This window comes from Cricetulus griseus (genome assembly GCF_003668045.3).
Source record: "Cricetulus griseus strain 17A/GY chromosome 1 unlocalized genomic scaffold, alternate assembly CriGri-PICRH-1.0 chr1_0, whole genome shotgun sequence".
NCBI lineage: Eukaryota > Metazoa > Chordata > Mammalia > Rodentia > Cricetidae > Cricetulus > Cricetulus griseus.
The window spans coordinates 64,344,193-64,627,200 of NW_023276806.1; the positions used below are offsets into that span (position 1 = coordinate 64,344,193).

Genomic DNA, 283,008 nt, shown 5'->3' on the forward strand with positions numbered 1-283,008 from the left:
TCCAGGGAAATCAGATGCTCCTGGCCTCTTCCAACATCCACACAAATGTGTCCCACATGGACACATATACATAATTTTTTAAGAAGTAACAAAAATAAGAATCTTTACAATGTCTACTTGCTGTAATGGAGGAACAAAGATGACCAAATGGCTTTGTTAATTCTGATGGAAAAGGATGAAATGAGGTGCCTGAATTCCCATTAGGAGTTTGCTGACAAAGGTTCAACAACCAGTTCTCCAAAGGAAAGCCCTAATTGTAGTTCTTGTTAACTTTGGTGACATGCAGTCTCATCATGACTGATACTAAAGTAGTATTGCTGAACATGACTTTGGCAAAAATCTAGTCTTGGAAATCAGTGAGAACCAGTTTTAGCATATTATTCCCAGGACAGAGTAATTTGGGAGGGAATGACACTTAGGCTGAAATCTGAAAGACAACATGCAAATATCTAGTAGAGAAGAGTTCTTGGATGAGGGAAAATATTGTGAATGAAAACCAGAAGACCCAGGACTGGGGTTCTCAACCTGTGGGTCACAACCCCATTAGGGGTGGAATGACCCATTCACAGGGGTTGCCTGAGACCATTGGAAAACACAGATATTTACATTACAATTCATAACAGTAGCAAAATGACAGCTATGAAGTAGCAATGGAATAACTTTATGGTTGGAGGTCATGAGGAATTGCACTAAAGGGTTGAAGCATTAGAAGGTTGAGAACCAATGGCTTAGATTGTTTTCTACAAATGATAAAAGGCCCTGGATTAGATTACTAACACTACACCCTCCCCACAGCACACACACTAGATATCACAACATGCCTGCAACCCGAGCACTTTCTTGGTGGAGGTCAGCCTGGGACTAAAGACACTGTCTTTTTTCCTTTTTGTTTTTCTTATTTATTTATTTATTTATTTATTTGTTTATTTTTGAGACAGGGTTTCTCTGTGTAGCTTTCGAGGCTGTCCTGGAACTTGCTCTTGTAGACCAGGCTGGTCTTGAACTCACAGAGATCTGCCTGCCTCTGTCTCCTGAGTGCTGGGATTAAAGGCTTTCGCCACCAATGTCCGGCTTAATTTGTTTTCTTAGCACAGGTTTCTCTGTGTAGCTATGGCTGTCCTGTAACTCTCTCTGTAGACCAGGCTGGCTTCAAACTCAAGAGACTGCTTGCCTTTGTCTCCCAAGTATTGGGATTAAATGTGTGAGTCATCACCACCTGGCTGAAACACTGGAATTCACAATCCACCTGCCTCTGCCTCCCCAGTGCTGGATTAAAGGTGCCAACATATCTGGACTGGACAATTTAACTTCTCTGAGCAGCAACACAGGGATCTGTACAAATGTGATAATAGCAACAGTAGCTTCATAGTTAATTAGCATACTTGTAAAACAAAGCAAAGCAAAACAAAAAAACAAAAAATTTTAGCATACTTGTTTTATTTTTATTTGGTTTTTAGAGACAAAGTCTAGTTCTGGCTGTGCTGGAATGCAGCGATAAAAGGTGTGACCTCATGTGGTCTTTAATTAGCATGTTAAAAACAATGCATCAGTCAAGACTTACATAGATATTTGATTTTATTCTTCAAAGGTTAGGGATTGGAAGAATACAAAATCAGTTTGTATCCTTAGCACTGGAAAACAGCAACAACAACAAAACAATGGTAAACAATAGGGTTAGTTGCAGTGGGGCAAATATGAACAGGGCTTTTTTTTCCCAGACAGGTCTCCTGTAGTCCACATTTGACCTCAGATTTGCTATGGAGCCCAGGATGATTCTGATTTATCCTCGGGGTCTTGGAAGTGCTGGGATTACAGCCTTGAGCCACAGACACCATCACTACGCCCTGCCCTGCCCTACACGGTTTACAAAATGCTGGGGATTAAATTCAGGGCTTTGTGCACGCTAAGAAGGAAGTTTATTAATGCAATACACCCCCAACTCCAAGCGAATATTTTATTTAAAATGTATTACATATAGAATTGTTTGTTAATCAGGGTAAATTAAGCCAATTGCAAAATGTAAAAGAACATCAGTAAATCGCTGGTGTTCACCTCTGCTGTTCACATTACACTCCAGCTGTCAAAGCGTAGTAGGGAAATTTTAAACTATCCTTTTTTTTTTTTTTTTTGACACCTGCAAAACCCTGAACTCAAAATAGAAGCTAATTCTCTCACCATGGTTATGCACCGGCGACACGAGGAGCCTTTACAGACCTTCTGAAAATGGCAGCCCACGGCGCAACCCTTGCATTCGAACGGCAAACCCGACCTTCCCAAGATGGCAGAACAACAAGGGCTCGTCACTTCCTGTGCCCTACCGGATATAAGGAACAGGATTTCCGCTTTCGCTCCTTTCCGGCGGTGACGACCTCCCTACGAGAACATGCCTGTGAGTTCCTTGGTCCTGGTTTCGGCAGGGAGCACGCTCTTGTGTCTACATTCTCCTCTCGCGCTGATTGCAGATCGTAGAGGGGCCACACTTACGCTCCGCGTACCTTAGGGCAGTAATTCCAGAGCCGCGGCGGCCCACGGGCCACCCGCGTAGATGGGAGCGGAGAGGAGATAAGATGGCGGCCCAGCTACGCAGACACCAGGGGCGGCAAGGGGCGAGTGCTCCCCGGTGTGTGACAGCGGGCACCGTTTGCCGTCGCCTCTTTTTATCCCTGCCTTCTAAATCTCTGCCTTTCTGCCCCTCGTAGCTCGCAAAGGATCTCCTTCATCCCTCTCCAGAAGAGGAAAAGAGGAAACACAAGAAAAAGCGCCTGGTGCAGAGCCCCAATTCCTACTTTATGGATGTGAAGTGCCCAGGTGAGGAGGTGGTTTGCTGGAGCGGGGAAAGCACTGATCATCAGCAGTCGAGGACTTTCTGAGAATTCAAAAAGACGGACTTGGATCTACATCTTAGAAGGAGTGCTTGGATTAGTGACAGCGACCGCACTGTTTTAGGAAGCTGTAAAGGGATGGTAACTTGAAGAAAAACTGAAAGCAGCTAACATTTTTTGTTGTTGATTTCTCTCTCTTTCAGGATGCTATAAAATCACCACGGTCTTTAGCCATGCACAAACGGTAGTCTTGTGTGTTGGCTGCTCCACTGTCCTCTGTCAGCCCACAGGCGGAAAAGCAAGGCTGACAGAAGGTAAGTGGTCTTCATGTTGGGTACTGACAGATCATGTAGCATGCAAACCTCCAGACTAGTAAAGTAAGCTGCATTCTTGTTAAAGTAGGCATTATTAATAGTTGTATTGATCTCAAAGCAGTATTGCTTAAAGCTGGGGTGGCCTGGTTTTGTTAAAAGGGTTTCATTTGTTTCCAGATGATAGGAACTGGAGAAAGAGATGTGTATAAATGGGAAGTAGACAGTGGGATTGAGAACAGATGTTCTTCAATCAGCATTCTGCAGATGAAGCAGGGGCTTCATGATGTAACACCTTTTTCTTTTCCTTCCAGGATGCTCCTTCAGGAGGAAGCAGCACTGAAAAGCACCTGATTCAAGATGAGTGGGAACCATCCCAATAAACACATTTTGGATATATATAGTGTCTGTCTTGTTTAACTGGTAGGAAGTTATGCCTCAAGTATTCCAGGGCAACCAGAAGAGTGGTCCTTTTGGGTCAAGTAAGTGGCCAAGAGTTCATTTCAGGCATTTGCATCTGGGTTCATAAACTGGTGGAACTGTATAGTTAATTGGGCTTTGTGTTCTCCTAATGTCTTTTTACTATTTATTCACTGTCTAGGGAAGCGCTGTCATACAAAGGTGTGTGACAGTTGTCATTCAGGGGTTGGTGCTACACACTACTAGAAGCAGAAGCAGTCAAGTTCAGAGCAGCCAGGATTACTGTACTTGTGTTCTTTAGTTTAGACGGGGTCTTATCATAGCTTCAAGTCACTACAGCAAGGGATACCTCCCAAGTGATGATGGCATTGTAGGTGTGCACCACCATATTAATTTATGTGGTGCTAGGAACAGAAACCCAGGGCTTGGTGGGGCCCCAGAAACTTAATCTTTTCAACACAGGAATTGGAATCAAACCGCTTAAGTTCCTTTATTTATGGTTAATAGAAAACTTGTTTTGGAGGTTAGTATAGAGTTTGCTACTCTATACTAATCCTTCTGCAGGATTAGGTGTCTCCTCCATTCTTTGACATGTGCTCATATTTAGGTTAGTGCTTTATACTCCATAACCAGTGTTGCAGCCGACTCTGTACTAGAGGTGGCTGTGGGTTCAGGAAGTGAGGGGGGGAACATGTTGTATAAGAACCTGGAAGAAAAGGGTGATAGTGAAGGCAAGTAAGCAAATATATAAGTTCACATACATCTGAACTTATGAAAGACAAGGGCAGTGGTTGTTTACCTGGCTGAGTTGTTCCTATAGTTGGTACATAAACAACAGGAACAGTCTGTATTTTGTTGAGGAAGGCATTGTATGCTGGATAAAGGAAACACCACAGAAAGATTTATGCGATTTTGATTGAAGGAAGGAAGATTTAAAGGCCAGCAAGATGATTCCAGCCAGCAGAGATACTAGACAAGCTTGTCTTAAGTCCCCAGAACTTCCACGGTGGGAAAAGAGAGCAGACCCCTCAAGTTGTCTCTGACTTCCATACTTGAGTCAGGGCATATTTGTGCTCTTCCTAACTCAAGCAGATAATTGTAAGAAATAAAATGATATCTAAGTATTAGTATTAAAGCCATTTTCTAGTTAGTCTGCCTTCACAAAGCACTGCCCTGTGTACTAATACTTGTAATTTCCTAGCCAGTACAGTACAGTATAGCATATTTGTGGCATATGCTGTAGACATTATAAGTAACCTAGAGATGATTGAAGCTATATGAGCAGATGGATAGATTAAGTGGAAATGCTTGAATGCTTGAAGTTTTGATAATTGTGGGTCCTGGCCCCAGCCTGCCTCCAGTTACTGAAGGAGGAGACTAATGGAGAGATACAAAGATACATCTTAGAGGTATTTTTCCACTTTTGGCTAAAAGTGTTTGTGTAGGCAATAGTGATCTCTTTTTTGAGATAGGGTTTCTCTGTAACTGCCCTGCCTGAACTGGAACTTGCTGTATAGACCAGGCTTCCTGCCTTTGCCTTCCAGATGCTACGATTAAAGGTGTGGGCCACCATCCCCAGCAGGTTGACCTTTAATCTATTAGGCTCACTCATTGACAACTATGTGTCATGAATTAGTTGTGATAAACAGCTAATTTCCATTTAGTTTGTGAGAGTCAAAAGTTACCATACAAACTCCTTACCTAGGAAGATGAAAGCAGTTGATGCCAGCACAGCAAAGAGGGTGAACAGGAGGATCTGATAAGAACCAACAAGATTCTTCAGGACACCTGATTCTTCACAGTGATCTGCATTGCCATAGTGGGATGAGATAGTTTTATTAATAACCTCCAGAGCAGATGGTGGCTTTAATTCTGTCGCAGAGGCAGCTGGGTCTCTTGACTACATACCCTGTCTCAAAAAACCAAGAGTGGCAGTAGTACTGCTATTCCCCACCTGGGAAGATCAAGTTAGAAGATAGTCTATGTTTACAGTGACACACTCAAATTCCCCCATGCCTTGTAAACTCAGTTTGTACTGGTTTGTATACTGCATGTATACCTGAGGACTTTGTACCATCTTGCCAACCTGCTGAGTCCCCCCCCCCCCCAGGGTTTCTCTGGCTTTGGAGGCTGTACTGGAACTCACTCTAGGCTGGCCTGCCTCTGCCTCCTGAGTGTTGGTATTAAAGGTGTGTGCCACCAACGCCCAGTCTGCTGATGAGATTTTGATCCTTATCTCTTACCTGTGCTCAGCATGCCATCTCTAGAGAACATTCTGGTTTGTGTCTACTATTCATAATAAAACTTGTTTGAGTTTCCCCTGACACACTTATATGTCCTAGATTGCCATGATATGAAGAACAACCTTGTCTAGACCTTTTGCCTCTACCTCCAGTGCTGGGATTATAGGCATAGACTGTTATGTTCATCTCTTTAGGGTGCTAGGCATTGAACCAGGACTACACACATGCTATGCATGAACGTCACACTTAGGGAAAATTTTTCTTTTTAAATTTTATTTATTATGTATACAACATTCTGCTTCCATGTATATCAGCACACCAGAAGAGGGCACCAGATCTCATAACAGATGGTTGTGAGCCACCATGTGGTTGCTGGGAATTGAACTCAGGACCGCCGGAAGAGCAGCCACTGCTCTTAATCTCTGAACCATCTCTCCAGCCCTTTCTTTGGTTTTTGAAACCAGGGTTTCTCTGTAACAGCCCTAGCTATCCTGGCCTTGAACTCAGAGCTGCTTGCCTCTTCCTCCTGAATACTGGGATTAAAAGAATGTGCCAGCATGCTTACCCACCCCCCATTTTTGAATACATTTGGTCCCTACATTTGACTATTTCAGAGGCCCACAGCACCCTCTTATAGTCTTACTTGTGCCGGGCGTTGGTGGCGCAACACTCAGGAGGCAGAGGCAGAGGATCTCAAGTTCGAGACCAGCCTGGTCTACAAGAGCTAGTTCCAGGACAACAGCCTCCAAAGCCACAGAGAAACCCTGTCTTGAAAAACCTAAATAAATAAATAATAACCTTACTCGTGCATGGTATTTCTCCTAATTTGTGGAAGATACTGTCAAGTGGGGATTTAGCTGAGGTGTGAAGTATTTGGTCAAGCATGGCAAACAGGGTTTCTCCACCTGCCTCTGCTTCAAGGGGTGTGCTACCACCACCCAGCTAAGACCTGAGTTTTGTATACACATGTGTTGCATATCTGCTTGCAATGCTCCAGCCATCCTACCCTACTCATCTCCATGCCAGTGAGAACAGGTTCCTGTGGAATGGCCTTGAGTGAATGCTTCAGTTTGTACTCTTATACCCACTTAGTGTATATACCCTCACAGGACAATAAAAAGCACTACAGTTATCTCTGACCATACACTGCTGTTTTTGTAAATATTTTTCAGAACAGGGTCTAAGTAAAATTTGGCTGGATATTACTTGTAGCATTTTCCTATGTCCATGTGACCTAACACTGATTTCTGTAGGGTTTTTCCCCCCTCTGAGACATGGTTTCTTTATTCCCTAGGTGTCCCTGTACTATATAAAACAGGCTGGCCTTAAACTCAAGTTACACCTTCCTCTCCTTCCCAAGTGCTGGGAAAGTATGGTGTTGTATCAGGTGGGGAGATCAGAAGTTTAAGGTCATCCTGCCTTCCTACATAGGGAGTTCAAGGCCGGCCTGGTATACCTGCCTGAACTGAAAAAAGGTGACTGGGTGTAGACTAGGGAGCCAGAGGCAGGAGGGTTAGTAAGTTCCAGGCTAGCCTGGTATACATAGTAAGAGCCATGTGGCCAAAACTTAGTGAAACAAAAAGAAAAATGGTTCATTGTGATTAATACATTCCTTCCCATGTAGATTAAAATAGTCCGAGTGCTCACCTGAACCAGATGCATCTTTTGCTCTGACTAGCACAGCCTCGTGCTGACTGGTGAGTACACAGGAAACATTAATGAAAACTGGTGATGACATCTGGAAGGCAGTGAAGTTGACAACTCTAACTAGGTAGATGGCCATGCCTGTTGTGAGGATGGAGTGCTTATGGCCAGAGACGGCTAGAAATGGGGAGCTGGAAAAGACCTTGGAGAAAAGATAAAATACCACTTGTCTGAAAGAAGAGATCACTATTTCAATTAGTATGAGAGTTTTTCCAGCTAGCCAGCTGATAAATCATTTAATTTTTTTCACCACTTTGGATCAGTAAAGAAGGGACAGGAGTAGAGTCCATGCTTTGCAAGCATGTTTGATTTCTAACACTCATTTAAAACTTATCTTTGGGCTGGGCGTTGGTGGCACACGCCTTTAAACCCACACTTAGGAGGCAGAGGCAGGCGGATCTCAGAGTTCGAGACCAGCCTGGTCTACAAAGAGCTAGTTCCAGGACAGTCTCCAAAACCACAGAGAAACCCTGTCTCGGGGAAAAAAAAAAATCTCAAAGTATTTTAAACATGTTCCAGTGGTAATTTTAAAAGTCTGTATGTGTGCATGTACACATGCATTCAGGTACCCACTGATGCCAGAAGGCATCAGGTTCCCTGGAGCTGGTGTTACAGGAGATTGTGAGTACTTTGATGTGGATTCTAGAAACCAAACTTAAGTTCTCTGCAAAAACAACAGGTGCTCCTAACTGCTGAGCCATCCTCCAACCTCCATAGTAACTTTAATTAGGATACCTAGTAACATTTTACCCTTGGGATGAGAATGAAAAATCTTTTGCAAATCCCTGTTTCTCAGTCATGCATGACAATGCAGGTCCATTAATCCCCGAGCTTGGAAAGTAGAGGTGAGGTCCAGAGTTCACGATGGAACACAGTTTGAAAGCAGTCTGGCTTACTCTGTGTCTTGAAAGCAAAACAAACTGAGGACTAGGATGTTCAGTTGATAGAGTACTTGCTGCACGCACATGGCCCAGTGTTGAGTTCCCATCTCTGCATAAACCCAGGATAACAATTTTTTTTGGGGGGGGGGTTTCTCTGACTGTCCTGGAATTCACTCTGTAGACCAGGCTGGCCTTGAACTCAAAGAGACCCACCTGGGCACACTTCTTAATTGCAGCACTTGGAAGGTAGACAGGCAGGAGTACCAGAAGTTTGAGGCCAATCTTGACTATGTAAGGAGTTCACTGCCAGCCTAATGAGAGTCTGTTGGAAAAAGGGCACTAAAACCTAAATCCCTATTCCCAGTACTGCTGTGCCTCAGACATTAAACTCGTACCTCTAGGCTCTCAAGAACTCTTTCCACTCCCAGGACTCTTAGATCTCCAATGTCTTTGTGGCTAAGGACCAACTCTGACTGGTTCATATAAAAGCCAGGGATGAAAGGAATGAGGATTCTTTGCATTCCATTCTTGCTTCGTCCACTGACCAGAGTTGCCCACCCGTAGACTGAGGTGTCTGCCACACTGAGGATCTGGCGCAACTCCTCTGACTTCTGACGAACCTTGATTAGGCAGACATAGACTCCTGAGGCAAAAAAGAAAAAAAAAGGAAGACAGGAGGAAGGCTCAGAGGCTCTATTGAGAAAACCAAGTTAGGATAGGAAGAAAAAAATGTGAAACCAGTTTTGAGCATTTAGTAAAGGTACACTATTGACCATTATGGAAAAAATACCAAAGAGAAGGAAAATTGTCCTGGGGGTTAAGCCACAGCTGGGCTCAACAACGCTGTTCCCAGAAAGTCAACGCTGGGTGGCTGTTAAACCGATGGCACAAGCGGGAAAGAACTGCTGCTGAGGAGTGTGGTTCTGGTACCCCTCTATGGAACACCTCTTCCCCTAGGCTCCCTTCGGTTGCTGGTGCCCTGCCTTAGAGTGAAAGTGCCATTCCATCTGCATCTTGTTCTGGAACTTTCAAAAGGGCCATTCAGTGTCCAACAGTGTTCTGACTGAACCTTAAGTGCCTGTTCATTACCCACACCATTCAAGCTTCTCAGCTTGTGTCAAGAGCTCAAATGGTGTAGCACTGTCCTGCTTATACCCTCTCTCTCTCTCTCTCTCTCTCTCTCTCTCCCTCTCTCCCTCTCTCCTCCCCCTCTCTCCCTCCTCCCTCACCCCAGTTTTGTTTGCAATATTTGAACTAGGGCCTACCATATGCCAGGTGATTACTCTACCACTGAGCATCCCTAGCTTTCTTTTTACTTTTGATTTTGAACGCAGTCACACTAGATTTCCCAGATTAACTTGAATTCATTTTGTAGACCAGGCGGGTCTTGACTTTGATCCTCCTGCCTCAGCCTTCCAAGTATTGGGATTACAGGTTTATGCCACGAGGCTTAGCAGAATCCTCTCCTTTTAGGTTAGTTCTTTTATATCAAGCCATCTGAATGTTAAATTATTTCTTGTTAATGACATTTGTTTGGAATATTCAAACACTGTGCTATGTGTTGGAGATAGAATAATCCTGGGCCTGACAGTATATGCTCTCAATCAAGTACTCAGGTAGAGAGGCAGGTGGATCTTTTGAGTTTGAGGCCAGCCTGGTCTACACAGTGATTTCCTGGACATCCAGGGCTAACATAGTGAGACCCTGTCTCAAACAAAACAAAACAACAACAACAACAACAAAAAACAAAACAAAAAACTGAGAAATAATCTAACCTTTCATAGAACAGGAGTGGGAAGAAAAAGGTAAATTATAGGAAAACAGCTGGTTCTCGGTGGCATGTATTAGAAATTTGTTGATAAGGGATACCGCTCAGTTGGTCCCGAGTGTGCCTAGCATGCACAAAGCTCCGAGATGATCCCCAGCTGTGCATAAACTGGACATGGTGCAGCTTTCGATCCTAGTCTCTGGAGGTGGAGGCATCAATTCAAGGCCATTCTTGTTTGAGGCCAGCCAGGGATACATAGTACCCCAAACAAAAAACACAACCCTCTTTGAAGAGGTTGAGAAAGGCTCCGGAGGTAGAGAAAACACAAAGTTCAGCAGGAGGGTGACAGTTGCAGTAGCGGGGCTAAAGGAAGCTCTTGAGCTGCTGGCTCATACCTCTCTCCATGCTGAACTCTGACCGGATGAGGAAGACTTTGCTGGCTGGGACGTCTAGTAAGGTATTGCTGAACTGCACGTGGCACAGCAGGAGTGTCTCAGGAAGAAGAACTGTTTTCACAGCAGAAGCCTGACTTGAGGTACAGGATCCTAACAAGAGAAAAGTTAACTGTTACTGCCATGCGTTTGTAATTTTTTTTGTGTGCTGCGAAGATGTGTCACTTGGATTGATTTAATAAAAAGCTGAACGGCCAATAGCTAGGCCTGATTTCTGGGGCAGAGAGAATGCAGAGAAAAGAAGGGCAGAGACTCAGAGGAAGCAGGCACTCAGGAGATGAGGTGTAACGAGCCATGAGCCATGAACATGTAAATTGATAGAAATGGGTTAATTTAAGTTAAAGAAGCTAGCTGAAAACAAGCCTGAGGTATCAGCCAAACTTGGATAGTTACTAAAAGTCTGGACGTCATGATTTGGGAGCTGGCTGGCAGGACAGAGAAAGACTAGCTATGGAGGACTTGACTGAGGACCTAGTTCCCAGCCTGGGCAGCTCACAACCATTTGTAACTCAAGCTCTTGGGTATCTGACATCCTTGTATGGCCTTTGAGGGAACCTGAACACAAGGCAGCCACCCCCCATACACACACACACACACACACACACACACACACACACACACACACACACACACACACACACGAATAAAAATCTTAAAGAAACCTAATGTGTCTTTAATCTCAACATTCTGGAGACAGAAGACGAAGTTCAAGGCCAGACTAGTTTAAAACCACTTGTCAGCCTGGGTTACACAGTTAGACTCTCAAAAACAAGCAAAAATAAAGAAACTAAAGCCCATTAATCAAGGCTAGGGGTGTGCCTCCACAGTATGATAGAGCACACAGGACCTGGGCTTTGATCTCCAGCACCACAACAAAAGAAAAAAATCCAAAATTTTTTTTTTTTTTTCTGAGACAGGGTTTCTCTGTAAAAGAGCCCTGGCTGTCCTGGAACTCACTCTACAGACCAGGCTGGCCTTGAACTCAGAGATCTGCCTGCCTCTGCCTCTTGAGTGCATGTACCACTACCGCCCAGGTATAAAAATCCAAACTTTAATTCAGTCATAATTTTTGAAATCTCATTGATTTCAGTTTATGTGTCAAGATGGAGTCAAGGACTAGAGCAGTGTGGTTCTCAATCTTCCTAATGCCTCGACCCTTTAATACAGTTCCTCACGTAGTGGTGACCCCAACCATAAAGTTGTTTTTGTTGCTATTTCATAACTGTAATTCTGCTGTTATGAATAGTATTGTAAAACATCTGCATTTTCTGGTGGTCTTAGGTAACTCCTGTGGAAGGGTTGTTTGACCCCCAGATTGAGAACCACTGGGCTAGAGAGATGACTCAACATAAACTATTGCTTTTCTAGAGGACCAAGTTCAGATCCTAGCAGCCATCTTAGGTGTCTGGCTACCAAGGGCACCTACATGCGTGTGCACATATCCATATACCTATTTGTAATTAAAAATAATAAGTCTTTATAAAAATTGGAGTCAATTAGCCGGGTGTTGGTGGTGCTCGCCTTTAATCCCAGCACTCGGGGAGACAGAGGCAGGCGGAGTGCCAGAGGGAGTGCCAGGATAGGCTCCAAAGCTACACAGAGAAACCCTGTCTCGAAAAACCAAAAAAATTGGAGTCAATTATGATGTAAAATGAATTTTTTTATTTTTGTTTTCTGAGATAAGATCTTGCTATGTAGCCCAGGGTGTCCTTGAACATGCTGCAATGCTTGTGTCTTAGTTTTTCTCATACTAGCAATACAGGTATGTGCTATTATGCAGGCCAATAAAAGGAAACATATTAGTCCAAAGGAGTAAAATAATTGAGGGAAGAAAAGGAAGATGATCATAGAAGAACTGAAGAAGTTCCTTACCTTTGAGGTTGACATCATTTCTGCCGGTGCTGATGAAGAGTTTGAACACAGTTGCATTGGGGATATTGGTGAGGTAAGTCTTGAGGTCATAGCTGAGTGTTAATCTTGATGATGCATTGACTACCACCTGTAAGGAAACCAAAGGGAAATCAAAGGGAAACCTAGTTCCCTCCATCTTTACCCTTTATAATTTATTTCAACCAGAAGTATCTATTGCATAGGACAGGCTGTCATTCTGATTATTTGAGAAACAACAATAACAAATAAAAAATCTGTGTAGGAAAACTTTTCTTTCTCACCCACCAGTTCCCAAATAACTGACATAGAGACTTAACTGTTTGGCCAATAGCTCAGGCTTATTACTAACTAGCTCTTTTTTGGGGGGGGTGGTTGAGACAAGGTTTCTCTGTGGCTTTGGAGGCTGTCCTGGAACTAGCTCTGTAGACCAGGCTGGTCTCAAACTCACAGAGATCCACCTGCCTCTGCCTCCCAAGTGCTGGGATTAAAGGTGTCTGCCACCACCACCCGGCTAACATAGTAAAATTATATGCAAGAAAACAGTTATTAAGAAGGGCATTGGTGGCGCTTGCCTTTAATCCCAGCACTTGGGAGGCAGAGGCAAGCAGATCTCTGTGAGTTCGAGGCCATCCTGGTTGCCAGAGCCAGAGCCAGGATAGGCTCCAAAGCTACACAGAGAAACTCTGTCTCGAAAGACCAAAATAAAAAAGAAAACAGTTATTAATTAGACAAAAGTGGATAATGTGAATATTCCTTTATGCTATATGAATATATGTCATTGTGATTAGTTTAATAAAGAAGCCAATAGCTGAACAGGATAAGTTTAGACAGGAGAGAAAAAATGAGAATGCTGGGAGGGAGAAGGCAGAGGAGTCTGGAGCAGAGCCAGAGAGAAGCAAGATGGGAATGCTGTACTGACAAAAGGTACCAAGCCATGTGGCAGAGCATAGATAAGAAACATGGGTTAATTTAAATGTAAGAGTTAGCTAGTAAGAAGCCTGAGCTATTGACTGAGCATATATAATTAATATTAAGTCTCTGAATGGTTACTTGGGAACAGCTTGAGGGAAAGAAACTTCTACCTACAAATTTGCGTACTTTTGAAATGATTTTTTTTTAAAATTTTGAGACAGGATCTCTCTCATGTATCCCCAGCTGGTCTGAATCTCCTTTATAGCCTAAGATGACTTTGAATTTCTGATCTTCCAGCCTCCACTTCCATATCCCCAGGATTTGGGATTAAAGACACAACCTGGTTTATGCGGTGGGAATTGAACCCAGGAATTCATGTTAGTAAAGCATTCTATCAACTGAGCTATATCCCCAGCCCAGGAGAAGCATTCTTATTTTGAGATAAAGTCTCCCACTGTAGCCCAGGCTGGCCTGAACCTCACTGTGTAGCCGAGGTTGTCCTTGAACTCCAGTTTCAGCAATCCTGCCTCAACCTCCTGCATGCTGGGATCACAGGCATATAGCACCATGCTCAAAATGATCCATTTAGTTTTTATGTGAGTATGGGCACCTGCATGCCATGCCATGTGGAGGTAGAGGGCAACTTTCCCAGAGGTGGCTCACTCCTTTCACATTGTTTTGAGGCAGGATCTCTCATTTCTGCTATTAAGAGAGCATCTGGTAGGTTCCTGTCTCACCATAGGAGTGCTGGGACTACAGATGAGTATCACCACATCTGGCTATTCATATGTCAGTTATGGGTTACCTGCTGAGCCATCTCCCTGTCCTCATAGTAGTCTCTCTCTGTCTTTTTTTCTTTTGGTTTGAAGGAACCAGTGAATTTCTGAAGCCATTTCCTTATAGTGGTGGCACCTGATTCAGGACAGGTAGAGGCAGCCAGGCCCTCCCTATGTTGTCTAGGTCTCTCAGGATGGGAGTAGAAACAGAAATTTAACCATAAAAACATGGAATGAGTCATGAATTTGTGTGTCATCCTCATGCAGGGGTCATGCCAATACTTTCTATATTGTTCCAGTTTTAGTATATGAACTGCGGCAGGGAGCACATAGTGGTCTCTTCAGACACAAGTCAGATTAGTCATTCTTCTGTAAGAGTTCTAACTACTTTTCATCAAAATTGCCTTTTTGAAGCCAGGTGTGGTGGCTCACGATTTTAATCACAGTCTTTGGAGGCTGTCCTGGAACTAGCAGTTAGAGACCAGGCTGGTCTCGAACTCACAGAGATCCACCTGCCTCCGCCTCCCGAGTGCTGGGTTTAAAGATGTGCGCCACCACCGCCCAGCTAACATTTCTAGGTTATACATGCAGAAACACCTAAGAGGGAAGTGCACTTGCTAACAGACCCCAAAAAAGTTAGTGTGCTGGGGAACATTTCAGTGACAGAGCACTTGCCAGCATGCAAAGGCCTAGCTTCAGCCTCAAGCACCTCCAAACAAAACAAAACAAAAAAGCTATTTTGTTTTTTTTTTTTTATTGGACTTGCTTATTTATTTATTTTGATTTTTTGATACAGGGTTTCTCTGTGTACCTCTGGCTGTCCTGTGTAGATCAGGCTGTCCTCAAACTCAGAGATCTGCCTGCCTCTGCCTCCCGAGTGCTGGGATTAAAGGCGTGCGCCACCAACGCCTGGCAAGAAACCCTGTCTTAAAAAACCAAAAAAAAAAAAAAAAAAAAAGAAAAGAAAAGAAAAAAGAAATGTGGATGGCTCAGTGGTTGAGAGCACTGGCAGTTCTTCCAGAGGTCCTGAGTTCAATTCCCAGCAACCACATGGTGGCTCACAACCATCTGTAATGAGATCTGGTGCCCTCTTCTGGCATGCAGATAGGTAGAATGCTGTATACATAATAAATAATTAAATTAAAAAAATGCACAGTCACTCTACTTTGTCCAGCTGTGGCCAGTTAGCTGTACCTCTCGAAACGTCTTCACAACTCCAGGGATGTCATGAAAAATTGTTGCAGTTCCTGGGCTCCTAGCCACTCCTACTCCAGTGACAGTGTCTGTTTGTATAACATTGTTGGTAGAAATCATCCACATTCCAGGCTCACCTAAGAAAAGAAAAGAGAAAGCACCTGTCTGCAATTTTCAATATAAATTAATAAATTACTTCATTCAAAGTCTCAGTCAGTAGGCGCTCAAGACCACTCTTTTTCAAGAATGTAGGTAGCTTTTCTGGACATCTGTTTCACCTACATCCCCTGGATTTCTGATCTTGATCAGAAGCTCTTCTGCTTCCTCATCCTTGCTAGTATGCATTTGGTTGTTTCACACAATTCCAGATTGCAAAACCAGTCCTGGCACAAGCCCAGCTGAAGAGCCTTGCTTCTGTGGCCAGCAAGCTGCTCAGCAGGCAAAGGCACTTGGCTATGAAGCCAGATGGCCTGAGCTAATTTCCAGGAGCCACATGGTGGGAGAGAAGAGAAAACTGACTCCCATAAGTTTTCCTCTGGCCTTCATATGCATATCATGACATGTGTGCTGACAGTCACACTCATAAATGTTTAAAAATAAAGTTTTCTTCATCCTACAGATTTACAATTGTGGAACTATAACTTTCATTACTGACTTGGAAGCAAGCTTAGCTCACAGGCCTTGGTATATACATTGGTCATTGCAAGTCAGCTACCAGGCAGTAACTTGCCCTTGGCGGATTAGAACTACCTTTGTAACAAGGATAAAGCATGTGGTATATGTTAGAATCAGGTCCAGTGTTGCCACTTAACTCAGCATATGTCCGTAGTTCCCAGAAAAGACATCACAGCCAAAGCCCTACACCACCCGGCCAGGCATATGGGCATGGCTGCAGGAACTCTTCCTTGGGAAGACCAACAAACAAAAGCAACGTCCAACTTGGGAAACGAATACGTTTATTGGACTTACTTATAGCGCATGGGTAAGAGTTACTTACAGGAGTATGGGTGACCCCAAAGCCATCACACTGCTGGGAAGTCTCACTCCAGCACGGATGGCAGCTCTGCAGTAGCTGCACAGATGGAGTCCTCCTTCAGTTAGCCTTCCACACCAGGTATGTGCACTAGCACCTCCCAAGACTAGGAGGTTGTATGCAATTAGCGCACAGCCACATACAGCTAAGTGGGAGTGACCCTCTCCATCCTCCCTTCTCTGAGGCAGTATCAGCAATGAACAGGTCTCATCTCCGGGTCTACTAGAAGTAGTCCCATTGCTCTGATGCAAATGATGGCTGCATGCTTAGAGAACAGCACTCCATAGATGACTTGTGGCAATATCTACCACTTTGGGACATACCGTTTGCAAAGCCAAAGAATTCACATTTCCTTGCCAAGGAGAAATTTACTTTTATTTTTCAGTGCTAGCATTTGAACCCAAGGACCACTTTTCTATCTTATTTATTGAACTTAATAGAATCTCTTCCAACAGAAATGTTTTGCTGATCAAAATAGTTTAGGGCTGGCAAGATGGCTTGGCTCAGATGATACAAGCGCATGCTGTGCAAACCCAGTGATCTGAGTTTGATCCCCTGAATATCCAGGGCAAGGAAGGAAAGAACCAACTCCATAAAGCTGTCCTCTGACCTTCACACCTGTGCCATGGCCTATGCATCACACACTCACACACTCATACACACATTCACACACACACACACACTTACTCATACACACATTCACACACACACACACACTCACTCACCATACAAACTTGCCACAGTAATATTGGATATTAGATTAGGCCGTGACTGTTGTTTCCTCATAGAAAAGCATATAAATATTTGTTTCCTAGAACTAAAGTCTCATTGCTTTTTTTCTTTCTTGTATTTAATCTACTATTAAAATTTTAAATATTTTTAGATTTTTAAATTTTGTATATCAATGTTCTGTCTAAATACATATATGTGCACCTCATGTGTGCCTGTTGCCTGTGGGGGTCAGAAGAGGGGGTATACAGATGGCTGTGAGCCACCATGTGCCATGTGTGTGCCGGGGATTGAACCCAGATCCTCTCAAGAATAAGAAGTGCTCTTCACCATGGAACCATCTCTCTACTCCAGCTTTCATTATTATTATTATTATTATTATTATTATTATTATTATTATTATTATTATTTGGTTTTTCGAGACAGGGTTTCTCTGTGTGGCTTTGGAGCTTATCCTGGCACTCACTCTGTAGACCAGGCTGGCCTTGAACTCACAGAGCTCCGCCTTCCTCTGCCTTCCTAGTGCTGGGATTAAAGGCGTGCAATACTACCACACCTGACAAAACCGTCTTTTGTCTGGTCAAGGAGAAGTGTACCTACCATGCTGATTGACGAGGTGGGTACTGAAGCAGATGACATCTCCAACAAAGGTAAGCTTGGTGTCTGGCTCAATGGCATGTTCTACAGCAACAGGAATATAATCTGCCATGCCAGGATGCCTTTGGTCCCAAAGTCCCACAACTGTCACCCCTCTGTTCACAGCCTGGGCCATATATGTATAGTTTCTGTTTCCTGGTCCAATAAGCAGCAAGTCATCTCTGAACGGAGACACAAAAGGCAGGAGTGTCGGAAAAGAACAGCTAAGCATGTAATTCAGTGGTAGGGTGTTTAGCCGGCATGCAGAAGACCCCGGCTGCCAGTGAAAGGCAGTAACAGTCTCAGAAGCTGGGTGTGGTGGCACATTCCTGTGTGCCCAGCATCCACAATGCCAAGTTCCAAGCCAGTGTGGGCTATATAGTAAGTACCAGGCTGGCCAGAGCTACAAAGCAAGACCCTGTCCCTGTCACAAACAAACAAACAATTTCTGTAAACGGAAGATACATAGGAAAAAGCTGAGGGAAGAGATGCTAACACAGGTTTGTTTTAAAGTGCTTATTGTTTTAAAGTTTTTTTTTTTTTGTTTTGCTTTAAGGTTTTTATTGTGTGTGTGTGATGGGCACATATACACCACAACACGTGTGGTAGTCAGAGGACAATTTTTTGGGGTCAGTTCTGTCCTTTCATGATTTGGGACCTAGAAATTGAACTGAGGCCCTGTTAGTTTGTCAAGAGAGGGTCTCATGTAATCTTGGCTTTTCTTGGTCCTGTATATAGCTCAGGATGACCCTGAATTTCTGATCCTCCTGCCTCCACCTCTCAAATGCTAGGATCATGAGTAAGGACTACCGTGTCTAGTTCTTCATGTTGCTTTGTTTTTCTTGAAAGTTTTATTATGCAACCCAGTCTGGCCTCAATCCTGTTTAACCCCCTAAATGCTGGGGTTACAGACACACCTAGCTCTTCCTAACAAAATTTTTTTGTTTATTTGTTTTTACAGATTTATTTATTTATATTATGTATACAGTTTTCTGCCTGGCTGTATGCCTGCATGCCAGAAGAGGGCACCAGATCTCATTACAGGTGGTTGTGAGCCACCATGTGGTTACTGGGAATTGAATTCAGGACCTCTGGAAGAATAGCCAGTGCTCTTAACCTCTGAGCCATCTCTCCAGTCCTGTTTGTTTTTGTTGTTGCTTTTTCTTTAAAGACAGAGTCCCATGTGTAGTCCTAGCTGTCCTGAAACTTGTTCTGTAGATTAGGCTGGCCTTGAACTCACAGAGATCCACCTGCCTCTGTCTCTGGAGTGCAGGAATTAAAGGTTACAATAAAACTTTCTTATGTTGAGAAGCTGGGTGTTAGTGGTGCACACCTTTAATCCCAGCACTCGAGAGGAAGAGGCAGGCGAATCTCTGTGAGTTTGAGGCCAGCCTGGTCTACAGAGCGAGTGCCAGGATAGGCTCCAAAGCTACACAGAGAAACCCTGTCTTGAAAAAACTTTCTTATGTTGTTGTTTTGAGACAGTTTCATGTAGTGTAGGCCAAATTCCTAAGTAGTTGAGGATGCCATTGAATTCCTGATCCTCCTGCCTCCATCTCTGAATAGTTGTGCTGGAATTATAGGAGTGTGTCACAACATCTGGTTTGAGTCAAGCTGTCTATTTTATTTTATTTTTAAAACAAAGTGAAAGAAGATTTATTAGGGAAAATAATAAATCAATTCATGAGAGACAGAGGCAAGTGGGTTTCTGTGAGTTTGAGTCCAGTCTGGTCTACAGAGTGAGTTCCAGGTAGCCAGGGCTACACGGAGAAACCTTGTCTGAAAAAACAACAACAACAAAATTGCTTTATTTGTGTGTGTATGCCCTCAGAGACCAAAGGAGGCATTGGAGCTCCTGGAACTGGACTTACATGTGGTGTGACTTTCCCAGTGTGGATGCTGGGAACTGAATTCAGTTCTCTGCAAGTGCTATAAGCACTCTAAACTGCTGAGCCAAATCTCTAGCCTTGTTTATTTTCTAGAGTTTCAGTTTGTTGTCCAGGCTGGCCTGGAACTTCCTTGATATCATGGCAATCCTCCTGTGTCAGTTTTGTAAGTACTGTAATTACAGGCACCAAGTCCAGCTGACAATACTGCTTTTTAACTCTCTCTCTCTCTCTCTCTCTCTCTCTCTCTCTCTCTCTCTCTCTCTCTCTCTGTGTGTGTGTGTGTGTGTGTGTGTTACTGAGGATCAAATGAAATGAATGCTTTGCACATTTGCACATATTAGGAGTGTTCTATTTCATGGCTATATCCCTGGTTATCCCTCATCCCCCTCTGCCTTAAAACAGGGTCACACTCTGTAGCCCACCTTGTAACCCATATGTAACCCACATTGGCCTGGAACTCATTGCTATTCATGGAGCCCAGGCTGTCTTTGAACCCGAGATTTTTCCCACTTTATTTATTACAGGGATGTACCACCACACATGGCTCATTATTTTAATTGTGAGAAAAGAAATAGAGTGTAAGAGGAATCTGCTGAAACTGCTGTAGAACATGGACTTAACTTGCAAGGTTTCTACCACGGTGCCAACAACACCCCTTTGACTTCCATACCTGTTCAGAGCCATATAAAGTCGAGTATTGTGGGTGTGGAATTTCTCTCCAATGTTATTATAAAACTCAACAATAAAGGTGAGAGACATGCCCAAGGGAAAGGCTGATAGGGTCCTTCCTTGGGCTGTGTATAGCTTGGGGTAGCTGCTCATTCGAAGGTATGTCACTGGCGCTACCTGTGGGAGACAAAACCCACTGGTACAGGGGCTGTAGCACTGAAGAAGAGCTACTATCACACTCTATGGTCTGTAGTCAAGGCCATAAGCCGAGTGTGTGTGTGTGTGTGTGTGTGTGTGTGTGTGTGTGTGTGTGTGTGTGTGTGTGTGTGTGTTGTGATGTGATGTGATGTGATGTGATATGTGTAGGCCACTGGGAGCACACATGCTTGCACTGCTGTATCTTGCTCTCCTGTGGGTTATGGGGATCTGAACTCAGGCTTGCACACATGCTGAATACTGAGCCACTTCCTCAGTCCCACTATTCCTCTGTAGAAAAGAGCTTTTCACTTGACATGTTTGTAGTGAAAGGAATATGATTGTACAGGCAATGGCTACTTCATTATTCAAGTTGGCAGGTGAAGAGAGCTATAGTGTAGTTAGTCTATTCTCTTCAGAGTGCTGGGATCTATCACTAAGTGACTGAATACACTAGATTCCCCACCCCCCCCATGGTATGAAAGCTATACTACAGTAAGAGAAATACAATCTGATCCCAGTTTGTCACTTCATAGCTTTATGTAGTCTGGATCTTAGCTTCCTCCTCAGTTATATGCACCCCACACAGTTCTCACAGCAGTAAAGAGGTGATGCACACAGCAGGACTAGTATATGGGCTGGAATGCAGTATGTCTCCACTGCCTGAAAGACTCTTGTTATATTATCATGCCTTTTCTACATTTGGTCACAGCCAGAAGACCAAGAAGCATTCTGAGGCTCCTCTCCACTCTAAAATGTTTAATTCTATAGCAAAGTCAGGCGTTTATTTATTCTGGAGACACAGTCTCACTCTGCAGCCCGTGCTGGCCTTGCAGCAATCCTCGTGCCTCAGCTTCCGGAGAGCTGGGACTGAAGTCATGAACCACCACATCCTGCTTCAAAAGCAGGTTCTGAAAGAAGCAGTTTTATACATGGCTCTCACCACTCTTGGCAAAGCTGGTGGGAAGACAGTCACACCAGTGTGAGGCTAATCCCTCTCCGCAAGGGCGCTACAGTCCGTTTACTTGTGCTGCTCTGAAGACAAGCTCCTGGCTCTCAGGAGAACATTGCCTTTCAGGGCCAGGGCCTTCCATCTACTTAGTTACACTTAGTTATTTACTTGTAGGGTTTTGAGGTGCTTTTGCATGCTAAGCAGTGCTCTACTACTGAGCCACATCACAGACCATATTATTTTAATGACTTAGTCCCTCGCTCACCTGGACTCCAGTTATGGTTGTTTGATTGACTCCAAAAGGTTCTATAGAAGTGACTTCTAATACTGCAGTGCCTGCAATGGATCCAGACCTCAGGAGTCCCTGGCTATCTTCTTCAATGACGGAGGAGTTAGGGAAACACTTGAGAACACGTGAACTCACAAAGGCTGCGCCTTCTCTAGGAGATAAACAGAACAAGTAGAGACACGCTTGGGGGACCCTGTCTGACCAGAGAGAAAGAGATGAAGACTGACAAGACTAAGATGAGTGTGTTGGCTCACCTGTACTTCTGGCATTGACGGCTGAGGCAAGAGGATTGCCATGAGTTTGAAACCAGCCCAATCCACAGCCCAGACTAGCTTGGTCTATACAGGGAAATCCTGTCTTAGAAAACTAAAAACTTAAAAAAACAGACAGTTTTGAGGACCACTGTTGGGCCTGTGCTCTGGGACTGTTTGTATTTTCCACATTGTATGTTCTGCAGATAAGTCAGCCAGATGGCATAGGCTTTTCAACTTTTTCCCCTTCCTCCCTGACTTCTCCACCTTCTCTTCCCTCCTTCCCTTTCTCCTTTTCTTCCTGTTTGTACTCTTAAAATTTTTACATTATAGACCTTATAAAAGTTGAGGAGCTGGGAGTGGTACACATCTTTAATCCCAGCACTAGAAGACAGAGACAGGTTGATCTCCATGAGTTCAAGGTCAGCCTGGTCTACTTAGTGAGTTCCAAGACAGCCAGGATTACACACTGAGACTGTCTCAAATCAACAAGGGGGACTGGAGAGATGGCTCAGGGATTAATATCACTGGCTGCTCTTCCAGAAGACCCAGATTCAATTCTCAGCACCCCCATGACAGCTCACAACTGTCTGTAACTCCAGTTTCAGGGGATTGGATGTCCTCTCCTATCTCACAAAATCCTGCATGCATGAAGGGCACATAAGCTTATACAACCATACACATGTACATATAAATATAAAAGATAGGACTGGAGAGATGGTTCAGAGGTTAACAGCACTGGCTGCTCTTCCAGAGGACCAGGGTTCAACTCCCAAGCACCCACATGATGGCTCACAACCATCTATAATAATGATATCTGGTGCCCTCTTCTGGCATGCAGGCAGAACACTGTATACATAATAAATAAACCTTTAAAAATAAAAATAAAAGATAAACGAATAATTAAAAAAAATAAAAGCCAGGTGGTGGTGGTGCATACCTTTAATCCCAGCACTCAGGAGGCACAGGCAGGTGGATCTCTGTGAGTTCAAGGCCAGCCTGGTCTACAGAGCGAGTGTCAGGACAGTCTCCAAAGCAATACAGAGAAATCCTGTCTCAAAAAACCAAAAAGATGTTGAAACCCCCACAAAACACATGGGAAGTCATGCATGGCAGCACCCACCTGTATTCCCAGCACTGAGGAGGTAGAAGCAGGGACATCAGGAGTCCATGGTCACCTCAGTTACATAAGGAGTTGAGGTTAGCTTGGACTCTATGAGCTGTTAGCTCAAAAAGAAAAAGGTTATTTTTGAGATAGTGAAATAACCAAAGTGGGTAAACGTGTTTGACACTAAAGTCCAACTTGTATTTGATCCTAGGAAACCATCAGGGAAGGAGAGAATTGACTGCTAAAGGTTGAATTCTGTCCTCCACATGCTGACTGTGGAATATGCCTGGACATGGACTCACACACACACACACACACACACACACACACACACACACACACACACACACACACACTGTCATACACTCACACAAACACACACACACAGTCACACAGCCACACACTGTCATACACTCACACAAACACTCATACACTCACTCACAGACTCATACACTCACACTCTCGAAAACTCACATATATACATGCAATAAATAATAAGTAAGCCTTTTGGTTATTTATTTATTTTGGTTTTTTAAGACAGTGTTTCTCTGTGTAACTTTGGAGGCTGTCCTGGAACTTTGCAGACCAGGCTGGCCTTGAACTCACAGATATTCAGCTGCCTCTGCCTCCCAAGTAGTGGGATTAAATACATGCACCTTCATACCCCAGCCCTTTTGGTTATTTTTATGTTGTATGAATTATTTCATCTCTGAAAAAATCGTCAGATTAGAAAAATCTGTAAATGAGTAAATGGTAGCTCTTTCTACATGCAATTGAAAACATTTTGAATGTTTTTAAAATTCTCATTAATGTGTGTGCAAGTGTGCATGTGTGCCACCTTGTTGAGATGGGGGTCTCTTGTTTTTGCTGCTGCACTTCCTCCTTCGGGCTACCCTTGCTTTTTCACTTGATTGTGGGGTTGAAGTTGCCTCATCAGGCCTGTGCCCTCAGCACTTTTTTTTTTTTTTTTGGAGACAGGGTTTCCCTGTGGCTTTGGAGGCTGTCCTGGAACTAGCTCTTGTAGACCAGGCTGGTCTCGAACTCACAGAGATCCGCCTGCCTCTGCCTCCCGAGTGCTGGGATTAAAGGTGTGCACCACCAACGCCCGGCAACCTCAGCACTTTTATAAATTGAATGTCTTGCCATCTGCCAGCCAGCCCTTCAAGTTCATTTATAAGAGTGTGTGTGTAGGGAGAGAGAGAGAGAGAGAGAGAGAGAGAGAGAGAGAGAGAGAGAGAGAGAGAGAGAGAGAGAGAGAAAGACAGCAGACTGACAGAGGAGGCCAGATGAGTTTTGTAGTTTGTGTTCCAGTGGCTTGCAGGACAGTGTCCAGGAGACTCTACCTGCTGAGCTGTCTCTCCCGTATCCTGTCCCATCCCCTGTGTGTGACATCTTACTGAGGTTCCCTCAAGTCAGAACCTGTTTTCCTGCCTCTCCCTTACCGGTTGGTGTGGAGCTTGAGCTGAGAATTCATAGGCATCAGAATCTGCTCAGGTTGGCAGCCTTCGTAGAAAAGTTGGAGTTTCTCAAACACCTATTGGGAGAAAATAATTTTCCCTCATTTCAGAAAAAGACAAGTCATTTTAGGACAATCCAATGGGGACTGAATGTTGAACATGCAGTAACTACAAGTCAACAGTCTGCCTGATTTCTGATTAGTCTAAACATTGCATCGTACTCCTCCCTAAAACAAACCAGGTACTTGCTCCGTAAGTGGCAGTTTAGAGTTTGCAATCTAAAGCTGGGCTAGTGTCACACAACTTTAATTCCAGCACTCATGGGGTAAGAACATGGCAGAGTCTGACTTTGAGGCCAGCCTAGTCTATATTGAGAGTTCCAGAAGAGCCAGGACTACATAGAGAGACCTTGCCTCCAAAAATATATATTATTAAAATTGACATTAATATACATTATGTATTATTAAAATAATATGCTATTTAAAAATATATTTTCACTGGTCGGTGGCACACGCCTTTAATCCCAGCACTCGGGAGGCAGAGGCAGGCTGATCTCTGTGAGTTCGAGGCCAGCCTGGTCTCCAGAGCTACTGCCAGCCTGGCTAGTTCCAGGACAGCCTCCAAAGCCACAGAGAAACTCTGTCTCGAAAAACAAAACATATATATATATATATATATATATATATTCATTCATTCACAGCTGTATTCCTGGAGTACTAGCCATGTGGCAAATTCCACTGGCTACAGCCTCTGTGGTAGATTAAGTCACTTTGAGACCCAGTGACCCAGTTTTAGTCTGCTCACTGAACTGAGGTCTAGAGCAGACTCTTCTGCTGAGTCAGCAAAGGCACCATCCAGCTCTTCTTCCCCCTATTTAGGTGTCCTCTCCATGTCTCTATACTGACTCAAGGGGCCAAGGACAAAAGAGAGAATTTTTTTTTTTTTTTTTTTTTTTGAGACAGGGTTTCTCTGTGTAGTTTTGGAGGCTGTCCTGGAACTAGCTCTTGTAGACCAGGCTGGTCTGGAACTCACAGAGATCCACCTGCCTCTGCCTCCCAAGTGCTGAGAATAAAGGTGTGCGCCACCATGGACAGGCTAAACTTTTTGTCTTTACTTTTAGTTTTTAGGTGTTTTTTTTTTTTTTTAAACACTTACTCTGTGTGTGTGTGTGTGTGTGTGTGTGTGTGTGTGTGTGTGTGTGTGTTTCACACATGAGCACATGCATGTATGTGCCACTGTATTTGTGTAGAGGTCACAGAACACTTTTTTTTTCAGTTTAAGTGACAGGACACCTTTTTAGAGTTGGTTTTCTACTCCAACTTTGTTGAGGCAGTATTTCTCTTGTTCCTGCCATGCCACTGTAAGTGCCAGCCCAGAGTCTTATCCTCTCATCTCTGTGGGGGCCCTAGGATTCCAGATGTGTAGCACTATATCTGCCTTTTTCAGGTAGGTTCCAGGAATCATGTTCAGGTCCCCAGGCTTCTGCAGCAAGTACTTTACCTTCTGGGCGTCTCTGCAGCCCCCACTCAATTTCTCCTCTAGACTGCAGTGGTAAGAGCTTAGTGACAGCTGCAGATGGGAGCTGTGCCCACAGCATAGCTTCTGGATTTACAGAAATGGGATTTAGGAAGCCACTTACCAGAATCTGAATCTCGTCAGACAGTTCCATTACACTTCCCTCAAAATGCCCAAATGAGCTGTTCTCGCTACGGACAGTGACTTTGATCGTAGTTCTGCCCGCTACTTTCGTGTGAACAACCATGGCAAAGTTGTTCTCAGCTGGAAGTTGCAGAAACACCTAGACGGTGAAGGGAAGGGTTGAAAAAGCAGTCATGGGGGCTGGGCTGGAGGCTCTGTGCTTGCTTCTTACGTAGAGAGCCTGAGTTCCATCCCAAGCACCACATACAGGGGAGTGAGTGCTCGACATGTCTGTAATCTTGGAATCTTGGTGCTTGAGGGGGCAAGGTAGGAGGATCAAGAGTTCAACGTAGAGCCCTAAGGTTGTGGGCACCTTTGATCCCAGCACTCGGGAGGCAGAGGCAGGTGGATCTTTGAGTTAGAGGCCAGCTTGGTCTACAGAGTGAGTTCCAGGACAGCTAGGGCTATATAATAGAGACCTGACCCTGTGTCAGAGGGAGAGAGAGAGAGAGAGAGAGAGAGAGAGAGAGAGAGAGAGAGAGAGAGAGAGAGAGAGAGAGAGCGCGCACACCCAAGGTCATCTTCAGATACATGGTGAATTGTATGGTGAAACATGCCTGTCATTCATCGTGCCTGAGAGGCTGAGGCAAAGGGACATGGGGTCCAGGCCAGCCTGGGCTGTGTAAGTACAGGTCAGCTTGTCCTCTCCTCTCCTCTCTGAATGCTTTCCTCTCTTTCTTTCCTTCCCTTCTCCTCCCTTTCCATTTTCTCTTTTTTTCTTCTCATCTCCCTTTCTCTTGTTTTTTGAATGATTTCATGGCAGAGGTGTCTTCTGAGCTGAGTGCAAATAGTAGAGGGTGAAATGGGAGGTCAGTGTGGCACTTATGGGTGTTGTTGTTGTTTTCTTCGAGACAGGGTTTCTCTGAGTAGCCCTGGCCATCGTGGAAGGAACTCTGTAGTTCCTGAGTGCTGGGATCAAAATTGTAAGCCACCACTCCCAGCTGCATGTCTTTTCTGTCTTTTCCAGGCTTCAGTGTAAGGTCTGATGGGATGGGCATGAAAACCATTTTCAAAGATGTAAAAAATATTTTTCTTTTTATTAATTAATTTTGAGACAAGGTATCACTGTATAGCCCTGGTAGGCTAGAGATTGGCTAGGTAACCAGGTTAGATTAGAACTCAGAGACCTGCATGCCTCTGCCCTCCAAAGAGTTCTGAGGTCAAAGGTGAGCATCATTATGCCTGGTTTAGAGACAGATTTTTTTTGTTGTTGTTCTTTTCAGATTTAATTTTATTGCCGAGAGGTGATAACTCACACCTTTGATCCCAGAACTCTTTAGGAGGCAGAGGCAGGTGATCTCTTTTGAGTTCAAGGGCAGCCTGATCTACAAAGCAAGTTCCAGGACAGCCAGAGCTACACAGAGGAAACCCTGCCTCAAAACTACATTTTCATGCCAGGCATTGGTGGCCCATGCCTTTAATATCAGCACTTGGGAGGCAGAGGCAGGATTTCGTGAGTTCAAGCCTGGACTGGTCTATAGAGCTAGTTCTAGGATAGCTAGGGTTGTTACACAGAGAAACCCTGTCATGTAAAAAAATAACAAAACAAAAAATAAATAAAAATAAATCTTAAAACTTCTAAGGTAATATAATTAACAGACAAATTCATACCTCTGAATGCCTGGGTACCAGATCCAGTACATCCCTCTTGCTCATGGACCAGTGGAAAGTGAGCGAGGGGTTGGCATTGCTGAAGGAGAAAGGAGTCTGGGTACTAGTCACCCCCATGACATAAACTGGCATCTGAAAAGGAAGTGTGGCACTGTGTTATATACCCTGCTTACCTAGCATTATCAGAAGAGTGAGCCCAGAACAGGGCTCTCATGCCATCCTCAGAGTTGGGCATGGTGGCTCATACCTGGAATACCAGAATGTTGGAGGTTAAGGCACAAGGATTTTCTTGGGTTTCAGGCCAGCCAGGGTTACATAGAAAGACTCTGTATTAAGAAAACCACACACATAGGAGATAAAAAGATGCTCAGCCATTAAGAGCACTGGGTTCTCTTTAAAAGGACCCAGAATCTACATGGTGGTTTACAACTGTCTATAACTCCAGTTCCAGGGGATCCAGTGCCTTCTTTTGGCCTCCATGAGCATCAGGCATGCATGTGCTATGTAGACACACAAGTAGGAAAACATATACATAAAATAAAAATAAATAAATCTCTTTTTTATTTAAGGTTTATTTATTTGTTGTGTATACAGTGTTCCACCTGCATGTGTGCCTGCAGGCCAGAAGAGGACGTGTGAGTCACCATATGGTTGTTGGGAATTGAACTCAGGACCTCTGGAAAAGCAGCCAGTGCTCTTAACTTCTGAGCCATCTCTCCGTCCCCACCTTTTTTTTTTTTCTGACACTTGGTTTTTCTGTGTAACAACCCTGGCTGTCCTTGAAATCACAGAGATCCATCTGCCTCTGCCTCCTGAGTGCTGGGATTAAAGGCATGAGCTACCATGCCTGGGGATAATAAATAAATCTTAGAAAAAACAAAAAACGCCTGGTCTCCAGAGCGAGTGCCAGGACAGGCTCCAAAGCTACACAGAGAAACCCTGTCTCGAAAAACCAAAAAAAAAAAAAAAAAAAAAAAAAAAACTCAGGGGAGGGAAAGAGAAAGGAAGGAGAACCCGCATTCGAACTTGCTTTGTACAACTGACCTCAGTGGCTGTGATGAGCCTGGTTGCAGCTGCCAGGATCCTAACAGCCCGTAGCTGCACAACTTCAATCTGGACTTCATCCTGCTCAACAGGTAGAGAGCAAGCTTAGGTAAGGGAGTTTCTGTCGGCTGACACCACAGATGTTTACCGCTAGCTGGCTATACTGTTTCTGAAGTTCAACAATAACAAAAAGCCCTACCACACATGTTTGGCTCTGTCCTTTAAAAACGTCCTGAAAGGATAGGGACCACATCTTACAACAGTACCAAAAACTCTGTGGGTTCTCCACTGAAGCCCATGTGGTTTTTTTTTTTTTTTTTTTTGGAAGGGGGGGGAGGGGGCGGGGACGGGGGAGTTTGAGACAAGGTTTCTCTGTGGCTTTGGAGGCTGTCCTGGAACTCGCTCTGTAGACCAGGCTGGGCTGGAACGCACAGAGATCCACCTGCCTCTGCCTCCTGAGTGCTGGGATTAAAGGCGTGTGCCATCAACGCCCGGTGCCCATGTGTTTTCTATACAAGATGAGGGGAGCTGGAGGGACATTCGGGTCTTTTGGCATCCTCATTGTCACCTGTACCCGTCACATCAAGATTTGAGAACAGAGCAGAGCACAGCAAGAAATACCTGGGAAAACACGATGACTTTGCCAGTGTCTTCATTCACTGTCTGGATGGTGCCGTGGACGACAGCTGTGCCAACCGCTTTCCCTGTAACTTGCCCCCTCCTGTTAACAGCAGCTACAGTCTGATTGCTGATAGAGAAGTGAATGATAGACTGGGGCTGAGGGCCACCTTCAGACATTATCTGGAATTTAAACACACCCGTGAATGCCTAGAAGTCACATCTCTTTCCTCAACTTTTTTTTTTTTTTTTTCAAGCAACTTAACTTCTTCCTCCATTTCCTGGACAGCACATGCCACATCAACTCAAATGTGTGTAAAAGAAATGTGTGCTGCAAATAATCAACAGGACTCCAAGAGTGTTGATGCCACGTCAGACAACTTAACGTTCTTTTTCATTAGCACCAGCTGTTCTGGGTGTACAGGAGCCGACAGGTGTTATGTATGTGTGCATGGAAAATAGAAATGCCAAATCAAGCTTTATGCTTCAAAATTACCCATATTGGGGTCTGAAGAGATAGCTAAGTTGTTAAGGGCACTGGCTGCCTTTCCAGAGGACCAGATTCAGTTTCCAGCACCCACAGGGCCGGCAGCTCACAACCATCTGTAACTCTAGCTCCAAGGGACCTAATGCCGCCTTCTGGCATCCTTGAGTATTGCATGTGGTGCACACACATAGACATAGGCAAAACACTCATAAAATAGCCGGGTGTTGGTAGCGCATGCCTTTAATCTCAGCACTCCGGAGGCAGAGGCAGTCGGATCTCTGTGAGTTTGAGGCCAGCCTGGTCTACACAGCTAGTTCTAGGACAGTCAGAGCTATACAAAGAAACACTGTCTCAAAAAGCAAAAACAGAAACAAACAAACAGATCTCAACATTAAAAAAATCATCTTTATCATTGTGTAGACTGACATACATTAAAGCACACACCTGTAATCCTAGGACCTGAAAGACTGAGGCCTGGGCTACCTAGCAAGGCCCTGTCTCAAAACCCAAAACTAAAAGCACAAACAAACTGTAAGAATGGTCACCTGCATCAAGTTAGTTGTAATCAGTGTCATTTTCTCAGGAACAAGTCTGAATGGAGGAAATACCTGGAGGGGAAACAAAAGGACAACACTAGCCATAGTCAGTGCCTGCTGTTTATAACCATGTCCTAGGAAAACTGCTCACTCACTATGCACAAACTAGTGACACAGGCATATGCACTTTGCTTTGATCTGTATTAGTAGACAATTCAATAGCGTTTAAGCAACTTACTCTGCCTACTCATTAAGATTATATCTGTAAGGTAAAGGCACTTGCCACTAAGCCTGACAACTGAGTTTGATTCTTTTGACTTCCACATACTGGCATTAGTGCCCCTCCCACACACAAAATAAATAAATAAAATAAATGTAAAAAATTGAGATCATACTTATAATTTCTTTTTTGAACATAAGCCAGAGAAAACAATATAGCTCATTCTTGGATATATATCCCAGCTTCAAAAATGTAAAGATATGGGGGCTGGAGTGATAGCTCAGCAGTTAGGAGCACTGGCTGCTCTTCTAGAGGACCTGGGTTCAATTCCCAGCACCCACATGGCAGCTCACAACTGTCTGTAGCTGCAGGGGACTGACATTCTTACAAAGACATACCTATAGGCAAAACACAACCAATATTCATGAAATAAAAACAAATAAATCATTAAAAATGTAAAGATATGTCTGAAAACCATCTTCTTTTTATGTTGGGTATAGGACTTAGGGTCTTACAAATTCTAGGCAAGTACTTTACCACTGAGCTACAACTTTAGCCACTAACTTTTGATTATCTATTCTTGTCTTTAAAAGTAAAAAAGATTTATTTATTATGTATACAGTGTTCTGCCTGCAAGAACACTGCTTGCAGACCAGAAGAAGGCAGTTACTGGGAATTGAACTCAGGACCTGAAAGTGCACTTAAACTCCGAGCCCCCCCCCCTTTTTTGGAGCTTTGGAGCCTGTCCTGGCACTTGCTTTGTAGACCAAGCTGGCCTCACAGAGATCTGTCTGCCTCTGCCTCCCAAGTGCTGGGATTAAAGGTGTACAACACTAATGCCTTTCTTCTTCTTCTTCTTCTTCTTCTTCTTCTTCTTCTTCTTCTTCTTCTTCTTCTTCTCCTCCTCCTCCTCCTCCTCCTCCTCCTCCTCCTCCTCCTCCTCCTCCTCTTCCTCTTCCTCCTCCTCCTCCTCCTCCTCCTTCTCTTCCTCCTCCTCCTTCTTCTGTAGGATTTCTTTGCAAGTAGCCTTGACTTGACTGTCCTGGAACTCCCTGGATAGACCAAGCTTAATTCCACCTCACAGAGATCTGTCTGTCTCTCCTTCCCCAGTGCTGCGATTAAAAGGGCCTGCCACCACTGCCCGATTCATCTTTTTATCTCAGAGGATGTCACAATGTAGTTCTGGTTTGCCAGAATATGCAGACTGGGTTGACTTTGAACTTGCAACAGTTCTCCTGCCTTTATTTCACAATTATCTTCCTTTGGGGGGATGGTTTGAGACAGGGTTTTTCTGTGGCCTTGGAGGCTGTCCTGAAACTAGCTCTTGTAGACCAGGCTGGTCTTGAACTCACAGAGATCCACCTGTCTCTGCCTCCCAAGTGCTGGGACTAAAGGCATATGCCACCACTGCCCAGCCACAATTATCTTTTTATTTATTTTTTTAAATTTATTTATTTAATGCATATGATCACTCTATCTGTATGTCCGCTTTTATGGTAGAAGAGGGCATCAGATCCCAATATAGATGGCTGTGAACCACCATGTGGTTGCTAGGAATTGAACTCAGGTTCTCTGGAAGAGCAGGCAGGGCTCTTCATCTCTAAGCCATCTCTCCAGCCCCCCCCATTATCTTTTTAAAAATTAAAAAATTCACTGGGCGTTGGTGGCACATGCCTTTAATCCCAGAACTTTAATCCCAGAACTTGGGAGGCAGAGATAGGTGGATCTTTGTGAGTTCGAGGCCAGCCTGGTCTCCAGAGCACGTGCCAGGATAGGCTCCAAAGCTACACAGAGAAACACCCTGTCTCGAAAAACCAAAATAAAATAAAATAAAAAATTCTATGTTATATGGTAGGTATTTTGCTTGCATGTATGTTGGAGCATCATGTGAGCACTTACAGAGGTCAAAGGAGGGCAATAGATGCCCTGAAACTGGAGTTATAAATGGTTGTAAAGCTGCCATGTGGGTGCTGGGAAGTGTATGCAGATCCTCTGCGAGAGCAACAAGTGCTGTTTAATCACTGAACCATCTCTGTAGCCCCATAATTTTTTTTTAAAATTGTGAATACAGGTTCAGGTTGCATGTATTCCTGCAGGCCAGAAGAGGGCACCAGATCTCATTATAGGTCAACACATGTGAGCTACCATGTGGTTGCTGGGAATTGAACTCAGGAACTCTGGAAGAGCAGGCAGAGCTCTTAACCGCTGAGCCATCTCTCCAGCTCCCCCATAAAAATCTTTTATGGTGTGAGAAATTACTTTGTGCAAGGCAGTGGCGGCACATGCCTTTAGTCCCTGCACTCATGAGGCAGAGGCAGGCAGATCTCTGTGAGTTTGAGGTCAGCCTGGTCTACAGAGAGGTTCCAGGACCCAGGGGTACACAGAGAAACCCTGTTCCCAAAAAACCCAGCAACAACAAAAAATGAAAAACAAAAAATTGCTTTGTACAAACATTCACTGGAATGTTGAAATTACAGATACATGTTTGTATATGTGCATGTTTGTGGAGGTCAGAGGTCAACTTTGGGTATCCTGTTGAATCATTCTTCACCTTGTATTTTGAGACAGAGTCTCTCACGGACCCTAAAGCTCAATGATTGAGGTAGATTTGCTGGTAAGCAGACTCCAAGGATTGGCCTGTCTCTGCTTCCCTGGCACTGGGACTAAGGGTGCAGGTTCTCCCCGGCTGGCACTGGTGCTGTTCTTTTGTTTAAATTACAGGCGTGGTGGAACTCGAACCAAGGGATTCATTAACCACGTAGAGTTTATTGGAGGAGGGAAACAAGGGAAGGGGATGTTGGTCAACTGGGAGCAGAGAGAAAGAAGCAGAGAAGAAGGGTGAAGAAGGGAGAGCGAGAGGAGGGGTGGAGAGGAGGCAAAGAGAGGAGAGAAGAGGGAGAGGATAGGGAGAGAGAGAAAAGAGAGAGGGGGTGAAGGGAGAGAGAGGGGAGAGCAAAGGGAGAGAGAAGAGAGAGAGGGGGTGAAGGGAGAGAGGGGAGAGCAAAGGGAGAGAGGAGAGAGAGAAAAGAGAGAGGAGAGGGGGCGAAGAGAGAGAGAACATGTGGAGGTGCACGCTTAAAAGGGGGAAGCTTGCACATGCGTACTGAGTCCTTACACAGCCCGTAACACATGACGTAGCCAGCTATACAGGGCCCTTTGAGCTGCCTAAGTATCTGCCTGAATGCTGCTGATATGCATGTCCCACCATTGTCAGGGGGTGGGGTCATCATAATGTCGAGGTTCTAACAACTGGGACTAAGGGTGCCTGTTATTCGTGGGTGGCACTGGGAGGGACTAAGGGGCAGGTTACACCTGGATTGTTATATGGGTACAGGGAATTACACTTGGGACCCCATGCTTGTGTTGCAATCATTTTATTAACTCAGACTTCTTCTCAGTCCTGAGAAATAACTTTATATATATATGACTAAGATGAAAAGCCTGGATAGGGCCAGGGCTGTAGCTCAGTTGCCAGAATGCTTGGCTAGCACACTGGAAGCCCTACGTTTAGTCCCTTGTAACATATGAAATGGAATTTGGATAATAGATGCCTGTAGTCTCAGCACTCAAGATAACGAGTTCAAAGCCAGCCTGGAATACATGAGACACTATCTCAAAAACAAGAAGATAACTTATTTATGTTAAAATATTCAAAGAGGCCAGGCATGGTGATGCATGTCTTTAATCTCAGGACTTGGAAGGCTGAAGTAGGTAGATCTCTCTGGGTTCAAGGCCAACCTAATCTATATAGTGAGTTCCAGGTCAGTCTGGGCTACAGGGTGAGACCCTATCATAACAAACAAACAAAATATCCATCTGTGAAGAACTGGGAATGTTGTTATCCACCTACACTTGTGTACTCAGAAGACCATGGCAGGAGAGTCACTAATGAATTTGATGCCAGGAGATAGATGGAGAGGTTGAAACTGGAGAGATAGCTCAGTGGTTAAAAGCATTGGCTATAGTTGTCATCAGAGAGGCTCCCTCTGGTAGCTGATAGGAGCAGATACAGAGACCCACAGCCAAACACTAGGCAGAGAGAGAGTGCCCAAACTGGAGATCCCCATCAGGTCCCCTACTCATGGTGCTTGGGGAACCCCACAGAAGAGGGGGAAGAAGAATTGTAGGAGCCAGAGGAACGAATGACACCCGGAGAACACGGTCCATAGAATAAACTGGGCATGGCTCATAGGGCTCACAGAGACGGAATAGGTGGCAATCACGGAGCCTGCATGGGTCTGTGCTCCACCCTCTGCATATATGTTATGGTTGTTTAGTTTGGACTTTCTGTGGGTCTCCAAACAGTGGAGTGACGGTGTCTCTGCCTCATTTGCCTGCTCTGGGACCCTTTTACTCCTACTAGGATTAAAGGCTTGTGTCACCAGCTTGTGACAATTTTTTTGTTTGTTTGTTTTGTTTTTGTTTTTCGAGACAGGGTTTCTCTGTGTAGCTTTGGTACCGGTGACATTTTTAAATCTTTAACATTTTTTTGTGTTTTCTAAGTTTTCTACAAAAACTGTTTTCTGCGTTGGTGGTGCATGCCTTTAGTCTCAGCACTCGGGAGGCAGAGGCAGGTGGATCTCTGTGAGTTCGAGACCAACCTGGTCTACAAGAGCGAGTTCCAGGACAGCCTCCAAAGCTACACAGAGAAACCCTGTCTGGAAAAAAACAAAACAAAACAATCTCCCTCCAAAAAAAACCCCCAAAACTGTATCCCATATATTTATTTAATCTTTTGGGGACTAAAACAAAATATATTATGTGTAAACAGAAAGGGATAAATGATGCTAAGTGAGGAAGGGCATTCGGATGACAGCATTTACTCACTTCGATGTGCCGAGGTGTGGATGTGAATTTTCTTCCCATCCTGTCTGTGGCAATGGCTACAAGTGTGGTTTGCCCAATAGTGACAGCACGGAGCATGTAGTTTTCAGAGTACTCATCTTGATCCTCCATTAATCTGCAAACATCCAATGAGGAAGATCTGGTAGTGTTGTTTGCTTGTTTGTTTGGCTTGGTTTGTTTTATTTTTCAAGACAGGGTCTCTTTTTATAGCCCAGACTGTCCTGAAACTCTCTATGTGGAGCAGGATGGCCTTGAACTCACAGTTATCTGCTTACCTTTGCCTCCCAATGCTGGGGTTAAGCCGTGCACCACTAAGCCCTGCTAAGATCTGGTTTTGAGAAGGGCCAGTAATTTGTCTTTCTAAGATGTTTACTACAGTCTAATTCTGGCTGGAGGGACCTTCTAGAAAATTAATCTCCAGAGTGAAGACTAAGTTCCTGAAATGACCAGATGCTCCTGGGAAGCCAAACCTTTTATTAAGACGTTCAGGAGTGTGATAAAAACAGAGTGCAGAATTGTGAATATCAGCTTTCCTAGTTTCTTTTTCCTTTGTATTTTGAGACAGAATTTCATATAACGTAGGCTGACCCTGAACTCACAATCCTGTCTCTACTTCCGAAGTGTCGGGATGACAGGTGTAAGCTACTGTGCCAGGGAATTCTTGTGTGTTTTCTTTTTCAAAGCAGAGTACCAAAAATGTTTGTTGGCTAATACAATTTTGAAGGTCTTCCAGGTAGAAAAACTCCCAAACAGACTTTTAGGGAAAAAAAAAAACAAAAAAAAAAAACCAATGACATATTTTAATACTCAACAAGACATTTAGGGCTCTTGACTTAAAATTTTAATATTTAATTTTATGCTTTCATTTTATGTATATGGGTTTTTGCTTTTGTGCATATCTGTGTATCACTTGTGTGTCTCGTGCCCAAGGAGGCCAGTAGGAGGTGTTGGATCCCCTGGAACTGGACATACAGATGGTTGTGAGCCACCATGTTGGTGCTGGGAATCAAAGCCAGGTCCTCTTAACCTCTGAGCCATCTCTCCAGCCCCTATTTTTATTTTTTGAGGGAGTCGGATGTAGTGTAGGCTAGCCTCAAACCTGTGATCTTTGTGTCTCAGCCTCCTGGATGCTGGGTTGCAGGAGTGCAGCACAGCACCCAGCTTGGATGACTACAGACACAGACTGTGGGGAGAGAGTATGGATTGAGGGAACTAAAAAAAGGCCAGGAAGAAATCTGGACTAACCTAAGGGAAACTGGTCAGGCCACCAGCAGGGGGACTGTTGGTGTAGTGGCTCAGGAGAAGGGAGGTACTCAGTGGACTTACCTCAGGGTGACAATGGCAGATGCCAGCTGCAGCCTAACATCCATGTTTCTGAAGTATTTGTTCCGGAAAGGGTGTTTGGAGGAGCCAAGAACCCTCACAGCTACTAACACAGTTTTGCCGATCTCAACCTAGTAGTTGAGAAAAGGCAGCATGTAACATATGCACTCCACTGAGCCGGATGGGCTAAGCCTCTGAGGGGCAGACATTTCTGTGCACCCAGGTTAAGTTTCTGATCAATGATCCTGAAGCTGTGTGTGATTTGTAGCCTCCTTCATACCTTCCTTCCTTTCTTTTAAATTACGCGCGCGCGCGCGTGCGTGCGTGCGTGCGTGCGTGTGTGTGTGTGTGTGTGTGTGTGTGTGTGTGTGTGTGTGTGTGTATACTTGTGTGTGTGTGTGTGTGTGTGTGTGTATACTTGTATATACCATAATGTGGTAGGGAGGTCAGAAGACAACTTGCAGGACTTAATCCTCTTTTTCACCATGCCAGTCCTGGGATTGAGCCAGGTCCTCAGGCTTGGAAGCAGGCACCCTTACCCACTGAGCCATCTAGCCGTCTATCTACATCTCCTTTTCTCCCCTCCCCACTATGTGGCCCAGGCTGGTCGGAAGCTCATTACATAGAACAGGTTAGCTTTGAAGTCACAGAGATCTGCCTGATTCTGCTTCTTGAGTGCTGGGATTACTCTTTTTTTTTTTTTTTTTTTTGATGGTGGGGGGACAATTCTTTTTTTTTTTTTAATATAAGTCAGTTGGGCAGTGGTGATTTATGCCTTTAATCCCAGCACTCAGAAGGCAGAGGCCAGCCTGTGTAGGGGACACGGTAACCACACCTGCTCAGGACTGGCTACAGGTGTGCCTCACCATGCCTGTGAGGGTGTGGTGAGGGTGGACATGGGGAAGATTTAAGAGTGAGAGGCACACACATGGGGGGCCTTTCTTCCTTTTCATCATCGGCTTGCTCTACTTACTCTGTTCCCTGCTGGCTCTGTTCCCTAGGTTGCTCTGTAAGTAAGGCATCTCCCTAATAAATACCCTAATATCTTTACCAGAGTGAGACTTTGTCTCAACAAACAAAACAACACAACCTCCTAAAAATTAACCATTTTCTTTATGTTGATGTTCATCATGTTTAATATTGGAATGTTGCTTTTTGCTTGGTTTGTGCAGAGATAGACTCTTGAGAGCAGACTCTTGAGAACTGAGAGCAGATAATGGCCAAAGGGACCATCGAGAATGGGGCTCTTTGCTTTTTTATTTGTTTTGTTTTGCTTTTTGAGACAGTGTTTCTCTGTGTAACCCTGGCTGTCCAGGAACTTGCTCTGTAGACCAGGCGGACCTTGAACAGAGATCTTCCTGGCTTTGTACTGGGAATAAAGGTGTGAGTCACCACTGCCCAGCAGGAACGAGGCTCTTTAAATGATGCTGTCATTAGTCTAAGGTCTTACAGGAACTGTAGTTGAGAAGAGACTGTTAAATATGCTGGGGGATTGAATAAAGTTTTCGTCATTCCTGACATAAAACAACTCTCACCTTATCAATCAGGTCCAGCTCCACCTCCTGTATGTCTGACACCCTGAGCCGGGCCATTGCTGGACCCAAGAAAGCCAAGCACAGGTCATACACTTCCAAGGTTAGAAATCCAGGATGTAGTGGAACTACCTAGAAGGAAGAAGATGGTGTTTAGTGCAAGGCAAAACCTCAGATCTAAGCAGAGGTTGAGGTACTGGAACTACGCAGACTCTAACACACATCTCTAGCTTCTCAGTTATCAGCAGGGGACAGATTTCATGGAGAAAATCCACTATGTGTGTGCTGTTATTGCAGGTGTGGTGGAAATGGATGGACACTTGGCTTCTTTCTGTCTTTGTATCAAAGCTACGGTGCGGCAATGTGCTGTGATCGTCCTGTGTCTGCACCCAGTATCTCAGTCTTCACTTTTTTGTTTTTTGAGACAGGGTTTCTCTGTGTAGCCCTGGCTGTCCTGAAATTTGCTTTGTAGACCAGGCTGGCCTCAAACTCACAGAGATCGGCCTGCCTCTGCCTCCTGAGTGCTGGGATTAAAGGCGTGTGCCACCACTGCGCAGCTCAATCTTTACTTTTAAAGACACAAAGGGGCTGCAGAGGTGGCTCAGGTGTTAAGCGCACATAGAGCGTTCTTCTAGAGGACCCCGGTTTAGTTCCCAGCACCCAGACTGCATGGTTCACAGCGGCTATTACTCCAGCTCCAGGGGACCAAATGCCTGTTTCTGGCCCTGGTTGCCACAGGCAAGCATGTGCATAAACCCACATACATGTATACACTTAACTTAAAAACTAGTAAAATAAACATTTTATTAAAAACAAATAAGGTTGGGCAGGTAAATCTCTGTGAGTTCGAGGCCAGCCTAGTCTACCGAGTGAGTTCCAGGACAGCCAAGGTTACACAGAGAAACCCTGTCTCAAAAAAACCAAACCAAACCAAACCAAAACAAAAAATAAACAAATGAATAATAAAAAATAAAAACAAATACTGTAGGCAGGCATGGTGCCACAGGCCTCTAATTCTAGCACTTGTGAGATAGACACAAAGATAAGATAGGTCTTGAACTCTGGGAACAGCCTGGTCTATATGAATACCAGGCCACTCAGGGCAACCAGTGAAACCCTGTCTTAAAAGCCATCTTGAAAAAACAAAAACCTTGCAAACCAAACTCAAGAACACATCAAGCTGGGAGTGGTAGCCCATGCCTTTAATACCTGCACTAGGAATGCAGAGGCAGGCAGATCTCTGTGAGTTTTTGAGGGTAGTCTGGTCTATAAGAGCTAGTTCCAGGACAAGCTGGAAAGCCACAGAGAAACCCTGTCTCTAAACAACAACAACAACAAAAAAAAAAAACAAAAAAATCTTCATGTGATATGTAAATTTCAGAGGCCTGAGGATCCCTGGAACTAGAGTTACAGACAGTGTGAGTCAACATGTGGGTGTTGGAACTCGAACCCAGGTCCTCTGGAAGAGCAGCCAGTGCTCTTAACCACTGAGCCCTCTCTCTTGTTGTGGAATATTAGTTTAACTATGTAAAGATATGTTGCTTTTGTTTATGCTGCATTTGTAAAGATGTGTAAGATGTGAAGATATGTAAAGATGTGTTGCTGTTTCATCTTGCCTGCCCAAGGAACCTGATTGGTGTAATAAAAAGCTGAATGGCCAATAACTAAGTAGGGCCAAAAATACATAAGGCTGAGACTGACTTCTACACGCCGTCCTCTAACCTCTACATAAGACACTCCAGAACATTCACCACACACACACACACACACACACACACACACACACACACACTAATGTGATAAGAAACAAAATAAAACACAATTTAAGAAGTGAAACAAAACAAAAAAGCCTTTTAGTCTGAAACCCTCATCAACCCACCTGGACGGAGCTTTCTGCTTCCATGTAAGTGATGGTGACCATATCTTGCTCACTGCTGTTGACTAGAAAGTAGCCAGATCCTTCCACAAGGTGAAATATTTCCTATAGAAAATTCAGACAAACATTTTCCATTCCTCCTGTTTTATAGCCCAAAGGGGATGACTTCTAGCCAACAAAAGAGCAGTGTACAGAGAGAAGACGTGATTGCCACAGACTGCCTCGAAGGCTACAGCAGCTCCTCCATGTCATGTGTGTGTGACTTTTTAAAAAAGATTTGTTTATTTATGTGCTTTGTCTGCACACCAGAAGAGAGCATTGGATTCCATGGACTAAAGTTATAGACAGTTGTGAGCAGCCATGTGGGTGCTGGGAATTGAACTCAGAACCTCTGGAAGAGCAGCCAGTGCCCTTAACCACTGAGCCATCTCTCCAGCCCAGTATGTATATCTGATTTTCAACAGCACATGAAGTATCTTGCTGCCTCACCATGGGAGTCTCCCCTCTTTTTGGCCTGTGTACCTCACCTTCACATCGGGATGGTTGTAGATGGTGGCATTCTCAGGTTGTACTGTGACATCCTCTACCAGGAGCAACTCCACCACTGCAGATCTTGGCGAGTTGGAAATTTCCTAACCAGGAATTGAACACAGAGGACAGCAAAAACTGATCGGTGGGGAAAATTCCAGTTAATGACTTCTAGAGAGGAGCTTTAGATTTTAGTTAATTTATATTTCTTCCCCCTTTCTCCCTTTCCTTCTATTGTTATTGTTAGTATTATTATTAGTTGCTGTTGCTGTGGTTGTTTTTGAGGGTTTCTCTGTGTAACAGCTCTGGCTGTCCTGGAACTCACTCTGTCGACCAGGCTGGCCTCAAATCACAGAGATCTTCCTGCCTCTTTGCGAGTCACCACCACCCACCCTTCTTTATTTTTATTAGTTCTTTGAGAATTTCATATAACATATTTTGATCATATCCACTCCTCCCCCAACTCTTCCTAGATCCCCATTCTCACTGCCCACCCGACTTTGTGGTGTCTGTCTCTTTTTAAACCATTGAGTTTGGGGATGGGATCTCACTAAGTAGCCCAGGCTAGGAGTGCAGGCAGGTGCTACCATGCCAGACTAGATCCTTTAATCATAATTTTCACTCACCACTGGGCTTTTGTTCCCTGAATAGCCCACAAAGTTGACTGCAATGAGCACAGTCCCCTTCATTTGATGCACTTTAAGGATCTGATGGCCTAAAACAGAAAAATGATGTAAGAGACAGTAATGCCCTTGACAAAGAGGTCTCCAGAAAGCAAAAGTTTGTCTCAATGCTTCCCAAATGGCATTTTATTGTGGAGAGAAAAATGCTGAAAGGGGAAGGCACACAAAAAATTAGAACATTGGGTTTGTGCTGACCTTGTTATATGATTCCTAGCAAAAAAATTGACCTCTTAGGGCTGGAGAGATGGCTCAGAGTTTGAGAGCACTGACTGCTCTTCCAGAGGTCCTGAGTTCAATTCCCAGAAACCACATGGTGGATCACAACTATCTATAGTAAGATCTGGTGCGCTTTCTGGCCTGCAGGCATACATGCAGGCAGAACATTGTATAAATAATAAAAAAAAAAAAATCTTAAAAAAAATTGACGTCGGGGGCTAGAGAGATGACTCAGTGGTTAGGAGCACTGACTGCTCCCCCATCGGACCCAGGTTCAATTCCCTGCACCCACATGGCAGCTCATGACTGTCTGTAATTCCAGTTCCAGGGGATCTGGCACCCATGGTCAAAGTGCACATAAAATAAAGATTAATTAAACAAAAAATTGGCCTCTTAGGTCTTTTATTAAATGATAAATTGGGCCAGGCAAAACCTAAAATTCTTCCTGTAATGGCCTATAATTAAAAATGGGCAGAAAAAAAACACAAATGTATGGGGACATTTTTATATATAAAATTTCAATTTATGAATAGCAGTGCTAGAAAGTCAGTCTTTTGGGACGTTTTCTTAGCTTCACTTTTCTTTCTATACATGACAACCAGTCACCCAAAAAATTAAATGGTGCATTATTATTATTTTTTTTAGCTTAAAATGTGTGTGTGTGTGGTGAGGGAGTAAGCACCTTCAACTACTGCGGCCAGTAAGCCTCCTGCCTCTACCTCCAAAGTGCTGAGATTACAGATATGAGAGTCACCATGCTGTTTATTCAGTGCTAAAGACTGAATCCAGGGCTTCCTAGTCAGGAAAATACCACCAAATGGGTAATATTCCCAGATACCCCCTTCTCTTTCTCTCCCTTTCTAGCAACCTCCTTTGGACGTCTCAGCACTGAGGACAGATCCCAGGTCTCATATAAGCTATATAATATACATGGTCTATCACTGACTGGCACTGCCAATCCTAATTTTATGTTTTTCTATAAAAAAAGAAACACAAAGAACTGGGCAGTGGTGGCACTCACCTTTAATCCCAGCCCTTAGGAGGCAGAGAGATCTCTGAGGTTGGGGTCAACCTGATCTATAGAGTGAGTTCCAGGATAGCCAGAGCTACACAGAGAAACCCTGTCTCGAAAACCAAAACCAAACCAAAACAAAAAATGCACAAATATCAATGATTATAGGCAACGTGATAAAATTTAGAATGAAACAATTGCTCATAAGGAAGCAATGAGAACGCGAATATGCTGTGACATTTGCAAGCTTCTTACAGTACCGTGCAACTGGGTCTGTCCACTGCCATCATCTTTGGCTACCATCTCCATTGACTTAGACTCTTCAAAATGGGCTAGTGTCTCATTCGAAGATTTCCATTCTAGCATTAATGAACTAAAATTATCAAACTTCCTCCCGTGTTGATCAAATACTGCCAGCTCCAGGACAGAGTCCCTCAAGCTGGACACAGGGATCTGTATGAAAAGAAAAGGTCATAAAGCAATTTTAATAGAAATTTGGGGTCATCAGTTCACCTAGGTAGGTAAAGTCTCTTTTCATAAAATCCTGGAATGGACTCTATCCCTGGAACTCACATAAGACGGAAAAAGAGAATCAACTTCTCAAAGTTGTTCTCTGACTTCCACACACAAACCATGGCAAGCATGTGCACACACACACACACACACACACACACACACACACACACACACACACACAGAACACGTGAGCACATGCAATAATTTAGTTTAAAAAAATTCAGTAGCAAAAAAAAAAATTAAAAAAATTCAGTAGCCTTAGGGGTGACAAGCTATTCTTGAAGATGGGAATTATGTCTCCTCTCATCCTTCTACTCTGACAGCTTTTCAAACTTCACCTGGTCCAGCGGTTGTTAACATGTGGTGAGTGTGCTTTCTCTTTCTCTTTCCTTTATTCCTCACCTTCAAGGGGTTAGGGGCAGGTTTTTTTGTTTGCCAAATTTTGTTTTGTGAATGATATCATGGCATTTTACCCTAACCCAAATATTTCATTATTCGTTTCCTAAGAAAGAGAATATTTTTCTATGTAAACCAACAAAACAGTAGTACTAAAGAAAAAAATATCTTGCCAGGTGTTGGTGGCGCCGACCTTTAATCCCAGCACTCAGGAGGCAGAGACAGGCGGATCTCTGTGAGTTTGAGTTCCAGGATAGGCTCTAAAGCTACACAGAAAAACCCTGTCTCGAAAAACCAAAAAAAAAAATCTCTAATTTTTATTTTTGGCAATGTGTATGTGTGTGTCCATGTGTGTATTCATGCACATGTATGCAGGTATCCACTGAGATTAGAAGGAGTCTTTGGATCACCTGGAGCTGGAGTTACAGGTGGTTATGAGCTGCCTGATGTGGGAGCTGGGAACTGAACTCAAGTCCTCTGAAAGAGCAACAAGAACTCTTAGTCACTCATCCATCTCTCTGTCTCTGTCTCTGTCTCTGTCTCTGTCTCTCTCTCTCTCTCTCTCACACACACACACCGTGCTTGAGAATATTGACATATGTGTATTCATGTATACCTGTGTGAGAACCATGCATGTGCAGGTGCCCAGGGGGGCCAGAAGAGTGTGTTGGATTCCTGGAGCTGTAGTTACAGGAGTGAGCCTCCTGACATGGGTGCTGGGAATTGAACTCGGGTCCTCTGGAAGAGCAGCAAGTGCTCTTAATTGCTGAGCCACCTTTCTAACCCTGATTTATTGCATGTAAGGACACTTAGTCCCTCGACTGGCTAGTATAATATCAACTTGACACAAACTACAGTCATTTGGGAGGAAGGACTCTTGAAACGGAGAAGATGCCTGCACTAAAACTTACAGGGTACAGGGTCACCCTCACCTACACATTATGAAAAAGAAGAGGTGGGCAGGGAAAGCTGTGGTAGCACAGATCTGTAACCCCAGCACTTAGGAGGCTGAGGTAGGAGGACTGCCTGGTTTGAGACCAGCCTGGATCCCCTAGAGAGAAATTTCAGCTCTGTGTCACTGAGCCTGGCTTTGTTTACCATGGGTCTTCATGGTACATTTGTAGTAATTTCTCTTACTTATTTATAATGCTAACAAAAGGTTTGATAGGTCAAATGTTAGCAAAACAATTTAGACACTATTCAAGGGTTCCTTAGTCTTTACCCATAATTCCCTAGTACATGAAACAGTCATGTTACTAAACCTCCACATTTGTAACTTAGTTACTCTCTCCTCAGCCACCTGAGAGGGAGAGACAAACACAATGCCTCCCACTTTGATACACAGAAGCTATATTTCAGTACCCTTTTCTCGAAGACATTTGAGACAAAAATGCCATATGCATTAGAAGGATGCTTTGCACTTACCAGTTGCTTGTTGTACTGTGGCAGAGGACATGGCTGGGTGCCAGCTCGTACCCTGTACACTGGTGTCACCAACATACTGGCAGGGTGAGCACAGATAAAGTGCACCTGCACTGTCTCCACAGAGGGACTAGGGTTCAGGACACCTGGGTGATTCCCAATCTGTAGAGTGAGAACCTTTAAGGAAACGTCAGAGGATTATTTATGTTTAAACCCTTGATATCTGTTGTGCCCAACTAAATATGTCAGAATCATTCTAATTCCGTTGTAGAGGAGCCCTTCTGGATTCAGACAAACCCCTTAAAGGTATGTGCCTTCCCCACTACACATTAAACAATCTAGCTTTTTTTTTTTTTTTTTTTTTTTTTGGAGACAGGGTTTCTCTGTGTAACTTTGGAGGCTGTCCTGGCACTTGCTCTAGAGACCAGGCTGGCCTGGAACTCTCAGAGATCCACCTGCCTCTGCCTCCCGAGTGCTGGGATTAAAGGCGTGTGCCACCAACACCCAACAATCTAACTTTTTAAATGGTAGAAAGCAATCAAAGGCTGGATGGTGGTGACCCACGCCTTTAGTCCCAGCATTCGGGAGGCAGAGGCAGTCTGATCTCTGTGAGTTTCAGACCAGCCTGGTCTACAAAGAGAGTTCCAGGACAGTCAGAGCTATTACACAGAGAAAACTTGTTTTGGAAAACCAAAACCAAAACCAAAAAACAAAACATTAGTTTATAATATAAATTAAAATGAGGTGTAAATTTGTTTTTTGTGTTTTTTTTTTTTTTTTTTTTTGGTTTTCTGAGACAGGGTTTCCCTGTGGCTTTGGAGGCTGTCCTAGAACTAGCTCTTGTAGACCAGGCTAGTCTCGAACTCACAGTGATTTCACCTGCCTCTGCCTCCGGAGTGCTGGGATTAAAGGCGTGCGCCACCACCGCCCGGCAATAAATTTATATTTTTTTTAAACATTTATTTATTATGTATACAGTGTTCTGCCTGCATGTATGCCTGCAGGCCAGAAGAGGGCACCACATCTCATTGCAGATGGTTGTGAACCACCATGTGGTTGCTGGGAATTGAACTCAGATCTCTGGAAGATTAGTCACTGCTCTTAACCTCTGAGCCATCTCTCCAACCGTAAATTTGTATTTTTTTAAAAAAAGTACTGAAAGCACTCTCCACTCCACCCCAAGTCTGAACAGGCCATCAACTATTAGTGCTGTGCAAATGTGGGGGGCTGGAGTTCAGCTGTCTAGAACCTACTTAGAATCCAAAAAGATATGGCAGTCATGTGTAATCTGAAGACCATAGATGGTATCTCAGGAGCAAGCTGGCTAGCTAGACCAACAAGATCCAGACTCAGTGTAAGACCTTGTCTCAAAAAATAAAGAGCAGAGTGATTAAGGAAGACACCCAGTGTCAATTTGGGGCTACACAGGCACCTGCACATGTGTGAATACACATTTACACATGGTACACAGGGCATATATGAAGAAGAAATCAGGTTCAGAAAGCTTGTGAAAGCCACAAGAAAGGCTTGTAAGAGCCTGGTTTGGTGGCACACACCTTCAATCACCAAACTAGGGAGCAGTGGCAGGCAGGTCTCTGTCAGGCCAGCCTGCTCTACATAGCAAGTTCCAGGACAGCCAGGGCTGCATTGAGAGATTGTCTCAAAAAAACAAAAAACAAAAAACAAACAAAACAAAATATAAAAACAAAAAACCTGGGGACAGGGGCTGGGGAGATAGCTCAGTGGTTAAGAGCATGGTGTACATAGAGGCAGACAGGAAGGCAAATACAAGTACACACAAATAAAAACAAACTTTAAAAAAAACAAACAATAAACTCTAAATTTGCAACATCATACTAATGTCAGAAAAAGGCTGTTTAAAGCCAGGCAGTGGTAGCACAGACCTTTAATCCCAGCACTCGGGAAGCAGAGGCCGTTGGATCTTTGAGTTCGAGGCCATCCTGGTCTACAGGACAGACAGGGCTACACAGAGAAACCCTGTCTCAAAAAAAAACAAACAAGGAAGGAAGGAAAGAAAAAGGCTATTTTTCTTACTTGTTCCCCTAAATCCAGGCACAGGACTCGGTAGACATACTGGTTCTGTTTCCTCTTAGCTGGCAGCCTGGCTTCTGTTATACAAATGCCCTTTGGCTTCTCCACGCTCATCTCCAAAAAAAATCGGGAAGGCTCCAAGATCCATGGATGAGGGCCCCCTTCAAACACCATTTCCTTCACAGACTGCCATGTCACCAAAGCAACTTCCACAGGGTTCAGAGCCTGAAGCAAATCCATCCAATATAGTTAGGGAATTATTTTATTATTTATCTGTTTAGACAGTTCTCCCACACTCCTTCATCTGATCCTCTTGCCTTCACCTCTCCAGTGCCTGGATTAGAGCTGTCTGTCTGTCTATCTATTCCTCTTCCCCTTTCTCCTCAAAGCTCTCATAGTGTCCCCCTTGCTCTTTCAAATTCTCCACCTCTTTTTCTCCCATTGCTCTTACCCACACCTTTTTTCAATAATATTTTTTTTGAGACAGGACCCCTTCTTTATTATACTTTTTTTATTTTATGTGTATTGGTGTTTTGCTTACATGTATTTCTGTGTGAGTGCATAGGGTCCCCCAGAACTGGGATAACACAGCTGTGAGTTGTCATGTGGTGGTTGGGAATTGAACCCTGGGTCCTGTGGAAGAGCAGTGCTCTTACCCAATGAGCCATCTCTCCAGCCCCTGTAATTTTTGTTTTGAGATTATAATCTTTCAGCTTTATTTTTATTATCTGTTCATTTTGAAACAGGTTCTCATTATAAAGCCTTGATTGTCCTGGAGTTTGCTCTGTAGACCATGCTTGCCTCGAACTTGAGATCCACCTGCCTTTGCCTCCCTAGTGCTGGGATTAAATGCATGAACCACCATGCCCGGCTGAGATTATAAAACAATTATATCATTTTCTCCCTTCCCTCTCCTACTTGCAACCCCCCTCATGTACCCTCTCCCTTGATCTCTTTCAAATTCATGGCTTCTTTCTTATTGTTTTGTGTGTGTGTGTGTGTGTAAGTATATATTGCTAAGTACATAAGTACAACCTGTTCAGTCTGTATAATGTATGTTTTCAGGACTGACCATTTGGCACTGGATAACTGTGCTGGGTAGTTTTATGTCAACCTGACATAAACTAAAGTCATTTGAGAGGAAGGAACCTCAATTAAGAAAATACCTCCACAAGATAAGGCTGTAAGGCATTTCCTTAATTAGTGATTGATGGGGGAGGCCTCAGTCCATTGTGGGTGCTGTCACCCCTGGGTTGGTCCTGGGGTCTGTAAGAAAGCAGGCTGAACAAGCCATGATCATGGTGTCTCATCACAGCAACAGAAACGCTAAGACAATAGCACAACTGTGCTGTGCTCTTCTGTGGAGACCATTTCCTCCTGCTCTCAGCATTCTGGAGCTGCCTGTGGTTCTTTGTGTGGGGTTGAGGCCCTGTGAGCCTTTCCTCCTCCACCTTCGCATATATCCTGTTGTCATCCTCATTTAGGTCACATTTGGGCAGTTCTAAGGTGGCACGTGATGCTGGAGACTGAACCCAGGTCCTCTGCAAAAGCAGCATTGCTCTTACCTGTTGAGCCATCTGTCTAGCCCCTTGATTTTATTTTATTTTTTCAAGACAGGATTTCTCTGTGTAACAGCCCTGACTGTCCTGGAACTCTATGTAGACCAGGCTGGCCTCAAACTCATAGAGATCCAGGTGCCTCTGCCTCCCCAGTGCTGGGACTAAAGGTGGGGATCACTACTGCCTGGTCTTAATTTTTGATGGAATTAAACAAGTAGGAGGGCTCTCCTTGCATTTATTTTGAACCACTTGTGACAATATTTAATATTTAATGGACTAACTTATGGCCCTAAATAATGGCTGCTGATCTGAAAACATATTAATACATGGGGTAGATATGGCTGGGTCACCTTCTATAAGACAGGAGGTTTCAAATGGGATTATGCTGATAGCATATGTGACTGCTGCTTACATATACATAATACATGCATACATATGTATACATATATATATGTAAAAATTCAGATATTACCTTAAAATTAATGTCTTATGTAATTAATTTCCCACAGCTTATGCATCATTATTCAAGAAGGAAGTTAAGTACCTAAAATTTGCTAATGCAAGATAAAGACAATGTGCTGGGCATTGGTGGCGCACGCCTTTAATCCCAGCACTTGGGAGGCAGAGGCAGGCAGATCTCTGTGAGTTCGAGGCCAGCCTGGTCTCCAGAGTAAGTTCCAGGATAGGCTCCAAAGCTACACAGAGAAACCCTGTCTCGAAAAAAAAAAAAAAAAAAAAAAAAAAAAAAAAAGATAAAGACACTGCTAATGTCAGGTGGGGGGTGTGGTTCAGTTGGAGCGTGGGGGTTATTTGTTTACTGGTTGGTTGTTTGGAAGCTTGCATGCTTGAGGCCCTGTGTTCCATCCTGCAGAGCATGAACTGAGTGTGACTGAGTACTATTGTAACCCCACACTTGTGATGTGGAAGCTCAAGATCATCCTTGGATACATGTCTAACTGAACGCCAGCCTGGGCTACATGAGACTCTGTCTCAAAAGAAGAAAGAAAGAAAGGAGAAAGGAAGAAAGGACGGGAGGGAGGGAGGGAGGGAGGAAGGGAGGGAGAGAGGGAGGGAAAGAAGAAAAAGCTGTTCCTGAATGAGTCCATTCATTCAGGAAGGGAAGCATGGGGGGGTAAACTCCCAGGCCACTGAGGTGAGGAGGGCTTAGATCTAAACTGAGACATCAGTGAGTAAAGGGGTCACAAATCCTCATCACTGATTCTTTTTCATTTAAATTAAGAACAATCTTATTTTACATACCCATCTCAGTTCCCTCTCCCTCCCATCCTCCCAGACCCCACCAACACCCCCACCCTACCCCCATCCACTCCCCAAGGAGTGTGCGGCCTCTCATGAGGGATCATCAAAGTCTGATGCATCATTTGGGGCAGGACCTAGGCCCTCCCCTGTGTATCTAGGCTGAGAGAGCATCCCTCATCGCTGATTCTTAGCAAAGAGAACAGATGGCAAGCGGCCAGCACTTTACCAGGCCTAGCAGGGGACCGCTCACCTTTAAAGGCGCATAAGCAGCAAATGTAGCGCTGCTCCCAACGTGCTCTTCATGTCCGGTCACACTGACTGTCACCACAGTATGGCCTGGAGATGTGGCTGCGATGTGTACACTAGAACAGTGTGTTGGTCCAGGTTTTTTAATACCTTTCAATCAAAAGACATGATTTCAAACAGGCATGGTGGCACAGGCCTACACTCTCAGCACTTGGAATGTGTTTCTAGAAGAATCCAGAGTTCAAAGCAACTTTAAGGCAAGCCTGAGCTACAGGAAACCCTGTCCCAACAACAAACAAATACCCACCCCAAAGCCTACCATAACTCAGTAGAGTAATAGTTGTTTTTTTTGTTTTTTTTTTAATTTTAAAGAAATCAGGATACAGAAACAGAATAATTTCAACACATTAGAAGTATAACCTGGGGCTGGAGAAATGTCTCAGTGATTAAGAGTGCTGCCTGCTCAGCTGGGCGTTGGTGACACATGCCTTTAGTCCCAGGACTTGGGAGGCAGAGGCAGGTGGATCTCTGTGAGTTCGGGACCAGCTTGGTCTACAAGAGCTAGTTCCCAGAGAGCCTCCAAAGCTACACAGAGAAACCCTGTCTGGGGGGCGTGGGGTAGGGAATAAAAAATAAAAAAAAAGAGTGCTGACAGAATACCCAAGTTCAGTTCCCAGCACCCATGTGTTCACTAACAACCACTTCTAACTACAGCTCCAGAGGATCAAACACTGTTGGCTTCTTCAGGCAGTAGCCCTCATGTTGACATACACATATAATAAAAAATAATTAAAAATAGATTTGGGTGGGCATTATAGCACATTTAATTTCATCATTTTGGAGGTTCACGGACAGCCTGGTCTACATAGTGAGTTGTAGTCCAGCTTGGGATACAGAATAACACATTGACTCAAACAAAGCAAAACAAGACACACTACCTTCACATGACTATTTCTATCAAGTTGGTGTACACTTCCTTCTGTAGCTCAGCGTTGGACCACTCCTCTATTCTGCACAACACCCTCAAAGTGTAATGAGCAGATTTCAGATCCCCCAAATCCATGAAAGGGCCAGGCAGGTGTGGTGGCCACCTGGAATTCCAGCACTTAGAAAGCAGGAAGGACCCCAAAACAAGCTGACTGGCTAGAATGGTGAGCTCTGGATTCAATGAGAGACTCTGCTTTGACAGAGTGGAGTGTGGTCAAGGAAGACATCCAATATCAGCTCCAAATCCAGGTCTGTGTTTATATGTGTATACATGTGCATCCACACACATGTAAGCATGTGTGCATATATGCCCACCACACACAAAGCCACAGCATTTTTCTCCTGTGATTTTTCTTTCTAAATTCATAAAAAAGAGTGGAGGAGCCGGGCGGTGGTGGCACATGCCTTTAGTCCCAGTACTCAGGAAGCTGAAACAGGAAGATTATGAGTTCAAGACCAGCCTAGGCTACATAGTAGGATTCCCGTGTGTGTGTGTGTGTGTGTGTGTGTGTGTGTGTGTGTGTGTGTGTGTGTGTGTGTGTGTGTGTAGAAAGAGAGGGAGGGAGGGGAATTGTATGAATTAAACTGCATTGGTGGTTGGTCCCATAATTCAAGAATGAAGGAGAAAGTAAGTAAAGCTTAGCCTTGCCTTCTTTAACAAGAGTGAAGACTCCTTGCTTGTCTGAGCTGAGATCCAGGGGCAGGTGAGAGCAGTCCGTGAAGGCCATGGCCTCTTTGGTCTCTGTGTTCACATGATACATGGCAATGGGGACCTCAATAATCTGGCCAATTTCTGCATCAGCTTGAAATGGCAACAGTTCCATCTTGTTCAGCTTCATGACATAAATCTTGAGAAAAGCAATAGCTTTAGGAAAGTCTTAGAAGAGACATTTAAACACAAGCACAATCATGCGCTGCATGCGTGTGCTTATGTAAGACACACATAAATATGCACATTTTGTAGTGGTTGCACACACCTGTCTAGCCTTAGAGTCAAGTGCAGCCTGGGCTACATAGTGAGATCAACAACCACATGTATAAGCTCTCTCTATATTGTTACTTACATATTTTACTTTAGTTCCCCTATTCCTTTTTTCTTTTTTTGGTGGTGGTGCTAGGCGTTGTATCTAGATCCTTGTGCATGCTAGAAAAGCACACTACCACCAGCTAGGCCTCCAGTTAAAAAAACATATAATTATATACATAATATATATAAATCATATATATATAAAATTTTTTGATTTTTTGAGATAGGGTTTTTCTTTGTAGCCCTGGCTGTCCTCGAACTCACTATATAGACCAGGCTGGCCTTGAACTCATAATCTACCTGCTTCTGCCTCCTGAGTGCTAAGATTAACGGCCTGCACCACCATGCTCAGCTTCAGTTAACATATATTTTAATATAAAGACATATACACATGCCTTAGGGTTTCTATTGCTGTATAAACACCATGACTGAAAGCCTCTTGAGGAGAAAAGTCCATGATACATACAAGTCAGGGCAGGGACCTGGAGGCAGGAGTTGAAGCAGAGGCCACAGAACAGCTTACTGGCTTGCTCTCCATGGCTTCTCAGCCTGATTTCTTACAGTACCTAGGCCCAAATGCCATAACTACAATGGGCTGGGCCTGCCCACATCAATCATTAATTAAGAAAATGCCCCACTAGCTTCCACACAGACTGCTATGGGGGGCATTTTCTCAATTGTGGTTCTCTCCTCTCAAATGACTCTAGCCTGTGTCAAGCTGACAAACCACTAACCAGGACAACACAGAATCAGCCCTTCATACACATGGGTTATGCATCCACAGATTCAACTGATTAAAAATACTTGGGAAAAAACACATCTGTACTGAAAATGTTTCTTTTTGTTTTTTCTTTTTGAGTTTTTGAGACAGAGTTTCTCTGTGTAACAATTATAGGTGTCCTGGAATTCGCTTCAGAGACCAGGCTGGCCTCGAACTCACTGAGATCCACCTGCTTCTACCTTCCAAGAGCTGGGATTATAGGTGTTGCCACCACCACCTGGAAAATGTACACCTTGTTATTTGTTTGGTTTGAGGTAGGGCTTATGTAGCCCAGGCTGGCCTTGAATTAACTATGTGACGAAGGGTGGCTTTGGTACTACAGCCTTTGTCCCTTGAGTTCCGGGGTCACAGGCACACTGCTCTCAGATGCACTTCTCCCTTGTCATTATTCCCTGAACAGTGAAGGATAGCTGGACACGGTGGCACCTGCCTGGATTCCAGCACTTAAGAGGTGGACACTAGAGAGTTCCCATGAATTTGAAGCCAACCTGGGCTATAGAGTGAGATCCTGTAAAAACAAAACAAAAACCCAAAGAACATCACTGACACGCATTAGAGTAAGCAATCTAGACTCGACTCAAGGGAAGAACCACACTCAGTGTTTCCAAAGGCAACAGGTCATTTCCCCTCTCCACTTCCTGCTTTCCCTGTGCACTTCCCGGTCAGAACTAGAAACCTCCCTCCACACCATTTCTGTAGCTTGATAGCTTTTACTTCCCCTGTCCAACTTCTCGTCAAATTTAAGATCCTTTGATCCCAGTATTTGGGCTGAGACAGGAGAATGGTCAAAAGTTTGAGGCCAGCTTGAGCTGTAGAGTGAGACCCTGTCTCAACCCATCCTTCTCCTGAAATAAGACCCTGTTGTAGAATATTAGTTTAACTATGTGTTATATTTGTTTATGTTGCGGAATATTAGCTAACTATGTAAAGATGTGTTCCATTTGTTTTTGTCTTGGAATATTTGTTTACTATGTAAATATGTGTTGAGTTTGTTTAATTATGCAAAATTGTGTTCCTGTTTTACCTTGCCTGCCTAAGGCCCCTGATTTGTCTAAGAAGAAGCTGAATGGCCAAGAGTGAGGGAGGAGGTCCAGGCAGGACTTCTGGGCAGAGAGAGTTAGTAAAAGAAGGAATCTATGCTTGAGAAGGACAGAGGGAGACAGAGGGACAGACAGACAGACAGACGGATGGACGGACGTGGAGGAAGCAGGAAAGCAGAACATATAGAATGAAAGAAAGGTAAAAAGCCCTGAGGCAAAATGTAGATGAATAGCAACAGCTTAAGTTATAATAGCTAGTGGGACGAGCATTAGCAAAAGGCCGATCATTCATAATTAATTACAAGTCTCCATGACTTTATTGGGAGCTGGTTGGCAGCCCAAAGAAAATTCCAACTACAAGACCCTCTCAATTTGTCCACTTTGTTGTTGTTGTTTTAAGACAGGGTCTCAATGGGCACTGGTGGTGTGAACCTTTAATCCAGCACTTGTGAGGAAGAGGCAGGTGGATAGCTGTGAGTTCAAGACCAGCACTAGTTCAAGTACACCTAGGGCTACACAGAGGAACCCTGGCTCCAAAAACAAAACAAGACAAGACAGAATCTCACTATGTAGTTCTGGCTAGCCTGGAATTTACTATATAATCCAGGCTGGCCTTGACAAGGTCACAGAAATCCACCTATCTCTGTCTCCCCAAAACAGGAATTAAAGTCATTCTTCACCACACCCAGGCAATTTCATTTTTTTTCAAGTCTTGATATCATTTCAGTAATTCAGAGTTGTGCTGAATTTTTTTTTTTTGTGATCTTGACACAAACTGGAGACACACGGAAAGAAGGATCTCAACTGAGAAGACCCCTCCAGCATATTGGGCTGCAGGAAAGTCCGTGGGGGCGTTTTCTTGATTAATGACTGATGTGGGATGCCCTAGCTCACTGTGGACAGTGCCAGCCCAGGGCAGGTAGTCCTGGGTTGTATAAGAAAACAGAATGTGTGAGCCGTGAGAAACAAACCAGTAAGTAATGCTCCTTCATGGCCTCTGCTTCAGTTCCTGCCTTGAGTTCCTACTCCTACTTCTGCCCACAGTGGACTATAAACTGTAAACTAAAGTAACCCTTTCCTCCACAGATGCTTTTGGTCATGGTGTTTATCACAGCAACAGAAACTTAACTAGGACAAAGCTTGACTAGTTATGTTAGCTTCAGTCCATCATTGTCTAATAGCCTACAGCAGTAGCAAATAGCTTTTATTCTTTAAAATAATTATTATCGCCACTACTAAATATAATTTACTTAGGTGTCTTTCTAAGCACAAGCCTTACCACATTAATAACCTGTTTAAAATAATCTGCATTGATTCCCCATTTTCTATAGCAAGAGCTAACAAATGCAAACTGTAAAGCCAGAGGGAAAACATTGCTGTCTGTCTGTGTTCTCTGCACTTTCTAACCCTGAAGCTGTGTCTTGAAAGCAGCAGGAGTCCTGCTAAAACTCTATTTAATCAAAGAGGCAGTGTCCTGGTGTGGCTTCTAGCTTTTGTTTGCCTTCCAAAATTTTGTTCCTACAAGGGTCATTTTATCTGCCAACAGTAGTTCTTTTGTTGTTTTGTTTTGTTTTTTGAGACAGGGCTTCTTTGTGTAACAGTTCTGGCTGTCCTGGAACTCATTCTGTAGTCCAGGTTGGCCTCGAACTCACAGAGATCCGCCTGCCTTTGCCTCCCACGTGCTGGGATTAAAGGCGTGCACCACCACTGCCCAGCTCAAGAGTAGATCTTAAAATTAATTATTCATGGGGCTGGAGAGATGGCTCAGAGGTTAAGAGCACTGGGTGTTCTTCAAGAGGTCCTGAGCTCAATTCCCAGCAACCACATGGTGGCTCACAGCCATCCGTTATGAGATCTGGTGCCCTCTTCTGGTGTGCAGATATACATGGAAGCAGAATGTTGTATGCATAATAAATAAATAAAATCTTTAAAAAAATTAATTATTCATTTATTGATTTTTTTTTTGAGACGGGGGCGTCTCCATTATGTATCTCTGGCTGTCTGAGAACTCACTATGTAGAGCAAGGTGGCCTCAAACTCACTGAGAGAGTTCTGGGATTAAAGTTGTGCACCACCATGCCCATCTTAGTAGTAGTAGTTGTTGTTGTTATTATTATTATTATTATTATTATTATATTGTTACTAAGTGTGTATATGACATGTGTTGTTGTGCATAAATGCCATGGACACACGCCATGCTGTGCACAAGAAGGTGACAGAACAACTTTTGTGGCTCTCTCTACTGGAATGTGGGTTCCAGGGCTTGCCTTGCAAGGGCTTTCAAACCCACTACACCATCTCGCTGTTGCATCAATTAGATTACAGTGAGCACCTGCTTAAAGTACCTCACACATCCTTTAAGATGTTCGTTTGCATGTTATTAAATCTTCCTACCTACATTTTAGTTCTTTAACATAGTGATGTCATGATACTTAGTAATTATTATTACCTATTACATACTCAATAAATTATCACTGTGTGTTGGCAAAATGCCAAGCCACACAGGAAAATGCAACATATTCCATACACCGAAGAAAAATAGGAAAATGATCATATAATTAGTCTAAAAAAAGTTCAGGCCTTGTTTTCTGGATTGAGACAGGGCCTCATATGACCCAGCCTGAGGTTGACCAAATGCCTGATCTTTCTGCCTTTAACTCAAAATCACTGAGCTGACAGGTATGTAGTGGCATCTTGAAGGCAAACTTTCTCTATTTTTTTCTTGTAAAGATATAGTGAAGAAACAGTCTTTTAAATCAGTAACTATAATAGGCCATTCTTTAGGTATCAGAGAAGACAAGGGCATTCCAGGCTATAGACAACCCATTGGCTGAATTACTTTATTGATGGCTCTCAGGTCTGTAAGCATTCTCCATTTTCCAGATTTCTTTTTAATAACAAATACAGGAGAATTCCAAGGGCTGGTAGATTCTTCAATATATCCAGCATTTAGCTGTTCTTGAACCAGCTTTTCCAGAGCCTCTAGCTTCTCAGAAGTCATAGGCCATTGCCCCACCCAGACAAGTTCATCAGTTAGCCACTTTAAAGGTAGGGCTTTTGGTTCCTCTGTTAGTTTAACACTTGATTTCTGTTTTTGTACAACCTGGATTGTTGGTGTCTGCTTTAATAGTGCCTTACATTATCTTTTCCATAAACATGAGTTTGTTTATGGTTCATATCTGATACTGGAGGAATGTTAATCTGGGTATTCCATTGCTGTAATAGATCATGGCCCATAGATTTAATGTTATATTAGCCACATATGGCCTCAGCCTTCCTCTTTGTCCTTCTGGCCCTATACATTCAACCCATCTCGTGCTTTGTTTTACCTGAGATAGGGTAGATGTATAGAAAGGCAGCAGAGCCAGGCATAAGTAGCATTCCTACATAGTTTCTGCTTCAGTTCCTGCTGGAGCGCTTGCCCTGAACTCCCACCCTGATGGACTGTGACTTGGAAGTGTAAGCCAGATTAACCTTTTCCTCCCCAAACTGCTTTTGGTTATGGTGTTTATCACAGCAACAAAAGTAAACCGGGACACCACCAGGTGAAGGTGGTTGGAGAACACTGACTTCACAAAGCTGTTCTCTAACTTCCACATGTGTGCCCACACTCACACACCATGTACACACACAACAGGGATTTTTAACAAGATTATGGAGCCAGAGAGATGTCCATGCAACACAAGCCTGAATTCAATTCCTGGGACCCCTGTAAAGATGGCGGAGAGAAGTCATTCCACAAAGTTGTATTCTGACTTCCATATGCACCCCTCTCTACACACACTTCATATGCATACACAATAGTAAATATGAAAAAGGTTATACGTATAAAATGATTTTTAAATGGCCAGGACTGGGAACATTGGCTCAGCTGGTAAAAAACTTGTCTCACAAATGTGGGGACCTGAGTTTGGATCCCAAAACTTCACAGAAAAGCCAGACACAGTGTTGGGGATTGAATCCAAGGCCTTGCAAAGGACAGGTAAGTGTTCTCTACCACTGTGTTTCAACCCCATTCCAAGACCCCCGTCCCCCCATTCTACAAATGAGAAAGCAAACTCAGATGTTTGCTTGCTTTCTTTCTTTCTTTCTTTCTTTCTTTCTTTCTTTCTTTCTTTCTTTCTTTCTTTTTTTCTTTTGTTTATTGAGACAGGGCTTCTCTGTAGCTTTGAAGCCTGTCCTAGAACTCACTCTGTAGACCAGGCTGGCTTCAAACTCATAGAGATCCACCTGCCTCTGTCTCCTGAGTGCTGGGATTAAAGACGTGAGCCACCATCACCTGGCTAAATATATGGCTCTTAAGTCAAGCAGGAGTCAATCCATATTTAAGGAATGTGTACTTCCAGTTTGAATTTTATAACATTTTAATTTAATTTAGTTCTATTTATTGAGAGAGGTTTCCATGTAGTTGAAGATGGTGCTGAACTTCTAATTGTCCAGGCTCCCCCTCCTAGGTTACAAACATGGTCTTCATTCCCAGTTTCATGGGTGCCAAGACTGAACCTGGGTTTTGTGCACAACAATCACTCTATCAGCTGAGCCACTGTCCTTGGTCCTTGAGTAAAATATTTAAATAGGCAAGTTGGATTAGATGTGATTTCAAACATGTCGTGAACTTAAATTTAGAAATTGTAGCTTTGGCAGTGGTGGTGCACACCTTTAATCCCAACACTGGGATGCAGAAGCAAGTGGATCTTTGTAAGTTCTAGGCCAGCGTGGTCTATAAAAGAGTTTCAGGACAGCCAGGGCTACACAGAGAAACCCTGTCTCAAAAAAAAAAAAAAAAAAAAAAAAGGAAGAAAAGAAAGAGAGAAAGAAAGAAAGGGGCTGGAGAGATGGCTCAGAGGTTAAGAGCACCAACTGCTCTTCCAGAGGTCCTGAGTTCAATTCCCAGCAACCACATGGTGGCTCACAACCATCTGTAATGACATCTGGTGCCTCTTCTGGTGTGCAGATATACACAGAAGCAGAATGTTGTATACATAATAAATAAATAAAATCTTTAAAAAAAGAAAGAAAGAAGGAAAGAAAGGAAGAAAAAAAGAACCCCAAACAAACAAACAAACAATTCAGAAATCATGGAACTAGAAAAATGGCTCAGCAGTTGAGAGTTCTTGCTGCTCTTGCAGAGGTTTGAGATTCAGTTCCCAGAACACACATGGCAATTCACATCTGTCTGCAACTCCACTTCCAGGGGATCCAATGCCTTCTCATGACTTCATGGATACTAGGCACAGAATGGTGCAGACATACATGGAGGCAAAACACTCATATACGTAATTTATTTACAAAAAAATAAAAACAAGTTTGGACCCCGGTGTCCCAGAAATAATCAGTTTGTAAGAGACACTTACCTTAATTTCTCCATATCGAAAAGGATTTTGTACATCCCGAGCCATAACGGTACTGTTTCCTCTCACCTGACCTGCGGCTACCACTCCTTTGGTGGTAACCATGGCCACTGTTTCATTAGAAGAGGTCCAGGTAAAATTGCCACTACCTCCCTCTACCTGTGAAAAACCACAACCTATGATGAACTCTTCTGGGAGGAAAGAAGAATTTAAGTGAAAAATGTGAAATTTGAAAATAGTAAAGTCATTTAATAAATTTTCTCTGCACATGTCAAGAAACGGAACCTTGCAGTGAAGCAGGAAAACGTGCAAGAGTCATATTATTAAGGGGGGGGCAAGTAACTATCTCGCCACAGAAGGCCACAGGGGCACCAGGGCATCAGAGAACATGACAAAGCATCGTAAAATGACAGATGGCAAAGACAGAAAGCATGCCAAGCCTTAGATTTGGTGGCTAGCAAACACCGAATTACTATGAAGTTGGTGGGGAGGTAAAAGTTAACACTGAGTTTGGGGCCAGGACACAATGAAGCTCTTGGCTTGATTCCCACACTGCATAAACCTGGTTTGATACTGCAAGACTGTAACCCCAACACTCAAGAGGTTACACACAGGCAGGAGAATCAGAGATTGCACAGTGAGTTCAAGGCTGGCCTGAGCTACATGTCAAAACTTTTTCAATAAAGCAACCGATTAGAGAAACTGATTTATTTCTGTGGGAATTCCATTATTAGAGGATGCTGTACCTGAACTTTGTAACGATTTAATATTCCCAGAGGATGATAGGGAAATGCCAGAAAGCTGGGTTTAAGCTGAATGGGAAAATAGATTTTCACTTCTTGTTGGTGATTGATTTCAGACTTTGTAGGCTGAGCACCGCTGCTCTACAGAAACAAGGGGAAAAAAGATCAAAAAATTTTTCCTGAGACTCATTTATTTATTTATATATTTTTAAAGACAGGGTTTCTCTGTGTAGCCCTGACTGTCCTGGAGCTTACTCTGTAGACTAGGCTGGCCTCAAACTCACAGAGATACACATGCCTCCGCCTCCTTAGTGCTGGGATTAAAGGCATGTGCCACCATGACCTGCTTCTGAGGCATTTTCATTCCCACTGAATACATGAGCAAAATATGTTCATAAATTATTTAACCATCTCCTACCCCTAAAAGAAAAAGAGCTAGGGGTGGTGGCACAGGTCTATAACCCTGGAAGTTAGATGGTTAAAACAGGATCAGGAGTTCAAGGCCAGCTGAGGTTACCAGACAACCTATCTTTAAGGGGGGAAAAGGCCAGAAAAATAGAAGGAACCATGCAGAGCTGGTCTAGCTTGCTTTCTTTTGTGGCGGTGATAAACACCAGGACCAAAAGCAACAGGGAGAGGAAAGGGTTTATTTCATTTCACAGCTCACAGTCTACCATGAAGCGACATCAGGGCAGGCTCTCAAAGCAGGAACCTAGAGGCAGGAACTGAAGCTGAACCCCAGGGCATTGCCGCTTATTGGCTTGCTCTCCTTGGCTTGCTCAGCTTGCTTTCTTAGACAACCCAGGATGGCACCACCCACAGACTTGTCAATCAATCCAATGTGTGTTATGCACACACAAATAAATAAAACTTCCAACAAAGAATCATTCTTGCCACTGTGCGGTGGCCACAGGCAAAACTAACTCTAGTGTCCCAGTCACGTCTCTACACAGAAGCCCCATTTCTCTTATGGGGGACATCAAAAGGAAACAAATCTATGAAGACACTGCTATCCGTTCCCAGCAGTAGACAAACATGCTGAGGCACTGGAAGTAGGGTGAGGACACTGGGAGGTGGGGGGGGGGGGCTGTGAGCTCAGCACTCAGGAGTCTCAGGCAGGAGGATTTTGAGTTTATTATGGGTTAGCCTGGGGTGCAGGAAGAGAGTCTGAGTCAGGAAAAACAACAAAAAAAACTGGAAATAAGGTAAAAAGTTCAATGTCATGGGCAGGGAAAAATGAATCAGCATGTTAAACATTTGGAATTTTAAGATTAAAAAAACTGTTATGTGGGGCTGGAGGACTGGCTCAGTGGTTGAAAGTTTGTACTGCTCTTGCAGGGAACCTAAGTTTGATTCCTTGTACCTCTGTCAGAAAACTCACAACTGCCTGTAGCTCCAGCTCTAGGGGATCCAATGTTTTCTTCTGGCCTCGGAGATCACCTGCACACAGGTGCAACCCCCCCTCCCGCCATCACACAATTTTAAGAATAATACATCTTCTTCTTTAAACTACTTATATGTACTTGATGACACAGAGAAATACATGTATGGAAAAGTTTCTTGAAGGGACTGTATGTTATGTGCAGTGGAAAGACAGTATGTAGAAGCATGCAATACGGTATGGAGTGACAGAGGAAGATGGCATGTCACAGGTGCTTTAGATCATAGCAGTCCTCCCAGCCAGGGTTCCTAGGAAACAGCAGGCTGTTGAGACACCTACCTCCTGAAGGCTGGAAGTCAGGGTTGCATTTATCACCACAACTCCGTCTCTCAGGGTTTTTACCACATGGTAAGATCCATTTGAAGAACTTAGCTGCACTTCAAAGTATTCCATCAGAAACTGGAATGTGATCTTGAGATTCTGAAATCAGTCCAATGGCAGCACAAATCTCAAGATGCATTTTTCCCCTAAAACCATTTTAATGTCAAACCATAGATAAGACTGTGGCTATATATGCATTTTGGGATGAAGATGTAAGAACAGGAGTTAGAGTATGTGCTGGAGAGATGGCTCAGTGATTAAGTTGCTCTTGCAGAAGATACAGTTCAATTCTCAGCATCCACAGGGCAGCTGACAACCACCTATGAGTCTAGCTTCAGGGGATCCAACACAGCTGGTCTCTGAGAGCACCTGCACTCACAAACACATAATTAAAAGCAGCACACACCATTAGTCCTAAAGACAGCGGTGGGGGATCGATGAGTTTGAAGCCAGCCTGGTCTACAGAGCGAGTTCCAGGACAGCCAGAGCTAGACAGAGAAACCCTGTTTCAAATTAAACAAATAAACAAACTGGACCCGAAGAGATGGCTCAGACCTCTGCTCTTCCTGAGGACCCCAGAGTCAGTCTCCAACCCCATGGGGCAGCTCACAACCACCTATCTCTAGTTCCAGAGGGTCCCACACCCTCTTCTGGCCTCTATTTCATATCAGGAGTACAAAAGACCCAGGACAGGCAAAACAACCCTGTACAATAAAGGAACTTCCCGAGGCATCACCATCCCTGACTTCAAGCTCTACTATAGAGCTATAGTAATGAAAACAGATTAATATTGGCACAAAAAATAGACAGGTAGACCAACGGAATCGAATTGAAGACACAGATATTAATCCGCACACCTATGAACACCTGATTTTTGACAAAGAAGCTAAAATTATACAATGGAAAAAAGAAAGCATCTTCAACAAATGGTGCTGAGATGTAGAAGATTGCAGATAGATCCATATCAGGAATACAAATATTCAGGAAATCCACTTAAACACATAAAATTAAAAAATATTTTAACCTTATTAATTTATTATTTTGTTTTTTTGAGGCAGGGTTTCTCTATATACACCTGGCTGTCCCAGAACTGTTTCTGTAAACCAGGTTGACCTCAAACACAGAGATCTGTCTGCCTCTGCCTCCTGAGTGCTGGGATTATAGGAGTGCACTCCCACAAACTGATTCAAAAAAGAATAAAGAACAGCGGGGGGAGGGGGGGGATGCTGGCACACGCCTTTAATCCCAACACTGTGGAGGCAGAGGCAGGCGGATCTCTGTGAGTTTGAGACTAGCCTGGTCTACAAGAGCTAGTTCCAGGACAGCCTCCAAAGCCACAGAGAAACCCTGTCTCAAACACCCCACCCCACCCCACCCCCAAAAAAAGAAAGAACAAAACCTTTGCTTTCCTTCATGGGAAGTCTAAGTTGGAAAAGGTGTGATTTTAAAATGGTATTCAGCCAGGCAGTGGTGGTGCATGCCTTTAATCCCAGCACTCAGGAGGCAGAGGCAGGAGGATCTCTGTGAGTTCGAGGCCAGCCTGGTCTACAAGAGCTAGTTCCAGGACAGCCTCCAAAGCCACAAAGAAACCCTGTTTCAGAAAAAAAAAAAAGGTATTCAATTTTTTTGGAAAGATTCATCCATATCAGCAACCGAAACAGTTGAAACATAAATTTCGGACAGCACACGCCATTTCATTAATGGATAGTTCCTAATTCTGAACCCTGACAGCCTTGGCAGGAACACATTTCCCAGCTCATGCCACTCCCACCACCACAGAACTCTGGTGAGCCTCTCTGTCAAAAAGGTGTGCAAAAAGGCTTGTGCCCTGCTGTTACTGGGCTTGTAGACTCCTTCTGTAATTCTGATCATATTATGACTTCCAGTTTAGCATTCCCCAAGGACAGCACTAATTAATGTTACTAATAATCAAAATGAATAACTTGTATTTACAAAGGCAAAGATCAGCAGCAAAGGGAGAAAGAAGACTTTCTGCCACAAAGATGGCCTACTCCAGGAGCTGTCCACAAAGGACATAGGAAAGTAAGAGAGAGGGCTGTGGTGTGGCTCAGTTGGCATAGTGCTTATCTTGCACACTTTTCTTTTTTTGTTTGTTTGTTTGTTTTGTTTTTGTTTTTCGAGACAGGGGTTCTCTGTGTAGCTTTGGAGCCTGTCCTGGAACTCACTCTGTAGACCAGGCTGGCTTTGAACTCACAGAGATCTGCCTGCCTCTGCCTCCCGAGTGCTGGGATTAAAGGCGTAAGCCACCAATGCCCCGCCTACCTTGCACACTTGAGGTCCTGGATTCCATCCCTAGAACCTCATAACCCTGGACCTGAGACACACACTGTAATCCTAGCACTCTCCCCAGTGGATGCAGGAAGATCAAAGCCATTGTCTTCTGCATAGCCAGCTAAAAGCCCACTGTGGGCTCCCTGGGATCCTGTCTCAAACAGAGAGAGAAAATACTAACAAAACGAAGGTGACACTCACATCCGAAATATGAACCCTTGTGCTGCTTTTATCAAACACGTCGACTGTGATGATGTACACCTGGCCCACCTCGAGACTCCATCGGCTGCCAGGATGAATGGTAAAACCTGTACACAAAGCAAAAAACATAAGACCTGGAAGAGGCTCACATCCTCCTGCCATGAGCTAACAACTACAAACTTAAAAAGCTACTTGAAAGGGCCACTGGCTGATGGATGGAGATGTGTGGTAATTTAGGATTCCAAAATGCTTGGTTTAATTTAATTTGTATTAAGTGAAAGAAACATTAGCATATATGTAGACAAGAACAAAGAATGTTTGGCTCGCTCCCAGTGTACCGATTAGACTTGTTGCCTCATATTGCCTAAAGACATTGACATTTTTTTCGTTTTTTTTTCTTTCTTTCTTTCTTTTTTTTTTTTTTTTTTTTTTTGAGACAGGGTTTCTCTGTGGCTTTGGAGACTGTCCTGGAACTAGCTCTTGTAGACCAGGCTCACAGAGATCCGCCTGCCTCTGCCTCCCGAGTGCTGGGATTAAAGGCATGTGCCACCAACGCCCGGCCTGACATTTTTTTTTCTTGAATAATCTCTTTTTTCAAAGATTATATTACATAGATTATGGTATTGTCTCATAACCTAAGTTTGTTTTTGTTTAGTCTTCAGATTTTGAGACAAGGTCTTACTGACTCCTGTTTAAGCATGGTTGATTGTTTGTTTTAAACTTATTTTTTAAAATGTATTCTTTCAGGCCAGGTGTGGTGGCTTAAATAGAAATGGCCCCCATAGGCTCATGTATTTGAATGCTTGTCATTGGGGAGTGTCCCTACTTGACAGGGATTAGGAGGTGTGGCCTCGTTGCAGTAGTTATGGCCTTGGTGGAAGTAGTGTGTCACTTGGGGGTGGACTTTGGGGTTTCAAATGCTAGAGATGGGCCCAGTGGCTCTCTCTCTTCCTGCTGCCTATGGATCTGGATGTAGCACTCTCAGCTCCTTATCCTACACCATGGCTGCCTGCTGCCAGGCTTCCCACCATGCTGAGAGTGGGCTAAACCTCTGAACTGTAAGCAAGTCCCAAATAAATGCTTTCCTTTCTAATAGTTGCCGTGGTCATGGTGTCTCTTCACAGCAATAGAACACTGACTAAGACACCAGGTGTGATGGCACACACTTTGAATGCCAGCACTCAGGAGGCAGAAGCAAGTGGATCTCTGTGAGTTCAAAGCCTACATAGCAGTTCCACTAGCCAGGAGCACACAGTGAGACCTTGTCTCAAAACAGTTAACAACAAACTCCATAGTAACAACATTCTCCCAGCTTTATATATGCATACAATATACTGTTGTCATAGTCCCATCATCCTTTCTCTACCCACCTCCTCTTCCTTCCTTCCCAAAGCTTTTTCTCCAAATCCTCCTCTTACTTTCATGCTGTGTGCTCTCATCTCTCTCTCTCTCTCTCTCTCTCTCTCTCTCTCTCTCTCTCTCTCTCTGTGTGTGTGTGTGTGTGTGTGTGTGTGTGTGTGTGTATAGGCTGGAAGGACGGCTCAGTGGTTAAGAGGTCCTGAGTTCAATTCCCAGCACCTACATGCTGGCTCACAACCATCTATAGTGGGATCTGGTGCCCTCTTCTGGCATAAAGTCAATAGAGCACTCATAAACATTAAATAAATAGATAAATAAATAAATAAATATTAAAAAATAAAATAAAAGAATGCTGACTGCTCTTACAAAGGGCTTGAGTTGAGTTTCCAACACCCACATTACAGCCTATATTCACCTCTAACCAGCTCCACGGTTCCAACACCCTCTTACGGCCTCCAAAGGCACCAGGCACACACATGGTACACAAACACGGAAATGCACATACTACAAAGTAAAATAAATCTTTTTAAGAGTTTAAAAAATATGCTGGGTGTTGGTGGCGCAGGCCCTTAATCCCAGCACTCAGGAGGCAGAGGCAGGTGGATCTCTGTGAGTTCGAGGCCAGCCTGGTCTCCAGAGGGAGTGCCAGGATAGGCTCCAAAGCTACAGAGACACCCTGTCTAGAAAAAAAAAAGTTTAAAAAATAATTAAGGTTGCTTGCATGAGCATGGGCAAAGGGCTCCTCATCTGAGCAAGGGCAGCTTAGCGGGGCTCCAGCACCTAGGGATGTGACCAGAACCAGTAGCTAGCTATGGCTCCTCTGGAATACTGATGAAGCCCGTCATTTTGGGGGTTTGGAATTCACAAATGTGGTTCAGGCTGGCCTCAAATTGGCAATTATCCTGCCTTAGTCTTCCAAGTACTGGGATTATAGCTGTGTGACACCATGTCCAATTCCACAATCTATTTTAAGGTGTTTCACTTTTTGGTTTTTGGTTTTTGTCCTTTTTTTGGCAGATTTTTTTTTTTTTTGAGGCAGGGTTTCTCTGTGGCTTTGGAGACTGTCCTAGAACTAGCTCTTGTAGACCAGGCTGGTCTTGAACTCACAGAGATCCTCCTGCCTCTGCCTCCCAAGTGCTGGGATTAAAGGTGTGTGCCACCAATGCCCGGCTTTGCAGATTTTTTTAATTTGAATTAGAAACAAGATTGTTTTACACGACAATCCCAGTTCCCTTCTCCCTCCCCTCCTCCCCTACCATCTGCCCCCTAACTAAAACCCTCCCTATCACATATACTTTCTGCTCCCCCCTGGATGGTGAGGCCTTCCATAGGGTGTCATCAGAGTCTATCATATCCTTTGGGATAGGGCCTAGGCCCACCCCCGTGTGTCTTGGCTCAGGGAGTATTCCTCTATATGGAATGGGCTCCCAAAGTCCACACCTATGCTAGGGATAATTACTGAACTACTACAGGAGGTCCCGTAGATTTCCGAGGTTTCCTCACTGAAACCCATGTTCCTGGGGTCTGGATCAGTCCCCAGTCTGGGGACCAAGAGCTCCCTGATGTTCAGGTCAGCTGTTTCTATGGGTTTCACCAGCCTGGTATGGACCCCTTTGCTCTTCACTCGTCCTTCTCTGCATCTGGATTCCACTTCAGTTCAGTGAGTAGTTGTGGGTGTCTGCTTCTACTTCCACCAGCTGCTGGGTGAGGGCTACTGGGTGGCAAATAAGTCAGTCATCAATCTCATTATCTGGGGAGGGCATTTAAGGTAGCCTCTCCGTTGCTTAGATTGTTAGCTGGTGTCATCTTTGTAGATCTCCAGACATTTCCCTAGTGCCTGATTTCTCTGTAAACCAAAAATGTCTCTATTATGGTATCTCCATTCTTGTTATCTTCTATTCTTCCCCTGACTCAACCTTTCTGCTCCCTCGTGTCCTCCTCATCCCTCCTCTTATCCCCTTCTCATTCTCCTAGCTCCCTCCCCCCTCTTCCGGTGCTCCCAATTTGCTCAGGGGATCTTGACCCCAATTCCCCTTCTCCAGGGCACCATGTATGTCTCTCTTAGGGTCCTCCTTGTTTACTAGCTTCTTTGGCAGTGTGGATTGTAGGCTGGTAATCCTTTGCTCTATGTCTAAAATCCGAATATGAGTGAGTACATACCATGTTTGTCTTTTTGTGATTGGTTACCTGGCACAGAATGGTTTCTTCTAGTTCCATCCATTTTCCTGCAAATTTCAAGATTCCATTGTTTTTTTTCTGCTGAGTAGTACTCCATTGTGTAAATGTACCACATTTTCTCTATCCATTCTTCAGTTGAGGGGCATCTAGGCTGTTTCTAGTTTCAGGCTATTACAAATAGTGCTGCTATGAACATCGTTGAACAGATGTCCTTGCTGTATGAATGTGCTTCTTTTGGGTATATGCCTAAGAGTAGAATTGCTGGATCTTGTGGTAGACTCATTCCCATTTTCTTGAGGAGTCGCTATACTAATTTCCAAAGTGGCTGTACAAGTTGGCACTCCCACCAGCAGTGGAGGAGTGTTCCTCTTTCTCTGCATCCTCACCAGCATAAGCTATCATTGGTGGTTTTAATTTTAGCCATTCTGACAGGAGTAAGATGGTATCTTAGAGTTGTTTTGATTTGCATTTCCCTGATAGCTAAGGATGTTGAACACTTTCTTATGTGTCTTTCAGCCATTTTAGATTCCTCTATTGAGAATTGTCTATTTAGTTCTGTACCCGTTTGTTTGTTTTTTGAGACGGGGTTTCTCTGTGTAGCCCTGGCCATCCTGGAACTCACTCTGTAGACCAAGCCGGCCTTGAACTCAGAGATCCTCCTGCTTTTGCCTCCCGAGTGCGGGGATTAAAAGAGTGCCTGGCTATGTTTCACTCTAATAAAGAACATGCAATCAAGCCACATCATGTAGCCAGACAGTGGTGGTGCACGCCTTTAATCCCAGCACTCAGAAGGCAGAGGCAGAGGCAGGTGGACCTCTGTGAGTTTGATGCCAGCCTGGCCTACAAAGTGAGTTCAGGACAACGAGTGCTGTTACACAGAGAAACCCTTGCTTGAAAAAAAAAAAAGGCACATTATGTGTCTTGTTATTTTCTTATTGTATTGTTGTGATAAACACCATGACCAAGTGTAGTGGTTTGAATGAGATGCCCTCTCAATAAGTTCCAAGCATTTCTTGGTCCCATTGTGGAGCCTCACTTGGAGGAAGTGTGTCGCTGTGGGCAGGCTTCAGGTTTCAAAAGCCTCCACCTTCTCCAGTTTGTTCTGTTTCCTGTTTGCGGGCACAGATCTGAGTGCTTAGAGGCTGCTTAGGCTCACACCTGCCAGGTGCCAGTCTCCTGCTGTGAAAATGGACCGATTTCTCTCCCTCTGGAAATGTAAGTCCCAAATAAACCATTCCTCCTGTAAGATGCCTTGGTCATGGTTCTTATCACAACAACAGAGAAGTAATACATCAAAGCCAGCTATGGTGGTGCTTGATTTTAATCCCAGCACTGGGGAGGCAGAGGCAGGAGGATCCCTGTGAGTTCAAGGCCAGCCTGGTCTACAGAGCGAGTTCCAGGACAGACAGGACTGCACAGAGAGATCTTGTCTTGAAAAACAAAACAAAAATGAAAGAAAGGAAGAAAAGAAAAAAACGAATCAAAGTCAGGTTGAATTCAAAGTCTCAAGATGAAGTCTGAAACTGTGGCAGTCCTTTTATGCTTAATGTATTCATTTTAGTCAATTCGCTTATGTTTAATGCATTCATTTAAATTATTCAACTCTCTGAAAGCCATCATCTAAAAATTACCTAAATATCCAGGCTCTACGACATATATGGTGGAGTTTGGGAGTCCAGACACACAGCGCATATGGACATCTTCATTTTTGCTTAAGGAAGTTATCTGAGCCAGTGTTGGGTACAAAATGAAAGATGAACCACTGAAGAAAAAAAAAATCAATGTACAGTGAAGCCACACACACAAAAGCCTGTCTTTCATTTTCTTTGGAAAACCAAAACTTAAATCTAAACACCTCTGAGAAAACCCTGAGGAAGGCCCAACAAGATGGCTCTACCAGTGACAGCAGCTGCTGCCAAGTCTGAAGACCTAAGCTTGATCCGAAGGACCCATATGGTAGGAGGAGTAAACTGACTCCCACAGTTGTTACCTAACTCCCCACACACATAGACATACACACATAAGGAAATATAATAAAAGTGCAGGGGCTAGAGAGATGTTCAGCACTGGCTGCTCTTCCAGAGGACCTGGGTTCAGTTCCCGGTACCCACACTGAACATGTACACAGTGCACAGACACACATGCATACAAAATATCCATATACACAGAAATAAATTCGAGAAAGAAGAAATGGAAAGAAGGTCATGTTCTGTGGTTTTAAAATTGATTTAGCTGGCCGAGCAGTGGTGGTGCATGCCTTTAATCCCAGCACTTGGGAGGCAGAGGTGGGTGGATCTCTGAGTTCGAGGTCAGCCTGGTCTACAGAGCTAGTTCCAGGACAGTTAGGGCTACACAGAGAAATTCTGTTTCAAAAAACAAACAAAAACAAAAACAAAAAGAATCATTTAGCTACAGGACTATTTCTTCCAATAAATTCTCACAGAGGAGCCCAATATGGAATGAAGGAAAACATGGTACCATTCTTGAGGAAGACAGCAACATTTGCCTGACAATATGAATAGTGTTCTAGTAGCTACAGAGACAGCTCTGTAGCTTACAGCCCTTTGTTGCTCTTGCAGGGGACTAGGGTTTGATGCCCAGCGCCCCCACATGGTGACTCACGGCCATCTCTAACTCCAGTTCTAGAGAATCCAATACCCCTTTCTGGCCTCCTCAGACACACACTTGGTATTTACATATATGTAGGTAAAACATTCATCCACATAACAAAATAAAATAAGTACACCTAAAAATATTAAATACTAGTTTACTTAGATACGCCACTAATTAAATGCAATTGCTTTCTAGAGGAAACACAGACTTGTCTCAATGTCGGTTGTCCATGATCTAATCAGGAGACAATTCCTCTCAAAGATAAACTACTCCTAAATCTCTGTTAGTGGAAAGCTTGTCCAGAAAGCTCTACACCTGGTTCTGTGCCCACCACTGCACAAGGCACAAGGTGAAGGCAGGGTGTCAGGAGTTCAAGATCTGCAGAGCAAGTCTGAAGGAAACCCAGGATTTAGGAGGCCAATCAAAACAAAAAGAAACTAACAAATAAATAAATAAATAAATAAATAAAAAACAGGGGCTGGAGAGTCAGCGGTTAAGAGCACTGACTGTTCTTCCAGAGGTCCTGAGTTCAATTCCTGGCAACCACAGGTTGACTCACAACCACCTTAAATGAGATCTGGTGCCCTTTGCTGACATGCAGGAAGAAGACTGTAAACAATAATAAATAAATAAAATCTAAAAAATTAAATAAATAAAAAATAAAATATATAAAACAATAAAATGGTAAGCAAAAGCTATAAAGGGTTGATGCAGCTCACATAGAGACCCTGTGTTGTGTCCTCAGCACTGAGGAGAGAAATAGTCTGTCTTTTATGTATATTGAAGTCAGTTTAGTGAGACAGGCCTGTAATGCCAGCATTCAGGGGGTAGAGGTAGGAGGATCTTAAGCTCTTGGCCAGCCTGGGCTACTCAGTGAGTTCTAGGCTCGGGCTACATAGCAAGACATTGTTTCAAAACAAACAAGCAAAGGCTATTAAGCAAACAAAAATCAAAAAGGAAATTGCTCGTGTATCCACCCAAATGATATACAATTATGCATATTATCTATGTATACATACATGTATATGTGATTGGCATACTAATTGGTAATTATTTTTACCTGTTCACTATAGCAAATCTAAAGACTATATAAACAACTGTCCAGACGTGGCTGGTTCTGATATTTACTTGAATATAATAGTCATAAAATATAAGCATTCAAATGGAATTCAGAAATATAACTTTCCCTGCATTTTACAGGTAAAGAAACATGAAACTGGCATCCACACAAAGTCCTTCCTGCTGCCGAACTAACTCACACTGCACTGGTCTCCTCCCCTATTTCCTATCAGCAAACTTGCTGCTCTCTGTTCCCCTACGGCTCTAACTTCCTCCTTTTAACTCAGTCATTTGCAAGTTTCTCTCATCTTAAGTCCTCTTGGGCTGTGGATGTAGATCAGCTGTCTTAGGCTTGCCCAGCTAGAGGAAACCCTGGGATCCGTTCCCAGAATCACATAAACCAGGAGGGGTGGAACAGACCTGCAGCCGCAGCACCTGGGAGATGAGGAGGATCACAAGCTTCTAGTTATCATCTGCTACATCATGAGTTTGAGGCCAGCCTGGGCTACATGAGACCTGTCTCTTCATGTATTTTTGTAATTTCTACCTGTTTTCTTTTCTTCTTTTCAAACTGTGCTATTTACTGACAATATGACCCAGAATTCCTACTACCACAGTCTTTTAGATTTCTTTTATTTTTTAAAATTATTTTTGTTTTATGTGTAAGGTTGCCTACATGGATAGTATGTCTGTGCATTGTGTGCAAGCAATGCCTGAGGAGGCCAGAAGAGATTGTCAGATCCCCTGAAACTGAAGGTACAGCCATCATGTGGATACAGGAGTCGAACCTGGGCCCTCTGGAAAAGCAGCCAGTGCTCTTAACCACTGAGCCATCCCTCTAGTTCTGAGTTTTGGTTTTTTTTTTTTTTTTGGGTTGTTGTTGTTGTTTGTTGTTTTGGTTTTTTGAGACAGGGTTTCTCTGTGGCTTTGGAGCCTGTCCTGGAACTAGCTCTTGTAGACCAGGCTGGTCTCAAACTCACAGAGATCCACCTGCCTCTGCCTCTTGAGTGCTGGGATTAAAGATGTGCTCCACCAACGCCTGGCTAGTGCTGGGTTTTATTTATTTATTTATTTGGCAGTCTTGCTGTATAGCAGCCCAGGCTGGCTGAATGAAGACCAGTCTTGCTGCCTTGGCTTCAAAGATTCCAGGATTACAGATGTTCAGCACCCAGCTCAGTCTTTTCAGGCCTTTCTGGATTAGTCAGGAACTTGGCATACAAAAAAATAAATAAATAAAAATAAACAAAACATTATATAATTCTGCTAGGGAATCAGGGACACACCTGGCACTCAGATGGTGCCCAGTAAGTAAACATTCACAGACTTCTTGTGTAGGTATGATATCCTAGACACCTTAAAATGACTAAAAACTGGGTGTGGTGACAAATGAATATAATCCTAATATTAGAAAGTGAAACCATCTCTCAAAAAAGAAAGTTGCCTGTGTGTATGTGTGTGTGAGAGAGAGGTGGAGGGAGAGAGTGTGTGAGTATGTGTACAGGTACTCTCAGAGACTACAAGAGGGCAGGTGCCCTGGAGCTGGAATTACAAGTGGTTGCAAGCCACCTGCCATGGGTGCTGAACTCAGGTCCTCTGGAAGAACAGCAAGTACTGTGAATGCTTAGCCATTTCTCCAGCCCTATAACCACTATTTAATTTTATTTATTTACTTATTTATTTGATTGCATTGGTGTTTCATCTGCATGCATGTCTGTGTGAAGGTGTTGGATTCCCTGGAACTGGAATCACAGACAGTTGCGAGCTGCCACAAGGGTGCTGGAATCGAACCCAGCAAGAGCTGAAAAGGCATCAAGAGCTCTTAACCACTGATCCATCTCTCCAGCACTCTCCCACCAGCATGACCACTTCTTTTTTTCCCCTTGGGGAGACAAGCCTCCAGAGACAGGAGCAGCAGAAGAGAGGAGCAAGGAAAGAGGGGAAGGGAGAGAGAGAGAGAGAGAGAGAGAGAGAGAGAGAGAGAGAGAGAGAGAGAGAATATCACTCTTAATAAGGTATTTTACCAAGAACCATGCCTAGTTTGCTCAGAGGAGTTTAGATTGGCCACTAAGACTTGAAACAAAGGATACTTTTGTGGACAAAGACGAGGTTGGTTTGGCCCAGTTGGAAAGCAGTCACTGTGGCAGTTGTCTCATCCAGTAGAGCCACTATATCAGAAGGAAGCTCAGTATTTGCACATTTGTGGTCTTGCAATTCCAATGTGTAATGTTCCAGGGGAAATTTCACCTCTGTGAGACATGACAGACAGGCATATGTAACAATCCAGGACTGCGGTGTCCTAGTGTAAGGAAGACAGGGCACTGGACCTCAAAGCAACACTAGGACCCGTTTCCAGTCCCTTTTCCACAATGAATCTGCACAGCCACTGGAGGAAGGGATGGTGTGACCTAACCATTGACTTGTACACTTGAGAACTAGTGGGCCACTGAGTATGCTGCTGCACCCCTGTGATCCCAGCACCTAGAAGGCAGAGGCAGGAAGATTGGGAGTTTAAGGCCAGCCTCAGTTACCTGGGGAGTTTGAGGTCAGCCTGAGTTTAGCTGAGATACTGCCTCAAACAACAGCAACAGCTGGGCATGGTGATACACACCTTTTATCCAACTATACAAGAGGCAGTGGCAGGCAGATCTCTGTGAGTTCAGGGCCAGCCTGGTCTACATAGTGAGCTCTAGGACAGCCAGAGTTGTGAAAAGAGACTGTACCTCAAAAAAGGAAACAAACAAACAATGCAACATTAGGACTGAAGAAATGGCTCAGTGGTTAAAGTGTGCACTGCTCTTCCCGAGGACGAGGGCTCAGTGCACAGCATCCATATCACAGGCTCACAACCGCCTGTAACTCCAGGTCCGGGAGATCTAGTGCCCTCTTCAGGACTCTGTGTGCCCTTGGACTCACATGGACACATAACCACACACAGATACACACATACACACATAATTAAGATTAAAATAAATCTTTAAGCCGAGTGTTGGGAGGCAGAGGCAGGTGGATCTCTGTGGGTTAGAGGCTAGCCTGGTCTCCACAGTGAGTGCCAGGACCGGCTCCAAAGCTACACAGAGAAACCCTGTCTTAAAAAACCAAAAATAAATAAACAAATCTTTGTAAAAATAGCAACAGCAAAACAAAGTAACTTGGTGAACTGGGAAGATCACCATTAAACATGGAGTCTACATAACTATTAATTCAATGGACTGAGCTGATGGAGAAACAACTCTTGCAGAACACCACAAAGGCCATTCAAGCTCCTCTGATAAGCTCTTTTCACTTACCCCTATCAGCTGGTAATTCTGGGCTGTTATTTTAACAGTGGATGCAAGTGTGGAAGCTAACTTGTGGTGATGTATTGGTTATGGTCTAATAAAGCAGCTGGAGATCAAAATGCAAGGCTAGCTGCAGTCATAGAGCCAGGAGGTAGAGATACACACCTTTAATCCCAGCAGCCATACTAGCTAGCCATAGAGGCCAGACAGTGGTGGTGCACACCCTTAATCCCAGAACTCAGGAGACAGAGGCAGATGGATTTCTGTTAGTTAAAAGCCACCCTGAGCTACACGACATTGAACAAGTCTAAAAGAGAAACAGCTCACACAAAGGTGATCTCAGCACTTGGGATCACATGCTTTTAATTCCAGCACTAGGGAGGTGGAGACAGGAGTGATATGGCTGGGCAGAGAAAGGAATACAAGGAGAATACAAGGTGGAGAGCAGTGCCGTTTGCATTTGCCTCTGAGAACTCATGGAGAGCACTTAGTGTGAGGGTTCCTATAGACAGTCTCCCTTTCAGTTGAGGGTTTGCAGAGACAGGATGGCCCCTTCAGTCTGAGGATTCAGTAGAGGTAAAAGCTCTCTCTAGTGGCTGGCTGCTCTGCTTCTCTGCTTTCTCAGCTTTCACCCCCTAATATCTGACTCCGGATTTTTTTATTACAAAGACCAATTAAGCATTGGTGGTGCATGCCTTTAATCCCAGCACTTGGGAGGCAGAGGCAGGCGGATCTCTGTGAGTTCGAGGCCAGCCTGGTCTCCAGAGGGAGTGCCAGGATGGACTCCAAAGCTACACAGAGAAACCCTGTCTCGAAAACCCAAAAAATAAAAAATAAAATAAATAAAGACCAATTAGGATTGTGCTTTGCTGTGTCATTAAGTTAAATATGTCAATAAGATCTCCAAAATACAAAAACTTCAAGTACTTAGAAGTATATTATCACAAAACCTGAAACACAAAGAGGTGGTTTTTGTTGTGGTTTGTGTCCTGCCCCCTTTAGTACAGCCAGCAAAGGAGAGGTGTGAGTCCTAGGAAAAGCTAAGGTGCCTTACCTGTCATTCTTCCCTGAACCATTTTTGCAACCTGGTATTTAATATAGGCTCCTACTAAGAGATATATATCGTGGGATGGTATAAGAAATATGTTCTCCAGAACAAGCAGACGGATCAAGGCTGCCGACACTTTCTAAAAGAGGAAGGAAAAAGATTTCCATAGGCAAAACTCATCAAAGCTCCCACCTTGTTCAAAGCTTTACTTTCAATACGTTGAAAAATAATTTTTACATTTGTTTGTTTGCTTGCTTTAATGTGTGGGAATGTGGTTATCACAGGGCATGTATGGAGGTCAGAGGAAGAAACCAATTCTCTCTTGCTACGTGGGTCCTCAGGATCAAACGCAGGTTGTTAGGCTTGGCAACCAAGTGCCCTTACCCACTGAGAAATCTCATCAGCCCATTTATATAAGTTTAAAATACATATATAAAGAGCAAAAAAATATTTCCTAATGATCACAAATAATTTCAGGTTAACATGAAAGTGGCCATGAAACCATCTAACTGAGATGCAGTGTTAGTCAAGGACGCTCCAACTGCCCCTTTCTGTCTCCAGTTCTCCCTCTCTCCCCACAACCCCAATCTCTCCCCAGCTGATAGGTTCTGTTGTGAAGGTAAGAGCAAAAGGGTGCAACACTCCCCACCCCCTTCCTTCCTTCCTTTCTTTCTTTTTTAGATTTTATTTATTATGTATACAGTCTTCTGCCTGCACGACAGAGAGGGCACCAGATCTCATTCAATGTTGTTGTGAGCCACCATGTGGTTGCTGGGTATTGAACTCAGGACCTCTGGAAGAACAGTCAGTGCTCTTAATCGTTGAGCCATCTCTCCAGCAACCCCCCTGCCCCGACCCTTTCTTTCTTAAAGAGTTTAAGATTTATTCAGCCAAGCCGAGGTGCACACACTTGTAATCCTAGCATTCAGGGGGCAGAGGCAAGAGGATCTCTGAGTTTAAGGCCAGCCTTGTCTACAGAAAGAGCTTCAGGATAGCCAGGGCTACACAGAGAAACCCTGTCTAGGGCTGGGGGGTGCGGTGGTGGTGGTGTAATTTTTAAATGTGCATGGGTATTTTACCTGCGTGTATGTCTGTGAACCATGTGTGCCTGGTGCCTTTGGAGGCCAGAAGAGGGTGTTGGATCAACTGAGAATGAGATTGCAGACAATTGTGAGCTGCCATGTAAGTGCTGGGAATTGAACCAGGTCCTTTGGAAGAGTAGCCAGTGCTTTTAACTGCTGAGCCATCTCTCCAGCCCCGATTCTTTTTAAAACTAACCCAGCATCAGTTTATTGGGATGTTCAGTAGGATGACCACGAAGTTGTTCTTTGGTCATGTAAATTAAATGGTTATCAAGGACAAATGTATCAAATACATTCCTCAATGCATTTATGTTAGCTATAATTTATAAATACATTACAACAGGAAGCTGGGTATGATGCTACAAGTTTGTAATTCCACCATTTAAGAAGCTGAGACAGGAGGATCAGAAGTTTGAGGCCAGCTTGGGCTACAAAGAGGGACCCTACCTTAAAAAACAAAATAGAACCAGAGCTGGGGAGATGGTTCGGTGAGTACAGTCCTTGCAGACATGCACGAGGAACTGAGGGCATGGTGATGAATTTGCAATCCCAGCTCCAGGGAGTGAAGACTGGTGGGTACAACCTACCAGGTACAACCTAATCAGTGAGCCTCAGGTCCCACTGAGAGATTCTGACTCAAAAAATAAGGAGAGGGCTCCTGAAGGGTATCCACAGTTGACCTCTGGTCTTCACAAACACATACACAAACATGCAGGGCAAACACATCAAAGGAAAACCCATGCTAAATAAATTAAATAAGGGGCTGGAGAGATGGCTCAGAGGTTAAGATCACCGACTGTTCTTCCAGAGGTCCTGAGTTCAATTCCCAGCAACCACATGGTGGCTCACAACCATCTGTAGTGTAGCCCTCTTCTGGTGTGCAGATATACATGGAAGCAGAATGTTGTATACATAATAAATAAATAAATAAATAAAATCTTTAAAAAATAAATTAAATAAACAGAGTTGAGGGTAAATAGCTTAGTAGTAGAGTACCACGCATGCAATCCCAGTACTAGGCTGGCTGGGCCAGGAGGATCATTGTAATCTGTGGCCAGCCTGGGCTACAAAGTGAATTCCAGGCTAGTCTGGACTACAAAGTAAGATCCTGTCTCAAAAATCTAAGGACACAGTGGCACACACCTTAATTCCAGCATTTGTAAGGCAGAGGCATGAGAATCTCTATGAGTTCAAGGCTAACCTGGTCTACATAGTGAGTCCAGTACAGCCAGAGCTACAGTGAGAGACTCTGTATCAAAAAGAAAAACAAGCCAGGCGTTGGTGGCGCACGCCTTTAATCCCAGCACTCGGGAGGCAGAGACAGGTGGATCTCTGTGAGTTCGAGGCCAGCCTGGTCTCCAGAGCAAGTGCCAGGATAGGCTCCAAAGCTACACAGAGAAACCCTGTCTCGAAAAAAAAACAATAAATAAATAAATAAATAAATAAATAGGAAAAGGAAAACAAAACAACCCTAAAAAACGGGGTCTGGTTGATGGCTCAGTTGCTACCTGCTTGCGGTGCAAACATGAGGATCTGAGTTCAATTCCCAATACCCATGTAAAGAGCTGGGCACAGTGGAATGTACTATGAGAGAGTTGGGGAGGTAGAGTCAGGGCCTTGCTGGGCCCAGTCAGTCTAGGCAACCCAGTGAGCTCTAGTCTCAGTGAGAGAGACCCTGTCTCAAAAAAACTGATTGAGGAAAGACACCCTAACATCGACCTCTGGCATCCACACACATGTCAACATAAACACATACACATCAAATCAATCCATCAATATTTGGTTAAATATAAGTACACTGCAACAAAACTATGGATACAAATGAGGTTTCTTGAAGCTGTGAGCTGTCCCAGTGAGTAAAAGGCTCCTGACAATCAAGCCTGGGGACCTAAGTTTTATCCCTTCAACCCACATAAAGGTGGACAGAGGAGGCAGACTCTAAAACACTGTCCTCTGACCTTCACAAGCATGCCAGTAACAAATAAATACCTTTTAAAATGTTTAAAATGCAGGTAGTGTGGATCCTGCCTTTAGTCCCAGGAAGCAGAGGTAGGTGGATCTATGTGAGTTCAAGGCCAGCCTGGACTGCAAAGTGAGTTCCAGGACAGCCAGGACTGTAACACAAAGAAACACTATCTTAATTAACAAAACAAAAAACAAAAACCCAAGAATGAAGTAGAAGCTTGGTGTGGCGGTGCACATTTTAATCCCAGCACTCAGAAGGCAGAGGCAGGCGGATCTCCGAGAGTTCCAGGCTAGTCTGGTATACACAGTGAATTCCTGGACAGCTGAGGCTACACAGAGAAACCCTGGTGGGGATGTAAAATGCCTAAACAGAATTTAACAGGAAACAAAGCTAAAGGCAAGTCACTAATAAGTGCCAACAAACCAAAAGCAGGTGAGACAGGTCAAGACTGGGTTCTTGAAAGATGCAGCACCCTGAGGTGGTGCAAGCCCTGCTCACAGTTCTGCATTTTCACTTCACCAAAAAAGGGAAAGTTTCACATGACAATTTATGCAAGACAGAGCATCTAGGTTTCTTTTGTGTTTTTTGTTTTTGATAGGCTCTCACTATGTAGCCCAGACTTCAAACTCACTATGCAGTTGACCATCTGGATTTCTAAGATGGACCCAAGTTTAACCATTGTCGGAGGGGATAACTCGGTCAGTGAAGGGCTGCTGTACAAGCATGAGGACTTAAATTTGATCTCCAGCATCTACATAAAAGCCAGATACAGTGGCATGCTCCTGCAATCCCAGAACAGGGGAGATGGAGACGGGAGAGTCCCTGAAATTCACCAGCTAGCCTCAATGCTAAACAGGAGAGCCCCAGGTTCAGTGAGAGACCCTGTCTCAAAACATACTGTCTCCCTCTCACCTCCAGCTGCCAAGAGTAAGCAGCTTTGTCCTGCTGTGGAATATTAGCTTAAGATGTGTTACAGTCGTTTATGCTATAGAATATCTGTTTAATGATATTCTACCTTATAATTGCATTCTTTTTTTAAAGATTTTATTTATTATGTATACAACATTCTGCTTCCATGTATATCTGCACACCAGAAGAGGGCACCAGATCTCATAGTGGATGGTTGTGAGCCACCATGTGGTTGCTGGGAATTGAACTCAGGACCTCTGGAAGAGCAGTGAGTGCTCTTAACCTCTGAGCCATCTCTCCAGCCCTATGTTGCATTCTTTTATGTTGCATTTGTTTAACCCTGTAAAGCTGTGTTACTTGGCCTGTCTAAACACCTGATTAGGCCAATAAAGAGCTGACCAGCCAATAGCAAGGCAGGAGAAATGATGGGTGGGGCTGGCATGCAAAGAGAATAAATGGGAAAAAGTTCAAAAGAAGAAAAGGAGGATCGAGAAGAGGAGAAGGAGAGACGATGTTGGGGGCCAGCCAGCCACCCAGCCACACAACCAGCCACTAAGTAAGAAGGGAAGAAGATTATATATATAGAAAGATAAAAAGCCCAGAGGCAGACAGGAGGATCTCTGTGAGTTCGAGGCCAGCCTGGTCTCCAGAGCGAGTGCCAGGATAGGCTCCAAAGCAATACAGAGAACCCTGTCTCAAAAAACCAAAAACAAAAACAAAAAAAATGCAGCTGGATATTTTCAGAGAGTGTCAGTGCATGGGTTAGCTCAGTGGTTGAAGGCATGGGTTTGATCCTCAAGCATCAGAGTCTCACTGTGTAACCCAGGCTATCTTGAAACTCACTCTGTAAACCAGGCTGGCCTCAAACTCAGAGATCCCCCTGCCTCTGTCTCCTGAGTGCTGGGATTAAAGGTGTGTGCCACCACTGTAGGCTTGAAGTGGCTTTTTCAACTAAATGATCCACTATTGGCCCAGACAATAGCAAGTCAGAGGCTTCGACTACATTCACCATGGGCAAGATTTCAGAGAGCATTTGTAGCACAGATTATTTACCTTGTAGAATGGCTCGTAGATTCGGACTTTCACAACAGCAGCTCCAGTTCTCATCCCAGACACCAGGATCACGTCTCCTTGCTGCTCCCCTTTCTCCATCTCAGCTATGTAGTCAGGGGGAGAGTACTCTGCCTCCGAGAATTTCAGGATCCTAGACACAAAGTAACATTTGTCTCTAGCAGGAGTCTCTCTAAAGCCTGTCTGGGAGAACGCTCTGAAATACCTTGGCTTGCTAGTGGGCTGTATGAAACAGTATCTTATGTAACCCAGGCTGGCCTCTAACTTGAATTTGCTATGTAGCAGAGGCTCACCCTGAACTTTTTTTTTTTTTTTTTTTTTTTTTTTTTTTTTTTTTTTTAAGACAGGTTTCTCTGTGTAGCCCTGGCTGTCCTAGAACTTGCTCTGTAGACCAGACTGGCCCTCGAACTCAGATAGCCACCTGCCTCTGCCTCTGCCTCCTAGAGTGCTGGGATTAAAGGTGTGCGCCGCCACCACCCAGTTCACTCTGGACTTCTAATCTCCCTGCTTCAGCATCCCACTCCAACCCCCACACCCAGTGATGGGATTATAGTTCTGTGCCACTGAACCAGGTTTGAGTTTTTTCATATCTGATTTCCAGAAGGGCTAGCTTATGGCTCAGACTATTATAGGACTACATTTGAGGCTGCTTGTGATCTGTCCTTTGGTACTGAAAACAGAATCCTTTTGTTGTTAATTTTCTTCAAAGATGGTCCCACTGTGTAGCCCTGTCTGGTCTGGAAGTCACTATGTAAACCAAGTTAGTTTTGAACTCACAGAGATAAACTTGCTTCTGCCTCCTGAATGCTGGGATTAAAGGTGCTTGCCAACACACCTGGCTAATTATCCCACTCAATTTCAGCAAGTGCAGATGGCCTGAGCTCATGGATTCCACAACAGAAGCTCAAATTAAGTCTCATGAAGGTTCCCACATTTATCCCCTTTGTCTTTCTACCAAAGATATCTGTCCTAGTGAATGTATCTACTTAAAAAAACTCCAGACAAGGGGCTAGAGGGATAGCTCAGCGGTTAAAAGCACTGACTGCTCTTCCAGAGGACCTGGGTTCAATTCCTAGCACCGACATGGCATCCAAGAACTGTCTATAACTCCAACATCTGACACCTTCCCACAGACATACATGCAGACAAAACACCAACATAGTTAAAATGAAAAAAACAAACAAAGAAACAAACAAACAAACAAAAACTCCAGACAACATGAGCATCAAAGTCCACACAACTGGCTTCTGCCCAGGGTGTCACACAGAGACACAGCTCCTTCAGAGCCAGGTGGGTTATGTTGGGCTTCAGCATTACCTAATTTTGCTCGACAGCTCTTCTCTTCCCGACTCATTATCCTGGGCAATGCTCCACTCAAACACCATGCCCGCCAAAGTACTAAACGTGTTTCCTGTAGAGCAAGCCAAAAGCAGGCAAAACAGAATCATAAATTCCAAAACATTCAAGTATCTTCAACAAGAAAGGGACTAACTAGAAAGTCACCTTAGGCCTTTTTCTGTACAAAGCTTTTATTAATGGATTAAAACACACGCATGAGGAAGATCCTGACAAAACAATATGAGTGCTGTTCCCAACAGGCTGTCCTTATTTATTCAGGTTTTTCAAGACAGGGTTTCTCTGTACAACCCTGGAACTCACTCTGTAAACCAGGCTGGGCTTGAACTCACAGAGATCCACCTGCCTCTGCCTCTTGAGTGCTCAGATCAAAGGTGTACGACACCATGGCCTACCTCCAACAGGCTTTCCAAAGTGAAAGGGACCCACCTGGACCCACTGCCAGCAGGTGAAGCTTCTGCAGTCTCTCTGCTCTTTTCTGAGGCCATCTAACAGATGCCTTGTGGTTGACAGGCATACTTAACCCTGGTTCCTTCAACATAAACTACATTCCAAAAGTTACTTTTTCAAGTCTTAAAAATTAGCCCAGAGCTGAGTGTTGGTGACACATGCCTTTAATCCCAGCACTTGGGAGGCAGAGGCAGGTGGATCTCTGTGAGTTCTAGAGCAGCCTGGTCTATAGAGCGGGCTCCAGGACAGCCTCCAAAGCAATACAGAGAAACCCTGTCTCGAAAAACCAAACAAACAAACAAAATTAGACCAGTAGTGTTGGGTACTGAGGTGGCTCAGTGGGCACAGGCACTCACTATGCAAGCCCGGCTATCTGAGCTCCATCCTGTGACGTGGAAGGAGAGGGCTGTCCTCTACCTCCACTGCATGCCATAGCAGGCCTATGCGCACACACAGACACCACAGTAAATAAAGCTTTAAAACCTGTTTACGGGGGCCAGAGAGATGACTCAGCCGTAAGAGCACTGACTGTTCTTCCAGAGGTCCTGAGTTCAATTCCCAGCAACCACATGGTGGCTGACAACCACCCTGAATGAGATCTGGTACCCTCTGCTGTCATGCAGGCAGAAGACTGTATACATAATAAATAAATAAAATCTTAAAAAAAAACTGTTTACTAAATAATTTACAAATATAATGATAACTATTTTAATATCATTTTACAACATTAGTATAGTGTATTTAAGGCAACATAAAGTGGGCAGTGGTGGCCCATGCCTTTGATCCCAGCACTCAGCAGGCAGAGGCTTGTAGATCTCTGTGAGTTGGAAGTCAGCCTGTTCTACAGAGAGAATTCCAGGACAGCCAGACTATATAGTGAGATCCTGTCTCAAAAAACAAAACAAAACAAAACAAAACAAAACAAAGGCAGAGGCAGGTGGATCTCTGTGAGTTTGAGACCAGCCTGGTCTACAAGAGCTAGTTCCAGGACAGCCTCCAAAGCCACAGAGAAACCCTGTCTCAAAAAAACCAAAACAAACAAACAAACAAAAAACAACAACAACAAAAAGTCAGTGCTAGTGAGATGGCTGCCCAGCCTGAGGACCTCAGTTGGAGCCCCAGGACCCACATGGTAGAAGGAGAGAAATGACTTCCACAATTTGTACAATGACGTCTACATGTACCATAGGACACACAGGCCCTATCCCATATACTAATTTCTTTTTATTTTATTTATTTTATTTCATGTGTATTGGTGTTTTTGCCTGCGTGTATATCTATGTTTGGGTGCTGGATCACTTGGGATTGGAGTTATAGACAGTTGTGAGCTACCATGTGGGTGCTCTAAACGGAACCCCAGGTCCTCTGGAAGAGCAGCAAGTGCTATTAACAGATGAGCCGTCTCCCCAAGCCCGACTAATTTCTTTTAAATTCCAGAAAAATAGCAGTAGCATTTTTCAAGAAGGCAGCTAATACATTGAACACATTCTGCACTGCCAACCCTCCTGCACGTGAGCCCCAAATGAGGCTCACAGGGCATTCACAATCTGCTGCCGTCACACAGTTCCTGCTTCTGAGTGCAACATGAAGGAGTATTGCTCTGTTTTAGGTACACTTTTTCTCAGACTGTCTTTGGTCCCTTACCTTTAGCATCCAGGGCCCTCACCATCAGTTCCAGGGGTGCATCGTCCACATACAGCTCTCGGGTTCGAGATACAATTTCAATGCTGTCGATCACATCAACCTTAACATCACAACGCAGCTCATGGTCGGTCACTGCAAGGGAGTCAAAGCTGAGTAGTTAAGTAAATTGTCACCAATCTATTAAATGTCTCAAATACTTAGAATTTAAAGGTTATAGCAAGGCCAGCAGCCAGGGCTATGCAGACAGGCTGTCTCAAAAAGACAAAAAGGAAACCTCCTTGAGTAAATGTCCTGCCAAGCCTATGTTCATGCAGTGCCCTCAGAGGCCAGAGGCTGCATTGGATCCTGGAACTGGAGTTGCAGATGGTTGTGAGCCACCATGTGGGTGCTGGGAACTGAGCAGAGTTCTCTGGAAGAGCAGCCAGTGCAGTTAACTTGTTTTCTCAATGCCAGAGAACAGCTTTACGAGTTGGTTCCAGGGCTGAAGAGATGCTCCTCCACTAAGAGCTGTGTGTCAGGCCGGTCCCTGATTCCCTGCAGAATTGTTTGATAACTTTTCTTATATGCCAAGTTCCTAACTAATCCAAAAAGGCCTGAAAGAGACGGTGATTACAGTGACAAATGCTTATAATCCTGGCATCTTAGAGGCTAAGGCAAGAATACTGCAAGTCCTTCAGCCACACTGGGTTGGTATATATTAAGACCCTGTCACAGAAAATAAAACCCAGAGCTCACTGTACAGCCCTGGCTGGCAGGGAATTCAGAGGCCCTCGTGTGTGTGTGTGTGTGTGTGTGTGTGTGTGTGTGTGTGTGTGTGTGTGTGTGTGTGTGTGTGTGTGTGTGTAGACACCCTGAGTTACACATATACAATAAATCCCAGGCCACCCTGGAAACAAACTAAAACCCCAGTGCAAAAAAAAAAAAATTGAATTAATCATCTTGAAACTACTTTAAAATGTTTTATGTGTTTGGGTGTTTTGCCTGTATATATGTCTGTGTGCAGTGTGCATGCAGTACCCTTGGAGGCCAGAAAGGGACAAAGATCCCCTGGAACTGGAGTTATAGAAGACTTTGAACTTCCCTGTGATGCTATAAATTGAATCTGGTCCTCTGGAAGAGCAGCTAAGTGCTCTAGACTCTGAGCCACCATTTCAGTGCCTGAAACTCCTTTTTATGTATATTAGGGTTGAACAAGCAAGAGGATACATAAAAGATAATGAAGGTCAGACTTTTTAAAAAATTATTTCTTGGCTGAGCAGTGGTAGCAAACACCTTTAATCCCAGCCAGCACTCGGGAGGCAGAGACAGGTGAATTTGAGGCCAGCCTGGTCTATAAAGCTACACAGAAAAACCCTGTCTCGGAAAAATATATATATTTCTCTGTCTCTATCTCTGTCTTTCTGTCTCTGTCTTTCTGTCTCTGTCTCTCTGTCTGTCTGTCTGTCTCTGTGTATGTGTGTGCGTGTGCGTGTGCGTGTGCGTGTGCGTGTGCGTGTGCGTGTGTGTGTGTGTGTGTGTGTGTGTGTGTGAACATGTGTGCCATTGCAGGCATGTGGATGCTAGTTGACAACATTGTGGCTTGGTTCTCTCCTTCCACCTTTACATGGATTCCAGAGATCAAAGTTAGGTAACTAGGCTTGGTGACAAATGCCTTTACTTGCTGAGCCATCTCACGACAACAGATCTGTCTTTCTGAGAGCAAAGTTACACATAAACAAAGGAGAAAAGTCTAGAATGAGTTGAGATTAGACTTAAATCTATCACTATGAGTTCACATGTATTTTAATACACACACACACACACACACACACACACACACACATGCAACTAGACACATACAGAAATAAATATAGAGATCTGTGTACACACAGGCTGGCATGCGCACGTTTCTTTCTTAGCTCTCTCTGCTAAGAGAACCTAGAAACTGGGACACTCCCTTAGCAACAAGCACACTAGCATCTAGATCTGGCTGTCTAAATATAACTCTAGAGCTCAAAAGCAAGGAAGTGCTGTTCTGGGGACATAGCTTAGTTGGTAGAGCATTTGACTAGCATGAAGGAAGCCTGGGGCTTGATCTCCAGCACTGCATAAACACAGCATGAGGTGCACACTTGTAATCCCAGGACTGAGGATGTGGGAGCAAAAGTATCAGAAGTTCAAGGTCATGACTAGCTAGCTATATAGTGAATCAAAGGCCAGAAGTGGCTACATGACCTTATCTTAAAAGGGGGGAGGGGCTGTAATAGGGGCACATTCAAAGGATACAAGAACCAACCTGCAGGATACTATACATGGAAGATATGAGTTACCACAGTATTCTAGTTTTCTTTCTATTGCTGTGACAAGCATCAAAGCCAAAGGCAATTAAAATGCAGAAAAGACTTTTTTCATTTTATAGCCTGCAATCCATCATTGAGAACAGTCCAAATAGGATCTAAGTAGGAATTTAAACCAGAAAGCATGAAGAACATTGATTGTTGGCTGACTCGAAGGCCAGGACCATTTGCCCAGAGAATGGTGTCACCTTCATACATCCATTTACAACAAAGACAATCAATGCCTCATAGATAGGACAATCTGATCTAGGCAATTCTTCAGTTGAGACTCCCTTCTCAGGTGACTTTCTTGGGCTGTGTCAAGCTGACAATTAAAACTAACTAGGACACACTGCATTGGAATATACCCTCTGTCCCCATAAGCTGAGTCCATGCTGACATAAAAGACTGAGTAAGGTATTCAATGGGAAGATGTCATACGTAAGATGGAAGACATCTTTCTTTTACAATACTAGTTACTAAATATAGAAGAAATGAGGGAAAGGGTATAGGGAGACACCCTAGCCCCGCCCAATAGTCCTGGGACAGGTACCAGGTGGACCCAGGACTCGCCCATAAGGGCGTGGTGAAGGAAAGCCGGGGTGACGTAAGGGAGCTTCTTAAGGGGCTGCACGTGGGGACCCTGACCCTTTTGTTCTGGCCGCGCTTGCTGGGTTCTATAACCTAGCTCTGGCCTGTGTTTTGCCTTGGTGTCTTCTTGAATAAAGAGACATTAATCTTACAAAAGGGGAAGAGGGCAACCATCTGAACATCACAGCAGTTAAGACTCACAGAGGGCAGGTGTGGTGGTACACACCAGAAATCCCAGCATTTGGGAGGCAGAGGCAGGAGGGTTGCTACCAGTTCCAGTTTGGCCTAGGATATACAATAAGATAACCTGTTTCAAAAACCAACCAAGGGTGGTGGTGGGGGGTGCTGGAGAGATGGCTCAGCGGTTAAGAGCACTGACTGCTCTTCCAGAAGTCCTGAGTTCAATTCCCAGCAACCACATGGTGGCTCACAACCATCTGTAATGAGATCTGGTGCCCTCTTCTGGTGTGCAAGCATGCATGCAGATAACTGTATACATGATAAATAAATAAAATCTTTAAAACTACAACAACAACAACAACAAAACTGACCAAGGGGGCTGGAGGAATGTCTCAGCAGTTAAGAACACTGGCTATTCTTCCAGAGGACCCAGGTTCAATTCCCAGCACCCAGATGGCAGACCACAACTGTCTATAACTCCAGTCCAGGGTACCCGACACCTTCATACAGATATATATGCAGGCAAACCACCAATGCAACAACAAACAAGCAAACAAAAAGATCCATCTGGAGCAGTGGTTCTTAACCTTCCTAACACTTCGACCCTTAATACAGTTCTCCTCAGGTTGTGGTGACCCCAACCATAAGATCATTTTTGTTACTACTTCATACTGTAATTTTGCTACTATTATGGATTGTAATGCAAGTATTTGTGTTTTCTGGTGGTCTTAAGTAACTCCTTTGAAAGGGTGGTTAAACCACCCCCAAGGGGTTGTGACCCACAGGTTGAGAACTAGTAATCTAGAGAGAGATGGCTCGGCAATTAAAAGCAGTTGCTACTCTTGCAGAGGACCCAGGTTCAATTTCCAGGACACACATGGTGGCTCACAGCTTTAATTCCAGTTCTAGGGGATGCAATGCCCTCATCTAGCCTACATGGACACCAGGCATGAAGTGGTATACTTACATATATGTAGGCAAAACACATATACACACTGTCTTAGTTATTTTTCTACTGCTGTTCAACACCATGACCAAGGCACCTTATAAAAGAAACTGTTTGGTTGGGCTTACGGTTTCAGAGGGTCAGAGTCCGTGATGGGGAGCAAAGGCTTGGAGGCAGCAACAGCTGGGAGCTTACTTCTTGATCCAAAAGTAGGAGGAAGAAAGTCACTCTGGGAATGGCTTTTGAAACTCACCCCCATCCCTACAGTGCCATACCTCCTCCAACAGGGCCATACCTCCTAATCCTTCCCAAACAGTTCCAGCAGCTGGAGACCAAGTATTCAAACATATGCCCCCATGGGTACCCTTCTCATTCAAAATAACACACACACACACACACACACACACACACACACACACACCATAATAAAGTCTTTCTTTAAAAAATCCATGCATATGTGTTAACATTAGTGGGTGAAACCTTTAAGGAGGGGCAGTATATATCAAAGTATCTTCCCCAAATATTTACTAGCTACTGTGCTGCCTAATATATCACCATAGGCTCTTTGACAATGTTCCCTCCAAGGTGGAGCATAAATCTTTCTCCTTTGTCTGTGGGGCTGGACTCAGTGATCATTTTTCATGACTAGCATAAAGGAAGAGGGGAATGGGAACTTCACAGACACACCATCTGAGTCAAGTGTTACCACAGTCACTGGCATCACACACTCTGGTACACAATGCAAAGCAAAGGCACTTTACCTCCAAATCACCCTAAAACTACAACCCGAACTGTTCAGCTGGAAGCTTCAGCTCACCCCTGCATGGTCCTGGAAAACCCATTCTTGTCTCTCCAAACCCCACCCTCTCAGAGAATCTCCAAACAAAGGAAGACACCAAAGTGCCCAGTTCCACATTCTTGTCAGCTAGTGTAGCTTTCTCCCCTCAAGTTGCCATCCACCCAAGTTCCCACCTAAAGTGCTCAGCTTTTGGCCAAACTTGGGCACAAACCCAGCTTGGGGCAGACATCACCCCTAGCCTGCAACCAAATATAATCTCCTTGCTTTAGTTTGAACATGTGGCTTCTCTGGCCTCGATCTCTGGGACTAGAGTACCTGCCTGGAAATTGCTTTGCTCAAATAAACCTGTTGTTATACTTTTTGAATAGGCTTGATCTGGTATGATGCATCTATGGAGAAACCTATTATCAGAAGCAGAAGCCTATTACAAACCATCAGACAACCCCAAACTGAGGGACATCTGACCAACACTATTTACTTGTAGTACTGGGGACTGAACGCAGAGCCTTATACATTCTAGTCAAGCTCTCTACCACTAATCAATCAATCTCTCTCTCTCTCTCTCTCTCTCTCTCTCTCTCTCTCTCTCTCTCTCTGTCTTTCTCTCTCGTTTTTCAAGACAGGGTTTCTCTGTGTAGCTTTGGAGCCTGTCCTGGAACTTGCTCTGTAGACCTGGATGTTCTTGAACTCAGAGATATCTGCTGCCTCTGCCTCCTGAGTGCTGGGATTAATGGCATGAACCACCACTGCCCAGTCCCTAGCCTTCTTTTTAATTTTAATACCCCTACTGGCCTTGAATCCATGATCCTCCAGCCTCCATCTCCCAATGGCTGGGGTTACAATTCCACACCACTAAAGCCTGGCTCCACAACACTTTAAAATGTCAAAAACTTCTGAGATGCCATTTGTGGTGGTGTACTCCTGTATCCTTAGCACCTAGGAAGTGGGGGCAAGAGGATCAGGAATTCAAGCCCAGCTTCAACTATATAGTGAGTTCCAGGACAGCCTGTGCTACATGAGGCCCTGTTTGGGAATTCAGTGAGCAAAATGTTTGTTTTACAACCATGAAGACCCAAGTTTGGATTTGCAGAACACACATAAAAGCCAGGCATGGTGTGACACACCTTTGTCACCCCAGAGCTAGGTGAGTGAAGACAGGCGATCCTGGAGGCTCACTGGCCAGGCATCCAACCCTAAAGATTGAGTTCCTGATTCAAAGAGAGACGCTGCTTCAAAAATAAGATGAAGAGCAACTGAAAAAGACACCAGAAGCTAAGCTCTAGCCTCCATATGAACATCACATACACAATGCAATCTGCAATCTTGGCACTTAAAAGGCTGAGGCAAGAATATCACCATTTCAAGGCTATCCTAGACTAAGAGACCTTGTCTCAAAAATAAACAAACAAAACTGAAAAAAATAAAAAAAAGCCAGGAGCCAGGATGCACACCTTGAATCTGAGCACTCAGGAGACAGAGGCAGGTGGATCTCTGTGAGTTCAAGGTCAGTCTGGTCTACAGATTGAGTTCCAGGAAAGAAAGGGATACACAGTGAAACCTTGCCTCAAAAGGTAAACAAACAAAAGAAATCCAGGCAGTGGCATATCTTCAATTCCTGTACTTGGGAGGCAGAGGCAGGTAGATCTCTGGGAGTTTGAGGCCAGCCTGGTCTACAAATCAAATTTCAAGCTAGCCAGGGCTACACAGTAAGACTGTGTCTCAAAAACAAAAACCACACACCCACAAAACCACAACTAGGACCTGTGAGATGGCTTAGCAGGTAAAAGCACTTGCTCCTAAAGCAGACAATCTGAGCTCAATCCTGGGGGCCCACAAAATGTAACAAGTGTTTTTAGGTTAAGTATGGCACATGTCATTACCCAGCACCTGGGAGTCAGAGGCAGGTGGATCTCTATGAGTTTGGGAGAATCCTAATCTCCATAAGTGAGATCATGTCTCAAAAATAATCAAACAAGGGCTGGAGAGATGGCTCAGTGGTTAAGAGTACTGACTGCTCTTCCAGAGGACCTGAGTTCACCTCCCAATACCCACATGGCACCTCACAACTGTCTATAATTCCAGTTCCAGGGAATCCGACACCCATGGCAAAACACCAAGGCACATAAAATAAAAATAAATGAATTAAAAAAAAAACAAGGGGGCTGGAGAGATGGCTCAGAGGTTAAGAGCACTGACTGCTCTTCCAGAGGTCCTGAGTTCAATTCCCAGCAACCACTTGTGGCTCTCAACTATCCGTTATGAGATCTGGTGCCCTCTTCTGGTGTGCAGATATACATGGAAGCAGAATGTTGTATACATAATAAATAAATAAAATCTTAAAAAAATCAAACAAACACTCAAAACAAAACAAAACAAAAAAATAGGATGTTAAAATCACACCATTAAGCTTTTTAAATCATATTCATTTTACCTGTATGTATGTGGTACACACAACACGCACAGGTACACATGTCATGGTGCGTATGTGTAGATGTTAGTCAGTCCATGTGCACCATGAGGAAGGAGAGAGACAAGACTTATGGGTCCCAAAGACTTTAATAAATCACCACATAAGCAGGTAGCTGATGGATCATTGGAGCCCTGATCAATCGCCTGGAAAGGACTCAGGAGCCTTGTTTCTCCTGACAGTCCTGAGCAGGGGCAGGAGTAGGGTTTATAAGCAGAAAAACCAGAAAAATTTGTTGCCAAGTTAGTTACATTTTTCACCAATCAGGGGTCCAAGATGAGGGACTTTCCCTTTGTGTTCCATTATTGTCAAGCAACACAGAATGTCCAACCAATCAAATTCATTTGTTCTTTCTGTTGTTAGAAACAGCCATAATGTTTTAGAGAACTAGGATCGTAACAGACTGTTTCTATTGTCTAATGAGGAGGTTGGTCAGCAGTTCGAAAGCTCTCTGTTCCCCTAGGGCTTGGGAACTTGAACTGTGTTTCACCCTACAGATAAAATGGAATCTGAAGTCAAAATGGCAATAGTTAGGCCAAGATCTTTATCCTGCTCCCTTCAGAGATCAGAGGACAACATTTAGAATTTGTCTTGTTCCTTCTACTCCAGGCTGTCAAGCTTGACAGCAAGCACCTTTACCCCCTGAGCCATCTCACTGGTCACAGAAATATGATTTCTATCCGAAATCTTTTTTAAGTTCTTAATACTTCAAGCAAAAAACGTTTGTGTTAATTCTTTATATAAGACATTATCTTACTCATCTTTGCTTCTAACATACCCTTTTCTTGCCAGACGTGGCAATGTACATCTTTAATCTCAGCACACAGGAGGTTAATGCATGAGCATCTGTGAATTCAAGGCCAGCATGGGTTACATAGTGTGTACCAGGGCCAGGCAGACCCTGTCTCAGAACTCTAAATAAATGGCTAGACATGGTGGCGTACACCTTCAATCCTACCACTTGAGAGGCAGAGAGCCTGGTCTATATACTGAATTCCAGGCCAGCCAGGGCTATATAGTGAGACCCTATCTCAAAGAAAAACAGCCACAAAAACCAAACAAGAAAATCCCATAACATACCTACTTCTCGAGCAAGAATAATGCTGCTGAGGCGGATTGGTTGGGTGGATTCAGCAACAAGAACAGCTCTTTGGGAACAAGAGGTGCCATTTTTATATAAAGGCTCAATGGTAACTGCATCGTGATGAGTGGAATGCCTTCCAAAACAAAATGGTTAAGAGCATGAAATGTGTGGCTCAAGGCAGCATAAGGAAGAAATGTCTACTTCTCCCATGTTGCATACTATGAGGTATGCCTAATGACACTCTAAAGGAGCAGCACACTGTCAGGGGACACAAGAATTAAAACAGGACAGTGATCTCTTGTGCAAAGATCTAAAATGTTATATTCCTCCCAAGATGTTTAAAAGAAGACTCACACTGGGCTGTGGCAGAGCACACTTTTAATCTGAGCATTTAGGAGGCAGAGGCAGGCTGATCTCTGTGAGTTTGAGGCCAGCCTTGTCTACAGAGTGAGTTCCTGGACACGCAGGGCTACTTGGAGAAACCTTGTCTCAAAAAACAAAAGAAGACTCACACTGTAAGAAAATAACATTGGGACTGTGTTGGCAACCCGATAGGGCTTCCTCTTACCTTGAGAAATAATTTCCTGTAAGTCTAGAAACTGCACTGCTATCTAAGATGGAAAAGTTGCCTACTTTCTGAGACCAAACAAAAATACAAAACAATCATTTGCATCTTGGCTGGATGGAAAGCTCTCTATACTAGAACTATCCCTGAATGGTGGCCATCACATTGGGTCATCTCCAAGCCTAAGTTCCTTACACTTCTTCATGAAATGAGAGTTGGAATTCTTGTACTCTGGGACAGAAACCTCACTATTTCTCACAGAAGGCAGGGAAGTGTTTAGGGATGTAGTTCCTTAGCAGAGAGCTTGCCTAGCATGTGCAAAGCCATAGTTGAACCCTCAGTTCTGCAAAGATGCAGGAAGAGGAAATCGCTTTCATTTAGGATAAATGTTCTGGTATCACTTTAGTTAAGCTCCCTTACAATTCAGGTAACCACATGACCTGCCATTGGGTTTATCTTTTCGTCATAAGGTCATTGTCCCTGAATTGACTACTCTGTATCGTGCCACGTCCATCATACAAGCAGATCTCTAGGAATGATGAATCGTGTCTTGTTACTCTAGTTTTGTGGTTGCTGTCAGGGTCTTCTAATGTGTCTCTCACTTCACCTGTTTCTGTTTCCATCATAAATTCCTCAAATTGGGGAAAATGAATGGCAGCAGTGTCTGACAGAGGGTTTGCCTGTGCCAAACAGTTGTTTGCACCGACTGTCTCAACAGGGAGGCTATCAGACGTCCATCCTAGTTAATTTCTTACTTAAAGAGACTCACAATTTAGGGTATATCCCACCCAAGGATGCCATGTTCAGGCACCTCCACACCGCAGGACCACACCACATTCCTGTAATCCTTTCCCTCTTCATCCTGGGAACAAGATCCTGTGACCTCTGGCGCCCCTCACCAGGTGTAGCAGCCTCGCTGCGCCTCCAGCAAGAAAGGCACCCGGCCTGGCTCGCGGCTGAACGGCAGTAACACTTGCGGCACATTGAGTTTGTTGGCCAAGGTCCCAACTAAAAACAGGAAGAGGTGGTGTGGAGTCAGGGAGAAAAAGAGCCCGAAGCTTTGGGGTCCCGGAGCCCTGGAGGCAATCATGGCTACCGCCTTGATCTCAGCTTCCCACTCCACTACTGGGCCCACACCAACACCAGCCAATCCGCAGCCACAACGTCAGCGGATGCCTTTCTTGCTAGGAATTGTGGGTACTTTTAAATGCGTCAAACGCTCACACGCAAAGTTCGGGCACAGACCGCAAAGCCACTTTACTAAATGTTTGATGGTAAACTTTACTAGCAAAGAACCAGGCAGAAACGTCCAAAAATCCAAGCAGGCCTCCCATCTCAACTCCGCATTTTATTGTTTGGCTCTATTTTAATATTTTTAATAAAATAGGGAAGACTCAGCCGGGCGTTGGTGGCGCACGCCTTTAATCCCAGCATTCGGGAGGCGGAGGCAGGCGGATCTCTGTGAGTTCGAGGCCAGCCTGGTCTCCAGAGCGAGTGCCAGAATAGGCTCCAAAGCTACACAGAGAAACCCTGTCTCGAAAAACAAAACACACACACACACACACACACACACACACACACACACACACACACACACACACACACACTGGGGTGAAACTCATGGGGTGTGTGTTCAAGGGTCTGGGTTCACTCCCTAATACTAAATAAAAGAAACAAGTCAGCATTAGTCTAGGGTCATAAATGGAAAAAGTCCAGTCTCTAGCATTAAACAGCTGCCCTTAGTCAAGGTATGTATGCTATTTGTACTAGCAATCAGATTTACGTCCTGCTTCCAGACCATAGTGCAGGATAATGGACAATGGCCTCAGAAGCATCTTTGAAAGCCATTATCTCATGCAACCTGACTCATCAAAATACTCTGGGAGCACTAGTTTTCTACTGGGGTGTGGTGGCCCGCAGAGGCAGGAGGATCAAGAAGCCTAGTCTACAAAGCAAACCCTCCCAAAGGAGCAGGGAGGTGGTGTGCTTGTCAGGTGAGCACGAGGACCGGAGTTCCCAGCACCCACATAAATCTGGGGTACGTCAGGGTGGTGGTGTCGACGGTGGCGCACACCTTTATTCCTAGCCCTCAGGAGGCAGAGGCAGAGGCAGGTGGATCTCTGTGAGTTTGAGGCCAGCCTGGTTTACAAGGCAAGTTCTAGGACAGCCAGGACTGTTAAACAGAGAAAGCCTGTCTCAACTCCCCTTCCCCCAAACAGCCTAGAAACAGGGTACAGCATGCCTCTCATCCCAGTACATTAGGGAGTCAAAGACAGAAGGGTCTTGAGTGCCAGCTAGACTAGCTGAATCTGTGAACACTAGGTTCAGTGAGAGACCCTGCCTCAAGAAACAGTGAATAGTGACTGAGGAAGATATCTGGTATCAGCCCCTGGCCCCCATGAAATGCCCCTCCACATATACACAGCAAAAACAAATGGAAAAAAACTTGGTTTTCTCCCAGCATTCAAGAGTATTTAGGAGAATGAGCAACATTATGTATTAAGGAGTCTCATAAATCCATGGAATTATATGGTTGTAATGACAAATGTATAGTTCATTCTGTTAGATTATGTGACCTATCGTCATGTTGCCTCCAGTGTACAGGTGATGACATTAAAGAACTTACATCCAGACATACTTCCACCCTACCTTTAAAAATGGGGTATGTGTACGTTGTCACATGGGTGTAGTGGTCAAAAGCTGACCAGGAATCAATTCTCTACTCGCTATGTAGACCCTGGGATCAAACACAAGTCCTTAGGCTCAACCAGCTAGTGTCTTTAACCACAGCCTTCTCACTGGTCCCCCTTTGGTTTGAAGCTGTTTCACTCTGTAGTTCAGGCTGGTATGGAATTTACTATCCCTGACCCCCCACCCTTACTGGAACTATGGGAATGAGCCATCATGTCTGGAGTTCCCAAGAATTTAGGAGGTAAGGGTTTTCCTTTTTTCTTTGGTTTTTCAAGACAGGATTGCTTTGTGGCTTTGGAGGCTGTCCTGGCACTCGCTCTAGACCAGGCTGGTGTCCATCTCACAGAGATTTGCCTGCCTCTGCCTCCCGAGTGCTGGGATTAAAGGCGTGGGCCACCACAGCCCAGCAGGAAGGTTTTTGTTTTGTTTGTTAGGAGTGTTCAAAGACAGGGTTTCTCTGTATTGTTTTGGAGGCTGTCCTGGAACTAGCTCTAATACACCAGGCTGGCCTTGAACTCAGAGATCCACCTGCCTCTGCCTCCCCAGTGCTGGGATTAAATGCATGCACCAGCAATTGGTATTTTGGGCTGGGTGTAGAGGGGGTTCTCCAGCATAAGTGGTGACAAACATCTGATGAGTCTATCCCCATATTTATTTGGTTTTCCAAGACAGGGTTCTCTGTAGTCCTGACTGGCCTGGAACTCACTTTGCAGACCAGGTTGGCCTTGAACTCAAGAAATCTGTGTCCACCTCTGATTGCTGGGATTAAAGGTGTGTTTACCACACCCAGCCCAGTGCTCCCAATCCCCAAACCACCTCTCCAGACAAGTCTTTTTTATTTCTTGTGACAGGGTTTCTCTGTGTAGCCCTGGCCATCCAGGAACTCAACTCGCTCAAGAGATCTGCCTGCCTCTGCCTCCCTGGTGCTGGGATTAAAGGCCTGTGATACCATGTCTGACCATTAAAGATAGGGTCTAATCTGAATTTGAAGCTTACTGATTTGGCTAACTGGCTGGCTGGCCTGTAAGCTCCAGGATGTCCCTGGCTCTGCCTGGCTGGTGGGCCTTGACTACTGATGCCGTGCTATGCCCAGCTGCTTTCCGTGGTGCTGGAAGCTGAACTCAGGTGGTCATGCTTGGGCAAGTGCTCTACCACGGGTGCTCGCTATCTCCCACACCCCAGCCACATTCGGAACCCATTTTTATTTGTGTGTGTGTGTGTGTGTGTGTGTGTGTGTGTGTGTGTGTGTGTGTGTGTGTGTGTGTGTGTATGTGCGCGCGTGCTAAACCCCTCGGCTTCCAAGCACAAAGACTTCATTGCAGTCTGTGTAGCCCTGTGGAGAAAGCACATTCGGTTCAAGAAAGTCAAGTCGGTCTGAGGGTGGAGGGACTGGTTCTTTATTTCAAAATGTCGCTTATTGATATTCAGTATCAAAACAGTTGCACTATGGGGTTCTTTCTCCCAACAGAGGGGAGTACAAATAAGCCAGTAAGCTGTAGCGTGTCCACCTAACAGGCCTCGAAGAGACTGCCTGACATGGCAAATTGGGTGTGGACACTCAAGAGATCAGCACACCACCAGCCCACAGACTGCAAAGAATTCTCACAGCCACTGGGTTGACCAAGATAACCCAAGCCCCAAAAGCAAAATTTCAAAATAATATAAAATTTAAAAAGTTTTCTTTACATAAGCTATTCAAGATTTCTCCAGCACTGGCTGATACAAAGCACAATGAGATGGCACTTTAGAGACAGCAGCTTCAGGAAAGGGCGATGAGATGACTTCCATGTGGCTAAATCAATGGCACAAACATAATTTTCCTTTCCTTTCTCCTAGGGGGTGTGGGGGTGGGTGGGGAGGGCGACAATAAGTGGTCACCTCCATGCTAAGGGGCAACATGGTCCACTGTGTGAGCAGTTAGGAATGGGGTAGAAATGAGACAAGCTTGGTCTCGGGCTGGGCCACACAGTAACACGCTTGCCTAACATGCACATGGCCCTGGGAGGTGGGGGTGTCTCAGACGGCTCACCGTCTTATTTGGTCACATCTGATGGAAAAAGAAAAAAATAAAAAAGGTTAAAGTTATTCAAAGATATCAAAGCTGAAAACCTTCACAGCCCGGCAGAGTATTTTGTTTTTGGCTAACTTCCTAGAATCCGTTGTTTGGCTAGGACTTGGTGAGGAGAACTGAGGTTTCCCACAGGGGAGCCTGCCTGGGCTCTGCTGGCTGTCAGCGAGGCAGGCCCAGTCCTGTGTTCCTCTATGGAGACAGCAGTGTCCTTAGGCTGAAATGTCACCTTTCAGCAGTGACTAGGAAGTGGGTTGCTGCTCCAAGCTGTGGAAGTGCTTGGGATGTTACAAATGGTTGCTAAGACAGAAAGTAATCACAATGTACATATCACAAGTGTGCTGAAGACACTGCATTGTGCTCACATTCCCTTAAATATTGTTCCCAAACGTGCTCAGCCCCTCCAGCTGGAAACTCTGGGAAGAGGCTGACACAGTTTTATGAAAAAGACGTGAGGGGGTAGAGGGGGTGGCAGGAGGGGAAAGCAGCCTTCAGTTAAAAAGATCAGCCCTCAGTTTCAAGGTCAGCTTCAGGCAGGCTGGCCTCAGGCGGAGTCAGGGTCAGAGGGAGGAGCGGCCGCGGGGCAGGGACTGGGGGTGCTCTACATCTCGTTCAGGTCCAGCAGGGTCTGGTCCAGCATCCTTTGTGTACAGAGGTGCTCCTCTTTGGTGCACTTCAGCTTATCTAGTGGGAACAGAGAGGAATTACAGAAGTCAGTTCAAGCTCTCCCCATTCTAAGACTTGCTCCAGTGGCTATAAAAGGAAGCCATTGCATCCCTGGGTTCTATGGGGACTCACTCTGGCTTATCCCACAGGCAACTTGGAGGCATTAAACTGAAAAGGCTTGGACTGAAAGCACAAGGCACCCACTCTTCACTCTGCCTACAGGTCAGTGTCTACTTGAAATGCCACACTAGTGTGAGCACTGCAGGTAAGGACAAACACCAATACCTAGTAAAAAACAAGGAAGATCCTCCTGCAGTAGGTACTTTCTCCACAGTGGGAGACAGGGGTCCTCAGGTCTAAGTCAAGAAGAGTACTACCCAGACATATTCTTGTAAGCAAAGCCCATGGAGATTTCAGCAGAGGCAACACCAGAGCGGGCCCAGGACAGTGACTTACAACTAAACATAGACGCAGCAAGAAGGAAAATTATGAGGAAGAAAGCAGTGGTAAGACACCAAGCACTTCATCTATTTAGAAAGTAAACTATGGAGCTTCAGGAAGGGAGGAAAACCAGACCCATTTTCACGCCACACACCCTTCTTTCCCATCCCTGTTTCCCCCCAGTCAGAAGAGCCCACACCTGGGCCTGAAGATGAAGCAGTTACAACATCTTGTCAAGTCAGTCTTTTTATTGTTAGAAAACATCCATGCAAAAGTGCAAACCCTACAGTCTGTGCACAGGTGACAGGCTGCAGCTAACATTCCCCAAAGTCCCCCACTAAGTCCCTCAGGCCCCTTTCTTCATCATTCACAATAGCTCCTAAAATAGAAATAGCCACTGCAACTTCATGGGGGCTGTCAGGAAATGAACAGCATTCTAACTGCCCTCATTAAAAAGCAACTTGCTTAGGGCAAAGCAGTAACTTTTTAAAAGACAATCAGCTTTTTGCTGGGGTCCAGGTCAGTGGTGTGGGTTTACTGGGCATCAGGGAGCCCTGCCCATCAGTCACACAGATCATGCAGCGTTAGCTTCAGCTCATTAGAAAGCAGGCGGTTTCGCTCAAGTTGGCTGTAGAGACGCTCTGCAGCAGTAACAGAGAGAGGGGAAGAGGAGAAGAGAGACAGGAGGAGAGAGAAATAAGGGGAGGTTAGTAAAGGCAGAGACAAACGTCTTTCAACTAGCTGGTCTATGTAACATGCACTGTGTGGCTGGAGAGTACCGGGACTCAGAGCAAAAGAGTCAGCCAGTAGGTGGAAAGACCAACAGAGGGATACAGTAAGAGCATCAGCTGTAGGACCATTATAAATGTGAAAGAACACGTCCTTCACATTATTTGAACCCTGAGCTAAGAGTCACAAGGCAGATATAGCCAGCTTAGAAAGAGCCATCCAGCCATCAGGGATTGGAAAAAACAAAGGGAACACCTCCACCTTTTCCCCTATAAAAGGATTCAATACAACACCATGCATAACTATCTCTCCTGCTCAATCTCTCACTTTCCAATGCTTCTCACTGTAGTGTTACCTAACAGACACATCCTAACGTCTTCCCCAACTCATGGTCAGGTTCCCTTTATACAAGAAACTCAACCTATTAGGGTCAGCAGTATATTCAACAGCCAAAAGCCAATTATAACTATTATGGGAACCCATAGAAACTGAACATCAGGGAACTGTTGGTCCCCAGACTGATAGCTGGGATACCAGCATGGGACTGATCCAGAACCCAGGAACATGGGTTTCTGTGAGGAAACCTCGGAAATCTACGGGACCTCCTGTAGTAGTTCAGTAATTATCCCTCGCATAAGTGTGGACTTTGGGAGCCCATTCCACATAGAGGAATACTCCCTGAGCCAACACACATGGGGGTGGGCCTAGGCCTTATCCCAAAGGATATGATAGACTCTGATGACCCCTCCCCCATGGAAGGCCTCACCATCCAGGGGGAGCAGAAAGGATACGTGATAGGTAGGGTTTTATTTGGGGAGGGGGAAGGTGGGGGAGGAGAGGAGGGAGAGGGAACTGGGATTGTCATGTAAAACAATGGGGGGTGGAAAAAAGGCTCAGCGGTTCAGAGCACTGGTTGCTCTTCCAAAGGACCTGGGTTCAGTTCCCAGTACCTGAATGGTAGCTCACAACCACCTGGAACTCCAATTCCAGGGAATGCAACACCCTCTCTGGACTCCATAGGCACCAGGTATGCATGTGGTGCACATACATACAGGCAGACAGGCAAAACACCACCACAAAATAATAAAATACAATTAAGAATAATTATGTTGTCTCTTTGCCAAGGGTGGTCACAGCTTCCAATTCAAGCCAGTAAGGAGGGGAAGCTGACGCTTTGCTTTGAATACAAACGTGAGACCCAGTTATAAATTTCAATCTTAAAAAAAAAAAAAAACAAAAAAAAAAAAACAAAAAAAAAAACCTAGTTTCATAGGGTACAGCTACTCATCAGTGGCTGGATTCTTTAGGTATAAAAATAATCTCATTTCTCCAAGGAGCAGATGGGAAGAGGGGGAGTGGGGGTAGCAGGAGGAGAGGAAGGAGGGGGAACTGGGATTTGAAGGTAAAAACTTAATAATAAAAAAATCTTGCCGGGCACTGGTGGTGCATGCCTTTAATCCCAGCACTCCGGAAGCAGAGGCAGGTGGATCACTGTGAGTTGGAGGCCAGCCTCGTCTCCAGAGCGAGTGCCTGGACAACTTCCAAAGGCACACAGAGAAACCTTGTCTCGAAAAACAAAAAAAACAAAACAAACAAACAAACAAAAAACAAAATACAAACAAACAAAAAAAACAACTCATGCTACTATGTTTTTATCTTATAACCTAAAACATTTCTTAGGTATGCATTTAATTAGTGCTCAGGTCCACTGCCTTTTCCACTTGGAGCACATCTTAAGGACTATGAAAGTTCCCCACACCCCTAAGGAGATAGGATTTTGCTCCGTTGCTCTGGCTCACTGGCTCATCTCCACCTTGATCTTGTAGCTGTGGCCTCCCAAATGACTGGGAATATTGGTGTGTACAACTCCACCTAGCTGTAGATACATCTTAAGCAAACGTTAACAAAGTTTAGAAATAGGAAAGCTAAATTATTCTTGGTCCAGCCCTACTATCAGCCTCTGAAGTTCACCTTATTTTCTTTATTTTTCCATGGTAAGGTCTCACTATGTAGCTCTGGCTGTCCTGGAACTCACCATATAGAACACAGATCTGCCTGCCTTCTCCCTCCTATTTTGAATATTTGAATGAATCATAATATGAACATCTGATATACAGGATACTGGATAGGAAGTCCTCAAAGGGGTCATGACCCACAAGTTGAGGACCACAGTACCATGGCAAGGAGTATGGCAGCAGGCAGACAGTGTTAGGACTAAAGGTGGACAACACCACACCTGGTATCAGCGTGAGACAAGGTCTTACTTATATACAGGCCTTGTTCTCTCTTGCTAGGACTCATTATAGGGACAAATTACCTAGCTAAAGCAGTCTTTATTAGTTAGTTGCACTGTGCCTCCTCTCTCCCAGGAAAACATGTGGAAATGAGTACTGGCATGTTTCAGGGGGTGTGTTTTTCTAAGACTATATATCTCAGTGCACTCCTCCTCCCCCTGCCTTCCAAGTGCTTTCATTATAGATGTGTGCCTCTATGCCTGGCTAGAGATGGGTTTTGACTGTCAGTGACCAGAAGGTTCTACAGGTGTGTACTGGCCAGAGGGCAGCAATATGCTAATGTACATAATGTACAGAATCTTTCTGTGTGTACAATCACCCTTATCACAATTGGATTAGTCAAGTCAATAAGCTCCAAGAGGCTTGGTACTGGGCCTGTTTGACTCAGGAGTCTCAGCTCTCAATTCTCAAGCTGCTTTCCTATGGATAGTTCCCATCCCTATCCAACTTAGAGTCCCATGCCCATCTTGGGAAAGAAAGGTAGTCCCCACAAGTTGTCCTCTGAACTCTGTAACTCTGTATCTCCATACGTGTGTGTGTGTGTGTGTGTGTGTGTGTGTGTGTGTGTGTATCAGGTCATGCAAGCGGCACCCACATTCACACAATAAATATAATTAAAAAAGAATCCCAAGGAGCTGCAGTGCTATTCATATGAAGGAACTCCACTGCTAAGTGACAAGGGTCTAAGCACATTTGTTCCTCACCATGACAATGGTAACATGGGAAGTATAAACTTGCTCATCACTGCCTAAGGGGCCCCACCCCCACAAGAACCAGGATGACTTCGTGAAGACACAAGATTTCAAAAGAAAGGAACCAACCTAGCAGCACATAGTGTTTCAAACTTCACAAAGATACTTTCACTTTTCTTATAGAAAGAGACCTGCCAACGGGGTAAAGTAGAAACTACCAGAAAGAAAAAAAAGAGAAGCTCTTCCTTTTTCTCAGTCTCCCCACTGTTGTTAGCTCATTCTTTTTTTAAAATGGTGCTAGGGGTTGATTTGGGATCCTGAGAAGCATACACTAGGCAGACAATCATATATATTTCACCCCAGCCTGCTAGAGACAGGGTCTTACCAAATTCTCAGCCTGGTCTTCCAACTCCTTCCCTATACTAAACGGCTATAAGTTCTGAGCAATGGTCATGAGAACTTACTTACATTGAAATGAATTTTATTCAGTTAAAACAAATAAAACTGGCCGGGCGGTAGTGATACACACTTTTAATGCCAGCACTCGGGAGGCAGAGGCAGGCGGATCTCTGTGAGTTCAAGACAAGCCTGCCTGGTCTACAAGAGCTAGTTCCAGGTCAACCTGCCTCGAAACAGCCCCCTCCCAATGAATAAATAAATAAAACTGGAATTCTATCTAACCTAGCCACAAGACATGTTTAACAGCCACAGAAAGCAACTGACTATCGTACCGGACACCAGTGCCCAAATCTTACTGGGTCCAACCACTTTAAAGTGTATTTATATTTATTGCTCCATCTCTTAAATATGTTATTTCCCTCCCCTTGACCACAATGCTCATACCATACCCTCAAATTACTAAAACAGTGAATGCCCATCTTAGTTGCCATCCATCTCCGCCTATCTGGTGGGGTTAAGAACCATCAGCCCGAGCCACTCTTCTGGGCCCCCAAAGAAGTTCGTTTGGCTTCCTGCCCAACTAAGCTTCTTTTTGTGTGTGGGTGGGGGGTTGAGACATGGTTTCTATGTGTAGCCCTGGCTATCCTGGAACTCTCTGTAGACTGGCCAAGCCTTTCTCTTTACATTTAATCTTTTTTACTCCTGCAGTTATTGACTGTTGTTTTCTGTTTTGCTTTTTTGTATGTGTGTGAGACAGGGTCTCTTATGTAGCCCTTGCTGTCCTTGAACTCACAGGATTGGCCTGTGTCTGCCCTGAAGGTTGGGATTAAAGGCGTGTGCCACCATGGCTGGGGCCTGTAAATATTCTTTATGGTTCTAAGGTGTTTATGTTAAACTGCTTGCACTCCCTTTGGATTCCAAAATTTCTTCTATCAACGCCTCCCTTCCAGCCTCAGGGTCTTGCCCTCCCCTGCACACCTGTTTCTTGACACATGCTTCTCTCCCCAGTCACCTCCTCACACCACACCCAGTAACTGGACTTCACTTGCAGACACATACTTGTCAGGACCTTAAGTGTCCACCTCACCAGGCATGGCTGTACACGCCTGTAAGCCAGCACTTTGGGAGCAGAGGTGAGTGGGCTACAAAGTGAGACGCTAGATCAGAAAACTAAAACTGATGAATAAAAAGGTCCACACCTTCAGTGCCATCTTCCTTCTATCACTACTCTAGCACAAGCCCCAACTGCTCTCCAGAAGTCTGCAAGCTAACCTATTATTTCCCAAAGCATTGCATATTCATGGCTAGCAGTGTGTGCACTCACAGTATACCTTTGTGAACTTCATATAAAACATTTTGAAAATGAGAGTGAATTTGAAAAGAACAAAGGCAACAACAGGCCAATATGACAGCTACCATAGAAAATGTAAATGCCTGCAACTTGGGGTTGGCACATTTTCTTAATGTGTTTGAACTTCAATACACACACAACACAATACACTTTTTCTTTTTCTTTTCTTTCTTTTTTTTTTAATTTTATTTTATTTTTCAAGACAGGGTTTCTCTGTATAACAGCCCTGGCTGTACTAAAACTCACTTTGTAGACTAGGCTGGCCTTGAACTCACAGAGATCCAACTTCCTCTGCTGGGATTAAAGTCATGTGCCACCACAGCTTGGCTGGTATTTGTTTTAAAGACAGAATCTTTTTTTTTCCTTTTTTTAGGGGGGTGGGAGTATTTCGAGACAGGGTTTCTCTGTGGCTTTGGAGGCTGTCCTGGAACTAGCTCTTGTAGTTGGTCTCAAACTCACAGAGATCCACCTGCCTCTGATCCAGAATTCTGGGATTAAAGGCGTGCACCACCATCACCCGGCTTCAAGACAGATCTTACTATACTGGTTGGCCCAGAACTCAGCATATAGACTGGCCTGGCCTTGCATTTAGAGATCTACCTGCTAGGATTAAAGGTATATACCTCCAAACCTCGCCTTGTTTATTTTTCATTCAGGGTCTTATTATTTTGTGTGTGTGTGTTTTCACTCCAGTCCCTCTAATAGTCTTTTTTTTTTTTTTTTTTTTTTTGAGATAGGGTTTCTCTGTGTACCCTTGGCTGTCCTGGAACTCATTCTGTAGACCCGCTGGCCTTGAACTAGCAGAGATCTGCCTCCGGAATGCTGCGATTACAGGCTTGCCCACCACACCCAGATACAACAATCTTCTTTTAGCTGTCAGGTGAACTCTTCTTAGGTGGGAGGTGGTCATATCATAGCACATACTTGTTCATGAACTACAGTGGCACTTCCATCACTCATCAAACAGAAACACAGCTTCCCAGCAGCACTTTTAGCAAGTGTCCCTTATCCCAAATCTACCTTTGCAGCAATTGTATTTTTCCCTAGCTTGGTTTTTGTTTTTTTTAAAAACTTGTTTCTACTCATTAAAAGCCAATCCTGAGGCTGGTGATGTAGCTTGGTGTGTTCAGAGTTCTGTACCACCAAACAAACACAGTGAACAAATCTTATCTAAAGCTGGTACAGTAGTGGTACGTGTCTTGGGAGGCAGAGGCAGAACTGCCATAAGCTCGAGAACAGTTTGGATACATACTGAGTTCTAGGACAGCTTGGGCTAATGCAAAAGCCATTTCAAAGCAAAAACGAGCTTTAAAAAAAAAATCCAATTTGGGAGCCATCATGAAATCAGTTCCCCTCCCACTTAGCTCCCCAAACTTTCCCATCTGCAGTCCACCCAGCAGCTTTGACTTTGGGCTTGTCCTTTCCTCTTACAAGTTTCAGAGCAACCTGAGCTTGCAGACAGTTCCTTATCTGTATTAATCTGTTTATTGGCAAGGCATCTAGACATCAGCACCTGCTAAATACTCCAACCCCTACCTCAGTCTCAATGGCTATGGGACAGGAAGAGATATTGCAGGTAAAGGAATCTGATTTGCTAGAGACTCAAGACTAGGGAACACTTCTCTACCAAGTTATCTTTCCTTTCTCTTCCTCCCCTTCCTTCTTTCATTGTGGTACTGGGGTTCAAACTCAGAACCTTGTGCACATTACACACAGTGTTCTCCCACTGTATTACATCAATAGCCCTGGGCACTGAAAGAAAAAGCAAGTTTCAAATACATTGATGAGAAACGAAAACACTAAGCTATATCAAATTTATCGCTTTATCAACTGGAACAGTTCTGAAATGCTGATACTTAGTTCTACAATATGTATCCAGAGGAATTTCACTAGTAGAAATTAATAGTAAGTCATTACCCTCTTGTGCACATGACTGGCTGTTTTCATTTTTCCAACCATCTACTGTGTGTCTTAATGATAACCCATTAGAAAACCAAGTTGAACAAATGGCAGCAGCCTCAAATAAGAGTGTTTAAAGATGAAAGGCGCATCCACTGAGAATTCAACATTATGTTACATGTTTTTCTGCGACTTGGGATGATAGAATTATTTAACTGTAAGAAAGGACCACACAGGCCCAGTGTGCTATGAGGTGTCATGTCTGAATCTTTGGCAAAAGAGTAGCAATATTAGGAAACAGTTCAATGGTCTGCTGACCTTACTGTATGGGAAAGGGGTCTAAGGAAATTAAAACATCCCAGGTAGACTAGTTAACAACTTGGAAGTAAAAAAAAAACAAAAACAACTTGGAAGTAAAAGACTTAAGATAGTCTTAAAGAGTAACACTAGACTTTCTAACATGAGGAGCCTTTCCTAGTTAACCACTCTGACAAGACTCCAATCATCAAGTTTAAATGTCAAGAAAACACACACACAAAAGTAGCTTTGATAATACATAAATCAGAAGGGGACAGCCTAACACAGCTGTCCCCACATCACACCGGCAGGGCTCCTTCTTAACAGCTTTGTCAATAACAAATGCAGGAGGGCATGAGGCTTCTGGCAGCTTAACAATTTAATTTGGGATGGGGGTGAAAGCAAATATGTAAATTGCTTTGTACCCCCCACCCCCAGCCCTAAGGCTTTGGGAACCAGCCAGGCTGACCCAAAAGGAATCCAGAGCGAGTGGGGTGTTGGGTTCCCCAAGGAAAGGGGGTAGATCCAGACCAGAGCAGAAACGGTGACAGTTTATCTGTATGGAAAAGGACACTCCAGGTGAGAAGGGCTGGCTCAGCTGAGGCAGCAGCTTGGGAAAGGGAAAAGGGGAAAGAGTAGCAGGAGAACCAGACACTTCAGGCTATAACATTCAGCTACTTTGGGGTTAGTGGGCAGAAGAGGCAGATTAGCATTATAGCTCAGATAAAGTACCCCAAAAACTTTTGGTGCTGTTCACTGGTTGGCTTGCTTAGGGACTCAGCTCAATTCTTAAAACTGGCCGCTTCTCATCCTGGGAATGCCCCATTAGCACAAACTTCAGGGCACAAAATCAGGATGCATGTATGTGTTCTTGTTTGTTTTTTGAGACAGGGCCTCTCTACATAACCCTGGCTGTCCTGGAACTCAGAAATCCACCTATGACAGGATTAAAGGCTTGCACCACCATGTCCATTGCAGTTTGCTTTTGAGACCCTGTCTTGCCACGCAACATTAGCTGGCCTTGAACCTTTGTCAATCCTTCTGCCTTAGCATCTAGACTGCCATGTGCCACCATGCCTAGCATTGAGAAACAAAAGTGAAAACTTAGTGCAAACTTAGTGCTGGGCACAATGGCACAGGCTGTAATCTTGGCGGTTGAGGATAAGTAGGAGAATGTGGAGTTTGAAGTCAACATGGCTTACAGAATTAGATCCTGTTAAAACTAGATGGGAGAATGAGAGAGAGAATACAAATTACATCCAAGATTAAAAGCCTCCCCAGGTTCTGCCAAACAAATAACCAGCACCAATGTTTTTAAGTGGATAGAGGATGTGATTCAAGGACAAAACCCAAGCACACTCTGCACCCTCACCCAGAGCCAGGAACCCAACCCCACACTGCTGCCTGATAGTTACATAGAGGTCATGTCATTGAGGGCGTGGTCCAGCTCGTCGCTAATGGCCTTGTACTTCAGTTTCTGGGCATAGAGCTCGTCTGGACAGGCACAGGAACCATAAGGATGATGGAGGGAATAGAGTGAAAGGTATCAGAGGCAGATGGAGAGAGGGAATCATTAGAAAATAGGAAAAATGTGACTGTGGGTCTAACACCAGGAAGGAAAAAAACAAAAACAGAACTATTCTGGCAGCAGTGACTGGTCACTTTCAATCTATTTTCCCCAATGGCCAAGTCAATGCAGCAAGAACTGAGAATCTGAGCACGTGGCAACTACTACAGACACCCAAAGGACACTATTCCCATCCAATTCTGAACCAGTGATAACACTTGAGGAAGACAGAAAAGGGAGAAAGCACACATGCATAGGACACTTCTGTTTACTCAATGTGATCATTATCCATGGGCCCTTTGTGCTACAGTCTGCCTCCCCAAGCCCTCCCAAAGAACAGTCAGTTACCAAGAACACATCCAGGGAGTTCTCAAAGCAAAAGACTTGTTTCTTTGGTAAGGTGGATGGACACAGCTGCCAAACTTCAAGAACAAGAAACCCTGACATCATTCAGCTGTGAGATTGATTATTATCTCCTGGAAGATGTCACACAACTTGAGTGATAAAAAGAACTATATAAAGTGGCCATATGATGACACACAGAACTTCACTATCTCCTAAAAAAAAATTATAGCTTTTGCTTCCATTTCAACTCAGACACAAGATTTAAGACCACTAAATTGGAGATGAATACAGCCATTACATCTTTTCAAAGGAAAGATGTTAGATTCCAGAAATAAGTAGAGTTGTATTAAAGGAAAAGATTACAAAAAATCAACTCTAGAGTTTGACCTACTTTGCCTAGCTATTATAACAGGACAGGACACATCACATATTCCAAGTCACTACCAACTCCCTTTGACGAAGGGAGAAAAGGCTCAAGATTCATGGGCAAGGCCTTCCCCTCTCTCGATCCCCCGTCTTGCTCCATACCTTCCAAGTCATCGATGGTCTTTTCCAGTTTGGCTACCGATCTTTCAGCAAACTCGGCACGAGTCTCTGCCTGAGGAAAGAGAAGACCAACCAATCAGAATAAAAGATGGTCATTTCTTCCCCTCACACTTGTAGGCCATTGAGAACCAAGGCCAGCAAGGCTAATTATTAATTCTGACACCATCTTCCCTCAGCTCACCTCCTTGAGTTTGTCAGTGAGAATCTTTATCTCCTCTTCATACTTGTCTTCTTTTTGAGAATACTGTGAAGAGAAGTAGAGCACAAATGTCAAAGTAGAAATTGGCCACACAGACAACAGCCATGGTAGTCTTACATGGCTCACAGACACTCTCCTAGATTTGATGTACTAAATGGTCCAGGACTAAAAGCAAGGACCAGTTTTTGACAAAGGGTCTCAAGACCCAACCATTTCCACATATAAAACATTCAGAGTAAACTCCGCCAGGACCTCTCTTTTGTTAACAGACCTAAACTTTGCTCTTACTCCTATCATCCCAAAGATGTTTTGCCTTTTTCCAACTTAACCAGGAGGAACCCAGAGTTAAAACACTCCCTGGTGATGGTGAATAGCAATCACCTATCTTGACTGGTAGGTGTGAGAGCTGGTGCTCTGCTGACCCCACCTGACTGTTTACAAGTCCATACAGCCCCTTATAACTGCCGGAGGAGCACATGACTCCAGGCTCTGGAGACCATGAAGTTATTTGAACCTAAGCAGTGGAGGTAGATAGGAATTAGCATTAAACCTACAATCTGGGTGGACAGAGATAGGGAGGAAGAGGACGCTTCACTGGCTTATAAGGAATAGGTGTGTCTAGTCTTTCACAAAGGGCAGGGCTAGGCCCAGGCCCCAAAGCCTGTCACCTTCACAAACCAGCCCTACCTTCTCCGCCTGAGCCTCAAGAGACTTGAGGTTGTTGGTGACATTCTTCAGCTCCTCCTCCAGCTCAGAACACTTACTGTGAATATTTTAAATACCGAAGGAGAGGAAAGGGGAAGAGGAAGAAATAAAAAAAAAGGAGAGAGACACACAGATGTGAATTGAACCTATGTGTAGAGAGAGCTGGACTGCACATCAGGGAAGAAAGGCTTCTGGGTAACCTGAACAAGCATCAACCCTCCCCCTCTACCACAGAACATGTGTGCAAGGAGCTGGACCTCCTGCGCTCAGAACGTTTGGCTCTAATAAAGAAAGAACACTTGAGAGAAATCACTCACTACCAGGAACAAGTTACAACTGCTATTTGGGGGTGGAGGTGGGGACGGATGCCCAACCCAAACGACCCCCCCAAATCGCCCAAGGGAGGCAGAGACCCTTTGGGGGAGGCAGTGGAGCGACTAGGAAAGAGATGAGAGATGCAAGTAAGTGGAAAGGAATGGAGCATTCCATGAAGAGACGAGAAAGCACTCAACACATCAACTGGTGGAGGGGAGGCAGCTGCAAAACAAAGTCAAACTCAAAAACCGTAGCACAGGCACGGACCCTCTCCGTGGGCGTAATGGTTAGTACCTTTTCTTCAGCAGCACTCAGACACTTCAGGTTCTGGTCCATCAGTCTGATCTGCTCATCCATCTCTCGGCAACGGCTGTTAGTGACAGTCACGGGAATGGCACAAGCCAGGTTGTGGGGAAAAGGTTAAAAAAGGAACAGCAAGAAAACAAGCCGCAAAATGGGGTGTGGGAGCGGGTAAAAATAAACAAACAAACGGGGAGAAAACACCATCATGGTCATGATATGTCATGTCTGGGGGGTGGGGATGCAAGGCAAGCACATACACATACTCATTCATGCTGACTTTGTTACACAAGGCCAAGCCAGTACCAATGGGCAGCAGGTGATTTCTCTAAAGCCTTTGCTCTCAAGTTCCCAGGCAGAATGGCAAAGTGGTAAAAACAGAGACCAGGTCTGAAGTCAGTACAGACCAAGGAGGAAGAGATTCCAGGTGGAAGGACCCAACAGGATCTTCCTACTAGCTATATGCCATATTAGTCTCGACCTTCCCTCAATTTGAGAATCTTCCCAAGAATAAGCAAGCCTTGTTATCTGTTACTAGTTAAGGTAAGAGAAAGCCCAAAGCCATTCTTAGAGACTAAAAGCACTAGCCGTCTAACCACCCTCCCAGGCCTGTTTAACAAGGTCGAAGGAATGCTAGTTTACTCGAATTAGTGCCCAAGCAGGCAGGACGGTCTGACAAGATCTGGAGACAAAATACTCACGACTCTGCCAGCTCGGCTCGTTCCTCCGTGCGTTCCAAGTCTCCTTCAATAATCACCAACTTACGAGCCACCTATAAGAAACGACCTTGGTAGAGCTCAAGCAAGCATCGGGAATACCCTTTCAAGACTGTCTTTGCAGAGCCAGTGTGTCACTGCAGAGGTGACTCACCTCTTCATACTTCCTATCTGCCTCTTCTGCAATGTGCTTGGCTTCCTTTAGCTGGATTTCCTGGAGTTCCATCTTTTCCTCATCTTTTAGAGCTCGGTTTTCAATCACCTTCATTCCTCTGCCAGAAACAGGATGAATAAGCAATGACACTCTGAGGTGTCTGGCCAGCTCCATCTCAAGGACTCAAAACCATGCCCTTTAGAGACCACTCTTGTTTGCCACACAAATGGAAATTCAATAGCACTTGTGTGCCTGTACCGTTTAATTTTAAACTTTCTCTTAGGCCAGGCAGTGGTGTTGCAAGTCTTTAATCCCAGCACTTGGGAGGCAGAGGCAGGCGGATCTCTGTGAGTTCCAGGCCAGCCTCATCTATAGAGTGAGTTCCAGGACAGCTAGAGCTACACAGAGAAATCCTGTCTCCAAAAACAAAATAAAAATAAACAAACAAACAATAAAACCCTTTTTTTGGTTTTGGAGACAGGGTTTCTTTGTGTAGTCCTGGCTTTATTTATTTATTTATTTATTTATTTATTTATTTATTTATTTATTTATCACATATAGTGTTCTGCCTGTGTGCCAGAAGAGGGCACCAGATTGAATTGTAGATGGTTGTGAGCCACCGTGTGGTTGCTGGGAACTGAACTCAGGACCCCTGAAAGAGCAGTTAGTGCTCTTAATCTCTGAGCCATCTCTCCAGCCCGAGTCCTGGCCGTTCTTGAGCTCAGAGAAAAGCCTACCTCTGCTCCCAAGTGCTGAGATTAAAGGTGTGAACCACCACTGCCCAGCTAAAAACGTTTTTCTTATGAAACACTTTGGGCTAGGGGTAGGACCTTAACAATAAAGCAGGGGCCTAGTATGTGCAAGGTCTCAGTTCAATTCATGAAGGACAAATACCAGTAATATACAAATCACTACCATTTAAAAAGTAGACCTGGGAGCTAGGAAGTAGAGGATGGTAGCATATAAGGTAGATGCTGGGTTCAATATGCAAAAACAAAAACAAATCTAGAACAGGATGTGGTAGCACAGGCCTGTAATCCCAGCACTTGGAAAGTGGAGGCAGGAGGATTAAGAGTTCAAAGCTGTTCTGCGCTACATGAGACCAGGCCTCAAACAAAAGAAAAAAACAGATCTAGAGGGAAAGCTAGGCAGAGCCGCTATCATATCAACTATATTGTTTGGAGTGCTAGGGATGGACCCCAAAACAACTAAGGCACAGCAGGTAAGTGCCCTACCACTCAGCTACCTCACAGGCAGATGCTCTTAGAATTCACACTCCCCCATGTTCTCCATATACCTTTCACTCTCATCAGCAGCTTTTTCTGCTTCCTCTAGCTTCTGCAGGGCAGTGGCAAGGCGCTCCTGAGCACGGTCCAGCTCCTCTTCAACCAGCTGGATCCTACGGTTCAAGGAGGCCACCTCAGCTTCGGCCTTAAGTCAATGGGAAATGGAAACAGAGGCTTGGTGAAAAGAACCAGCATGACAGAAGGCTAGAATTCACCACGATGAAGAAGCCAGAGTCAAGTAATATAGATCCTGTCTGGGCTCAAATGCTTAAAAGATCTAACATACAGGAATATAAATCAATTTCTTCCTTTCCCATCTAAGAACTCCCATTTGTTATACATGAAATGGTTTGTGTGACCCAATCTCATGTGTCCAAAGCTGGCCTTGAACATGCCATATAGTACCTCCCAAGTGTTGGAATTACAGATATGTACCACAATGTCCAGTTTATGCTATGCTAAGGATGGACGCCAGGTCTCATGTATGCTAGACAGGCACTCTAATAACTGAGAAGTACCCTCAACCCTGAAAGAGTATTTTAAAATTCAGTTCCTTGTCCAGACAGTATTATCCTCTCTCTTCTGGACTCAGTTCAAATTCCAGAACCTGTAAGAGTCAAAAAAGCCAGGTGTGATGGCACACACCTTCAATCCCAGCATTTGAGAGGCAGAGGCAGGCAGGTGGGTCTGAGACCAGCCTGGTCTACATGGTGAGATCCTGTCTCAAAATAGCAGCCAGAGTTCCATAACCCCCTCCACCCCCCCACAAAAAAAAAAAACAGCCAAAAGACAGAGACAGATTTCTCTCTCTCTCTCTCTCTCTCTTTCTTTTTTTTTTTTTTGGTTTTTCGAGACAGGGTTTCTCTGTGTAGCTTTTGGAGCCTATCCTGGCACTTGCTCTGGAGACCAGGCTGGCCTCGAAATCACAGAGATCCTCCTGCCTCTGCCTCCCAAGTGCTGGGATTAAAGGTGTGTGCCACCAACGCCCGGCCAGATTTCTGTCTTATGTTCAATAAATTGATACCTGCTTCTAGCTTTCAACTCTAGATCTTCCTAAATGCTGGGATTACAGGCATACACCAGGAAACCAAAGAGCAATATTTCTATCTAGTATTTATATTATTTTATAGTATTTCTCTATATATTAATTTAGTTTGTAATTTAAGTTGTTAACCCTCTGGTCATCTTACCCTAACATATCAGGAAGATGACCAACTAATGCCTTCTGGAACAGTTTTCTTGATAGGAAAGCAAAAGAATGCAAGATTGGCATATTTGAGGCTGGAAAGATGGCTCAACAGGTGAAGGCACCAGATGCCAAGCCCGAGGACCTGAGTTCAATCCCCGGAACCCAACTGGTAGAGAGAACCAGTTTCCGTAAGTTGTCCTCTGACCTCCACACACTGTTGCATATGTTCACTCTTATTTGCCCACTTTAAAAAATAAAGACGGGGATACCTTTCCCCCACCCCACCCCTTAAGAAAGAACAGTATACTTTGATAACAGTATAAAAACAAACAAACAAAGCTAGTTCCCACCTACTGCTGCTCCTCTGGATGTCTGAACTACCTTCCATTGCTCTAAACTTTGTGGACTTCAGTACAATTCATGACAGCAATTTCCCTGGCTTTCACACACAACAAAGTACAAGCTCAAGTCCAAGTCACAAAGTGGCTATAAATGAAAAACAAACAAAAAGACAGAGTTTGTACATAGTCTATGGAAAGTGTCCTCAGAGGTGTGATGGTATATGGCTGTAATCCTAACACTCTGTAGCTTGAGACATAAAGACCATGAGTTCAAGGCTAACTTGGGCTACACAAGGAGAGTCTGTTTCAATAAGCAAACACACCAAAACACCCAAACATAAGATCTTTGCTGCACACAATGAAGTTCAGATGCTTATGCCCTGGTGAGCTCTAGCTCTCGTCTCAAGCCCAGACTGTGCCTGAATTCTATTACCCTGGTTTCCTCTTAACAAGCAAGGGTGGTGCAGCTGAGGAATCTGGGCCATTAGCCCTATGGGGAGGGTTATAACCGGACAAGACTCCTGCTAACAATCAGGATGGGAACAAAAATTTCCACATACAAACCCAGGCGATTCATTTCAAGAGACAGGGAAAGAAGGCAGGAGGCTAGGCTATAGGAACAGAAGACTGAGACGTCTACATAAATTGAAATTCCTAAGAAACCATTCAGAACGCCACAAAGACAAGCATTCTCTAATTCTGTCTTTTCTAGGAAAACAGATGTCCTACAGGACAGCACAGATTCACCCTTACAAACCCAACAAGGCCAAGCAGTCACAGGCAAGCTGGGCTATCAGGATGGGGCTATCAAACACACACACCATACAGTACATACCCCCCCTTTCAGATGCCTAAAACGAAAACATAAAAAAAAAAAAAAAAATGCAGCTGGAGGGCTGCAAAGATGGCTCAGCAGGTAAGAGCAGTTTTCTGTTGCAGAGAACTCGGGTTTGATTACCAGCGCCCACATGGTGGTTCACAACCATTCATAATTACAGTGCCTGAGGTGCTAATGCTCTCCCGACTCCCTCGGGCACCAGGCACACTCATGGCACACATACACACACGCAGGCAAAACATTCATACACATAAAAGAAATCTAAAAAAATTAAAGAAAAATGCAGCTGGATTTGTAGGAAGAATGTGGAAGTCTCCATCCAGCTCCTAGTTACTCAAACTGGAAAAAGATAACAGGCATTGGGGGCAGGGTACAGTTTCCATGGCAACAAGCTGACTCTGGTGCTTTCGCCTACAAAACAGCATTTACAATTGAATTCTTCACAAGGGTGAAAAAGGAGGAAGAGAAAATACATCTCAGTGTTCTTCTAAGGGCAAGTCTATGTTAAAACCAGAACCAAAGACTAAGGACTCCCCTGCAAAAGCTTCAGACAGACCAGAGGGTGGCAGGGCCCAGGACAGGACGTTCTTCTTCCCCTACAGCAGATTAGTTCTCTTTATAAGGAAACAAAAGCCTGCAAAATCAAGATCTGATACTCCATTTAAAGGAATAAGGAAGACAACTTGACTTTTCCTTTAAGTCAGAGCTTACACACCACTCAGGTCAGCATCAAGTCCTTGGGTTATAGACTAGTCTGATCCTGAGAAACACTACACTGTATTTTTTTTTTTCAATTAATCCTAACTTTTACCTGAAATGCCCAGCAGAGCCTGCCTACCTCTCTGCAACTTGGAGGATACAGTGTGAGGTCTTCCATTCAACAGTAATAGGATTCTCCATTGTTCAGGAGGTAAAATCCTGGTATTGGAAAGTACAGCCATTTGGTCATATTAAAAGATGGCTGGCTGCTGGTGGCGCAGTCCTTTAATCCTAGCACTTGGAAGGCAGAGGAAGGTAGATCTCAGTGAGTTGGAGACCAGCCTAGCCTACAAAGTGAGTTTTGAGACAAAGAAACACTGTCTTGAAAAACCTAAAAAAAAAGGAAAAAGAAGATGGCTGAGACTGGGTAATAGTGGAAGCAGTCGCAGGCAGACTCTTAGAGTTCAAGACCAGCCTGGTCTACACAGAGAAACCAAACCAATCCACCACCAAAAAAAAAAAAAAAAAAAAAAAAAAGGCTATGGCTATGACATAAGCTCAGCGTAGCTACATAGGGCTCCGTAGGTAAAGGTGATTGCCTCCCATTATACAAGCCTGACAATTTAGATTTGATCCCCTGGTGAGAGAAGAGTCCACAAAGTTGTCCTCTGAGCTCCACACATTTTACGAAATGCTGGCACACATACATTATATGCATACGAAATAATAGTAAGAGTTTTTTAAAAATGAAAAAAAAAAAAAAAAAAAAGCACACCACATCCCTTAAAGTAAAAAGCTGATGGGGAGCTGGTAGACAGAGGCAGAGCAGGGCCAAGGACAGAAGGGTAAATCTAAGTCTGGCACTCTGCCACACGGGGGTTTCTCTTTTTAGATAAAAGTCACAGGTGTAATTCAAAGTAGAGATAGTACTGGAAGAGTCGGGCCTCAGCTGAAAAAGGACTGCTGGGCACACTGTGTCCACACTCTAGCAGGAAGCTCCAGACTCTACTCTCTGGAAATCTCAATTTTACCAAGGGGGAAAGTTGGGAGTTATCGCGCCCCCCCCCCCAGAGTCAACAAAGGTGGAGTCTCAGCAGAGGCAAAGAGCTGTTTGCCTCTCCTGTAGGAGTGTGCTCTGAAACGGGGGCAGAGAAAGGCAAGCGGCAGCCAAACCAATCCAAACCTAAGCCAGAGAGGTCATAATGCTTGCTATGTGTCCACCAAACACAGGAACATACTGAACATACTGCCAAACACCCTAACCCCCTTCAGAGACCAAGAATCTGGGCTTCTGGCCAGAACCACTGTTCAAAGCCCACTCTCCTTCTCTCAACAGAACTTCCAATGTTTTGGACCAGGACAAAATGAAAAATACTACAGGAAACTTGGAAGAGAATTATTTTTTAAAGGGTAAGACGAACCACACATTTAAAAATGGTTATGATGGGGCTAAAGAGATGGCTCAGTAGATAGAGTACTGGCTGCTCTTGCAGACTTTGGTCTCTGGTACGTACATGGTGAGGTTGAGAGAATAAGTTCACAACAGACTGCAATTCCAGCTCCAAGGGTCAGATACACATATGTTCACATAAATAAAAATAGCAATAAAAAAGAAAGGTTATGCTGGCCAGTGGTAGCGCACGCCTTTAATGTCAGCCCTCAGGAGGCAGAGGCAGGCAGATCTCTGTGAGTTTGAGACCAGCCTAGTCAGTCTACAAGCGCTAGTTCCAGGACAGCCTCCAAAGCCACAGAGAAACCCTGTCTCAAAAAACAAACAAACAAACAAAAAAAACGGGGGTAGGGTGGGGTGTGGGGTGTGTGTGTGTGTGTGTGTTACAATGTAGACCCCAGCTTGGCAGTGAACACCAGAGACTATCCCAGAGGGTGCAGCAGAAGGATCACTTGGGTCCAACATTTCAAGGGCAGCCTGGCCAGGTAAAACCTTGTTATATGTGCATTTCTACTACTAATAATGAACGCATTTAAGTTTTATGTTGTCACCTGTTTTAGACAGGAGTCAAGGGTGTAGCTCAGTGGTAGAAAGCCGGGTAGCTTAAGGAGGTAGGTCTGCTCCTAGCACCTAAAAACCAAACACCAAAACCCTCTTACTAAACAAAGGAAAGTAAGATTTAGCATGGAGCTAAACTATAAAGTCTGTCTCCAGGCCAAGAATGGGAAGGACTGCCCTCAGAACTTGCCTCTTAGTTCTGGCCTCATCCATTTAACAAGGGCAGGTTAGGTGCCCATACACAGTAACCAGAAAAAGACCTGACTGCTTACTAATACAACAGCATAGGATCCCACCAGGTAGTGCTGGCAGGTGGAACCTGCAAAACCCACATTCCACAGTGGCAACAGAGATCAGGCAAGCCAAGCACCCCTCTTCCCACTGAGTCCTCAGTAGGGGCTAAAGGTCACAGGTGCAGAAAGTCAAAAGCTCAAAGAAGATACCAGTCTCATCAATATTTAACCACCACCCTACTTCCCCATTCTGAGGACTTCCTCAAGAGACTTCCGTGAAAAATGCACATTTGGTAAGCTCTGAACATGTGAAAACATTCACTCTGCTGCTTATCACCCCAGAGTCACCGTGCATAAAGAAGAGGAGCCAAATTTTCCTACAAGGAAAATGATCAAATTCTAGGACACACCCTACCTACCCTAAAGCCACTCCCAAGGTATCCATACTTAAATAATGGGCCCAAGACTGCAGCACATGGCAAATTCCTTCTACCATACTGTCCATTTTCCCCTTTTAAGACCTTCTTATCGCTAGAACAATCTCACTAGAATTGATACGGAGAAGTTGCTGGCATGCCAGGAGTGGCCAAGCAAGTCTGTAATTCCAGCACTTGGGAGGTTTAAGCAGGAGGTCTTCCCGGAATACAAAGGAACACCCAGTCTCAAAACAAACATATTGAACGCCTAGGAAAGGGTGATGGTGAAGACAAGCTCTGACATCTCCGTGCCCTGTAATAAAAGTATCTTAATGTTTAAACATCAAGGAGCTATGCTCTGCTTTTCCACACTCACCCCCTTTCAGCCTTCAAAAGTATTCTCAGCTACTCCCCAAACCAGCAGCAAAGAGGGAGACACCAAAAGTAAAGAACACCAATAAGACACAAGACTTATCTTCATTAGGTCTTTCACAAGAATCCATTCATCCCACCAGCCGTTGAACAAAAACCATTGTACAGGACAAGTGAGAAAGCAGCCCCTCCCCCAAATCATCATTGCCACTCAATTAATCTGTTTCCGTCCTCCACAGAGTCCAGATCAATCAGCAACCTTCAGATTGACCTGGCATTTGACTCTGTTATACACCCCCTTATCAGCCTTGCTTAGGAGAAATGGTCTCCGTAAATCAAATTTGCACTGCTCACATTTCAGGCCTGACTCTGGCAGAAGTTTCTGCCTTCCAGGTCACGATGGGCGGGCCAGGAGGAGTATCATCTCCTCTCCCACCTCACAACGACTGAGGGGCGGGAGTACCAGTTAGTTACAAAAGGTCCCCAAGCTCGAGGACGGGAGGTGGTGCTGGGGCCTTAAGCTCCGCCAGTGAGGGAGGGAACCGCGCTTCCTCTCAGCCAACTGCTGGCTCATTTCCTGAGCAGGAGGAGGGAGCGGAAAAGCTGCCAGCGGGCCAAGTCGGGGGCTTTCCGGCGGTCCCCACCTCCCACCCTCATCTTTCACAGGTTAGGCTCGGCCCCTCCCGGGCCAGAGGAGCACACACTTACTTCTACCCCTCTGGCCGGAAACCTCAAGCGAGAGCAAAGGGTCCCCACCCTTCGCGGAGAAGTGGGGGGAGGGAAAGGCCGCTGAGCCCCTCCCCTGGCCGCGCCCGGCTCCGAGGGACCGAATGAATGAGCCGGGGATAAAAAAGAAGGGAAAGGGCAGCCCGTGCCGCGCGGGGCTCCATTCTTTCCAGGGTGCAGACTGCTCGCGCGAACACCTACTTTGCTCCGTGTTCGCTTAGCAGAGCATCGTAATCGAGTCCCCCCCCGCCCCCAACCTCGGGACTCCGCGTCTAGTCCGGGCCTCCAGGACGCCGTGGAGCTGAGCTCCCCAGCAGAGAGGCGCCGGTCCCTTCCCTGCTGCGCCTCGCCCTCCGCGCGTACCTGCTCCCGGGCCCGCCTTTCTCCCTCCACTTCCCGCTGGAGGCGCTCGGTCCTCTCCTCGGCATCATCCGCCTGCTGCTGCAGAACCTGGATCTTGCGCTTCACCGCCTCGATGGTGGTGATCCCGGCCATGGTGCCCACCCAGCTGCTTCTGGAATTCGGCTCCTACCTCCTCCGCTCGGCGTTGTAGCCGCTTCTCACCCTACTTCCGCCTGCTCCGCCCTGAAATACCGGAACTCACCCACCCGCCCGGATGTGACGCCGCTACCTCCGCGCGTTCCCCACCTCCCCTGCCAAGCAGGCGGGAACGCAGTCCACTCCGAGGGGCGGCGGGCAGAAAGTGAGAGGTGGAGACTCCCAGACGCCCTAGGTGACCGCTCAGGGCGGTCTTTCCTCAGACCAGTAAAGGGGGGCGGGGTTGGGTAAGGCTACCATAGTAACTAACTGAAAGGCGCTTCGTGGTCTAACCTCACCCACCAGGCTGCCTCCCAACAATGGTTGGCCCATTTACAAGTACCGTGCTGTCTTAACACTTCCGCTGTTGACCCCTCTCTTATCCAGTGCCTCCCTACCACTGTGTCCTCTCCACTCTGCAGTCTAAACTATCCCACATGCTTTCACTTCTCCTCACTCTACAACAGACTCCGAAACCAGATTCTGAGAGAAGCCTAAACTTCATCCTGCAGAGTCCCAGTAAGCTCTCTTGAAAATCTATTCAGATATTGCTCAGTTTTTAGAGCACTAGTCTAGCATGCACGAAGCCCTGGGCTCGATCTCCAGAAGCGTGGAAACTGGCATAGTGGCAAGTATCTGTAATCTCAGTACTTGAGGGTGGAGACAGATAAAGAATTCAAGGTCATTCTTGGCGACGTGGTGAATTCAAGGCTATTCTGATGAGCTATGTAAAACGGTGTCTCAAAACAAAACCCAAAACTGTTCAGATAGATTCTCTCCCATCTCCTGGAAGTCAATAAAGGGGTGAAAGAGTCGGGCAAGTGGGCATTCTATAAGGTCAGGTGTGAACTTAACAGTTCTGTTTAGAATACCAGTCAGTCAGTATGCACGATCAGTTAACTTGCCAGCCCCCTTTGGCCCTTGGAATGATTTAGGGCTTGGTAATTTAATTTTCATGCACAACTCCTTTTGTAGACAAGATACTTATGTCTCTAGTCTATCAGGAAGAATTCCTTATTTATGGTTCCTTATTATCATATCCTTGGTGCAACAACAAGATATAAGTATCTGGAAAACTATTGTGGAATTTAACCTCTAAACAGTAATAACTTTCATTGATTTTTTTACTGCCACTTTTTTTCAGTTACTCCAAGGAACTATTATACAGGCCCCACGTACAGGATTTCTGGGAGCACAATTGTAAAGAGGTTTATTTTGTTTTCTCTTTGCTATTCTAGTTTTGTTTGCTTGCTTTGTTTTCATTTGACTTTTTTTTTTTTTTTTTAAGACAGGGTTTCTCTCTAGCTTGGAGTCTGTCCTGGAACTCGCTCTGTGGATCAGACTGGCCTTGAACTCAGAGAGATCTGCCTGCCTCTGCCTCCCCAGTGCTGGGATTAAAGGAGTATGCCACCACCACCTGGCCTTGTATTCTCTGAGATGATGTCTCAGGTAGTACTGGTTGGCTTCATCTCACTTTTGTAGCCCTGATTAGTCTTAAGCTCTGGATGCTTCTTTAATCAACTTCCTAAATAGTAAAATTTCAGGTGTGAACTATCACACCCTAACTTTATTTCTCTGTATTTCTGCCACTTTCTTGGAAAGAAATAATGATAAATTCTTCCTTTGATACAGCTTTTCTCTTCCCTTAAGAAATGGGATGTGGAATAGGACTTAGAACTAAAAATATTAATTGGGTTGGGGATTTAACTCAGTGGAGGCCCTAGGTTCAGCAAGACACTTACTGCTGTCCATATCTGGTCCTGGTTCTCAGGAAGCTCCCTTCTTTTTTGGGGTGGGGGGAGAATGCTCAACAGTGAAACTACTCAGAAGAAGCAAATTGGACTAGCAACAATTTTCTCAGTAGAGTATCCTGTACACTTTGATTTCCCCACCCAAAACTAAGTCAGAAAAACAAGGTTCTGATACTCAGCAATAACTGTCTTGATGGCCTAAGTATTTCTCAAGCTTGCTTTTAATAAGTCTCTTCACAGGAGTGCCGGTGAAAATTTTGTCATCTGAGTGCTGACCAGCAGGTGGCACTGTTATACCTCCCTGTACCCTTAGACCTCTTCCTAGGCAAACCAAAGTTGAGCCAATACTGCATTGCATTTCTGAGGCTGGTGCCTTTGTACAGATAATCTCTTGATCCAGGGAAGCAGATGGGTAGACAGACTCACAATAGCTTTTAGTGGCATGATGGATGGGCAGCAGGGAGACCAACCAGTGCTATTGTTTTCCTGGTGACGAACAACACAACATACCAACAGGTGTCTCTGTCCATCCCTGTTCTCCTCTTTCCTCATCCTTCCCAACACATGTCCCTAAAAAAATGGTGTTATGACTCTGGTGTCCTAAGTCCTACCCATTGCTCTCCTCTTTCCTCTTGGATTAAGAGGATCTTACGGGTTAGAAAGATGACATGCTGTGCTGTACAAGCATGTACACACACACACACACACACACACACACACACACACACACACACAGTTTTTCGAGACAAGGTTTCTCTGTGTAGCCCTGGCTATCCTGGAACTCACTCTGTAGACCAGGCTGGCCTCAAACTCAGAGATCTGCTTGCCTCTGCCTCCCAAATGCTGGGACTAAAGGCGTGGGCCACCACTGCCTGGCATTGTGTATGTATATTTTGCTACAATTTTAAACTATAATAGTATCTAAACTCTGGGAAGAAAAAAATACACAAGATTGGACTGACCTTGCCACAGCTTTGCCCTTTCTTTGTCCAAGCAGCCCTAAAAAATCCTACACATTCAGAAAGGCTTCTCAGATAACCAAAAGTACTGGTGTAAACACATAGTTATTGGCTCTCTCCTCCCTCTCTCCCCAATACAGTTACATCAAAATAATATGCTGCTACTTACGTACTAATCTCAAGGTCAGAAGCTGAGCTGTGAGCCCTGTCTGTGTTAGACAAAACACCCTCTCACAGAGGGCACACATAATCTTCACCCTCTAAGTCTCAGTGCCCTTCCTTGTTTAGCACTCTTCCCAATCCCTGTAGACACCCTACTTTCTTTCTTGTACTTGAAGTGAAGGGTCAGCAAGTTTTCAGTAAAGGGCCTGATAGAATGCCTGGCTTTACAGGTCATATGAACTCTGCAGCAATTATTTTATTGAAAGGAGAAAACTACTAGATAATATGTAAATAAAGAGCATGAGTATGTTCTAATAAAACTTTACTTACAAAACCAGGCTGTGGCAGGGCTTAACCCACAGATGGTACTTTGGGAAAAGATACCTTTCTTCTTGCTTCTGTCTCAACAACCACCCCCTTTTTGTTTTGTTTGTTTGAAATGGAGTTTCTCTATACAGCCCTGACTGTCCCAGAACTTACCATGTAGACCAGGCTGGCCTCAAACTATAGAGCCCCACCTGCCTCTGTCTTCTGAGTATTGTGATTAAAGGCGTTTGTCACCATGCCCAGCTAGTTTCTTGTTCTTGTACATATCTATGAGGGGTACTCACTGACTATGGGAAAAAGGTAACAAAGGGGACAGGGTTAAGTTGAGGATTTAAAATTTTAAGACGACATTTTCCATATTTAATTTTTTTAGTTAGGCAGTGGTGGCATAGGCCTTTTATTCCAACACTCAGGAGGCAGAGGCAGGCAGATCTCTGAGTTTGGGGGCAGTGTGGTCTACAGAGTGAGTTCCAGAACTACATAGAAAAACCCTGTCTCAACAAACAAAAATTTTGGGAATTTCTATGTAAATTCTATGTAAATTTCTTTCAAACAAATACAGTGGTAAGACAGTGTTTGTGTAGTATATGTGTGTGCTGTACTCCTGTGTATAAAACATCCTAAAATTGGCAAAATTCATCCCCAGGGAATTCTATTATCCTTGTGAATATATTGGCATACTTTCTGGAAATCCTTCCCTCTCCTTTTCCCAAGGTTTGTATAACACCGAGTTCTTGTCCTGGTTATTAGCTCTTTCTGGCTAAGGACCTTTCTAAGGAGGTGTTACTTGGCATCTCACAAAACTGTTACTAGCCTAACATAGTGCTAGTTTGTGAAAACACTTGTCATCCTGCCTCCATATTTAGGACCAGAGAGATCTATCTATCTGTGCCTGTAAGCTGGGCTAAGCAATTCAAGCAGGCCTTCAAGTACCTGATCAATCCTGGAGACAACAAAGTTTAGTTTTCCAAAAACAAAGACATAGCAGTGTGTAACAGGCAAGACTTTATAAACTATGACTGTGTATAGTGCATGTTCCCCTGTTTACATCACCAATCTCTGGTGTCATGTGGTCTAACACTCATTATGTCTGAGCCTTTGAAAGTGAAGAACCAAAGGGAAGAGCACTTGCCCCATGGCAGAGACTGAGTGTGAGGATCTAAATGCATTTGTAAGTCGTCCACTCTGTCCTTTAACTGTTTTCCAAAACCAAATGTGACTTAAAATAACATTGGATTCTATTTTTCTCCTCACCCAGAGGCTGAGAAACGCCTGTGTAACTGACGTATCTTTTTGTTACTGTTAAGATCCCTATGAGCTAGGTCAGTCCAGGGGGTACTAGATTTAATACCCAGCATTGCAATTAAAAAATAATAAATGAAACAATTCTCTGATACTTTTCTTCAAAATAGATGTCCTATATAGTCTCATTTCTCTTTGCAAAAAGAATTGAGGTTGATGATGAAGGAAAGCAGGTGCTAAATTATAATAGGCAGTGAGCAAAGGAAATTTTAATTTTAAGAGAGAAAAGCCCTAAAGAACTGTGAAATTTATTCAGAGCCATTGGGTAAGTTCTGGGACAATACCTTTGCCTGCTTCCCAGTTTCTATTATAGTCCATCCTTGATAGCTCATTGCTCTCCTATGATCAGGCTTCCCTGTAGCATCTTTGTGGCAGGGCAGATGCCCACCTTGACCATGACAGATTACCCATATAGGGTCAGGGTCAACGTGACCTCCATTTCCTATTGTGAAATCTAAGCCGGCTTTGTTGGGTAATTGAGAGATGAGAGGTTCCCTATTAATACACACATGCACATGCCAAACCTGGTACACAAAAGCTAAGAATGTGGCATGGGGGTGGAGGTGGACACCTGATAGCGTGCATCTGGACTTGGAAGCTCCTCTCTTTGTCCAGGTCCTAGAAAAGGTCATTACCGAGAAGGAGGTTTAATAGTATAGAAATGAGACTTCCATATGTCTTTTTTTTTTCCAGTGCTTGGCATAGAACCCAGGGATCCATGCACATTAGGAAAGCAACACTACCATTGAACTATGCTCTCAGCTTCAACGTGTCTTTGAGTAAAACAGACTATTCCAATATAAGAGCATGCCATCATGTTACATGCAAAAGCATTATTTTGGCTATATACCCACTGCCTCTAAACCCACAAAGAAGCCATCTCCCAAATACTTACATCAGCTGCCTTCTTCTCCGCTAGCTCCAGCTTCTCCTGGGCATCCTTTAAAGCTTCAGAATACTTGTCCAGCTCATCTTCTGTTCCTTTCAGCTTCTTTTGCATGGTTGCTAATTCATCCTCTAACTGTAGAAGCCAGAAGAGTAACCAGAGACATAAACACAACCATGCATGCTTAGACTCTAAAGACCTCTGAGCTCAGCCTCCATGTTATCGCCACCCCACCCAGAGAGACACACTTTCTCCTTGTGCTATGGTGGCTTGACATTGGACTCTATAAGATGACCAAGTCTGGAGTTTTCATCCAAGACTACTGGATGTAAACATTGAAGAGAGAAAAAAATGGAGCATGCTCTTACCTTTTGCTCTAGAAGTGAAACATTCTTCTAAAATATGGTCTACTTCTAAAGTCCAGCAGGTACACTGTGGCACAAAAGAAGCCACCAGCTTTCTCAAGGTCATATGAATATTCTAAGGTGGATACCCTAGAGCAGTGGTTCTCAACCTTCCTAATGCCATGACTCTTTAGTGTAGTTCCTCATATCATGGTGATAAAATTATTTTGTTGATACCTCATAACTATAAATTTGCTGCTACTGTTATGAATGGTAATGTGTTTTTGATGGTCCTAGGCAACCCCTGTGAAGCCCAACAGGGCCATGACCCACAGGTTGAGAATGGAAACACTGCTCTAATTGTTCCCTGCCCCTCCATTTTCCCATGATAACCAACCGTTTTCCCTCTCTCTCTCTCTCTCTCTCTCTCTCTCTGTTTTCAAGACTGTTTCTCTGTGTCTCTCTGGCTGTCCTGGAACTTGCTGTGTAGACCAGGCTAGCCTCTGCCTCCTGAGTGTTGTTTTGTAGCTAGTAAGACCAATGCCAGCGTGTACCTGTTTGCTTCTTTCTTCTGCCTGCTTCTGCTCAGCTTCAGCTTGCTCAGCCCGGTCCAGAACATTCTCCTTGTCTAACTTCAGCATCTGCATCTTTTTCTTGATGGCCTCCATCATGAGCTGTGACTGTTGGTGGGCTTACCTGTGAACACTGGAGAACTGGAGGCTAGGACAAGAAAGGAAGGACTGCCACCTGAGTGACTAGAAGTTCCCCAAGTTTGAACCTTTATCTTTGGTCACGGCTCCACCTCTTATTCCTAACATGGTCTTTCAGGCTCCCTCCCAAACCATCATTGTTCTCCTGGGGGAACACAGGGTCACACACATTGATAGACTGACATCACCAGCAAGAAAAAATATTGAGGGACAGCTGAGGCTGATTTTAGACAATGGAAAGTGGGGGTGGTGGGAGGCTGACCTTGAAACTTTCCACTCGTTCTTGGCAGCTCTGTGGGTCTCTCAGAAGTGGAGGGACAGAGGAGGGGAGAACACTGAAATAGAGAAGGATTCTTTGGCAGTTCTATCCCCCAGAGGGTCCTAGTTGCCTTCAGCTCTCTCGTTTTTCCCTAGACTGTATTGGATATGGACCAAACTCTACTGGTTGAGTTTCTTCTTTTGATTCCTGGTATTTAAGGATGGTGAACAACAGTGCAGAGGGGAGGTCACTCATGATCCTTGACAATTCCCCCAGATTGCCAGTTGGAATTGCTGTGCTATTTTGGGATTCTCTAATTGGGCAGGGAGACATCAGCCTGTAAGAACCATAAGGTAGATGGGAGGGTTAGGATCTGAAAGACTATCCTAGGGTTTCAAGTGGATTGAAAAATAAGGAGGGTCACAGTACAAAATCATGACTTCTGTTTTCTCATAATGTTCTTAAAATAGAACTTTCATATCCACGTGTCCCAAAATCTGTGTTGCTTTCTACTGCTTCTCTTCTAAACCCCTGCCCAGCCTACTGTCCACCATGCCATTATATTCATCACCACCAGCTCTGTTTTCCCCAGTGTAGTGCCAGCCATGGTCATAATTCCACTTGGAATCTTGTTATTGACAGGTGGCAATTGATCCCATACACAGTTGCCATATACCCCAGTATGCCAGAGAAGTGGACACTGTTCAAGGTGACCAAGGGTAGTGGGGAAAATAGAAATGATTCTAATTAGTTCATAATGTCAAGGATAGTGTCAAGGCTAAACCACAGCAATGTGGTAACTGAGTCGAGTATCAGGGTGGGGGCAGGGCAGAGTTGCCTAACTCATGAGAGCCTCCACATTAGGAGCGGACTGCTAGATAGATCATCTACTAACTGCTGGAAGAAAGCAAGGAAACCAAGTACCCTTACTTCAGAGCCATTCAAGGAAAGGGGGATTGGGATCAAAAGAGAACCAGGGGAAGAAAATGGGCAAATAGGGAGGAGGGCAATACAGGGACCAAAAAAAAAAAAGCTGTATCCTCTCATCCTCTCTACTATAAGAGGCAACACACACACACACACACACACACACACACACACACACACACACACACATACACACACACACACACACACACACACAAAATTGATATAGAGTTGATCCCCAAATTTCAGCTTTCTCCCACTTCTATGTGAGCCTTCCAGGTTAACATGGGCTCCAGATACTTCTCTTTCAGGGGAGTTATGGAGAGAGAGTCAGTAAAACAAACAAGAAAGCCACAGACAAGCTGTGGCTATAGCTTAGTGGTAGATGACTTGCCTAGCATCTGTGAGTCCTTGGGCTCAATTGCCAACATTTCTAGAAACAAAACAAAGCAACCCAAGAAACAAAAGACAACAGGCACATGGTGACACATGACTTTAATACATGGAGGCAGAGGCATGAGGATTTCTGTGAGTTCAAGACTATCCTGGTCTACATAGTGAGTTCCAGGGCTACCAGGGCTACACAGAGACCCTGTCTCAAAACAAAACAAAAAACCCCAAACAAACAGAAAAAGAAGAGAGGCAAGAGTCTCAGAGTCCCAGGGACTGAAGTAGCAGAGGGGGTGATGCCAAGTCTCCTCACTGCTATGAGAATATGTTTGACATTTAGTTGGTTCCTAATTTAACAACCCAATATCAAACATATCACACAGAAGCAGGCAGGCGAGCTTTGGTCAGGGAAGACAAATCAGAGCCTAGTCATGTACAGATGGAAACCCATCTTCTTCAAGGGCACTGCCCCTTGCTCTTCCCCTCCCAAAACACATTCTTACTCATCTGTCCTTCATGCCATTCCTGCCACAGCCCTTCTTCCACTGTGTCCAGTGTCTGCTGGACCATGATTGCCTAAAGCAAGAACGCTGGGCAGGGCTTCACATCCGGGCACTTACCATTTCCCAACGCTCCCATATGGAGCTTCATTCACCCTGTTGTGTGACAGCACCAGCTTCCAGAGGATCACCGGTGTCAACAGCTCCTCAACAGCTTTGCCACCTGCCCTTCAGTGCCATCTGAGCTGCCCAGGGCTTTTTGGGGGGCAGGGTTAGGGGTTTGCATATATTCTGCTTTCCCTTTCCAAGCAAACTTCTAACCTTCCCAGATTTTTCCCCTGAGACTTCTTGGCCTTCTTAGTGGACAGCAACTTCACAGCTCCTAGTACTGTAAACGGTAGTCACCGGGACTTCTGAAGTGCTGGGCTGCTCCTTTTTGACGACATCTGCTTTGTCTCTCCTCAGGCCCTTAGGCATCCTCCTTCCAGTTATCATTGGATGTCCAGAACAGAAAAGCTGTTTCACTCACAGGCTTCAGCCTGGGCTCCAGGCAGCTTCTCCTGAATGGTTAAACTGAAACTAAGGCTTAGATCAAAAGCATGAGGAATGGCTTCTGCCAGGAAGTGGCCTGTAGCCCTCAGGACCCCCTTCTTTTCTGCAGCTTTTTGTCACCAGAGCTCCTGGGCTGTTTTCTCCAAGGCTCTTCCTTCACGGGGATTCAACCTTCAACCTGGTCCTCTTCTTGTTTTTTTTTTTTTTTTTTTCTTCTTCTTCCTTTTGGAGAGAATTGGGTCTGTGGAGCATCATTTGGCAGGTGGTTGTTTCATTAACTGTGGCAGAAAGGAGCCCAAGTTATAGCTGCATAGAGGGTGTGGGACCTCTATAGAAGTGTAGTGAGGGTGAGAGGACACTTTCTATCAGTCCCCAGGCATGTTCCATGTGTCCTTGCTCCCATTAATCCTGACACCTCCCTCCCCCATACACCCAATCCACAGTGACTTTGATCAAGATCAATAGCTTGTCCCAATGCTCAGTCAATTCCAATTGTGTGGCACTTGCCTTCCAGGGAAAGACTAACAAATGGGCCTACATCACAAGATAGGCACTTGTGGCATTGTCTTTTCTCTTCTATAGTTCCCAATGTTTGTGTACACGTGTATATGGAATATTTACATCCTTGCCCTCCATTTACTCTTAACTCTCACCATTCAAGTTCTATTTTTTTTTCCCTGAAGCCTTAGCCACAATGGGAAAACAGAGGAGGAAGAAGAGAGGCTGGACAGGGACTAGCAAGAATGGGAGATTTGCCTGATGGTGGTGCACGACTTTAATCCCAGAACTCAAGGCAGATCTTTGAGTTTGAGGCTAGCCTGGTCTTCATAGTGAGCTCAGGACAGCAGGTCTACAAGGAGAGACCCTCTCTCGAAAGATCAAAAAAGCATTGAAAACATTAGTGTTTAGGCTACTAGAGGAGCAATGGAAGGCAGGAATATTGGTGTGTGGAGGAAGACTTTGGATGGTACAATTAGGAGGAAGCACGAAGCTTAATAAAAGCAGTCTTTTTTTTTTTTCTCTTTAAACTACACTTTTGTATTTTTGTGTGTGGCTGTGTCACTGTCTATGTTAAGGTCAGAGGACAACTTCTAGGAGTCTATTCTCTTCTTACCTGTGTGGGTTGTTCAGTCAGTCTCAGATCATCAGGCCGGGCAGCAAGTACCTTTACCCACTGTGCCTTCTCACCGAGTTCTGTGGGTTGTTTTTGTTTTTGTTTTTAGTTTTGTGCATTTATTTCAAATAGGTCTAAGTCCTTCTACGCCACAAGACCAGGGTATAACATCAGCTATGGCAGCAACAGGGGCTGGAGGGGCACAATTGAGCGGTGTGATAAGAGCACACAGAACTGGCAGGGTGGTCGGGGAAGATGGGTGTGATTATGGCCAACCTGCCAATAATGGAGCCAGCATGGCACTGACAAGCCCTGAGGTAATCGGCCAAGGTCAGAGAGGATGGAGCATCCATTGAGTCCAAATGAACAGAGAAATTATAGAGCATAGCGGGAGTGGGAATAAGGAGAGAAAGTGTCATTGAGTAGCAAGATAGTGTTATGGCTTCCTGTTTATATTACCTATTAAATGTGATTTGTTCCCATGGCAACCCAATAAGTTAGAGATTGTTTCCATTTTATAAACCAGCAACCAAAATTCAGACTTAAGTCCTTTTTTGTTTGTTTTGGTTTTTTGAGACAGGGTTTTGCTGTATTGCTTTGGAGGTTGTCCTAGAACTTGCTCTGTAGACCAGATTAGTCTCGAACTCACAGAGATTGCCTGCCTCTGCCTCCCAAGTTTTGGGATTATAGGCATGTGCCACCAATGCCTGGCCAGACTTAAATTCTTAAAAAATATTTCATGTGCATGGGTGTTTTGTCTGCATGTCTGTCTGCCTGTGTACCACGTGCATGCCTGGTACTTGCAGAGGCCAGAAAAGGGCACTGGGTCTTCTGGAACTGGAGTTAGAAACAATTGTGAGATGCCATATGGATGCTAGGACTCCAATCTGGGTTCTCTGCAAGAGTAGCCAGTGTTTTTAACTACTGAGCCATTTCTCCAGCAAACTGCCCCACCCAAGCCCCCAATATTAAAATGTGCATCAGGCCAAACACCTAGTAAGTAGCAGGGCAAAGACTGAAAACCAAATCTGTCCATTATTCTCTTAACTCTAGGCCATACTAACTGTGAATAAGCAGGTGGCCCAGGAGACAGGTAAGAAAGAAGGAAGCTCAGAGAGAGATGAGGATGGTTTAGATCAGACTAACACAGGCCAGGAACAAATGGAAGGAAGGAATGGAAATTCCGTCTTGTTTGTTGTCGAATCCAGGTGAGGTGTTTGTGGCTTCATCTCCTACAAAACTCACACTCCATCTGTAATTACTGTTCACAGCCTGCTTTCCTTACCAGCCTGGGAGCTCCATTTCATTTGATGTCAGTATTCATGGTTGGTCACCAATGAGGGATTAGGAAGCAGTGGTGATGAGGGAAGAGGGAAAAGTGTGTGATAAACAATGGCATTGAGATGGATGTGGGTTAGCCACAGGACTACCAAGTCAAGGCCTGGATTCCAGGAAAACAGGAGGCTATTTTCGGCCAATCACTGGGCTTGTGCTCCTTACCTACTTACCTGTTTAATCCTGAAGACAATCCTAGCTGGTCTGTCCTCTCCAGAGGAGGGTCCAATATTGTGACCCTATACCTGTAGACTGTGCTGTTCTCTTTGTACCTGTTGCCTCTCCATGGTCTTCCTGAGTGGAAAGTGGAGGGGCAGAAACTAGTTTCCAACAGCTAAATGAAAAGTGCAGGCTTTGATGAGAGACTAAGGACAGAGGCAGACTGGAGGGGGAGGGAATGAGAGTTTTGCAGTGGAGACAAAGCCACATGAAGCGGAGGGTAGGAAAAAATCCTACGGCACAGATGAGTGACCAATGACAGTACTGATGAAAGGTGGGAGTTTAGGGGAGAGTATTAGAAATTACATCAGAGGGCATATTCTCACAGCAGCGAATGTGAATGCTATTTGTTTCCTGTGGCCTACAGGCACATATGTTACTATTTTCAAGGAGTTTCAATGTCAAAGACCTTGAGAATGGACATGCTTTTTCCAGCCCCTCAAGCCCACCACTTGACACTTAACACCTGCTGCATTGCACACTCAATGCCTGAAGGGATTAAGCATGGAATCCTCTCAGGTTTGTAGAGTAGGAGTAGGAATTCAGGCCTAGAAGAGGCTAATTCATGTTTTCACAATAATGAGATGACTTTCAAACATAAAATTCAGCCCCTCGCCCATACTCAAGCAACACAGTGCCTATAGATTAATAGCCATGTTTAAAGCTATTTGTTCATGAATTCAGAAAGTATCAGTGAAACCAAGGCCTGAGGCTGTCTTAGCATTTCTACTGCTGGGACAAAACACCATGACCAAAAAGCAAGTTGAAGAGAAAAGGGTTTATTCAGCTTATACTTTCACATTGCTGTTCATCAACAAATGAAGTCAGCACAGGAGCTCAAACAGGGCAGGAAGTTGTGACAGGAGCTGATGCAGAGACCATGCAGGGGTGCTGCTTACTTTACTGGCTTGCTCCATATGGCTTTCTCAGTCTTTCTTATAGAACCCAGGACCACCAGCCCAGGCAAGACACCACCCACCATGGATGGACCCTTGCCCATTAACCACTGAAGGAGAAAATGCCTAACAGCTGGATTTCATGGAGGCATCTCCTCAACTGAGGCTCCTTCCTCTCTGATGACTCTGGCTTGTGTCAGGCTGACACACAAAACCAGCCTGTGCAGAAGCAGTGCTCAGAGTTTAGGAAGTAAGATTATGGCAGCCATGAACAAACCAAGACTCAGGGGTGATAAGAAACCCTGTGGTCTAAATCTAACCTCCCCCCTCCCAAGACAGGGTTTCTCTGTGTCCTGGAACTCACTCTTGTAGACCAGGCTGGTCTTGAACTCACAAAGATCCACCTGCCTCTGCCTCCCGAGTGCTGGGATTAAAGGCGTGCGCCACCACTGCCAGCTAAATCTAAACTTTTAAGAGTATGCTTTATTTGTTAAACCAATTCTGATTTTTTAAAAACCAGACATTGTGCATTCTCTCCCCTTACAATACTGCATTTCCCATGCTGACCACAAGGCGTCACTCTTGTTTTCAGGGGCAACATTGAGTTCACGAGACAGTGAAAAAGGGGTAATATTTATTAGGTCCTAGCCAGGTGTGTTTTGGGAAGCCCACAGAAGAGACTGGAGGCTGGGATGGCAGCATGAGGGAAGAGCAGTGTTTAGGCGGTGTCAGAGTCTCTCCTCATGGAAAGCTTTGCCCATCTGATTGAGCTCCTGCTGGTACTGCTGATGCTCCTTTTCAAACAGCTGGTATAAGGCAGCTTGACGGGCCTGGTTGGGAAGGCAGTTGGCTTTTTAATGCTCCTCTCAGTCTCTGGTTGCCTTCCCCATCCCTGTATTCCCTTGGACCCGGGTGTAGCAGGGCCATAAAAGGAGGTAGTAGAAGTGGAAGGAAGCCTATCTAATTTCCCCACTCTTGTGTGAAGAGTCATTGTTCAATAAATATTTTGCTGAGAATGCACCATGAACTAGGAAATCTGTCAGGTACTCAAGATACTAAAAGGTGACATAGCAATTGACACGCCAGGTGGAGAAGAGAAGCTGGATGAAAAGAGCAAAGTAATGCATTGGGACTTGGAAATGTGTCACCTACAGCTGGGTGATGGGACATGTTTTTAATTTCAGCATATGGGAGGCTGAAACAGGATGTCAGCAAGTTTCGGGCCATCCTGGGATGCAGAGCAAGACCTTGTCTCAAAAATAAATACATAAAATAATCCCCCTGGCTGGGTGTGTACTGGTGGTGTACTTTAATTCTAGCTTGTAGAAGGCAGAGGCAGGTGGAGAGCTCTTAGTTCATGAAGGCCAGCCTAGTCTACATATCAAGTTTCTGGTCAGCAAGGGGTACACAGTGAGACTAACTCAAACAAAACCCAACCCAACCCAAAGAACCCAAGAAAACAAAGCTTCATTAAACCCAAAACTAAACAAGGAGTGCCATCTGCAAATAATGCAAAAATTTTTAAAAAATCACTTATTGAAAGAGCTTTGACATTTGATATTAACATTCTGATAAAAATCATGAGAAGTCTCAGAGGCAAACAATATGGTTAAGTCATGATAGAAGAGCTTGCTACGCCAGCTGGCAGGGGAGTAGAGAGAGTAGAGTTGCCCTACTAAAACTCACCATCAGCAGCTGTTTGTTGGCCATTACTAATTCCTGTTCCATATCATCCTGCATCCTTAGGGTAGCATACAGGTCTCTCCGGTGACTCAATGTCATCTGCCACATACAGTGAGTATGTGAATTCTTCCACCTGTCCCAGGGTTAGGGGTGGGGATTAAGTGGGTGAGAGTTAGGGTAGAGACAAATCCTTACTAATGTGGTTGCTTTGTGACAGAACCTCTGTCACTGCCAGAAGACTGCAAAGTTCTTGAAAGGGTAGCTAGAACTGACTTAAGTGTAAGTGCACTGTTACTAAATTGTATCATGGACAAGAGGCAGAGCTGTCAGCTGTTACAGTGCACACAAAAGGAAATGCAAAGTTGTGTCACCTAGGTCATTAAGAATTGGGTCTCAGTTCATTGTTCCTAACCTTTACCTTCTGTTTTTCAAGACAGGGTTTCTCTGTGTAGTTCTGGCTGGCTTCCAACTCAGAGATCTGCCTGCCTCTGCCTCTGCCTCCACAGTGATGGGATTAAAGGCGTGTGCCACCACAGCCCATCTACCTTTTTAAAAAAAGACAGTTTCATGTAGCCCATACTGGCCTCCAACTCACTATGTAGCTAAACTTGAACTTCTGTTGCCTCTATCTGTATCTCCTGAATGCTGGGAGATTAAGTCCAAGGTTCTGTGCATGCTAGGCAAGCAATCTACCAGTGAACTGCCTGTGCCACCACCAACTACCTCTCTCACTAAGAATGTCTCACTATATAACCCTGATTCCCTGGAATTATGTAGACTAGTATGAGCTCAAACTCAAGAGATCCACCTGTCTCTGCCCTCTCTAGTGTTGAGATTAAAAGCATATACCACCCACCATATTGGGCCTCCCTTTGGGGCTTTTTGAGAGTGTATCAATCACACTGTAACCTAGGTTGGCCTTAGATTCATGCTCATCCAAGTACTGGGATTATAGGTATGAGCCCCCATGCCCTGCTTCTGCCAGCATTTTTTTAAAAATGCTCAGGGTTGGAGGTATAGCTGGTGGTAAAACACCTCCATGCACAAAGCCCTGGATTCAATACCCAAATGCACCAAAACTAAAATCTTAGCTGGTGAAATATGAGGTTCAATCTTCTGGGTATTGTGTCAGTTGTCCAACATCTATTGAAATACCTGCTATTTAATTAGTACAAAGCCAGGCAAGTATGTTTAAAAAGAAAGAAAGAGAAAGGAAGGGGGAGAGAGAGAGAGAGAGAGAGAGAGAGAGAGAGAGAGAGAGAGAGAGAGAGAGAGAAGAGAGAAAGAGGAGAGAAAGAGGGAGAAAGAGAGAGAGAGGGAGAAAGAGAGAGAGAGAGGGAGGCAGAGAGAAAGAAAGAAAGAAAGAAAGAAAGAAAGAAAGAAAGAAAGAAAGAAAAAAGAAAGGCAGAACAAACACTTGTGCCTTTCCTGAAAAGCTTGGGAAGTGGGCATAGAAACAAACAGGGTCATCCAGTAGGCATTAACATGCTCATCTCCGGTTACTCCGAGAACAAGGCTGCCCCGTTTGCTTCATGTTTTCTTTCTTGAGTCCCCAAGGAGAGCTGATTTGGGTGGTGGCTCAGGGAGTGGAGAGTCGAAAAGACAAACTGATGGGAGGAGATGGAAACACAGATTACCTGTTGACCATCTTCTGAAGTGCCGCGTCTCTTTGCAAATTCTGCAACAGAAGTGAGTTCTGTTCATTTGCCTTCATTACTAGAATCTGAGCATAGTACCTATGTTTGATGAATGAAGTAGTTTCCTAGGGGGAAGTGGGAAAGCTCTACATTTCTCAGAACAGACAGAAAAGAATATACAGGGGTCAGAGTGGGACATTTGTGAACAACTCCTGTTCCAAAAGTGGTTTCTTGTTTTTGCTAACTCTCCTGCATTCTACCAAGCCTTTCTCAGGAATGCTGTACTTTGGGTAAACCCACCTGGAAACCACGTCAAGGGAAACTCATCCAACTTCCAACCCTCCTTCCAACTCTGCATACCTCTTCTACTTTTGTCATTTTTTCCGTAGACATATCTATAGACATGGTTGATTTTCTGAGGCCACTGGGAAGGCTCTCCTTTCTGTTTAGTTTGGTCACCAAGGTTTCAGTAGTCATAGTAACATTTAGGCATCCAACAATGACCCTGGTCCTGGGAGTTGACTGGCTACTTGGCCTGTTGCCCTGGCAACCTAAAGGGAATCCTGGTTCTCCAGCTTTCTATTAGTGACAAGGCTAGGCTATGAGGATGAGCGACACAGTCCCTATTTCAGAATTTCAGACTACCTGCAATGTCTAGATCCAGATACACAGTCCAACCAGTTTCTGGCGGCAAAGCTTCACACCCTATGTTCTGTAAGGGAAATGCAGACACACATCAAATGTCTGTTGTTCTAAAGCCCATTCTAAAGAAAGGATTCATTGTTGGAGGTGGTGGCACTCTCCTTTAATCCTAGCATTAGAGGCAGAGGCAAGTAGATCTACGTGAATTTGAGGCCAACCTGGTCTACAAAGCTAGTTCCAGGGCAGTCAGTGCTACACAGAGAAACCTTGTCTCCAAAAGAAGAAAAAAAATTTTTTTAAATTAATTTTATTAAATATATTTGTAAACTGAGACTAATATGCTGACATTAGAGAAAACCACTTCATGCTGTCTTACCATCTTGGCATAGGTTATGTGGAAGTGCCAGAACATTCCTTTTTAATTGTCAAAACAGTATTGGGTGAAGGCAGGACAGATCCTTCCACTTCAGGAAAGTCATGTTCATGTCTTAATATACCTGGTTTAAATGGAGCACCAAAATTCCAGAGGACATTCCACCCACTTCCTCCCTCCCGCTTCCTCATGAGGAACTGCTGGGCCTTTCCATCAATCAAACCTGAGATGCTCTAAATCCAAATATTTCTATTCAACTGAGTGCAACAGGGTAGACATAGAAGACATCTCAATTTACACTTTGGGACTAAATAGCATTGCACAAGGTAAGTGAATTACAGCCAAAAACAAGTAAAGATCTTCAAGGAGGCTTTGACACAAACATTAATGTCATTTGAATTCAAATCCAGAAAAAGGGCTACTGGGAGATAATAATGTCTTAGCCAATATTTGAAAACGCCTCTAAGAAAGGGCTGGGGAATGACCTTTCAGACACAGCTCTGTAGGAACTCTGGCTTCAATGGAAGCATTGGCTGGTAAGTCTGGGCCCGCCCGCAGAGTCAGATAGCTCGAAGACTGCACAGTTAGCATCTGCAGCTCCATCACAGAGTACTCTCCAATGTGTTATAGTTGTCCTTAAAGCTCTTCAGCTCAAGGAAGTGCTTAGGACGTTTGCTCTTCTGACTGGAGGGGAGATATGTGACCTGGATGGTTGTTGGCGACATTTCAGGTGACTGAGTTAGGTCTTTGGCTGCTGATTGGTGCTGTCTCTGAGAGCTCCCAATTCGTGCTTTGACCCTGAAGAATACACAGAAGACATGAACAAAATGAGAACTAGCAGAAAAGGGGCTGCAAAGCACATACTGCTACTCCAGAGTACCAGAGTTCACTTCCTGGCAACCATGTCAGGTGTCTGTAACTAGCACCAGGCCAGAACCTCTGCATATACTTACACATAACTAAAAAATAAATCTTAAAATTCACCCCATAAATGAAGCTAAGATGATCTCTTATGTAGTTTACCAGTTACTAAGCAAGGTACTAAGCAAGGTACAGCACACACCTGTAATTCCAGGAGACAGAAATATCATCACAAATTCAACGCCAGTCTGCCTATCCGTTCGTTACACACTCAAGAGTGCATGACCATGCGCGCATGTGCGCACACCCCCCTCCCCAATGCTTGTATGTGCGCACAAAATGAACCCCACAACAAACTCCCAAACAACTCAATACTAAAACCATTTGATAATTTAGGGATGGCAGAAGAAAAAAATTAAGTCCTTATTTCTATCATAATCCTTCCTTTTTTTGGGTGTGGGGAGGGAGCAGGGAAAGAAAGGGTCTTACTATGCAGACTAGGCTGGCCTTACAGGAAGTGGGCTATCATACCTGGCTCTAGCAAGAAAGCATAAAAAAAAAAAAAAAAAAAAAAAAAAAGGAAATGTTGTTTCCTGGACAGAATTTCTTTATGTATATTATGTAGTCCTGGTTGTCCTGGCACTTACTCTGTAGACTAGGCTGGCCTCAAACAGAGATCCACCTGCCTCTGCCTACCAAGTACTGGGATTAAAGGTGTGCATCACTATGATTGGCTGGAAATGCATCTTGACTATTTTATTTTATTTATTTATTTATTTATTTATTTGTTTATTTATTTATTTATTTTTGTTTTTTTTTTTTCAAGACAGGGTTTCTCTGTGGCTTTGGAGGCTGTCCTGGAAATAGCTCTTTGTAGACCAGGCTGATCTCGAACTCAGAGATCCACCTGCCTCTGCCTCCCAAGTGCCTGGTATTAAAGGCGTGCGCCACCACTACCCGGCTGCATCTTGACTATTTTAAAGTACATGTTTCAATAATGTTAAGTACAATCACAATGTTGTACAGCCAATCTTCAAAATGCTTTCCAATTTACAAAACTAATGTTTATGTTGATTAAATAATGCTTTCTTACCTTCCCAGGTCTTAGCAACTATTATTCTATATCCTGTATGATTCTGACTACTTAGATCATGTAAGTGAAATCAGCATTTATAATTCGAGTGATTTCTTTTCTTTTCTTTTTTTTTTTGGGGGGTTTTTTCGAGACAGGGTTTCTCTGTGTAGTCCTGGCTGTCCTGGAACTCACTCTGTAGACCAGGATGACCATGAACGCAGAGATCCACCTGCTTCTGCCTCATGAGTGCTGGGATTAAAGGTGTGCTGGTCTCAAGTGAATTTTTAACAGGTTTCCTGCCTAATTTTCAAGATTTTTTATTCATGTGTATGTGCCTACAAGTTTATGTGCACCACACATGTGCAGGAGCCCAAAGGTGTCAGAAGTTAGTGGTCACATCACCTGGACTGCCCACTGTGAGCCACCCAATGTGAATGAATGATAGCCAATAGCACAGGTACTCCACAAGAAGCTAAGTACTCTTCATTGCTAAGCATCTCTCCAGCTCCTAAAGGTTTATTTTTATTTTTGCTTTATGTGTATATGTCTATACGAATGTAGGCTACCTGTATGTGCCCTTGGAGGCCAGAAGAAGTGTTGGATCCCCTGGAGCTTAAGTTACAGGCAGTTATGAACTGTCTGACATGGATGCTGGGAACTAAATTCTGGGCCTATAGAAGAGCAGCAAGCACTCTTATAAAAACTGAGCCATCTCTCCAGACCCCTTGCCTAATATATAAACCAAATGCTCTTTTCTAGCTTTGTATGTTATTTTGGTTTGAATAATTTGGTCCCCAGTTGGTGTATATTATGTAGTCCAGCGATTGAGAGAGGCAAAGGCAGGTGGATCGCTGTGAGTTCGAGGCCAGCCTGGTCTACAAAGTAAGTTCCAGGGCAGCCAGAGCTGTTACACAGAGAAACCTTGTCTCCAAAGAAAAGAGGGGGAAAAAAATAGGCAGGGTTATTTTACATGGTTAAAAAAAAGTTGGGTGGAATTTAATTCTTACTTTTATTGGATCAAAAGGAACAAAAAGAGGACCCTAGAGCAGAAGGAATCCTTATGTGCTGAAAAACTTCATTCCTTTGTTAGCTATACCATTTTTGACATTTAAAAAAGATGTTTATTTTTATTTACAGTGTATGGGTGTTTCGACTGCATGTGTGTCTGTGCACTATATACATGCTACGTTCCTGTGGAGGCCAGAGGAGGGCATCAGATCCCACTGTAACAGGAATTACAAATGGTTGTGAAATACCATGTGGACGGTGGGGATCCAACCCTGGTCATCTGCAGGAGCAGCCAGTACTCTTAACTTCTGAGCCATCTCTCCAGACCTTTTGTTTGTTGTTTTTGAGTCAGAGTTTCTCTGTGCAGCCCGGGGTGTCTAGTAATTAGCTATGTAGACCAGGTTGCTATTCAACTTCCAGAGATTTGCCTGCCTCTGTCTACTAAGTGCTGGTATTAAAGGCCTGCATCACCACACTCATACCATTTTGACATTTTAGTGGGCTAGACAAAAAACAAAACACAAAGCAAAAATAAAAAATAATGACCACAATATGCATACAAAGTAGAAGTTTCTTTTACTAGCCTATAGCACAAAATATCTGCTTGTTAATTTGATAAGTTCTATGAGAACAGTTTAGCACTTGTATATTCTTTTATACTTTGTTTAGAGACAGGGTCTTGCTACGTAGCAGGGGCTGGTCTAGACCCTGTGATCCTTCTCCCTACTGTACTTCTATGTCTAAGTAGCCCTCACTGACATGCCCCACCATACTCACACAGTGGCCAGCTCACTCAAGGCCTCCTGATACCGCAAGTACTCACTCTGGCCAAAGACCTTAGGAAAGAGAAAGGAAAAATCAGTCTCATTGTCTGGAATGTTCCATCCCTTTAGTTCTTTGAAGGAAAAACTGACTGTCCAACTTACCCCTGTTCCATAGCGGGCTGTCTCATATCCATCCAGGAGGGTATCAATAAGCGCCTTGCGTACGCCCTTGAAAGGAGTGCTAGTGTTTCGTAGATCTAGCAAATAGGAGCGGAAATTCTTACCCATTAAAGAACAGGGATGCCGGCCTTCAGCATGAAATGGGATCTCTGAGGAGACAACAGGAGAATGATAACTCATCTACCTGTCTTTTTTTCTAGTTAATTTTCCAAATTTAGAAATAGTTCTAATTAAACTTGGTGGTGGTGGCAACAACCTCTGCCTCTGGAAGCAGAGACAGGCAGATATCTTAAAAGTTCGTAGTCAGCCTATTTTACAGAGCAAGTTCCAGGACAGCCAGTGCTATATAGAGAAACCCTGTCTCAAAAAGCAAAAACAAAACAAAACAAAAAACCTATCAAAAATATCTTCAATTATCATCATGAAACCTCTATTTTGCAAAGTTAATATACACTAATAAGACTACGTCTAATGGCATGAATGAGTTGAAAACAGTTTCTAATAAAATTAAGATTCGAGGAATACAGCTATGCCCAAGTGGTCATTTGGACAGTGGCTACACAATTCTAAACTCTATGCATTAACATCCTTTTTATTCTATACTATTTGGCTATCTTGTCTTTAAGATATATGATAGTATTCCGCCAGAACAGGGCACCAAATTTCATTATAGATGGTTGTGAGCCATTATGTGGTTGGTGGGAATTGAACCTAGGACCTCTTGGAGACCGAGGCAGGTGGATCTCTGTTTGAGGCCAGCCTGGTCTACAGAGTGAGTTCTAAGACAGCCAGGGCTACTAAGAGAGAAACTCTACCTTGAAAATCAACAAATAATTAATTATCCAACTATCTCTTTTTTTGAGAAAGAATCTCTCTATGAAGCTATCCTTATATGTCCTAAAACTCTGTATGTAGACCAGGTTAGCTTTTAACTCAGAGATCTGCTTGCCGGTCTCCTGAGCTGTGGGATTAAAGGCGTACACCACCACACTTGGATACCCAAACTGATTATCAAGACTCTAGGAAATTCCCTGTAGCCACGATGCACAAAAGGACAAATCTTTTATGTATGTATGTATGTATGTAATGTATGTATGTATGTATGTATGTATTTTTATTATATATACAGTGTTCTGCCTGCATTTATCTGCAGACCAGAAGAGGACATCTGTTCTCATTGCAGATGGTTGTGAGCCACCATGAGGTTTCTGGGAATTGAACTCAGAACCTCTAGAAGAGCAGCTGGTGCCCTTAACCTCTGAGCCACTGTGACAAAAGGACAAATCTTAACAAGGTGGCTCATCATTCTGTTCCCTAGGTTTAGGTTCTAGAGTACCCCTTATCAACTAACTTACCAGAGGCACGGATGGCATCTAGAGCTTTCATCCTGTACAGATAGTTGTAGCAACCTGCTGAAAACAACAACAAAAAACTAGTCTCAGCTTTTATTCTCAAAATATCCCAAGATTACAGACAGTTGTTATAATTCTAATGGTACAGGAGTTCTAAAGCTATGGATCTCCTCACTGAAACATCCACCAAGAGCCTGTCACATACTTTGATTCCCTTGGGTTTCCAGCTGCAGTAGTCTTGTATCATCATCTGCAAGGAGCTGGGGTTCATACTTGATATCCTGAACCCTGGATAGTCGAATATCAATCTCCTCTTTTAAGTCCTGTGCATTCAGAGGAAACAAGACAATAGCATTACCTTGTAATCTGCTCACTAACAATCTGTAACAGATCCAGAGCATGTAAACTAAGATGAAATCTAAGAATGGGTTTGGGATTCTCTAACATACATTTCAAAGTCAAATCTTTCTCTCTCTCTGGATTTTTGAGACATGATCTATGTACCTTGGCTGTCCTGAAACTCACTGTGTAGACCAGGCTGATCTCAAATTCACAGAGAACCACCTGCCTCTGGAGTGCTGGGATTAAAGGAACATAACACCTCACCTGGTTTTTTGCTTTTGAAGACTTACTTGTGTGTTGTACGTGTCTGTGAGTTATACATGCACCTGAGTGGTTGTGCGTGCCATCATGTCCTCCTCTGTCACTCTTGCCCAACCCAAGGCCTTGCATTTTCTCATGGAGGCTGGAAGCCAGCAAGTCTCAGCAATCCTTTAGTCTCTGCTACCTTCACAGTTGGATTACATGGGTACGGGGGACCCCAGGTTTGTAACATGGGTGCTGGATCAGAACTCCAGTCCTAATGATTGGACAGTAACAGCGCATAACTGCTGAGTCATCTCATCAACCCCTAAGCCAAGTCGTTTAACTTGCCAGAATTTTTTTAGGTTGAATACCAACATTATTTCTCATTTAGAATCTTGTTATAAAGAACTTTCTGTGGGGCAGTGGTGGTGCACACCTTTAATCCCAAAACTTGGGAGGCAGAGGCAGGTGGATCTCTGTGAGTTTGAGGCCAGCCTGGTCTACAGAGCAAGTTCCAGAACAGGTTCCAAAGCTACACAGAGAAATCCTGTCTCGAAAAATGAAAAATCTTCCTGAGTTGAGAAAAAAAATGAACCATGAGAAGTTATAATCCACTCTAAAAATGTATAAAGAAACTTGTATGCATATGATCTATAAAAGTTTGTAGACTATTCCACCTGGTGTGCCATAAAGACTTTGAGAGCTAAAACAGGAGGGCTGCTTCAAGTTCAAGGTCAGCGTGGGCCAAATGGAGTTCCAATCCAGCCAGGGCTACAGAGTAAGACTTTGTCAAGGTAAGGAAAAAAAAGTACTAAAAATTACTTAATGTGCCAATCAGTCCTTATACATTCAGAAGCAACCAACACTACCTAACCCCTAAGGTTAGACAGTTAGCAATCCGTCTAACCTTAGGGGATGCCAGAGTTCAAGGAAGTTTGTTTTATTCTAGGACAGAATCTTGGGTCAAGGATTAGAGAGCTATATGTATTTCTACTACATAATGTCCAACCATTTCCAAGTGGTTTTATTAATTTATACTTTGTTACGATAAATCTTTCCACCATAAACTGCCTGAGCCCACTGCCACGTGTGAGCTTTACACAAGCCGGCTGCCCGAGTTAGGCCCAAATGAATACACAGAAACTTGTATTAGGTTCAATGCTGCTTGGCCAATGACTAGGATTCCTCATCTGTTAGCTCAGTCTTAATTATCATAAATCTATATATTTTATAAGACTTATCGGATGCCTTATTGGCGTCCCTCCTTGCTGGTGGATCATATCGTGCCGCTGAAGCAGGATTATGTTACATTAAAATATGTAATATGGGGGCTGGAGGGGAAAAGAGACCCTTCCTTTTTCTCCTTCAATTAAATATGAATCCCTTGCCATGTCACTTCCTGTCTGGATCAGCACTTCTCCACTACATTTCCCAGAACCCTCTTTGACTCCTAGTTCCGTCTAAATTGCTGTCTCATTGGCCAAACAGTATTTTATTTAACAATCAATAAGATGAACATACACAGTACATTGCCCATCATCTCTTTTCTGTCTAAATAAAAGGATAACTTATCTTTTATAATAACTGAAGAAAACTATAACTATCTGTCTTCAACTCCATCAAAGACCACAGAAGGAAAATATATAAACTCTAGAATTGACAAAGACATCTCGCTACCTGGACAGTCACCCAAAGTTTCTCTGTAACGTTGGGGCATCCATCTTCAGCCTAATACGCCACAGTGTGTCTAGCACATTTCTCCATTTTAACGGGAACCCTTCAGTACTGTCTTGTTTTGTAAGTTCAGCAGTCACTTTCTTGTGGGTCCTGCATGTCCAGTTTATTCAGCAACAGTCCAAGAAAGAGCAGTTTCTTGCCCAAATGGCTAATCTTGCCATGTTGAAAGCAAACTCCATAGCGAGTTTCTTAGATGCCCATCCTCTTTTCTGATGTAATTGTTGTGCCAGGAGCAGTTGTGTCTCACTGCCAAGAAAACCCTAAACCATTTAAATGCCATATTTCTGTAGGTCTTTGAAAGGTTTGAAGAATACCTAACTAACCTAATTATAAGTTCTGACTATTAAAGGTAAAAGATCTGAATAAACACCATACCTAAACAAGAGGAGACATATACCTATCACAAAATTGACCTTAAAGTTGTATCAATAAATGAAATCTATACCAATGCAAAGTATTCATTTTCCTTCTTTAATAAGAGATTGACTATGTTCTTGGCCAAGCAGTATTGAACCTAATACAAGTTTCTGTGTATTCATTTGGGCCTAACTCGGGCAGGTGGCTGGCGTAAAGCTCACACGTGGCGGTGGGGCTCAGGCGGCATTTGGCAGAAAGATTTATTGTAACAACTTTCAGTACCAAAGGATAAGAATTTAGATATTCTCTCTGGGTATTGGTGGCGCACGCCTTTAATCCCAGCACACGGGAGGCAGAGGCAGGTGGATCTCTGTGAGTTCGAGACCAGCCTGGTCTACAAGAGCTAGTTCCAGGATAGCCTCCAAAGCCACAGAGAAACCCTGTCTCGAAAAACCAAAAAAAAAAAAAAATAGATATTCTCTCTCTATATATATACATACATATGAATATGTCCATATATGTATGTATAAGGGTATAAGGTAAGGGAACTTTGATATCATGTAGTCTAGAGGCTACTAAATAGCTAAGCTTTAATTTGTCATCTGCTGGAAACCAATCCCTATGTCCTTTCAAATGGCCCAGTGGAAAGAGCACTGTTGACATTCCAGTCCATTGCATCTTCCTTCAGCCTTTCCACTATGCCAGAATTAGCACATGGGAAACAATACCAGTTAAGGAAAGAACATGCTTCAGGAATAAAGGAATCACGTGTTAGCATTAGTTCTACCACTTCCTATTTCTCACTAAATAAGTTATTGACTACCTCCTTCCTATGTACAAGGACCTAGTGTGAGGGATCACTGAGACACATCTCCAAAGTGTCAGAAATCTCAAGATTTATAGTCTACTGAAAAAGGAAGCATGTTTTAACCAACATAAAGGACACTGTGGCATTGTTACGAGAAATTCAAGGTACCATAAGAATAGGAAGAAGCTTGCATTAAAATATGTAATATGGGGGCTGGAGAGACGGCTCAATGGTTAAGAGTATTGGCTGCTCTTCCAGAGGACCTGAGTTCAATTCCCAGCACCCACATGGCAGCTCAGAACTGTCTGTAACCCCTGTTCCAGGGGATCCAACATGCTCACACAGACATATATGCAAGCAAAACACTAATGTACATAACATACAAATAAATAATTAAAAAATAAGTAATGTGTTGGGTGTGGTGTTTCAAGCCTTTAAATCCAGCACTCGGGAGGCAGAGGCAGGTGGCTCTGTGAGTTTCAGGCCAGCCTGGCCTATAAAGCAAGTTCCAGGACAGCCAGGGCTGGCTGTTATATGGAGAAACCGTGCCTCGGGAAAACAAAAACAAAATATGTAACATGCATTCTTCTCTTGAGGAAATAACTTTTAAAGTGAGGTCTGGGCTAAGGACCTGGGTATTTCCACAAATGCCTGTAATTCCAGCACTCAGGAATTCAAGGCCATCTTTGGCTATACATTAAGTTCTAGAGGTTAGCCTGGGTTACAGAGACCATCGTCTCAAAACACACACACACACACACACACACACACACACTGAATGAATGAATGAATGAATGAATGAATGAATGAATGAGTCAGCCAAGTGAAGACCATTTCAGGTCAGTGACAGCATGTGTAAATTTATAAAATTCACTAAGTAGAGCTTGATGCTGGTAACACGGAGAGTCATAGAAAAGTTGGTAAAGTCAGTTGTCTTTTACTAAAAAGTAAAAGTATGATGAGGATGGCAATGGGACATCAGGGATTCTGGTTTAGAACCGGGGATGTTATCTCAGCTGATAGAGGGTGCTTGTCTGGCATGCACCAGGTCCTGGGTTCAATTTCCAGCACCACAAAAACCAGGAGTGGTGGTGCACACCTGTAACATCTGTACTTGGGAGCCGGAAGCAGGAGGCTCAGGAGTCCAATGTCATGTTTATCTACACATCTAGCTCTAGACCAGGATATAGGAGATCTACCAACCACCAACAAAAAGACTTCAAAGGAGATGGGGACAGGCCAGCCAGTCTATCCAAACTGGAAAGCTCCAAGCTTAGTGTGAGACTCTGTCTCCAAAATTAAAATGGAGAGCAACTGAGGAAGACAGAGATGCCACACTCAGGTTCCACACAAACACACATAAGACTTTGGATTTATGTATATTAGAATCGAAACGTCCATTTGAAATCTAAGTTTTAATTTCAGGTGGCAGTTATATATCCCAACAGATTTCTCAGAGAGACAAAGTTTCATTAGAAGACACCTTTCCTTAAAGCCAAGAAAAGAAGGAAAGCACTTAAGGAGAAAGTTAAGACACTACTAGATTATTTACTTTTTATTTTATTTATTTTTCAAGACAGGATTTATCTATGTAGTCCTGGCTGTCCTGGAACTTGCTCTGTAGACCAGGTTGGCTTCCAACTCACAGATCTGCTTGCCCTGCCTCCTGAGTCCTGGGATTAACGGTGTGCACCATGCTGGAGAGATGTCTTGAAGGTTAAGAGCGCTGGCTGTCTTCCAGACATCCTGAGTTCAATTCCCAGTAACCACATGGTGGCTCATAACCTTCAATAATGGGATCTGATGTCTTCTTCTAGGGTGCACTCATGCATGTGGACAGCACTGTATGCTTGATGACTAAATAATATATCAAAAAAATAAAGGTGTGCACCGACACACCTGGCATGATTATGTACTTTTTCTTTTTTCGAGACAGGGTTTCTCTGTGTAGCCCTGACTATCCTGGAACTTACTCTGTAGACCAGGCTGGCCTTGAACTCACACAGATCAGTCTGCTTCTGCCTCCTGAGTGCTGGGACTAAAGGTATACACCACCATGCCCAGCATGATTTTTTAAAATTATTTATTTGTATTTTATGTGCATTGGTGTTTTGCCTGCATGTATGTCTGTGGGAGGGTGTCAGATCCCCTAGAACAGGAGTTGTGAGCTGCCATTGCTCAGGTCCTTTGGAAGAGCAGCCAGTGCTCTTAACCATTGAGTCATCTCTCCAGCCCTGATTAATGTAGTCCAATGTGGCATATTATTTTAGTAGTCTCAGCACTTGTATGGTACAGGCAGGAGGACTACACGGAGAGCCATCTTGGGTTACATCTTGAGTTCAAGGCTAGCCTGGGATACATATATATCTCAAAATAGAAAACCAATAACAAAATTAAAGAGGTAGGTAATTTGCTTCCTTCCTTAGAGTTGACAAGAAGGGTGGAACTAAGTGATTAATGTTTTCCCCTCCTCCTTTTTGTAGTGTCAGGGATCAAACCCAGATTCTTATGCATTCTAGGCAAGCAATATGGCATCTTTAAAATTCTCCAAAGGCAATTATTCTTACAGCTCTGGAGTGAATTGCAACCATTCCCAACATCATGCTAAAATAAAGCAACACGAAACACTTTATAGTTAAATTGGTTTAGTTCTTATAGTACACGTTGTGCAGCAGCTGCCAGCAAGTTGAGCCAAGCCCGCAGGCAGTTATTGCTTAGTTTATGAGGGGGAAAGAGAAAAGTAATTGGACATAAAATATATGAAAAAGTCATCTTGTAAAGTCAGAGAAAATCTTGTGCCTAAATATCGAAAAGAATCAGGTTTACCTTGCGCCCTATGGACCTACCTTGGGAGCATTGTGTCCCACAGGGACATGAGGTCCCCTTCTAGATTTCATTGCAAAGCGCATGATTTGTCTCTTCACAAAAATAAACAGCAGTACAAATACCTGCCCAAAAAGATTAGAACCACCTTTAATAATTACAATAATTAAGTTAACATTCAAAATCCCTGAGTTGAGGCTCTGAGGGCAGGATACTGTGGGATAAAGCTTAGGTCGCTAAGGATGGGGGTGGGTCTAGGGAAAGTGGCAGGGAGGCGTGTTAACTGGGCCCTAGAATTTAAGAGGGAGGTTTCTCGGCCAGGGGCGGGCAGCTTTGACTTCCAGTCCTCAGGCAGTCTATGGATATAATCAAAACCTAGGAAGCAAAGCAAGTGGCCGAGGGAGAGCTCAGGAGGAGGCTCTCGCCGGGGACAGACGCCACAGCAGGAATGGAGTGGGGATCTCCTCACCAGGCTCCCGTATGCCATCACAAGCACAACATTCACTCCGGACAGCCAGTTACTGCTAGACGCCATCGCTTCTCTCCGCGAAGACCGGCTAGGATATTCCCGTCGCGCTTGCGCATTAGTCCAGGCCCAGCCGAAGCCTGGGCCCCCTACGTTCCTTGGAGCTCTCCGGCCATTTCCATTTGGTTTTGGGGAAAAAAAAAAAAAAAAAAAAAAACCAAACTAGAACCGGTCAGAAAACATGGTGGATGGGGGCGCTAGTTAAGCACAGCGCCTTCCGCTCCACCCCCGCCACGTGACTCACGTCTGCAAAGGAACCTGGGACGGCGGGGTGTGGAGACGCGGAATTACGCCAGTAAGAGGAAGCCGAGGCCGCCCGGGAGTCACGTGATGGAGGAGCAGCCGCTGTACGGGGCGGGGGCGGGGGCGGGGGGGGCCGGGACGGGCGCGCGGAACCCCAGAGCTGTGTTTCGTGGCGGGGAGGCGCGCGCACGGTGACGTGCGCGGCCCTTTCGCGTCACGTGCTGAGGGACGCAGGAAGGCAAGTGGGAGGGGTAAGGCGCGAGCGCGAGCGCGAGAGGGGAAAAGGAGGGAGGGGGTGGGGAGGAGGGAATCTTATATCACGTGACAGGGGCGGCGCGGCCCGGGGTGTCAGTGTGGAGGAGACTGAGGTAAAGTTGGGAGCGCAGCGGCGTTGGCGGCGGCGGCGGCGGCAGCGGCAACGCGGCGGGGCCGGGTATTGTCCGCGGCCCCTTTAAATCCGCGATCCCCTTTTACCCTCCCTCCTTTTCCTCTGTCCCCTCTGATTTCCTCCCTTCCCGCGGTAGGACCCCCCCCCACGCCGTGTGTTTTCCCGCTGTACACCCTTCTAGTTTTGCGAACCCGGGCGTCCAACCTCCCCCACCCCCCGTGCTGGCAGCCGGAGGTTTTGTTTATAGTTGGGTTCGCGGCCTACTGGGCCGCGCCAGAGCCGGGGCCTCGATTTGGGAGCGTGGCCGGGGCGGGGCTTGGGGCAGCCGGAGGGGGGGGCATGCGGCTAGAGCCTGAAGGGGGAGAGCGAGAAAGAGCGCGGGCGAGCGAGGCCCGGGCCCAGCCTGAGGTAGGGTTCTCTACTAGGGCCAATGTCTACGGAGAAGGCCTCCTCCCTTCCCAGTCCTCTATGGGCCTCTGATCAGGATCCGGCCTGGTCTGGGGGCGAAGGGGGTGGCGATGGGGTGGAGCTGCCCTAAACTCCCCCATGTGGCCCTCAGTTTGGAGTGCGGAGGATTAATTTGTTCCGGGTGGGAGGTAGAGAGGCGAATGGCCCCATGGGCTCTTGATGTGGCGCGGAGGGGGGTGAGTCTCCCATCCTCCGCGCGTGGGCTTCTGTCCTCTGTTCGTTTCCAGCCTCTTTGTCAGCTCCTCTTATTATCCTGCCTTCTTTCTTACCGACCCTGATTGTGGAGTATATTTTTGCTGCTGTCTTTAGCTTCCTGTTGTCTATACTGTAGTTTTGGGTACCCAAGACATTATATTATTTGGGAAGCTGGACATGGAGGCCCCCATGGGTTGTATTACGCGTAAGGGACGTCACTAGATCACTGGGCATTTGTTCATTTTTCTCATAATGGGAATGGAATTCCAAATTTCTTGAGACCCTTACCTGGTGGATAGTCCCTAAATTGCTGTGCAAAGTGATGTCACAAACAAGAGACTGTTTTTCCACGATTCTTAACATTTAGTTACCTCTGGTGTAGGTTATTGTAGAAAGAAAAACACAGTAAAAGGCGATTTTGTTGTTAACGTGTTTTTTTTTTCTTTTTGCCTTTGACTCACTGTGATTATTAAATGGAGAAATTCTTTTTTGTCTCCACCTCCCATATTCTGCGTTGGGGATATCCGATGTGACTTGCTGGGAGGGGGCTGTGGGTCTGTTTGATAACCAGCATTACTAGAGATTAAAACATTTTGGATGTGTATTTGTTGATAAAACTGTGTTGTGGTCCTACACTATTGTCTTTAATTATTAGATTACTCCAATGAATGTTTCTGTTGTGAATGGGAGATACTGCTGTGTGTAAAATAGTGAAGGGCGAAATGTACTGCTCCCTACCCCATAATGTTTCTAACTGGGAAGGCTCCTTATTAGAATGAAGGTGGTTGGGGAATGGGACACAGGTCTTTGGGACACTGCTAAGCATCTAGGGATCAGTTTCTCTGTAAGAGTTGGTAAGCCTAACCCATCCCAGTCCAACTTTAGAATGTCTGAATTGTTTCTCAAATTAGATTGTAAGCTCCCTGAGAGCAGCAACTAAGTCACAATGCTTTTGTATTTACTGAAGTATTGGACACGTAGTAGATACTCAATAAATATTTATTATTTATTTTTTTCAGTAAAATTTCTCTGGCTATTTTTTTTTTTTTTTTTAAGTAGCTGGGTTTCAAAATGTAGTCAAGAGCACTTCTTGTTGAAACCTTTACTTGTTCCTGTAGCGGTCTCTTGGTTTCCAATACTTCTTTCTCATCCTACTTCCCTTAAGTATAATTTTTTTAAGAGTTAACAAACATGGTCACTCACTCCCACTGAATAACTCTGGGTATTTGTCTTTGTTTGCTATTAAAAAGCTATTAATTCTGTGCCCTTACATGGTTTGCCCAGATTATTTACTTTTGACCTGTTGCTCATTGTTACTAATTAGGAGTTAAAATATTCTTAATTTCACATTTCAAAGTATTACCAAACAGGGGAATGGAATTAAAAGCACGAGTGATAAAATGGATTTTTTTTTCCTGGTTAGTTATGTATCTTTCAGCATGACTTTGTAATATATTTACATCTAACTTGTAAGATAATGTGCAGTGATTTATATAGCTAGTCTTACAGCTTATGTTTTTGGTACAATTCTCAAAATTTGTTATTATACATGGAGTAGATTATTCAGGAGTAGGTTGGGATTGATTATCCTACAGCTAATTTTAAAACATAACTAAAAAGCCCTTTATTGGTGATAAGGAATGTAGTAGAAGTCTTTGTTCTTGGTGACTACATCAAAAAACAAAGACCTGTGCAACCTATTAACAAAACTTGAAGGATTTATCCACAGGAAAGTCTGCTTTCTCTGTGTTACTCAAGAAATAGGAGAAGTTCACATTCCTAATAGTTAATCCTTGCATATTTCTATAGAACTTTCATAACTTCAAAATCCAGTGTCTTCTGGGCAGTCTAGAATTACCCTGTATAGTGTTTTGTTAGTGAAAAAAAAAAAAAAGTAGAGCAGGAAAGTGTAAATTTGTCTTCTTTTGAAAGGAATAAAACAATGAAAAGTAACCCGATTTTGAGCACTCTATCATAATGATGAATGTTTTCTTTGTTTACTCAAAGCAGCAGCTGAGATTACTTTATAAAACAGTATGAAGAAAGGAAACTTAAATTTAGTAGAACACTTACTTGGTAGAAAGGACAGAAAAGAAACTGTGTTCTAGTTTGGGGAAGGTTCTTGTGTTTTCTGTTTCTTTAAAGAGTGAAATCATCCTGCAAACAATGTCTCGAATTTAAAGTCATTTTCTAGAAGCCCTTCCAAATAAAACTTGGTGATAGGTGCATTTGATGGGGGGCAGTTTTGGGATTCCCTTTGTATTAAGGTGAGTGGTGGAGCCTAATCGCTGTTCGGTTTACTTGAAAGTGTGTATGAGGCCAGCTGATGAAGCTGCAAAGACAGTGTGTTGGAATTTTCTAGGAAATGGATTCTGGATAGTCACTAGGACTAACATGCCTTAGTAGAGTTAGAACTGGAAAGAAAGGCTAGTTATGAACTTGGCTTTTCCCAAGTAGTAGAAGTTACACACCACTTATGTCAAACAGTTGCAGGGTAGGTAAGGCTTTGACTGTTTCAAATGTGTGCTGGCTATATTGTTTTTCTTCTATCCCACTGTTATGGTTATGACCCTAGGCCCTTAACTGAGCCATGCTCACAGCTCCTAAAATATTTTAAATTGTAATTTCTTTGATTTATAGATTAACCTAGAAGGCTTCCCCCTCTTCCTTCTTTCCTCTCTACCTTCCCTCTCCCCCTTCCTTCCTCCCTTCCTTCTTTCATGTCTGTCTGTCTTTTGTGACAGGATCTTGCTGTGTTGCCCAGGCTGGCCTCAAATTTGCAATCCTCTCTGGTCAGCTTTCCAAGTGCTGGGATTACAGGTATGTGCTGTGCCCAACTCCTGGAAGGCATTTATTTTCTAGGGTTTGTTAATTATCTTTTTTGTCAAAGACACTTCAGATACTTTACATGTATGGAAAGTTTTTTAATGTTGATGTTTTTGCTTATTTGCAAGATAGCAGTAACCAAATTATTATGTTCTTAACATCTTTTTAAAAATAGTCACATAGGCCAGCACTTAGAAGGCAGAGGCAGGAGGATTGCCTTGAGTTTGAGGCCAGCCAAGGCTACATAACGAGAGTGTCTTCAAACATCACACATACTTTATATACATTTTTGGATGCAGGGCTTGTTGATCTAGCCTAGGACCTTATGTATACAAAGCGTATGTTTTATCACTGAGGCACATGAATAAAAATGGATTAACAGCCATGTTTAAACAACAATATAAAGTGTCTCAGTGGCACACACCTGTAGTTAACAGCACTTGGGAAGTAGAGGAAAGATTAGATTTTCAAGGTCAGCTTTGCTACATTGTGTTTGAGGCCAGTATAAACTCAAGAAGATTCTCAAGAAGGTGAATCTTGAGTTGAAAATGTAGCTCAGTGGTAGAGAGCTTGCCTAGCATATAAAAAAAGGCTGAAGTTTGATCTCCAGCACCACTAGAGAGAAAAGAATGGTTAAAAAAAAAAGGGTGAATTTCCTTGGTTTGTTCCTTTGAGAAAAGTAAAGTGGTGGTAAAGTTCTGATTAAAAAGACTAAAAACATTTTACCTACGTTTAACCATTTCTTTTTTTCCTCTTTAGTATTCTTCCTTGTAAATACTGTTATTTGTATATACTGTAAATGATGACGTCGGTGGGCACTAACCGAGCCCGGGGAAACTGGGAACAACCTCAAAACCAAAACCAGACACAGCACAAGCAGCGGCCACAGGTAATGAACATGTGAATACGTGGATAGCAGCCAGCTGATAGTGGTTTCCATGCAGTGTAGCATCATTCTATGCTTTGGACTCTTGTTTAGGTTTCTTTTCTTGTTCCTTGACTCTTAGTTTCAGGCCTGATAATATAACAGGTTTATACTGTTTAAAAATATAACATGTTTACTTTTTTATTGATTATTATTATGAGGCTTAGAGCTTCATTTTGAGTACTGTGCTAGGTATGTCTTAACAGTGTTTTCCTGAGCTGATTGAGTAGTACTTACTTATTTTCTGGTCCTACATTGCAATTTCTTTAGCCAGTATTTGTCATGATACCTTTTTCCTGAAAGATTTTGACTTACGTTCTTATTTTCCCCTAAGGTCTTGAGGCCTTATCTGAGTTTTCCTTTCCCATGAGAAGCTAAGGTTTTTATTATAATCTTCTAAATTAACAAATGAGACACCATAGACCAGTGCTTTTCAAACCTATCTAATGCTGTAACCCTTTAATACAGTTCCTCATGTTGTGGTGACCTCCAACCATAAAATTATTTTCACTGCTACTTCATAACTGTAATTTTGCTACTGTTATGAATTATAATGTAAATATCTGATATGCAGGGTATCTGATATTTTACCTCTGTGAAAGGATCATTCCATGCCCAAAGGAGCATGACCCACAGGTTGAGAACCAATGCCATAGCTCATAGTTAAGTTTTAGAGAAATAAATTAACCTTGGGTATTAAGTTTGATTTAGATGTGGTATAAATCACAAAATCCGTAACTAGTGTTGTGAGTGTTGATACCAATGTGAGTTACTTAAATTGAGCTAGACTATAGGTTTCCCCATATGCTCCTTGACTTTCTTATTCCGCTTTCCCTTATTTCTTTCTTGGCTTTCCTCCAGTCTTGATATGTAGCCCTGGCTGTCCTGGTACTCGTTATGTATTCCAGGTTTACCTCAAACTTGGACTCTGCTTTGTCTCAGCTTTTGTGTAGTGTGTTGTCATCATGATCTGCTTCCTTACAAATTTCTCTCTTGTCTCTGAATAAACAAATTCCTTCCTTCCTCCCCCCCCTTCCTTTTTTTTTAGACAGGGTTTCTCTTGTTGCCCTGGCTAGCCTTGAACTCAGATTGTCCTGCCTCTACCTCAGTGCTGAGATTAAAGGCATGCACCACCACAGCTGGACTCCTTTTTCTTGAGACAGGTTTTCACTAAATTGTTCAGACTGGCCTTGAGTTGTGAAATTCATGCCTCATGCTTCTGAGTTGTGGGATTAGAGGTCTGTACCGCCAGGACTGCTCCCCTTAAACTTTTTTTTCCCTCAATTTAACCCTGGCTTTCCTGGAATTTGCTCTGCAGCTCAGGCTGACTTTGAACTCAGAGATCTGCCTGCCTCTGCCTCCTGATTGCTGGGATTAAAGGTGTGTGCCACCATTAACTGACTCTTAAACATTTTTTCTTTATTAGCCTTTCCAAGTGAATTTGTAGTAAAATTTTAGCACTTAAATCTCACTTAACAGTTATCTGGGTGTGTAGTGTTACACGCCTGTAATCAAAACACTAAGTATGATCTACATAGTAAGTTAGTTACAGGATAGACAGAGCTACATAGTTAGACCCTGAAAACTAAAATCAGAACAAAAGAACCATTTAACTATGGGAGTGAAGTTCTGGTTGTCTTTCCATATGCTGGATACTCACAAGGTATGTTGAATATATCCCTGGGTTAATCTTATTTGGAGTTAGTGGTTGGTATTGGATTGAAGAAATAGGAACCTTGTTTACACAGGACTTTACAAATACATTAATGTTGCTGGGCATGGTGTTGCATTCCTTTAATGCAGTTCTTGGGAGGCAGAGGCAGGTGGATCCCTGTGAGTTGGAGGCCAGCCCAGTCTACAAGAGTTCTTGGACACCTAGGACTGTTATACAGAGAAACCCTATCTGAAAAAAACCACAAAATAAAATAGGGCTGGAGAGATGGCTCAGAGTTTAAGAGCACTGGCTTCAGAGGTCCTGAGTTCAATTCCCAGTAACCACATGGTGGCTCACAACCATCTGTAATGAGAGCTGGTGCCCTCTTCTGCTGTGCAGGCGTACATGGAGGTAGAATGTTGTAAACATAAATAAATAAATAAATAAATAAATAAATAAATAAATCTTTAAAAAGATAAAATAAAAAACTCAAATTAATGTGAATTAATGAGCAGATATTTCAAAACGGTAATGTAATTCCTAGATAAAATTCCCTCAAACTATGAACATTGGTGAAAAAGTTCATTGTTCTCTGGAGTTATAAAATAGTTCACAACTTTCACTCTGTATGTGCCATTCTGTTTAAGTGTCTTAAACATTACTTTATTGCTTATTTTATTTTTTTCTGTCCTGGAACATGTACTGTAGACTAGGTTGACCTTAGACTCAGCGATCAGTATGCTTCTGCCTCCTGAGTACTGGGATTAAAGGCGTGTGCCACCACGCCTTTGTTTAGTTTTATGTTTTTGTTTTTAGAGATAGGATTTATCAGTGTAAAACCCTAAGTGTCCTGGAACTCGCTTTGTAGACCAGGCTGGTCTTGAACCAGAGGTCTGCCTACCAGTCTCTCAAATGTTGGGATTAAAGGTACACATCACTACTGCCCTGCTTTGTTTAATTTTTTTATTTAAGTTTTTGTGGTACTGAGAATTGACTATACAGCTTTGATTAGTCATTGGGTTGTCTCCCTAGCCTTGTGTTTATTTAATTTTGAGACAGAGTCTTATAAAGTTGCATAGACTTGCTTTGAACTCATTCTGTAGTAACTGGGCTTATAGGCTTGGGTGATCAGACCACGCTGCTTTTGAATTCTTTTGCGAAGGAACTTGCGTTGCTGAGGATTGAATGTGGAGCTGCACACATGCTAGGCAAGTGCATTACTAGCTACATCTGCAGCATACTGCTTTGGCTTTTTGCTTTTTTTCTTTATTTCTTTTTTCTATTTTCTTTTTGGTTTTTTCGAGAAAGGTTTCTCTGCGTAACAGTCCTAGCTAATTCCAGAACTCTGATCATAGACCAGGCTGGCCTTGAACTCACAGAGAACCAGCTGCCTCTGCTGGCAGGATTAAAGACGTGTGCCACCACTGTCCATCTTCTTAGCAAAAAACCTAGGTGGTAGAGAAGAAAGATTTACTACTTAGGTCCCTCTTAATTTCTTACTTCTTGATTAAGGTTTCTTGATCCTATCTCAATTCCTAGGCTACTGCAGAGCAAATTCGACTTGCACAGATGATTTCGGACCATAATGATGCTGACTTTGAGGAGAAGGTGAAACAAGTGAGTATCCCACTAGTTTTCTGAAAGCTAAGAATAAGTATCAGAGTGAAAGCAGCATTAAATGTCATTGATGCTTATGTTGAATAATTGTGTATACATTGAATGTAATTATTCTGGGTAGGGAGATTGCTCAGTGGGGAAAGAACTTGAGGATCTGACTTTGAATCCCATAAAGCCTGGCAAACCATGTGGGAGCACACATTTGTAATCTCAGTGTTCTTAATGATATGGGAGTTGGAGACAGGAGAATCTTGAGTTTCTGTATACAGTGGTTAACAACCAAAGAGACTGTCTCAAGGTGGAAGAGTAGGACTGATATCAAGGCTGTCTTCTAACCTCCACACATTCCTTTACACATAGAAATTTGAGTACACGTACACACACAAGGAAAAATAATTACATTCATTGATAGTGTAGACCATTAATTGCTTTCATTGCATTCCTTTGAATAGCTACCTTATCCAAAAAGTTTTGTCATAATTTCTCTCTCTCTCTCTCTTTCTCTCTCTCTCTCTCTGAGTGTGTGTGTGTGTGTTTTCTGATACACTCAGAATCTTATAAATACTAAGTTCATACTTTACCACTGAGCTATATTCTCAGCCCCTTGGATCTAGGAAGTGTGGAAAATGATAATGTATAACAGAAGCTTGTGTGTGTCCACTTGGTTCTGCATTTGATGCTTAAATACTTTGTGAATATTTTTTATCATATCCCTAAGCCACAGGTGTTAGAACTTTGCTTTTGTTAACATTTGCATGTGTTTGTACACATGCATGCTATGGTACTTGATGTGGAGACAGATAGTTTGTGGGAGCTGGTTTTCTCTTTCTATCTGTAGGTCCTAGAGATTGAATTCAAGTTGTCTAGTTTGGTGGCAAGTGTCCTTACCTGCTGAGCCATCTCCTTGACCTTAAAGTTTTGTTTTTGAAAGTACAATTATGTTTCACAATTTAAAGCTTGTTTCATTCAATTGTAGCTGGTATCTCTTCCCTTCATCGAGTTTTTTTTTTCTAGTACAAACTTGCTTGTGATTACTGATTTTTCTCTTGCAGTTGATTGATATCACAGGCAAAAACCAGGATGAATGTGTGATTGCTTTACATGACTGCAATGGAGATGTCAACAGAGCCATCAATGTTCTCCTGGAAGGAAATCCAGATACGGTAGAGTGCTAATAATGTGTTTTAGAGTGTGGGATCCTGGACTGGGAAACTAATAGTAATTCTAAAAACAGCAGGTGGGCAGGTGGTCTTAAACCAACATACTTTTTCTCTAAACAGAATCTGAAACATCCATGGAGATTGTGGCAGATTATAAGTACTACACACATACACACACACCTCTTCTCTTTATAAGATTCATAGGAGAATGCAAGTGAAGTCAGTCTCTTCTTTTTATTATTATTATTATTATTTCATTTTTCAAGGCAGGGTTTCTCTGTAGCTTTGGAGCCTATCCTTGGAACTATCCTTAGTTTTATGTGAGAAGATCATTTTGAAACATTTTCACTATACTGGTCTTCTATTAAGGATTTCTGGTTGAGATAGAGTTCATCCTTTAGTATACCAATTAAAGATGTTCATTTTTGTTTCTGAGACAGGGTTTCTTTGTATATCCCTGGTTGTCCTGGAACTTGTTCTGTAGATCAGGAAGTCCTTGAATTCAGAGATCCCCCTGCCTTTGCCTCTAGAATGCTGGGACTAAAGGTGTGCGCCAGCACTGCCTGACCCAACTGAAGATATGAAAAGATAAAAACTGTCAGCAAACCACTAGAAGATTGTCAGTTTTCTAGGATAATAGCAAACAGTGGGAAATGGGTTTATTTTTATTTTTAATTTTTTACTTATTATCCCACAATTTCATGCACATAATATATTTTGATCATGTTTCCCCTATTAGCCTTTCTTATCCCATTCTGCCTCCTGCCAAACTCCTTTCCAACGTCTTGATCCTACTTTACTGCCTATATGTATACCTTTAATTAGTCTTTCGTGCATGATAATGGATTAGGAGTTGCTTACTTGAGCAAGGGTAATTTTTCAGTGGCTACACCACTGAGTAAATATGATTCCCCCTCTTCCAGCAACCATTAACTGCCTCTATCTCCTTAGGCAGGGATGGGGCCTTATGAGGCCCTTCTCCCATCCATGACAGAATGTTGATGGACCCAGTCTTGTGCCAAGTCACCACTGCTGATATGAGTTAATGTTGAACTTGACATGTCATATACAGAAGACAGCCTTTCACAGCATTCTTTCCTATCCTCTGGCTCTTACATTCTTTTAGCCATGTTTTTTTTCATGTTCCCTCAGCCTTGGAAGGGGTGTTGTAGATAACATACTTAGAGCTGAGTACTTAGCAGTTACTTATTCTCCACATTTTGACTGATTAATGAGTCTCTCAGTTGTTGCTCAGAACCAAAAGAAAAAAAAAAGAAAGAAGTTAGCTATTTAAAGCTGGGTGTGGTGCATGCTTTAATCCTAGCACTGGTGAGACAGAGGCAGACAGATAACCTGTAGGTCCTACATAGTGAGTTCTAAGACAGCAAGGGCTATATATGCATAGAGAGACCCTGTCACAAAAACTAAAAAGTAAATATTTAGAAGTCAGTTTAGTACCCTGTCCATTTAGCTGTTTTCTTCTTTTTGTTTGTTTGTTTTTGTAAAACAGGGTCTTAACTCTAGCCTAGGCTGGCCTGAACTCACAAGTCTTAGTTTCCAGAGTATTAGTGTATCTGTGTTTTCAGTGTGTGTTCATATGTGTGGTGGGCCAGTGCAAATATGTAAGGCCAGAGGGTAACCTCCAGTGTTATTTCTCAGCCATTTATTTTGTATTTGGAGGCAGGGGTTCTCTCAGGGGACTTGGGGTCCAGGATTAAACTAGGCAAGCCCCAGGGATCTTCCTGTCTGCACCTCACCAGTACTAGGATTATAAGTACATGCTACCTTGTTGGGCTTCTTAATGTGCATGCTAGGGATCAAACTTGTATGGCAAGCAATTTAACTACTTGGTATCTCCCCAGCCCTATATATTTACAGGAGTAAAATGTAAACCTCAAACTTATACCCGCCTGCTTCAACACCCATCCTTACCCCCTTCCTCAAAGTGCTGGGATTATAAGCGTTTGCTAGCATGCATCATGTCTGACTTAAAATATTTATTTTTTTTTTTGTTTATGGGGTAATTTTGTTACTATTTTGTGTTTTTAAAAAACTGCTGGTCTTTTTTAGTGTGTGTGTGTGTGTGTGTCTGATGTGTGTAGGGTGACTAGGTGCATGTGGAAGTCAAAAGTTAGCAGTCAAGAGTTGGTTTTCAAGGCAAGTGTCCTTACCTTGGGAATTATCTCACTGGTTCTTCTCGAATACCTTTTAAAAGTTTTTATATCTTTCTTTATACAAGTTATATCTTGCTCATCTTACCTCACTTTATGTCTTTTGTCTAGTGCTATAAATCTGACCTTCTACTATTATCAAAAAGGGAAATCAAGTTACAAAATATTAAGTTTAGGCCACATTTAAATCAGCTACAATAATAAAACCAATGGGGAGTCAGTACAGGTGGCATTGGATATTTTTTAGTGGATGAGATCATTTGAAAAAAACTAGCAGTATCTAAAGATTATCATACTAGTTATTGTTTTTTAACATCTGGTGCCAGCATTTAATATACACACAGGTTTTTTGTTTTTTTCATTCAAGACAAGATATTGCTGTGTAGCCCTAGCTGTTTGAAACTCATTCTGTAGACCATGCTGGCCTCGAACTCACAGATTCACCTGGGCCTGCCTCCTGGATGCAGGGGTTAAAGGTGTGGGCCACTACTGCCCAGCTCAAAATTTCTTAAACTGTGGATCCTGAGAAAATAATTGTACCAGCTTTTACCTCTAATTGTAGTCCATATTGATCAGTCATGAGTACTCTACCTTTCTTTAGCATTCCTGGGAAATGGTCGGGAAGAAGAAAGGAGTCTCAGGACAGAAGGATGGTGGACAGACTGAATCTAATGAAGAAGGAAAAGAAAACCGAGACCGTGACAGAGACTATAGTCGGCGACGTGGTGGGCCACCAAGGCGGGGGAGAGGTGCCAGCCGTGGACGAGAGTGTATGCATGGGGCTTTATCAAAACCAGCTGTGGGTCAGTAATGTCTAGACTCCAGGGATGTGTCAGGCCCCTGTTAGGCAGGACCCTGGAACTGTTACATCATCGATTTGCTTTTCTTGCCACCCATCTGTTAAAGTCTTGGCATCTTTTATATGTAACCTTTCCTGCAACAGTCAGTAATACGGCGTTAATCAACCATGTAGTCATTTGTGAAGTTACTTGACTCGACTCTGTCCTGTCGGATCACTATTCTTTGAGTAACCTTCATGTTCCATTTTACCAGGTCATGTTCTCTTAGTTTTTTCTCCTCGACACTGTATTCAATGTAATGTATATACATCAATATAATGTGTGTATCTTCATTGACCCTGTGTATGTTTTATATTTCAGTTCGGGGCCAGGAAAATGGATTGGATGGTGCAAAGAGTGGAGGACCTTCTGGAAGAGGCACAGACAGAGGCAGAAGAGGCCGTGGCCGAGGCAGAGGTGACAGTTTGGTGGGGCAGTGAAAAATAGACATGAAATACATTTACCTTAGTAGGGTTAACAGGCAAATATATGCTAGAGTAAATTTGTGCTGGCCCAATGGGAATGAAAGTAGATAACCCTAGTCTTTGTTGGTAATGTGGTACACTTGCTTGAAGATCCATCAGTGTGTATGAGCACAGCATGTAAATGTGTGTTTGTGTGTGGGGAGCCAGAGGTCAACCTCAGGTGGCAGTGTTTCCCAAGCACTTTTTATTTTCTACTTTTTTTGTTTTTGATTTTTCGAGACAGGATTGCTCTGTGTAGCTTTGTGAGTTCGACAGGCCTCGAACTCACAGAGATAACGCCTGCGCCGGGGGGGGGGGGGGGGGGGGGCAATCTGCTCTGAGTGCTGGGATTAAAGGCGTGTGTCACCACTGCTCGTGTAGTTGTTTGTTTTTTAAACTTTTTTTTTTTTCCTACGAAAAATTGTATTTGCATGGTGATAAACAGTGAGTTCAGGGATTCTAAGTTTTTTCTTTTTCCCTCTACTTCGTCCTCCTACCCATTTCTTTGACTCTGTTCAAGATTTCTGAGAGATGCCTAAAGGGTTTCTTTTTTGTTTTGTTTTTCTGTTTATTTTCCTTGTACATGCTGGGAAAGAACTCTGCCATCGGGTTATAACCCCAGAAGCTAGTAGAGAGCATTGGATCTAGATTTAGAATTACAGCCTGTTATGAACCACTCTTGGAACCAAACCCTGGTCTTCTATAATAGCAGGAAGCACTCTTAACCACTGAACCATTTCCATTTAATGTTAAAAGTAACTTTGCTTTTATCTTTATTTTATTTATTTATTTATTTATTTTGAGGCAGGGTTTCTCTGTGTAACAGCTCTGGCTGTCCTGGAACTCACTTTATGCACCAAGCTGGCCTTGAACTCACAGAGATGTGCCTGCCTCTCCCTGAGAGCTGTGATTAAAGGCATGCACCACTACTGCCTTGCTCAAAATACCACTGTAATAAACATCTTCATAAAAAAAAAAAAAATTTGTTTTTGGAGTTAGGGTTTTCTCTGTATTGCTTTGGAGCCTGTTCTGGCACTCACTCTGTAGACCAGGCTGGCCTCAAACTCACAGAGATCCACTTGCCTCTGCCTCCTGAGTGCTGGCACTAAAGTGCACCATCAATGCCCAGCTCATCTTCATAAATTTTATAAGAGGTTATTTGTTTATTTAGGATGGTTTTGAAAAAATGACTTACAATGCACATGATTTTAAGATCTTTTTTTCTTGTGGTGCCAGTGGTTGGGAATGCTAGGTAAATGTTTGTCACTGTTACTTCCCATCTCAAGGTCCATTCACCAATCTTACCCCCAAGTGAAGAAATATAAAAATGCTTAATTACATTTTGTTTAGTTTGTGTGCATATATGTGTGGCACATAGGTGGATAACAGAGGAACTCTTCACCATTAGGTCCTGAGGACTGAACTCAAGTCATTAGATTTGGCAACAAATATTTTTATCCCATTTAGCCATCTCACTATCCCTGGTTTTAAGACTTGTATTTTCTAATAAGTTTTTGGTTACTTTTTGTTTGTTTTGATACTAGGTCTCATTATACAGCCCCTAGCTGTATAGACAAGGTTCACTTGCTTATGTTTTCCAAGTGTAAGGGTCAAAGATTTATGCCTTGATATGTTAAGAGTTTTAATGTACTTTACCAAGTAATTTCTGTAATACTTTAAGCAAAATACCAATTATTCCACTCTAATTACTTCAACAAAGTTGACTTTATTGTTAATAAAGATGAAACAAATTATTATGAGTCATAAATTATTAGATTCTTAACACATTTCAGAAATATCACATTAAAAAAATAAGGAGACAGACTACTGGTAGGGGGGAAAAATGAAAAAAAAAATTTTGGGGTGTTTTTCGAGACAGGGTTTCTCTGTATTGTTTTGGAGCCTATCCTGGAACTCCCTCTGTAGACCAATCTGGCCTGGAACTCACTGCTTCCTCCTCCCACATGCTGGGATTAAAGGCATGCGCCACCAACACAGGGCTGAAAAATGAAAATTCTTTTTTTTAAGTTTTTCAAGTCAGGGTTTCTCTCTGTAGCCTTGGAGCCTATCCTGGAACTCGCTCTGGAGACCAGGCTGGCCTCGAACTCACAGAGATCCGCCTGGCTCTGCCTCGAGAGTGCTGGGATTAAAGGCGTGCGCCATCAACGCCTGGCGAAAATTCTTAAGAAAAAAAAAACCACCCAGCTTTTTGTCAGTAAGATAACCCTTAGAAATACTTCCTGTAAGAAGTTAAAAATACAGGTTTGGAGAGAAGGTTCAGCCATTGAAGTACTGTTTTTGCAGAGATTGTGGGTTCTGTTCACAGCATCCAAATAGTGCCTTATTACCATCTATATCTTCAATTTTAGGAGATCTGATGCTTGCTTTGACCTCCTCTACTTCTTCCTGCACACATTTGATGCACACATATACACTCAGAAGTGGTGACACATGCCTTTAATCTTAGCACTCAGAGGCAGGTGGATCTCTGAATTTGAAGCTAACCTGATCTACATAGCAAGTTCAGACCAGCCAAGGCTACATAGTGAGACTCTGTTTCTGAAAACCAAATAAGTAAAAATACTTATTTAACCAGCCAAAAAATGACCAGGATAGTAGTACAATGGCAAGTTAATGGCAAGGTTTGCCTAGCATGCACAAGGCCCTGGGTTTGATACCCTGCACCAAGGGGGGTAAGTCTTCAGTATTTTTCTAAAACAAAAAATTAGAAAAAGTCTTAAATCTTCAAAAATTTTATTTGGCTAAATTCACATTCATGGATAAACATGGCAGTCTCCTTATCAGATTCTGCCCCACCCCCCAAAAAATACCAACTGCTTTTGTGCATAATAGAATACCGAGGACAAGTGTAGTCTACAGCTTTACTAAGAGCCATTTTCTTTGGCCAGATCAGATGGGGTTTCAAAATTGCTTCTCTAAGGTCTTCAATGCTCTTGTTGCTACCTCAGGCCTTTCTTTTTTCTTTTTTCTTTTTCTTTCTGAATAATATCACTGCTGGAGAAATGTTAAGCAAAAAAACCCTTTGGGTTTAAGATTAATTTCAAAACTTGTAAGAAGACATAGCTTTGTCATATATTTCTTTTTTTTTTGGTTTTTCAAGACAGGTTTTCCCTGTGGCTTTGGAGGCTGTCCTGGAACTAGCTCTTGTAGACCAGGCTGGTCTCGAACTCACAGAGATCCACCTGCCTCTGCCTCCCAAGTGCTGGGATTAAAGGCATGCGCCAACAACACCCGGCTGTCATATTTCTTTGCTCTGAGTTTTGGCTCTAATAAACTGTGGTGGAATGGTCTTGTTTTAATTGGCATCTTTCTCCGTTTTCTATTTTTCTTCACTTACTGTTCCTTGATTTTAGCTAGTTTTACTTTGTATTTTGGGTTAATTTTCTACTTTGAGTTTGCAAACTTATTTGGGTAATGGTTCTTTACCTACATTTGGCAACATCAGGCATATATTTATTCTCAGTACTTCATTGGTAATGGATGGAGTCCACAACTGAGGACTTGAAGTGGTGGGTAATTAGCATCTAACTTGGCACTATTCCTCATCTCTCCTGTGCATTCAGCCCCACTGGTTTCAGAATTACCATTAGCAATTTCATAAACCTAGGTAAAGGAACAGCGCCTATCAGCCAAAATGACACATGGAATTTTTCTTGTTGACCAGTCTAAGAATTCATCTGGCTCATTGTGTTTTTTTGAGACAGGGTCTGATTGGCCTGGAGCTCATCAGTAGTTTGATTGGCCAGTGAGTCCCAGGGTGGGGATCCATTAAGTTGAGATTGTTATACTTGGATGTGTCAAGGACTTTGTCTGAGCTATCTCCCTAGCCCAAGACTCAGCAGTTAGCAGCCAGTAAACAACTGTTGAGAGTAATAATTGTCCTGTGTTAGATTAACTGGTGTATTCCATAGGACTGAATGAAAGGAAGTTTGGTAGTAACCACTTTCTAAATAAGTATCTGGGCTGGCAAGGTGTTTAATATCAACTTTTAAAATATGTCTATTTTTCTGCAGGTAGCTCTGGTAGGAGAGGGGGAAGGTTTTCTGCTCAAGGGATGGGGTAAGTTTCATTGATTTTTTTTTTTTTTTTTTTTTTTAATTTTCACCCTGAGAATCAACAGAAACAACCTTAGCCAAAATGAGATCAGAATCATTTGTGTACTTGCTTTTTGAAGTGAGCCCTGCTTTCTGCTTTAAGCTCATAGTCCTCTTGCCTCAGCCTCCCAAATGGTGGTATTATAGATGTGCACAATGATACATGGTTCAATTTTAGAGGAATAAAAAATTTGTAGATTTGTGCTCATTTTTCAGATACAGGCATTTACCATCTGGATCATTTGTGTATAGCTTATGCTATGCCATTTTTCATTGAATGATAAGGGGAAAAAAGCATGTGGGATTATAGAATGGGGAGTGACTCATCTCTTTTAGGAAGATATTCTGATTGTTTTATTTGAGTTAACATTTGCAGAATCTGCTAATGAAGTTCCAAATTAGAAAGCTTATTTTTCCCCCCTCAGAACCTTTAACCCAGCCGATTATGCAGAGCCAGCCAATACTGATGATTCCTATGGCAATAGTAGTGGCAGTACATGGAACAACACTGGCCACTTTGAACCAGATGATGGAACAAGTGAGTGACTTTTCTGTCTTTGGGATTCGAAGAAACTCTTTTTGGCATGGTGCTGTGGATTGCAAATCACAGTCTGTACATAATAGGCAAATGTCCTACCATTGGGATGTACTCCGTCCTGGAAATAACTTTGCTTGAAGCATTTCTGTTACCTTATTTTTTTTTTAAAGATTTTGTTTATTATGTATACAACATTTTGCTTCCAAGTATATCTGCATACCAGATCTCATAACGGATGGCTGTGAGCCACCATGTGGTTGCTGGGAATTGAACTCAGGACCTCTGGAAGAGCAGTCAGTGCTCTTAACCTCTGAGCCATCTCTCCAGCCCCTGTTACCTTATTTTAAGGTTATACTTAGATCTAAAAACTGAAAGAGTAACCAGGAAGTGGTGGCACACATCTTTAATCCCAGTACTTTGGTGGCAGGGGCAGGTAGATCTCTGAGTTTGAAGACAGCCTGGTCTACCGATCGAGTTTCAGTATAGCCAGGGCTGCATAGAGAAACACTGTCTCAATAAACAAAATACAAAACACCAAAAAACTGGAAGAGTAATTTTTAAGACCTGAGATAGAGAAGATAATATAGGAATGTGTATATTTTTGGTTAACCTTGGGTTTGTGAACATATTTTGTATACCAATTGACTTGATTACTATTTAAGTAGCTAGTGTGTCCGTTGTTCCCGTTCCCCCCACCCCCCTTCTTATTCTTTTGTTTTTCTTTCTTTTCTGGTTTTTCACGACAGGATTGGGGGTGTCAAGGAGCTCGCTAAATAATTCAGAGATCTGCCTGCCTCTGCCTCCCGAGTGCTGGGATTAAAAGGCGTGACTCAGCCAGGTGTTGGAGGCAGTGGTACATGCCTTTATTCCCAGCACTCGGGAGGCAGAGTCAGATGGATTTTTTGTGAGTTCGAGGCCAACCTGGTCTACAGAGCAAGTGCCAGGACAGCCAGAGCAAGTGCCAGGACAGCCGCCAAACCAATACAGAGAAACTCTGTCTTGAAAAAACAAAAACAAAATAATAATACTAATACTACTACTACTAATAATAATAATAAATAAAATTTTTGAAAAAGCAAACATTAGTACCACCTAGCAATTTGTTTTCTTTCTTTTTTTTCACTCTGATTATTTTGTTTTTAACCATATTTGCAAGCTGGCCTGGAACTCATAATCTTTTTGGCTTAGCTTCCCAAGTACTGGAGATGTGAGTCAATACACCGGATTCAAAATCAATCCTCTTGTTTTTTTTTTTTTTTTTAAGATTTTATTTATTTATTTATTTGTGTACAATATTCTGCTTCCATGTATATCTGCACACCAGAAGAAGGAACCAGATCTTATAAGGGATGGTTGTGAGCCACCATGTGGTTGCTGGGAATTGAACTCAGGACCTCTGGAAGAGCAGTCAGTGCTCTTAACTGCTGAGCCATCTCTCCAGCCCCGAAATAAATCCTCTTTTTAAGGAAATTTTGTGCATTTTGTTTTTGATGGGACTAGGTCTCATGTGCCTCTTTGAATGAATTCTTGGGCTTCCTTCCTCCACCTGTCCAGGAATTATATATAGGTCCATACATTATTATACCTGGCTTTAAAATAGGATTTATCATCACTATCTTACGAATTTATTTGTATTTAAATTCAGGATTATTTGACAAAAACTTTATGCTCTTTGTATTATCCTATATGGCTCCTACTAGCTCTGAGTGTATTTCCTTTAATCTTTTATGTTAGGGTAGTTTTACCTTTTAACAATAATTAAACTGATTAAAGTACTAATTGTCAAGATCAATAGGGCCCAGAGTCAAAGTCAACACTATTGATTTGTTTTCTGATACTAAAATAGGAATGTTCTTTTTTTCTTCTTCTTTTTTTGTTTGTTTGTTTGTTTTTGGTTTTTCGAGAACAGGATTTCTCTGTGGCTTTGGAGGCTGTCCTGGAACTAGCTCTTGTAGACCAGGCTGGCCTCCAACTCACAGTGATCTGCCTGACTCTGCCTCCTGAGTGCTGGGATTAAAAGTGTGTACTGCAGTGTCTCACTTGGAATGGTCTTTTTTTTTTTTTTTTTTCTTCAATTTTGAGTTTTTGATGTATCTTAGTATCTTATCAAGAAGAGACTCACTGGACTTTGAATAAAAGCACTTTTCTACGTGCATCTAGGTATCATATAAATGTTTAAGAATGTGTTTAGGCTTATGGGATATACCAAGGGTATGTTCAATGGTAAAAGACAATGTGCTGTGTTTTTGTTGTTGTTGTTTTAAAAGATTTTATTTATTTAGTATGTATACAACATTCTGCTTCCATATATATCTGCACATCAGAAGAGGGCACCAGATCTCATAACGGATGGTTGTGAGCCACCATGTGGTTGCTGGGAATTGAACTCTGGACCTTTAGAAGAGCAGTCGGTGCTCTTAACCTCTGAGCCATCTCTCCAGCCCCCGACAATGTGCTGTTTTAATGGGAGCAGCCCTAGAATCATAAGTGTCTTGGTTTCTGTTTTGTTTGTTTTCTTCATGGTGCTGGGGTTTGAACCAGGGCAGTGTGCACACTAAGCATGAGCTCTATCCTTGACTCCTACTAGAGTGCCTTCTGTTTTGTGATATCATCTAACTTTTCCTGTCTGAGCAGGCACATGAGAGCTTGTGGTTTTCCCTCTTTATATTTTTAGAGTATTTCTCTTTTTTTAAACCCTAAAACCATTTTTTTATTTAAATTGGAAACAATCTTTATTTTATTTTTTAAAGGCTTATTTATTTATTCTGCCTACAGTGCCTGCATGCCAGAAGAGGGCACCATATCCCATCACAGATGACTGTGAGCCACCATGTGGGTGCTGGGAACTGAACTCAGGACCTCTGAAAGAGCAGTCAGTGCTCTCAACCTCTGAGCCACCTCTCCAGCCCTAGAAAGAATCTCATTTTACATATCAAGTCTAGTTTCTTCTCCCTCCCATCCTTCCACGCCCCTCACCAACCCCTCCATCCCATCCTTCATCCACTCCCCAGGTTTTCCCTCTTTATAAAGCGGTCTGGCCATGTGATGGTGGCACAAGCTATAAGTCCCAGAAGGCAGAGGCAGGCAGATCTCTGAGTTCAAGGCTAGCCTGGTCTGTGAAGTGAGTTCCAGGGCAGCCAGAGCTATGCAGAGAAACCCTGTCTTGAAAAGGAAAAAAAAGTCTGTTTAACAGGAACCTGAAATTTAGGCTTGTTGTCATGTTACCATTCAAATTCACATATATGAATATTCATATATATCAATATATATGAATGTATATAAATAAATGTGTTGGGTGTGTTGTTGCATGTATGTCTGTATATAGTATGCTTGCCATTTGCTTGTGAAGGCCATAAGAAGGTGTTAGATCCCTTAGAACTGGAGATTGGATGGTTATTGACTGCTGTGTGGATCCTGGAAATTGAACCCTGCCCCTCTGGAAGAGGCTAGTGTTCTTAGTCACAGGGGCACCTCTCAGGCTCCCTCTTTTTAAAATTTTTAGTATTTACCATGGTGAATGCAAAGTTGAGGTACTGAAAAACCGTGGGCATCTTACTTAGGTTTCCTTATCATTTGCTTATGAAATAATGTTTTAACTTAATATATTGTATAGGCCTTAGAATTGTTCTTTATTTCTTGTTTGCTTTTGTAGGTGGTAGCAGCAGTCTCAATATAAAAACATTACTGGTTTTTACTTACGGTGTATTCTTAAATATTCAGATTTTTAATCTTGGGAACAAAAGATAATGGAAATTGAGGGATTGACTTTTAGTTTAGAGTAGAAATCTGAGAGAGAGAGAGAGAGAGAGAGAGAGAGAGAGAGAGAGAGAGAGAGAGAGAGAGAGAGAATATTGATTCCCAGTGTTTATCTGTACCTGTGTAAATTAAGAATTTGACTGGAAAACAAATCAATTATGTGTGGCTAGATTGAAATGGTAGATGATGCCACTGTCACCTCCTTGGTGTGAAAGTGTTGGTGGTAGCTTTGTAGGCTCCTGTTGTGAACCTCATGATGTGACATACATGCATGATCTCTTTTAAGTTTTCATAGAGCAAATCTCAAATTTCTTTTTTAATTTAAGAGATAATTCAAGTCTACCCTTAAAATATCCACAGGTACAATGGGGATTGTGTATTGGGGGCACATGTTCTCATTCACAAGCAAAATTTCACTGGTTGTTTTTTCTTTTCTTTTCTTTTTTGTTTCAGGACTTGATTTCATTGGGGTTGAGGGGTCAAATTATCCCCGAAAATTTGAGACTGCTCCTGGTATGATACATCCAGGCGCCTAATTGCCCCGGATATTTTTATAGATTTTTATGAAATGAAATATCTGTGGATATGTCATTTTTCTGTCTTCCTGCTTTTTTTCTTCCTCCTTTTCCTTTCATTTTCTGTGCCCACATTTCCTTCCCCCAAATATATTTATTTAGTAAATATTTGGCATTTACATTGATTGAGCTTTGTGCTGTGGGAATGCAAACCCTAACCTTTGTTGAATGTTTGCATTGTACTGTTCCTGGCTTCTGTATCCATGAACTTGCAGTATAGCAAAGCATCAAGCACAAGTGTTCATATGCTTTCCTATCACAATTCAAGTCACAAGAGTGCAGAAAGAAAATTCATGCACAAAAAGCACAAGTAAGGTAACTTTTTAGTTAGTTCTAACTTCAGGATTATTTTAAGAGCTTACCTCTTTGGGGTTCCATTTAGCCAGGATGGTGCAGATGCCAGTGAGGAGAAAGAAAAGAGCCATAAGAACGAGAGGATATGATTTGTGACTTCTATTTCCCTGTAGAAGATAGTTTTCATTGTTAAGTATTTTGAAATTTTTAGGTATTTTTTTTGAAGGTATTAGATTATTTCTTTGCCTTTTTCCCCCTAAATGAGGTAGGATTTTACTATATAGACCAGATTGCCCTCACAACTCTTGAGTGTGTATATGTACACATGTTCATGTCTGTCTGCATGTATATATGCAAGCACATGAAGCTCTGAGGGCAATGTTGGGTATCTTCATATTATTGCCACTTTTTCCTCTGACTATACCTGAAGCTCACCAATTCAGATAGACTAGCTGTCCAGCAAGCTCAAGTAATTCTCCTTTTTCTGCCTTCCTGGTGTTGGCGGTGTTAGTCTCATATATTTGTGCTTGGTTTTGTTTTTGTGCTGCTAAGCAGTCATGCTCCCATTGAGCCAAATGCCAACCCTGTACCCAACTTCCATTCAATTTTGGGAATTGAACCGGTTCTCCTGCTTGCAAAGGACTTTATCTCCCAAGAAATCTTTCCTTGCCTCATACCTTCAAGTTTGGTTGTTCTTTCCTTACACTTTCAAAGTACTTGGAGGAGGGATACTCAACCATTTGTTAATTTTTTTTTTAATTTTAGTTTAAAATTTTTATTTTATTGAGACAGGGTCTCACTGTGCAGCCCGGTCTGGCCTGGATTTTCCTATGTAGAATAGGCTGCTCTGGAACTTTAAGAGTCTCAGCTTCCTTAATTCTGGGATTAATGGAATTTGCCAACATGCCGAGCAACCGCTTGTAAATTCTTATAGAATTGTTCTTTAGATAGGCTTTAAGACTTACTCTATATGTTTTGAGTTCTAGAGTAAAAAAAAATATAGAAAAAGTTGTAGTTTCTGGTACAGATAAATTCTTTTATTAGTATTTTAGTAGAAGGAAAGAATCCTATTTTTCTTTTTTTAAGATTTTTATTATGTATACAGCATTCTGTCTGCATGGATGCCTGCAGGCCAGAAGAGGGCACCAGATCTCATTATAGATTATTGTGACCCACCATGTGGTTGCTGGGAATTGAACTCAGGTCCTCCAGAAAAGCAGCCAATGCTCTTAACTACTGAGCCGTCTCTTCAGCCCCTAAGAATACTACTTTTCAGAAATATCCTTATGGTATTTTTTTTTTCCTGAGATTGTATGTGTGTGAGAGACAATTGTGAGAATAAGGAGTTTTAGAGAGACTGGATAAAGCTCTTGCTGTCCAAGCATGAGAACTGGGAACTGGAGTTTGGATCCCCAGCATTCACGTAAAAGCCAGGTGGATGTTAGAGGCCTGCATATAACCCAGAACTTGGGAGGAGATGGGATCCCCAGTGCAAGCTGGCAGCTGGCCTACCCAAACAGATCAGCTTCAGATCGAGTCAGAAACCCTGCCTCATAAAACAAAGTGATAGAGGAAGATATCTGAAATCAATTTAGCTTTCACATTCATCTGAAAACCTACCAGCACAGACGTTGTGTCTATGCATGTGAACATAGACACATAGCAGGCACGCGCTCACACACACACACAGAGCCAAGGTGCCAAGTGAAGTATATGGAAATGGGTTGACAGTACATAGAAATTCTCTGTGCAAACTGTTCCAGCTTAAAAGAAGAGGAAAATGTGCAATGACCTTGGCAGGTCAAATTCTATATTCTCTGTAAGTAGCATTAGGACAATAGCTGCTGTACATATTTGATTTTATCTTATATCTCCAAAATGAGCAAGTGTATGCAGAGTTCCCTATAGTTAGCTGATTTAAACCAGTAAAACTTAAGAACTTGATTTATGCTGGTTTTGTTCATTTCTAGTAGCAGATAGGTCTTTTTTGTTTTCTGTTCAGCTTTCAAACCTACTCATTCCCCTTTCATTTTACATGTGCCAACTTTATATAGCTCTCTACCACTAGTGTCATTTCTCTTCTGATTACCTTGAGTTTTTTGTTGTTATTGTTGTTCTTTTATGTTTGTTTGTTTGGTTGGTTGCTTTTTTATACAAAATAAATAGATGTAGCTTGCATGTTCTGGTTTGAATTAGTAGCAAGTATCTCATTAAATGACCGATAAGATAAAGCTGATGTCTTTAAAGGTACTGCATGGCATGTTGAACCTTGGTGGGAAGAAGTAGGAAAGGGTCTTATTTGTGTGAATGTATGTATGTATGTTTATATTATGTTTTATCTGTCTCTTCCACTCCTGTTACAGCTCTGTAACCCAACTGCAAGTGGCTATGAAATAATAGTCTTATTAAATCCTTTTTACTTCGGTGTTAATAAATAGTCTTTCTCTACCTCTGATGTCAATAAATTCTGATTGCTGAATTCTAATCATACTATTGCTTGTTGAAATGTTAATGTACTAATTCTGAACATGTTTTATGACACTTAAATTTATTTTGCCTTTTTTTTTTTAAATTCCTAGGTGCATGGAGAACTGCAACAGAAGAGTGGGGAACTGAAGATTGGAATGAAGATGTAGGTATTCCTAGTCTGTTCCTTACCTAATGTATTCTATCCCTAAGTTGTATTTACGGATAGAAAATGGATGTTTCTACCTTTGAAAATGCACTGCTGAGATTCTGACCTAAAACTTTTACATCCAAAATAGTGTTCTGAGCCAGAACATTTCACATATGTTATATGAAGGAGACTGGGCATGGACAGGACTCTGTGGAACCACACTATGGAAAGGGCAAGTTCAGGTGTGTAAGTCCAATACCTGATTCTCAGATTGACCCAGGAAGATAGACTGGTTGGTTAGGGTACCAACAATGAAATTAGGACTGGTAATAAGCTAAGTAGTAGAATGCTTGCCTCGTATGTGTCAGATCTTCCATTCAAATTCCATCACTGTAAAAAAATGTTTTTTGTTAGGCAGATAGTGGGCAGTACATTGTTTAACAGCTGCTAATGTCTTACGACTCTACTTGGAGCTGTTACATTATTTGGTATTTAGACCTATAATGAATTGGCAGTGGATACAGAGAAAGTTATGGTGCCTAAGCCTTAAGCATTGAATCCATTTGGCTATGAAACTTATTTACCTGATTCCTAATTCTGCAATTGAAATGACTATTCATTTGGCTATCTGACAGCATAACTCGGAAAACTCATAAATGAGTGGTTTGTAACGACTTCCTTGGTATTGCCTAAGTAAAAGCATTTTACCTTTCCTGGTCATAGTCAAACTTCTGTTGTGATTGTGGTTTTCACTGATTATGGATAAAATTAATATGTTAAGTCTGCTTTCCTATATATAGGTAGGTAAAGTAGCTTTGTCAAATTCTTCTCATTGTCAATATTAGGTTTCTAAAAATTCCAGTGTCAGGTTAATGATTTTCTTTATTTTTGTTTTTTCAAGACAAGGTTTCTCTGTGTAGCTATGGCTGTCTTGGAACTCGCTCTCTAAAACAGGCTGGCCTCAAACTCAGAAATCCGCCTGCCTCTGTAGCTGTACTAACCTGCTCTGTGAATATGAACAAGTTCTACTTTCTGAAATTTAGTTTATGTTATTAAGAGTTATATTTGGGAAACGAGAGTTTAAATCAAGAATGAAAAGAAACAAACCTAATTCAACTCTTATTTAGGAGGAAGAGTTACCCCTGTAATTGATTACCTAACTAGATGCCTTAGAAGTGTAATATAGTCAATATTAGTGCAAAAGTTGAATATAGCTAAGATTCCTGAAAAGATACTACTTAACAAGCACTTGGACCTGACTTCTTAATAGCCAGGAATTGATGTTATTTCTTTCTTCATCTTGGTCATGTTTTTTCCTTTCATTGAGGGAGATAAAATGGTGGGTAGAGGTAGGAGTTGAGATTTGTAATGAGAAAATAAAAAGGAATCTCCTCAATATATGTGACAAGCACAGAGATATCCTTCCTGAGAATTCAGTGTGTATATGATATAACTCTACTATGTTTTATTACATTCCTTCTTCATTCTATTCTTTGCTTGGATGAAACCATTAGGCAGATTTGATATCAGCCCATTCAGGATTCCTCAGGGTAGATAGTTTTTTCCATAGTTTATCCCATTTTCTTGGTATTTACCTTACCTATGGCAGATTTCTGTCCTTAACTTTCCTGACACCAGAAGTAACTGATTCCTCTCTTTTCAGCTTTCTGAGACCAAGATCTTTACCGCCTCTAATGTGTCTTCAGTGCCTCTGCCTGCGGAGAATGTGACAATCACTGCTGGTCAGAGGCAAGTGTGTAATAAAACACATAGGTTCCTTTTGATTGAGGGATTTAACAGTTTTTAGTTTATTAAATAGAAGTTCATATGCTATAGTATCAAACTTAATTCATTCCTAAAATATAGGGTTTTTTTTTTGCATGTTTGTTTTTTTTTTGGTTTTTCAAGACAGGGTTTCTCTGTGGCTTTGGAGGCTGTCCTGGAACTAACTCTTGTAGACCAAGCTGGTCTCGAACTCACAGAGATCCGCCTGCCTCTGCCTCCCAAGTGCTGGGATTAAAGGTGTGTGTCACCACCGCCCAGCTAAAATATAGTTAATTTTATATTTACATGTGTATGCCATGTTTGTGGGTGCTTTTGGAGGTCAGAAGGGGCTATCAGATCTCCCCTGTAGCTGGAGTTATGAGTGATTTTGAGCTGCAAGATCCTGGTGCAGCAAACTGAACTTGAGCATCGACTGCTCTTACGTAACCACTGAGCAGTCTTTATACCCCCGACTTGAAATAGTTCTTTAATTATGTAGATGAGTTCATTGAGGACGTAACTTGTTTTTGAAGTAAGCCAGGGAAAGAAGAGCTATGGTTTTTTTTTTTTTTTTAAGTACTTCTGAATTTTGCAATGCTGTTTAGTAGCTTATAATAACCATCTTTATCTATTTAAGTAATTAAGAATAATCCAACCTTCATATTCATTGGTTCTGCGTCCATGTAGTCAACCAACCATAGTTTGAAAATAGTTCGATGTCTGGACATGGTGGTACATGCCTTTAATCCCAGCACTTGGGAGACTGAGGCAGGCAGATAGATCTCTGAGTTCAAGGCCAACCTCATCTACATAGTAAGCTCCAGACAGCCAGGACTACATAGAAAGACCCTGTCTCCAGAGAGAAGAAAAAGATGGAAAAGAGTCATGTCTGTATTGAACATATACACACTTTTTTTAAACTCAGTGATGAAAAGTGCTGTACCTGGTGATACTTGGGAGGCAGAGGCAGGCAGAGCTGTGAGTTTGAGGCCATCCTATTCCACAGAGCAAGTTCTAGGACAGCTAGGACCACATAGAAAAACCCTATCTTCGAAACAGCGACAACACAAAAAAAAAAAGGCTGGAGAGAGAGATGGCTCATTGGTTGAAATCACTTGAGGGCCTGGATTCAGTTGACTGAACCCCCATGGCAGTTCACAAACACCTGTAATTCTAGTTCCAGGGTATCTGAAGCCCTCTCCTGGCTTCTGTGGGCACCAGGTGTGCATTTGGTGCACAGACATACTTGCAGGCTAAACACAAATACACATAAATGAAATGGATTATTTAAAAAAGAGATAAGTGAAATGGAGTAATTAAAAAGAAAAATGTATAAGGGCAATAGAATGTTAGGAATGTCATCACCAGAATACTGTATTTTTTTCTGTAACCAAATGTATGTATACATGTTATTATTCCTAAAAACTGTACAAGTCTATGATACTAGTTCATTGTGCAGCAGTAGTAGTTTTAACTACCCAGCGCTGATATAGACAAAAAAAAGCTGAAATCCCCTGTCTTTAAGTCTACCTGCCACACAAACTCAGAAGTACCCATGATCTTCCTCAGGTTTGATAATTCACTGTAATGACTCCAATCAGTAAAATGTTTTATTTTTAACTGCTTATAATCTCAGAAATAGCCAAATGGAAAAATACTGCACAGGGCAGTAAAAGAATGTGTGTGTGTGTGTGTGTGTGTCTTTGTGTGTCTAGTGGGGCAACCATTAGCCATTGGAATTTTACTTATTGGCTCATTATCCTCCCTTGAACATTGGTAGAACTGGGAGAAGCTGAATATTCTGTTCTTCAATTTTTGTTTTCTAGTGATCATACCCATTCTTTTTTTCTTTTATTGCTTTTTTGAGACAGGGTTTCTCTGTGGCTTTTGAGGCTGTCCTGGAACTAGCTCTTGTAGATCAGGCTGGACTAGAACTCACAGAGATCCACCTGCCTCTGCCTCCCGAGTTGTGGTATCAAAGGCGTGTGCCACCACTGCCTGGCTCATACCTATTCTTACACTGTGGCCTATCCTGGGTCACCACTTCGGGTAGTATCCTGACTTTTTTTGAGGCAGGGTTTCTTTCTTTGTATAGCCTGTATAGGCTTAGCTATCCAGAACTTACTCTGGAGAGTACTTTGAACTTTGAGCTCTTACTTTGAACTCAGATCTCTCTCTGCCTCCTAAGTGCTGGGATTAAAGTTGCATTTTTTTGTTTTAATGAGATGCTTGGGGTGAATTTAGGGCCTTGTGAATGCTGGGCTGTAACTGTACCATTGAGCTATATATACATCACCCCATATTTTGGTTATATCACAAGTTAAAATTTAAGCTTGTGGAAAACTTCTAAAACTTCCTCTGTTCTAAATCCTATGGTCTTCATTAGATACAGGGTTTTACTATTTAGGCCAGGCTGTCTTTGAATTTTAAATAATCAATCCTCTTGCATTAGCCTTCTGAGTACTGAGGATTGCAAGTTTACCCCACCATGCCCAGCTAATTATATGGTCCTACATATCTTGGAAATTAGTTTTATGTATTAAAATCATAGCTAAGTATTTTTAAATTTCTATCCAATTGAGCTGCTATGTTAGAACTTAATATTTAAAGTGGAGTGTCAGGTGTGGTTGTGCTTAACTTTAATTTTAGTACTTGGTAGGTAAATGCAGGTGGATCTCTGAGTTTGAGGCCACCCAGAGCTACATAGTGAGACCTTATCCCCAAAAAAACAACCAAAAAGAAACAAAAATTAAAAAAAGCCCCAACTGGATATATCATGGCCCATGCTTATTATTCCAGTACTTGGGAAACTGAGGGTAGAGTCATAATTATAAGCCAAGCCTTGGGTACATAGACTCTGTTTCAAAGGGGGAAAAAAATACCGAACCCTGAAAATTTCATTAAATTAATGCTGTCATTAAATTAAATATTCTTATTGACAATGTCAATAGGATTTCCTTAAATACTATAATGGCTCTTAAACCTCAGTTATTTTGGTTAACATATTAGGACTTTATGAAACTGTAGCATCAGAAAATAACCTTCATGTTGATCTAACCATGATCCAAATTAGGTGCAGGAAATGTTAGAATGTTCAGTCATTATTCATAAAGATCCCTTTCTCCCAAACTAGAATTGACCTTGCTGTTCTTTTGGGGAAAACACCATCTTCTATGGAGAATGATTCATCTAATCTGGATCCATCTCAGGCTCCTTCCTTGGCCCAGCCTCTGGTGTTCAGTAATTCCAAGCAGAATGCCATATCACAGCCTGCTTCAGGGAATACATTTTCTCATCATAGCATGGTAAGTAGGTAATAAACCATCATACTAACCCCAGCAAACACATACAAATAGTCATTCCTTTGTCAAGGACTTTTAAGATACAGTCTTCACTTTGTAGGCCAGGCGGAGGTCTGTATGCCTCTCGGTTTATAAACATGAACACCATGCCTAGTTGTTTGGCTTATTTTCAGTTCTCATATCATACAGTACTTCGTTCCCTAAAATGGAATAAATATTCCAATATTCCAAGCAGAAGTTTCTGGGTTTGTTTAGATTTTTGAGACAGTTTTTCTGAGTAGGCAGGCTGCCCTTAGATTCAGCAGTAGAACTCTGTCATGCTTTCAGGTTATGGTGACCCTCCTTTCCACCCAGTGCTGAGACCACAGGTAGATCACAATGCTTGAAATAGGGTGGTTTTTAGACAGAAAGGGGCTAATAAAAATAGTCTGGGTGGTGGTGGTGCATGCTTTAATCCCAGCACTTTGGAGGCAGAGAGAGCTCTGAGTTTGAGACCAGCCTGCTTTACAGATGGAGTTCTGGGACAACCAGGGCTACACAGAGAACACCCCCACCCCCCAAAAAATACATTGTTTCTTTTGAAGTTATTTTCCTTAAGAGATGAGTAGACAGAAGGATAGAAAAGTACCTTGTTAACATGTTTTTTGTTGTTTTTTCCCTGTGGAAGTGTTAAGGCTAAGGAATTTAATTATTGTGCTACTTGAAATCACCCTGCTTAAGAAACTTGGTACTGGAAAACCAAAAAAAAAGAAAGAAACTTGATTCTTCTGAGTTTTCAGGTTAAAGGACAGTGTAGTTTCAATTTGGAAATTTGGAACTTAGAATAAATTTTAATTTTTTGTGTGATCTATTTGGGTGCGTTTTGGATTTGTTCCCAAACAGTGAGCTTCCATAATGTTTCCTTCCTTCTTTCCTTTTTTCCTTCCTTCCTTCCTTCCTTCCTTCCTTCCTTCCTTCCTTCCTTCCTTCCTTCTTTCTTTCTGTTTTTCTGAGACAGGGTTTCTCTGTAGCTGTTCTCTGTAGCTTTGGAGCCTGTCCTAGAACTCGATCTGTAGACCAGGCTGGCCTTGAACTCACAGAGATCACTTGTCTCTGCTGGGATTAAAGGCGTGTGTCACCATTGCTGGACTTCCATAATATTGTTCTTTCTTTTTTAATTTTTTTAAGTTTCATTTTACACTCCAACTTCAGTTCCCCTTCCCACACCTCCACTGGTGCCGCTCCCCCCAGGCCCATTCTTCATTCACTCCTTCATGGGTAAGGGCTCCCATGGGGAGCTGTCAAAGTCTGGCGCATAAGTTGGGGCAGGACCAAGTCCCTCCTCCATGCATTAAGGCTGAGTATGGCATCCCATAGAGAATGGGCTCAAACAAGGTAGCTCATGTATCAGGGATAGATCCTCGCCCTGATGCCAGGGGCCCCTCAGATCATCTGAGCTTCTCAACTGTCTCCCATATGCAGAAGGCCTAGTTTCATCCCAAGGAGTCTCTGTAGCTGTCGGTCTATTGTTTATGAGTTTCCATTAGCTTGATTCTGCTGTCTCTATAGATTTCTCCATCATGATCTTGACCTCCCTTGCTTATGTATTTCTTCCTCCCTCCCTTCGACTGGTTTCCTGCAGTTTGGCCTCTTGCTTGGTTTGGATCTCTGTATCTGATTCCATCAATTACTGGATGAAGGCTCTATGATGGTAGTTGGGATATTTACGAATCTGATTATAGGAGTTGGCCAGTTTGGGCATCCTCTCCACTATTGCTAGGAGTCTTAGCTGGGGTCATCTGTGGATTCTTGGGAGTTACCCTAGCATCAGGTTTTTCCCCAACCCCATAGTGGCACTCTCTATTAAGATATCTCTTTCATTGCTCTTCCACTGCATCCCTCCCTGCCTTGACCATCCTGTGCCCTCAAGTTCTCATCCCCCCACACACACACCTTTTCTTAGCCCTGCCTCCCAGTTTATCCAGGAGATCTCATCTAATTTCCCTTCCTGGGGCAATCCATTTGTCCCTCTTAGGGTCCTTCATGTTTCCTAGCTTCTCTGGAGCTGTGGATTGTAGTCTGGTTATCAAAAGTAACCAAGGTTTTTAGCAAGATAAAACCTCTTTGTTACCTATGAAAACAGCTTCATGCATAGAGGTGTTGTTGGGTAGTAAATGTCTAGCTCTAGGAGAACTTGGCTGAATTATCTTATGGAATGAGATAATATCATTTTTGAATATTTATAGTGTTGAACACTTTCTTTATATTATTCCCTCAACAGAAAGTCAGTGGTGTTAAACCTGTTGACAAGTTTGTATCCTTTTTTGTAATTCTCACTAAACAGAATTGTTGCCATTTCATATTTCTAGAAAAGTACCTCATATCTTTACTTACATTATACATTTGTAGACTAGACTAAGGTCTTTTCAGATCTTTCTCTTAGTATATGTGTAGTGTCTCAACTTGGCCTTTAAGTGGAATGAGACTGTTTGCTTGTCCTATCTTATTAGACCTTAGGAAAATGAGTAAGGTAATAGATATCAGTAGCTGTTTGTTGTTCTTTCTTTGTTTTGAGACAGCTTCTCTTTATGTAGTGCTGTCTGGCTTAAAACTTGAAACAGTTCTGCCTCCTGAAATCTGGAATTAGAGGCATGTACACCATACCCACCCTAATTTCTTTTCTTTCATTGTTGCTTTTAAGTTTTTACTTATTTACTGTGGCATGGTCTTTTATGTCTCAGGCTAGTCTCAGACTCATTGAAGAGGGTGAATTCTGGTCTCTACGTCTTGAGGAATGGGATTACAGGCATGTGCCAACACAGCCTGTTTTATATGGTGCTAAGGTTAAAATACAGTGCTTGTACATGCTTGACAAGCATTCTAGCAACTGAGCTAGACTTGTTATTTTTCATTGAGAATAAATGTTAAAGTACCAATTTTCCTTAAAATTTAATAAATCTTATCTGGACAGCAGTCGGGCTTGCTTTTAGTTCCAGCACTCAGAAAGCAAAGGCAGGTGGATTTGTGGCAAAGGCCATCCTGCTCTACAGAGTGAATTCTAGGACAGACAAGGCTATACAAAGAGACACTGTCTTTAAAAACAAACAAACAAACAAGTTAATAGATCTTATATCATAGGCCTTTGTTTATTTTATTTTCTGTGTGTGCTGATATCTGAGGCCAGAAAAAGTAGTGTTAGGTTGCTTATAACTGGAGGTATTCATTTTTATTTTATTTTATTTTTTTAAGTAAGGTCAATATACACATTTTTTTGTTTGTTTTTTACGTCATTTTTCTTGAACAACCTTACCATATCACCATATATATATGTACATGTTTATATGCATATATATAGATAGTCTCTACCTCTTGGGGAAGGGATTACAGGCATATGTGCAAAGAAAAACACATACAGAGACCACACATATACCATACCCCTCCAAACACACACACACACACACACACACACACACACACACACACACACACACACACACACTTCAAGTCCTACTGTCTCTGCTATGAGACTGCTATAATTACAGATGTAACACATGCCTGGCATTCTTCTGTGTTTTCGATGCTTTGTAGTTGAAGAATGTTTGATGGAGGGCTGGAGCAATGGTTTAGTAGGTAAGAGTGCTTGTTACTATTCCATAGGAACCAGAGTTCAGTTCCCAGCACCTACAATGGGCAACTCACAACTTCCTGTAAGTCTAGCTCCAAGGGTTCACATGCTGTTTCTTGGTGCCTTTGGACTCCCACACAGATGGCATTCACTTAAGTACAAACACACATAGCTAAAAATAAAAATAATTATTTTTCAGAAGAATTTGATAATTAGTTGTGTGAAGCCATTTCTTCCACAGTTTCTTGCGTTCAAGTAGATTTCTGAGGGGTTTTCAACATTTAAAAAAATGCATGTATTTATTGTTTGTGCATTTGCACATGCACACATACCATTGCATCTTTTCCAGCACATGTGGAATTAACGGACAAGTGTGGCATCCGTGAGAGTCCTGGTAGTCAAATTCAAGTCATCAGATTTGCCACGGTATTCCCTTACCAGCAGAGCCATCTCAGCAGCCCAGCTTCTGAGATTTTTGTTTGCACAATATTGAGATATACTGGGGAAAATAGTCCCTTGTATATTAATTACTCATTTTTGCTTTGACAAAAATACCTGAGTAAATCAACTTTATGAAGGAAAATTTTATTTTGGCTTGTCATCTCAGGATTCTGTCTATGGTTGGTTGGCTTGGCTGTGGTGATTGGAATTTTTAAGAATTAATTGTGTGGAGGCTTGTAGAGTTGGCTCAGTGGTTAAGTGCACTTGGCTTCTTTTCCAGAGTACCTGGTTCAATTCCCTGTACCCACATGACAGCTCACAAATATCTCAAGTCCAGTTCCAAGAGATACGATACCCTCACATAGAAATACATTCACGTAAAACACCAATACACCTGTAATAAAAAAAAATGTAAAAACAAAAACAAAAAACATGAAGCCATGTTAAGCATTCATTATACATACAGAAAATAGTTCAAGTCATGTGGACTTGTTGAGATTGTCTAGTGTAAAATTTTGGATGGCCCTGTAACTTCCCTTTGTCTTTGCTAGTTAATAACATTCAAATGAGGTTCCAGTTAGTTCTGTTTTGATTGAGTTGTTTTTGGTTTTTTGAGACAGGGTTTCTCTGTGGCTTTTGAGGTTGTCCTGGAACTAGCTGTTGTAGACCAGGCTGGTCTCGAACTCACAGATATCCACATGCCTCTGCCTCCCAAGTGCTGGGATTAAAGGCGTGCGCCACCACCGCCCAATGATTGAGTTGTTTAATGAAAATTGATTTTTTTTTTAAATTTGTTACTAGTATATATCAGTTTACATAGACTTTATGACATTTTCATACATATAATTAGTTTTTGGGTCATATTTGTTTTCTTCCTTTCTTATGACCCCTTCTTGCTTCCTCTCTTCCTGTTTTTATTTGAGACATGATCTCTCTATGTAGTTCTGGCTCTACTGGAACTCCCTATGTATACCTGGCTGTTCTCAAACTCACTGAAATCCTTCTGCCTCTGATCCCTGCCTGCTGAGATTAACTGTGTGTGCCTACTATGCCCAGCCGCCGCCCTCCCTCCCTTTTTTTGGAGACAGGATCATTCTATTTAGCCCTGGCTGTGTTGGGACTCAGTATGTAGACCATGCTGGGTCTTGATGCATTCTCTGAGTGCTGAGATCAAAGATGTGTACCACTCCCACCCCCACCCCCTTGTTTGGCTTCTTTCCTTTCTTTAACTAGTCCCTCTTGTGCTTTCATGTCTTTTTTACCATCCCCCATTTGCAACAAACTTCTGATTAAAAGTGACAACATACATACAGTTCTCTAGGAAACAAATTCATAGGCATATTACATCCATTTAGCAAAACAGTAGGTCTCTTGTGCCTTTAATTTCCCTAACCTCTGGCTTTTGACTGGCTTATAGGTAACTTACTTTTTTTGGGGGGGCGGGGGGATCAAGGTCTCATAGCCCAGGCTGGGCTGAACTCACTATGTATTATTGTTGAGGTTGACCTTGGACATTTTGGGGTTTTTTATGTTTGTTTTTTTTGTTTTTGAGACAGGGTCTCAGACCTGAGACCTGGCTGGTCTGAAACTCCCACAGATTCTTTGCCTTTGCTGAGATTAAAAGTGGCTGTGTCATCATACCTGAGGACCTTGAACTTCTGATCTTCTCCTTCTTAGCTTGCAAGTGTCAGTATTCCAAGCATATGCTTGATTTATGCAGCACTAGGGTCCAATTCCAGGTCTTTGTGCACTAATCCACCTGAGGTCACCTTCCTATTAATCCAAGTAGTGGTTGATTTGAAAATGTTAAAGTTTGGCATATTCTCTCCATTTATCAGGGTTATCCCTGCTGATGGAAGGGTGGTGATAGTTTTCAATGACTCTCATTCACTCATTGTCCCGCTGTTATCTTACATTGCCTACAAGCTCATTTCTTACCTCCTAAGTGCTTACATTTACTGTTTTTTTTTTTTTGTTTGTTTGTTTGTTTGTTTTTAATTCTTTGAGATGGGGTCTTGCCATGAATTGTGTTCCTTCTGCCTCAAGATTTTGGGTACTATAATTTCAGACATGTATCACCATGTTTGTCCTTAGATTTATTTTCTAACTAATATATGAACTACTAAAATTTTACATTGTGAGGAGTATCATGCTGTTCATGTTTTTAGTGCTTACTATGTACTATGCATGCTATATTTAGTAAATTTATGATGTGTACTGCTTTTATTCCTGTTTCAGATTATGAGTAATTTGTCTAAAATATACACTCAGATATTGTGAGTCTAGAATCTGTGCTCATTATTAATGTAGCATACTTGGTCTGGTAGCCTTTTTTTTTTTTTTTTTTTTTTTTTTGAGGCAGTGTCTCAATGTGTTGTCTTAAACTCCTCTTTGGTAGCTGGGATAATAGGTATTGCCATCCTCCTTTGCTTGGTAGCATTCTTTATTTGAACTATGGGCTTTTGGTCTGTCTTTGTGTGTAAGTTGAGCAAGGTTACTACTGTAAACTTCTCTAACCTCTTTGTTGATATGCAGGTGAGCATGTTGGGGAAAGGATTTGGTGATGTTGGGGAAGCTAAAGGTGGTAGTACAACAGGCTCCCAGTTCTTGGAGCAATTCAAAACTGCACAGGCCCTGGCTCAGCTGGCAGCTCAACATTCTCAATCTGGAAGCACCACCACCTCCTCTTGGGATATGGGCTCAACAACACAATCGCCATCACTGGTGCAGTATGGTAAGATGATGAGTGAGTTAAGTCTTTTACACATAAATTTATTTTGTAGTAAGTAGCAGAGGACTGGATAATACATTTTGGATTTGGAAAGTTGTGTGATAATAAAAATTTGAAGCTATATATCGTTGTATTTAGCTTTTGTTCTGTTTCTTTATTGACCTGGGATTTTGAGAGAATTTTTATATTTTGTGTCTTTGTGTGTTGGCTGGCCCTGACTGGTCTAGAATTTTCTGTGTAGACCAGGCTGGCCTCCAATTCACAGAGATCTTCCTCTGTCTGCCTTCTGAGTGCTGGGATTGAAGGCTGACACCAGCAGACCCTATATATCTTGTTCAGATGGTCTGTTGCTTCAGCTGAAAAGGCAACAAAAACCCTAAGGATCCTCTGTATCTGCTTCCTCAGCACTAGGATTACAGGCGTGTGACACTGTGCCCATATAAAACACTGTGTTTATATGGATACTAGGAGTTGAACTCGGGTCCATATGCTTGCACAGCACTTTACTAACTGAAATCTCTTACCCAGCCCAGCCCTAAATTCTTCCTAGGTTTATCTTCAGTTTTGAAAGTAATATTTCTTTTGAGCTCATGGCTTTGGCTATCTTAGAATTTTATACTTTAAATGTAGATAATTTGTAGATGTGTTATATAATTACACAGACAAACACAGTGGTATTGGGGTGTGTGTGTGTGTGTGTGTGTGTGTGTGTGTGTGTGTGTGTTTTTTAAGACAGGGTTTCCTCTGTGTAGCTCTGGGTCTCCTGTAGACCAGGCTGGCCTCAAACTCAGAGCTCTGCCTGCCTCTGTCTCCCGAGTGCTGAGAATAAAGGCATGTATCACCACTGCCCAACTTTTGATTTTATTAGGCTGTACTTTAGTACAGAAATTATTCAATGATTGTCACCTATAGAAGTAAAATGAGATTCTGTCCTAAAAGGACCTAGTTATATGCAATTGGAGTGGGTGGGTGGATAGATAATTGGGGTGTGTATGTCTCATGCATGGTACATGTCTGCATTTGCTTCTGTTGCTGTGACCAAAAATAAATTGGGGAAGAAAGATTATAGTCTATTACTGAGGAAGCCAGGGAAGGAACTTGGAAGTTGGAACTAAAACAGAGACCATGGAGGAACACTGCTTACTGGCTTGTTCCGTATAGCTTGTTTAGCCTGCTTTCTTTTACAGGAATTGCATGCCAGTCATTAATCAAGAAAATGTGAGCCAGGTGTGATGTATGCCTTTACTCTTAAGCATTCAAACAACAGAGGCACGTGGATCTTTTTGCTTTCAAGGCTAGGACTTGTACTTGTCCTAAGTTTTAGGTCAGTGCTACAAAGATACCCAGTCTCAAAAAGAAAAGAGAGAAAATGCAGGAGCTAGAGAGATGGCTCAGCAATTAAGAACAGTGACTGTTTCTCCAAATTACCTGGGTTCAATTCTAGCATCCACATGGTGGCTCATATCAAAAGGTAATTGCAGCCCCCAGGGTCTCGGAGGGGACCAGGCAAGTAGTACACAGGCATACATGCAGACAAAACATGTGTACACATAAAATAATTTTTTTTTTTTTTTAAAGAAAATGCCTTACAGACTTGCCAACAGTCAAATGGAGATATTTTCTCAACTGAGGTTCTTCCCATATAACTCTAGCTTGTGCCAAATAGCAGGAATCTTTCTGCACTGAGCCATTTTGCTAGATGGAGTTTTGAAACTTGGTCGTTTCCTAGTTCTAGTATAGAATAGTAATATTTCTTTGGGACTTATCAATATCTCTGGCCTCATATATGTTGTATTTTCTTCTTGCAGATTTGAAGAGTGCAAATGATTCAACAGTGCACAGTCCTTTTACAAAGCGCCAGGCATTCACCCCATCTTCAACCATGATGGAGGTGTTCCTTCAGGAAAAGCCACCTGCAGTGGCTACCTCGACAGCTGCACCTCCCCCACCCTCTTCTCCTCTGCCAAGCAAATCCACCTCGGCTCCACAGATGTCTCCGGGGTCTTCAGACAACCAATCCTCCAGCCCTCAGCCGGCTCAGCAGAAACTGAAACAGCAAAAGAAGAAAACCTCCTTGACATCTAAGGTATTTGAGCTTCTCAGAGAAATATTTTAAGGCAGGGAAGTTATAGGATTTAAGGATATAAACTCTGAGAATGTGTTTTAGAAATTTAAAGTTGAAAGGAATAATATTTTATTCTACAAAAAGATTGTAATAAACAATTGCATTCCCCCTCTGTCACCTTTCTTTGTAGATTCCTGCTCTGGCTGTGGAGATGCCTGGCTCAGCAGATATCTCAGGGCTAAATCTGCAGTTTGGGGCATTGCAGTTTGGGTCAGAGCCTGTCCTTTCTGATTATGAGTCCACCCCCACCACGAGCGCCTCTTCAAGCCAGGCTCCTAGTAGCCTGTATACCAGCACGGCCAGGTAGAGGAATCATCACCCAGAAGACCTCTTTTGGTAGCTTAGTTTTGTGCTTATTTCTTCACCTCTGGAGAGGCCATATCTCATGACTGGATAAAAGTAGTCAATCATAGCATTTTGTTGTGTGCTTTTAAAGAAATACATTGTTTTTTGTTGTTGGTGGTGGTTTTTGTTTTTTATGTTTTGGTTTTTCAAGACAGGGTTTCTTTGTAGATTTGGAGCCTGTCCTGGAACTACCTCTGTAGATAGGATGTCCTTGAACTCAGAGATCTGTCTCTACGTGGGCCACCACTGCCCAGCTAGAAATACATTGTTAATAGGATTATCTTTGATTTTAAACATTTAGTTAGATAAATGCTATTTAGGTACCTCTAGAATGTTCAAGCTCAAGTTGTGTTTTGTTGTTTTGGTTTTTGTATGTGCATTTATACACATCCACATCAGGTGTCTTTCTCAATTATTCCTCACTTTATTTTCTAAATCCGGATCTCTCACTGAACCTGGGAGCTCACTAGACCAAATTGGCTATCCAGTAAGCTCCAAGAAATTGCCTGTCTCCACTTCCCCAGTGTAATGAAATTATAGCTGTCTCCTCCTCAGCTTTTATGTGGGTGCTCAATATCAGATCTGGCTTTCATTGTTGCATAGCTAATGCTGTACTAACTGAGCCATTTCTCTAGCTCCTCAAGCTTTGTTGGTTTTGAATGATAAGATACAGCACCTCTCTTACAGTTCCTCGGCATATGCCACAGTGAAAAGTACCTTATTTCAGGCCTTTGCTATGGGACTATATCTGAAATGTAAAAATATGAACTCAGGAAGCATTACCTTGAAATTATAAGTAACCATAAAAGGAAAGGAAAAGGACCTTTTCTGTCTCCTACCAGAGGAGGACACCATCTGACACACAATCTTGCAGGAATTTGAAAAGAAACAAACAAACAAAAAAAAAAAATTTTTTTCCTTAATCCTTGGAACTTAAAAACACAAATATCTGGATTTAGTCTAGATCAGATTATTTGAGTCATAACTGCCATTGATGCATGTGAAGATTTTATTTAAAAATTTTGTCTGGAATACAGTTGTGGTTCAAAAAAGGAATAAGGGGAATATGTAAGATCAGAGCAGATGCTATGGTACAGGGAATAGCGAATATTTGCTATTGGAATTAAAAAACAATCAATTAAAAAGAAACTTTCAAGAAAGAAAAGACTTGACATGGTGAGGCACACATTTAATCCCAGCACTCAGGATGCAAGCACATCTCTGTAAGTTCAAAGCCAACCAGGGCTACCTAGTGACAACCTGCCCCTCAAAGGGCTCTGGAAAAATGGTTTAGTAGTTAAGATCACTTGTTGATCATAAAGCGGACCTGGGTTCAAATTTTTCAGCATATATAACCCCAGTTTCAGGAAGTACATGACACGTGGGCATGCATGTGAGCAAAACACTTTATAGTAATGTTTGTTTTTCCCCTCTGAAAAATTCTACCAGTAATCATTGATAAGGTGGTTAGGAGATCCAGAACTCACAATTTCCTGAAATGAGATTGATCAAATGACAGAGTGCCTGATTTTCTAGTTTCTTAATTGAAATTATTTCATTTCAATAGAAGATCCCCACCATTTCCTAAGGTTTTTCTTTTCATTTCCCACAGTGAGTCTTCATCTACAGTTTCATCTAACCAGAGTCAGGAGTCTGGTTATCAGAGTGGCCCAATTCAGTCGACAACTTATACCTCCCAAAATAATGCTCAGGGCCCTCTATATGAACAGAGATCCACACAGACGCGGCGGTATCCCAGCTCCATCTCTTCATCACCCCAAAAGGACCTGACTCAGGCTAAGGTAGTAGCTTAATGATTCCCTGGGCCTTGGTTAGCAAAGTAGTGGGTAAAAATCCCTTGAATATTATTATTTCACTTTTCTGGAAATGGTGCTACAAAATCTTGGAGGTGCTGACTGAGATGCTGACAAAAGCACATTTCTGTGATTGGTAAACTAAAAGTTCCTTTCAGCGAGAGTGGAGGAGACTGAAGAGCCAGAACATTTCTCTTTGCAATAAAGATTTTTTGGTTATAGCAAAAACTGTCTCAAATACCTGTCCTTTTCTCATGGAAGATCTGATTGCTAGACTTCAGGGTGTATGTATAAGTAAATCTACCTTACTATGGTGAAAGTGGCAGCATATACCAAAGGTGGTGTGGAGTACCTGTCCATCAGGATAGGTCTTAAGGTCGTTTTATTTTAAATTACTGGGTGGAGAGTGGGTATGTGCACATCAGTGCTGGTGCCCTAGGAAGCCAGAGGCATTGGAACCCCAGGAGCTGGAGTTACAGGTGGTTGTAAGCTGTCCAGCATGTGCGTTGGAAACTGAGCTCAGGTACTCAGTTGAGTTATCTTTCCAGTTTCCCTAATATATATTTGACCAAAATTAAACTGACTGGTAACATCTCTTTTACAAGTTTGTTCTTGCTCGTTTCTTGCTCCAGAATGGTTTCAGTTCTGTGCAGGCCACGCAGTTGCAGACCACGCAATCTGTTGAAGGTAAGTGTTTTCCAGGCTTTTTCTTCTTAGTTTTAGTCATTTTCCTCAATGCTGATGTGGGTTTTTTGTTTGTTTTATAGGACAGGGCCCTACTGTTTAGACTAAACTGGCTTCTAACTCACGAGAGATCCACCCATTTCTCCTCCTAAGTGCTGGCATTAAAGATGTGTGCTACTGCACCCAGCTCTGTATGTGTGTAGTATGTGTGTGATGTGTACTTGTGTATATGGATATCACTTGTGTATCTGGTGCCATTAGATGCCAGAAGAGAACATTGGATGCTCTGGACCTCACATTGCAGACAGTTTTAAGCTACCATGTATGTGGGTGTTAGCAGTTGAACCTGGATCCTCAAGAACAACAGTCCTTGTTAGCCCCTTATTTAATTTATGAAGAGTCTTGATATAACACAAACTGGCTTTCAGTACTTCTGCCTCAGCCTTGTAAGTGCTGGGATTGATCATAGCTTTCAATTTCTCTTGAGTTTTTTTGTTTTGTATGGGTGCTTGCCTGTATACTGGGTGTGTGCCTGTTGCCTGTGAAGGTCAAAGAGGTTGTCACATTCCCCTGGAACTGGTTGTAGATGCCATGTGGGTTGTTGGAAATAGAACCTTGGGTTGTCTGAAAGAATTGAGTGCTCTTAACTGGTGAACCATCTCTCTAGTCCCATATCTTTCTTTTCCTTTTTTGCCGACCTTGAACTAAGAGATCCGCCTGCCTCTATTTCTCAAGTGCTGGGATTAAAGGCTTGCACCAACACCAAATGCTTTAATACTTATTTTTGTGTGTTTTATATATTGCCTGCATTTATGTCTGTGTGAAGATCCCAGATCCCTGGAACTGGGGTTATATACATACCATGTGGGTGTTGAGCCCAGATCCTCTGGAAGAGTAGCCTTTGCTTGTAACTGCTGAGCCATCTCTCCAGCCACCATCTTTGGGTTTTTAAAACATGCTTTCACTCTGTAGCCACAGCTAGCCTCAGTATCATGGTGATTTTTCTGTATTAGCCTGCCATAAGCTAGATTATAGGCCTGAGCCACCATGCATAACGAGTTCTCTGTTTTAGTTGATTTAAAAAAAAAATCCAAGTTTAATGCGCATGTCGTAGCACTCATGGATGCCAGAAAACAGCTCTCAGGAGTCTTTTTTTCTTCCATGTTCCACTAGGATCTCAGAATCAAACTCAGGCCATGGGGTGGTTTTTGTGGTGCTAGGAATGGACCCCAGGGCCTTATTTGTGATTAAAAGCAAGCAATCTGCCCCTGAGCTTTCTCCTTCAGTCCAGAGTTTTTGTTTAGCTTTTTTTTTTTCTCCTTTTTCTCCTTTGGTGAGCTTTTTCTCCTTCCCTCCTTAAAAATGGTAATTCCATTGATTTTCTTCAATGGGCAAATGAAGTTTATGTTAACTGCCTGAAATTAAAAGGCAGATCTCTGTGAGTTCGAGGCCAGCCTGATCTACAAAGCCTGTCTCAAAAATCAGCAACAAAAAATAGAGTTGTCCTCATTGAATCCCCCTCCTTTTTGTTTTTTGAGTAGTTGAGAACTGTAGTTTTTCTTTGCTGGTAGACAGTCCCTGTTTTCTGATGAGGGAAATCTTTTCTTATTTCTAGGTGCTACAGGCTCTGCAGTGAAATCTGACTCACCTTCCACTTCTAGTATACCCTCTCTCAATGAAACAGTACCTGCAGCTTCCTTACTGACGACAGCCAATCAGCATTCATCCTCTTTAAGTGGCTTGAGCCACAGTGAGGAGATTCCAAACACCACCACCACACAACACAGCAGGTGATTTGGGATGAGAATTGAGGTTGGGATTGTGAGGGTCAATAACAGTGCTAGCTATCTTGTTTTATTTTGATCATTAACTATCAGAGACCACCTTAGCCCTGCTCTTGTGGGAAGTATAGGCAAAGGAGTCTTTCTTTCTGCTTTTACCATCTGCTGTTGCTATGATTGTTCATAGCCTTGGAAACTGGCCATTGTACGTATTAATATGGTCTCAGTCTTGCTCCTGTATTCTGCTTTTTGGGGGTGCTGAGATTCTTAATTTGAGCTGCAGGTCAGGTAATCATAGTATTATGTTAATGGCGACTTTTTCCCCATTATAGTGCGTTATCTACACAGCAGAATACCCTTTCTTCATCAACATCTTCTGGGCGTACTTCGACATCCACTCTTTTAGTAAGTATGATGCTTGGAGAGAAAGTGTAGTTTGTGGACTTAAATTCCTAACTCAGATTATTCCAAGAGGAAGTTGTGTAGTTTCTTGGGTTTTTTTGTTTGTTGGTTGGTTGGTTGGTTGGGTTCTTAACTATGTAGCCCTGACTGGCCTCAAATTCATGGGTAGTTCCCTTCCCTTTGCCTCCCTAGTTTTGGGATTATAGGCTTGCATTTAATACATCTGGCTCACCTGGTAGGGAATTTAAGAGATTTTCTTCATAATTTAACTGGGGTTGTAGGATAAAAAGTAAAAGGATATTGAGAAGCCAAAAGAATCCAGAAGTTCTGCACTTGTAGAACACAGTTGAAAGTCTGCGCTTTTTCCATTTAACTTTCTGATAAGTTCAGAAAAACATACACCTGTTTTTAAAATGGAGGTATACTCACAGCCAGTGGTATCACTCGCCTTAATCCCAGCACTCAGGAGGCAGAGGCAGGCAGATCCTGGGATCAAGGCCAGCTTGGTCTGCAGAGAGAGTCCAGGATAGCCAGGGCTACATAGAGAATCCCTGTCCTTTTTTTGTTTGTTTGTTTGTTTTTAAGGTTTGGAGGTAAAGTTCAATTGTAGAATACATCATCGACATGCATAAGGCCCATGTTAAATTCCTAAGAACTGTAAAAGGGAAAAAAAGCCAGCAGTAAAACAACACAACAATCTTATCTTTTAACTGGTAAAATGGTTCTTAGCCTGGGAAATGCTAAATATAAGTTTTTGAAGTAGGTCATCTTTATCACAGTGGTAGTCAAATGAGAAGTCATTACTTTACGGTTGTAACTCTTTTTGTTTGGAATTAAGATAGGATTACTTAGGCAACAGTGTTTAGTTTACAGGAGCCTAAAAAAAGGTATGAGGGCTAAAGCTTTCTTAGGAGCCTCCAATATTAAACAATTTCAGTTTTAAGTCAGAGCTGGTACTGTCTTCTAGTGAGTCATTTAGTTTTACAGGTTGAACTTGTGAACCAAAGTGTGGAAAAGAAGACTGATACACATTTTAATTCTAAGCTTTATCCCCTCACTAACAGATGTTTGTCCCTATGAAATTTGTGTCCCCACCTACTTTGCTGTTTTTCTGAACAGGACGATGATGGTCAGTGCGCAATTGCTAGAAATGTAGCTAGAGTTTTCTTTTTGCCTTGGCATAGGGAATCCTGGTATTCTGGGTTGGCTTTTTTAATTGCATTTTTTTTTTTTTCCTCCTTTTGAGACAGGGTTTCTCTGTGGTTTGGGAGGCTGTCCTGGAGCTTGCTCTGTAGACCAGGCTGCCCTCGAACTCACAGAGATCTACCTGCCTCTGCCTCCCGAGTGCTGAGATTAAAGGCGTGCACCACCACTGCCCGTCTTTAATTGGAAATTTGATGAGAAGATTATAGATAGGTTGCTTATCTTTCCTTCCTGTTGCTAATGTTGTTTCCTTCTGTCTTCCACTGCTCCCCTTTGAAGCACACAAGTGTGGAGAGTGAAGCGAATCTCCATTCTTCCTCCAGCACTTTCTCTACCACGGCCAGCACTGTCTCTGCACCTCCCCCAGTGGTCAGTGTCTCCTCCAGTCTGAATAGTGGCAGTAGTCTAGGCCTTAGCCTGGGCAGCAACTCTACTGTCACAGCCTCAACTCGAAGCTCAGTTGCTACAACTTCAGGTAGCTTTGCATACACGGATGGCATTTCCTCTGGGATGGAGAAGATAATAAATTGTATGACAACAGAAAAATTTCTGTTTTAGGAAAAGCTCCGCCCAACCTTCCTCCTGGAGTCCCGCCATTGTTGCCTAATCCATATATTATGGCTCCAGGGCTGTTACATGCCTACCCGGTAAGTAGGACTGAAGGATCTTCTCTACAAATCAAGGATGGTGTAACTTTTCTTTGTAGCTCTGGCTTCAGATGGAAGACAATAATTAAAGCAGAATAAATGAATGGTACCCACATATAGGCAAACAAGTTTTTAGTGTGTGGGTGTGGGTGTGTATGTTTGTTTGTGCTAGGATCAGAGGAAACTGGAGTCTGTTTTCTCCTTTTCACCATTATGCAGGTTCAAGTTAGGCTTGCATGGTTGGGGTGGCAGGCACCTTAACTGCTTGGCTATATCATCAACCAAAAAAAAGTAACAGGGTTAATATGTTTGTTTCCTTTTATGTGTCTGGGCTTTTTGTTTACACGTATGTCTGTAACACCATATTGTGCCTGGTGCCTATGGAGGCCAACATTGGATTCTCTAGAACTCGAGTTACAAACAGTTGTAAGCACCTGCGTGGGAATCAAACCTGAGTCTTTTGGGAAAGCAGTCCCTATCTTGGGCTCAAATGTAATAGTTTTTGTAGAGGAAGGACTAAACTTAGACAGGGCCCTTTGCTGGGTATTTGTTCAGTATGAAATATGATTTCTGGATCTTGAGCGTCAAAGGCCAGAATATGTAGTATATATTATTTCATATAATGCTATTGGTTCCCGTTTGTTTGTTTGTTTGTTTGTTTGTTTCAAGACAGGGTTTTTCTCTGTGGGTTTGGAGGCTGTCCTGGAACCAGCTCTTGTAGACCAGGCTGGTTTTGAGCTCACAGAGATCCGCCTGCCTCTGCCTCCTGAGTGCTGGGATTTAAGTCATGTGCCACCACTCCCACCTCCACCCTCCCCCTCCCCCTCAGCTGTTCTTTCTTCCTTTTTGAATGAATTAATTATAGCTCTGTGGTGGTGGACTCCTGTAATCCCAGCACTCAGGAGGCAGAGGCAGACCAATCTCTGTGTTTGAGGTCAGCCTGGTGTATAAAATCAGTTCCGGGACAGCCAGATGTATGTAGAGAAACCCTGCCTCAAAAAACAAAATAATGAATACGTTAAGTACTTTAAAAGATTAAAATATTTTAATAGAACTACCTGAAAATAAGTGACTTACAATAGTAATCTTTTATCTGGTATATCTTCTTTCACCTTCAGGTAGCCAATACCCACTAAGATAAAAAATTCTATTTTAAAACACGTGTTTTTGCTATGTGTGTTGATGCACACCTTTAATCCCAGCACTTGGGAGGCAGAGGCAGGTGAATCTCTGTGAGTTCAAGGCCAGTTTGATCTACAGAGTTAGTTCCAGAGCAGCCAGAGCTACATAGTGTGAGACCCTATCTCAAGATAATTAAAAAAAAAAAAAAAAAAAAAAAAAAACGAAAACCACCTATTCTTAGGCCAGGTGTGATGACACATGCATTTAAGCCCAGCATTGGGGAGGAAGAGGCGAGTGGATCTCTGTGAGTTCTAGCCAGCCAGCGCTACCCATTGCGACCCTATCTCAAAACAACAAATCAAAAAAAGCCACTTAGCTACCTTGGGGAAGAAGTTTAGATAGTAGATTATATATATCTAGATAGTACTCTTAAGCTTTATAGAGTTATGGTCTCACTATGTAGTTGGCTGGAACTCTTAGAGAAGAAGTTTAGATAGTAGATTATATATATCTAGATAGTACTCTTAAGCTTTATAGAGTTATGGTCTCACTATGTAGTTGGCTGGAACTCTTAGAGATCTGTCTCTGTTTCCTAAGTGTTGGGTTTAAAGGCATGTTCCTCCAGACCTGGCTGTTTTTTTGTTTTAGTAACTTTTATTGGTTGGAAATTTCATACATGGGTATAATAAATTTTGATCACAACACCCTTCTGTTCTTTTATCCTTCTCATTCCTTCTTAAACTCCCCTTCCCAACACTTCCCCCTTCCTTTTTAAATATCTTTTTTACATGTGTACTTTTTTTAAAAAAAGATTTATTAGTTGGGTGGTGGTGGCACACACCTTTAATCCCAGCATTCGGGAGGCAGAGGCAGGTGATCTCTGTGAGTCGAGGCCAGCCTGGTTTACAAATCGAGTTTCGCGACAGCCAGAGCTGTTACAATTATTTGAAAGAGATGTGGCAATTGGCTGTATAGTTTCAGTGTAGAAAACCAGCTATTTTCTGATAGGCACTTATCTTAGCACTTGGGAGACTGTAGAAGGAAGATAAGGAATTATTGGACAGCCTGAAGTATGTGGCAAGTCATAAATCATAGTTTGTGCAAAAGAAGATAAACAGGCCAGGGGGCGGTGGTGCACACTTTTATTCCCAGTACTTGGGAGGCAGAAACAGGCAGATCTTTTAGTTTGAGGCCAGCCTAGTCTACAGATCAAGTTCCAGGACAGGCTCCAAAGCTACACAGAGAATCCCTATCAAAAAACAAATAAAAAATTCATGTATTTTATGTATGAGTGCTCTGTTTGCACATATGCCTGCATGACAGAAGGGGGCATCAGCTCTCATCATTTGTCATTGTAACCCTCGGGAGGGCATCCAGCACCTAACTGCTGAGCCATCTCTCCAGCTCCTACACTGTATACTTAAGGTGTATGGATGTTTTGCTTTCATTTGTGGATGTCGGTTATTTGGAGGTAGATTCCTGTGGAAGTCAGAAGAGAGCATTGTGTCCCTTGTAACTAGAGTTACTCATGGTAATGTTGGTGTTGGGAACTGAATTCTTAATTAGTGAGCCACTCTCCAGCACCTCATTGTATACTTAAGAAGAAAATAAATATGTATGTATGTATTTATGTATGTACCTATATATATTCTGTGTACGTGCATGTGTGTGCTATGTGTGTACTTTGTTCTTCGTGCAGGATAGAAAAAGGGCATTGGATTCCCTGGATCTGGAGTTATTGATGGGTGCTAGAAATCAAACCTGGGTCCTCTGGAATAGTAGCCAATGCCCTTAACTGTTGATCCATTCCTCTATTCCCCATATTGCATACTTTTTAACATTTCCTAGAAATATGGGGAAATAACAATAAAATGTGGTCCATCTAGGAGAGATTTCACTCCAGGTTTTAAGGTCTGCAACAGGGACTGTTTATGTACTTGAGTTTACCCATTCTCCCTTACTGGTCCTAATGCCAGCCTAGTCTTTATATATATTATGTAGTGTAAGGGAGGCTTCAAGACCTTTCATGAATCACTTAATCTCTTTGTATTTTATTACTTTACACTTAAAGGGAACTAAGGGAAATGTCATGTTCTAACACTGGGGATTAATGTTATTTTGAATTGTCATGACTACTTCCTATTAATGTTGTTAAATATTCGTCTTGCAGCCACAAGTATATGGTTATGATGATTTACAGATGCTCCAGACAAGATTTCCATTGGTGAGTAAGTGGGATTGAAATTTGTAAAATAACTTTAAATTTTTTGTTTTTTCAACATTGGTTTTCGCTGTGTATCCTTGGCTGTCTTGGAACTAGCTCTATAGGTCAGATTGGCCTGAAACTCACAGAGATCTGTCTATCTCTGCCTTCTTGTTTCTGGTATTAAAGGTGTGTGCCACCACTGCCCAGCAAAAACATTAAAATTAATATTAAAATCAATTGTAGCTCTTGCTTGTAATCCTAGCATGTGAGAAGTGGAGACAGGAAGACCAGGAGTTCAAAACATGTGTTACCTATATAGTGAGTTCAAGGCCAGCTTGGGCTACATTAGCTCCTTTTTTTTTTTTTTTTTTTTAAAGCCAAACAGAATTGATGTATGGATTCTCAGATGTTCAGTCACTGTCACAAACCTAGCTTTTTCTCAGTCTCTTCCCCCCCCCCCCATATACTTTACCATATATATGTCTATATATACTGGGAATTGAATCAAAATACATGTTACATAGCTACATCTCAAATGGACTAATAAAACTGTTAACATACTTCCTATCAACATTAATTTCCTGTTCTACTTTTTTTTTTTTTTTTTCAATTGTGTGAGGCCCTTGGGATTGACACTAGGACTTTATGTGTGCTAGGCAGGTACTCTACTGCTGACTGTATTCCTACTCTTTCATTTTAATAATTGGGGTGTATCTTGCCATGCTTTTCAGGCTAGCCCCAAACTACTGGTCCTCGTATTCTCCTGTACCCAATTTCCTAAGTATCTATGACTACTCGAATGTACACTCCCGTTGGCTGTTTTTTTTGAGTCAGGGTCCTTCTATGTAGTCCTAGCTGTGTATACAGAGTACTGGAATTAAAGCTGTTTACCACCACACTCAACCTCCCTATTTGGTTTGTTGTTTCTTTCTTTTCTTTCTTTCTCCTCCTTCTTCTCTTTCTCCTCCTCTACCTCCTCCTCCTCCTCCTTTCTCCCTTCCATCCTCCTTTCTTCTTTTGTTTTCTTTGTTTCACCTCTTTTTATCTTCTTTACTAATGAATTTCCCAGAATCCCTAGAGTGGCATATTTAAGCCACACAGTTTACAAGAGTAATTGGAAATAATGGAATGATCTAGGGCCTCTTATTTGGCAAATAATGTATTTAGTTTCACTATTAGCTCAAGCTGGTGTTGAACTCCCTTCGGAACTTCCGAAGACCTGAGATTTGATTTTTGCCTCCAAGTAGTTAGATTTCAGGCCTGTGTCAACAGGCCCAGCTTTTGTTGTTTTGAGACAGAATCTCACTGTGTAGGCCATGTATTCCAGTCTGGTCTTGGTGATTATCCTGCTTTAGCCTCTCAAATCTTCAAATGCAGGAATTACAGGGAGCTCCACCACATGCAGTTTTTGTTGCTGTTTTGAGACAGGAGGGCTGAGTGGTGGCACATGCCTTTAAACCCAGCATTCAGTCTATATAGCCAGGGCTATGTATCCTTGGCTGGCCTAGAACTTGCTATGTAGACTAGGCTGGTCTCAAACTCTAAAGATACACCTGCCTCTACCTCCCATGCACCACCTTTTTAAGAGTATATATGCATGCAGGTGCCAGAGGATGATATTGAGTGTATCCTGCTTTCTGTTCCCACCCACCCACATACCCTCTGTTCTAGTGTTACAGGCGTACTCATGATCATACCCATGGCTTTTTACATGGATGCTGGAGGTCAAGGTAGCAAGCACTCTTACCTACTGAGCCAATTTCTCTGGCCCCACACTCAGCTTAAGTACTTTAGCAGGAAGAAAAACATGTTTTCTCGGAATTAGCTAGGAGGATCTATATACGATAAAAAAAAAAAAAAAAAAAAAAAAAAAAAAACCTTATCGGTCCTTCTAGACTTTGATGTGTACTTCAACAAGCATATCCGTAGACCTTGTCTGACTCTACTCATGGTCAGTCAGGGGGGACAGTGTATGCAAGATTAATTGGTGTTCATGTGAGGATTAACTTGTTTAATCAGTACCTGGGTAAATCACAGTACTCAAACATTTCTCCTGCTTCCTCTCATCTTGTGGTTTTCATGCTGGAGAATGTGTGGAATTTAATCTCTGCTCTTTTATTTTGGTTCTAGGATTACTACAGTATCCCGTTTCCCACACCCACCACTCCACTTACTGGGAGGGATGGTAGCCTGGCCAGCAACCCTTATTCTGGTAGGACTGGAATAGAGCTGAATACAGGGAGAAATGTTGGTATTAGAGGTAGAAATGTGATTAGAAGCAAGAAGGGTTCTGTAATTAAGATTTTTAGCGGAAGTGTGGTGTTTTTGTTTGTTTGTTTTGGCTAGTTTCCACCTTTTCCCAGGAAGTATTATTGAACTGTCCTGTGTACCCTGTGTACGTTGGCAGTCTAATTGCTTTGCTAGTCCTTAGGTTTTTGTTTATGCATAAGAGATCATTGTCTTCTTATCTTCCCTTAACTTTGTCCTTCAAGCCCTTGGGGAATTGAGGTGTAGGAAGAGTGGGATGGAGATTAAAGGAAACAAGTTGGCAGAGGAACATAAGGAGGTTTCATTTTGGGAGCCTCTTTACACATTAGAGTATGCAACTGGCCCTTCTTTTCATAGGTGACCTCACCAAGTTCGGCCGTGGGGATGCCTCCTCCCCAGCCCCAGCCACAACCTTGGCCCAACCCCAACAGAACCAGACGCAGACTCACCACACCACGCAGCAGACATTCCTGAACCCGGCGCTGCCTCCTGGCTACAGTTACACCAGCCTGCCATACTACACAGGGGTCCCGGGCCTCCCCAGCACCTTCCAGTATGGGCCTGCTGTATTCCCTGTGAGTAACTGACTGATTGTGGTCTCCTTGTTGTGACGGGTCCCAATTCTGGATACCATCCTAGCTGCTTTCCAGGCTAAAGGACTTAGTAATAAATGAGGATCAACTTGTATCTTTGGCTTATTTTTGGCCTGGGAAGAAGAGATATGAGATTTTAATTGGAACAAGGATTACCTGATTAGAATTAGTCAAAGGAGGACTGTGATACATATATCTTTGCTGCCTCCTCCTTTCTTTGTTAATCTACAGACTACTCTTTCTTGACTGTTCAGGTCAGTTCTGAAAACATTAATATGTTAGTTACTTTTCTGTTGTTATTTTAAAATACCATGAATAAAAGCAGCTCACAGAAGGTAAAGTTAATTTTTGGCTAACAACTTGAAGGGAAGAGTCCATAATGGTGGCATTCCAGGAGTAGGAAGTAGAGAGGACAGGAAAGTGGGATAGGGCTACAAACCCTTGAAGTCCTGTCTATCCCACTGATATTCTTCCTTCAGTAAGACTCTATCTCCTAAAGTTCTGTATCCTCCTCAAGCAACAAGAGAACTAAGTACTCAAATACAGGAGCATTTGGAGGACATTTCTCATCCATTCACCCTTCAGTCTGTGGCCAAGCCTACCTTAGGATGAATATCTGCCTAAATGTCCTTGGAGTAAGACAAGTAAGACAGGTGCTATCTGATGCTGTTTCATTCCATTTCTATCCCTTTTGTTCTTCAGGTGGCTCCTACCTCTTCCAAGCAGCATGGTGTGAATGTCAGTGTGAATGCCTCGGCCACCCCTTTCCAACAGCCAAGTGGATATGGGTCTCACGGATACAACACTGGTACGTAGGCGCTTTGGTGTGGGATACTACTGGATGGGAGAAAGACTTGGTATTTGAAAGTGGGTTAGTGAGGGCAAGCTAACTTTCCACATACTGTCATTGTTTGGCTGGCTTAGGAGTCTAAGAACAGTACCAACAAAGAGTTTGTACTAGGGCATGTATCCACTATTCCCAGTGGGAATGCTCAAAGGGCATGTGTTGGCTAATCGGAGTTTTGGTGAGAAACAGGGCAGGAGCCCCAGGATTTCACTGAGATGTTAGGGGAGATGGTCCTGTGCACTGAGAGTGGGAGAGCACTCAGTAGATTTTCTTTCCTAGCTGACAAACTGTGTTAAGATAGGTTTGGCTTAAGTTTGTTTGTAGCATTAATTTTGTTACTTGATTTGATTTCCCTTTTTTAATTCCCTAGCTAGAAGACCTACAATGTGTAGAAAAACTGATTAGACACGACTGACTGCAAGTTAGAGTGACATGTGAAACCTTAGATTTCTTCTTTATTTGTATAGCTAGTCTTGGAAAGGCCTGCCAGCTATCTAATGGCAGAAAAGGAGGTGTAGATATTTTATGGACACATGTAGCCTAGCCCTTGCTTCACTAACTGACATCGACATTTTACTTTTAGAGGCTGGAGATGAAGAGAAAATTTTGCTTTTGCAGGTTTTTTCTTTTTTCTTTTTCCTTTTTTACTTTATGGGGTTTTAAATTTGGGGTTCTTTTGTTTTTGTCCTTTTGAAACAGGGTCTCTCTTTGTAGCCCTATCTGTCCTGGAATTCAATATTTAGAACAGGTTGACCTGGAATCCACAGTCTTTTGTCTGCCTCTGCCTCCAGAGTGCTGGGACTAAAAGGTGTGCACCTCCACATCTGTCTTACTTGTTTTCTTGTTTTGTTTTTGAAACAAGGTCTCTGTGTAGCTCAGGCTTGCCTCTAATTTGTAGCAGTCTTTGCCACTGTCCTGAATACTAGGGTAATAGGTATGTATACCATACCTTGGTCCAGGAAAAAACTGGAAACAATTCCATGTAATTTTTTTAATGACTTTTAGGTGAGTCTGGGGAGGTAGTTGCTGTCATTGCTAATGGGTTGGACTTGAGGGTTATCTTTAAAAGCTTGCATCCTGATTATAGTTTTATGGGATTTAGAGGAACCAATAAGTGTTCTTCTTCTGTGGGCTCTGGGTGGGTAAATAACCAAGCTTTTCAGTAATTGGAGAACTGAGCACAGAAGACAACAGATACGTTTAGATATTAATAGATGAAGGATTGAACCTTTAAGATTGGGTCATGATATACATCTTAAAAATCTTGAGGAACCTTTGAGATTTAATACCCATATTCCTTATGACTACTCCTCTCATTGTACAAGTCCTTGCCTAATCTTTGGGTAGAGAAATAGAAGCTTTTTGGAGTGGCTTCGTTCCCCAAATTTACCATTAGGTTTAAGTATTTAGTGGTCCAGTTATAAATACTTTAAAGGCTATGTGATTGATGAGAGTTGGAATCTGATTTTGAAACTCTTAGCTTCTTACCTACCTTAAGATTTCAGAAATCTGCAATAGCAGCTTTTTGAGAACCCCCAGTTCCCAACCCTTTACAGAGGGCTCTTTTCATTCTGTTCCTCATCAACCTCTAAATTCATTTATTTTTATGTATTTGATTCCTTTTAGGAAGAAAATATCCACCCCCTTACAAGCATTTCTGGACGGCTGAGAGCTAATTTGGCCCAAGCCTGGGGGCTGTGTTTTGTGTGTGTGTATAAATTTGCACTGAAGTCTTGTTTCAGAAACCAGACCACTGAGGAGAGCCTGCTGAGCTGAGGCCATGGCCTGCGTGGCTTGGGGAAATGAGTTGGTGGATACCTTCTGGGCTTTTGAATTTGCCCCTCCCATTTCCCTCTCCCCCATGTGTCTGACCCTGTCTTACCCATTTCGAGTTCGAGCGGTGCAGCACCTCCGAAGCATCAATGCACACACCTGCTGTTGCTTTTGATTTCTGGAAGGCATGTAGTTCCAACTTGTAACAAAAATATTTGTAGTCTTCAATAAACTGTGGTATTTCTTTAGCTAACTCTGCGTTCTTTCCGTGCATGTCTTTCTGGACACTAGGAGCCAATGCTGTATTGTGGATAAAGGGTGGAGGGTGGTCTTTTCAGTCAATCCCCAGTATAGCCAAAGAGCTGTTAGTGTTTCAGTATAGTGGTTCTTAAGTTGGGGGAGGGAAAACAGCCTGTTTCCAGCCTATTGATTGGTTGGTAAAGTTATTATAAATAAACAAAAAACAACAAAACTGATTTCCCATGCTTTTATGTCTTTACTTTTTCATGTAGATCATCCCTTTGCCTCTGACATGGGCTGAGGGAACAGGACAAGAAGTTAGTGTCACATCATGGTGAAAGGCAAAAGAGATGGTGTTCAAAGCTGTTGTTAGGGAAGTATCGTCCAAGGCTTAATTTCTACATCTGGTTCTCAAAGTCTGACTGGCTGATTAATATCTGATCTTGTCATTAGTGATCACTTAGTTAGTTGATGACTCGGGCTTTGTGGAAACTGCTAGCCTGAAACATTGTTAATGGTCCTTTGATGGCTTTTCAGAGATTGTGAATTATTAGTCATTTTTTACTTGTGGATGTAGCCAAAGATATGTGAGAAATGTTTGGTCAGACTCCTGGTAGAAAATTTGATCTCCATGTCCTCACTAACCAGTATACCATCAGCCATTGGTGTATACCATAAATTTGAACAATTAGACCACCACCCTTGCTTAATTGGAAACCAGATATTCAGCTTTCCTTTTGTAGTTCCTACCACTCTGGTCCTATAGAATGTAACCAATTTTCCAAGTTGCTATTATGCTAAGTAAGAGAAATGGGTTCTTGTTTCTTCTGCCTACCACCTACATTGTTTTGTAATGATTTTTATCACTGTTGGAATGTTGAGGTAGGCAGGACATATGTGATAGGAAGGAGAGCAAAACTTTAGTCTAGAGGATCTCTGGAGTAACTAGTGAAAATAGGGGAACTAAAGTCTGCCAATTTTTATGGTTTCTAATACTTAACATAGAAGCTATTATAGCCACTATACAGGATTCTTTTTTTTTTCTTGCCATCTCTATTTCTGTCTTCTATACAATTTAAAACCTGAACTAATATAAAAATAAGGTAGGAGCTTGCTAGAACTAAGTTTCTCCCAACCACTCAGCTAGAATCTAGTTAGTAATTTCTCCCACCCTGTGTAAACACCCTAACTTCTCTTTGCAGAAGGTAACCAAGTAAGCTGTATGCACTTATCTATTAAAGATGACTCATTGTCTCTTTAGTTTTTTTCTTGAAAATAATTCTGTATCCTGGCTCATCTGCCTTCCCCATCAAACCTTACTAGCTTTAGGCCTTTTCATAACTGAACTTAAAATTGTGCCTGCTACTCATTGTTCTGTCAGGCATATAGGATCTAAAAAGAGAAAGAAGGTTAATCTCTGCTACCTCCAGAAGAGTTTGATGTATTCCCTTTGTTTCCTCTGCCTTCCAAGTATGCAGTTAAGGCTTTGGAGATGGGGCAGTAGTTTTTCCTTGCTTTGTTTCTGTGGTTCGGCTTTTCCTTCCCCTAGAATTGTATTTGTTCCTTTTGAAGGGCACTCTCTGGACTTGGGATGTGGTAGGCTTTAACAGTTAATTTTTTCCCTTGATGCTAGAGATCAAACCCTGGTCCTTGTGCTGGCTTTACAAAACAACAACAACAAAAAAAAAAAAAACACTTAATCACTGACTAAATCTTTTACCCTTAAAACCAATTCTATTGGAAGATTGTGAACTCCCAAAGGCTGCCTTTGTTTTAGACATTGGTTAGGAGAATTTGAGTTCTGGAATTTGTATAGAGACTGTTATTGAATTGTGAGTGAATGGAAGACTCCTTGTGATTTTTCTCAGTATATCACCTCTTTAAAAAAAAAGGCAAAACAAAGCACCATCAGCATGCTCCTGAAACAAAACACTGTACCTCTGAAGACAAGAATCTAAAAGCACAGAAATGTAGTTTTCCTTTTTATCTTTACAGGAACTAATAATGTCTTTTTTTAAAAATGTGAATTAAATTAACTTATTTTTTACATTTTTATTTAAAATGTCTCTAGTGAGATGCTAGATTATCCCATGGCTTTTCCTGTCTTCTTGATTCACTGACCAATACCCTCAGAAAGGAAGAGTGTAGTGGTATTTTTATTTTAGTTTGAGAAATTAAAATGGATTATACAACTACAGACTAAAACTGGTGGTAGGGAACTTTTCAATAGGAAACAGGAGTTAGGTATGGGTTAAAGCTCTTATTTTGTGGACATTGCTTTTATATTCCATATATGTTAAAAGATTACTCCTTACTGTGTCCTTCCCCTTCCCCACATCACGAAAATTATAGAGCTAGAACTTCATCTTGTACCAGCCCTTTAAATCACAAGGATATAAGCCTAGAATTCTTTCCATCAGAGAAGTGAGGCTAAGTGAACCAAGGCTCTGAGAATAAGCTCTCTGAGGACTCCATTAGACTGTTCCTAATACTTAATAATGTGGTATTAAGCATTTTGAGCCCCCAAGTGTCTTGTAGAATAGAAAAGGCCAGATTATCCATGTCTTAAAAGGCAAAACTGTGGAGTTTGGGTAGACTGGTTCACAATGCATTTAATTCATAATACCCTGCTTTGAAATCATATGCTACTGAGATTTTGTTCATATTCCACTTGCTCCCCTCAAAAAGAAGCTCACACATGTATTCTACACATAATATCTAGAAAGGGCAAAAGAACTCTAAGGCTGCATTCATGTCATAGATTCTGACATCTCAGAATTGACTTAAAGGTGGAAGAAAACATACCAAAATTCCTTTGCAGTGCCATAGCTAGAAAGGCTGCAGACATCACGTTGTCCTAGGAACAGAAACTAGGCTGATAACAGACAGAGCTAATTCTCTCTGTTTCCTCCTCCCCTAGGTGTATCAGTCACCTCCAGTAACACGGGCGTGCCAGATATCTCGGGTTCTGTGTACTCCAAAACCCAGGTAGGTGCCTGGTCCAGATAAAAGTAGAAAGAGATGAGGTGGAGTTGCAGTTAGAACAACCCTCGGGAGGTGTCAGAAACCCATCCTACTTTTCTAAATGAATTGTCTTTAGGCTTCAGTTTCTCTAGGACTTAAATTTAGCTCTCTGAGGGGGAAAAAAATGAGAAATATCATAGGACGGTCAAGTGTGGTAAATTGTCATGTGATGTCATTTACTGTGCAATGGTCTTGGCCCCTTGACCTACCCACTTACTACCATTTTTATAACATAGCAAGAGAGTAAACATGGAAATGGAAGGAATCTAATTTTGTTTCTTGTAAGTCCATAACCAAGAGTGGAAATGAAGTGAGGTTATTTGTTACTGAGTTATCTATAGGTATGTCTGTTGTCATTTTTATGTCCCAGCACCTTCCATACACAAAATATCTCATTGTTTATTCATTTCTTCTGAATATCTAAGGAGTTTTAATTTATGCTAAACCACAGAGGCAGGAATGGCCAGACTAGTGAGCAAATTTTCCTGTATTCACATGAAATATACAATTTTATTTATTTTGAGGAAGGGTTTCATTATGTATTCCTGGCTAACCTGGAACTCACTGTGTAGACTAGGCTAGTCTCAAACTCCTGCTTCCCAAGTAATTGGGATTAAAAGGTGTGCACCATCACTCCTGACCAAAGTAAGATTTTATGGGATGCTTTGACAGTCATCTTGCTGCTTGGTGGTTTTAACAAGAGGTCAGCAGTATCTTTTGTTTTGGGTTGTTTTTTTGTTTAGTTTTTTTGAGACAGGGTTTAGTTATGTAATCGAGCTGTCCTGGAACTCCTTCTGTAGAGCAGGCTGACCTCAAACTCAAAAAGATCTCCTGCCTCTACCTTCTAAGTACTGGGATTAAAGGCATGCACCACCACCTGACTTCTCTCTTTAACTTATGAGGAAACTGAGGCTGAGTGGTTAATTTGCCTAGGATAGTGGAGCTCTGAGAAGGCAGAGCTAGGAACAAAGACTTTTGAATGTGACTTGAGGTGTGTGCTATTGTTTCTGACCATGTTGCTTTCTGAGCATAGGGGTATTTGGGCTCAGAGAGTCCTAAGATTCTTCTGATGATCCTTTTACTCTTTGTCCTCCTCTTTGTCCTCCTGTTCTCCTGGAATAGCAGTCCTTTGAGAAACAAGGGTTTCATTCCGGTACTCCTGCTGCCTCCTTCAACTTGCCTTCAGCCCTAGGAAGTGGAGGGCCCATCAATCCAGCCACAGCTGCTGCCTACCCACCTGCCCCCTTTATGCATATTCTGACCCCCCATCAGCAGCCACATTCTCAGATCCTTCATCATCACCTGCAGCAGGATGGCCAGGTAATAGCCCTTCCCCCCTCTCTCCTTTCCCTTCCTCTTCCTTCCTATCCCTTAAAACTGCCTCCCTTTTCCTTTTCTTAACCTTCCTTCCCACCACCTTCACCCAGCCCTCACCAGTGCCAGCCAGGGGCACACAGCACATACAGACACAAGCGCACATAACATGAGCAGTTAGCAAAGGAAACATGAGAGAATGGGCCAGATTGAAACCCTTTTGCCCAGTTCCTTTGGTACCTTTCTCCTCCACCTCCCGAGGCACAGTTGTCCTCATCCTGTCAGACCTGGGTCACACCTTCCCTTTTAACCTCTCCCAGCCTTCTCCCTTCCCTGACATTATAGCTTTCCCTTCTAACGGTGGAGTTCTATTGTCAAAAGTTTGTCCCTTTATTTTCCATATATCCTGGTTCTGCCTCAGCTACCATATTTGCAGATGATTCTCTGTTGCCAGCGCCAGCAGGAGGAGCAGGTAATGAAACTGAATGATAATATGCTTGAACCAACTTCTTTTTAGTCCCCATTTTACCTCCACAGCCTCAGATAACTTGAAAAGCCTACCCAATCACAAATCGGGATACACGAACAGAAACACTATGCTAAGCTCTCTGGCCTCCCCATCCTCTCTCTTCCTTCCCCCTTCAACACCCTCTTTATCTTTCTACCCTTCCCCAACTCTGGACAACATTTGGTTACCACAATGGAAAAGATTCTTGGGGCAACATCTGGAGCCTGATGCCTCAGGTCTTTCCTGCTTTCTTTGAATTGGTTTCACATTAATTAATATGTGGTGGTGGGTGGATCTAAAGGGTAGTATTAAAAAAAAGAGAGAGAGACCACTTAAGAGCTCCAACATAGGTGGCTGGGCGACTTCCTGCTCTCAAAGATAGCTTTCCATATTGAGGCATTCACAGAGATGAGTGAGAATGTAAACATCTGTGATCACTCACTTCAAAAAGGCCAGAATTCTCATAGTTGCTTTTTTTTTTTTTTTTTTTTTTTTTAGACCAGGACAGTGGGTAGTGGGGAAGACAACTGAACAGGAATAGAATCAACTCACCATCTTATATCCAAAGTTTTCTTGTCCACTTTTCATTTTTCTCTATTTTAAGGTTTAAAAAAATGCTGCCTTGTAAAAGAGGCTATGTAGACCGAATTTTCTGTGCTTGAAAAGTAAACTTCACAGTAGATTCTAAGTAAAGGAAATGAGAGAGCATTAACTATTTTACACATTTCCACTTGAAGATGTTACAGATTGGTCCCACTAACTAGACACCTTTTTCCTCCCCATAACCCTCCCATTCCCCTGCAGACGGGCAGCGGGCAACGTAGCCAGACCAGCTCCATCCCGCAGAAGCCCCAGACCAACAAGTCTGCCTACAACAGCTACAGCTGGGGGGCCAACTGAGGCCCTGACCCTCTTCTCCCGGTCCCATCTTCTGAGAGGGCTTCTCAGCCTGGAAACTATGGAAACAGCATCAAAGAGAGAAAAGAATGTGGAGCGATTCCGCTGCTCCACACCCCCAGCGGCCCATCCCACACCTCAGCTTCATGTCTGTCCCTTTCCTATACCACCCCACCCTGTTGTATGTATTATAGGATTTGTATTTTCTCCCCGCCCCCTTTTCCTCTTTGCATTCAAGATTATGAAACTTTGCTGTGGGCCCTGCCTTTCCTTCACTTCTTCCTATTCACCCTGGTGGTGTATGGGTGAGGTGGGGAGGTGAACCCCCGCCCCCAAATATATATTAGCCCAACAGCCCTAAGTCTCCTCCTTTATTATTAGGAATACCAAACAACACACAAACAAATGGCGTCATAAATATGAACAGCATTGTCATATGAATTAGTTGAAGTGGTTTTTTTTTTGTACTGTGTCCTCAAACTTAATGGATTAATGTGTCTTGTATATATATACATATATATATAAAAAAAAAAGGAGAAAAAAAACAAACCTCTACCTTCAGCCTCTGCCCATTCTTGCTCCGTCTAGGATATCCTCACTCTCGTCGATGACCAGCTTGGTGAATAAGTATTACCGTACCAACTGGGCCTCTTCTAGCAGGCTCGAAGGCTGTGGAATAAAGTGAAATCTTTGCCCTTTAAGAACTCTCACCTTAATGTGCTAATATTTTGCCCATAAGGGGGATTCTCTTTCATATCCTGTGACTGGAAAGAACCACTACAAAACTTTTCTTCTAGAAACTGCCTCAACTACATCAAGTTTCAGGAAGTGAAGGGGGAAGGAATATGGATGTTTAAAAGGAAAAGAACTGGGAATATAAGCATGATTTTAAGGGATTTTTGAAGTCTGAAGCCAACTTTATCTGTTGGCTGGCAGAACTAAAGCTCAAGCGGCTTTCCCTTTATAGAAGTAGACTGCAGTAGTTTTTGTTCCTTGAGTTTTGTTTTTGAGACAGTCTTATTGTGTGACCCTGGCTGGCCTGTAACTTGGTATGGAGACCAAGCTGATCTCAAATTCAGAGGTCTGCCTGCCTCTGCCTATTAGGTGATGAGGTTAAAGATTCTCAACAAACACCATACCCTGCTTTGCCTATTTTATGTGGCCTTAGAAATGCCCAATTTCTGGGAAAGGGTTGGATGATGTAGAGCAAGACCTGTGGTGGGGCATTGTGGTAAAAAGTTTTGAACCTCAATTACATGGGAAGGGGAGTTTTATTTTCTTTAGAAGAGCCTGAGACTTACCGTATTGCCAAGGATTCAAGAGATTCGTTCGGCTTCAGACTTCCCAAACTGCAAGTATGGCTTGGGAAGTGAGGGTGTGTCCAGGTCTCATGTAGCTCAGGCTGGCATTGAACTCGTTGTGTAGACCAGGTTGGCTTCATACTGAGATCCACCGGTCTCTGCCTCTTGAGCCTGCACCACTGATTCTAACTATAGAGTCTTTGTTCTTTTCCAAGATGCTTCAGTAGTTACTCTTCCCTGCCTAGTATAAATCTTACCTTGTTGGTTGTAGTCTGTTTTTTTAAAAGTTTAAAAGAGTAGCTAGGCATGGTAGCAACGGCCTATAATCCCAGCATTTGGGAGGCAGAGTCAGGTGGATCTCTTGAGTTCGAGGCAGGCCTAGTCTATAGAGTTCCAGGACAGCAGAGAAACCGTGTGTCGAATAAACACGTTTAAAATAAATTTTTATGGCCCGAACTAACTCCTTAGTAGCTGAAGAGATTCCTAGCATCCTCATGTCTTTATCCAGCAGTAGGGAAATTGCCCTGGAAGGAGCTTAGTAAAACATTTCCCAACCTGTAGTGTTGGACGTCACATCAGTCTAGAAACAAACAAAGTGGGGGTGTTTTCTGAGCCGGGGTCCAGGCGGGGCTCGGGACAGGCCGCTCCCTTTGGCGGCTAACTTGGAACCATCCAGAGAGTAACGGAAACACCCCTTGGGGACTGGCAGATGGGCGGGAAAGAGAATCACTAGAAGGGGTGTGATCTTGGACAGCGGGGATCCGTAAGCCCACCCTCACTCAAAACTGAAAGGTAGCGTATAAGAAGCTTCGCGTCGGAGGAGCGCCGTCAGCCCCGCCTCTTCCTTCTCCGGGTTTCGGCCTTTTTACGACAATGCCGTGTTGCAGACTTGCTTTCCGGCAGCGAATGCTGAACCCTGGCTGTATCTGACAGGGTAGCGCAAGCTGGCAGTCGAGTGGTTCTCATGTCCTGCCGAAGTTTAAAGTTTCTAGGGCACCTACAGGAATGAGCTTCTTTGACCTTTTCCGGGGCTTTTTCGGCTTTCGTGGACCTCGGAGGTGAGCGTAGTTCTGGGCTGGACCTGAGGAAGCGGTGTTCTTTGGGGACGCTTGACCCCTTCACCGTATTTTTGGAAAGCTTCCTTCCCCGCTCCCTTCAACTCCTGCTGAGAGGATAGAAATCTCAACCTTGAGTACTCACCACGCCACAGTAACCAAAGCGGTGTGAAGAGGAGAGAAACAGTGCCTTTCTCCAGAGTGGGGTGATGCAACAGGGAGCTGGGCGGAGAAGACAATGGGGGCCTGGGGAATGAGCAAGTGAGAGGGACCTTAAGGGGCAATTAGGAGTGCGCAGTCAGACACTGAAGACAAGCCACGGGAGGCGTTTGCGAGGTGTGGGGGGCGGGGGTTGTCATGGGCTCTAATTAGAGACAATACAAAACCCTAATAGATCCACGAGCTTTGTTTTGACTTGGAAGGGAGCTCTCCAGTGTTTTCTTCAGCTACCTAGACCCCAACCTTTTGTCCCCATTTTACTGGCCTTGGGTTGGTTTTATTGCTTAGACAGTGCTGAAATCTTCGTGGCTTATCTGCCTCTGCTCTCAGCCACAGAGATCCCTTCTTCGGAGGGATGACTCGAGATGATGACGATGATGATGACGAAGAGGAAGAAGACAGAGGCACGTGGGGTCGAGGGAGCTATAGGTTTGATGGTTCTCAGCCTCCGGAGGAATTCGGTTTCAACTTCAGCCCAGAAGAAGGCATGCGATTCCACGACAACTTTGGCTTTGATGATCTAGTACGAGATTTCAATAGCATCTTCAGTGAGATGGGGGCCTGGACCTTGCCTTCCCACTCTCCTGGTGTGTAGATTCTCCTGAGGGAGAATATTGGGTTAGGGAGCGAAATACGGACCTTGCAGAGTAGTTGGGGATATGCTAAAGCTGATTTCAAAAAGATTTTGTGTGTTTTAAGCCCTTTCCTATCCTAGTATCACCAGCCAACTTTTTTACAGAACTTCCAGGTCATGGGTCAGAAACACCTGGTGAGAGACCGCGGGAAGGGCAGACGCTTCGGGACTCAATGCTTAAGTACCCAGACAGTCACCAACCCAGGATCTTTGAGGGGGTCATGGAGAGTCATCCAAGACCTGAATCCCCCAAACCAGCTCCAGATTGGGGGTCTCAGGGACCTTTTCATAGGGTGAGTACTCTGCACCTGAAGTGCAGTAACTACAACTCTTACTGGAATTTCTTAGAGTTGAGTTAGAATTCTAGCCCCTCTAATTAGTGCATTTGTCTGGATTTTCTTCTTTGTTGGGCTTTTTGTTTTGAGACTTGGGATTCACTGTGTAGACCAGACTGGCCTCAGGTTTAGAGATCTGCCTGTCTCTGCATCAGGATTAAAATGTGCCAGCACACCTAGCCTAAGGTTTATTTATTTTTTCTTATGTAGGACTGTTTTTTTCAGTGCATGTGGAGCATGTTTTTGCTCCACATGTGCCTGGTACTCATAGAGGTCAGGAGAGGGCATCGAATACCCGGGAACTCCAATTATAATGATTGAGAACCACCATGCTGGGATCTATACACTATGGTTTTCTGCAATAGTGCCCCCTGCCCTCTCTTTTTATTTTATTTATATATGTATTTTGAGACAAGATCTCTCTGTGGCCTTAGCTGTCCTGGAACTTGCTATGTAGACCATGCTGGCCTCCCTTGGCCCTGAGTTTCTTTGTTTGGTTTTTTGTTGCTGTTTGTTGTTCTTAAGATTTATTTATTTTAGCCGGGCGTTGGTGGTGCATGTCTTTATTCCCAGCACTCGGGAGGCAGAGGTAGGCAGATCTCTGTGAGTTCGAGGCCAGCCTGGTCTATAGAGCAAGTTCCAGGATAGGCTCCAAAGCTACACAGAGAAACCCTGTCTCAAAAAACAAAACAAAACAAAAAATTATTTATTTTGCGTATGTGTGTCTGAGTTTTTTGTGTACCATATGAGTGCCTGCAGTGTTGAGGTATTGTTGAATCCTGTGGAGCTCTGAGCTGCTTGATATCCCCAGAAAAAGCAAGTGTTCTTAATCTATGGGCCGTCTTTCTAGCCCCTTTGTTTCTGTTTTCCATTTGCAATACAGGAGCATAGAATACAAAAGGGAAATGTAAATATTCTGCTTTTTTTAATTGCTAGTTACAATTCTTGATTAAGAAAGGGTCTTGAGAGCTGGGCTGTGGTGGCACACGCCTTTAATCCCAGCACTTGGGAGGCCGAGGCAGGCGAATCTCTGTGAGCCCAGGCCAGCCTGGTCTACAAAGCTACACAGAGAAACCTTGTCTCAAGGTAGGGGTAGTCTTGAGGCTGGGCATGGTGTTGCCCACTTTTAATCCCAGCACTCCTGAGGCAGAAGCAAACTTATTTCCTTGAGTTCAAGGCCAACCTGTCTAGACAAAAAAACCCTGCCTGGAACGAACACACACACACACACACACACACACACACACACCAAGGTGGGGGGGGGGCATCTTGAGCAGGGCAAGGTGGTGCACACCTTTGATCCTAGCACTAGGGAAGTAGAGGCAGGCAAGTTTCTGTCAGTTTGAGGCCAGCCTAGTCTATAGAATGAGTTCTAGGATAAGAAACCCTGTCTTGAAAAAAAAAAACAGTCTTGAAGATGCAGGAAAGTATTTTAGGAAGCCTATTTGGTAAAAGTTCATATTCGACTACAGAAGCTGTGTGAACATAAGCTGCCCGAATGGAAGTGTTTCTGGGGTTTTGGAACTTAGGAGGAGTCTGGGGTCTCTGACCCTTCAGATTTCAGATCAGAAGGTGTCTTTTCACCAACTATGTGTGGCTTCTTCTACAGTTGGATGATATATGGCCTGTGACTCCCCATTCTAGAGCCAGAGAGGACAATGGTGAGTCTAGAGGGAGGGCACATTTACCATGTCATTCTCCTAAAGTTCTCTCAGAAGTTTCTTCCTCACATACTTGTCCTGTTTTCTTCCTTCCACTGTCTTCTGGCTTTTATCTCTCTGCCATTCCAGATCTTGACTCCCAGGTTTCCCAGGAAGGTCTCGGTCCACTTCTTCAACCCCAACCCAAATCCTATTTCAAGAGCATCTCTGTGACCAAGATCACTAAGCCAGATGGGGTGAGTTGAGAGAGAAGAGTTAAACTGGCCTGAGAATGCTCTGGAATGAGGGAGGGGCTTGTGTAAGAAAACACTAAACTCAACATAGTAGCCTTAAAAGTATGTTGGGACTTCTTGCAGGTAGTGGAGGAGCACCGCACTGTGGTAGACAGTGAGGGACGGAGAGAGACCACAGTGACCCATCAGGAAGCACAGGACAGTTCCAGAAGTGGTAAGTTAGGAGTGACTCAGCCATCTCTGACCTCCTTGGGGACAGATATGCCTATCTATTGATACTTCCCTCTGTCTTGTTCAGTTTGTCAGTGTTTGGCTTTCTTCCTTAGATCCAGTCTCGGAAAGATCTTCAGCTCTGGATGACCCCTTTTCCATCCTGGATTTGTTCCTAGGACGTTGGTTTCGGTCCCGGTAGCTTTGTGAACCTTTGTGAGCCTTCAGGTCCTTTCCACTCCCTTCCTGTTGCCCATTGTCAATAAGTTTAGCTTTTTGTGTCATCCTAAGGGTCTTGAGTGTATGAAACAATTAATTGAGCTTTTGCCAGTCTGTCATTCGTCCAACCTGACCAATAAAGCCTTTATTTATGCTAAAGGTCTTGGTCTTGATTTTTGTCAAGGTTCCAGACCCATCCAGGGCTTCCAAAAGATGTTGGCTTACAACTTTATATTGTGTGTGTATACCAGGGATGGTATGCACACGTAGAGGTCAGGACAACATGTAGGAGTCAGTTCTGTCCACAGTGTGGGTTCCAACTCAAGTTCTCAGACTTGACAGCAGATAGTTTTACCCACTGAGGTGTCTGTCTATCTCTCCAGCCCTTCATTATTATTTTTTAAATATTTTCCCATTTCTAAAACAAGACAATAAATGACAGGTACAAGAAGAAAATGATATTCTTACTAAGGAAATGACTAGAGATAATTCCAGTAGAAAAGGGTATCTCATGATTGCCAAAAGGTATTTGTATGAAAGTAAGATAACTGCTTCCCTAAGTATAGGACCACTGGCTGAATAATTCATAAGATAACTTGCACTCCCGTGGGCAAATAAGCTTTTGTAAGACAGGGTCTCACTATGTTTCTGATTGCCCTGGAGTTCCCTATGTAGACCAGGTTGGCTTTGAACTCAAGAGATCTTCTGCTTCTGCCTCCTGAGTGCTGGGATCAAAGGTGTGTGCCTTTTTGTTTCTTTACCTTTATCTTTTATTTCCATGGAATTATTTATTTGTTTTAATTAATGTTAGAAAAATATAACTAGCAGAAATATTTTTTTTTCTAATTAAAAGATCTTCTTAGCTAAGCTGAAGTTTTTCTTTTCTTTTAAAATTGTTTTTGAAACAGGGTCTGACTCTAGACTATAGCCCAGCTGTCCTAGAACTCTATCATCCCAGGACTGTCAGTGCTACATAGAGAAACCCTGTCTCAAAAAACAAACAAAAAGTATAACAATCAAGGACAAGAGAATAGTGGTTTAAAAAAAAAAAATCTATTGAGGGTTGGGAGAGATGGTGGTGCCTGCCTATAGTCACAGCTGAAGCCAGCATGATCTACAGAGTGAGTTCCAGGACTGCTAGGGCTATACAGAGAAATCCTGGTACATGGGGGCTGGAGAGATGGCTCAGAGGTTAAGAGCACTGACTGCTCTTCCAGAGGTCCTGAGTTCAATTCCCAGCACCCACATGGTGGCTCATAACACCTATAATGGGATCTGGTGCCCTCTACTGACCTGCAGGCATACATGGAGGCAGAATATTGTATATATAATAAATAAATCTTAAAACAAAAACAAAAACCAGAGGGCAGGAGAGATGGCTTGGAGGTTAAGAGCAATGGCTGCTCTTCCAGAGGTTGTGAGTTCAACTCCCAGCAACCACAAAAACAAAAACCAAATATGTTACTGAATGCCTGTGCTTTAGGGTTTAAAAAAAAAAAAAAAAAAACCTGGTACAAACAAAATCTGTTTTTTTTTTGTTCTCATTTTTTTTGTTTTTTTGTTTGGTAAAGTTTTTTGTTCTTTTTACTATAACCAAAGTTAACTTTGGGTATTAAACTCTTTGGTTAGTGTGCATATTGTTTTTTGTTTTTGTTTTGTTCATTTGTTTGTTTGTTTTTATTTTTTTTTTTTGTTTTCCAAGACAGGGTTTCTCTTGGTTGGTCATGGTCAGGGAGAAAGTTAAATGAAGGAGATTAAATTCAGGGATCTTTTTCTGAAGGGAAGGGGGGATATAGTATAGAAATTACTATAAAAGAGTAGGGATAAAAGAGTAGATTGTTAAGTATACTTTTGAATAACGACTAGTCTCAAGTATTTTACATTGGTATGGGTTTTTATATGTTGATACAAATTTGAGGTTATTTTTGTTATACTGTACATTTTTCTACTCTTGTTTAAGGTATTCTATCTATGCAGCTCATTTAACAATGTAATATAAATTTCTAGTCCCTGAAAGCTATTTAGGATAATAAAGAAATGCAGGTTAGTAGTTAGTCATAACAATCAAACGTATAAGCTGGGCATTGGTGGCACACACCTTTAATCCCAGCACTCAGGAGGCAGAAGCAGGTGGATTTCTGTGAGTTCAAGGTCAGCCTGGTCTTCAGATCCAGTTCCAGGACAGGCTCCAAAACAATAGAGAACAAACAAACAAACAAAAAAAAAATCAAATTTAATGTTAGGTATGTTTCCAAAGTCAAACAGATATATTTTAAATAGATGGTCTTCAAAGACTTCAGAGACAGGATATAGCATTTTAATGTTTTAGTATCATGGAGCTTTTTATGACAGTGAGACACATCTGCTCTTGATATCACAATCTACTTGATAAAAGGATGATGGACGTCTAAGAACCTCCATAGGGAGTTTGCTTTCATTGTGGCAAAGCTAGCCATTTGGCCAAGAAAGTGCCCTTGCCTTGACTGCTGACAGAATGCTGTCCAAATTGGACAAGCAGGACAAAAGAAGACAACTGCCAAACTTTGCTAAGACAAGTAGGACAGTCCTTAAAAATTCCTGCTTTGGGGCTGAAGAGTTGGCTCAGAGGTTAAGAGCACCGACTGCTCTTCCAAAGGTCCTGAGTTCAATTCCCAGCAACCACATGGTGGCTCACAACCATCTGTTATGAGATCTGGTGCCCCTTCTGGTGTGCAGATATACATGGAAGCAGAATGTTGTATACATAATAAATAAATAAAATCTTTAAAAAAAAAAAAAAAAGTTCCTGCTTCACAGAAAAGTCTGTCAGACATTTTAGTCCCACAGGCCAAAGATGGTTGTCCCAACATTTCAGAGGAACTTTAGATGACTGTGTAACTAGCAAGATGTCTCTGTTGTTTCTTAATTTTGGAAGTTGTTTGTTCTGCGCCTCTTGTTTACTCAAGCAATAGTTTTTCCTTCTCTGATTCTGATGGAGTTGAAGAGGAGATAGTTATAGTTACAGTTTTCTTTGTTTCCAAATTCAGAACAGAAACAATGAGATGTAAAAACATAAGGTTGAGAGACATAAAGTCTTAAGTTGTTTATCTAAGAAAATATTATAAGGTCTAAAAAGATATTTTTAGGTTAGTAATACAAACTATGTAAAATGGTTTAGGTATAAAACTTTGGACTTACTAAGATAGGATAGATAATACAGGGTTAAACCTTCCCTTTTTATTTGGACAATACCTGATAATTGTTCTTATTGTATATAGTTTTACTGTGTTAGAGTAAAACCTTTCCCTTTTATTTAGACAAAAAAATGGAGAAATGTTTTAGAATAATCTATTTGTATACTGTAAATATGAGTCTTTGCCAAGGCACCTTCTGATTGCTTTAATAAAGAGCTAGATGGCCAGTAGCTAGGCAGGAAGAGGTTAGGTGGGATTTCTGGGCAGAGAGAAAGAAAAAGGAAATGAATCTAGGCTTGAGATATATGGAAATGAAATGAAACAGGAGGTTCGCGGTAGAAGAGAAAAAACAAAAACAACAACAACCAAAGAATAAAAGCAGACATGCTTGACAAACAAGCAATTTTGGAAGGCAGCTATGGTCACCACTATACAACCAACACTTTTTTTTTTTTTCTCGAGACAGGGTTTCTCTGTAGGTTTGGAGACTGTTTGAAGACTGTTTGAAGACCAGGTTGGCCTCGAACTCAGAGATATGCCTACCTCTGCCTCCCAAGTGCTGGGATTAAAGGAGTGCACCACTGCCTTTAATCCCAGCACTCGAGAGACAGAGGCAGGCGGATCTCTGTGAGTTCGAGGCCAGCCTGGTCTCCAGAGTGAGTGCCAGGATACGCTCCAAAGCTACACAGAGAAACCCTGTCTCGAAAACCAAACAAATAAACGAGTGTGCCACCACAGCCTGGCAAATATAAGCAATTTTGTAAACAGACCTTTGCTATAAGAAAGAAAGAAAGAAAGAAAGAAAGAAAGAAAGAAAGAAAGAAAGAAAGAAAGAAAAAAAAGCCAGGCATGGCAGCTCATGACTGTAATCCCAAAATTTGGAGGCTGAGGTCAGATAATTTCTAAGAGTTCAAGGCCAACCTGGGCTCCAGAACAAGTTCCAGGTCAGCCTGGGCTAAAGTGAAACCCTGGAGGGAAAAAAGAAAAAAAAAGTAGGCTGGGATGTAGTTTGGTTGGTGGAGTGCTTGGCTAGCATGCACAAAACCCTAGCTAGGTCCAATGCCTAGTGAGAATGCCATGTTAGAATCGATACCAGACTGCTACTGAAGCCACACTATCTGCAGCAGTCTGTCCCTTCCCACAGATGCCAGTGGGCACCCTACTGACAGCACTGTGAATCTCACCTGGGGAAGTACCTTTAGGTCGAAAGGAGCATTGGTGGTCATACATGCTGCTCTCCATCCCCTTCCCAGCCTCCAAGCCTCCTGCCTGGGAATCAGGGAACCTGACTGCTGGCTTGTGCTGAGAGCCATGCTCCCTTTTTTCAGCTATAAGAAAGACCCCCGACTCTACAAAGGAGCCCCACATTCTCTTCTAAGCTCCCCCACACACTGAAGGTCTCTGGTGCTGGTGCCTGAACTTTTGTTAGAGTCCCTGCCAGGTTGTTGTCTGTCTATGCATTAATAATTCTTCCTTTAAAGAGTGACTTGTTGGGCTGGAGAGATGGCTCAGAGGCTAAGAGCACTGACTGTTCTTCCAGAGGTCCTGAGTTCAATTCCCAGCAACCACATGGTGGCTCAGAACCATCTGTAATGAGATATGGTGCCCTCTTCTGGCGTGCAAGTATATATGGAGGCAGAATGTTATATACATAATAAATAAATCTTTTTTAAAAAAGTTATTTGTTTTCTTACTTTATGAGTATGACTGTAGGGAGAAACCCTGATTACAGGTACTGCTGACCATGCCTGCTTGGTACATAGCAGGGGTTTAAGAGTCAGGGAGGCCAGCACGCAGCCGACCCACTTGCTAGGCTGAGTCGACACTGGGAAGCATTTCTGTGTCCATCCTGCTCAGGTGCAAACCTGGTCACTGGTTCCCTTGCATGAATATTTTCCCCTAATAAATTACCAGTTATTAACATCTCTCTGACTCCACTTGTATCCCACTTTAAATAATTGTCTGCAGAGGCCGGAAGAAGGTGTCAGATCTGTAGGCAATTTTCCTGTCCTGGCATTGCTCCCAAATAACCACATAGAAACTTAATAGTAATTGTAAATGCTGGGCCGGTAGCTCAGGCTTGTTACTAACTAGCTCTAACAACTTAAATTAACCCATTTCAATTAACCTATGTATTGCCACATGGCTCATGGCTTTACCTGTCCTCCAGCATGTCTTGCTCCCTCTGTGTCTCCTTGGGACCCCACTGACTCTGCTCTTCTTCCTCCCAGCATTCTTAGCTTGTCTGTCCAGCCTATACTTCCTTCCTGGCTCCCACAGTCAGTACTTTTTTTTTTTTCAGTTTTATGACACCAGGTTGGTGTCAAACTCACAAACATCTGCCTGCCTCTGGTCCCCAGTGCTAAGATCAAAGGTGTGTGCCACCACTGCCTGGCCAGTCAATTATTTATTTTTATTTATTTTTTTAAAGATTTATTTATTCCGTATGCAGTGTTCTGCCTGCATGTGTGTCTGCAGGCCAGAAGAGGGGCACCAGATCTCATTACAGATGGTTCTGAGTCACCATGTGGTTGCTGGGAATTGAACTCAGGATCTCTGGAAGAGCAGTCAGTGCTCTTAACCTCTGAGCCATCTCTCCAGTCCCAGACAGTTCTTTATTAACCAATGACAGTATTCCATAGCAAAGATCTCCTGCAATGGACAAGTTGCGAGCCACTATGTGCATGCTAGGAATGAAACCTGGGTCCTTTGCAGTAGTAGCAAGTGCTCTTAACCAGAGTCTTGTTTCCAATAATAACTGTTCTAATGATGTCTTTACTCCCAGCGATCCATCTTAGTTTCCCCTTCAACCTTGAATCTGAGACCTTCCATAATGATTCTCCAAGATGTGTCATGAGACCTCACAGTCAACGTCCTAAGGTGCTATATACTTGATTTTAAGTTGTGTACATTTGTGGATAAAAGAGATTTGCACCAGCTGGGCATTGGTGGTGCATGACTTTAATCCCAGCACTCTGGAGGCAGAGGCAGGCAGTTCTCTGTTAGTTCGAGGCCAGGGAGGCCAGGTCTATGGAGCAGGATAGGCTCTAAAACAACACAGAGAAACCAAGAAAAAAATTTGCATCTGGCCGCCTAAGCTGGACTCAAAGTAGACACTAAACCCCATGTAATAAATATGCTGAACAGGACGTCTGTCCCAACCCAGAGGACAGAAAGGTGTGGAAGTTGACATTTAAAAGCAAATTCATTTTGTTATGGAGACAGGCTTTCTCTATGTAGTGCTGGATGTCCTGGAACTCAATCTGTAGACCAGGTTGGCCTCCCAACTGGGAGATCCACCAGCCCCTGCCTCCCAAGTGTTGGGATTAAAGGCGTGTGCCACCACTGCCAATCAAGGGAAGTTGATTCTTAATAAGAGGTCCAACCGGGATAAAGAACAGAGAGCTGAGCTGTGCTACCTGGATCACAAGCTAAGCCATGTGAGCTGAAGTTGCTGCTGTCACTACCTGACCTCTGAAGCTGCTGGTGCCCTTATCTCCTTTGCTGTCTGGACTCTTCAGCAGTCTCAACAAGTGCACTGGAAGGAGCCTCATCTTGCAACAAAGCCCTTCACTGTCAACTGTGTGAGACCAAACTATGGATAGCTCTGGAGACTGGAAATAGACTTCCTGGTTTAGCCATAGTTACCAGAGCACACAGCAAACACATCCTTTCACCACCACTCAGCTGAGTGTAGTGGGTGTTCCAGGTGAAGTCAGTCATGGTCTGATTTGGACAATCCACAGTGGAGCCCCCAGGATGTACAGTGAGTGAACAGTGTTGACAGGGAGCAGTTGTTCTTTTCTCTTTTTCTTGTTCAGACATCTCTGAGCAGAAGCTTTGACAGGGGTCACCTCTTGGCGTCCTGTCTTCACCTAAGGTCTGTTTGCTCTAGGAGGTTGAGTACTATCATCAAAAGGCAATGAACATTCGTTCCCAGGAACTAGTTTGGAACATTCTCTGACACCCAAAATACTTCATCATCATCCCAGCCTGGGTGGGCTCAGCACCTATGCAGTATCAGGACAGTGGGAAACAGAAGATCTGTGCCTCCGAGGATGCCTGCCAGGTCACAGGTCACAGCTCAGCTGTCACTACCCATGCTCACATTGCTGCCAGTGCTGATAGGGGCACTTCAGTCTATGAAAGTGTATTTGTACTTCGTGCTGGAGGAAGAAATCTACACACGTATACTGCCAATGGTTTGTTCTGCATTAACCTTTCAGCTATATGTCATTCAAGGGCTAGAGAGATGGTTCAGCAGTTACGGACACTAGTTGCTCTTGGAGAGGACCTGGATTGGCTGCCCAGCACCCATATGATGGCTTACAATTTGTAACTCTGATTCAAAGGGATCCAGTGCCCTCTTCTGGCCTTTGCAGGCACCATGCATACAAATAGCGTGCAGAGAAGAGACACATGAAGACAAAACACCAATATATACATACAACACACACATATTTTTAAAGATATATCTATTTTATGCACACTGGTGTTATACATGTGTCTATGTATGTATGAGGGTGTCAGATCCTCTGGAACTGGAGTTGCACATATGTGTGAACTGTCACCTGGGTGCTGGGAATTGAACCTTAGTCCTCTGGAAGAGCAGTCATTGCTCTTAACCGCTGAGTCATCTCTCCAGCTCCACATATATGTTTTTTGAAACAGGGTTTCTCTGTGTAACAGTCCTGGATGTCTTGGAACTCGCTTTGTAGACCAGGCTGGTCTCGAACTCACAGAGATCCGCCTGCCTCTGCCTCCCGAGTGCTGGGATTAAAGGCAAGAGCCACCATGTCTGGCTAGTACATATATTTTTTTCATCAAAAAATAGATGTCATTCAAATGGTAAGTTCAGGAGGAACACAAAAGTTAGTGACTTTGGTGTATGTGCACTCTCTCTGCTACACTGAGAGAAAGTGGAGTCTACCCACTATACCAAAAAAAGATATTACAAAGAGAAAAAACACCACCACAAATATGCTAACACTGCCCACATGACCAGAGGGAAGGGGTCCAACCTCAATAGCCTCCAAGGCTGCTAAAGCTGATTGTGGCTAGAAATTTGATATGAACATACATTGCAAAATAATCAAGATAGCCAGATGTGGTGGCTCAGGACATTATTACCGGCATTTGGGAGGCAGAAGCAGGAGGGTCTCTGTGCCCTTTGAGGCCAGCCTGATCTACATAGTGAGTTCTAGTCCATTCTGGGGTGCATGGTGAGATGATGTCTAAAATAAATAAGTGAATACCCAGAATGCATTTAAATTTTTGTTTTTAGGGCCGGCAAGATGTCTCAGTGGATAAAGGCACTTGCCACGTAAATCTAGAGACTTGAGTTTGATTCTTAGAGCCCAAATGAAAGTGAAGACGAGAATCAGTTTCACAAAGTTGTCCTCTGGCGTCACATGCCTGCTGTGTCAGCTGCACACCCACACCACACACACACACACACACACACACACACACACACCATAGATAATGTAACAGCAGCAATGATGACACATTTTAACTTTCTGTTCTGGCCACCCTTCAACTGTTTCATCATTAGTGGGATCTCATGAGGATGCTAGGAAAAATCATTGTTCCAGTTGTTGCTACTTTAGACATAATCTGTGTACTTCATACAGTATTTCCCTGCTGGAGACCTGAGGAAAATATAAGGCAGTGTGTACTCACAAATACCGCCTGCCATCTTCTCACATTTTTTTAAGTGAAAGATCCAGTAATTAACTTTCAGACAAAAGTCTCACTGTGTACCCTGATTGGTCTGGAGCTCCCTCTGTATACCAGTGCAGGCTTGGACTCCCAGACTCCTGAATCCTGAGGTTAAAGGTGTGCACCGCTAGGCCCGGCTTAGGTTTAATTTGTATGGGTACTGCGTGTGAGTGCAGGTGCAGTGAAGTCAGGAACTGGGGCTACAGTTCCAGGACCCTGGGGCCTGAGGCAAGAAAGCCCCTGCTCTCAAGGACCCTCCACCCTTCCTGTATCAGATTGGTGAGGTGGTCTCTGAATACACAGACCACCACCCTACTTCCTTCCTGCTTTAACTTTACCCCATTGGTCTTCCACCTCCCTGGTCTCAAGCCAGCCTTTGCTGCCTTGCCATACACAGTACACAGGAAGAGGTACTCTGATACCATCTCCTTCTGAGGTGGTGGTTTTTTTTTTTTTTTTTTTTTTTTTTTTTTTTTACGTACATTTGTCTTCTCTGTCCCTATATTCTCTAGATTAGAGGGACTTAAACACAAATGAATACAATGTAGCTCTTCTCGTGCAGGCTGCCTGGCTGATGGCCCTCCTTAACTTTGGATTCTCCCTGTGCTAGCATGCTCTTCTCCTTACCAGACTGAGGAATGTAACACAGGCTGGCAGGTTATGAACGTGACAGAAGGAGGGGTCAGAGAGAACATCTAAGGAGAATATTGCAGGTTCCAGTCATGAATAGACCTTGGCTGACTTCCCTCACATGGAAGGTCTTTAACTGGTGGGTCCAGCACAAGCAGGTTAGAATTAGCCAGGAGAAATGCAGGAAGGATTCAACCGACGTCTGTCTTCAAGTATCAGAGGCAAGGAAGTGAAGGACTTCTCTGAGGGCCACTCCTTTCCTTCCAGTCACTTCTCAGGGGCAAGGAGACAAGGGGCTTTCCTGATGATGTTCCAGGTGGTGCCTCGCTCAGGAGGTTCGGGAGCCTTTTGAATATAGCTTCCTTTTGTCTTACAGGTGGCAGCCATCCCTCCTCGAATGAGGGACCCTAAGACTGTGTATCCACCCACTGGGATTGGTTTCACCTATAGACCTTGAAAAGGAAACCCCTTCCCCCTCTACACACAGTTTTTCTACACTTGAGCCTGGCAGGAGTATAAACTGGAAGATGGAGAAAAATGGCCTCCAAAAGGAAGTAATACTTGTATTTTATTTATTTATTTATTTATTTGTTTATTTATTTATTGTGAGACAGGGTCCTTCTACACAACTGTCCTGGAACTAAGAATGCAGACCAGGATGTCCTGGAACTCACAGAGAACCCCTACCTCTGCCTCCCATGCGCTGCATTAAAGGTGGGCACCACCACCTTTCTCCAATATTCATTTTGTTGTTGAGAAACTTACTTCACTACTTTTTTTTTTTTTTTTTTGGTTTTTCGAGACAGGGTTTCTCTGTGACTTTGGAGGCTGTCCTGGAACTTGCTCTATAGACCAGGCTGGTCTCGAACTCACAGAGATCCATCTGCCTCTGCCTCCCGAGTGCTGGGATTAAAGGTGTGCGACACCAACGCCAGGCTCTTCACTACTTTTTAAAGATTTATTTTTATTTTATTTTATGTGTATGAATGCATGAATGTTTATTTGGTTTTAGTTTTTGGTTGTTTTTCTTGTCTTGTTTTTAAATATGTAATCTATTTTTTTTTTTATGTTCATTGGTATTTTGCTAGCATGTATGTCTGTGTGAGGGTGCCAGATCTCCTGGAACCAGAATTATGGACAGTTGTGAGCTGCCAAGTGGGTGCTGGTAATTTTATCTGAATCTAACCCATGCTCTTAACCACTGAGCCATCTCTCCAGCCACAGCTGTTTTTGTGTTCTTAGAGACAAGTTCTTGCTATGCAGCCCTAGCAGTCCTGGAACTTGCTATGTAGACCAGGCTGACCTTGAACTCACAGAGGCACACCTTCCAGTTTGGGGATTGAAGGTATGTGCCACCATGTCCAGCTCATTGCCTGCATGTCTGTACATACTGCCCATAGAGGCCAGAAGAGAGTTAGATCCCTAGAACTGGAGTTCAATGTGGTTGTGAGCCACCAATGAGTCTTGAGAACTAAATTTGGGTCCTCTGCAAGTGCTCCAAGTGCCCTTAACTGCTGAACCATCTCTCTAGTCTCTTGTTTTTTCTTAGTTCACCTTTGGGGTGTGTGTGTGTGTGTGTGTGTGTGTGTGTGTGTATGCATAGTGAACGTGAGTGTGGGTTCCTGTCGGGGACAGGAGGTGGTGTTGGATCTCCTGAAGCTGGAGTTATGGGTGGATGTAAGTTGGGAACTGAACTTGGGTTCTCTTTAACTGAACTCTGAACCACCGAGCCATTTTCCATTATCCCGTCCCTATTAATTCATTTTTTCACTTTAAAAATTTTTTGTTTTATTTTATGTGCATGAGTGTACCACGTGTGTGCCTGGTGCACATAAAAGTAAGAAGACAGCAGGGCATCAGATCCCCCCAGGGCTGGAGTTGAGATGCTTATGAGCAGCCATGTGGATACTGAGAATCAAACTTCTGTCCTTTGCAAGAGCATTCAGTGTTCTCAACAGCTGGGCCATCTCCAGTACCCCACCCAGTCTTTTTTTTTTTTTTTTTTTTTAAGACAGGTTTCCCTGTAGATTTGGAGGCTGTCCTGGCACTCACTCTGTAGACTAGGCTGGTCTCAAACTCACAGAGATCTACATACCTGCCTCTGCCTCCCGAGCACTGGAATTAAAGGTGTGTGCCACCACTGCCTGACTCTCCTACCCATTGTTAATCATGCTTGTGACCCCACTCCTTCACCCAGTAGAGATATCCTAGCCTGCATGCATCCTTTTTCCATTGTTGTTCTTCTACATACCATGATGGACATGAAGTCAGAGGACAATTTTGTGAAATTACTTCTCTCAGTCTACCTTTACATGGGCTCTTAGACTGGAGCTTAAGGTCACCAGGCTTGCATGGAATGCACTTTCACCCCCAAGCCATCTCATAGGCACTATAGTAAGATTCTTACCATCAAAGGACATATTCTTTGTTTATCCTCGGTGGAGACAGACATAAACCCAGAGGTCTGGCAACTCCAGGGAAGAATGGTAAAGCCATTATGGCCAATTCAAGTTCATTTTAAAAACACCACTTTTATTTTCCTCATTAGAGGCAATCCCCTTTCTAGCCAAAGGCTCAAAAGAAATCAACAGGGCCGAAACAGACAGTGCAACAGTTTAGAGCACTGTTGCCCTTGAGGACCTGAGTTCACTTCCCACTACACACATGACAGTTCACAACTATCCATAACTCCAGTTCCAGGGAATCTGACACTCTCTTCTGACTTCTCGGGGTATTAGGCACCCATGTGGTACACATACATACATGCAGGTAAAACACCCATATACATAAATAATTCTAAAGAATACTAGCGATTGTAGATGATAACCTTAAGTCAAAAGGTCTTCTTAAAGCCTGCAATACCCCCCAAAACATCTCATACTAGGGATGAAGAAACCTAGTAAGTAATGAAGGTTAGTATAGAACCTTTACTGCAGTAACGAGGCTGCAGTTACCATCTATCCTACACTTTGTTGAGGGATTGTCCCCAGTCCACACACTCTGCTGGCTCAAATTCCTGAGGGAACTAAATGATCCACAGTCCTAAGGTTAAAGGTTAAGGTTAAAGTTAAAGATTCCTTCTTTTACATTCTACTGCAGCTTGGCTGCCAGTATCTTTGTGCCTTCCAGGATCATTCAGGGGTTTGCTGTTATGTTGTGTAGCAATTTCCTCCTAGGAGAAACATTCCATCCCAGATGGAAGATGTCTCAAAATAAAATAAAATAAAATGGTCCCTGATGAAGGCCCTTGAACCTCCCAGTTGGGAAGGTACTCAAGGTTTGTGTGTCAGGAAGGAAAGGGATGGCCTTGGGGGTCCAGACCCAGGCAGGGGCCTGCCCATCAGCTTACTAGGAACTTAAGCAGAGAGTCTAATGGCTAAGGAATAACAGCCTGCCTTAGGGCAGGAGTGCCAGAAGCTCTCTTGATCACTGAAGTTACTAAGTTAACTTTGAGAAACAACCTATGGACATTTTCATGATGTACCAGACATGTTTTCCTCTACAGAAGTTTCTGATTAAATGATAATTGGTTCCTATGACATGAGGCAGCCCCTCTGGAGGACCTGCCATTCAGTTAAGGACTTCTTAGGGCTGGAGAGAAGGCTCAGCAATTAGGAACATTGGATGCTCTTGTAGAGGACCTGGTTTCGATTCCACATGGTGTGAGCACCCACATGGTAGCTCACAACCATCTGTAATTCTAGTTCCAAGGAATCCAATGTCCTCTTCTGGCCTCTGTGGTCATTAGGCATGCAAGTGGTGCACATACAAACATGAAGGCAGAACATCCATGCACATATTCCCCCCAACCTCTGTGTAACCCTGACTGTCTGGAACTCAATCTGTAGACCAGGGTGGGCTTGAACTAAATATCTAAATTGTTCCAGTATAATAAAACTTGGGAGTCAGAAATTGAGATAAAGACCTGATAAATCCAAGGACATCGGAGAGTCGATCAGCTGATCCTCTTTCCACCTTTTCCCCAAGCCACCTAACCTGAAAATCCCCCAGAAATCCTCTCTTTTCTCTTTTTGCCTTCTCTAGTAGACCTCCTCAATCTCTAAGAACTCTATTGCAAATCCTGGTCAGCCAATCGCTGACTCCATCATTTGATTTAAGGTGGCTTTATTGGCACAGAGGAATGGCTGAATGAACAATTTTCTTCCAACATTTTTTTTCCTTTTTGTCTAAGTAAAAAGGAGAGGTTTTAACTCTAACATAGTAAAACTAAATACAATTAACAAGAAATACATTTACAATGTCCAGTCCATTAGTATTTGGTAAGTTCAGAGAAAATACTATATACTATATTATCTATCTTATCTCGGTAAGTCCAAAGTTTTGTACCTAGTTTACTTTCTATCATAACTAGGGAAAACTGTAGCTATAACTATCTAATCTTCAACTCCATCAGAGACTCAAGAAGGACATATTATTACCTGAGTAAACAGGAAGTACAGAGGGAGCAGCTTCCAAAACTGAGCAGTTGAGGCAAGGGAAGGTTTTTGTTTTTGTTTTTGTTTTTGCGCAGTGGCTTTGTCACAAATGAAAGCAAAGTCCATTTGGAGGTTTTCTTCCTCTCTCTCTCTCTCTCTTTTCCTTCCTTCCTTCCTTCCTTCCTTCCCACCCTCCTTCCGTCCCTCCCTTCTTTCTTTTTCTTTCTTTCTTTCTTTCTTTCTTTTCTTTCTTTCTTTCTTTCTTCTCATATGAAGGTTTTTCTGATGCCCATCATCCTCTTTTAGAGTAAACTGATAGAGTCAGGAGCAGCCATCATTGTCATGAAAAGCATTATGCTATTAAAACATTAAAAGGCCATTTTTTTATGTTTCTGAAGTGTTTAAAAACCATCTATTTATTTACAATATGTGTCTGATTGACCTTGAAAATATACCTAACATGACTAAAAGTTTGATTGTTATGGATCACTAACTACTAACCTGTGCTTTTTTATTTATTACCCTAAATAGCTTTCAAGGACTAGAACTTTACATTTTTAAATGAGCTGTATAGGTACAATACCTTAAACAAGAAATAGAAATATATAATACAGTATAACAAAAATAACCTTAAATTTGTATCAATATACAAAAATACCTTAAGCAAGAGTAGAAACATATATACGGTATAACAAAACAAAAACAAAAAACAAAACCCTTTGCCAGGTGGTAGTACTGCACATCATTAATCCCAGCACTCGGGAGGCAGAGGCAGGCAGATCTTTGAGAGTCTGAGGTCAGCCTGGTCTACAGAGTCAGTCTTAGGACAGGCTCCAAAAACTACAGAGAAACCCTGTCTTGAAAAACAAAACAAAAAACTGTTAAATTTGTATCAACTTACAAATGTCCATACTAATGTAAAAGTTTTGAGATTAATAGTTGTCTTTTAGTTTGAAAGTAGATTTAATAATCCCCCCGTTGTATAATATTATTTTAACTGTGTAAAGGTGTTTACATTAATTTCTGCTGCTTTTGTTAATGATGCAAAGATGTGTTCCATTTGTTTGATTAAATAAAATTAATACCCCCCCACCCTCCCCCCCCACACCCCCACACACACCCCCGTCAGGAGGCTGAGTCAGCAAATAGCTGACAGGAAGTGGTAGGGAGGAGCTAAGTGTAGTGGGAGTTCTTCAGTGGGGGCTGAGCAGAAGGACGCCCCTTTTAAGGGAGACAGGAGCAAGGAGAGAAGGTTCTTTATTTGCTATTCAGCCTCTCTGAGATAGGAGGATTTCACCTAAAAAAAAAGAGGGAGGATATAAGAATGATCAGATTAAAGGGTAGATTATTAAATCTACTTAACTAACAAACAACTATTAATCTCAAATATAAAATATACTGTATTGGTATGGACTTTTGTATATTGATACAAATTTAAGGTAATTTTTATTATAGCATAGTGTATATATGTTTGTACTCTTGCTTAAAGGATTTTTGTACATTAATACAAGAGTAAGGTTATTTTTGGTTTTTCTTTTGGCCCATACCACTTGACTCTTCTGACATGAGTCAGAGATTTTGGATTTTCCTTTAACAAGCATGCCTGGATTTAGAGAAATTGAAAGCCACACTCTAACTCTAAAGCCCGCTTTAGTTGGATTTGGACTATAAAAAGACCATTGCCTTATCTCTGTAGAGAACAGTAGAGTCAAATCTTTGGGAAGATTTATGAGCTTTCATTCTATTGCAAGTGTGCTAAATCATTAGGCAAATTTGTTCTTTTTCTTGGGGAATTTTGTTTTGTTTTTTGTTTTGTTTTGTTTTCTGAGACAGTGTTTCTCTGTGGCTGTGGCTTTGGAGGCTGTCCTGGAACTAGCTCTTGTAGACCAGGCTGGTCTTGAACTCACAGAGATCCACCTGCCTCTGCCTCCCGAGTGCTGGGATTAAAGGCATGCACCACCACCGCCTGACAACATGGTGGTTTTTTTAAAACTGAAATTCTGAGGTTTCTAGACATTACCTACCAATAGCTAATCAATTTCATCATTACCTTGTGGTAGAGGGTCTGGTAGACCCATATGGGATCTGATAGGTGTTAAATGTAAGGGATGATTTTTTATTCTTTTCTTTCTTTTTCTTTTTTTTTGTGTGTGGGGGTTTGAGACAGGGTTTCTCTGTGTCACTTTGGAAGCTGTCCTGGAAATAGCTCTTGTTGGCCAGGCTGGTCTTGAACTCACAGAGATCTGCCTGCCTCTGCCTCCTGATTTTTTATTATTTCTTGTAATTGGATAAATAGCAAAGTTAATTTTGAATCATCTGGAATAAATTCAGTGGTCTTAATATGTGAAACAACTCTTTTTGCATATTGGGAGTTAGTAACTATATTAAGAGGTTTTGAAAACTCTAATAATACCATGAGAATAGCATATAATTCTGACTTTTGAATGGAATCATTAGGGCCTTGAGCCACTTTAATTTTCTGACTTATAACCAGCCTTTTATGATTTATTTGTATCAGTATAGAATTAGGGGCAGCCGGGCATTGGTGGCATATGCCTTTAATCCCAGCACTTGGGAGGCAGAGGTAGGCGGATCTCTGTGAGTTCGAGACCAGCCTGGTCCACACAAGCTAGTTCCAGAACAGCCTCCAAAGCCACAGGGAAACCCTGTCTCGAAAAACTAAAAAAAAAAAAAAAAAAAAAAATTAGGGGCTCCAGAAATTGGTGTGCCTTGAACATTGTGAGGAAGAATCTAATTAGGATATATATATATATATAATATATATATATATATATATATATATATATGCTTAAGTCTCTTGTTTTGGGAATATTTGTTGCTAATCTTGCCCAAAAATTTACTGCAAACTCTTTGTTAATGTTTATTTTCTGCCCATAATGAGGAAATTTCAGCCTTGGTAAAAGGTGCTATAATTTCTGTTGGGTCTATTCTTATTAATTGATGAAGTCTCAATTTCCTTTCAGAACCAATTTAGAAACCTTTTACATAGGTCTTTAATTTTTTATTCTGTTTGTTTAACAAAAATATCCATTCTAAAATACTGTCTTCCCTCTGTATAAGAATTCCTGTATTTGAATATGTAGACAGTAAAATAACCAGGAAACAGTCAAGCTCTGGGTCCAGATGATCCACATGTGCACCCTGTAATTTCTTTCCCCCACAAAGCCAGTTGTTTTTATTGGACTACTTAAGTGCTTATCACCTTGTAAGGTTTGCTAAATTCCTTAGCTCTTGAGTTATTGATCTAATTGTGGCCCACAGCCAGTTAATATCTCCAAGCAATATTTGAAAATCATTAATAATTCATAATTGATCTCTCCTGATTTGTACTTTTTGTGATTGAATCTTTTGTAAACCTATCTTATAGCCTCCTAGGTAATTAATAGAATCTCCTCTCTGTATTTTTTTAGGAGCAATTTGTTATTCCCAACAAGACAATTTTTTTGCCTCTTTAAACATTTTTTTCTGAGGTATCTGCATCTGAATCAGGTAGTAAAATGTCATCTATATAATGGTAAATTATAGATTGAGGGAACTGTTTACAAATTATTTCCAATGGCTGTTGTACAAAATATTGACACAAGGTGGGGCTGTTTAGTCTTCATTGTGGAAGAATTTTCTACTGATACCTTTTAACAGGCTGGGAATTATAAGTAAGTAGGCACTGTGAAGGCAAATTTTTTTTTCTATCCTGTTCTTGTAAAGGTATAATAAAAAAAAGCAGTCTTTTAAATCAATCACTATAATAGGCCATCCTCTAGTTAATAGAGAAGGCGAAGGAATTTCAGGCTGTAAAGAGCCCATTGGCTAAATCACCTTATGTATGGCTCTTAAATCTGTTAACAGTCTCCATTTTTTTAGATTTTTTTAAAAAATGACAACTACAGGAGAATTCTAAGGACTGGTTGATTCTTCAATATGGTGAGCATTTAGCTGTTCCTGTAATAGCTGTTTTAACTCCTGTAATTTTTTTTTATATCAAAGGCCACTGTTCCACCCGGTCAGGTTTGTCAGTTAGCCATTTTAGAGGTAGAGCTTTTGGTAACTGAAAGATCTCCAGCTGCCAGGCAGTGGTGGCACACGCCTTTAATCCCAGCACTTGGGAAGCAGAGGCAGGAGGATCTCAGTGAGTTTGAGGCCAGCCTGGTCTATAAAGAGAGCTTCAGGACAGCCAGGACTGTTACACAGAGAAACCTGTCTCAAACCTCCTCCCCACCCCCCCCCAAAAATAAAAAAGAAATATCACCAACTATTGTGCCTTGCTTATGTACAATCTAAACAGTCTGTGCTGTTCTTTATAATACCTTTTAATATTTTTCACAGAAGCAAATGTTAGTTTATGGTTTGTTTCTGAAATTAGAGGAATGTTAATCTGTGTTTTCCACTACTCCAACAAATTGTGTCCCCATAAATTCTTTGCTATGTTGGCCACATATGGTTTTAATTTTCTGACCTGTCTTTATGGCCTTATGCATTTGACTCATCTTGTACTTTGTTTTACCCAAGACAAAGTTCCAACCCCAAGAAATTTAATATTTATTCCTTGAAGAGACCAATCTGGATGCCAAGATTTCAGTGAAATTATTGTTACATCTGTGCCTGCATCTACTAAACACTCAATTTTGATGTCATTTATATGTAGTTTTAGTTTTAGTGTCTGATCATCTAAATGAGTTTGCCAAAATACTCATTTCCTGGTCTCTCCTGAACCTTTTGCTGTATCTATAGAAGTTGTTCTGTCTTTGGTCATATCCAGAGTAGTGTGGCTTCTAATAGGTATTAAGACTTTTAATTGCTCTGTGATTGAATTTCCACAATGCTGACAGGGAATGATTGAGCCAAATTTGATATTGGGGCCTGAGGGGTCCTCAGGGCATTCCCAACGGCAAAGGGTTACCTTGCTTGTTTCTTGTTGATCTGAACTCATTAGTTCAATGCCTGCCTTTGCCACATCTTCTGCATACTCCAGAAGGCTGTGGCCTTCCATTTGGATTATCTCTAGAAAAAAACTTGTTCCTAGGTACATCTTATCTCCTTTTCAGGTGACCTTGTTTACCACTGTTAAAACATCTGGTATTTGGATTTTTCTTAAAAATTTCTATAAAAGCAGCATCATAAACACAAGATCCAATATTAGCTGTATTTCTGATCCATTCATCTGTAGGTGCTGATCTTGCCTTTAAAGGCCTAATTACTCTTTTGCATTCTGAATTAGCATTTTCAAAAGCCAAAGATTCAATTAATTTTTGTCTAACTTCTGGATCTAGTATCATTTTATTTACAACTGAAGTCAATCTTTGTAAAAACAAAATCAGTGAAGGCTTCTTTTGGGCCTTGTATAACTTTAGTAAATTACTCAGTCCTCTTTCCTGATTCTTCAGTCTTTTCCCAAGCAGTCAAACCTGCTGTACTGCATAGACCCAAAATGAGGTCATCAAATGTAGACTGTCTTTGTAGACTGCCCTCACCAAGGAGCTGATCTTGGGAAATGTCAATACTTCTAGCTCAACTTTGTTGCTCTATGACCTTAGCTTCCTCTCTCTACCGTGTTTTTCCATTATAGCTGAGGACCAGTTTCTAATATTGCTGTAACTAAATCTTTCAAATCTTGTGGAATAATTCTCTGTGGTGATATGTTGCTTATGATTTATTAAAGCCACTGAGATAAAAATAGCAAAGCGGTCACACTAGTTAGCTATAGAAGCTAGGCAGTGGTGGTACACACCTTTAATCCCAGGACTCAGGATTAAGTGGTAGACAATCTCTGTTAGTTCAAGGTCTCACTGACTACATGAAATTGATCCAGTCCTAAAAGAAACAGCTCACACAAAGGTGATCTCAGCACCTCAGATCACACACCTTTAATACCAGCACTAGGGAGACAGAGACAGGAGGACATGGCTGGGTGGAGAAAGGAATAAAAGGGGGAAGAGACAGGAATTCAGAGCCTTTGCCCCTGACGATTCATAGAGACAGGATTGCCATTTCAGCTGGGTAGAGGTAAGGTCTACTGGCTTGGCTGCTCTGATCTTTATCTTGAAGCTTGAACCCTAATATCAGTCTCTGAGTCTTTTATTTATCATGTTACAAATCTGTTCCTAGTAGCCTGTGAATTTAACATCTGCTTCACAAAGGGTGAATGCGTACCATATGAAACTACTGCTTCTTTAAATCTCTTCAAATCTAACATTTCTACAGTATCCCAATTAATTTCTGCATAGCCTTGGGGATGCATAGCATCTGGTAGTTGTTCTTGTATGGTAACTGGATAAATTAAGTTTGTTTTTAAAAAATAACCTTAGGCTACTCTTCTTCAGTTTCATAATGCAACAGTATGGTGTGTTCTGCTCTAAATTCTTCTGTCTGTGTCTGAGTATTTTTCTTATTTTTCTTATTAGGCCTTTCTAAATCTTGTATCTTGTTAATCTTGTATCTTTTCAATCATATTTTTTTCATTAGTAAGTCTTTCTAAGGTTTGTATCTTTTCAGTAGTAAGTCTTTCTAAAGTTTATATCTTATCAGTTAAATCTTTCCTCCTCCTCCTCCTCCTCCTCCTTCTCCTCCTCCTCCTCCTTCTTTTTGAGATAGCATTTCTCTGTGTGTAGCTCTTGCTGTCCTGGAACTTGATCTGTAGAGCAGGCTGGCCTCAAACTCACAGAGATCCACCTGCCTCTGCCTCCTAAGTGCTGGGATTAAAGGCGTGCGCCACCACCACCCAGCAAATTTTTCTTATTTTCATTAATAAGTTTTTCTAAGGCTTGTATCACATCAGTAGTAAATCTTTCTAAAGCTTGTATCTTATCAATAGTTAAGTCTTTCTAAGATTTGTATCTTGTCCATCAAATTTTCATATTTGGCACAGTTATCAAACCATTTTTAAGGATAAAATGTGAATTACCAAACTGATATAGTCAACATCAAGTCAACCCCAGATAAGTAGTTTATTCCCTCATCTAGTTTTTCCATTTTGAAGCAATCCATAGTAACACTAAACAGGATCCTAACTCCCTGCATTGTGATATTTCTGATTCTTCACATGGGAAAGATTTTCCTTTTTTAAAAATCTACTTCCCTGTTGAAAAATTCCCTAGTGTCTTACCAGTTCTGATGATGTTGACAGCGTGGGCAGAGGCATGTGGGGCAATCAGCTGCAGTGATGATGTTTGACTGTGCCAGCACAGAGGATGGGCACATGGGGGCCACTGTGGCTGCTCACAGGTTGTGCAGGGAGGGGAGTGACCTGTCTGAAGAGCTAACATAAGGAGACCCATAGGAGAAATCTGTGGGGCTGGGATGCAGCCTGGGATAGGACTACCCTGCCTGTCACTAGCAGCAGCTAGCTGTCGGTGCTCAGCATGGCTGGATAGAGGACTCAGTGGCAACAGCCGTAAAAGCCTGAGCCCTTACTGGGTCTCAAGGTGTCCAAGTTGCCCTGTGCTAGCAGCCCCAGGGAAGGCCCACATGGCAGGAAGTGAGGCCACCAGCGGCAGCAGTGTCACGGTTTAATATTGCCATTGGGTGCCAGATGTAACAAATATCTAAACTGTTTCAGTATAATAAAAACCTGGGAGTCAGAAATTGAGATAAAAGACCTGATAAATCCAAGGATAACAGAGTCACCTGGCTGACCCTCTCTCCATGTTTTTCCTGACCTGCCCCAGAAGTCTCTTTCCTCTTTCTGTCCTCTCTACAAGACATACTCAGTCCTTCAAGAACTCTACGGCTAATCCCAGCCAGCCAATTCCTCTCTAGAAGATCTCCTCAGTCCTCCAAGAACTCTATGGATAATCCTTGTCAGCCAATCATTGACCTTGTCCTCCTGAGTGCTAGGACTAAAGGCATGTGCCAGCTACACCTATTTTTTTCTTTTTCTTTTTCTTTCTTTCTTTTTTTTTTTTTTTTTTTGGTTTTTCAAGACAGGGTTTCTTTCTGTAGTTCTGGCTGTCCTAGAACTCACTCTGTAGACCAGGCTGGCCTCAAACTTACAGAGATCTGCCTGTCTCTGCTTCCTGAGTGCTGGAATTAAAGGTGTGTGCCACCAGCACCTGGCTACATAATTTATTTTTAATAATAAAAAAAAAGCCAGGTGGTGGTAGCACATGCCTTTAATCCCAGCATTTGGGAGGTTGGGGTAGGTGGATCTCTGAGTTTGAGGCCAGCCTAGTCTGTGGAGTGAGGTCTAGGATAGCCAGGTGTGTTGTGTAGAGAATTCCTGTCTTGAAAAACCAAAAAAGAAAGAAAAGAAAAGAAATGAAATTGTTCCTCACAGAACAGGCTATAGGCCCAGAATATAGGTTCTAGAAATAATCTCTTGTAGTATGTGGGCTGAGAAGATATTAAATAGACAACCTGTAGATGAGCAGGCAGTCAAAGTTACTGCTAGGACCAAGCGTTGGTGGCACATGCCTTTAATCCCAACACTCGGGAGGCAGAGGCAGGCAGATCTCCATGAGTTCGAGGCCAGCCTGGTCTCTAGAGTGAGTGTCAGGATAGGCTCCAAAGCTACAGAGAAACCCTGTCTCGAAAAACCAAAAAAAAAAAAAAAAAAAAAAAAAAAAAAAAAAACCAACCAAACCAAAAAAAAAAAAAAAAAAAACCAAAGTTACTGCTAGGAACGCTTTCCCTTCAGAGCCAACAGAGGCATGCTTAAGTTGGGAACATGCTCCAGATGGAAAAGATCTACAATATTACCAGGAAAAGGACTGGGACCATTCATGAGGACACACCTTGTAATACACAGGATGACTTCATAGAGAGAAAAGAAAATTGCTCTTCCTTGAAGCTAATCAATGGAAAATTCCTCAAATTCTTCACTAACCCTCCTATTGGGGACAAATTAGATCCATCAGATGGCACAATACTCTATCATTGAAGGGAAATAAAAATTTCAAAGATTACTAAACAGTGTGCCAGGGAAACAACTCTAAATAACCATCAGTGTCCTGGGAGGTACCAAGGGAAGACTGGCAAATATAGACTTCATCTATATGCCCAAGCCCAGGGACATCTGACACCTCTTAATACTGATAGACACTTGTTGGTGCAAATGTTCCCTTGAACGGAGAAGGCCTCAGAGGTTGCAAAGGTATTAGTGCCTGAAATTATCCCCAGGTTTGAACTCCCCAAGAGCCTACAGAGTGACAGTGGCCCTTTCTGCAAGGTGACCATCACTCAAGGATAAAATATAGTCCACTACCTGGACAGCACAGTCCTCTTGGTGGGAGTGTAGAAAAGCTAATGAGATCCTTAAGAGACATCTGAGAAAACAAAACCCTTCTTCTGTGGACTGCTTTGCTATTCCCAGCTCTGCTGTGGGTCAGGAATATATGTGCCTCAAGCACTAGCCTTAAGCCCACATGAAAAGCCATTGGGGTGACTGTTTCTAGTGATGATTTTCTTCTTGATAAGGAAGTTACTACCCAGATAGATAACAAACTCTCCAGTGCCTACACAGGACCTGTAGCCCACAGACATCCTACCACTGTTCCATTCAGGAGATCAAGTGCTGGTCAAATATTACCCTCTTCCCCTAGAACCTACTGGAGGGCCCTTAAACCTGTGATGCTAACTCTACCCATAGCTATTGTAATGCCTGGAATGGAATCCAGACTTCATCACTCTTGAGTCAATCTTTAGAAGCCAAAAGAGGAGAAGCTCTAGAAGCCCAATAACCCACAGAGGGACATATAATAACTGTGGCCTACTCAGGAGTTGAAGTTCCCTTTGGAGGTGGGAGATGTGATTCAGTGGCTAAGAGACGTACCGTTCTTGGAAAGTGCTGGAGTTGGTTCTCAGAGTGCATGTAACTCCACCTCCAGGAGCTCTGACGCCGCCGTCCTCCGTAGGCACCTGTACTCCTCCTAAAAACATACTCCTCCACAGACCCACACACATACACATCATTTAAAATTTTTAATTAAAATAAATAAAATGTAAAAAATTAAAAAGGAGAAAATTCCTCTTCAAAAAGAAAAACAAATAAGGGTCTTCAAGATGACTCGACGAACAGAGGCTTTCTATAGCTATGAAGAGACACTATAACCACAGCAACTTGTATAAATGAAAACATTTCATTGACTCAGGCCTACAGTTCAGAGGCTTATCCCGTTATTGTCATGGAAGGAAGCATGGTGGCATGCAGGCAGACACGGTGCTGGAGAAGGAACTGAGAGTTCTACATCTTGATCCAGAGGCAGTAGAAGTCAATGCCACACTAGGCCTGGCTTGAGCATCTGAGACCTCAAAGCCTACCCCTACAGCGACACACTTCCTTCAACAAGGCCACACCTCCTAACAGGGCCACTCTCTATGGGCCTATGGGGGCCACTTTCTTTCCAACCACATTCCACTCCCTGGCCCCCATAGGCTTGTAGCTCTATCATAATGCAAAAATGCATTCATTCAGTACAACTTCAAAAGTCTCCATAGTTTATCACAGTTTCAACAATGTTTAAAAGTCTGAAGTTCAGTCAGGCAGTGGTGGCGCACGCCTTTAATCCCAGCACTCTGGAGGCAGAGGCAGGCGGATCTCTGTGAGTTCGAGACCAGCCTGGTCTACAAGAGCTAGTTCTAGGACAGCCTCCAAAGCTATACAGGGAAACCCTGTCTCAAAACAAAAAAAAAACAAAAACAGAGTAGTATACCACTTTTTGGGGGGAGAAGGAATGGGGGTAAGGGGAGGGAAAGGGAGAGGGGAATTACATGTGAAACAAGCCTGTTCCCTAACTTGAATTAATAATAATAAAAAGAGAGAGAAAAAAAAAAGTCTGAAGTTCAAAGTCTCTTCTGAGACTCATGCAATCTCATAACTGTAATCCCCCGTAAAATCAAAATTAAAAAAACAGATCCCATACTTCCAACACATGATGGCACGGGATACACATTATTGTTCCAAAATGTAGGTAAGGGAGCATAGTGAGGAAATACTAGACAAAAGCAAGAGTGAAAACTTGACTGAAAATGGCCCCCATAGGCCCTGATTGAAAACAAAAATGAAAAGCCTGCCCCCACTTCCTCCAATAAGGCCACACCTACTCCAACAATGCCACCCCTCCTAACAGTGCCCCTCCCTATGGGCCTATCACACACAGATAAATTGGTTTACTCCTCCATCATAAGATACTCCTCATTTTCTGTTCTTAACGCTGGCCAGCTTTTTGTTTCTGCCTGCTTCTCCCCAAGATGAAAATTCATTCCTGGGATGACCCCAGGAATATGTACAAGAAAGTGAGCAGCAATTGCTGAGTCCGTGGACTCCTACCCACTTCCAGTACTTGAGACTTCTGGATCTAGTGCCTCGTCTTTAAGGGGATGATTTGGAACTAATTACAGCACCATATTAACTAGGCCAGAATTAGTTCCTTACCTTAAACCAGGGTGCTAGATGAGATGTTTCCAACAGCCTATTAATTCAACTTGAGTCAAAGGGACATGGGCTTGGACCAGTGGTACACAATTTTAATCCCAGCACTCAGAAGACAGAGGTAGACAGGCTAGACTGATCTACATAGCAAGTTCCAGAGAAGCTAGGGCTATATAGTAGGATTTGATAAATCCATAAAGAGGTATAAAACCCTTTTTCTTCAAGTAATCCTGTCCTCACAATTAGCTAAAACAATCATAGATATCAAAGTGGATATTTTCAAATTTGGGATATGGCTACTTAAGACAAATAGTCCCCTTCTGTTGGGAATAGCAAAACCATACTTGTTCAAAGTAACTCATATCTAGAACAGGTACCTCCTGACTTATGGCAAAATGTTATTGTCGTTCATGCATTTAGCATGACTTGCTGCAGTGGGTCCTGAGGCCAGGCGTATATTGGGCAGTGTCTTAGTTCCATTGCTGTGATTAGTCAACAAGATCAAGGCAACTCTTATAAAGGAAAACATATTATTTGGTGCTTACTTCTTAGCTTCTTACTATATCTGGGAAGATGGCAGGGAGAGAGAGGGACAGAGAGAGAGAGAGAGACAGAGACAGAGACAGAGAGAGAGGACAAGCCTGTGCCTGGCTTGGACTTTTGTAACTTTAAAGCCCACCCCCAGTGACACACTTCCTCCAACAAGGTCACACCTCTTAATCTTAATCCAGTGTTCTCATCCTTCCCAATGCTGTGACCCTTTAATACAGTTCCTCATGTTGAGATGACCTTCAACTATAAAGTGACTTCGTTGCTGCTTCATAACTGCAATGTTGCTACTGTTATGAACTGTATGTAAATATTCGATATGTAGAGGTTACCCCTGTGAAAAGGGTCATTGATCTCCAAAGGGGCCTCACCCCTAGGTTGTGAACTGCTGTTCTAATCCTTCCACAGATTACCACTCCCTGATGACTAAGCATCCAAATATAAGAGTCTATGAGTCTGTTCTTGTCTATTCTTATTCAAACCACTGCATTCCACTCCCTGGCCCCCATAGGCTTGTAGCCATATCAGAATGCAAAATGCATTCAGTCCAACTTCAGAAGTCCCCATAGTCTGTAACAGTCTCAACTCTGTTTAAAAGTTCAAAGTCTTGGAGGCTGGAGAGATGGCTCAGCGGTTAAGAGCACTGACTGCTCTTCCAGAGGTCCTGAGTTCAGTTCCCAGCAACCACATGGTGGCTCACAACCATCTGTAATGAAATCTGGTGCCCTCTTCTGGCATGCATGCAGATAACTGTATACATCATAAATAAATAAAATCTTAAAAAAAAAAAAAAAGTTCAAAGTCTCGGGCTGGAGAGATGGCTCAGCTGTTAAGAGCACTGACTGCTCTTCCTGAGGCTACCAGTTCAATTCCCGGCAACCACATGGTGGCTCACAACCACCTTGAATGAGATCTGGTGCCCTCTGCTGGCATGCAGACAGAAGACTATATACATAATAAATAAACAAAATCTTAAAAAAAAAAAAAAAAGTTCGAAGTCTCTTCTGAGACTCATGGCTACCTCTTATCTGTAATCCCTTGTAAAAGCAAAATCAAAAAGCAGATCATATACTTCCAAAACACAATGATAACATTACCATCCCAGAAGAGAGGAAATGAGCATGATGAGGAAATATTGGACTAAAACAAGAACAAAAACCATCAGGACAAACTGAATTCTGCTTCTCCATGTTTGATGTCAAAGCGCTCTTCAGATCTCCAACTCTTTTCAGCTTTGTTGAGAGCAACAAAGAGCAGCACACTTGTCTCTTGTCGGCTGGTTCCACACCCAGTCTGCATCTGTCCTTGCCAGGTATCTTGTGACTCTGGCATTTTCAACATCTTGGGGTCACCAATGCAATCCAGGTTTCACTTTAATAATTTCATATAATAGTCTCTCTGAGCATCCATGCAGGGACACCCTTGACACACACCTGGCCTCAGTGGCTTTTCTTAGCCATGGAAGGAGATTCCATAACCCCTTTCTTCTATCCTTGACTTTAAAGCCACCTGACCGAAGCTGCCAGGTTCTGCTGCTTGCTGGGGTTAAACTTGGCCCTCTCCTTCATTTGCACTTGATTGGTTTTCTGTTGTAGATGGTTTCCTTCACGGCTTAACCTAACCTTTAGCACTGGCTCCCCCTAGAGGATGGACTCTAGAATTTCCTTGGATGCAGAACAGAGAAACTCAAAGATCGCCCTGCTACTTACACATTTTACAGCATTGCTGGACCCAAAGTGTTTACTACTAGTATGACCGTACAGCTTTTGTTCTTACACCCCACTGCAAGTCTAGAGGATGGGATGTGGCATATTGAAACTCTTACTAAACATACACAGAAATCTTTAAGTAACACAGCTCAAGGAATGTCTCTTTTAAAACATTTAAAGATTTTCTTTTTTTTTTTCCGAGACAGGGTTTCTCTGTGTAGCTTTGGAGCCTATCCTGGTACACGCTCTGGAGACCAGGCTGGCCTCGAACTCACAGAGATCCACCTGCCTCTGCCTCCTGAGTGCTGGGATTAAAGGCGTGCGCCACCACCGCCCGGCCATTTAAAGATTTTTAATTATCCATTTTATGTGTATGAGTGTTGTGTCTCTATGTATATGTATCATGTATATGCCTGGTGCTCTTGGAAGTCAGAAAAGGGCACTGGATTCCTGGGTACTAGAGTTAGGGATGATGTGAGCCACCATGTGAACCACCAGGCTGGGAAACATATCATGGTCCTTTGCAAGAAAAGCAAGTACACTTAATTTTTTTCTTGTACAAGACTGGTTTCTCTGTGTAACAGCCCTGGCTGTCCTGGAACTTGCTCTGTAGATCAAGCTGGCTTCAAACTCACAGTGAGTTTGCCTCTGCCAAGTGCTGAGATTAAAGGTGTGTGCCACCACTGCCTGGCAAAGAAAGTGCTCTTAACTGCTGAGCTATCTTGCCATCTCTCTAGCCCTTAAAACATTTTTAAAAAAGTACGTGTGTGTGTGTGTGTGTGTGTGTGTGTGTGTGTGTGTGTGTGTGTGTGTGTGTGTCCCTAGCACCATGGTGCATAATATGTAGAGGTAAGAGGACGATTTTGGGGAGTCATCTCTCTCTCATGAAGGTCCCAGGAATTAAAATCAGGTCATCAGGCTTGGCAGCAAGTGCCTTTACCTCCTGAGCCATCTCATTGACCTGAATTTCTCTCTCTTTTTCTGAATTTCTTTCAATTCTGAAGTTTACATGACGAAAAAAACAAATACAAACAGTAAGGCATTAGATGCACCTAGCTCAAGGTACACTTGTGGTATTATCAAAGTTGAATGCTCAGTATATATTCCTGGTAAATCTGCTGATGTCTCATCTATAGCAGGCTTTCTTAGACCAACAGCCCCCAAGTCATGACATGGAGACTTATTATTAGTTATGAATGCTCAACCTTATCTCATGCTTGTCCCACCAGCTCTTTTTGGGGGGAGGGGTTAAGACGGGGGTTTCTCTGTGGCTTTGGAGCTGTCCTGGAACTAGCTCTTGTAGACCAGGCTGGTCTCAAATTCACAAAGATCCACCTGCCTCTGCCTCCTGAGTGCTGGGATTAAAGGTGTGTGCCACCACCTCCTGGCTTCACTAGCTCTTATAACTTAATTTAACCTGCTTATCTCTATCTATGTTTGCCTCAGGGCCTTCTACCTTTCATTCTGTATGTCTTACTCCATATCAGGCTGGCGGACCCCAGGTGTCTCCCTCTCTTTCTCTTCTTCCCTCATTCCCTCTCCTCTCTCTTGGAGCCTAGATTCCTCCTCCTACTTATTCTCTCTGCCTGCCAGCCATGCCTATCCCTCTACTGCCTAGCTATTGGCTATTCAGCTTTTTATATAACCAATCAGGTACCTTAGGCAGGCAAAGCAACACCTCTTTCATGCAGCATAAACAAATGTAACACATCCTTACTTAGTTAAAATAACATTCTATTCCACAATACTCCGTCTGCTTAACAAGATCTACAAAGACAGGTCCAAACCACATTAGAGAGCATCCTGCTGTCTGGTGAACAGCTTTGGAAACAGATCTCTGGATCTTCACAGTAGAGAGAAGTTACAGTCTATTATAATCTTAGTAGTGACTCTATCCATCTTTGGGTCTTGTGTACTCAACTGCTGTCTTAATTCTATCTCCATTTACAGTCCATCAACCCTCAGATGATCCCGTGACATTCTAACTCCATCTAGCTTGGTCCCTTGATTTTCCCCCCAAAGCCTGAAAGTCAACAAGAAAAGGAACTCTCAACCTCTCTGTGCACCAGTTAATTTGGAGACATCTCTGTCTGACGTCACTCCTTCTCCCTTAGTCCAGGTATCAGGCAAGTACTTCCTGTTATGCAAGCGGCACCACTGATGCACTTTTGAGGTCCTTTAGACAGACATGGGAAATGTTCCCTGTCACTGCTGTTGTCCTTACAGCCTCAGCTATAAGCAGTCACATCAGTCATCTGCCCAATTCCCTAATGGTACTTAGGGTTACCTTTCCAAAGGGGGAAATGAGGAGGAGAAAGGAGCCAGTCAGGCAGGGGCTTTATTAATCAGTGTTCTCTAGAGAAACAGAACTGGTAGAATTAATCTCTATATAGATATAGAAAGGGGATTTACTAGAGATGTTTACAGCCTGTGGTCCAACTGGACCAACAATGGTTGTCTACCAATGGAAAGTCCAAGAATCCAGTAACTCCTCAGTCCAGCAGGCTGGGTGCAGCTGGTCTTCAGTACACACTGGAATCCTGAAGAAGTAGGCTCTAATGTAGTGAAGAAATGGACCTTCCAGGGAGATCAAAGGTAAGGAAACAAAGATAGAGAGCTTTCCTCGCCTTTGTCTTTATATAAACTGTCACCTGAAAGTGACTCAGATTGAAGATGGATCTTCCTGTCTCAAAAGATCCAGATTAAAGGATGGTGAGGCTTCCCACTTCAGATGATCCCCTCACATGTGTATTCAGCCTCTTGTGTTCTAGGAATTTCCAGATGTAGTCAGATTGACCCCAAGACAGCCATCACAGGACTCTGAGAAACAAGCAGTTCTGACTTTTGTCCTTGGCCAGACATTGGAAATGTCCTTGGTTCTATTGGCAGCTCAGTCTGGCCAGAGGGAAGAAGTGCCGAATCTTTAGAGGCACCAGTCTTGTTCTGGTCTCTTGTTATTTTTCTTCTTTAACACATCAGTGACAATGAGTATGGCTACTTGGAAGTCATGTGTATGTACGGTATGACTGGAATCCTAGACCCTGGCATGGAGCAATCCATTGACATCTTATGGGTGGGGCACCTAGACTGACCACCTCACTCCCTGCTTCAACCCAATAAAGACTTATGAATTTCTAGACAGGGTCCCTGTGTGACAGCCCTTCTTTACAACATGTTCATGCTGTCCAGGGGCTCCGCTGGCTTCCTGTTCATGACATATGGGAGCTCCGCTGGCTTCCTGCTCATGATATACAGGAGCTCTGATGGCTTCCTGTCTTTTGAACTCTCACCTATGAATATCTAGTAAACTTTCTAAAACTTATTCCCACAGCATAAAATTATTGAGTTTTTGAAACAAAGTACACAGAAGCCCCTTGATTTATTGACCTGGGGCAAGAAAGCCTCTGTTGCTCTCTAAGACGCCACACTTTGTCCCTATATTACTATCACCTATTGAGCCAAACATTCTAAATCTTACTTTAGCAATTGACACTAACTTGATATAAGTACTTTTTTAAAAGATTTTATTATGTGTACAACATTCTGCTTCCATGTATATCTGTACACCAGAAGAGGCCCCCAGATCTCGTAAGGGATGGTTGTGAGCCACCATATGGATGCTGGGAATTGAACTCAGGTCCTCTGGAAGAACAGTCAGTGCTCTTAACCTCTGAGCCATATCTCCAGCCCGATATAAGTATTTTTATGTAGATCTTCTATATAGTGATGTTAACTGTGGCTGGCTGGTCTCGAACTCACAGAGATCCACCTGCCTCTGCCTCGCCTCTCAAGCGCTGGGTTTAAAGACGTGCACCACCACTGACTGGCTTTTTTTTTTTTTTTAAATACAGGGTCTCATTATGTAGCCCTGGTTGACCTGGAACTTTCTAAGTAGGCCAGGCTGGCCTCAAACTCATAGAGAGCCACTTGTCTCTGCTTCCCAAACATTAGAATTAAAAATGTATGCCTTCCCAATTAGAAAATGCTCATTATTGTAGTACACCAGTGATGATTAATATTCTCAACTTGACAGATGTAAAACCATGTAGGAGATTAGCCTCTGGGCACATCAGTTACAGATTCTCTAGATTAATCTCTGGCTGTGCCTATGAGGGGTTGTCTTGATTGGGCTAAGGAGCCACCCTAAGAGGGCAGTACCATTCCTTGGTTTGAGTCCTGGATGACAGAAAAAGGAGAAAGCTAGCTAAATGGGAGCGTTCACTGACTTCTGCTTCTTGACTGTAGATGCAATGTGACCTATTGCCTCAAGCCTCTCCCACCAGGACTTTCTTGTCACATTGGACTGTGACTTGAATGGACTGTACCCTTGAACTGTGAGATAAAATGAGCCCTATGTCTCAAGCAAGAAGGTAGGTAAGCATAGTTAGTATAACAAAAATTATGCTGTGTCATATAACATTCACCCAAAGTCCTAACCATAGTCCTAAGCCTATTTTCCCAAGGCTGCTCACATATCTTAACCAAAGGTCAGGTCCAGTCTCCAGTTCAAGGGTCAGGATCCCAGAGTAGACTCTCCAGATGCAGGGCAGATCAAGGTGGGGTCTCTCCAGTGTCCCCAGCAGTTCTAAAGATGTGCAGAGCACTGCATTGCTCTTGGTCTAGTCATATGTCTGGTTATCTTGAGTGAGTGATGTCACTGGGTTCTGGCTATCAGATGCAGCCAGGATAGTGGGGCTTTGTCTAAGGTATTTTTTACATGTCTAAAAGGCATGTTACACTATGCTCCTCACTCCATCTCTCCCTTAAGTTGCTTTTGGCAGCTCTTTTTATCACAGCATTCCTAAATAGAGGTAACAAAAAAGGATACAATCACTGCCTCAAGCAGTCATTACGTGTGGACCCCAAAGTAGAGCATAGAACTTTGGGTGAAGCAATGTCCTGTCTTGGAAGGCACTGCCCAGTGAGGGAGGGAGCTGTGTGGTATCAGCCACTGGTATTCCCAGGAGCTGGGAAATGGACATGTCGGTTCTGAGAAGGGATCTGTTTGGAGTGCCGTTAAATAGTATAATCCTGTCTTTTGTTGTTGTTGTTTTGTTTTTGTTTTTGTATATCCTTGGCTGTTCTGGAACTAGCTCTGTAGATCAGGCTGGCTTCAAACTCACTAGAGATTTGCCTGCCTCTGTCCCCTGAGTGCTGGGATTAAAGGTGTGTGCCACCAACCCCAGTCAAACCTGTGATCTTAACAGAGGCTGAGGCAAACTAAGCTACCTGGAAAGACCTTGTCTCACTCCTGTACCCAACTCAACTCAGCAGTCATTACCACCACAGTCTATAGTCTTCAGTCCATTACCACAGTCTACACTCTTCAGTTCAGTGTTGCTAGATGTTGAGTTCTTCACGAATCCAAGCAGCTCACATTCCATTTGAGAAGTTTTGGAGAATACCAGGCAGATAGGAAACCTGGATTTGAATTCACTTAACAATTGTGTGGTCATGAGGGAATGCTTGTGATCAGTATCTTCATCTGAAACTCTCAACAGCATGAGCAGTTCTCTCTAATTTTTTAGTGACCTTGACTAAGATCAAACCAGGATTCATGGTTTTGATTCAGAAAAGAATTTCAGTATGCCTTTAATCTCAGCACTAGGGAGGCAGGGGCAGGTAGATCTCTGAGTTCAAGGCTATCCTGATCTACAGAGTGAGTTCCAGACAGCCAGGGCTATAGAGAGAAACCCTGTCTTGAACTCCTTCCCAGAAAAAGACAGGGTCTCACTATATATCCTTGGTTGGCCAGGAACTCAATATGTAGACCAGGCTGGCCTCAAATTCACAGAGGTCTGTCTGTCCCTGTTGGAATGAAAGAAATGCACCACCATACTCAGTGAGTTGGAGATTTTATTAAATATTTTAAATTAATTAATTTTTTTGAGACAGAGTCTCACTGTGTAGCTTCTTTCTGGCTGTCCTGGAATTCACTCCATAGACTAGGCTAACCTTAAATGCAGAATCCACATCCACTGTCTCCCAAGTGTTGGGATTACACCATGCCTGGCTATTAGATATTTTAGCATGGGTGTGGGCTTCTCGAATAGAGAGTCACAGAAAGTAAGGCATGTCTAAGTGTGGGTGAAGTTTCCTCAGGGAGAGTCATAATTAACTGTCTTAGCACTAGCCATATATGCATTTTCTGTGGTGCTCATGTTATATCTCAAAAGGTTGCTATAGAAACTTAAAACAAAACAAAACAACCTTTCTTTCTCTTAATAAATGAAGTTAGAGCTTTTAGGAGCCACCAAGGTTGCGCAATAGTTGCCGATTAGAGTCCTAGAAAGTGACAGATTTTTAACTGGGAGGAGAGAAGGGCCTTAAGCATCGCTAATTGTGTTGGGTTCTTGCTCCTTAGTTGTTGAGAAACTTCAACTAGAATCCTGGGTGAGGGGCTGTTTTCCTTCTCGTGCCCTCTTCCTTTGCCTTTCTAGCCTACCTCAGTACTACTTTATAGTGTTGTCTTCAGGACCAAGAGAACTATGTGTGAAGTGGGGGTCCCTCCCATCAGCATAGGGGGAAGGCAGTCCTGTGAGGAATGGGGGTGAAGGGCAAAAGGGACAAAGCCTGACCAACGTCCTTACAATCTAGCTTCTATATATCAGATAAGGCCATTTCCCCCCCACCCCAGTTTACGAATGACATGGCTGTGACTATTATTTTAAAGCTGAGGTGATTGGTTTTAAAGTCTCTTCCTTATCTTTTCCTCTGGCAGGTCATAATCCTGTGTGAGTGTGTGTATGCAGCAGCTGTGTGATTGAGCAGACAAGGGAGCAGTGAACAGAGACAGGAGTCCCCAAAATGGCTCATGCTCTGCGTGAAGTCAGGGCTCACCTCCAGATCCGAAACCTCCTGGTCCGACAATGCCTGGCCGAATTTCTGGGTGTATTTGTGCTCTTGGTAGGTGGGGTAATTGAGGGAAAGTGAGAAGGGAGGTCGGTCAGGGTTTCTGGCTCTTCTTGGTGTCATTTTCTCTGGTAACCCACTTCCTTTCTCCCCAGTTTCTTCTCTTTTCCCTCTCTGTGGCTCTCTTTCCTCTTTTACTCCCTCATCTTGTTTTAGTTTTAAGGTCTTGCTTTGTACTCTAGGCTGGCCTCAACAGTCCTCAACAAACATCCTAGCTTAGCCTATTTTTACTTTTACAACTTTTTCTTATTTATATACTTACCTGGCAAGGGATAAGCCACGATGATCACGAAGGTGGTTTTCTCAGGGCAAGGCTTGCCCATTGTACACCAGATGTGCGAGACCCTGAGATTTCCCCAAATGTAGGAAACCCAACTGTATAATTTGTTGTAGTAGAGACTGTGTTCATTCTGTCTCCTAAATAAATGTTTTACTTATTTATTATCTTGCTATGTAGTCCTGACTGGCTGGGAACTGCAGAGACTCTCCTGGGGGTGCTGAGACTCGAGCCACCACCACACCTGGCTCCTACCTCTCCCTTTCTTCTTCCTCTACCTCCACGTCTCCTGTTTCCTTTTCTTCCATTTCCCTTCCTTTTGAGTTTCTCAAATTTGATCACTTTTCCTGGTGGTTCCCTGCAGCTGCTCTCTCTCACATGGGTCCCCCGGGACCTCTGTCCCTCATCATTCCTCTCCCCACCAGCTTGTCATTCAGGGTTCTGTGGCCCAGGCTATCACCAGTGAAGAAAAAAAAGGCAACTCCTTTACCATGCTTCTGGGCAGCTCTCTGGCTGTTGTAGTAGCTATCTACGTGGCAGGCAATGTCTCAGGTGAGCAGGGTGGGAGCACCAGTGTGCACGTGAATGTGTGATGAGGAAAAGGCACATCCTTTCTGTGACTCATGGACATTATCTCCTTGAGCTTGACCAGTGTCATGGACTGAGATATGCCTTTGACCTCATCCAGTCTCTCTCCTTCCTCTAGCTAGCTGTTCCCCTCTAGTCTTAGCTCAACTAGGCACCATCTAGAGTTATCTGAAAGGAGGGAACTTCAAATGAGAAAATGCCTCTGTAAGATCCAGCTGTAAGACATTTTCTTAATTAGTGAATGATGGGGGTGGGCCCAATCCATCGTGGGTGGTGCCATCCCTGGGCTGGTGGTCCTGGGTTCAAAAGACAGCAGACTGAGCAAGCCATGGGGAGCAAGCCAGGAAGCAGCACCCCTCCATGGCCTCTGCTTCAGCTTCTGCCTCTAGGTTCCTGCCCTGCTTGAGTCCTGTCCTGACTTATTTTGATAGTGAAGAGCAATACAGAAAAGTATGAGCCAAATAAATCCTTTCTTCCCCAGTTGCATTGGTTAGGGTGTTTTGTCACAAAGGTAGAAATCCCAACTAAGACATCATTCTCCACACCAGACTCCGGGCTCACTCAGGCAGAAATCTCCAGCCGAGAGTAGAGGATAATTACATTATTTTGTGCTTCAACCTGAAGCCTTCATCCCTGCTCAGTTCCTCATCAGCTTGTCTCTTAATATATATTGTGTTAGCCGGCCTGGCCTCAGCCTTGAGACACAGTGTGCTGCGGGGGAACCAGGAGACCTGCTCAGGTTCAGAATCTGGCTTCATTGTGTGACTTTGATAAACCATTAAAAAAAAAAAAGCCTGTATGTATGTCTGAGCAAGGGCATAAGGTGCCTGAAGAGGGCTTTGGACCTCCTGGGACTGGAGTTACAGGTTGTTTTGAGCTGCCATGTGGGAGCTGATAACTCAAGGTCCTTTCCAAGAGCAACTGTGCTCTCAATCAGCTCCCAAATCATTATCTTTTTGAGGCTTAATTGTTTAAACTGTATGATGGAGAAAGCATAGTGTTATGATAGTGTTTGCCAGTGGTACCTAATACTGTCTTTCCCCCACTGCTCTTATTAAGGAGCCCACCTAAATCCAGCCTTCTCTCTGGCCATGTGCTTGGTGGGACGCCTCCCCTGGGCCAAGTTCCCCATTTACTGCTTTGTGCAACTGTTTTCGGGTTTCTGTGCCTCAGGAGCTACTTACATTCTCTACTATGGTAACAAGGGAACACGTTTGGGGACAACTGTTGTGGGCAGGGGTGCCTTGCAGTGGTTTGGGATAAACAAAGACGGAAACTCTTGAGTGTCTCTCTTTCCTGAAGATGCCCTCCAGTACTACACAGGTGGGAACCTGACAGTGACTGGTCCCAAAGAGACAGCCTCCATTTTTGCCACATATCCTTCCCCCTATCTGTCCCTGAACAATGGCTTCTTAGATCAGGTAAGTGTAAAGGGAAGGCATGGGAAAGTGAGTCCCAACCTTTGACTTGCTTACTGGGTCCCCAGCTCGTTGTTCAGATTTGGGGTGAAATAGAGGGTTAGTTCTACCTTGGCATCTCTAGCTTCTGTTGGACAATGGCTCAGAGGTAGTGGCATGGAGCGTTTGAGGGAGGGCAGAAGAAACACCTGCCTGGCAGTTAATGGGTTTCCTTCCACCACCATCAACCCCAAGGTCCTGGGCACCTGGTTGCTGATTGTGGGACTGTTAGCTATCCTAGACAGACGGAATAAAGGAGTGCCTGCAGGTCTGGAGCCTGTGGTGGTGGGATTGCTGGTCCTCGCCATCGCAGTATCCATGGGTGGTAACTGTGGCTTTCCAATTAACCCTGCCCGGGACGTGGGCCCACGGCTCTTCACCTACTTTGCTGGCTGGGGTCCTGAAGTCTTCAGGTAGGAGACAGTTTCCCTTGGTACAGTCCTCATTCACCTCTATTAATAGCTTTGTTTGTGCTTCTCTACCTCCCCTCCCCTTTTTTTGAAACGGGGTCTCACTATGTACCAGGGTGCCCTCCCTCAGAGATCCTCTTGCCTCCCAAGTGCTGGGATTAAAGGCATATGCCACCATGCCCAGTTCAAGTTCTCTCCATTCAAACAGTTCTCTTAAATTAGTATTACTCTTTTAACTGGCAAATTTCCCCTTCCTTCATAGCTCTCCTAGTCCCCACCGCATTTTATGGAAATTGTAGATTCACAGGTGTCCTTGGGCTTGCCTTACTACTTCTTTGGGCTTTAGTAACCCAGTCCATAAAACAATTCTATTCAGTTAATTTCTCAAGACTAGAGGCGGGACTAAGTTGTGCTGGGGGTTCCCTCCTAAGTGCTTCCCATTAATGAAGGTGACCCCATGCTCATTGTGGGATCTGTCACGACAGGAACTAGCTTGGGAACCTGCCTTACTATTCCCAGCTCACAGGGAGAGGTGTGTCTGAGCGAATCACCACTGACAACATCCTCCTTTTGTCCTTTCACCGCAGTGCTGGGGATGGCTGGTGGTGGGTGCCTGCGGTGGCTCCTATGGTGGGGGCCACCCTCGGCACAGCCACATACCAGCTCCTGGTGGCTCTGCACCACCCTGAGGATCTGCAGCCGGCTCCTCCGGAGGCTTCAGACTTGGGAACTCCAGCTCAGCGGGAGTGTAAACTGTGACGCTACCAACCTTCTCTCACTCTGCAAGATTACCAAGAGCGAGCCAACTTGCAAGACATTCTCTGTATTAATATGCCAGACCCCGGGACGCTTCTGTTTACCCAGTTTTGCTTAGACTGAGGAGAACCAATAGTCACGATCAGGCTCTTCCTCTTCCAAACTGGTCTCTGCACGGTGAGGGCCTCTAGGCACGCAGTTTCCTAAAGTGGCCTCCAGGGGGTGTGCACACTGGCCGCTGGCTTTGGGAAGGTTTCTAGAAGCGGTTGGGTGGTGGGCTATTAACATCCTTTGAGGGGTAGGGTCCAGGAGCTTGGTTTCCAGTGCTCTGACTCCCTCTTTTTTCCCCTTAAGACAAGTTTCCTTATGTAGTTCATAGAAAGTTACTGGCCTTGACTTCAGTCTCCACTGCTGAGATTACAGCGTGTGACCAACACACCCAACAAGAATGATTCTTTTAAAAGACAAAAAACAAACTCAACAAATTTAAACTCGAGTCCGGAGTGGTGGAGCACGCCTTTCATCCTAGCACTCGCATCTATGAAACTTCCGGGCCTGTCAGAGATATATGTTGGGACCCTGTCTAAAAATAACAAAACAACACCACCACAAAACACACCAAAACCACTTAATATTTTGAGGTACTAGGGACCGAATTCAGGGCCTGGGCAAGTGCCTCGGAGGTGTTGGCTGCTAGCTTCGGCAATCTCAGCGCTTCTGATCTTTGGCCTGACAGGGGTGCCTCCTCTATACTCCAAAGACCCCCCCCCCGCCGGTTCTTAGAGGTGTGTGTGGTGTGTGTGTGTGTGTGAGAGAAGAGAGAGAGAGAGAGAGAGAGAGAGAGAGAGAGAGAGAGACAGAGAGAGAGACAGAGAGAGAGACAGAGAGACAGAGAGACAGACACATAGAGACAGAGAGAGACAGAGAGAGAGAGAGAGAGAGGGAGGCAGAGAGAGAGAGAGAGACAGAGACAGAAAGACGGTTCTTAGAGGTGTGTGAGTGACACGGTTCTTAAAGAGGTGTGTGTGTGTGTGTGTGTGACAGAGAGACGATTCTTAGAGGTGTGTGAGAGAGAGAGACAGAGAGAGAGAGAAAGAGAGAGAGACATAGAGACAGAGACAGACAGAGAGAGAGAGAGAGGCAGAGAGAGAGAGAGGCAGAGAGAGACAGACAGAGACAGAAAGACGGTTCTTAGAGGTGTGTGAGTGACACGGATCTTAAAGAGGTGTGTGTGCGAGAGAGAGAGAGAGAGAGAGAGAGAGAGAGAGAGAGTTCTTAGAGAGGTGTGTGTGTGTGTGTGTGTGTGTGTGTGTGTGACAGAGAGACGATTCTTAGAGGTGTGTGTGTGAGAGAGAGAGAGACAGAGAGAGAGACAGAGAGAGACAGAGACAGAGACACATAGAGAGAGAGAGAGAGAGCGAGAGCGAGGGAGGCAGAGAGAGAGAGAGAGACAGACAGAGACAGAAAGACGGTTCTTAGAGGTGTGTGAGTGACACGGTTCTTAAAGAGGTGTGTGTGTGAGAGAGAGAGAGAGAGTTCTTAGAGAGGTGTGTGTGTGTGTGACAGAGAGACGATTCTTAGAGGTGTGTGTGTGTGTGTGTGTGTGTGTGTGTGTGTGTACGCGCGCGAGCACCACCCAAGGGGCGTGGTAAGGGGAAAGAGCCATCTTCTCAGCCTTCTCAGCGTCGGACAACCAGGCAGAGAAACTGAGGCAAAAACTAACACCCAGGCATGGCGGGGCTGTACCACTTAAGGAGGGTGAAAGGCCAGGAGCTGAGGCAGGGCGAGGAGGCAGCACAGCAGAGACCCGGGCTGGAGAGAAGCACGCTGAGGGGCTCCATCGCCGCCTCTCCTGCATCAGCCTCCTTCCCGCGGACGTTCTCTGGCTGAGCAAGCAGTATTCTCTCGGCCTCAAGCTTCCAAAATAAAGAAACAGCATCCCAGCGTTCTCCAGCCTATCCGAACGCCTGAGTGTCCGGGGCTGTAGTGTGGGACCCTCCCCTCCGCACCAAAATGGTGCACGCCGCGCCCCCTCCTCCCCAGAGCCCCTCCCGCCCCTCCCGCCCCCCGCCCGCCCGCCCGCCGCCGCCGCCGCCGTCACTTCCGCCCCGCGGCCGAAACTGACACAAAGTAGCGGGCCGGGGCCCGGGTGGGGAGAGCAGGGCTGCCGCTGGAGGGCGGAGCCTGCGGGCAGCGGAGCCGAGCGCCCCCGCCCCAGCCCCCGGCATGGGCTGGACGGGGCCGCCGGGCGGAGCGCGGAGCGCTGCGCGCTGAGGTGAGGCGCCGCGGCGGCGGGCCGGGGGTGTGCACCGGGAGGGCCGGCTCTGGGAGGCTCTGGCTGCCCAGCCTGGGGAGCGGCCGTGGAAGGCTGGAGAGAAGGGTTCCCCAGGATGGAGAGTGCGGGTCTCTGTGCGCAGGCTGGGAAGATGGGGCGCGCGGAGAGTTGGGGTGCGCGGAGATAAAACCCTGGTCCACCAGCCTTTAGGTGCCCGGAGAGGGAGTTTGGGGATGATCAAATATGTCCCGCGAAGGTGGAGGTCTCTGTGCCCCAGGAAAACCAAGGTGCCAGGGGTGTTAGCTCTGGGAGCTCAGAGCTGTGCGGTGGGTCCTGGATGCTGTCCTTGGAGAGGGAAGGAAGGTGGCCCCTGGCGTTATTGTTTTCTCCTGCCTCGCCGACCTGCTAGCTTCCTCTGAAAAGACTTGGTTGGAAAGGAGCGGAGGCCAGACTCAGAGGAGGAGCCCTTTTTCCTTCGCGGAGCGTTGCCTCCTTCCCAGGGCTGGCTATTTTTATCCCAGATGTGGCTGCAGAGGGGGCTGGGGTTGGGTGACGGGGCAAGGCTACGTGGCTGATGGGCCTAACCGGTTTGGAAAACCCAGGATATCCTGAGAGAGGGACCCTGTTGCCAGTGGTTTCTATAACGGTGCCCCCTTTGAGGATTGGGGCCAAACTTGTTTTCAGTCTCCCTAGGGTCTTAGAGGTAAAAGAACTTTCCTGATTCCGCGTCCAGACTTGACTCTTGATGGCCATCTAGTTCACTGTTACCTCTTCATAGGAGGAAGACTCAGATCTTCTGGCTAACGATGCTTGGTAGACTCCCACTGGGGTGGGGCTAGGTAGGAGCCAGTAATGCCCACCCTGCATCCTCTCCTTTAACCTCTCTCTGGCTTCGCACCCCACCCTCCCATGACTCATGCTCTAGATTGGGTGGAGACCCTGGCTGGGGCCCCGAAAGAGGGCTTGGCATCACCAAAATGTGCATGAGGTTTTCTTCCTGAGCCAAGGGGGCAGCGTTGCTTGCCACAGTTGTGGAGAGTCAGGAGTGAAAAGGACTTAAGCCTCACAGGATTGATTGTCTGCTCTGAGGTCAAGGAGGGAGTGTATGTTAGAGGAGGGGGAATTGTTGTGGGTTACTGGGCTGGGACCAGAGTCAGTAATTATAGAGATTGGGCAGACAGGCAATTAGTAGCTCTTGATGCTGGAAGCAGGGGAACCAAGGAGAGAGAATTTCCATCTAAAGGAAGAGGAGGTTCCTTTGGCCAGGACTTGCACCTTTGTAGGAGAAAGTACATGGAAGGGTGGAAGGAAGCAGAGGCTGTCTGAGCCAGTATCCAGTGTCTTGCAGAGTTGGGAAGACCTCTCTGATGGCCCCAGAGGTGGCTGGCCCCGATTGCGAGCAAGTGGTTTGGGAGGACAGTCTGCAGGAAGTGGTGGCCATGCCTCTGATGAGAACCTCTCTGGGGAGGAGGTGATAATGGAAGTCCCAGTAATGAAAGTGGGGGTGGGAAAATTATGAGCTTTCTAAAAGGGTGGAACGTGCCCACCCTGTTTCCTGATGCTCTACCAGGTGTTTCCTGGCTCGTGGTATTATCTCCACCCAACCTACTAGGGGAAATTCTGCTTTCTAGTACAGGCAACATTCATTGACACCAGGAGGGACATCCATTGTTCCTGAGGGGCATACCTCGAGAGCTGCATCTCACTTGTCAATATCTGGTCTCTTCTAGGCCCTTCTCTATAGGTTTTGGCTTCTGTAAATTCTCAGTCCCCTCATACTATTCAGGACAGAGGGAAGCCCCCGCCTTTCCCTCAGGTTTCCATATCAGAGCAGGAAGGTTAATGGAGTTGGAGGCAGTGGGGGTGGCAGGGGCATAGCTAGGATAATCTTCACAAGGGGTCTCATGTGGGGATTGAAGAATTCTTGAACACGTGTGTCCGTTGCTTTCTTGCAGGGACTCCCATGGGATTGCTGGAACCTTGGTGGGTGAGATGGCACTGTGTGCAAAAAAACGCCCCCCAGGTAAGAGCGCCAAGGAGTGGGTCTCTGGGACCATGATGACTTAGGGAGCCAAGGGGAAGAGGGACGACTAGGATGGTTCTGGGAAAAGGGGGGAGAGCTAATGCTGCTAGGAGTCCTGGGTGGGTAGCCTAAGAAACCTAATTCCTCATTTCATTCTTGGGCTGGTGCTCAGCCATGACTGCTAATCACTAGCCCCGTACTCAAAAGCACCTGCAGCTCCTGGGCTGTGGCCTCCTTTGCCTACCCACCGGAGCCCTCCTCGGTTTCCCGCGGAAGGGGGGGGGGTGTGTGGGATGAAAGCCGTTGCCCTGGACAACGCGGGCGGTCGGCTCCTCCGCATTGGCTGGGGGAGTGGGCGGGGCCGAGCGCTGGCTTTCGCCTACGCGGCACTGGCAGACTTCGGCTCTGCAGTGGGAGCAGGTGGGGCGGAGCCTGGGGGCGTGGGCACCGCGTTCCGGCCACTCAAAGCTCCACCTCCCGCCTCTGTCGTGGGATTCGGGAGTGGAGCTCCTGCAGAGCTGGTGGTCCCAGGAGCAGGTGGCCGCGAGGATGGTTTGGGCTGCGGGTGGCTTGCGCGCCCAGCGGCCGGGGCTCCCCTCTGCGTGGCCGCAGCTCTTGCGCCTCCCTGGGGGGCCGCCCCAAAGGCGCCGCTGAGGCCAAGGACAGACTGTGCGCCTTCTTAAAACGGGATCATGACGGTCCCCAAGGAGATGCCTGAGAAGTGGGCCCGGGCCGGGGCGCCTCCGTCTTGGAGCCAGAAGAAGCCCTCTTGGGGGACAGGTAACGGGAGGCAGTGTCTGGCAGTTCTCACACCCGTGATTTCCCTTTTCTGACCTCCGTATTCCCTTGTCCTCAGCCTCTCCTCCTCCTTTGTTCTTTGCGGGGCCGTTTGGGATTCTCCTCCTTCCTTTGGGTGGTTCTTGGAGATTAGGGTCTCAGTAGGAAAGGGGACCCTCTGAGGGAAGTTTCTGGTTGTCTGTCAGATGGCTCATTTGTCTGGTGACTTTGTGTCCTGGGGTTTGTTACTGCATTGTGCTTGTTGTAGGAAGAGGTCTGGTATGTTACCTTGGATTTTCTGTCAGATATAAGGTGGCGGACTTACTGTATAATCAATTTACAACTCCTTTTTAAGTCTGAGGAGGGAACCCTTCATAAGTCATCTCATATTCTTGGTCCTGAAATTGGCACCTGCAGCCTGGGGTCTGCAGGGTTTAGATTAGGTGCAACTAAATAAGGGTCGTTAACAGTGTTATTTCCGATTAAGAAAAATACCTGTAAATGGTAGAAGAAAGACTGCAGTTACATCTTCTCTTCTCTTCATTTCTGCTCAGTCTGCATGACCCACATCTCTGATATACACACCCCCACACTTGAAGATGAGCTTTGCAATAGGATGATGTCATTGTCCACCAGTCAGAAACTGCTTATGGTGACACGTGACAAGAGGCTTCTTTAGAGACACTGCACGTGGGCCTGGGATGCTGCCGCAGAGCAGTTCCAGGGCACTGTGACCCTCTGTCTTGGCACCACCCACTGTGTTCCTTCCCAGATTAGGGTGAGAACAGTGCCATGAGCAGGTTTGCAGTGGTCTTCACAAAGAAGGAAGCTTTGTACTTCCAGCTACTACTGTGCGATCCTGATAATGGATGTGTTACTAACAAGAGCAAAGGGACCCGGGGATCCAAGGGGTGGGGGGTGGAACTGGGTGCTCTGAGGGGAAGGCCTTGACAACTTGGCAGTTAGGAATGGAGAATTGTCCTGTGTTGTGAGTGTAGCCTGAAGAGTGGTAGCACAGCCCTCGGGAGGCTGAGGGGGACAGAGGCCAGCCTGCGTCACATAGTGAGACTTTGTCTCTAGAAAGGAAGTGGGGGAATAGCGTGCAGGGCCATGTGGTCTAAGCTGTTGGCAAAGTGGACTAGAGCAAGAATATACTAACACCACAGTGTATTCTGTGGGAAGAAGCAGGTTCTCAGTGGAACCCCTCCCAAAGGTTGAGTAGACATGACTTATAAGTTCGATACTTTTGACAAGAGCCTCATTTTATTGCAGAAGAAGAGCGGAGGGCACGGGCTAATGACCGTGAATACAATGAGAAATTCCAGTATGCGGTAAGTGTTCCCTCTCCAGAGCCGGCAAAGAAGAGTATTGGGAGATCTGAGGCTGGTGGCTGGGGGAAGGGTGCTTAGGGGAGGCAAGGAAGATCTTTGGCCAGTTTCCATCTGCTGCTGGGCTGAATTTTTCAGGCTTTCTGTCACTGAAGCAAAATACATCAGCCTGGAGAGACTTCCTTTCCCTCCTCCTCTTCCCTGTCCCATACCTGGGTGCTAGGGAGTGTGCGCAGGTTTGGGAAGTATAAAGGAAGAGGTAGCCCCAGCCTGGCTCTAGGTTGGGGGGAGGGGTGCCTCTCTCATTATCTCCCCTCCTGTTGCCACAGAGTAACTGCATCAAGACCTCCAAGTACAATATTCTCACCTTCCTGCCTGTCAACCTCTTTGAGCAGTTCCAGGAAGTTGCCAACACTTACTTCCTGTTCCTTCTCATTCTGCAGGTAAGTGACCTCTCTTGCATCTTCTGTAACTCACAAAGCTGAATAAAGCAAAGCAGAGGAAGGGTTGGGGCAAGACCCCCCTGACCAGGGGCTTCTGCAGCCTGCCTCTCTGCTCTTTTCAGTTGATCCCCCAGATCTCGTCCCTGTCCTGGTTCACCACCATCGTGCCTTTGGTTCTTGTCCTCACCATCACAGCTGTTAAAGATGCCACTGATGACTATGTGAGTTGTTACCTTCTGCTTTTCCTTGTCACCTCCCCTCTCATCTATTCCTAACACCCTTCTCCTCCCTGCCACTTTTATTCAGTACAAATCTTTCATGACCCTGATGTCCCTTGTGGCCCAGCTAGATCTGTAGTACCAAGACTGAGGGCTAGAAGGGGCATTAGGGAGAGAGTTGGTCTGTGGACAGCTTTTATGCAGGGTCCCCAGTATGCTCTGAGTTCCGCTGGTCTAGTTCCAGGTTTGGGGGGAGAGTGTCTTACTGTTCTCAGTTCTCTTTCAGTTCCGCCACAAGAGTGATAACCAGGTGAATAACCGTCATTCTCAGGTGCTGATCAATGGAGTGTGAGTGACTGTTGGAGACCAGGGCTCTGGGGAAGGAGGGGGTTTCTATGGGAACCTTCATAGTTACTGACGGCCTTTTAATGTCTTCTCTTTGCCACAGCCTCCAACAAGAGCAGTGGATGAATGTCTGTGTTGGCGATATTATCAAGCTAGAAAATAACCAGTTTGTGGCGGTAAGAGACAAGGTCTCTTTTCGGTCTGCAGGGTTACCCGTCCACTTTGGTAGAAAGGGACAATTCCTTCCTGGTTTTCTGTTGCCTCTTAACACTCATGGAAAGAGATTTTCCCAGATGGTGAGCTTCTAGGTAGCTCATGGCTGGGACTAGTTTTTTCATGCTTTTTAAAGTCAAAACAAAAAGAATATACCTCTATGTCAGCCACATTGGCATGGGCCTTTAATCTCAGAACAGAGGCAAAGGCAGAGACAAGGCCAGCCTGATCTACATAATGAATTTCAGACTAAACAGGACTGTCTACAATGAGAGACACTGTCTCAAAGCAGCCCAAAACCAAACCAAACCTCTGCTTACTGGTGGGTGCTCACCACTAAGAGGCTGAGGAGGCCAGCAGTTTGGGCATGAGTTCTCATCAGGCTTTCTGTGTAGGCGGACCTCCTGCTCTTGTCCAGCAGCGAGCCCCATGGTCTGTGTTATATAGAGACCGCGGAACTGGATGGGTGAGTGGCATGCTTGCTGTCAGTATCCTTTCTCTTTGCACCCTTAGGGGCAAAATATTTTTTGAAGGAGATTCCTGGGCCTGGGTTCTGTACTTTTTAGAAAATTGAGGAGTAAGAAAAGCTGTGGATGTATCGAACTTTTCTAGGCCAAGCCGTTGAGGGTCAGGTGCTCCAGGATTGATCCCAGCTGCCAGGACAGGCCAGAACTCAAGGGTATTTATTGTTCTTCCAGAGAGACCAACATGAAAGTGCGCCAGGCAATTCCAATCACCTCGGAGCTGGGGGACATCAGTAAGCTGGCTAAGTTTGATGGTGAGTACTCCTGGAGTGACTTTGGGTGGAGAAAGGTGGCCTGGGGCTTGAGCGCATATTGTATCTTTTCTTTTGGCTCTGGCTGTTGTGATTGTGCAGGTCTCTGCACATTTTCAGGAGGGACATGTGTGGAATACCAGGTGGTACTGTTAACTTTTGAACTGATGGTTATTTCAAGTGAGCTTCATGGCTGATGGCGTACTGAGAGAAATTCAGCACATTCCTTTTGAAGATAGCAGTGGTTATCTTCCTTATAATAAATCAACATGTGTAGATGTTTATGAGAAGGCAGTATTCGCTCTTCCTCTCTAGTTCTGCCCTCCTTATACAGCCATATTAGCTGATAGTTCACTTACACATGTGTAGTAACCCCAAGTAACTGTGGTCTCACTAAAGTCTCTACAGCATGCCCTCTTGCCTGTTAAATATGTGTGGTTATATCATTGTCTCACTAATACCTGCTTGGCCTGGACCTCCTCTCCCTCTGAGTGCTGGGATGGTTGTCATAAATTTCTTACACCACATAAGGAATTTGCCTTGTCCTCTTTAGTAACTGAGTGTTTCATAGACTGGCACTATCCAGCTACTCCTTGGCCATTTAGTCTTTTGCTTCAGTGACACTTAAGTAAAAAATGTTGGGATGGAGAGGTGGCTCAGAGGTTAAGAGCACTGGCTGCTCTTCCAGAGGTCCTGAGTTCATTTCCCAGCAACCACATGGCTCACAACCATCTGTAATGAGATCTGGTGCCCTCTTCTGGCCTGCAGGGATACATGCAGACAGAACACTGTATACATGATAAATAAATAAATCTTTAAAAAAAAGAAAAATTTACCTGTTCTGTATCTAGAATAGTCTGACGTTTGTGATTTTGGGGAGCCGAGGAAATGGATCAGTTGTTGAAGTCTTTACTGTACCAGTTTGAGGGCCTGAGCTCAGATACTCAGCACCCACATGGAAAGCCAGGTGTGGCAGCACACCTGCAATTCCAGCACCAGGAGGCAGACACAGGAGGCTCTTTAGGGTTTGCTGGACATCTAGGCTGGCCATTCAGTGAGCTCCAGCTTCAATAAAAGAGAGACCCTGTCCCAGAAAATGCGATAGAGGCTGGTGAGGTGGCTCAGTGGGCAAGGGCATTTGCTGCCAAGCCTGACTTGTTGGCTTGAATTTCTGGGATGAAAGCACTGAATCCTTCAAAGTGTCCTCTGACCTCCATATATACACCATGGTACATGTGGGTCCACACATGTTATACACACACATGCACACACACATGCAAATAAGTGTAATAGAAAAGAGTAAAGTGGTGGCGATAGAGGAAGACCCCTCACCTCATGCTGACTTTGGCCCCCATGTGGGTGTGAGTGGACACATGGGTATATCACACATACCACACCACACCACACCACACCACACCACACACACACACACACACACACACACACACACTGGTATTTTGGGGTCTAAGTGTATGCACATTTTTGTGTGTGCTGGTAGGGATGAACCTAGGACCTAAGGCAAGTGCTGTTCCACTGAGTTACATCCCTAGCATGAATATGTGTACTTTTAATGTTAGATCAATGTTAGTTCATGCCACTCTTTCTTTTTTTCCTGTGTGATAGAGGATGTCCTTAAACACCTGACCCTCCTTTCCCCATCCTCTAGAGTTTTGGATTACAGGCAGGCACTTGTTATTATTATTGTTTTTGGTTTTCAGACAGGGTTTCTCTGTAGCTTCGGAGTCTGTCCTGGCACTCCCTCTGTAGACCAGGCTGGCCTCGAACTCACAGAGATCTACCTGCCTCTGCCTCCCCAGTGCTGGGATCAAAGCCGTGTACCACCGCTGCCCAGCTACAGGCAGGAATTTCTATGCCCAGTTGATGTGGTGTTAAGTATTGAACCTGGGGCTTAAGTGCCCTATTCATTTTTTTTTTTTTTTAAATAAGTCCTGCCTGGGGGCTGGAGAGATGACTCAGCGGTTAAGAACACTGACTATTCTTCCAGAGGGTCCTGAGTTCAATTCCCAGCAACCACATGGTGGCTCACAACCACCTTGAATGAGATCTGGTGCCCTCTGCTGGCATGCAGGCACAAGACTGTATACATAATAAATAAATTCTTCTTTTTTTTTTTTTTTAAAAAAAAGTAAGTCCTTCCAGAAGTATGTCAGTAGAGCAGGTCTACAGTAACCCCTCCCCACCACATACAAACACATATACACAGTTACTTTTTCTATTAAAAAACTTTCTAATTTTTTTTTTTCCAATCAGGTCTCAGTATGGAGCCCTGTGGCCTAGAATTCTATGTAGATCAGGTTATCCTCAAACCACCTGCCTCTGCCTCTCTAGAGCTGGGATTAAAGGCGTGTACCACTAAATCTGGATATTTAAATTTTTAAAAAATTATATTATTTTAAGATTTATTTGTGTGTGTGTGTGTGTGTGTGACGTGCAGATGCCTGAAGAGGCCAAAAGTGGGTATCAGATCCCTGTATCTGGAGTTATAGGTAGTTGTGAGCTACCCAGGGATGCTGGGAAGTAAACTTGGGTGCTCTGGAAGAACAGGAAATGCTCTTGACCACTACATCCCTCCCAGCCCTGTAACTACCTTTTCTGTTTCCTTATCATGTGATTGAACTCTGAGCAGTGGCACTTTTGTCTTCCATCCAGGTGAAGTAATCTGTGAACCTCCCAACAACAAGTTGGACAAATTCAGTGGAACACTATACTGGAAGGAAAACAAATTCCCCCTGAGCAACCAGAATATGCTGCTGCGTGGCTGTGTGCTGAGAAACACCGAGTGGTGCTTCGGGCTGGTCATCTTTGCAGGTGAGCCTCCTGGCCTCCCCAGGGTATGGGACAGGACTGGGGGCTGGTAGGACACGGGAGTATCGTAGTGCACCTGGGGGTGGGAGGAATGGCCTGCAGCTCGTCCTCATCTAGTGCTTCTGTTTGATGGCACTCCGATTTGTTGATTTGTTTTCCCATCATTTTCAAGGTCCTGACACCAAGCTGATGCAGAACAGTGGCAGGACAAAGTTCAAGAGAACGAGCATCGACCGCCTGATGAACACACTGGTCCTGTGGGTGAGTTTCCCAGCTGCTTCTGCAGCCTTGGAAGAGGTCCTCCCCATAATCCCTCTGCCCCTTGGTTTTCTCTGGGCAGCAGCCAGGCGTGGCTGCTCAGGGGCAGGGTTTAATTTGAGACCCCTTTCAGACTTGGTCCATGTTATTTTTAAAAACCTTAGGAACATGCATGAATCAACAACTTAAAGAAAGCTAAAATAAACAACCCCTTCTGTGGGCTTGGTTATGATGGTGTCTTAAAATGCATGTGACCTGTTAGCTTTTGCCAGGGACAAGGAGGCCTTCATGAGATGGAGTCAGAGTTAAAAGAAAAATTTCCATAGGGAAGATGGTTAGCGGGGCCCTTCCCCAACTTCTAAGCATGAAGGATCCCAAGGGGAAAGTTTTCTGTGCTTGCTTTGGCAATCCCTGAGGCCTTCTCCTGTTTGTCTAGAACTGGATTTCCTTTCTGGGCTTTCCCTCCCGTTTTGTACCCCTTTCTGCTGGCTGTCTGCTCCCAACATGCCAGCTTGGGAAGCCTGAGGGCAGCCATAGTTGAGTTTTCCACCTTAGCCTTAAAGGATTTACAGAAACCCAGGCTGAAGTAGGGTTAATTCTTCTTACAGAGGCTCTTCTCGCCCCCTGGTGGCCACAGGATCAGGATGACACCTGCTTTTCAGAGCCACAACATAGGCACGATTTTGGAAGTAGTTGTTGGGAGCCAGGCAGGGGTCTCCATTGTTCCCTCCCTGACCTCTTTCTCACTCAGATAAAGTCTTGTTCTGTAGCCCAGCCTGGCCTTGAACTTAAGGTCCTCCTAAACCAGGCCTTGTGGTTTTCACCTGTAATCTCAGAATTTGGGAGGCTGAGGATGATTGCCACAGGTTTGAAGCCAGTCTTGTCTTAAAGTAAAAAAGCAAGAAAAGGCCTTAGGATGTAACTTAGTAGTAGATTGCCTAGCATACACAAGGCTCTGGGTTAATTCCCAAGAAGGAAAAAAGGCATTCTATACAATAAATAACAGAGTATTCTGTTGGCCTTATGTGCGCTAGCACAGGCAGTTAGATAATTTACAGTAAGCTTTTTAGTTGTGTCAGAAGTAGCTACCCCAGCCTTACCCTTTGAGGACTCCCGGGAGTTCCAAATTGGATGCTACTGACTATGTCAGCTTCCCTTTCATACGGATGAGACCACGGTCAGAGAAAGGGTTGTGTACACAGTGGTAGATGAGCCTGCTACCTGTCCTGGTCCCTTACAATGAAAAACATGAAGGTGCTTGAGCTTTTAAGGTCCAGCATGCTAGTGGAGCCCCTTCAGGGCGTACATGGCTTTGCGAGCTCTCTAAGTCCTGACCTCATCTGTGCGTTGTATTCCTCCTCAGATTTTTGGATTCCTGGTCTGCATGGGAGTGATCCTGGCCATTGGCAATGCCATCTGGGAGCACGAAGTCGGGACACGCTTCCAGGTCTACCTGCCCTGGGACGAGGCGGTGGATAGTGCCTTCTTCTCTGGCTTCCTCTCCTTCTGGTCCTATATCATCATTCTCAACACCGTTGTGCCCATTTCCCTGTATGTCAGGTATGTGCTTTCTCTGCCCTTGGCTCTCCAGGGAGATGAAACCCTTGACAAGGAGTATGTAGTCCTTTCTACTGTGGCCACTTCATGTGGATTTGGATTATGGTGGAGTAGAAACTACATTGATTTATTAATTCAGCACCACATGCTAGTGCAAGCCTATTCTGGGAAAGAAGTACAAAGATGATCTCCTTCCCTGTAAAGCTTGTGTCTGATAGAGGAGGAAAACCCTAAACTGTCACAGAATGGAAGTTGTTCTACTGGGGGTCTCTGTGGAAAGCTGGGGTTACAGATCTGTGTAGGTCATCTCTGCCCTCAGAGTAGCAGATTGGCTGACCAGGACTAGAACCAGTGCTGGTCCCTGAGGCAGCATGTGATAGGCACCAAGTTATTGAGGGCAAGGAGAGCGTTGCACCTAGCGTTGCTTCTCAGATACAGAGACGGCAGTTTGGGTGTAAGGTGTGGGGGTGAAGGCTGGGGAGAAAGAAGGAGGGTAAGTAGCTGGAAACAAGGACTGGTGGATGAGAAACTGGAGTGGTGTAGGAGTGGCTAAGAGCTTCAGTCATGAGCAAGGAGCCATGGGGGCAAGGTTGGACACAAGCTTCCTGTGGATCAGTAAGGGTCTTCGGTCTTTGTCTGTGACCTTCAGGCATGAAGGCTGTGATCTCAAAGTCTACAGGAATTCGTTAGCAGTCGTTGGCTGGGTGTGGTGTGCAGCATGTGTAGAACACTAAAAGTAAAGAGAGTGTTAAGTAGAGGCCAGTGAAGAAAAGGGAGGAGGGGGAAAAGAATCCAGAGGAGTCCTCCCCACGCAGTGCCTTGTTTGAGATAAGGGAGCCTGGGACTCTTTGTTTTTGAGTCAATCACTATGTGTCCCGAGCTAGTTTAGAGCTGGTGATCCTCCTGCCTCACTTAGTCTCTCTAATGCTGGGATTGCAGGTCTGTACTGTCACACCAGGCTCAGGTTGTGCATTTTTAAGGAAGTACTTATGCAGCTGCTCAGAACTCTTCCTAGCTTTCATTCTAGTTAACGAAAATGCCCAAACTGCGCCTTAAATCCCAGCACTCGGGAGGCAGAGGCAGGCGGATCTCTGTGAGTTCGAGGCCAGCCTGGTCTCCAGAGCGAGTGCCAGGATAGGCTCCAAAGCTACACAGAGAAACCCTGTCTCGAAAAACAAACAAACAAAAAAACCCCAAAAACCAAACAAACAAAAAAGAAAATGCCCAAACTGTGCTCAGTTCTCCTCACCAGCCCAAATCCTAGTGATGCAGACTGTTAAGAAATGAAGGGCTTCTAAGCTGGCGGGAGGGCATCAGAGGGTTTGGGTTGACTGCTGCCTACTGTTAGCCATGTGATCTCAGGCTAGCCCTCAGGCTAGCCCAGTCACTTAGGGCCTCACATGCTGTTTTCCCTTCCCACATGATACCTGTGTCCCTTTCTTCAGAAGGGTATTTTGATAAAGGCAGTGAATTGGAAAATACATATAAAAAGTTAAATTAACTGTGTCAGTCTGGCCTGGTGCCTCATGCCTGTATTCTCAGCACATGAGCAGGGCTGAGGCAGGAGGAATGTCACAATTTTGAGGTCAGCCTTGGCTCAAAACGAGACCCTGACCCCATCCCACTGCACCTCCTCCAAAAAAAATCCAACCACTACCACAGCAACAAATCCCCTTGCAAGTATTGGGTACTGTCCCCAACACTGTCTTGATCACTTTGCTTCTTTGCTGTTATTTAAATGTTTGGCTTATGACCTCATTTTGTTTTCCCACTTTGTGCTTTGCTCTACCTGCTTTGTATCTTAGTCACTCAGAGCTTGGGTAGCTGCCTGAGGAAGATTTTTCCTGAGCTGGGGAGGGTGGAAGGAAGTAGGGCTGATTAGCTGCCTGGGGAAAGGCCATGACAACATTCCTAGTTATCTCAGTTTTTTTGCCCATTCACAGATTCCTGTTAGGAGCCTCAGCCACCTTGAAACTGGGTTTCAGATATGTGGCCCACTGCTTGGCCATCCTGGACCCAAATGTAGGGTTCTTCTCTGGGAGTGTTATAGCCCAGATCCTAAAAGTAATGATTAGCTCAAAATCACTTGCCCTTGTGACGCGGTGTCTCCCCCCATGTTCTCTAGGCCTCTGCTTCCCAGTGTGAAGGGGAAGCCCGGTCTGTGCTGAGCAGTTAGGAATGGCGGGGCTGGGAGCCCCTGGGGCTTTTCCCCAGCGTGGCCTGGTGGAGCTGGCTCTGTCTTGCTGGAATGCACACATCACCCTCATTTTCTCTCTCTCTCTTTTCTCTCCCTTCCCTCTTGCACTATCTCTTACTTTTCTCTGCATGGTTTCTGTATTTAGTTCTGAGGTAAGAACTGGCTAAGTGCCTTGTGTGCAGTCAGTCCCTCTTCCTTCTCTGCCTGTGCCGTCTGTCCTGCCTCCCAGAGCCTTTGCACCTTTCTGTGTGGAAAGCATCAGGAGGGTTGGGTTGGGAAGCTCCTTTGTCAGTGGTACACGGTCAGCTCCACCCACAGGCATCCTTGCCCTCTCCCATCCAGGCTCCCTGCCCAGGTGTCTTCTCCACTCCTGTTCCTCCCCAGGCTAAGCACCTGCAGACAAGACCCTTGTGGGTGGGATGTTTCCTCTCTTCCGCCTCCCCAGGCCTCACCCCCTGTCCCCTCTGCAGTGTGGAAGTCATCCGTCTGGGCCACAGCTACTTCATTAACTGGGACAAGAAGATGTTCTGCATGAAGAAACGAACACCTGCAGAGGCCCGTACCACCACCCTGAACGAAGAGCTGGGCCAGGTGGAGTACATCTTCTCTGATAAGACGGGCACCCTCACCCAGAACATCATGGTGTTCAACAAGTGCTCCATCAATGGCCACAGCTATGGTAAAGAGGCACTGCTGGGCTGGGGCTTACAACTAGCCTGGAAGGACTGTGGGCTGGGGCTCCCTCAGTTGTCCTGACACTGGGGTTTACTTCTTTCCTGTTTGGATACAAGGACCATGAAAGGGTATGCTCTGTATCCTGTGCCAGGAATTGTACTGGGAATCCTTTCCTTGTACTCCCTTGGAACCTCACACTGATCTTAGGTCTTGTACCAGGGGAACACCTTGGTTATTTAAAATGAGCCCTAAGACGCTGGCCTGAGCATCCTTGGCTGCCCAATGGAGTACAGACTCCCCTGTTGCTGCAAGGGGTCCTTGTAAATCTCTGGAATGTAATTGCAGTCTTCCTGGTGGGTATGGAGGCTGAGCTGCTGGGATGGTGTAGGGTGGGGTGTATGCAGGTGTGAGACCCTGCAGTAACTATTTTTTGTGTTAACCTAGACCTTGTTGCCAGGGTGTAAGACTGAATCTGCTTTCTGGGCCTGGAAGGTACCAGGCCCCTCAGCAGATAGAGAGTTGGAGCTGCCCTTGTGGGGAGAGCTACTAGGAGGTTTCTGGGATGGGCATGGTAGCAGTGGGAGCTATGACCCTTGTTCAGGTTCCTGGATTCTGGGATCCTGAGGGTATGCCTAAGGGTCCCACAGACCCATGGGGTCTGCACTAGAGGCTTTCCTGTGCTTCTGTGGACAGGCCCAGTGCTGATGTGCTTTTCTTTCTGTTGGGTATGTGTAGGTGACGTGTTTGATGTCTTGGGACACAAAGCTGAACTGGGAGAGGTAAGATCAGTCTCTGGGTATTGTTTATGACTGTTAGATAGAATCTGGGCATGTGGCTGGCAGTAGCTGGCATAGATGGGAACGGTGTGTTATCTGGGCAGGAAATGGAAGACACTGGAGAGTGGCTGTTTAGAGGAGAACTGGAAGCCGAGTGGGGGATTGCTGGGTGAGGCACAGGCACACCTGGAGTTTCAGCACTTGGGAGGCTGAGGCAGGAGGATCACAACTTTGAAGCAAGCCATCCCAGGCTACATAATGAGACCCTGTTTTAAAGAAAAGGGAAAAAATAAAAATAAATCCAGCTAGACTTTTGAGGCTCAAGGTGGCCAGAAACTTGGGCTCTTCTACTGAGAGGGGGGAGGGTGGGACTGTTCCATCCCTGGGGTGTCTCCTGCCAGCTCAAAAGTGTCCTTGCCTGTTCCAGAGGCCAGCACCTGTTGACTTCTCCTTTAATCCTCTGGCTGACAAGAAATTCTTGTTTTGGGACCCAAGCCTCTTGGAGGCTGTCAAGATGGGGGACCCCCACACACATGAGTTCTTCCGTCTCCTTTCCCTGTGTCACACTGTCATGTCAGAAGAAAAGAGCGAAGGTGAGCTGAGGAGCTGGCTTAGCCTCGCACAGCCCGGTTCCTGCTCCTGGGCACTGCTGCTCTGCCATGCTGCTGTGCTGGGGCTTCCTGGGCAAGGCAGGTGGCTGGGAGGGTGACCATGTTCTGCGCATGCCCCTTTGCCCCACCAGGAGAGCTGTACTACAAAGCTCAGTCTCCGGATGAGGGGGCTCTGGTCACCGCAGCCAGGAACTTTGGTTTTGTGTTCCGTTCTCGCACCCCTAAAACAATCACTGTCCATGAGCTCGGAACAGCCATCACCTACCAGCTGCTGGCCATCCTGGACTTCAACAACATTCGCAAGCGGATGTCAGTCATAGGTAAGGCCAGTACTAGAGAGCTGAGGAGACTTGGGGTGACAGCGAGGCCTGGGTAGGGAAGGTGTGGTGTGTGGAGGACTTGTGATGATACATTTAGTTTGGATTCTGTCTGAATTTTTCTGGCACTCTTCTCCCTTGTGCCATTCACAGTACGGAACCCAGAGGGGAAGATCCGACTCTACTGCAAAGGGGCTGACACAATCCTACTGGACAGACTCCACCCTTCCACGCAGGAGCTGCTCAGCAGCACTACTGACCACCTGAATGTAGGTGGGATGGCCTGGGCTACTTCAGCTCTCAGCATTGTGAGGTGGCAAGGCTGGGTTTTCCTTGTTCATTTATTTAAGATGATTCACTTATTTTTATTTTATGTGCCTTGGTATTTTATCTGTATTCCTATCTGTGTGAGCGTGTCGGATCTCCCAGAACTGGGTTACAAATGGTTGTGAACTGCTATATGGGTGCTAAGAATTGAACCCAGGTCCTCTGAAAGAGCAGCCTGTGTTTTTAACTGCTAAACCATCTCTGCAGCCCCATGCTGTCCTTTTTAAAATAAAAATGTGTGTATGTATATACATACGTGTGTGTGTGTGTGTGTGTGTGTGTGTGTGTGTGTGTGTGTGTGTGTGTGTGTGTGTGTATTTTGTAGGTGATGTATGTGCACATGCCACAGTGTACATGTGGAGGGTATGCGTGTAAAGGTCCAAGCACATGACGGAATCGGCTCTATCTTTCTATCATGCGGGCTGTAAGATTATGGTCTCTTTATTCCAGAAGACACCAAGGTAAAACACAGGCCAGAGCTAGGTTATAGAACCCAGCCAGCGTGGCCAGAACAAAAAAGGGGCCAGGGTCCCCATGTGTAGCCCCTTAAGAAGCTCTCTTACGTCACCCCGGCTTTCCTTCACCCCGCCCTTATGGGCGAGTCCCGGGTCCACCTGGAACCTGTCCCAGGACTATTGGGCGGGACTAGGGTGTCTCCCTACAGCGGGCTCTGGGGATTAAGCTCATATCTTCAATTTTGATAGCAAGCACCCTTATTTGCTGTCCTGGGTAGATCAGGCTGGCCAGCGCTAAACTCACAGAGATAGAGAGATCTGCCTGCCTATTTCCTGAATGCTGGGATTAAAGGCATGTGCCACCACACCTGGCCCCACAATGTCCCCCCCCCCTTTTTTTTTTCTTTTCTTTTTTTCTTTTTTTTTTTTTTTTTTTTTCAGGATGGGATTTCTTCTATATAACAGCCAGCCCTGGCTGTCTTGGAACTCATTTTGTAGACCAGGCTGGTCTTCGAATTCACAGAGATCCGCCTGCCTCTGCCTCCTGAGCCAATGTCCTTTTTTTTTTCTTGTTGGTTTTTTTTTGTTGTTTTATGGAGTACATTTAAGATCTTGGTGTGCACTGAATACATTTAAGGTCTCTGTAGTTTCTTTCTTTTTTTTTTTTTTTTCTATGGTGAAAATACTTAAATCATCTAAGCCTGGTGCTGCAGTATGCCTGTGACCCCAGTATTTGGCACATAGAATCAGGAGGATGAGGAGTTTAGGGCAGCCTGGCTTACATAAGACTTTGTCTCAACCAACCAGGAAGATCATCAAAATAGCTCATCAGGTAAAGGCACTTGAGGTCAATCCTAATGACATGAGTTTGATCCCAGAACCCATATGGTGGGAGGAGATAGCAGACTTCCTTTGACCTTTACATATATATACATATGTGTGCGCGCGCGCGCACACACACACACACACACACACATACACACACAGGAAGAAATAACAAGATAATGTTAAATGTTTTTAAAAATCTAACTGAAGATTATCTAAGCTGTCTGCTGAAGTTTGAGTTGCAGTCCTTTTGTTGTGTTTTCTAGAATTTCTTTCATATGATTTTCCCAACTCTTCCTCCAGGAGTATGCAGGGGACGGACTGAGGACCCTGGTGCTGGCCTACAAAGATCTGGATGAAGAATACTATGAGGAATGGGCCAGGAGACGCCTACAGGCCAGCCTGGCCCAAGACAGCCGAGAGGACAGGCTGGCCTGCATCTATGAAGAGGTTGAGAGTGACATGATGGTATGGACAGGGCAGGACTGACTGAGGGTAAGGCAGGATGGTGTAGAGCCCACAGCTCTCCTCAGAAGCCCCTGTGGTCTTTTCAGCTTCTGGGTGCCACTGCCATTGAGGACAAGCTTCAGCAGGGAGTTCCAGAGACCATTGCCCTCCTGACTCTGGCCAACATTAAGATTTGGGTGCTAACTGGAGATAAGCAAGGTGAGAGTGCCTAGCAGAGCAGACTTGGTGGCAGATGGACACACTAGTCTGCCATGCCCTTGTGTGGAGCTGGGCCACCAGGTGGGAAGCATGCTGCCCCTGGGGTTGCCTGCCTGCAGCACCTGCGCTTTCTCTTGGCAGAGACAGCTGTGAACATTGGCTACTCATGTAAGATGTTGACTGATGACATGACAGAGGTGTTCATAGTCACAGGCCATACTGTTCTGGAGGTGCGAGAGGAGCTCAGGTAAACTAGGGGCTGGGGAAACACATGTCATGAACTGTTCCTGGGGACTGGCAGGCTTGTTTCCTCTCTGCCACTGTCCTGGAGCCCCCCACAGTTTTGTTCTTGCCTTCACAGGAAAGCCCGGGAGAAGATGATGGACTCTTCCCACACCGTGGGCAATGGCTTCACCTACCAGGGGAAACTCTCTTCTTCTAAGCTCACTTCTGTCCTGGAGGCTGTTGCTGGGGAGTACGCCCTGGTCATCAATGGGCACAGCCTGGTAAGACTTGCCATCTCCAGCTTGGAGCCAGCTGTCAGGCAGGAGAATGCTCAAACCTTGAGCTCTCCCATAGTGTCTATGCTCCCTCCTGGAAGAGATGGCTGTGAGCACTGGTTGTGCCTTCTCTCAGCATGACCTTGGGATCTTACCTTGCTCTCAGCTTCCCTTGACTTGCAAGAAGGAGGACTGTAATCAGCAAGGGGCCAGAAGAGCTGAGAGTTCCCTGGGAAGACTGACTGTCAGGTTTCTCTGTGTTTCAGGCCCATGCCTTAGAGGCTGACATGGAGCTAGAGTTTCTGGAGACAGCGTGTGCTTGCAAAGCTGTCATCTGCTGCCGGGTGACACCCTTGCAGAAGGCACAAGTGGTGGAACTGGTTAAGAAATACAAGAAGGCGGTGACACTTGCCATTGGGGATGGGGCCAATGATGTCAGCATGATTAAAAGTGAGTGTGGGCTGGTGCATGGGCTGAGCAGGAGGACTGCAGTGTTCTTAGGGCTCAGGACCATGGAAGAGTGAGCGGGCTGGGGGCTGTAACTGGGTGGGCAGAGTGAGGGGTGGGGCTGTAGCTGGTGGGATCTAAAGCATATGGTCATCCCTTCACATCATCTTTTGTCTCTGCAGCTGCTCACATTGGTGTGGGCATTAGCGGGCAGGAAGGGATCCAGGCTGTCTTGGCTTCGGATTATTCCTTTTCACAGTTCAAGTTCCTGCAGCGCCTCCTGCTGGTGCATGGGCGCTGGTCCTACCTGCGCATGTGCAAGTTCCTCTGCTATTTCTTCTATAAGAACTTTGCTTTCACCATGGTCCACTTCTGGTTTGGCTTCTTCTGTGGCTTCTCAGCCCAGGTAACAAGTGTTTCTAGCTCTCTCTGCTACATATCTAGGAACTCCGTAAAGGAGACTGGGGAAAGGCCAGTGCTTGTTGTGCAATCTTGAAGGCTTGAGTTGAGATCCTCAGAATCTATGTGGAAGCCAGATGCGGCGATATAAGCTACTACTGTGCCTATAGGAAGTGGGGTTTGGCGGTGATAGAATCTTTAGAAGCTTGTGGTCCAGCCAGCCTGGCTTACACAGTGGCATAGAATGTGTCTCAAACAAGCTAGAAAGCTGAGGACCAAAACCCAGTGGTTGTTCTCTGGTCTTCGCTCACACCGTAGCATACCAGTGTCCCTCAGATAGGCACACTCACGTCTCTTTTATACACAGGATGAGTAAACAAATGCCTACGAGCAGACATTGTGTCTGCCCCGTTAATTGACCCCATTGTTTAGTATTTGCATTTAATAAATGTCTTTTCCTTCTTTCTTTTCTCTTTTTTGGGGGTGGGTGGGCACAGTTTCATGTAATACAGACCAACCCTCTTATTTACTGTGTAGTAACGGTTGACCTTGAATTCTGAATTTGGGCATTGTGTTCTCACCTATAATCCAAACACTCAGCAGGTGGAGACAGAAGGATTGAAAGTTTGAGATCACCTTGGGCTACATAGTGAGTCCCAAGTCAGCTTGAACTACATAGGAAACCATGTTCCAAAATACATCACCCAGAAAGAAAGTGTTCATTAGTAGAGTGGAGATCTTAGGACCCAGGGGAAGTTGTTAGGGCTTGACGGTGGGGAGCTACCTTCCTAGAGGGGGTTGGTTGCTCACTCTTGTCCCTTCTCTTCCAGACTGTGTATGACCAGTATTTCATCACCCTGTATAACATCGTGTACACTTCGCTCCCAGTCCTGGCCATGGGGGTCTTTGACCAGGTATGGAGGAGGTCAGTGGTCGGGCTGGAAGGTCAGAATACTGCTGTGAAAGGTTGTCTGATAGAGCAGGTCTCATTGCCAGTGGACACTTGCAGTTGGGGAGGGAGTAGGATCCTTTCCATCTTGGCTAGAACCTGTAATTCCCGTAGTTTGCTAAAGCCAGATTGCTTGGGAGAATCTGGCTTGAGCCTGGATCTGTTATCCAAGACATTAGGAAGGGGAAGCCAGGGATAGCATCTGTCTGCCCTTGGCTGAAGAGCATCTATGTGGCAGCTTCTGGGGCTCTTCCCTCACAGGATGTCCCGGAGCAACGAAGCATGGAGTACCCTAAACTGTATGAGCCAGGCCAGTTGAATCTCCTGTTCAACAAGAGAGAGTTCTTCATCTGCATTGCCCAGGGCATCTACACCTCTGTGCTCATGTTTTTTATCCCCTATGGGGTGTTTGCCGAGGCCACTCGGGATGATGGCACCCAGCTGGCAGACTACCAGTCCTTTGCAGTCACTGTGGCCACATCGCTGGTCATTGTGGTCAGTGTGCAGGTATGTGGCCGTCCCTCAGGAAAGAGGGAGCCTCCCATCCCTCAGCACCACGTCTGTGATTCTGATGGGTAGGTTTGGGGGTACTCCTACCTGTGATAACTCCTTTCTGCAGATTGGGCTGGATACAGGCTATTGGACAGCCATCAACCACTTCTTCATCTGGGGCAGCCTCGCTGTTTACTTTGCCATCCTCTTTGCCATGCATAGCAATGGGCTCTTTGACATGTTTCCAAACCAGTTCCGGTTTGTGGGTAAGTACCTGCGGCATCCTTTTAAATCAATGGTGAATCATACCCATTCTAGGAATAACAGGGTAGACAGCTAGCACTTATCAGTCCTTTACATGCCAGGTACCTTGCAAGGTACAGTGTAATATCAAGGGGTCAACCAAGGGGTCAACCTAGGCCCTGCTGCCAAGGAGTGACTGTGTCCCTGAGAGTGATGAGCAGTCCTTTCCTGGCTATGGAAAGTCACAACTCCAAGGAAGTCACGGGTGGCAGGCTTCATGGTCAGCAGAGTGCCAGTGGGGGTGGCCAGGGATCGTCCTGTAGATAGCTCTGCTGTTGGTGAGCAGAGCGAGGAACAGGAAGGTACCACTTGGCTCTTGGAGAGCCAGGGTGGGGCAAGAACCCTGGGGAAGCAGAGGGAGGAAAGGAGGCCCCTGAATGCCAGGCTGAGAGGGCACCTTGCTTTGCCTTGCCTTAAGCCTTCATTTACTTAGAGCAAGGAGACAGATGGCCTCAGCAAAGGGTGTTTTCTTTTTGTTATTTGTTTTGTTCTTTCCAAAAGATTGCTTTAGAAAATATGTAGGCTGGCACATGCCTCTAATTCCAGCACTAGAGAGGTGGAGGCAGGAGGATCAGGAGTTCAAGGTCTTTCTCTGCTGCACAGCAAGTTTTAGAATAGCCTGAAGTACATGAAAGCCTGTCTCAAAAAAGCAAAAGGGGTGCATGTGTGTAGAAAAGAGGCATACAGGTTTGAGGATTTAACTCAGCAGAATGCTTGCCTAACATGCACAGAGACCTTGTTCCATTGGAGGGTCTGAACAGGAAGCACATAGACCAATTTCTGTTTCTAAAGAGTCATTGTTATCATATTTAAAGCACATAGACCAATTTCTGTTTCTAAAGAGTCATTGTTATCATATTTAATAATAATAAAGTAGAGGCATACAGGTAGAAATAGATCAGTTAGGACCTCTGTCAGTATCTAAGTAGGACTGATGGGGTCTTGGAATTCAGTGAATGTGGGATTCTTTAGAGATCTTGGAAGTGGAGTGTGAAGAAAAGAGCAGTAAGGTGGGCATTGTGGTTTCAGCCTGGATGAGTGGATTACTTCCCTAGCTGGAAAAGGCACAGAGCAGATTTGGGGTAGAGGAGACAGTCCATTACTTGGGCATACTAGCTTGGCGATAATTTCACTGAGGCAGTTGAGGAAACAGCTCTGGAGTTTTGGGAGAGAGTTGGAGACCAGAGACAGATTTAGAGATAGAGATAAGCACAGAAAGAAAGGGGAAGTCAAAGGTGGCTTGGGCTTTGAGGTTGAGGACGCGGATTCATCAGAAATAACAACGGGAAGTGAGACGATCTCCTCTGTCAACTTCGTGACTCCTGTCCCCCAGGGAATGCCCAGAACACCCTGGCCCAGCCCACCGTGTGGCTCACCATCGTGCTCACCACGGCTGTCTGCATCATGCCTGTGGTTGCCTTCCGCTTCCTCAGGCTTAGCCTGAAGCCGGATCTCTCCGACACGGTGAGAAGCCTGGCAAAGCTGGCCATAGGCCTTGGGGGGCAGCTGCAATGTGGCAGGAAAAGCCTCTCTTGCTTGGGTGCTGTAGAGCTGTGTCTGGGCTGCGGGACTCCGGGGGCTCATACCGCACATGGCTACAGAAGTTCCTGTGATGACCCGCCATGGTGCTCTGGGTCCCTGCACTTGGCGGTGCCTGACGATGTGAGCAGACACTGAAGGACTCCCTTTCCCTGTGCCCTCCTCAGGTCCGCTACACCCAGCTGGTAAGGAAGAAGCAGAAGGCTCAGCACCGCTGCATGCGGCGAGTGGGCCGCACGGGCTCCCGGCGTTCCGGCTATGCCTTCTCACACCAGGAAGGTTTTGGGGAGCTCATTATGTCTGGCAAGAACATGCGGCTCAGCTCCCTGGCTCTGTCCAGCTTTAGCACACGCTCCAGCTCCAGCTGGATCGAGAGTCTGCGCAGGAAGAAGAGTGACAGTGCCAACAGTCCCAGTGGAGGGGCTGAGAAGCCCTTCAAGGGCTGAAGACCCGGACTGGGATTCCTTGTGCCAGGGACCAGAGCTCACAGGGCCAGTGTCCGGAAACTGCTGGTCTTCCCTCCCCGCAGCCTGTCTCCTCTGCCTGGTGGACTGCCCTGCGGGTCTCACCAGTTTGTAGAAGTGGAGGGAGTGGAGCCCAGGGACAGAGCAGGGGTTCCGGCCTTGGTAAGGTCGCAGTGAGGGACTAGTTGTGGAACCAAAAAACACGAGAAACTACGAGATTGGGTCCACCCCTGTCCTGCTTGGAGTCCACAGGGAGACTATAATCTCCATATTTTTTTACTCCTATTCCCCAGAGGGGCCTGTGCCCCTCTTCCTGAATTACACAAGAATGTATCACGCCGGGAAGCCAGAGACCTGCTGGGGCCTCCAAGCCCCTTACATCATCGTGTGTCCTTTTGGTTTGTGTTTGTGTCTTTTGATTTTGTCTTTTTTATTTGGTAAGTGGAGGAGGTGTTCATGTGACTTTATGTTATGGTTAGTGTCTCAACTCTTCTGGGAAGGGGAGACTGGCACACACTGGGATGCCCTACCTGGTGGAGTGGTTCAGAAGGGGCCACATCTCACGGTCACCTTCAGGGTGCCATTGTCCTTATGGGATACAGGAGCTACCAGATAGGGAGGAACTGTCAGCAAGAGGATTTTGGGAGAATGGAAAGGAAGAGTGTCCTGGCTCCTTCCTCACCTGTGCTGTGGCTTCCCCAGGGCACATGTGAGTTCTTGGGTTAACTAAGTCCTGCTGGTGCTGGGCTGCAGCCCAGATAGTGGTCCCATTGTTCTCAGTGAGCCAAAGCTGAGCATGAAGTGTAGTGCTGAGGGGGGAAGTACTTTTCTTGGATTCCAAGTTGAGTCCCCAATTCCTTAGCATACTCGCTTCCAACTTTCCTTCCTCCCCTTATCCGGTGCTTTTTCTGCCTACCCTGGGGTGGGACTGAAAGGGAAGCTGGCTTCTGCTGCTTTGCCCCAGTAACCTATGACCCTACCCTCCGGCTCAGCCTCTGGCTAGAGTGGTAGGAGGTAGAGAAACCTGTTCAGCCAGGTGACCACTTGCTTGGTCTGGACAGAACACCTTTGCCCCCTCTTCTCAACCTGGCTCCCCATGGCAGGGACCTCTTGAGTTAGTTGCTATTTTGTCAGCTTCCAGAAGAACTCCTTATTTGTTAGCAGCAGAGTAAGGGAGGAGGAATGGTGTGGAGCTGGGAGTGGGGTGCAAGCATCTAAATGTTCCATGTAGGAGCCCCAAAGGAGCTGGAGGTAGGTTGCAGTGTAGTGGGGCTGCCTGAGTGGGGAGTGGGAGGGGAAGTCTTGAGGGGGAAATCCCTTTTGGCCACAGTTTACAAGCCCAGTATCATGTCTGTTTGTGTGTCTCTTAAGGGGAAAGTCTGATTTTTATACCAAAGAGGAAATGATTTTTTTTTTGTATTTGGTTTGTCTATATTATATAAATACATATATATATATATAGCTATATATATATTATTTTTTTTGTTCTCTCTCATTTTTTTAGGGAGGGAGGAAAGTACCACGTTGCATTGAGCTGTAATTAAGGAACATTCTGTATAATTTATGACATTTCTATAATTGCAAAAATTATATCATTTTATGGATATAAAAGAAAAATGCCTTTTTATAAAATTCCAATTTCTGAGAGGTGGGTAATTTGTCTCTTTTTTGATGTTTATATAAGCTGAGGGTAAAAGCATAGACAGAAACTCTCGAGTGGGGTTTTGTGGGTGGATGCTGAGCCTGGGGGAACAGCTCTACACACTCCTGTGGCTTGAGTTTCAGCAGGACCGAGGGCAGGGCTGATACAGCATCCATGGGAGTGGTGTTCAGCTGGTGGCCACGTGGTGCTTAGGACCTTGACTAGCTTAGTCTAACTGCACAGCAGATGCACATGCAGATAAGTGCGTCTGGGAAAGTGCCTAGTAAGCATTTTAAGGTGGTTTTATTTTTCCCAGCACCAGAGATGACTGAGCCTAGGGTCTGAGCATGGTAGAGAGATTTTTAAAAAATTGTGCACCCATCCATATGAATGAATGCAGGGCCCTGAGGAGGATGGGGATGTTGCCTCTTGTGGAGCTGGAGTTACAGGTGGTTGTGAGTTGCCCAATGTGGGTGCAAGGAACTGAAATCAGATCTTGGAAGAGCAGCTGTAGTATTATGGACCACTGAGCCATCTCTCCAGCCCCTGGCTCTTGGTTCTCTTCACCCACTCTTCCTCCATATTCCCTGAGGTTTAGAGCGGTGATTTAGATGTCCTATTTAGAGCAGTCCACCTGTCTGTCAGTTACTCTTGGGACTTTGGCTAGTTATGAGTTTCTGTATTAGCCACCACCTTTAAAAAAACAAAAACATGAGCTGGGCGTTGATGGCACACACCTTTAATCCCAGCACTCAGGAGGCAGAGGCAGGCGGATCTCTGTGAGTTCGAGACCAACCTGGTCTACAAGAGCTAGTTCCAGGACAGCCTCTAAAGCCACAGAGAAACTCTGTCTCGAAAAAACAAAAACTACACACAAGAAAACCAAAAACAACAGGATCTCATGTAGCCTAGTCTGGTCTCCAAGTCACTACACAGCTACAGGTGATCTTGGATTTTGTCCGGCTTCCACTTCCCCAGGGCTAAAATTACAGGCTGTCCCACTATGACATTTGTGTGGTGTTGGGAATTAACTCAGGGCTTGGTGCATGCTAAGTAAGATTGTCAACCGAGCTACATCCACAGCCTCCAACCTTCCTTTTACATTTAAAACTTTTTTTTTTTTCTTTTTAATGGATGGAATCTCGTCAAGTTGCCTAGATAAACCTTGAATTTTCTCTGCAGCTCAGGTTAGTCTTGAGCTGACCATCCTCCTGCCTCAGCCCCTAAGTGGCTGGGATTGCAGGCATTTACCATGTTCTCAAGTATTTTTATTTTTAATCTTCCTTTTGTTGCTTTTCCTCTGAGAGTATCCTCATATCCCCACGGTTAACTGGTTTCTCAAGTGAATGTCAGTGAGCCCAACAAAGCATTATGGACCATGACTTGGGACTGGTAGGCCAGGACAGTGGGCACCCTCAGTCGGTGATCTAACCTGCTGCTGGGCTGAGTCTGCCCCTGTGTAACCTATCTGTGCCCTGAGGCAGTACTTCCTCCCCCTCAGGAATTCTGAGCAAATGCTAAATGCAGAGGGAAAACATGTAGAGCATTGTCCCCCTTCAAGGGAGGAAAGAGAGGAAGCTTAAGCAGAAGGATTGCCTTGAGTTTGAGACCAGTCTTGGCTATATAGCAAAACTGTTCCAAATAAATAGTCCAGGGCAAGAAGGGGACCACAAACCTGGGAACAGTCAGGGCTGTTTTGTTTTGTTTTTTAATGACCCATCCCGCAGGTCCAGTCATTCAGGGTTCCGAAGGGGTGCTGCCTGAAAGAGTCATGGGCGAGAGAAAGAAAGGAGACCAAGCGGTGCGAGAAAGGACAAGAGTCCGTCTATGCAATGTCAAGGTCTCGATTTATTGGGGCTTAGAGTGGGCTTAAATAGCCCTGCAACAATAGAATTGGGGGGAATAATAGAAGGAACATCAGGTATTTGCTGGGACTGGAACATTCTTCTTGTCAGCAGGAACATCTAGTGGTCTTCCTTGGAACAGCGAACAGAAAAGCCCCAGACCCTTTCTCGGAACAGAAGCAGTTAGCAGTTCCACTTGGCCAAACCGTGTCTAATTACAGGTTACAGGAGGCTCACAGAGCTGGCTTTAAGCCGCAAACTTAAAGGTCATTAAAAGGCTTACAAAGGTGGGCTTTAAGCTGCATAGTTTTGGGCCCACGGCCCCTTATATTTTAAGACAGGCTCTCATGTAGACCAGGCTGTCCTCCAACTCATGGATGTTTACCTGCCTCTGCCTCTGCCTCCTGAGTGCTGGGATTAAAGATTAAAAGCATGTGCCTGCCTCCAAATGGGATGAGCCTACCTAGCCCCAAAGCTTTAAGGCAGCACAGGGCATCAGGCCTTATTCCCTCCACCTCCTCTGTAGAGCTCCCCTCCCCACAAAGGCTCTTCCTGGGACCTGTGAGCCCTCAGCTGTTCTCCCTGTCCCTTGAGGCCTCTTGCCAGACCTGTGGTGAGGTGTTCTAGGACAGAGGAGTCACAAAGAGAATATCTCCCCTTTTTTCTTTTTGGTGAGTGTGTCTTGTATAGCCCAGGCTGGTCTTAAACTCGCTGTGACCCTTTCAC

At 43.8% G+C, this 283,008-nt stretch overlaps 10 protein-coding genes, 2 long non-coding RNA genes and 4 other non-coding genes across 61 annotated transcripts; 7 read left to right on the plus strand and 9 right to left on the minus strand.

Annotated features, from left to right (window-relative positions):
* Positions 1 to 1,420: 1,420 nt before the first annotated feature.
* On the minus strand, positions 1,421 to 2,262 carry LOC118239555. Its single transcript, XR_004772002.1, has 2 exons — positions 2,176 to 2,262; positions 1,421 to 1,854 (listed from the first exon to the last, which is right to left on the minus strand). It is a non-coding gene; the product is annotated as an uncharacterized LOC118239555 (long non-coding RNA).
* Rps27 (ribosomal protein S27) lies at positions 2,254 to 3,532 on the plus strand. The gene is made up of 4 exons (XM_027393321.2): positions 2,254 to 2,389; positions 2,700 to 2,808; positions 3,026 to 3,136; positions 3,448 to 3,532. The coding sequence occupies exons 1-4, from the start codon at positions 2,384 to 2,386 to the stop codon at positions 3,474 to 3,476; spliced, it is 255 nt and encodes an 84-aa protein (XP_027249122.1). The 5' UTR covers positions 2,254 to 2,383; the 3' UTR covers positions 3,477 to 3,532.
* Positions 3,533 to 4,036: 504 nt separating this feature from the next.
* On the minus strand, positions 4,037 to 94,846 carry Nup210l (nucleoporin 210 like). Of its 2 annotated transcripts, XM_027393322.2 has the most exons (40): positions 94,305 to 94,846; positions 92,837 to 92,973; positions 84,459 to 84,590; positions 82,326 to 82,419; positions 80,991 to 81,141; positions 75,987 to 76,119; positions 73,742 to 73,900; positions 69,614 to 69,682; positions 64,446 to 64,552; positions 61,911 to 62,051; positions 60,194 to 60,331; positions 59,451 to 59,606; positions 51,898 to 52,096; positions 50,266 to 50,411; positions 47,200 to 47,421; positions 45,148 to 45,321; positions 43,071 to 43,263; positions 41,526 to 41,614; positions 40,899 to 41,003; positions 40,375 to 40,476; positions 38,499 to 38,627; positions 36,967 to 37,094; positions 35,623 to 35,755; positions 30,585 to 30,647; positions 29,556 to 29,735; positions 28,935 to 29,015; positions 27,891 to 28,022; positions 26,221 to 26,379; positions 24,567 to 24,658; positions 21,742 to 21,916; positions 20,331 to 20,506; positions 17,736 to 17,953; positions 15,374 to 15,510; positions 12,474 to 12,600; positions 10,545 to 10,694; positions 8,777 to 9,024; positions 7,444 to 7,642; positions 5,255 to 5,359; positions 4,353 to 4,427; positions 4,037 to 4,259 (listed from the first exon to the last, which is right to left on the minus strand). In XM_027393322.2, the coding sequence occupies exons 1-40, from the start codon at positions 94,493 to 94,495 to the stop codon at positions 4,162 to 4,164; spliced, it is 5,643 nt and encodes a 1,880-aa protein (XP_027249123.1). In that variant the 5' UTR covers positions 94,496 to 94,846; the 3' UTR covers positions 4,037 to 4,161. The 2 variants fall into 2 exon arrangements, with proteins under 2 accessions (XP_027249123.1, XP_035307477.1); XM_035451586.1 differs by lacking the exons at positions 7,444 to 7,642; positions 8,777 to 9,024.
* On the minus strand, positions 14,402 to 14,508 carry LOC113833134. Its single transcript, XR_003480688.1, has one exon. It is a non-coding gene; the product is annotated as a U6 spliceosomal RNA (small nuclear RNA).
* A 2,625-nt stretch (positions 94,847 to 97,471) lies between the features above and the next one.
* Positions 97,472 to 120,480, minus strand: Tpm3 (tropomyosin 3). 6 transcript variants are annotated; one of them, XM_027393314.2, is made up of 9 exons: positions 120,251 to 120,475; positions 113,077 to 113,210; positions 111,780 to 111,897; positions 111,611 to 111,681; positions 110,904 to 110,979; positions 109,572 to 109,634; positions 109,373 to 109,442; positions 108,348 to 108,426; positions 97,472 to 98,848 (listed from the first exon to the last, which is right to left on the minus strand). In XM_027393314.2, the coding sequence occupies exons 1-9, from the start codon at positions 120,380 to 120,382 to the stop codon at positions 98,845 to 98,847; spliced, it is 747 nt and encodes a 248-aa protein (XP_027249115.1). In that variant the 5' UTR covers positions 120,383 to 120,475; the 3' UTR covers positions 97,472 to 98,844. The 6 variants fall into 6 exon arrangements, with proteins under 6 accessions (XP_027249115.1, XP_027249117.1, XP_027249114.1 ...); XM_027393315.2 differs by lacking the exon at positions 97,472 to 98,848 and adding an exon at positions 107,297 to 107,488; XM_027393316.2 differs by lacking the exons at positions 108,348 to 108,426; positions 110,904 to 110,979 and adding an exon at positions 110,277 to 110,352 and having other exon boundaries at positions 120,251 to 120,477.
* A 4,773-nt stretch (positions 120,481 to 125,253) lies between these two features.
* Positions 125,254 to 126,989, minus strand: LOC113833120 (tropomyosin alpha-3 chain-like). Its single transcript, XM_027393320.2, has 3 exons — positions 126,710 to 126,989; positions 125,821 to 125,946; positions 125,254 to 125,313 (listed from the first exon to the last, which is right to left on the minus strand). The coding sequence occupies exons 1-3, from the start codon at positions 126,824 to 126,826 to the stop codon at positions 125,254 to 125,256; spliced, it is 303 nt and encodes a 100-aa protein (XP_027249121.2). The 5' UTR covers positions 126,827 to 126,989.
* Positions 126,990 to 128,748: 1,759 nt separating this feature from the next.
* On the minus strand, positions 128,749 to 128,828 carry Mir190b (microRNA mir-190b). The gene has a single exon (NR_105153.1). It is a non-coding gene; the product is annotated as a microRNA mir-190b (primary transcript).
* A 4,200-nt stretch (positions 128,829 to 133,028) lies between these two features.
* On the minus strand, positions 133,029 to 137,275 carry CUNH1orf189 (chromosome unknown C1orf189 homolog). The gene is made up of 3 exons (XM_035450389.1): positions 136,378 to 137,275; positions 134,744 to 134,873; positions 133,029 to 133,887 (listed from the first exon to the last, which is right to left on the minus strand). Exons 1-3 carry the CDS (start codon positions 136,452 to 136,454, stop codon positions 133,786 to 133,788), a joined length of 309 nt encoding a protein of 102 aa, XP_035306280.1. The 5' UTR covers positions 136,455 to 137,275; the 3' UTR covers positions 133,029 to 133,785.
* A 351-nt stretch (positions 137,276 to 137,626) lies between these two features.
* C1H1orf43 (chromosome 1 C1orf43 homolog) lies at positions 137,627 to 149,719 on the minus strand. 5 transcript variants are annotated; one of them, XM_027393309.2, is made up of 7 exons: positions 149,412 to 149,708; positions 148,966 to 149,067; positions 142,838 to 142,955; positions 142,636 to 142,689; positions 141,263 to 141,429; positions 141,114 to 141,172; positions 137,627 to 138,190 (listed from the first exon to the last, which is right to left on the minus strand). In XM_027393309.2, exons 1-7 carry the CDS (start codon positions 149,475 to 149,477, stop codon positions 137,995 to 137,997), a joined length of 762 nt encoding a protein of 253 aa, XP_027249110.1. In that variant the 5' UTR covers positions 149,478 to 149,708; the 3' UTR covers positions 137,627 to 137,994. The 5 variants fall into 5 exon arrangements, with proteins under 5 accessions (XP_027249110.1, XP_027249109.1, XP_027249112.1 ...); XM_027393308.2 differs by having other exon boundaries at positions 142,636 to 142,692; positions 149,412 to 149,706; XM_027393311.2 differs by lacking the exon at positions 148,966 to 149,067 and having other exon boundaries at positions 149,412 to 149,719.
* Positions 149,720 to 149,990: 271 nt separating this feature from the next.
* Positions 149,991 to 210,658, plus strand: Ubap2l (ubiquitin associated protein 2 like). Of its 28 annotated transcripts, none has more exons than XM_035451747.1 (29): positions 149,991 to 150,079; positions 154,348 to 154,477; positions 157,707 to 157,784; positions 158,837 to 158,947; positions 161,717 to 161,918; positions 162,276 to 162,371; positions 166,453 to 166,498; positions 166,959 to 167,071; positions 171,281 to 171,340; positions 174,276 to 174,328; positions 175,977 to 176,062; positions 179,211 to 179,382; positions 185,960 to 186,158; positions 187,964 to 188,241; positions 188,411 to 188,583; positions 190,238 to 190,427; positions 191,072 to 191,126; positions 192,739 to 192,913; positions 193,237 to 193,309; positions 194,789 to 194,984; positions 195,068 to 195,156; positions 198,449 to 198,502; positions 200,615 to 200,696; positions 201,110 to 201,327; positions 202,048 to 202,153; positions 207,126 to 207,193; positions 208,352 to 208,549; positions 208,965 to 209,015; positions 210,537 to 210,658. In XM_035451747.1, exons 2-29 carry the CDS (start codon positions 154,388 to 154,390, stop codon positions 210,573 to 210,575), a joined length of 3,351 nt encoding a protein of 1,116 aa, XP_035307638.1. In that variant the 5' UTR covers positions 149,991 to 150,079; positions 154,348 to 154,387; the 3' UTR covers positions 210,576 to 210,658. The 28 variants fall into 28 exon arrangements, with proteins under 28 accessions (XP_035307638.1, XP_027249095.1, XP_027249087.1 ...); XM_027393294.2 differs by having other exon boundaries at positions 161,717 to 161,885; XM_027393286.2 differs by lacking the exon at positions 210,537 to 210,658 and adding an exon at positions 209,856 to 210,389.
* On the plus strand, positions 200,400 to 200,534 carry LOC113833145. Its single transcript, XR_003480698.1, has one exon. It is a non-coding gene; the product is annotated as a small nucleolar RNA SNORA58 (small nucleolar RNA).
* On the minus strand, positions 207,699 to 212,058 carry LOC103160038. The gene is made up of 3 exons (XR_003480675.2): positions 211,250 to 212,058; positions 210,505 to 210,617; positions 207,699 to 209,735 (listed from the first exon to the last, which is right to left on the minus strand). It is a non-coding gene; the product is annotated as an uncharacterized LOC103160038 (long non-coding RNA).
* A 56-nt stretch (positions 212,059 to 212,114) lies between these two features.
* Positions 212,115 to 215,974, plus strand: Hax1 (HCLS1 associated protein X-1). Its single transcript, XM_027393306.2, has 7 exons — positions 212,115 to 212,307; positions 212,854 to 213,110; positions 213,263 to 213,450; positions 215,102 to 215,153; positions 215,283 to 215,389; positions 215,510 to 215,600; positions 215,713 to 215,974. The coding sequence occupies exons 1-7, from the start codon at positions 212,255 to 212,257 to the stop codon at positions 215,796 to 215,798; spliced, it is 834 nt and encodes a 277-aa protein (XP_027249107.1). The 5' UTR covers positions 212,115 to 212,254; the 3' UTR covers positions 215,799 to 215,974.
* Positions 215,975 to 250,223: 34,249 nt separating this feature from the next.
* Positions 250,224 to 253,819, plus strand: Aqp10 (aquaporin 10). Its single transcript, XM_027392856.1, has 6 exons — positions 250,224 to 250,322; positions 251,031 to 251,157; positions 252,253 to 252,390; positions 252,496 to 252,614; positions 252,846 to 253,063; positions 253,648 to 253,819. Exons 1-6 carry the CDS (start codon positions 250,224 to 250,226, stop codon positions 253,817 to 253,819), a joined length of 873 nt encoding a protein of 290 aa, XP_027248657.1.
* On the plus strand, positions 250,583 to 250,747 carry LOC113833150. The gene has a single exon (XR_003480703.1). It is a non-coding gene; the product is annotated as a U1 spliceosomal RNA (small nuclear RNA).
* A 2,097-nt stretch (positions 253,820 to 255,916) lies between the features above and the next one.
* Atp8b2 (ATPase phospholipid transporting 8B2) lies at positions 255,917 to 280,443 on the plus strand. 9 transcript variants are annotated; one of them, XM_027393279.2, is made up of 28 exons: positions 255,917 to 256,091; positions 258,047 to 258,114; positions 260,164 to 260,222; positions 260,549 to 260,662; positions 260,785 to 260,883; positions 261,167 to 261,228; positions 261,329 to 261,401; positions 261,834 to 261,904; positions 262,137 to 262,216; positions 264,884 to 265,042; positions 265,212 to 265,300; positions 266,661 to 266,857; positions 269,522 to 269,730; positions 270,462 to 270,505; positions 270,930 to 271,095; positions 271,245 to 271,433; positions 271,584 to 271,699; positions 273,341 to 273,505; positions 273,592 to 273,703; positions 273,845 to 273,950; positions 274,065 to 274,209; positions 274,470 to 274,653; positions 274,833 to 275,056; positions 275,880 to 275,963; positions 276,260 to 276,505; positions 276,618 to 276,756; positions 278,127 to 278,257; positions 278,500 to 278,778. In XM_027393279.2, the coding sequence occupies exons 2-28, from the start codon at positions 258,084 to 258,086 to the stop codon at positions 278,776 to 278,778; spliced, it is 3,573 nt and encodes a 1,190-aa protein (XP_027249080.1). In that variant the 5' UTR covers positions 255,917 to 256,091; positions 258,047 to 258,083. The 9 variants fall into 9 exon arrangements, with proteins under 9 accessions (XP_027249080.1, XP_027249078.1, XP_035306657.1 ...); XM_027393277.2 differs by having other exon boundaries at positions 255,954 to 256,091; positions 260,763 to 260,883; positions 278,500 to 280,443; XM_035450766.1 differs by lacking the exon at positions 255,917 to 256,091 and adding an exon at positions 256,894 to 256,930 and having other exon boundaries at positions 260,763 to 260,883; positions 278,500 to 280,443.
* The last annotated feature ends 2,565 nt before the right edge of the window (positions 280,444 to 283,008 follow it).

Coding starts and splice junctions, on each gene's coding strand:
- Rps27 (XM_027393321.2), top strand. Junction 2,809..3,025: donor TATGGATGTGAAGTGCCCAG/GTGAGGAGGTGG, acceptor TCTCTCTTTCAG/GATGCTATAAAATCACCACG. Junction 3,137..3,447: donor AAAAGCAAGGCTGACAGAAG/GTAAGTGGTCTT, acceptor TTTTCCTTCCAG/GATGCTCCTTCAGGAGGAAG.
- Nup210l (XM_027393322.2), bottom strand. CDS start 94,495: ATGATTGCCTCCAGGGCTCCGGGACCCCAAAGCTTCGGGCTCTTTTTC. Junction 64,553..69,613: donor CGTAGAGCCTGGATATTTAG/GTAATTTTTAGA, acceptor CTTTGTGTACAG/GTTTTACCATTCATCCTGGC. Junction 37,095..38,498: donor AGCTGGACCTGATTGATAAG/GTGAGAGTTGTT, acceptor CTCAACTACTAG/GTTGAGATCGGCAAAACTGT.
- Tpm3 (XM_027393316.2), bottom strand. CDS start 120,382: ATGGCCGGGATCACCACCATCGAGGCGGTGAAGCGCAAGATCCAGGTT. Junction 111,898..113,076: donor GCTGCTGATGAGAGTGAAAG/GTATATGGAGAA, acceptor TGTTTCTGGCAG/AGGAATGAAGGTGATTGAAA. Junction 110,353..111,610: donor CGAGCCGAGCTGGCAGAGTC/GTGAGTATTTTG, acceptor AAATATTCACAG/TAAGTGTTCTGAGCTGGAGG.
- LOC113833120 (XM_027393320.2), bottom strand. CDS start 126,826: ATGATGGAGGCCATCAAGAAAAAGATGCAGATGCTGAAGTTAGACAAG. Junction 125,947..126,709: donor CAGAAGAAAGAAGCAAACAG/GTACACGCTGGC, acceptor TGGCTTCTACAG/TTAGAGGATGAATTAGCAAC. Junction 125,314..125,820: donor CGGAGAAGAAGGCAGCTGAT/GTAAGTATTTGG, acceptor GTCATGGTCAAG/GTGGGCATCTGCCCTGCCAC.
- CUNH1orf189 (XM_035450389.1), bottom strand. CDS start 136,454: ATGAAGGCAAATGAACAGAACTCACTTCTGTTGCAGAATTTGCAAAGA. Junction 134,874..136,377: donor CTTCAGAAGATGGTCAACAG/GTAATCTGTGTT, acceptor ACCCTGGGACAG/GTGGAAGAATTCACATACTC. Junction 133,888..134,743: donor CCAACAAACAGCTGCTGATG/GTGAGTTTTAGT, acceptor CTTCCCAACCAG/GCCCGTCAAGCTGCCTTATA.
- C1H1orf43 (XM_027393308.2), bottom strand. CDS start 149,477: ATGGCGTCTAGCAGTAACTGGCTGTCCGGAGTGAATGTTGTGCTTGTG. Junction 142,693..142,837: donor GGAAACCCAAGGGAATCAAA/GTATGTGACAGG, acceptor TGTTGTTTTCAG/CAGGTTGCTACAACTATCTG. Junction 138,191..141,113: donor TTGAGTGAGCTGGCCACTGT/GTGAGTATGGTG, acceptor TGTATTCTTCAG/GGTCAAAGCACGAATTGGGA.
- Ubap2l (XM_027393286.2), top strand. CDS start 154,388: ATGATGACGTCGGTGGGCACTAACCGAGCCCGGGGAAACTGGGAACAA. Junction 174,329..175,976: donor CTGAAGATTGGAATGAAGAT/GTAGGTATTCCT, acceptor CTCTCTTTTCAG/CTTTCTGAGACCAAGATCTT. Junction 194,985..195,067: donor CTCAGTTGCTACAACTTCAG/GTAGCTTTGCAT, acceptor TTTCTGTTTTAG/GAAAAGCTCCGCCCAACCTT.
- Hax1 (XM_027393306.2), top strand. CDS start 212,255: ATGAGCTTCTTTGACCTTTTCCGGGGCTTTTTCGGCTTTCGTGGACCT. Junction 212,308..212,853: donor GGCTTTCGTGGACCTCGGAG/GTGAGCGTAGTT, acceptor CTCTGCTCTCAG/CCACAGAGATCCCTTCTTCG. Junction 213,451..215,101: donor CTCAGGGACCTTTTCATAGG/GTGAGTACTCTG, acceptor CTTCTTCTACAG/TTGGATGATATATGGCCTGT.
- Aqp10 (XM_027392856.1), top strand. CDS start 250,224: ATGGCTCATGCTCTGCGTGAAGTCAGGGCTCACCTCCAGATCCGAAAC. Junction 250,323..251,030: donor TGGGTGTATTTGTGCTCTTG/GTAGGTGGGGTA, acceptor TCTCCCCACCAG/CTTGTCATTCAGGGTTCTGT. Junction 251,158..252,252: donor CGTGGCAGGCAATGTCTCAG/GTGAGCAGGGTG, acceptor GCTCTTATTAAG/GAGCCCACCTAAATCCAGCC.
- Atp8b2 (XM_027393276.2), top strand. CDS start 258,807: ATGACGGTCCCCAAGGAGATGCCTGAGAAGTGGGCCCGGGCCGGGGCG. Junction 261,229..261,328: donor CAGGTGCTGATCAATGGAGT/GTGAGTGACTGT, acceptor TCTTTGCCACAG/CCTCCAACAAGAGCAGTGGA. Junction 274,654..274,832: donor TGATGTCAGCATGATTAAAA/GTGAGTGTGGGC, acceptor TTGTCTCTGCAG/CTGCTCACATTGGTGTGGGC.